The 286,990-nt window shown below is 46.0% G+C and overlaps 8 protein-coding genes and 1 non-coding gene across 26 annotated transcripts in view; 7 read left to right on the top strand and 2 right to left on the bottom strand.

Annotated features, from left to right (window-relative positions):
• LOC119393546 (CLIP-associating protein 1-A) overlaps positions 1-117,437 on the top strand; it is a 154,308-nt gene extending 36,871 nt beyond the window's left edge. The window contains exons 1-34 of one of the 7 annotated variants that reach the window (XM_037660633.2): positions 6,290-6,917; positions 70,653-70,687; positions 72,580-72,606; positions 75,622-75,733; positions 77,766-77,822; positions 79,621-79,685; positions 80,419-80,511; positions 81,486-81,631; positions 82,689-82,824; positions 83,450-83,520; positions 84,660-84,797; positions 85,995-86,189; positions 86,881-86,954; positions 87,667-87,762; positions 91,240-91,338; positions 91,616-91,789; positions 93,701-93,781; positions 94,552-94,634; positions 96,206-96,322; positions 96,426-96,611; positions 96,990-97,153; positions 97,836-97,914; positions 98,522-98,668; positions 98,828-98,914; positions 99,662-99,777; positions 103,586-103,946; positions 104,403-104,466; positions 104,626-104,677; positions 108,003-108,129; positions 109,728-109,856; positions 110,448-110,588; positions 111,182-111,250; positions 113,476-113,595; positions 115,329-117,437. In XM_037660633.2, coding sequence (XP_037516561.1) covers positions 6,476-6,917; positions 70,653-70,687; positions 72,580-72,606; positions 75,622-75,733; positions 77,766-77,822; positions 79,621-79,685; positions 80,419-80,511; positions 81,486-81,631; positions 82,689-82,824; positions 83,450-83,520; positions 84,660-84,797; positions 85,995-86,189; positions 86,881-86,954; positions 87,667-87,762; positions 91,240-91,338; positions 91,616-91,789; positions 93,701-93,781; positions 94,552-94,634; positions 96,206-96,322; positions 96,426-96,611; positions 96,990-97,153; positions 97,836-97,914; positions 98,522-98,668; positions 98,828-98,914; positions 99,662-99,777; positions 103,586-103,946; positions 104,403-104,466; positions 104,626-104,677; positions 108,003-108,129; positions 109,728-109,856; positions 110,448-110,588; positions 111,182-111,250; positions 113,476-113,595; positions 115,329-115,433 — 4,188 coding nt within the window. In that variant the 5' untranslated portion in view covers positions 6,290-6,475 and the 3' untranslated portion in view covers positions 115,434-117,437. Of the gene's footprint in view, positions 1-6,289; positions 6,918-70,652; positions 70,688-72,579; positions 72,607-75,621; positions 75,734-77,765; positions 77,823-79,620; positions 79,686-80,418; positions 80,512-81,485; positions 81,632-82,688; positions 82,825-83,449; positions 83,521-84,659; positions 84,798-85,994; positions 86,190-86,880; positions 86,955-87,666; positions 87,763-91,239; positions 91,339-91,615; positions 91,790-93,700; positions 93,782-94,551; positions 94,635-96,205; positions 96,323-96,425; positions 96,612-96,989; positions 97,154-97,835; positions 97,915-98,521; positions 98,669-98,827; positions 98,915-99,661; positions 99,778-103,585; positions 103,947-104,402; positions 104,467-104,625; positions 104,678-108,002; positions 108,130-109,727; positions 109,857-110,447; positions 110,589-111,181; positions 111,251-113,475; positions 113,596-115,328 lie in introns of those variants that run through there. The other 6 variants (XM_037660626.1, XM_037660634.2, XM_037660629.1 and 3 more) reach the window with 6 other exon arrangements.
• A 1,752-nt stretch (positions 117,438-119,189) lies between these two features.
• Positions 119,190-135,075, top strand: LOC119393542 (ferrochelatase, mitochondrial). The gene is made up of 11 exons (XM_037660618.2): positions 119,190-119,422; positions 119,506-119,547; positions 121,818-121,940; positions 122,014-122,162; positions 123,109-123,181; positions 124,301-124,469; positions 125,022-125,120; positions 127,012-127,119; positions 128,293-128,457; positions 129,093-129,152; positions 134,757-135,075. The coding sequence occupies exons 1-11, from the start codon at positions 119,367-119,369 to the stop codon at positions 134,886-134,888; spliced, it is 1,176 nt and encodes a 391-aa protein (XP_037516546.1). The 5' UTR covers positions 119,190-119,366; the 3' UTR covers positions 134,889-135,075.
• Trnas-aga (transfer RNA serine (anticodon AGA)) lies at positions 132,109-132,182 on the top strand. Its single transcript has one exon. It is a non-coding gene; the product is annotated as a tRNA-Ser (tRNA).
• Positions 135,076-142,190: 7,115 nt separating the features above from the next.
• Positions 142,191-157,912, top strand: LOC119393544 (AN1-type zinc finger protein 6). 6 transcript variants are annotated; one of them, XM_037660621.2, is made up of 5 exons: positions 142,191-142,385; positions 145,563-145,781; positions 146,998-147,158; positions 152,064-152,232; positions 156,227-157,912. In XM_037660621.2, the coding sequence occupies exons 2-5, from the start codon at positions 145,628-145,630 to the stop codon at positions 156,373-156,375; spliced, it is 633 nt and encodes a 210-aa protein (XP_037516549.1). In that variant the 5' UTR covers positions 142,191-142,385; positions 145,563-145,627; the 3' UTR covers positions 156,376-157,912. The 6 variants fall into 6 exon arrangements, with proteins under 6 accessions (XP_037516549.1, XP_037516550.1, XP_037516553.1 ...); XM_037660622.2 differs by lacking the exon at positions 142,191-142,385 and adding an exon at positions 142,565-142,582; XM_037660625.2 differs by lacking the exon at positions 142,191-142,385 and adding an exon at positions 143,306-143,666 and having other exon boundaries at positions 147,022-147,158; positions 152,082-152,232.
• A 1,094-nt stretch (positions 157,913-159,006) lies between these two features.
• LOC119393540 (uncharacterized) lies at positions 159,007-187,271 on the top strand. Of its 6 annotated transcripts, XM_037660611.2 has the most exons (9): positions 159,047-159,239; positions 160,704-160,830; positions 161,988-162,060; positions 163,784-163,951; positions 168,469-168,650; positions 170,442-170,504; positions 172,054-172,228; positions 180,216-180,394; positions 184,216-187,271. In XM_037660611.2, the coding sequence occupies exons 2-9, from the start codon at positions 160,729-160,731 to the stop codon at positions 186,010-186,012; spliced, it is 2,739 nt and encodes a 912-aa protein (XP_037516539.1). In that variant the 5' UTR covers positions 159,047-159,239; positions 160,704-160,728; the 3' UTR covers positions 186,013-187,271. The 6 variants fall into 6 exon arrangements, with proteins under 6 accessions (XP_037516541.1, XP_037516543.1, XP_037516539.1 ...); XM_037660612.2 differs by lacking the exon at positions 160,704-160,830 and having other exon boundaries at positions 159,048-159,239; XM_037660616.2 differs by lacking the exon at positions 161,988-162,060 and having other exon boundaries at positions 159,049-159,239.
• On the bottom strand, positions 187,070-190,069 carry LOC119393543 (uncharacterized). Its single transcript, XM_037660619.2, has 8 exons — positions 189,814-190,069; positions 189,514-189,708; positions 189,281-189,419; positions 189,133-189,195; positions 188,946-189,041; positions 188,729-188,854; positions 188,029-188,065; positions 187,070-187,240 (listed from the first exon to the last, which is right to left on the bottom strand). The coding sequence occupies exons 1-8, from the start codon at positions 189,944-189,946 to the stop codon at positions 187,130-187,132; spliced, it is 900 nt and encodes a 299-aa protein (XP_037516547.1). The 5' UTR covers positions 189,947-190,069; the 3' UTR covers positions 187,070-187,129.
• Positions 190,070-190,310: 241 nt separating this feature from the next.
• On the top strand, positions 190,311-200,715 carry LOC119393539 (checkpoint protein HUS1). Its single transcript, XM_037660610.2, has 8 exons — positions 190,311-190,426; positions 190,567-190,694; positions 190,797-190,973; positions 191,070-191,177; positions 192,932-193,006; positions 193,976-194,075; positions 196,691-196,798; positions 199,360-200,715. The coding sequence occupies exons 1-8, from the start codon at positions 190,375-190,377 to the stop codon at positions 199,443-199,445; spliced, it is 834 nt and encodes a 277-aa protein (XP_037516538.1). The 5' UTR covers positions 190,311-190,374; the 3' UTR covers positions 199,446-200,715.
• A 1,000-nt stretch (positions 200,716-201,715) lies between these two features.
• On the bottom strand, positions 201,716-214,559 carry LOC119393538 (ataxin-7-like protein 3). Of its 2 annotated transcripts, none has more exons than XM_037660606.2 (11): positions 214,139-214,559; positions 213,721-213,836; positions 213,593-213,606; positions 213,330-213,498; positions 213,092-213,174; positions 212,081-212,140; positions 211,168-211,242; positions 211,026-211,051; positions 209,051-209,169; positions 205,543-205,706; positions 201,716-203,819 (listed from the first exon to the last, which is right to left on the bottom strand). In XM_037660606.2, exons 1-11 carry the CDS (start codon positions 214,205-214,207, stop codon positions 203,683-203,685), a joined length of 1,032 nt encoding a protein of 343 aa, XP_037516534.1. In that variant the 5' UTR covers positions 214,208-214,559; the 3' UTR covers positions 201,716-203,682. The 2 variants fall into 2 exon arrangements, with proteins under 2 accessions (XP_037516534.1, XP_037516536.1); XM_037660608.2 differs by having other exon boundaries at positions 205,543-205,700; positions 214,139-214,557.
• Positions 214,560-222,159: 7,600 nt separating this feature from the next.
• On the top strand, positions 222,160-286,560 carry LOC119394628 (DC-STAMP domain-containing protein 2-like). Its single transcript, XM_037661946.2, has 12 exons — positions 222,160-222,443; positions 224,268-224,503; positions 226,951-227,121; positions 237,804-238,001; positions 243,421-243,498; positions 243,686-243,899; positions 271,135-271,234; positions 271,780-272,002; positions 276,206-276,443; positions 276,862-276,989; positions 279,628-279,727; positions 286,398-286,560. Exons 1-12 carry the CDS (start codon positions 222,160-222,162, stop codon positions 286,558-286,560), a joined length of 2,133 nt encoding a protein of 710 aa, XP_037517874.1.
• The last annotated feature ends 430 nt before the right edge of the window (positions 286,561-286,990 follow it).

Raw genomic sequence — 286,990 nt, 5'->3', positions numbered from 1 at the left:
GGAGCGCGGGGTTGAGACCTGCTCCGCCAGGTGCCGCAACGATCCCAGCTGCTCACAAGAAAACTGTCTGCTCTTTCAGTGAACCCATTCATTTAATTCCCATTAACTATTCTTACAATTCATTGGTCCTTACTTTAAAGGGACACTAAAGGCAAATAACAATTTATGTCAGAGTGAAAGCCCAATGTATGACAACTTCTAAAACGGCAATATTATCAACGGCAGAGCCCTACTTACCGAGAAATTAAGCTAAATGTATCACATGATGAGCGCCACGAGTGGGACATTTTCGAAATGATCCCGATGATGTATGGAAGTCGGCCTACAATAAATCACTAGTAATCAAACTAGCAGCAGTAAAAAAAGAACATTCCGAGCATCAAAAGACGTAATAAAACGCTGTTTGTTCGTTTCCGCTTGATTCATGGAAAACAAAACCTCCGTGGCGTTGCCATGGGGAACGGCGCGCGTGGTTCAAAGATTCCGTTTTCGCCGAACTGCGCCTCGCCCGTCTCAGTGGTAGTTTCGGGATCGCGTACTGCCGTGCGTGTTTTGCGCGCTCGTGAAAGTCGCTCTGACAGAAAGTTCGACAAAATGCCGCATGCGTGTGACATTGCCGGATGCCCGAATGGTGCACAATGCCAGTGCTGCAGCAAGGAAACCGGTGTGTCTTTTCACTGGGTGCCGCGGAAGACAAAGTAGGAGAGGGAGCAGTGGGTCGCGCAGCCAGCATCGGGCAAGCGAAACTGTCCGCGAAGCCATTTACTTCGCCGCGTTTCTTCGCAATATCGGCCCAACACGTGACCTCAGAGCTTCAGCTGTGCTGTGTAGCTTTGTCCACACGCGCGCGCCCTGACGTGGCGATCACATGTAGGGCCGATACTTCTTGGCTACGGTCCTCAAAAACTGGCGAACGACTAACGTGGAGCGCGTGCGAGATCGGGCGGCGTGCGGGTGCTCGTAGAATTTCACGCTGTACAGCATTCAGCTCTCTACGAAGCCCTTGGAAGAGCTGCGTGGCGTCCGTAGAAGCTATAGCGCCGCATGTTCAATCTGTAGGCAGTACGTCTAGCTTCCCGTTTGCTCTTAGATCGCATTTTACTTCAGTTATATTTTTCAGTGTCACCTTCGTGCTGCTCAGAGTCATTAATTGTTAATTAAAGAATAATTGGGTGTTGGGGTCCTTTTTTCTCGGCGGATAAAGCGCTGCCTTTGCTTCTCACGCAACGAAAACACTACTCATACACTGGCCTCATTGTAATACCATATAGTTGGATGAGTGTCGCGGGGCATTTTGTGTGTATTCTGTATTGGTCGCGGACTCTCTCTCCCCTCTCTCTCCCTTCTTTCACTCACTCACCCGCTCAGGCCTCTTTTTTTTTTTTGGTATCCAACAGCTGACGAAACCGAACCTTTGTACTCTGTTTGTTCATCATGCGTGAACTTAACCTTACAACTGGCAACTTTGATATGTTGCTTTTCTTTAATTTCTCGTGTTCTTTGTGTCTACCACTTAAGTCTTCAATTCGGGCGCCTCCACGCTCTTGAGTATCAAATATATCAACGACATATCGCAGTATACGGTCAGGTTTCAAGTGCACACATCTCCTGTCGCCTGGGTCCACTTTTGGCACAGGCCGTACAGGTGACGTCAGTCTTTCGTGAGTATACGTTTCCCCCTGCAACGTCTGCTCTCAAGAACTGCTCGTCGCATTCTTTCGCATATGTAGTACACTGTTTGCGGCGAGATTCACGTCTCGCGGCCTCGGCGAGCGCTTCTCGGGGGAACGAGTTTTCTCTCGGCATGGTTATTGACACCGAATTCACGTGTGCGCGCCCTTGAAGAAACTCTTCCTGTAAGCTGCATGCGTCTCGATTCGCCGAACGGAGTTTCAGCATGCCAGAAACGCGCGAGTCCAGCATTCTTCACTGAATGCACTGGCGGTGGTGTACGTTTCGCTGCGACTTAAGAGGAAATTAGCGGCGCAGCATTCTACAGCGTGTACCGACCAACTGTGTGCCGTTGTGTAACAGTGGGAGGGATTTACATGACTGACCAGTGCGGCGTCGATCGACGCGTTCGGCCACTATAGTTTCTATATTCGCCGCCGACTTCGCATTAGAACACAATGCTAGACATTTCATTAGAACATAATGCTAGAAGTATAACATATGCGTATTCAGGGTCCACCTTAAGGAGGCACACCATATGCTGGTGGCGACCCCCCCCCCCCCCCGCCTTTAGCACACGACACACGAGCTCGCTTGCACAAAGCGCGCGATTTCCAGTGAAAGATGCATATACATGTATATGAGCAGCTAGCACTAACGACGCCGTGGTGAAAACAGGTGCACGCAGGGAAGCTTTGGCAAAGTGACCTATATATAGTTTTCTCAAGGTCATTCTACCTCTTCTCTTAATTCTGCGGTGAGCAGAACACAAGGGCGGCGGGCGCACAGTGTTTTGTTGGCTCTTCGGTATCAATTCATCTGTAACATTGGCTTCCGTATGGTTGCTCGTAAAATCGTGTAAGTTAGGAGACCGAATTTGCCTCCCCCTCCACTAGCCTATAAGGCGGTGCCATTGCCCACCTGTCCCACCTTCACCGACTCACAGCTGAGAGGATAAGGAGTCGCGCCGATGTGCTCGAGGACGCGGGTTTGATTCTCAGCCGCGGCAGCGGCATTTCGATGGGAACGAAATAGAAAAACGCTCGTGTACTTGAATTTAGGTGCAAGAAAATTAAATAAAACGGAGTCCCCATTGATTGCATCCAGCTGCCCTGCCCCTACTACGATGTGCTTCAGTCATATCGTGGTTTCGCATGTTAAGCCCCAGATTTTTTTAAACAGCGATTTAGGCCATTTTACGGCCACGTCATATCTGCACTTCTCTGTTCATTACGTCATCGAAAACTCATTATTACTACCCTGGCGCTCTTCGGCTGTATCTGTCTTTCGCGCCAAAAACCACCGAATCATCATCATCATTGGCGGTACGCGGTTTCGTGCTACAGCCTCAGCGGTGGCCTACGTGCCCTTGTTTTACCGCATCCGTCGTCTTCTCCAGGCCTATTGTGGCTAGCTGTTTTGTGCGCCGAATGCGAGCCGCCTTCGGTTGCTATTGTTTGAGACGTTCGTTGACATCGTTGACACAACTCGCAGTCGGCTTTGGCAGTGAGCGACGAACCGAATCTCTCTCTCGCGCTGCTGCCTGTATACGGCGTCGAAACGCGTTTCCTTTTCTTGTGTACGATGCAGGAAAATGCAGGAACAGCCGTGTACTCAGATTTAGGTGCGCATTAAAGGACCCCAGGTGGTCGAAATCAATACGGAACCTGCGACATTATCGAAACGTCGCATGACGTCATCACATGATGACTTCACGTAATGACGTCACACATGGCATCGTAGCTCGGTCAAAGGTGAGCCGATCTCGGTGGTAGTGCGACTATGCGAGGTGCAGAAACTTCAGAGAGTGAGAAACAATGCAATCATCGACTGAGAACTCAAGGTAATTCAGTGCTCTCTCTCACCTTGCGGCTCGTTACGTCTTGCATGAAGTATAGATGCATGAAGTATTGTATAACTTAAAGGGACACTCAGGAGAAAAAAAAAAGATTTTTCTCATATTAGTAAATTATACTCTTTCACAATTTCAAGATCACCACGCTTGTCGCGAGAAGAGACGCAGAAAGAGATCTATGCGGGTGGCGACGCCACCTTGAAATTCCCGGGCCAAACGCCGTGACGTCATATGTTTTGAAGGCGCCTACTAGGTCTTACGTAGTTCCTGATCATTAAAAATGAAGGCGCGCGCACGCACACGTTGAAATCCGTGACGTCACGCGTGGAGATTTCGGCGCGAAATTTAAATATCAAACTTTGACCTTGATTTTCTCCTCTGTTAATAAGACTATCATGGTGAAATTAACGACGTTAGAGTTCTCAGGAGTACAATTTATCGATCTGAGCCGATCCATTGTTTCATTTCAGTGTCCCTTTAATGCAGTACTAAGTGCTCATCAAGCTTGCGCCTTCGCGTGTTACCGAGAGTGTAACATGCTGCCGAGTAATTTTTTTTTTTCTTGACGGCTTCGTCAAGTGCATGCCGACAATGTGTGGCTTTACACTTGCTTTTTGAGACACTCGGTGGCCTTCGATAATTGTGCAGACAACGACCGCAGGCCGTATATATACTATAACACCGTGTACATGCGGCGATGCCGTTTTTCGATCTGACCGACTGCAGAACCGGCCTGGCGTCTGTCGCGCGACAAGGTCGAAAATCAGATCGATTCCTTTCCTCGCGTGCTTCACTCACCAGACGGCCGGGTTTCCCTCTCTTTTCACTTTGTTTTGTTTATTTTTTTCGCCACACTGGAGGGCATTGGCACGGTTCCCTTTGTCCTTGCGCCGCCGCGCACTGGTTTTGCGATAGAGCCCGGGGGGGGTGGGGGGGGGGCTGCTACGCTCAACAAAGGGCGTCAGGTTTTGGAGGCAAACCGAATGCCAGAGAGCGGGGTCTTTCCCACTGGTTTCGTTTATTTCCTTATTTAGGCTGTCGCGTCATCCTCTTCTGCATCCACCCCGCGACCATGTTTTCTTTTCTCTTTCTTTTGCGTCTTGCGGTGACTGGATGCCACCCTCACCCGATGTTTCACGTTGAGCGCTTATGTGTGTGCTACTTTATTGCGCATCGTTCTTCTCTTGAAATACCATCGCGGAAAGCTGCACCCTCGTCGCAGTCTTTTTTTTTTTGTGTGTGTGTCTTCGGCAAACAGCTATTGGATTTCACGGAGCGTTCGATTTCGCGCCCTCCCTTCAAGCGATATATTGGTGACAACAAAGTGCTTCGGATAACCGTCGTTCTCGATTTGCTTCCTGCCTTATAACTATCGAGCTGTACCTCGGATACCTGTTGCTCGGATTTTTAGAGGAAGACACGTGATAAGTTTCTGTAGAAGGCGTCGGTTTGATTCGTGCTCGCCCATGCAAGGGCGAGGCATACGTCGCTTTAGTTAGTTCGGAGCGTATTATGGAAAGTAAACCTGAATTTGCTCGCACCACATTTGGGGGTGAGCGTCAGAAATGCCGTCTTCCAAGCTATATATTGGGAAAAGAAATGTTTGCATTTAAAATAGGAGATTATCGTATAAAACTGTAAGCGTACAGTTTTGTTTAAAGCCGGCTTTCATTGAGGTCTACCGTACTTACTCGCATTATACCAGCACTGTACGCTCCGCCCCCTAGCTGAGGCGTCGACGCGGCTCTGATTGATAGAAAGCTTCGCACACTCGACAGGTGCCCCTTTGGGAAATTCGCGGAAATTATTTTTCACTCTCCTGGTGCAAGAGCTTCGGCTGTAACACGGCGGATTCTTCCCATCCTCGCTATTCTCTCCTGGCGTTTCCCGTCTTTTCGGCACAATTCGTGATGCCAGCAGTCTGTTCGTGTGAAATGAAGAAGTGATCTATCGATTGGTCGATATACGAAGGGTGTTAGCTGTGAGTCGGCTCCTACCCCGCTTTGCCGTGCAGTCACACGCCCGTCCTGCTTTGTCTCGCATTACAATCGTGCACGCGCGATCAATTGATTTCACCTCGTTTTCTGCGTCTTCAAGCGCGCAAGCGGAGATAGCAGCATGTAGCCAAAGACGCGAGATCCTGATAGGCTTCGCGCTTAGTGCCGACAACACCGTGGTGCCGACATTGTTCACGTGCTTTACGAAGAAATAAGTGGCGAGGAGGAGATAGTGCCTGTAGGAAGGGTATTGAAGGCGAAAGAGAAGCCACTCTTGTATTTCAACTCGGAGTGGTTTAGGGGCCCTTTAAATAAAGCGAAACGTTTTCCCACGTAAGGCGTATTGTGTTGGTTTTCGTCTCTCAACCGCATCAACGCGACGCTCTCGTGTTTGACACAAACGGGCCCGTGTTTCACGGCGGGGGCCCCTCGCGCGGAAGATGCGGTCCCAAGCGGCGCGCAGCATCCATTCACTCTGCTCCGGGTGCTCATTGGCCACCGGCTTCAGCCGCCGCACCCACCCTCCTCTTCCACCGGGAAAGCGTGGCTGGAGGGGGCGCTGCCGCCGGTTCGCGTCGTTCCCTCGACGGCGACGGAGCGAGCGTACTCGTCGACTACGCCGGCCTCTGCTTCGACGCGGCAGCCGCTCTCGCGTGTGTGCGAAGCGAGGAGTGGAACGCACGCGGCGGCGACCGTGCTCGCAGTGCCCCGCTTTCCTCAACGTTGCCCGAAGCCGGGTTCTCGCTGTTATGCGGCAGCGGCGCGGCGTCATTCGCCTGCGGCGGCCTCGGAGGAAGAGACCGTCGTAGCGGCGGCGGCGGCCACCTGCTCGGCTTCTGTGCGTCGCGTCGTCTTATGGTCGTCTGCTAGGGAGGTAGACGAGGGATTTCTCGTCTCGCGTCGCCGCCGTTAAAGCGCGTTCGCCCCCCAGCGTCCTCGAGGGCCGACGTGCATGTGGTGCGCGTGTGGTGTGCCGTTCTCCTTGTTGTCGTCGGAGGGCGACGATGCCGTCGACGGTGCCGTGCGACGCCGGCGGAGAAGCGCAGGCCTGCGCAGCGGGTGTGGCGTCGAGCTCGGCCGGTCATCCGCCCCCGGCTTCCAACGGTCATGCCGCGGACTCGCCGCCACCGCCTCTTGCTCCGCAGCTTCCTTCGGCGACGCCGACGCCGAACGGTACTTCTGCCGTCGCAGCGTCCGGCGGTGCGGCGTCTACCGGTGCCGCCGCCGCCGCGTTTCTGCCGTCGCCCCCGCTGCGCTCAACGGCACCGCCGGCGTCAACTCTGGCGGCAGTGGCGCGCTGTGGGACGCGGATTCCATGTGGATTCTCATGTACGACAACATGCTGCGCGAGGGCAACCGGTCGTCGCCCACCAAGCGCTCGTGCGGATGCAAAGGTGCGTTTGCGAGTGTGAGAGATTGACCGGCTGTTCTTTTTCATCTTCCACGGGAATTGCAGTGCCTGCAGTAACGAACAGAGGTATCGTTGTCAATAGTGTTTTAAACGGGGAAACAAAAATGCGATGCTTGCCGTGCACAGAACTGGAATAGAAAACGAATTTCTTGTTTAGTGATCCGCACTCTTGAGAAACTACTTGACCCGGCATACCACTGAATATATATATATTTGATACATAAGTAAGTAGCTTTGAGTAAAAGTGAGCAAGAAAACAAGAACTGATAGGCCCAGAAGCCGCGATTGTATATACCAACAAAAACTACGACCTAACTATTTTCTTTTTTTTTTGTATAGTCTGTCGCGATTCGGTGCTCGCGTCGGAACGGGCTTCAGCGCGCGGCTCCGGGTAATTCAGTGCTGCGATCCTGCGGCTCGATAGCAGTTCGTAGCAGCATGCAGTAGCTGTGGCGTCTTTTTTTGTTGTTCTTTGTGCTTTTACGGCGAAGCCGCGCCGTGCGTGTGAGAAGCCGGTCGGACGCGCCGCCGTTCCGCGCGTTGCCTGAATCAGAGATGCGCTGCCCCTCTCCCGCACCAGAAGTTCCTTCCTCCTCTATCCATTCTTGCTTCCTGTGGCCGCTGCGCCGCAGCCAAACGTCATGCACCCTCCCTGATTCACCCGTTTCTCCTGCTTTGGACAAGCGTGCTTCCATTATTCATCGAATGATGGACACTTGGCTGCTCGTCTGTGTGACGGGTTGAGGCTCTGGCAAGCTATACGTCACGGCTCCTTCGATTGTATTGGCCGCTGCATGCACCCGACATTACTCTATCCTACCAACCGTGCCCGGGTTGTTTGATTTCTCCATTAATTAATTGAACCGAGCGAAGACGCGTGTTCGCGCGCACACTGTCTTCGAGTGCATTCATGCCGCTCTGAAGTTGACGCTTGACGTCCAAGAGGAAAGTCGTCTACGGCTTAGAAAACAAGGAAAACAACGTGCGTTTTTTTTCTTTTTCCTGGGCGACCGGAGTTAATTGTGCCTATTAGGGCATTCTTGCATCCGTGCATAGCTTTAATGATGTTTGATGCTTCCTTAATGAGCTTTTGCCGACGCCAAATAAGTTACGTAATTTACTTGAACAATGGCTGTGACGCGCTTGTGTAATTCCTGGAGATGAAAACACGCGCATTCTCATGTTGCTCTGGTCTCGGCATTGTTTTTTTTTTTTGACAGTTTTATATTTTTTTTCTTCTGATGAATTGCTGGTGTCGATTTCGCTTTAGCAGGTACGCAGTCGTGTCTAATTAGCCAAACCACTCACTCAACGTCGACGATGCCATTTTGATCAGATAGCTTTCTTCATGGCTGCAGACCGGTCACGGCTGCTTTGCAGGCTTGTCGATGCCGTGTCGGCGCCATTGTTATACCACGCTTTCAGTGGCATTTGTGTACTGCGCGATATCACTGCATGTTAGAGAACACCAGATGGTCGAAATTCCCGGAGCTCTCCACTACGGCGTGCCTCGCAATCATATCGTGGTTCTGGCACGTAACCCCCCCCCCCCCCCAGATGTTATTATACATTCAGTGGCAGATCGCAGCGGTTAGTCCGTGCAGAGCGACCAGAAAACTCTCATCATCATGAACCGGCACGCGCTCTCTTCGTTCTCTTCATCTTCCACTTCGCTCCCAGAGCATGGGCGCCGATTTGTCCGGCGTGGGATGTAATAACTATCATGGGCGAGAGAATGAGTACACAGAGAGAGAGAGAGAGAGAGAGAAATAAACATAGAAAGAGAGGAAGCGAGAAATAGAGAGAAAGGGAAGGAAGAGAAAGAAATAGAGCGAGAAGTAGAAATAGACAAAAAATGAGAAAAATAAAGAGAAACAAGGCAGGCTGTCCAGCTCCGCACTTCTTCAGGCTTGACACCACTAGTGCGAAGCTTCCCTAATTTTTTCACGTGCCGTAGCTGTGGTGGAATATGCCATAGATGTAGTGGAGCAGTGCACCACATCAGTGGTGCCAGTAGTGCAGCTGTAACATCCTGTTTCATGCGTATATTGCTTAAGATTTCACTCTCGATGGGCTGCTTTGTTTTCGGGTATCAGGTCTCGCTCGCTACCGTGCCACCAAGCTCTTGCAACACGACTCTTCAGTTATCGCCGTTTCGGTGACTTTTTTTTTTTTTTAAGACAAGAGAATGTGGCTCTCCGTGAGATTCGGACCAACCTATATGCTCGATAGGCGCAGTTGGTGATTCGCTGAACTTGCATTACGACCTCATTGCATATACGTATGCCGGTATACGTGCCGCGTTGCACGTTTCGCGACAGAGCATTGTGGTATCGTGCGTATCTGTCACGTGACAGGGCTGCGACCGCAGTTGAAGTGAGCCTAAAGTGAACTGCCCCCCCCCCCCCCCCTTTTTTTTTGTAGAGAAGTGACATATAGGAGGTGAGGGGGGAGGGCTGCGCGTCTGGATGTTTATGGTGGTTACGGAGAATTGAGGAGCGGCGGGGGAAAACTGCGTTCTGTCGAAGCGCAAATCCCTCGCGCGCGCCCTTCCTGAGGCATGCCGCGTCCGGAGTTTGTTGTCAAGGCAACGTTTCCAGCTGCTCTCCCCTCCTCTATGGTCTGCCCTTCTGTCGCTCTGGATCACGCTATCGGAGCAGTGCGAGCTGCGTCGCGAATTCAGGCAAGATTTTCTAGAAGCGTTGCTGTGTTTCTAGTGCGTACGAGGTCGTGACGCTTTCCTCACGCTCGACAGTAGACGACGGCGCACTTTCGTTTGCTAAGTCGGTTAATTATGACACATACGGAGTGAAATTGCGGTAGTGCGTTTAGGTCAACAAATGTCATGTTAGCGTGTGTCCACGCTGAGCGCAATTACACTTGCTCTTAATTAAGACTTACACTTATACAGCTGAAATTTAAAACATCCGCACTGAGTAATCGGGACGGCTTTAGAAACGGGCTACCAGAATGTCACTGGTGCGCGCACTTAGTTGAGATGTGCTGAAGTTCGATAATTAGTCTGACATTTGGAGCCTGTAGCAAAGTCGTGTGGTATAATTATCTCCAGCCCCAATCTCAATTTGTCACGATTTTGGGTGGCCTTGCATTTTGCTCTATAATGTCGCGAGTGCATGGCTTCGACATTCATCGCGTTCGAGCGTGTTTTCACGTAAGACGGCTCTCGAGCCGCACATGAGACGCAGCTCATATACATTCTCAGGAACATTACGTATACTCATGTACATATATACCCGAGCCTCACAGGGGATGCAGCTCTCTATATGTACATATACTTTTCCAGAAAACGGTGTATCGAATTTGTATTTAGAGGCATCCTTGTTGCTTTCGAAACGCCTCGAGCTCAGGAAAGGCACGTACACGGATTACGTAATGCATCCGAGTGCAACACGGACTGTTACAGATGTCATTGCGTTGCGAGAAACGAGTCGATGGGCGCGTTTCACGTTTCACCGAAGGCAAGCGTGCGTGCTGAAGGCGTCGCCATGCGCAGCAGCCCGCGGTTACCGGTGGCCGCTTTATATATATCCGGTTGTCCTATCGGGGTCTATACGGTGTTCAGGTGTGATGCCTGATGGTTTGGTTTTGTTGTTCGCTCCCTTTATCATCCTTTGTCTCCTTTCGTCTCGTCTCGGCTTACCGCACACTTCGTTACAGTGTGCTCTAAGCCGAGACGAGCCAAGCATCCCAACTCATGGTCGAAACTTACCCGGGGCTCCCCATAACGAGGTCGTTACGAAACCGAGTTACTGCGCCCACGCCGAGACGAGCTCGATCCCTCCGTCCATCCGAAAACGCGGTCTTCTTTACCTCGTTTCGGTCTCGCTCAACAACAGGTGCCGCTGCGCACGACTTCTCCTGCGCCTCCAAACTGCTCCACCTTTCCCTGCTGTGAGGATCCTCTGCGCTCCGTCTCCATCTGCGTATATGTTTGTGTGTATTTTTGTGTTTGTGTGTATCCATTTGTTTATATCTTACGTTGTACGATCGTATTCTTCTGTTTATTTCGTTATTACCCCTTCAGCTCTGACGCGATATAGAGGTATATTAATAGTGTATTGCATACATATGGAATGCCAAGCGTGACTTTGTGGTGAAAGCGGCGCGCACGCGCTCCTCCGCAGCCGCATATATATGCACAGTTGCTGCGTCAAACCGGAAAATGAAGTCATGGTCTCAATAGACTCGTGCTTTTGTGGTAGTCGGTGCACTTTAGCAGTTAAATGAGTGAAAGCGGTAAGGGTTGTTGTCCATGAGGCGTGGTTTACTTCTATTGTATAGCTTGTCGGCTAATCGTGACAGCGCTGCGAGCTCTGCTTGCCGTATACACGCCATGCTGCGCTACTCTGCGCGTGCAGCCTGTGAAAGACATTTTCGTAAGTTTGTAACGCTATCGGAAAAGTGTCGTTGATATTACGTGCTACGTTTATAGAGTCGCCTCCTCCTTTTAACAATATACAGAGTAACGTACGCAGTGTTTTCCCGCACATCTAACTTGCGTCAACCCAAATGGCCACGTCCTCAGACAGGAGCACTGTTAGAACTGAGCAGTGAATCTTGGAAAATGTGGAGTTGACACGTTAATTGCAATTCTAGTCCGAACTCTGCCATCTTGATTAGTTCAGAAGTGTGTGAAGCGTAGTTGCAGTTTGTGCATGTCAGCAGTAACTACTCAACTTCAGCATTACTATCAGCCTTATGACGGCTCACTTTGATACTCACTTCTACTCACAGATACTTCAGGTCACTAATTTTCATACGCCAGCTCAATATTTATTGGTCAGAGGCGTGCCTTGAGACCCCCCACCCCCGCGAATTTTTTCAAAGGAAGTTCTTGATATAAAATATCTCGTCTCGTGTTAGTCATATATTTCAATAAAAATGTCCTTACTAGATTGCAATCACTGATAACTCGTACGTGAAGCTACGAGATCAAAATGCGTATCCTATAGAGCACCTATTGTGCGGGATATTGGCGTTTAAGTGCTTTGACATCCTGATCGAAAAAGCTAATTATACGCTAACGGACTCAGTCGACTCACTCATGGTCACTCAGAATCAGATCGAGACGTGAGTCTGAGTGTGAGTGATTAATATTTAGATGAGTTTGAGTCCGAGTGAGTCCGTTTTCCGAATCATAAGTCCGAGTGAGCCCTAAGGGCAAAATATACTCCATGAGTGAGTCTGAGTGAGCTCCACATTTTTTGCCTACCTATGGTCGTCATCCTGCGTAAGCTAAAACAGCGTGTCATTGTTTGTTGCAAGTACCTTTAAGGAACACTCGTTGATCTGTATCTGACGCTTCTCTTTGTATTTCGCACCACCGCGGATATACCGCAGGATTTTGACACCTACGCGCTTGCACGTCGTGGGCACCGACAGCTTCTTCGTTCAGGAACTCTGAGCGACTGCTGGGCGTATCCCAAGTACAATAATCGCATGTGCTTGGTGCCGCTCAGAGGATGACATTTCGCTACGAGCAGCTGCGTGGCGCGCTCTCGAGTGCCATCGTTCATCATTCCGAAAAAAAAAAAAATGCGAAAAACAAGGAAGCGAGGCACATAGCAACTGCTCGCAATTTGCCACCATGGCTAGCCTGGAAAAAGACTCTGAAGCCTGGATCTTGTTGACAGATATTGTTCGATGGCCTTCTCATCGACTTTCGCCTATTTCGCTTAATAAGGTGTCCTCTTCCGTCAACATCGCTTCCTGACTGCCTAACTTGTCGAGGCCTGTCGCTAATCTAATTCTATGATTGAGTTTATCTCATTATTCTGAAAACAGCCATTTATAAATTGATCCTTCTCGCTTTGATTTGTGATTAACTTCGCAGTTTCTACGCAGCAGCTGCAACTGACGCTTAATCTAATGCACGTGTACTTGCTGTCTAGGTATATGTTGTGATGAGTGCTTTGGATATGTACACTGGGCGTGGAAGGAGGCTTCGAGTACTTTCTTTACTTGGAAGTTGATTACGTACGGGATAATACGCCATGTGTGAGAGTTGGCAATACATCGAAGGCAGTTTCGTGAAAAGATTTCTGCCCGGGCCGTTGTCCGTGGTGACTGCTGGAACTTGTGATGTAAACGTTTCGTTTGCATTAGTTAGATACAGGACGGCAGTAGATTGCGTGCCAGCCGTTGCACAAGTGCAGAGACGAACCGCTGTCGCTTTCGTCACGTTGTGTGTCCTGCAAACAGCAGCTACCCGATGCTGCCATTTTGCCGGCAGAAAGGGTCTTCGTGAAAAAAGATTAGCTGGTTGTGTGCACGTTTGCTTTAGTGGTTCTGAAGTACATGTCGTCTATGTAAACCATTCGGTTGTGAGTTGTCGCTTTCGTGTGGAAAACACAATTTTGAAGTAACGGCCGCATGTTCAAGCTAGACAATGTCGGGTGATTGTCGGAAATGTGCACTCGTGCGTCAAGATCATAATGAAGGTCAGTCAGTGACACGCTGTCCGCTTACGTCATACGTTCAATCTGCTCTGTTGATAAGTCGTCTTTTAAAGAAAAGTTCGCGGCTCCGCAGTTGCACGGCGACTTCTTCCAAACACCCCTGATTGCACCGTCTTTCGTTCCGGCCTTTGGTACCGCTGCACCCAATTATTGGCGCCGTGTGTGGGCCTTTCCGTGTCGCATCGCCTATATGTGTTTGGAAATTCGTGCTTCAGATATCGTTTCTTTTAGTACCTTGTACTCGCGACGCTTCGCGATACAAGGTCGTTCAAAAACAGACGAGTTTGTTTTCCTGCGACTATGCGATTCCTTTTTTTTTTAAATTGTTTCTTCTTTGTTGTTAAAGGAAATGAAAAGTGCAATGACTTTCCCGGGTGACCGGTCGCGCGATGACGACGTAGAATGGCGGCACGAAGACTATGCCGGCGATCCCCGTGTACCCGTGTGTCGAGGCAAGTGGACAATGGGAGGGGGAGGAAGGATATGACACGGCTCTGAATGCCTCCTCCGTGACTACAGAGTTTCCTCAGCTGTACGCCTACGGGCCTCGCATTTTTTCCCCTTCTATACGGCGTCTGTTTGCTCGGTTCGTGCCGGTTTTTCCTGCTTTCGAGAAAGCCGAGTCCTCCTGTCGGTTTCGTGGTGGCATTGTTGCCTGTTTTTCTCGTACTGCGAGCGTCATATATGGACGAGGAAGGATGCCTGTGTGTGCGTGTGCGTAATCGCCGGTTCGTGGGTCTGCTTACGACTATCCATCTCTCTCTTCTTTTGTTTTCCAGGCGTTGTGGATGCTTTTCTTGGCGCCGCTATCCTACGAGGTGGCCACATTCCGTCTCATTTGTCTGAATAACGTATCTGTTCACTCTCAAGCTAACAGATCCTGTTTTACGTATCAGTACCGGTGAGGCGCTTAACTGCGCATGCGTCCAACTACTTTGCCCAAGAAAACATTGGCCGCGGGCCCTGTGCGTGGAGCTCTACTCTTTAGAAATTAACATTTCTTCGTTCCGTGTGTTTGTGCTTAAGTGACCTTTTGAATGTCTCGATCTGCTTAGGCTCGTATACATCGGTATAACGCTGCAAAGATGCCGCATCACAATGCGCAGAGTTTCAAAGTGGTAACACTGGGCGGTGTACTGCGCTATCTTGCAATCAGTCCTTTAATAAATCAGTCAGTCAAATCAAACCGCATCTGATATACCTCGCCAACAACATTAAACGGCACAGCGCACTTCAAGCACTACATTTTTAACACGAAAGCGTTTTATGCCAGGGTCCAACACGGCTCCACTGACGTATTTCCGTCACGGATATGACGTAAAATATACAGTAACAGATGGTAAAGCAAAGAAAAACGAAGTTCCGTCGCCGACCCCTCGCTCCACAACGCGCGGCGCGAAACGACTCGGCCACAGACGGCATGTTCTTCAGTATACTAACGGCGAGCTATTTATATACACCATTTACCGTTGGCGGTACTCGGAGATCGGTGGCACTTCAGGGTGTTTTCGTTATCACTAGCGAGATGGCGCGAACGACTCGAAGGGCGCGCTTTAAAGGGACACTAAAGGCAAATATTAAAGGGGTGGTGCCACCAAATTTGTGGCTTGCGCGTCCTTTGCTGTAAGCGTTTCCTATAGCTCCAGGAAGCATGATTCACGCTTCAAGACTCATGTATTCTCGCTAAATAATTTAATATCGCCTTTTCATGTGGACAACTTTCGGTTTCGGTTTCTGGGCGCCGACGTTGGGCAGTGACGTAGAAGTGTAGGAGGCTTGGTCACGTGACCACACAAGGCTGTGACGCACTTAGCCAGGAAGCGATCGAAACTCGGCGAGTGATGCAGCAACCCATGCTTTGCCTGTCCTGTAGTGAACTAAAAGATATTCTAGTTCACTACAGCCGGTACGTACGTTGCGGAGGTGGCGGAGGTCCGGAGGTCACTCACGTCACTACAGCAGATCTGGTGTGACGTCACTACAACTTTTGTTGCCCTTCCTACAGAGCTACGTCAGTGTTGGCGCGCTAGCGATGGGTCTCCATCAGGAGACTGGGAATTTAGGTACACTTTGGAAGTGAATTAAAATATATTCTAAACATTCGCTGTCTCCGACCCTTCGTGTGGAGTGTCCTTGCATACAGAGGAAACCCACAACATGCTTGTTATAGCCTCGAAATTTGATGGCACCATCCCTTTAAGTCGGCGTTGATTGTTAAAATAACGGTCCAGAAACCTCGTGGTGCTACTTTTGTGCCAACGAAGTGCTTATTTTGAAATAAAATCACGTTTTAGTAGTCCGCATCGCGTTAGCGCACGTTAAATCACCCTCCTGAAAGCGGTGTTTCTCACGTGACTGCTGCCGTGTCTCTCTAGCCGTGCCCAACGTTGCCCGCCTTTACTGCGCGGCGGTGTGCATGGCGGCGTGCGCCATTCGGGCATCCGGCAACATCACATGCATGCGGCATTTTGTCGAACTTTCTGTCAGAGCGACTTTCACGAGCGCGTAAAACACACGCGGCAGTACGCGATACCGAAACTACTGAGACGCCACCGCGTAAGCGAAGCAGGGTGCCGGGCGAAGCGCAGTTCGGCGAAAACGGAACCTTTGAACCACGCGCGCCGTTCCGCAACGCCAAAGAGGTTCTTTTTTTCATGAATCAAACAGAAACAAACAAGCAGCATTTTATTACGTCTCTTTATGCACGGAAGGTTCTTTTTCTATTGCAGCTAGTTTGATTACGAGTGATTAATTGTAGTCGAACTCTCACGTCATTGGGATCATTGCCAAAATGTGCCGCTCGTGGCGCTCATCGTGTGATACATTTAGCCTAATTTCTCGGTAAGTAGGGCACTGCTGTTGATAATATTGCCGTTTTAAACGTCATACATTGAGCTTTCACTCTGACATAAATTGTTATTTGCCTTTATAGTGTCCCTTTAAAGGTCGTCGCCCTGCGCGTTGCGATGCGCGCGCGCCTCCACAGGGCGTGGTCGCTCGTGCGCACGCGCTTATCTCGTGATGGGGTGTGGTTGGTACGTCTTGTGCTCTCACCGCAAGTTTGCGTTGAAATTGCAGAACACGAAGGTCACTTAGCTCACTGCAGCGGCCGCAATGGGAAAGGAGCGTGCTGCTCACACACAAATAAGTTACAACTGTGACAGTTAGTTTGAACTCATCCTGTGTATACTTGTGCGTTCGTTTCGTGCGTCCTCCTTTGTGTTTGAGCAGCGCGCTTTAACTGTCGAGCTGTGACAGTTGTTAGTTCGCGCTCATCATGTGTATGTTTTTTCCGTGCGTCCTGTCTACCCAAGCAGCGCGTTGCGAGTTTCGAGCTGCTTGCCGTTCCTCGCGTGACATTACAAATTGTCGCTATGACATTGATTCCTTCGCCCTTGTGCCGAAAAAAAATCCACAACAAACGCTCAACTACGTCTGTGAAGACACGTTTCACTTTCGTGTTATACCAGTCCGCCGCGGTGGTATAGCGGTTACGGTGCTCGGCTGCTGACCCGAAGGTCGCGGGTTCGATCCCGGCCGCGACGGTCGCATTTCGATGGAGGCGAAATGGTAGAGGCCCGTGTACTTAGATTTAGGTGCACGTTAAAGAACACCAGATGGTCGAAATTTCCGTAGCCCTCCACTACGGCGTCTCTCATAATCATATCGTGGTTTTGGGACGTAAAACCCCAGATATTATTATTATTATTATTATTATTATTATCATTATTATTATTATTATTATTATTATTATTATTATTATTATTATTATTATTATTATTATTATTCGTGTTATACCGATTCCTATGACAGATGGATCAGCTTTTTGTTCCTTTTTTTTTTCTTTGCTCGATGTTATGCCAAAGGTCAGTGCTTTACTCTGTTTTCATTAATTATTGGCTTGGTCTCTGTCACACTGCGATTAGGCAGCATTTTTCCCCGTTCATGTTTTTTGACATCTTTTCTTTTTATGGATCACGTGCGCACAGATGCGTTTCGCGCACCTCCGCGGTCAAGGAATATTTACATTCAGTTGTTCCATTATTTCCTCCGCCCCGTCGACTAGCCGATGACTGCAGTAAGAGCGACAAAGCAAGGTGCGTACGAGAGGCCGGATAACGGAATTGCGATACAGAAGTGGTCTCTTATGCACCTCGTTCTCATTTCGCTCGGCAGCGAGCAGCTGTTAGCCGCTGTAATGTAGCGAGCGCACGTGGACTTCGAAGGTGGCTGCTTCGTCGTGTGAAACAAGCGGGTCAGAATGGAAGGACCGCTCCCACCCTCGCTGTAAATAACATCTGTAAATAAATGTTTTTCAGCAGCAGTGCGCCGTTTGGCAAGTCGCATGCAGAACAGCTCGCGTGACGCTTTTAATTTGTCGTTCCGCATAACGGGCGGTGCAGTCGCGAGGACGCTTAGCGTGAACACTGGAACGCGTGCCGTACTTAGGCCGCGCGTAGCCGCGCGGTGTTATCAGCGACGCCTACCCACGCTATTGCGAGGCTAGACGCATGCGCACTGCGTTAGCGACGAGGCTGTTCTACAGTTGCACGCACCGCGTCCTGTGAGGGCATCTTCGAAGGCGCTCGCCGATGACACGTGGTAGCAAAATAACCACGCCACACCCATGTGCAGAGCTTCGCATTAATACTATAGGTTTGCGGGTCCCTGATATTACCGTGCAGCATGCGCTCCTGCGGTGGAGCTGAACGACCTCGCGACTGTACCTCGGCGGCCTGGTTCAGCGTACTGCAAAGCCTGTTCACGACGCCGTGTGCGCCATGTGTATAGATGATTTCGCCGTTTACAAACACAGGCCCTGGACGGCTTCCAGTTTCGTGCGCTGACGTAGCCTAGTAGCATTGGCGGGGAACAAAAGACGCGGCGAGTTGCCCGCAGATTTTCAACACTTTTCTACCTGTGTCTAGCCAAATATTTCAAATAAATATTCCTCTAAGCTATATAAGAGTTAGTCGTTAACTTTATGCGCCTTCCTTTTAATCTTAAAAACGGAGAAGGGTGTTTCCTTACGCGGACACAACTTAAGTACACGCTTTCCGCTTCGGTGTTACAGTGATAAATGAAGTGAAGTTTCTTGGAGTGCAACGCGTGCTGCGTGCTCATGTCGCGATCTCGAAACCGCCTGTACGCCAGCTGCCGCTTTCGCGCTCATCGCTGCTGCATTGTCAAACGGCGTCGCACACAGGCGCGATCTCTCGACGCGGCGAGCACTCCGCCTGGTGCGCAGACCGTTAGTTTGCGTTGCGTCGTTCTTCCCTCTCTCCCAGCCGCGTTACCTTGTCAAGGACGCGGCTGGATTTTTTTGTTTGCGGAAGCGGCGCGCGCGCGCATGCACTATACCCAGTGGTTAAAGAGCGAGGCGAGCTCGATTGTTCCGTCGTTTTTGTGGTCCGCCAAGGCCTCCGATGGATTTCCTGCGGTGACCGCGCTGTGCTTATCGTACGCAACGTATTACGCTGTTGCGGCTGGGGAACGAGGAAACGGACTGGGCTTTACCCGTTGTGTGTGGGAGTATAGACGCGTTGCAGGCCTTGGGGCTGAGGCAGCCATCTGTCACGCTAGGGGGAGAGAAACAAAAACACCCTGCTTCGGCTTGAGAATGTCTTGTTCATTTTATTCTCCTCTTGGTGGACGTTTATGGGAACCGTAGCTGTTTGATTGGTTCCGTCCGTGAATTACCATATTCTTTCACTCGCGAAGCGTGCGTACTGTGCCTCTGTCTGTTAACCAAAGCGCTGGAGCTTGACGGTCGCACGAAAGTAGCACGCGTTTATAATAAGCACGCGGTTGCGTATCGTTGCGTCTGCGAGAGGCACTCGCCGGCGGGAGCGCTCTATGGGCAAGAATTATTTCCGCGCTTGTCCGAATGTGAAGGGCTGCATGCATGCATGCATCATACACGGTGCATGGTTCTGCAAACGTACAGCACAGCACATCAGAACATTGCTGTAGCTAACGGGCTCATACGGTGGATTCGAATAGCGCAGCTTCCTCGCTTAACACGGTATATGCTATTATGGTTACTACGGGTCTTCGGCATCGGTTTAGCGGTTTAGCCGTCCGCCATTTTTTTATTCTCGTCAATCAACGTCATCTCTGCCTACTGACCACGTGGCACGTGCTTTAGCGGAAAAAAAAATATCGTCGGACGGAAACGAGAGCGATGTTTGTACGCGGTATGTGTAGAGACGGTGCCGAGTATAGTTTCGGAATTGGTGAAATGATGGGAATGGATGTAGGTGCCAGATTTTTTTGGACGTAACCATATCAAGCCAAGAGATATGGAAGCACGGGAATGCATAGGGGGTGTTATTTATGGTTTTTAATTGAGATTTAGTAATTAGAAGATAAATCCAGGTCGACGGAAAACCAACTTGCACTTGCTGTTTGTCGGGACCGAACCCGCAACCCTCGCATGACATGTCGTAAACAAACGCGGTGTCTTTGTGCTCGAAAGTGCGCCTTAAACGCCGTGTACGTAAAATTGGGTACCTTATCTCACTTAGCCTTATTGCGTTTATAGGTGCACATTTAAAAAAGCTCTCGCTTCCACACATATTGTTACGTCGAACAAAATGTGCTAATGATTGACAACCATGTATTCTGCGTGAAGCGCACACAGCCATGCTTCGCTGGAAAATGCCGTATCTATAAACGGCAGGAGCGCCGTAACGAAGGAGACGTTTATTCAGTACTGCTGTACCGAAGCTAATAACAACCGCGCTTATGAGTTCAAAACGGAAACTTGCGTCTCGGTTGGCATTCCGGTTTCAGTGGTGGGATTCAAGAAGCGTTAAGTGCATGCTGCTGGCGTTTGCTCAAAACAGCGCTACCATGCAAGGGGCGTGGTTCCGTCCTGCACGGTGGTCCCATATGCGGCTTCCAGGTTTTTGGGCCTCATTTGCAAGTCCACGTCGCTTTGCCGGAAGCAAGAGGACGGCTACTTCATATACCCTTGTGCGAAGAGATCCGCTGTACTGCGTGCGTGTCGATACACGCTCAGCGCGACGCGGTACGCATAAAACGTAGACGCGCGTGGAGCAAATGAGAGAGTCGGGACGTTTATCGGCTCGCATCGCTAATTGGTGGTTTTGCTTGTCCCATTCCCTCTTTTATTTTTTTTTTTAAATTCGTGATATTCGTCATTGCCGTAGAAATCTGGGAGATCTCTCGAAGGTGGCGCGGCTGAATTAGGCGCCCATGGACGCATCATTAGCCTTGCGCTATCTTTTAGTTAGGTCAATTCTCACTGCTGGACTTTTTGGACGCTGCTGTTCCTATAGTGGCGTCAGTGGCAGAACAGAATGACACCGCTGAGAGGCAAAAATCTTAATCTAGCCTTTTATCCCGTTTTCGACTGTGTGTGTGCAGTGCTCATGCATGGAAACGGGACAATTTAGGGATGAGTAATGCGCATGCTTTCGTTTCCGCAGTCCTAAGTTCGTGTCATGTCGACGTAACTTCGACTCGAACGCCTGCCTCGGAGCCATATTACCTATAGCGGCGAGATTCACAGAGGCGTGACGCGGTTATCTCGAGAAGTCGGTCGTTATGCTAAAAGTTTTATCTCGTTAAAATGTGTGAGCCCTGTACGTACTCTTTCCTCACGCTGGTATTACGTCTGATTGCGTTCTTGTCGACTTTTTTCCTTGCACCACGAGTGTGAGACCGCTATACTGATGCCTTCTTCATTTCATAGCCATTCAATCTTCCTCAAACAGATTGCCGAATGCTGTCGTGTCCTCTCTACCGTTCTTTCACACTACAGTTTAAATAGCAGCGCTGTAATGTTTAAAGAAAGAGACAACACAAAAGACGTATTTCACACCGTTCCGTTCGAGGCGCCTGCGGTTGGCCCACTGTCGCTCCTCAGAGCTCCTCGGCTGCTGCCGCTGTTGCCACTCGACGCCCCGTTATCTCGCGCTTATCGGCTCGTTTCTCTTCTTCGCGCTCCACCGCGAAGGTCGACAGGTCTCTGTGCCGTCGACTCTCTCGGCTGTGGGGCGCGTGCGTGCGTGTGCCGCCGGTGTTGCTGGCGTCGCTCACTCTCGGCCTGCCACGTTGCTTGCTTGCTGCCGCGCCAGCGTTGAACCGGCCAGCGTCGAAGGCGCCACTTGGGAGGTCTTAGTCGGGAGGGAGGGGGGCTGGCAGGAAGCGAAAACAAGCTACCTTGCGCCGAGCTGTCGATCGTTGGGTTTACCTTTCCGCCGTCTTGTTTTGGCGCTGGCGCTTTACGTCAACGCGATATCCTGCTGGAAATTGGCTTGCTGTATAAAGAAACACGCTTTGCCGAGATTCTGCTAAATTGTCTCCGAGTTGGAATGTCATCCGAGCCACAGGCCTGTGCTTCCTTGTACTTGCCGTGTAATAGAAGCTGCTGTAGTTGCTGCGCTGGTCATTTATTCGTTGCGTATGCACAGGAAGGACTGGAATGGAAAGCTTTGCGCAGACGACAGTACATAAGCTGCTGCGGAGTGCAAGTTGTGCGACGAGGGAGGGAAGTTTGTGTAAATTTTCATTTTATTACACGATGAATTTATGTGCTCTATAGGTTACTGTCACCTGCACAGAGCTTCCGCCTCGATACGTTCTGTCCAACGCCTCTTGATGTAACCACCACGTATACGTAAGCGGAGTACTGAGCTACACAAACAGGGCAGCGCAACTACATTTTTAAAATTTTTACCAAGTGCAATCCGAGCTTCCCATTCGCACGTGTCAGTTTAGTCACTATCACACAGTTCTTCGTGGTTATCAGCAACCGCTCACGAACTGTCCGATTCCTTCCTATAGCTACTGAATGAAGGTTAAGCTGTTGGCGTTGTGCACACCCCGTATGAGTGGTCCGAAGTTCGCGCGTTGATTGTTGCGTAGCGCAATGCTTCCGTGACTCGCTCAATGCGAAATTCGGTGTTTTGGGTCCGTGAGTGCGCGCCGGTGTGGGCGAATGGGCGAAGAACCTTAAGCGCATGTCATTGTGCAATCGCCGCCTGGTCTAAGCGTAAACATGGGGCCCGCCGGCTGCGGTGTCATTCAGTCCCTGGTTTATTGCGTTGCGCGTGGCTTCTCCGCTCCCCACCTGTCGGCTTCTCGCGGCCGCTTTCTTTTCTTTTGCCGCTGATAAGTGCGTCAACTATATGCCGACTCGATGTAGCCCCTCCAGATTTCAGCACAACAACCTTGACTGTCTTCGCGCTCGTGCGTGTGGCCTGCTTTTCTCTAACCCATCACCCATCCAGGTGCTCACTCGCGTCCATCCTAGCTCATCTTCTGCACTCTTCAAAAAATCTTATTGTTCTCTCGTCGTCTATCGCTCTCCGTTCCTTTAGCTCACGCGGGTAATTTCTGGCGCTCTTCACTAACGCTCCGCGTTTAGGTCATGCGTAAAAACTGGCGCGCTCGTACCTGCAGTATAGATTTGACTCTCCGCTCGCTTCGTCACCACTGAGGAATGTGGCGCTTTTGCACTCCCCTACAGCGCCATCTTTATTTTTTTTTCTTTAATTCTCGCCTTTTCTCTTGCAAGGCTTTGAGCGCACTCCACTTAGAGGCGTAGATTTGCCGCAAGTGGAGCGTGCAACACAGCAATCGAAGCTCGCGGCTCCTGCTCATTATACGCGCTTCGATTCGTCCAAAGGATGTCTTGACGCGCTCTCGCGCTCACGTTGTCCGAGAATACAGTGCCGGTAATCGGCGTTGCAGCACCCATTGTGGACGGCCGGTACAGACTTTGAGCTGCTCGGGTACGGCCCTTCCTTTCCTTTCTTTTTCTCGGCCGCGTACCCTCGTTTCGCGTCAATTCCGCTGCTCGTGTGGAGAGAGTATGTAGTTGAACGGGAGAGGCATGCCGTGGTGGCACGCTATGCGTTTCACACGCAGCGGACAACGCTGCGAAGCGTAGGAAGACCTCTTTCTCACTCTGCACTGATTTGCATCCGCATTGTATGGCGTCATATAGGAAAATGGGACGTGTAGTTAAGTTACGGGATTCATGCAATTCGATTCACTGTTGAATTTCGCTCCCTTATAGCGTAAAGAAAGAACGAAGTGGCGTAATTATACTAAATGTGAGGCGTCACAGATACCAAAATTTTACGCCGATAGAGCGCGGTGACACGTCAGTGACGTTGCAGAGTTTTTTTTTTTTTTTGGCCGCATGGCTCAATAAACCTTTTATCAGAATCGCCATGTTAAGTCTGTGGATATCTAAAGCGCATTGCAATTCATTTTTACCGATAATTACGTTGGTCCCAGCAGTCGTCGTCAATCTGTGACGTCATGGCGAGTATTAAACGTTCGGGAAACTCAAAACGTCGTTGCCACCTGCATTTACATTTTGCGCGTTTTCTTGCTTACAAAGCGTCTTCTCGCAGCAATTTTTGAGAGGACGAATCGTTTTTTTTTTTTTTTTCTATTAGTGCCTATTTAAGGAAGAATGAGCGAGGATTGTGCGTACGGCTGGCGGGCGCGGTTGTTTACTGAGCGGGGGGATGTTCTTTCGTTGCATCTTGTGTAACCAGAAAGCGGGTTTTCGCACGCTGCTTTTCGTTCCTGTCCATTTATCTCGCGCGTTTTTTGTTCCTCGATGCGGTATAGCCGGGGACGAGCTCTTAGCCGCTGCGGCCAACGTAGCGTAACTGGTGTCGCTTACTAACTGCGTATTGTCGCAACTTCCTTGGCAGCTTTCCTCGCGCATTCGTCACGTGAGCCGGAGTTAGAAGTGCACAGACATCCTTGTTTGCGGACGGTGGCTGAAGTATGAGGTCTTGCAGGTTTTAGGCGTGCGGTCGGGCACCGCGTATACCTGTAGCCTCACAGGAAGAAGGTTGCTGAGCTGTTGCTCGTGTGAAGGCACTGGTTCTCTCTGTGTTCGGCTCTAAGCCTCGTTTTTAAGGTGGTTTACGTGCCATTTTAACGGCATGCAAATTACGAATACTGCGCGCATACATCCTGGTACTTCAGGGCGCGCTTGTTATCGAACGCATATTACAGATATGTCCAAAAAGTAATGCCAGTGACTCTATCGAAAAAATTATGCGTCAGATCGTTGGAACACACTAAAACGTGTTTTGAAATAGGCTCCTCCTGCACTGATACTTCGCTTCGAGCAAGCTTTCTAGGCGTTGATAGTATCAATGTAGGCCTCCTCCTAAATTTCCTTTAGAGCCTTGGTGTAAGCCCCTCTGGCTTTGTCAACTGTCCCAAAATGACGTCTTTTCATGGGATGTCTGATACTCTGACAAACCATCATCACCGTAGGCTCTGCGGCCTTGGCGAGTTTCACACAAAAGTTGGTGCTAGTACTTTTGCCTTTGTTCCAACGAGCGCGGTATTACGGCTTGCACTGCACGGCAAATGAAAACGATTTTCACGGTAAAGCCCGACCTTACTCTTCAGATGGTCACAGACTTTTGAGCGACCGTTCGTGCGTAAGCGAGCTTCGCCCTCCACCAATCCCAACTGGCATTGGGGCGTTGCGGCATGCAATCACTTCACAATATAATCACGGACATTACTTTTCAGACAAGCCCTGTATATCCTCTCTCTGGTCATCGCTGCGGAATCCGCGGCCATGTCGCTTCCTATATATATCGCGTATACACGGTCGTGGTAGCGCAGTGGTTTGGTTCCCGATATCGCAAGGTCTGTACCCACCGCTTTCCAATGAAAAGCCACCTGTGCAATATGGTTTCGGCGCGCGTTAGCAGTACATTAGATGACGCGAATTAAATATGGTAAGGCATGCACTACAGCTTGTGCTGCACACTCAAGTCTTTTATAGTTTATGGTTTGTTTTCGGAATAACCTCCATCAGTCAATCGGCTGCCATTTTAGTTAGTCACACTGAAGTTCTTATGGGAAGCTTGTTGAAATTCACACTCGCATAAAACTTTCAGGCATCTCTAGCGTTTTATTTCGAGCTAGCAGCTATAATGAAGACCCGACCCATTCACTGCATGCAACAGCGCTGTAGCCTCCCTTGTTTCGCCTGTGATGCCCTATGTGTGATGCCCTATGCGGATCTCGGCGGACGCGCACCAAGCAGTGTCCACCGTCACCTGAGTTTTTGTGTATGTGCGTTCGCGAAATGCAGTATCCCTCCATCGCGTGTCCTAACCCGAACAACCGGCTCCGTCTTCCGCGCGGGCTACCGTTATCTCCCTTTCCCAGCCATTCCAACGGAGATGTAACGGCCATAGAAGGGGCTAACGCTACCCCCCCCTTTTTTTTTTTCCCCCGAGGCTGTAGGTTTTGCGCGTTCGCGGCCTTATATATGCTGTCCCTTCACAAAACCGTACAGCGCTGGTGGATCCACGTCTACAGATTTGACGTAGAGCAAACCGAGGTAGGCGGAAATATTCGCGCGAACAAGAGTTTTCTTTTAGCCAGTGAAGCTGCCGGACTGTATACACTAGCCGGGACCAATATAGCTGTAATATGCGGACCAACCAGGAGCATGTTTGCCGCGATAGAAGGAAAATATTCTACCGAGTGTTTGCGCCAGATATTACACGACGTCCTTACTCTGCGCTTTACGGCTTTGTGTAACACCTAGATCTCCAGTCTTGATGAGCAGGAATGCATTCGCATAGAGCATCGATGTCAGTGGACGTTAAAGAACATCAGATGCTCGAAATTTCCTGAGCCCTCCTCTACGGCGTGCCCCATAATCATATCTTGATTTCGGCACGTAAAGCCCGAGATATTATTATTTACATAGAGCATAGGCCAGTGGCAATATGTGGAACTTTTGTTTTATGTACAGCTAGCTGTGTACGGGTTTGTTTTGTGTGCAGTTGTGACTGGCTATGGCAATTGTACCAGTCAAGTACAACCTTCACCTCCGTCCCCTAAGCTGGCCCAGCGCTGTACAGTTCTTGCTGGGTAGCATTGTGGACGCTATTATACACTCTATCTCGACGGGTCCACGTTGTTAGGCCCCTGGGGGAGCGCGCGCGCGAGAGCGATGCGGTGGGGGTCATCGCGCTAAAACACTCTTCTTTGGCAGGACGCGAGTTGTCCTCTTGCCCATACAGCCAGCAGCGAGCCGGTGACCCGACAGCGGCATCGAGGAGTATTGTTTCCGCCTCCTTCCTCCCGGCGGAGTGAGAAGTCGGAGAAGTCTTGCGTGATGCCACTCGCATGTCTTGCTGCTCTTGACGATGGCGTGTGGGAAAGGATGGGGGGCAGACAGTGCACTGCCTCTGCTTCGGCACCCGGAAAAAGAAAGGGGGGGGGGGATGGAGCTGAGGAGCATGCGGGCCATAAAGCGGAATGGCGGAAATGACTCACCGTCGTCTCCGCTCATCTGCCGTCTTCGTCTCTGTAGCTGCGACCAGAAGAACAATGGAACCGCGAGCTGTGTGATGGGCGGCTGGTGTATTACCCGATACGTGCAGGAATGCGCCGCTTCAATGCGATCGCCATGTATCGCGAGAACTTATTCTCCTAACGTGCGGATCAGGTTGGGACGCTATAGACGCGAAGTTGACGTGGCAGCGATGTGAGTGTCATGCCGTGGTTGGCAACGTCAAAATTGCATCTCGATACCAGTCGTGTTATATATAAAATCTTTCTGCTACCATCCTTTTTCACTTCTCTCTAATGGTGTGTGTCAGTCAGTGGCTTGCACGAATCCGCGCACCCGTTACCAACTGCGCGGCCTCCGCGATCGTTGGACAGTACGTCGCGCCGGCGTACGATCGCGGGGGCCGCACCTCCCGCTAGGATCGAAGGGTCCATTCAGAAGGGTGAAAAAGAGAGGAATGGTATCGGAATCAAGGAATATTTGACAAATGCGAATCGAACGCGCCGAGTTGGATTTTAGTGTAAGTCGAGCTCTCCACCAGCTGTGCAACCATGTTGCACGCCGGCCGCGTTAGTACATTCCGAAGCACTTGAACGGAAATTCGGAATGAAACTAAAGCCGCTACTCATAGAGTCGTCTTCGAGACCTTGAGAGAGCAGACGCTACAAGGGCAGTTATATATAGAAACCAGCTCACGGGATGGCTTCGATGAGTCAGCTGGCATACACAGTGCTACCGTATATTGCATGTCTTTGGATCCATGATAGACCGCTGTGCGCGTTTTCGCGTGTCCGCTTGTAATATTTGCGCCGACACGCAATCTCTGAATCGCGCGTAGCTGAGTCACGTAAGCGGGCCATAGCAGGGAATCGGACCATGGAGAACTGGGCAGCTTGCAGCACAAACCAGTGTATGGAGGTTGTTATCCCTGCAGTTGTCGGCAAAGCCCTGTGTGCAGAGCGCTTCTAGCCAGTCGTGGACACTATGCAAAAAAGCATTGCCTGCTTTGCGTACTTGCTTTCTTATCGTCACGTCGCATTACGTACCCTTAGTGATGCAGTAGAGGCTGCAGGTTTAGTGAGTCGGTTCTCAGTGACGGTCGCTGACCGCGCCACTTAGCGTTCTTGGTTTCGTACCTTATATGAGAGCCCCCGTTCCCATTCGTTTGCACCATTTTGTAAGCTTGCGGGGTGTTTCGACGATTGTTACTGTAACAGAGTAACGACGCATGCATTCTCGCCTGGAATACCTGCAAAAAAAAAAAAAAACAAAAAACAAAAACAAAAAAGAACAAAAAAGAAAACGCGCTGCTGAAAGACTAAAACACTGATAGTTGCATGGAAGATGTGCTCAGCTGTTATACACTGACATCCCCGTCACTGCGTCTGCGTGCGAAGTTGAGAAATGATGTGCGGCTTAGGTCTTTGTTTTGACTGCCAATCACACGTCAGCCTTTAACCTCATGGCAGTTTAAGTTAGGTTGAACGGGACAAGAAAAGTTACAAACACGAGCGCGTCAGATTGTCACCCATGGACACACGCATTCAGTCCCGTCTTCGCGCAGTCCAATAAGCCCAGCTAAACGCCCTTTTGCAGTTATCTATACTTGTCCGACAACACGATTCTCTTCCCGTTCCGTTTAAGTCCAGAAATTGTTCCCCTGCCCATCGATGGCCGGTCAAGCTCCTTTACGTATACACGACAGATCAAGATCCTTTCGTGGGATATGCGATGGCGCCGCGTTTACCGCTACACTGTAGTATGTATAATCCGTTGACTTGCTTGCTCTGCGTGTATGTGTTTGTGGCCGACGCCTTTTCGGCGTCGTCGTCGTCATGGTGCCGACGTCGTTGCAGGACGGACGTTATATAGCTGCGGTCGGCGCGCCCCGTCCGTCGTGCTTGTGCTTGCAGTGACGAGGTCCTTGCACCTCCTTTTCCTTTTTATTTTCTTGCTTTCATTTTATCGCGCTCGACTCGCCCCCCTTTTTTCGTTCGGGGACGAAGGGGGAGGGGGGGGGGTCATCGACGCTGTGCACACTACAACGCGTGTCGCGCGCTTTTGACCCCTGCGGAGATCGATACTGCAGGTCGCGCGGGCCATTTATTCTTTATGCAAGCGCACGCGCGGGGATGCGAACTCCCGCCCTATGTACTGCCGCATGCGTGCGTGACCGGGCTTGATCCTTCGATATACGGGGAACCTGCGCCCTTGATTCATCTCACAGTGGCCGTCCCTTTTTGAAGACGTATGGAACGAGTTGCCTCCGCCCACGCTACATATGTGAAAGGGCGCCCCCCGCTCTCGTTTCCGTTTAGCGCTTGTATATATGTTGCTCTAAACGCCATTCGCGTGATGTATAAGCTGTGCATTTCGAAAGCGCGCGGAGTGCCGGGCAGTATAAATGCCGTCGCGTCGCGATTGGCAATGCGTACAGAGATGAATTAAGTTACGTATATATCTAGGCGTCGCACAAACTGCCGCTTTCCTAACCGCCGTGATTGCTTTCGATTGATGTCTAGCTCGGTAAATTAGGATAGCGAAATGTTTAGGCTAGTTAATGGGCTAGATGCTGCTGGTAAAAAAAAAGCCGGCAGATCCCACGCATTGTGGGAATCGATGTAATGCGAAGCAGCCAGCAAAGACCTGCATACATCGTCTTGTCATTGAGGAAAATGCGTGTCATGGTTTTCATGTTAACTCCTATTATTTATGTTCGTCACACAGTAACGTCGCGCAATACCAACTTCGGGGTCGATCAAGCTAGTGAAACGGCCACCAGCGCCCCATGAGCGTACTGCAAAATTTGCCGCTCGAATATTTGTATGTTTTCCGATCAGCCATACCTGAAGTGATTGCACAGTCCTGAAGCCCGGCGCGTGTAAAAGGGCTTTTATAGAATGGGACATCAAAATCGGCTTCCATTTGATTGCTGTATATATGCATGTGCCCGTAGCCTTGTAAACATGCACCACGCCAGATATTTGCGCGAGCGTCGCCTGTTAACGCTTGTGCCGGTTACATCACAGCATGACCGTGATGGCCGGGTGTGCGCCTGCTCGGAGAATGCTGTCGCATTGGTGTGACACTCTTCAGCTATATACTATACTGGGTGTCACGATGTGAACACTTTCAAATGTCACTGCTTACTGTGTATAGTCCATGAAGTGCTGTAGACCAGATTATTTACTCTCGCACTCGCGTTTAGAGCAAGCATACATAATCTTGGCCCCAGCTATCATCATTCGGCGCGGGGCTGCGGCCTTAGTTACGTCATAACTGATGGCGAGCAGGGGCGTAGCCAGAAATTTTTTTCGGGGGGGGGGGGGGGTTCAACCATACTTTTTGTATGTTCGTGCGTGCGTTTGTATGTGTGCGTGTATATATACGCAAGCAAAACTGAAAAATTTCGGGGGGGGGGGGGGGTGAACCCCCCCGACCCCCCCCCTTGGCTACGCCCCTGAATTGGCGAGCTAACACTCGCGGCCAGCTCAGCCAGCATGCGATGAGGACAGGCCGGACATTATCGTGGTCGTCCGTTCCATGTGATCAGCAGCTCCCCACCAAAGATGGCTACCCCTCTGCAAGCGATAAAATTTCTGGTCTATATATAGAGCACAGAATTTTTTTATTACGCTTGCGGTATTATGCACAGTAAAGGGTGCACGTATTATCGTCACATAGCCTGTCTACTGTCTAACGCGTGCGCCGCAGAACATTTTGCGGATTTTTTTTTTTTTACAATAATGGCTCAACGCCAGCGTATTTGTCTTCGAAGACTAATAACCTGTTGCGGCTGCTGCCGTTTCTGCAGGCGGCACCTTTGTAATGCAAATCATGCCCTCGTCAATTTCTGGCGTGGCGGTGCGTTATATGGATGCGTCGATGCAGTGGCTCCGACTTCTGTTCGCACTTGCACGCCTGCGTACTCTTTCGTCGAAATGGGCACCGTTCCAAAAGCACACACCCCGCCGTCCTCGAATCGACTCCCGGCGTCGGCGGGGTGCGTGTGTGTATATATCAAGTGCTAGTCCGCTTTCCTCTTTTCGTCGCCTCTTTGTTAACCGGTGCTCGCTCCCTACCCGCCAATTTAATTCTCATTTAACGAGCTCGCAAACAGTCTTCACGGTACTTTAAGGACGCCCAACCCATCACTTTGTATACCGGCGATTTCGTCGGCGATCTTAGCGTGTATGGGCAACAAATCGTCGCTTTCTTTGTCTTTCAGTTTTATCGTATTTTCATACCATGTTCATGCGGTATACCGCGGACCTGCCGCCCTCGCGCGTCACTCCTACCTGCGCGCACGCTGCGGCATCGTGAAGCTTGGTGCTACATGCTTTCATCGTCTCGCCAATTAAGTTGATGGCAGTCTATAGATTGAGTGTTCAGGCGTGGCACGCATACAGCTGTACGCCTCACACACATAAGCAAGCATGCTTGTGCGCGTGTGTCCTGACTATGTTTACAAAAAGTTCTGTCCCTTCAGTGGGCGTGTATAAATACATGTACGATTTTTGTCATTACGCAAACACAGCGTCATCGCGCGCAAAGATTGGAAGTATTGGAAAACCAGAATTGCGTGTGTAAAGTTTGGCTGGTACCCTCTTTCGTGAAAACAGATTGAATAATAATAATAATAATAATAATAATAATAATAATAATAATAATAATAATAATAATAATAATAATAATAATAATAATAATAATAAACCAGGGGCCCTATACGGGCCAGAACCACGGTATAATAATAGGCACGCCTTAGTGAGGGACTCCGAATTAATTTTTACCACTTGGGTTTCTTTTTTTTTTACCCATAGAATTTCGTCCCCATAAAATTGCGGCAGCCGTGGCCTGGAAACGAACCCGCTACCTGTAGATAGCAGAAACAGATATTGACGCGCTGGAATCGTGTTTTCTTGTGCTCTCCGCCTGCAACGTTGGTGTTTTCCCACTCGATGTGACCTCCTTATCGTTGTGCTCCTTTCCATATCGGTCGTTAGCGCATCTACACGTACGCGCGAACGTGTTCGGCGCGCTAAGGCAACCATTCCATTCTATACCACGCCCTGCACCCTGCAGCAGCAGCAGCAGCAGCAGCAGCAGCAAGCAGCAGTGGCGGCCACCGCCTCGTTGCCATGGCAAAACCCCATGCGGCTCCCGATGTGGAGAGTGCGCGCTTTCCTCCCACAGCAACCGATGGAGAACGCCTGCAGCGTGTGTCCTGTTCCCGCCGTTCCCGTTATTCCCCCCCCCCCTCCCACCACCCCCCAACGCCTCTTCTGCTTCGATGGCGCGGGCGGGGGAATTCGTCGGGGGTGGTTAGGGGAACGGGAGAGTGAAAATTACACGCGAGATAGCTGCGCCTCCAGGAGCACCGTCCAGCGCTGTTTCTCTCCAATTGATTTCTTTTATTTGTTTTCACTTGCAGCATCCTCGTGTGCCTAGTGTTCCTCTTCTTTTTTGTTTTTTGCCGCTTCGGAGTAGTGTTTCATTTGCTGCTTGTGCTGGAAGATTGCGGGTGGGGTGAAGTTGAGGGGACGTTGTTCAGGACGGTACTGATAGTGGGCTGCGTCAGGCACGTAGGCAAGGGGGGGGGGGGGGGGGCGCCCCCCCTCCCGAATTTCGTCCAGCCTTCTATATGCCTGGGCAACTTTTTTTTCTTTTTGCCGTGGAAAGACTTTCTTTCGAACATTTAGGCCTTGCCCCCCCCCCCCCCCCCCGAAAAAAAAATCCTGGCTACGTGCCTGGGCTGCGTTGTTCTCTGCCCTGTATTTCCGATGAGTCCACGGTTTTCTGGGCGTTCGTAAATGACATTCTTGATGTCCCTTACCGTTCGCCGGCTTCACTTCGACGGCCCCGCCGCCGCGCTTTCCTTGCTTTATTTTGCGCTGTCGTGGTAGGATATCGGGGATATAATGCACTTATAAGCGCTGTTTACGGCACCACTATGTCTTCTCCCGCCGAATCGTGTGCCGTTTTCGATTCGCGTTTCTCGAGCAAGCGCAATCCCATGGGTTATATGCACATGTCCGCGCGTGTTCGGCGCATGCGCAGTTCTGGAGGTGGAACGGCTGTCGGGATCGTGTAATAACCTCATTATATCACGCTTTTCTTCAGCTGCCTCCGAGTAAACAGAAAGCTGGGACAGAATTGGACGTGACGTGAGCGGAGTTCGCGTTGGTGTTTCTTCCTTGTTTCGCTGCTACTTCTTGGGAAGCCGGCCGTGCATTAAAATTGCACGTTGTCATGCGTTCGCTTCTTCGCGCTATACCGCTACGAAGACACTGAACCATCGACTCTAGTGTAAAAAATATATATAGGAGAGCAGTGACAATCTGCGTTTTGAGCTTGCCGAGAGCTCGGTACAGGGGCGGCGCATTAAAATTGCACGGCGTAAGACGTTCATTTTTCAATACTTCTCCCGAACCTCCCCCATCGTCGATTCGTGCCGTTATAGCGCTGCGGGGGCTCCGTGTTGTAGCCCTGCCGAAACTGCTCGACGTTCGAGCGGGCGTGCTGAGAGAATCGTGGGAGCGCGGAAGCGCGGGGCTCTCGCGCACCACACTTGCCGGCGCGCAATTGCTCGCGGTTCCCAGCCCGATCCTCTAAAAAGCGCGCTCGTTTCCTGCAGTACCCGATGCTCTATCGCCCGGCGTTGATTTTCCCCGTCGCCCACAGCGTTCACCTGAGTGTTATTTGTGTTAAGGGAGCCTGCGCGCGGCCGGTCACTCCGATTGTTCCGCCCGCGATATTTCTATTCGCTGGACCCTCCTTACGCTCACTATGCGCGAGAAATCACATCGCCGTGGAAAGACTCATTGTTTTGCTCACCAGATTCTATCCGTTGTTCTCTTTCCTCGTCTTGTTTTTCTACTCGGTTCTTTATTGTTTCGACAAGTGCACGCACGCATTCGTCCCCTTCTCACCGATCACCCGCCTTGTCTCTCGGTCGCCTCCTTCTCCTTTAGAAAAAAAAAAAATGCGGCCCCGGCAGAGCGCAATTCAATTTGCCCCGTCTGTATGGTAGTGTTTGATACGAGTAAATATTGCAAGCGCGCGGAGAGGCAGCCGCGGCGTCATCTGCGAACTCGCGCACCGTATTGAATGTGACAGCGCGGGGAAACAAATGGTGACAGCGGTAGCAGGGTGCTTCCGGCGTCATTGTTCACTACGCGCTGGACTCCGGTCTATGAACGCAACGCGTTGCCATTGCATGGTTCGTCGGCGAAGTGGCGCATTAAGTTTCGGCCATGACCATCTCTGCGCCCTTTCGTGTTCGCTGCGGTCTATACAAAATTGTGTGTACGCATTGCGCGTCAAAGCCAGCGGTATTCGCCTCGAGGGCCACCACAGGAGCGACCGGCGCTGCTATCGCTATGACGTAGTAAACGCCATCACGTGACTCTCCTTTGCCGCCGAAAGCTTTGCCAATGCTGCTCGCTGCATCTCATGCCCGAGGTGTAAGCTTTATTTTTACTTCAGCATGGTCTATTGCTCTGTGCCGCGCAGTGCCGAACGTATTCGACCGAGCCCGGTGTGAGTTTCCACGCATATACCAAAACCAAAAAGCAGCGAGATGAGTGGTTGATAAAGCTTAGAATGGGAAAGCAACCCAGCATCCATTATCGCGTGCGTAGCAAGTACTTTCGCGAATATTTTGTGTACTGCGTTGGAGCTAAAATGTTCGGTAAGTACTACGCGAGACTTTCCGTGACTGTACACATAGGAATTTTGAGTTTTTGAGTGCAATGGAGTTTTTGCAAACTCCATTGCACTTCCCAGCCCTCTTCGGTTTCGTCGTTCTGTCACCTACGCATACAGCGTCCTTCTAGCTTGACCCACACCAATAGCATCTTTTTCTTTTCTTTTTGCAAAATATCATTGGTGAAGAATATAACACAGGCGGCCCAAGCCACGTATAGTGCGTGATCTCTAGCCAGTAATAATAGTCTCGCACATAGGCGGCTGCTACGCGCCCCTTCTTGCGTGCAAGCCGAGCCAATATACCTCTTCTATACTTCCTGCCGTGCCTTTCAACGCGAGGATCGGCGCGAGACGTCGGGCCGTCTTTGCGCCATCTGACGCTCGCCGCGTCATCGCCGCGGTTGTCTTCGCCCTCCTTTGTCTCGTAGACCGCGCGGATCGGTGCGCGTCGCTGCGCCCAAACGCGTGACGGTGACGCGCGCGAAACGGCGTCGATCCGCGCCGTGTATTTCCAGCGTGTGATGCGACGTGCACGCCTTGTGCACGCGCGAAGCCTCCTCTCCGCGGTCGTGCCCTTCCTGTATGGCGGTGGCCTCGCGATTTGTTGGTTTTGCCGTCTCTACAAAGCGCGATGTTTCGCGGCGCTGTTTGCCGCATGGCGAGTTCGTTTAGTGACGCTTTTGAGAGGCTTGTCGCTTGAAACTGGGCCGCACCGAATTTGGGCGGATGGCTCTGCGAGCCATCCACCGTCGCTGAAATGTAAAAGCGCGTTGTCGGGCGCTCGATCGAGGCGCGCTTTATTCATTCATTGCATTTATAGTTATTTCGAGAGATAAACGCTTGTTCGGAAATTATGCACGCTTGTAAAGTTTGTTCTAACTTGAATCACGCCCGTGCGCTCCATCCGTACGACGAGAAGTCAGTGGTTCTGAGGCGAACATATGCATGCAATTTCCTTTATCGAAGCTGAATTTTTGCGGACTGTTGCGATGCCGTTCAGGTGTGCTGTGTTTCTTTTGGATTTTTGGAGGCGTACTGGATGCTTCGATAACAGGATTCAGCTGAACTTATCTGTGGCCCAGTTGCCGCGTAACTTTTATAACGCGGAAGTAGAAAACACGACTGTAAGCGCAAGCCTTTTCAGGCTGGGGCTGGTGTTTTAAAGCTTAGCTCTAATTCCCTTAAATTAAGCAACACAGGTTTTACCCGGCCTTTGTCCTTCCCGCTGTGGCACCTTAGTGGCTAACGAGTTTTGCTGCTAAGCTTGAGGATGCGGGTTGGATTGCGGTTGCTGCGTTTAGAGGAGGCAAAAGGCAAGAAAACGCACGTGCACGTACTATCGTGAGCAATATGAGCTCGAACACGTGTCTAATAGCCTCGAACCCTACATCGGCTGATTCGCAGCGGCCGGTGTCGGAAACAAAGTGGAAAGGGCGCTGCTCTCCCGCTAGCTATTGACACTCCCGCCTCAATATTGTTGCTGCAAAACGTCAGCTTATAGTGTGTCAATGGCCGCTAGCGGTGATATGAATTGCGCACAGCCACACACATCAGGCTATGCAGCTGCTGAGATATCAGTTGTGACGTAGCCTGCACTGATGCACAGGCCGTGCCTGCATTATAACCAGGTGGTGTTGGCTGAGCATTTTGATGTCTCTCTTTTTATTTTGTTTTTCGTGCAATTCCTTTTTGCGTTATTATTGCTAGCGGCCGATGGCATGCAATCAGCTGCCATTTCGCAGCAACGCTAGCGAAGCGGGAGTGCCAACAGTCAGCAGAAGAGCGCCCCTCCTTTCCCCTCCGGTTTCGGCAGTGCCATCCACGTATCACGTTATCTCGGTTTTGAGGCTATTCGCCACGCGGTCGCGTGTTCGAGCTCATATTGCTCACGATAGTACATGTGCCTGTTAAAGAACCACATGGTGGCCAAGGTTATGCCGGAGTCCCTACCACAACGTATTCATGATCGTACCAAGGTCTTGGAATGTAAAACCTCACATTTTTTCTTGCTGTGCTGACTTATGTGATGTTTGTTATGCAGTGAACTTGTGCAGGCGCGGTACTTATCAAAGCCATGCACTTGTAAACACATTGTGCGTTTGTCGTTTTTCTTGGTTTCCGCGTTTTTCCGCCGCTTATTGCCGGTGTCATTTCCAGTTTAGCTATACAGCTACACGTTTTATATGCGTTCTAAAAAAATTATTCGACATAGACATAGACTGCGGCGTTTCAAACTGACTCATTTCAGGGCGCATAGTTTCGATTTACGCGTTTTGGCTGGACAACTTCCGCCATGAGTCGCGGTTCTAAATAAATGGGCCATATATGAAACGCCGCACACACACACACACGCGTGCGGCCAACGATCATTGCGCCCGTCTCCTTGTCACTGATGCTTTCGATAGCTTTGGCACGAGAACAAAACATCAGTGTCGCTTTTTGCGCCCGCCGCATCCTCGAGCCATTCAAGAAGTTCGTCGTCCCGTTTCCTCTCGTCGTACTCTCTCTTCCTGAAAAGAAAAAGCGTTCGATGTCGGCCGCACTCGCCTATATCCGGTTAGGCCGTGCGCGACCTGGCTTCCGCTGTCGCCGTCTCGCCGTCGCGAGGCGGCGAAAGGCGATACCTATATAGTGTGTATATGTGGGTCGCGCGCCGACCGATTATAAACCGCCTGCGTGCGCCGATATTTTTTGCCTCTTTAATAAGTTTCCGCTCTCGACGGGGGTGCCGCCAAATTGCTGTCACCCGACTCCTCTCGATTGCGCGGGGTATCTTGAGCTCCGCGCCTGCTGCGTGTGTGTCTGGTCTTCCGCCAGCTTTTTATTCCTATATATCTGTCTGCCTCTTTGTGTACATATAGGGTTTCCGCCGTCTCGTTGAGTCTTTAGGGCTTTCCTCAATAATTGCGCGGCTCTTCCTCGATCTTATATACGGTCCTTACGCACGCTCTCGCATATTTGCCGTGGCGAATTCTTGGGACGGCGGTGATCGTTTCTGTTACGCGAGCGAGCGTGTTTGCGTTGGTATGGCAGTACAGTGGTATACGGCTGGCCGGCGCACCTTCTGCGTTGCGCATGACTTTCCAGTGGTGTGGCGATCGCCGCGAGTCTGCAGGCATCGCACCGGTAATACATACAGCTCTACTTTCGGTGCGCTGTTACGTGATCACGGGAATTGCTATTTTTAATGCTTCCTTGCCTCACCTATAACCGTGTCATTTATCAAGCTCTTAAAAAGCGCACGTGAGTGTATGGTTTTAAATGAAGCGAAGGAAGTCGCTCAAATCTAGCACACGGTGCATACGATGAAGTAATCTGTCAGTACTTCCTGACAGCTAGCAACCTTCCTGTGCAAATAATCTCTGCAATTCTTGGCGGGTAGCTACTTGTCAGGAACTGTCCCCATTGCTATAGCTGTTAATATAATTCCCGACTAAGCTCATGCTGACGAGCGTTTGTGCAACACTTTGGGCTGTGCATTCATTGATAGAGGTTCTCATAAGGAAAAAAGAGCTGGAGGGATGGGTATGTGAAGGAAACTGGTATACGCGAAACGCCGGGCAAACATTGCTGCGCCACAACGCAGCAGCACGCGCTCTTATATGCTCATTGCAGAACCTTACGTGTGCTTGCCCCGCCACGGTGGTCTAGTGGTTATGGCGCTCGACTGCTGACCCGAAGGTCGCGGGATCGAATCCCGGCCGCGGCGGCTGCATTTTCGATGGAGGCGAAAATGTTTGAGGCCCGTGTACTTAGATTTAGGTGCACGTTAAAGAACCCCAGGTGGTCGAAATTTCCGGAGCCCTCCACTACGGCGTCTCTCATAATCATATCGTGGTTTTGGGACGTTAAACCCCAGATATTATTATTATTAACCTTACGTGGGCTTTGTGCAAACAATGACCGAAGTCTGTATCCGCGCAATGAGTGTGGGTTACGTACGGCATTGTTAACAATTGTGCGCGAAATGACAATGTAAGACACTGTTTCCCCACAAATCTAGCGGTTGGCGTACGCCACACAATACGCCATAAATCCGGCATTTGCATCGCATTTCCCACACTGACAGCGCAATTGCAACACGGGGGCTCCTGATCGTGGCGTGCCGCGCGTACAGATTTCTTTCTTCGTGATTCTGGCCACCTTCGACTGCATTTGCGCAGGCTATAGGGTACGTTTTGTGACACACTTTCCGTGCCATTGTGTTTACCCTACCGTGTCGTGCCGTTTTAATCGTGGCTGGTTAGAGAATGCCTTTGCGCTGCCGCCGCGTTGCTCGCCTCTGCCGCTGCGGCATGCGTGTCGCTCATGCGAACGATGTGTTCAATACCGCGGTGTCCACGGGTCACGAGGTTACGCGTTTCTGTACGTGCCGCCCCTGCCGCAACGGTTTTGCGTGCTGAGCAGGACATCGCGTGAGGAAGAAGCTATAATGCCGGCCAGGGACCAATCACTTCCGCAAGTAGCGGCGAGCTTTAAAGTGGTTGGCGTTTTCCGCCCCATCAGCGACCCAATGAAGCGTCGTGATGACTGCTGCATCATCTTGAGACGTATCGGTTTCTCTCGTGTAAGTTTACTTTTGCGAGGTCTAGTGCTTCTTCGAATGCTTTGCCCTCGATCCACTAAACCTTCGTTTGATTCTCCTTCACGCGTGCTTAGTCTCGCTGGCCTCCTTCCTCCCCATCCCCGTCTTTCTTTCACTGCATTTAGATCATCACCACCGTCTGAAGCACCACAACTTGCTGGCAGCAGGGTGACCTTAGTGTTCAGAAAGCTGCAAGTTCTCTCGAATTCTCCAAAGCAAGCTCGTGAAGAGAGAGAGAGAGAGAAAGAAAAAATATATTTTGAAGTTGTGAGATAGGGACACATTGAAAACGCGTTGAGGAAACGATGGGCATTTTTCTCTAAAGCAAATACGCTCGGCGCCGGCAATGCCGCGACGGCTGTCTAGGCAGACCGGACGTCTGACGACGGCAGCCTTTCCAGTTATCTCTGAACATCGTCTCTATATCGAAGAGGCAAGAGCCGCGGTTTATCTCTGTGATAAATGTGTTTTTGAATGGCCAGTCGCAGATATAATCCGGCGACGAGTTGTTCTATGGGAGAGGCCTGCATCGGTCCAGCCGTTACACTACGCAACTTAAAAAAAAAAAAAAGGAAACACGGTTTTTCGTTCTTGATGATTATTATCGCCGCGAAAACCTTGCACGAATGTCATCTTGAAATGTGATGAGTTTTGGCGATGGTATATCTTCAAACAGCGTTTATTCGCATGCCTCTTCCGAGGAGGCGTACCATTTGCAGCGAAGGCCGTTCCTTCAATCATTTACTGGTTTCGGTTGTCGACTAGTGGGTTTAACTGGTCGAGGAGACTTTGCATTCGCGGTACTGCCGTTTCCTCTCCGCTATAGACGCACAATTCTCGCTTTCGACTGCTCCGAATTATTAGCGAAATCTGGTACTTTAAAACTTCAGTGACATTCCTCCTCGCTCGTTCTCTTGCTAAGATCTCCCTCTTTCGGCTACAGTTTCGCGCACTGTCAAAACTTACTCAATAAATGTCCCGTGCAAGCGACGACTTCCATAGATCGTTTCGCGCTTCTCTTGAAATATATAATAATTGTGCTCGCAGCGAAAGCGGCAGCACATCCACGAATTCCCACGTTATTGGTGCGACGTGACCAAATGAGAATTTTCCCGTTAAGCGTTAACTGGCGGCGCCCGGTTCCTCTCAGTAGCGGCCCGCGGTTTGCGATCACGTCGGCGAAACGATGCGCGTGTTCGGGGTTTCCGTACGGCCAGTGAGGAGCGGTCGACCGATGCGCGTGAACGGATCGGCCGAAAGCTCGCTGCTTCTGCGTGCCGAGCACGTGCTCCCCCATCTCAGTCGCTGGCCCCATGGATCGTCTCTCTCGCAGCCTCAGTGCAGCAGCTATCGAAATCCAAGGCCAGGAATCGGCCCTTTGTCAAGAGTGATCGCTGTTTGATGCTCCAGCGGTCCTGGGACGTGTCCACGCAGCGCTTGGCCTGCGCGAAAACAAAATGGTCGTCGAGGTCGGTGCAAGTTTGATCACTGAATGCGCTCAGCAGAACTGGAAGCTGCTATCCCCTCTTCAGGGAGCCACTTATGCTTTTTGGGTTTGTCGATCGACTCGGCGTTCGATTACCGCGCCACTGAAGGATTCAAGTTGTACTAGTTATCTCAACATGTGACTGCTATATACGGCGTTCCTTCCATAGCAATGCAGCGGCTATCGGAGACGCCGTGTGCAGGGCTGGGTATTGTATTCTAGCACATGCTCAAAGCTCGGTATACGCGGGCGTTATCGCATTCCGATTAAGCGGAATGCGCAGCCGCGGCAGCCGGGAACGAAACCGCGACCTCGCGTTTGACAGCGGAATGCCATAGCCGTGAAAGCTATACCGGGCTACACTCCGAGTAAAAAGTCATTTGACTCCTTTCGGAGAGTCCTGACTTGCCACTTATGACACGTCAACTCTCCTAGGGGGTCAATATACTCTCTTCGGAGGGTCGTGTGAACCAAAAGGGAGTTAAGGTGTGTCTCTTTAAAGAGTCATATACGTGGCAGGTCAGGATTCTCCGAAAGGAGTCGCACGTACTCTTCTTTTTTTTTTCTAAGAGTGTAGTTCGTGCTTGTTCAGCTGGCCTAATATAAGTGTATGGCGTCAAAATAGGTTCTATCCATCATTCTCGGGGCTCATTTTGTATCGAAATGAGAACGCAGCCTTAGTCCTGTTTAGAAATCTGCTATGTGAGCACAGACAGTCACATGGTAAGAACAGAAAAAAAAAAAAAAAAAACTCGTTAGCGCATGCGAAGGCTCTCAAGCCTGCAATATAAAAGCGTTTTCTTTAGCGATTGCTTACTTTACACGGAAAGCGGAATGGGAACGCGCATTTCCTTCTTGTGAGCTCATCACGGAAAGCATGCTGCTGTTATGCGTGCCTTTGGCGATGACGTCACGAAGGTGCTTGCGGCTGCGTGCAGCACCGGAAGCATTGTTTTCTAGGAACGCGACTGGAATGCAGCTGTTAGGCATGCAGACATACGGATTGCTTACGTGGCGTTTCAGTTTTCCGCTCAGCGTTCCCGAGGGACAAGTCCATTCGATAGGCATACGTCTTTAAAATTGTTTTCGGTTACCCTATGTTGCTATACCTTGTAAACTCCAGAATAAGGCTGATTCGCTATCGCAGATTGACGTGAGGATACCTAGGGACGCGAGAGATCCGGCGAAAGTAGTTTGTGCAAAGGACTTCTGCAATGGCTGCCGTCACTCGGCCTTGATAACTGCGCAGCTTTCGCCGCTCGCTTTTTTTAAGCTTTTTTCCCCCACTTCCCCTAATGTGCAGGTAACTACGGCGCGCATACTCGAACGTGCTCGTTGAACAAGACCTCTCCGGCAGCGGTCGCGTGGGCGTCGCATCGTGCGGTCCTCCTCCTGGCGGCGGCCTCTCCGCGTGCTGTCGAGCCAGGCACGAGTAGTGGTTCGCTTGTTGTGTGTACTTCGTCGCGGCGCGGACCATCTGCCGTCCGGTTCTGAAGCCATATAGTGACGGCGGCAGCGGCGTGCTGAGGGGCACACGGCGTGGTCAAGGCCGAGGGCTGTTGCATATAGGCTCGGCTCTCGCTTATTACCGCATACACACATACTCCGTGGTTGCGGAGACGCGGAAGAACTTTTCCTCGTCGCCGGTGGCGTCATGTCCATCGGCGTCAGATAGGCTCGCGTGCCTGGCGTGATGGACCGGCCAGCCGTGACTGGCAGCGAGACGGGCGAGCGGTTTGTCTGCGGTCTGGTGGCGTACGTGGGCGGCACCCCTCCCCGATCTCGCCTCTGCGTTGTTCTTGGTATTCCGACGACTCTTTTGCGTGGCTCCGTTGCTCGGTCTCGTCATCGTTGTAGCAGTTTGTGGAAGCCTCCTGCGAATCACTCCGCGTGGACGGTTTCATTGCGAATCTGGCTTCCTTCGGGGGTCGTGAGAAAACGGAAGAGCCGTTAGAGGGTGCCGGAAGCGAAGCCGTATCTCGTGGGATCCCCCCTTCTGTCCTTGCTTTCGGTAGATGGAGCATGTCTGCCGACATTGTTTCTTGAATGCCGGAAGTCGCTATCGCAGCCTGTCTGGAAGCAGCCTGTATAGAGGTATGCTGTCCCGAATGCGTATGCAATAACGTCTCGGGACATTTTACCTGATGTGCAGGTTTCGTGCCTGCTCTGTGAGCAGTGCAGCGTCCGCGGTTACTCTATCCGCTGTTCCTTATTGCTCCCGTTGACCTGACTGCAACGTAGTCTTTATTACTTGAAGTGTGTGTGCGCTTTCAGGGTATATATAGCTACCTTCACCCAGCATTGAGTCGGGTGGCGTCGTCACTGGGGCCTGACCTCAGCCGGGCCCTGCTGGGTGGTCCTGTCATTGTTCGTAATCGAGAAAGGCCTCGGTTACCCGCCTCCGCAGTTTTCCGTTCGCGTTGTCCTCTTAGGGTGCATTATGCATGCCTTCCATACGCTACTGTTCGCGGCTTCTGTTCTCGTCACGGAGGTTCCTTGACCGTCCCAACCACCGCGCTCTTTGAGCACTGTGCGTGTGCCTCTCGGTCGGACGCAATACACATATTTGCGCTGGCTTCGTGCATCGCTGTAGCTCAGTGTTGCACTCGCGTTGGCGTAGATATACGCCGCGGAGACGTTGCGGTAAATACGCCATCTCGCGTGTGCTACGCGCGTGTCCGGGTCGCTCCTTCTCCTCCTCCTCGCTCGTTCGCCGGACAATGCCGCGGCCTCTAGCCGGCCGCCCGCCCGCCATCGGAGAGGCTGCTTCTTCACGGCGGGCTTCTTCGTGCATTGCTCGGCACCGTAACGGACTCCTTGCATCCGCCCCCTCCTTTGCCTCGTACAATGTACTGTACATACGCGCTGTGTGTACTCGTAGTGCTGCAGGAACAAAGCAGGCGCGTCCCACTGGCCGCGTCTTTTTATCCAGCCGTCCGTTGTGCGCGCAGATCGGCGCCCCCCCCCCCCCCCTTCCAGGTTATTGCCACCCCGCAGTGCGCATCTTTTGTGTTGCGCTGTGTAGTTTGATTACAAAAGCCGCATGCCGGCGGATGGTCGGTTGCACGTTCCGCGCAGAAGCTTGCAGAATCGATTGCGGTCAGCGTGTTTGGTGGCTCACCCGCTTCGGTGGTTCATCATCGGCTAGGAGTGTGTAGATGGACAGATGCGTCTCGCCTCGTTCGTGGAGGTTGATCGGCCGGCCTTCTCGATGACCTGCCGTGCGGCTTCCTCTTGATTCGTCTATGCGCATTCTTTCGCACGCTTACGAGCTCGCCGAGCGCTGTGTTAACACAGTATTAAAACACAATATTATATGCAGTACACACCCTCCACGGTGGTATACCGGTTGTGGTGCTCGACTGCTGACCCGAAGGTCGCGGGTTCGAATCCCGGCCGCGGCGGCCGCATTTCGATTGATGCGAAATGCTAGAGGCCCGTGTGCTTATTTAGGTGCGCGCTAAAGACCAGAGGGTCAAAGTTTCCGGTGCTCTCCACTACGGCGTCCCTTATAATCATATCGTAGTTTTGGGACGTAAAACCCCAACAATTAGTATGTGCAGTACAGTGCGGACGGGGTTTGCGTAGTTCAGCGACCGCACCGTGCTGGTACGAATAGAAATCGGAAATACCCGAGTGATTTGCTGACGGTGCTAGCGGCTTCGGCTATTTCTTAGTGCATGGAAGTAGACGTCGGCAGCTTTTCGTCGTTGATATCCGTCGCCGTGCCAGTAGTGCTTTCGCCGACGCCAGTTTTCACGTGGCACCATAGCATGATAGTGCCCCGCCCAGCATAGCGCGTGCAGTCTTCAGGTGTTTGTGTAGCTTCGTCAACAGAACGAATTTTCTAGAAAATTGTGATTTGCGTCATATCACAGGGTGTACACTTGTGCACCTTGAAGAGTGCTTGTATAAACTGTAACTGACATTCGCCATGTAATACGCTAGTTCTTCGACGCCTCTGTTATGCCTTGGCCGAAAAGGAGCTTATCTCGGGCTATTGACTGTAGCGCGTCTCAGCGTCTATTGTGTTTATCTTACCTGGCAACACGTCTGGAATGTTTCTGCTTTCGTTGACACGGTTCTTGGGGACGCCTCTTATCGGGTACCGCCCGCAGTGGCATGTTCCCCACACGGCAGAGCTCGGCAGGTCAAGTTGGAGATAGGTTGCGCGATATTACGCAGTAACAGTTACGAGGACTCTCCCACGTGAGCACACGATGATCAGTGCAGAAGCATCGGGCGCCGTCCAGTTCATCCGATATTGGAGGTTTCGCTTAGCGAAGTAAAGAAGTAAAATTGCTAAAGAACCTCTGTGGTGATAAGTTGGAAATGCCAACATCACATGAGACTACAATTAAAAGGATATGCACATCAGAACAGTTCTGAAAAAAAAAAAAGTATATTGTTTGTATGGTCTACAGGCTTCATACAAACTGCATACAGTATACAAACTAAATACGGTATGCCGTATTATATCTATAGACAGTGCTGGCTAACTGCCAGATAATGTTGGCTGTGCGCTGTGCTGATAATGTAACAAGATGACGCGCGCGCACTACTCTATACCTCTATTTCACTCCGTTAGGTGCTTCTGTGACTGTTCCCATTCAGAAAAATTGGTCACAATTATTTTTACACCTTCGAGTGGCGTATTTACGTCGCCCGTGGCGCCATGTCCTGCAACCCCGCTCACTTAATATAGTAACGGAAAGCTCGAGGATAGATTGCCGAGGCAAGCTTGCAAGCGGTGCCGTTTCACGGAGATGGCGTATATATATATATATATATATATATATATATATATATATATAATGTGTGTGTGTGTGTGTGTTGAAGCTTCAAGCGCATATATAGAAGCGAAACCAAGGCGTGGCCGTGTCGTCCCGCAGCACTATATATCTGCCTTATCCTATACCCCCACCCTCTTCCCACCTTCTTCGTAGGCTCCATTACCTGTCGCAGGATTGAGGCCGTTTCTTCCCCCTTTTTGGAACGGAAACAGATACCGCTTTTGGTTTGATCCTGTTTTGGTTGTTTCTCTCCCGGGCCTGTTTCTTTTTTTTCTTCTTGACTTTATAGCGTCATCCTCCTGCTGAGGTCTCGGGCGTGTAGCGACTAATTCACTGTTTCCTTCATACACTCACGTTTCTTGTGCTGTCTTTATTTTTTTTCTGTTCTCTTTCTCTCTCCTCTTTGTTTCTTGATGTATCTCGTCGCGTTACGCTTCACGGATAGGCTTTTTTTTTTTTTCCCGCGCGTCTATCTTAACTTCCTCCTCGCCTTCCTCTCCGCATTCGTTACACCATCCTTCTTCCTCCAAAGTCTTTCCTTTATTTTTATTTTTTAAATGCATATATAACTCGACGGGACGTTCGTCTTGAGACGTGCGCGTATGTCACGCGTGTTGACGTAAGAGGTGCGCCACGTTTCGTAAAAACCGTCGTTTGTCTCCAGTTCGTCTTGCCTGGATTTTTTTTTTAATTCATTCCTTTACCGTGTTCGTGATGTTTCGCGAAACCTCCTCGTGCCTATTGCTCGTTCGCGGAGCTTCTAGGGCCCGCTTTCTTGGTTGCTAGGCAAGCGTTGCGCAACTGGCGCTCTCGCAGAGTACACCTGCATGTGCGCGCTACTAAAAATGAACGAGCGCGATATAGACGGACTGTATATGTTTGTGCCAGAGATGCCTCACCACCAAGGGCGTCCGCAGAAATTTTTCCAGGGGGGTGCATCCATGGGGGGAGGGAGGGGGGGTCACTACCGTGACTTGACCGCCAAGGTTAGTCAATAATATGTAATAATGTGCAAAGTTGGCTGGCAATCCTGAAGGCTTTCACGCGGATATGCGGACTTTTTGTGTGCTAACCAACGTGTGCAGCTTATTGCTACTGCATAGAAAGATATCCAAAATTCTAGGGGGGGGGGGAGGCAGCCCCCCCCCCCCTTGCACCCCCCTCCGGACGCCCATGCTCACCACGGCCGGTGCTTCATTCGTATATGCTTCATGCTGACAGGCGTATACCGTTTGTGCTGTTCGTGTTGTATTTTCCACCGGGGGTTCGCTAAGTCGGGCATATACTTTCCGATCAGAAATTCTACCTTGAAAATTCAAAGGTACACGGAGTTTGAAGATCTCTTCTGCGTTAATTGCAAACTTTGTACCGCCGTCTCATGTCGGAACTGGCCCGGACGAAAGGTACAGAAGGTTGACACAACACGACGCTGTACCAGCCATATCAACTCGCCTAATATTCCATCTAACCTGTTATTACAATGAAAGCTTGCGTGCATTTGATTTTTACCGGAGCGGCTTTGATTCAGCGTCTTGCGATGAGGCTACGGCTGCCTGCTGACCTTGACGGTCGTGTTGTTGAGACGGCGTACAAGCTTTAGTACAGTAAAGTTCGGTTTGCGTGTTATATTATCGTATACGTCAGTGTTTCCCAAATGAGTTTCCGCGCAAGAGTGTGAATTGAGATCTCGACATTGTTTGAAATGTTCGTGTGGGGCGGCATTCAACCGTGTATTCACGATGTGTGTCGTTCCGGTTGGAACGTCTTCCCTATACCGCCGCTATTAGATTTCGCGCGGCCAGCTTGTCCCGCACATAGTTATAGGTGCAATTACATCCCTAAAAGGCTGTATCCGCATATAGCCAACGATTACGTCCCGTTCTCGCTTCGAAGAGTCGAGAGGCGAATTTAAAGGCCTGAACACACGTACGCGTTGCAGCGTACGTGTGTTCAGGCCTTAAGAGCTTACTTATAGTCACTGTTCCGTTCTTCCAAACTTCAGAATGCGGCACTCTTAGAAAACCGCAGCGTTGCAGGGGCCGCCGGACTAGGGCTTCGCTATTCGATGAACTGCACGCATTTGCACAGATTATGTGAAAGCTGGTCTGCTCGTTGGGTGGGGAGAGGAAAGCGGCCGAACAGTTGGACGTTCGCGGGGCCCCACGTTTGTTCTCGTCGGTGTTATGCAGTTTCTGGCAGCCTGCCAGTTCGTTCATATTTCGACGCCTCCATTAATCCTCTTTTAACCCTCCACAGCGGTTTGTTTGGTCGGCGCGTTGCGGTCATGACATGTTAGAAAAAAAGAGAGGCACAGCCTTACACCGGTTATTTAGGTCACGGACACCTGTACAGAAACGAACCTCTTTTAACATGCACTTCATAAACCGCCAACTTTTGTTTAGTGTATTCTACATTGCTTCAGTTATTATAGACAACGGTCTTTGCCATAACTGACCTTATTTATGAGCTTTGATTGTAAGCGATAGTGCTGCCGCCTCTGCCGTATCACGCAGTGTATAGGTTAACAAACCGTATTTCGCGGTCTTATCCTTCTGACTGTTCTCTCATACCACTTGTCTCACTCGTAACAAGTACGGCACGATTTCGCGGTCACATTCTGCCTCGCGGGTGCCGCACGGCACCCTGCAGGATGAAGGGAAATCATCGCCGCAGTGAGCAAACGCGTCAAGTGCAAACGTCGTCGGCGACCCTGGCGTCTTTCCGTCGAGCCCTAGCTGCAGGGGGCCCCAATCCCTGCTGCCGCCGTTGTATGTGTAGCAGTCGCAACAAAAGGGTGCGCGAGCGCGTGAAAAGAGTGAGATACGACGAGGGGTTCGAAGCGACGTCCTTGACCAGGATTCCCGGGGCCTGCGTCACACCGCCGCGATGGCAGCCGACCCCGTCAACGTTTTGACGCCGTGCACGCTGCTGCTGCTGCCGCCGCCAAGTCAAACAAAAGCCGCGCGTCTGAGGGTTATAGGTGCGACCGCTTTCGTTCTGATCAACCACGGGCACGCCGCCGGTGCGTTGGAGTTGAACGACGCCGAAAAGCGTGGGTCGAGTAGGGCGCGCGTCCGAGTAACGTTGCAACCGTGTGGATGTGCTCTGCATGCCAGCTCATCCTTTGGTCTCGTTCCCACGGCCGGAAGCGGTGGAGCGGTAATAGGCGCACCGCCGTGCGAGAAGCGAAGGCTCTCGCAGTTTGACCGGTGCTTATGTAAGCGACTGGATGGAAGATTTCGTTCCTTTGCCGTTTCCTAACGCCTGCGTACGCAGTTTCTGGTTAGGCTGCCGAAGCTAAGTAGGAGCGGTATTGGTCAATGTTTGATAGACATTGCTTACAGAAACGCCGAGTGCTGATTGAACTCTGTGCGTTCTTTGACGAGGAATCGGTGAGGGGTTAGCGGCAGATGTCACCAGTTTGCTACTTTTCACAAGGACCATCACTCACTTTTCGAACGCCTTGGGTGCTGCATGATTTTTTCTGATCGAACTGTTAGTCCTACACACTCTCGTAGACATTATCTGAGGTCGTGTGGCCGCTGCGTCACCACGGAGTTAGCACAAATGCTTAACGCATAAACTTTAATGCAAGCATTGTGGTGGTAGCCTGGATGTGTGGGGCCATTTTTAGCTGCGAAATGAGCCGCTTGGAAAGTATACTGGTGAAGTCATCGGCTTCAGCCACCACTTTTATACAGTGGATCGCGCTTACGCTTCTATTTTGTCGTATCCGCTAGCTCATTCGTTATTCGACGCACTTTTCGAACTCCACGGCTTTCGTTTCGCCCACCGACAAGCGCGAGTACGTATTCCATGTAGCTTCGCGAGCCCTTTTCCTCGCGCTCACAAATCCGATTGAGTGCCGATAATGGACCATAGTCGTGGTGTTTTTCTTTCTCGCTGGTCTGGTGTCGGCGTGTGCAGCTTGTCGCGGGGACATTTTATAGCCCATCCGTGTGTCCGCAGCCTTGGTACTACGCGGAGATACCACGCGCGCGTCGTAAAGCCGGGCACCTACGCCACCCGACCGCCGTTCCCTCGTCATGAGAGCAGTCCTTGGGACAGGAAGAGGGCGCGGTGCCACTGGTACTCCCGTCGCTTCGTGGCGCGATCGCTTGGCGTACGAATACGGAGCGCGGTAGCTCCAGCAGTACGAAGCGCGTGAGGGGATGGCGTAGTGCCACGCGTCCAGCACGTTGCCTTGCACCTCTACCACCCCCTTCCCTGACGTGTTTGTTTTTCTTACTTGCCGTCTACGCTTCACTGTTTGTTTTCGTTGTGTATGTGTTAGCGTACGCGCTTCCGTCGTTTGTGCGTGCGCGCTTCGTTCCGGGACCGCGGGGAGCAGGGAAAAGCTTCTTCCGTGATCTCCCCGCGACCAGATGGTGTGTGTTCTCGTGGCTGCCTCGCTGATGCGATGTGCGCGGGCATTCACCGCGCTCGTGCTGCTGCTGCTTACTCCGACCAGCTTCGCCCTCGATGGACTTTGATGCGCGCGGCCAAATGAGGGAGGGACTGCAGGGACGACAGAGCGGCCCTCGCTCGAAGCGGCGCCTGCTTTACGCTCCGCAGTAAAACCTCTCCTCCTTCATCTCCGCTTGCCTCTCTGCTTCGCGATCTTTCGACTGTCCTGCCCGTTTCCCCCCCAATTCCTATTTATGTCTTTGGCCGCGTATACAGCAGCCTGTCGATATATACAGGGTAGTGCGGCTCCGATACTGTGCATGCAGCCTCGGGGCACTTCTCGTGGCGGAGCCGCGTAGCGTGGTCGGCGACCCTCTTTTTGGACAGCCCGAGGGGTGCGATGACGTCTATAGGGCGTGTTTGTGCTTCCGTTTTCACTTTCTCCCTTCGTATCAGAGGGACGGAATCTTTATATTAAAGCTTTCTACTCGCTTGCTTGCTGTCTTTTATTTTTCTGAGCTTTCCGAGAACTGTTCTCCCCCGTGCGGCTCATCAATGTCCCTTGTAAGTGTGATCCACGACCCTCTGGACCCCTAATTTCCAGCAAATTGTAGATGGATCTAGAAGCGGGACAGGGCCAACGTGTCCCATAACAAAAGAAGAATAACTTTTATTGGGGAAAAGGGAAGGGGTCTAGGAGCTAGATGGGTGGGTCCCCATGAGCAAGGCTCCACTGGCTTGTGCCGCCAGCCGGACATGGTCCAGGAGCGCGCTTTCTGTGGAATCGGCGTTGCGGGCGGACCGGTCGGACGCTCTGGTTGCCCGCCGGGCTCAAACCCCAAGTTAACTGCTGGGTCGCCGAGTAAAAGCTGGGGGATCTGAGACGAATGTCCTCTACTCTTGCGAAAGCGCGACCTTTTCTTTCTTGTTTTGATGCGGGATGCGCTGTAAGGCATGTTGCTTTTGCTGTGCCAATTTTTCTCCGTGGCCTTTGGCAGTATATACGTGTGAGCGAAATCCTGGGCCTCTGTCCTCTAGTGATTCGTTTACCGGTGATGGTGCCTTCTCCCGGTTTTCGTGCTTCGTCAGCAGTCGTGTTGTCTACGGGATAAGCCGGCCATGAACGGTGCATGATAAGCCAACATAGAACTGAGCAGAAGACATCGCTACAGTAGCGGCTGAGCTCCTTCACGCGCGTCGCCAATGCTTTATTATATAGACACGTCAACTAATTGTGTTGCGACTGAAACTTTCCACAAAAGCGAAGTTTGTATTGTGCGCATGTGGAATGTGAGCAGGGTGCTTTTAGAGGGCCATTGTGTGCGCTGGTGCGAAGCCCTGCATTTATATGCACCAAGTCATGTATCACTCGGTGCGACATGTTTGGCATATACGGCAAGGACCTCTGCGCGATAACGTGGTGCTGCAGTTTCGCATGCTATAAATTAGATTTTGCTGTGCCGCGCTTGAGTCCTACATTGCAGCCACAGATTTCGCTGTGGTACAAATAAACCGCGATTGAAACTGCGGGACCTGTCTACGGACGAACAATGGCGTGGTTCAGTGCCGCTGAATCAGCTGCACAAGGAAGCCGCCACTATACGTGAATTAAACTGCGGCCTGATCAGTTGATCCGTCCCGTGGTGTGAAGCCATCTTTAAGGCGGTATCATCGGCCGAAACGAGTGCGTAGCGGTATAGTTGACGGCACTTGACGTCACCGGTTCGTGCTGCGCGCTGGTTTCGTAACAGCAATCCACCATGCGCGGAATCGCTTGCGCCATCCCCGATTGTAGCTCGTTTGATGGACGCTTTGATGAAGCGAGTCGCCCTGCTGTGTGCGTCCTCCGTTTTCTTTTTTCTTCTTCTTTACGGCAACTTACACGATGTGCATACGTTGTCGCCGATGGGAGAATAACAGCGCGCACTCTTCCCAGGCGTGTCGTTTTCGCTTCGCGTTCACTTTGATCGGAGGCGCCGAGCGGTGGAAATAGACTCGAGGATCGCGGCGCAGTTATGCCGACTTAATGAATGCGTCTCACGTGATGCTGACAGTGGGCGTCACTTTGCGTACGCTATTCTGCTTACCGCGCGGCCATTAATGCAGCGGTGACGTGTATACGTCTTCAGCGGCGCTGTTGCCGTCGGCAGTTGTGATTGGACGACGGAGAGGAACGGCGCCGATGTCGCCTTGTCCGAGGAGGCAGAGAAGCCTGCCTTTTGGGCTCTCAAAGCTGCTTCAGAACATTGCGTCACGATGCTGCGTCACTGTTACACCGACAACGGGTTTTTCCCAAAACCTAAGTACTATTTCGTATAGCGGCCTTTTTCGTCTGACAGCTTTATTCGGAAATATCGATTACATGTTGCTCAATCGCTTTTTTTCTTTGTTTAATATGCTAGCTTGCTAATGAACATGTGTGCTTTCGCAGCGAATCGGCCGTTCGAGCTGTACTTTCCACATGTTTTATGCCCTTGGGCAAGGTGTCTATAGGAGGAAAAAAAAAAGAAACTTATATACATTTTGGCTTTCAAATAAAATTTTTAACCCAATATTACGTGCGGTGGCCCTTTTGATAGGTGCACGTTCTCACATTATACACACGCGCACACACACGCACACACACAAATCATGCAAGACTGCGCGCGGCGTATTTTTAAACAGGACGTAAAATTATCGAGATATCGCAAACACTGGGCATGCATCTCATACTTAGAAGTTGCACAAGATTATGAAGGCGGGCTCACTTGTAACGGCTACTGCGATTACACTGATGCGAGAAATGTGAGGTGGTATGTTCAATGGCACATGCAGTCATGCAAATCGCTTCGCAGCGTTCGGCGTAGCTATTGCAACGGGCTGCTGCAAAGCCTTCGCAGCACTGAAAGAACTGCGCTGTCACATCAACATTTCGACGAAGCCCAACTTTTTTTAGAAACGCAACGGTTTTATGGCGTTCTGGGTCGCACAGACGGCCATACATCCTTACCGTCGCGTTTTTTATTGTTCGTATGACTGTCTCCTACATTGCTGGCATCAGCCCTCCGTTTCCCCAAGTTGCTCGAGCACGCTTGCTATTGGTCGATCGCGAAGTGCGATCTGGCTATGAAAAAAAAAAAAAAAATGACGCAGGGCCTTAGCTGTAGAACTGCTTCTCCCATCCGTCGCGGACTCTCAGTACCGGTAGACCGTGTGGGAGGCTCTGCATCGCTGCATTGCAGCGCTGCGTTGCGGCAGAGCCGACTTCCCGGGGGCGACGCTGGAGGCTGAAAGGGGAGCAGTGCAGTGAACGGTAGCGGGTGCGAGCGAGAGTTCCTGCGAGGATCGATGCCACCTCGCGCAGCCTGCATTGTTAGCCTCGCCGTCTGCCCCCCCCCCCCCCCGGGTTCTCGCCGCTGCATTCTATATATATGTACCGTGTTCTTTGTAGTTTCTCGTACAGGAAACTGGGGCACTGTCTTCTTTCATTTCCACTTCCGGCTCGAGCCTCCGGGGCGTGTATCATGGGATACTCATTTCCGAATTGCGACTGCGACGTTCTCTACGCTTTCAAGAATTTCTATTTTACCTTCGTTTCTTTCTTTTTCTTTTTTTCTTCGGGAAGCGCGTGAGATGGGTCGTTATCGCTGGTGATTCTAAACCGTGCCTTTTTCTCTCTCGGTCGTTTGCTCCTGGCATCTCGAATTTCCGCCTTGAAAACTCATTAGTTACATTGTAAGAAAGCACCATATGACTTTACGTTTCTCTTTTTGTTTCTGCGCGGGCGCTCGTATTGCTCTTAGCCGGTTTTCTCACTGCGAACGACGAATTACAACGGCCGCGAGCGCGTGCTTTCGCTTGCCTGCAGTCGAGGCACTCGCCGCAGCTTGACCTCTTTCGGCAATCAATCTCTCTCCAGCTCTCCGCTGGTCGCGTGCTTTGAATATGACCCATTAGACGTGCTAAACGGTGCGACACATCTGGCACAGCAGCCCTGCTGGCCCTGTGCTGTGTGCCGTTTCGTTGCAGCGGAGTTGCCATAGCTTCGTCTGTTGTTTTCCGTGGCTGTATAGGCGTGGAGTGATATCGCGGGCATAGTGACACGCTTCTGCTGCTGTGCGTGTGATTATTTTCACCGTACTCTCACTCGCAGTGAATGCTTTCCCGTCTGACATGTTAACCCAGCAGTGAACACGCAAGTTGCATGTGTTCGTGGTACCAAGGAAGCTAAATCGAAAATTCTTGAGTGCGGATGATGCACGACAGGTGAAGCCCGCCACCGCCATCTTACTAGGGGAATCGACTAACATTTGCATGCACTTGTCAGAGAGCAACAATAATTTTCTTCTCGGTTCCAGTGTTTTTAAGCGCCGTCAATTTTTCGGCATGGACACTATGGATGCGTCTGCTTGTGTATCTCGCTTCAGTATGAAACTTGAACGTCTTGTCTGGAATTTGCATAAAGAGAGCAAGATTAGTTGAAATGGGACAAGTCTTAGCCAGTGCGGCTTGTTTTCAAGATTAAAGGTTGAGCGCTGTCTTCACCTCTGCTGGTAGTAATCAGCGGGAGCTACCACTCCGGAATTATTTGAAAACCGGCTTGGGTGCAGTGAACGTCCCTATAGATTAGTTTTTGTCCGCAGCCGCACTTTGCGATGTGTGTGTGTGCCTGCAGGAACGAGCATTCGGCAGAAAGCTGTTGTTTGATATAGAATCGAGAAAGGAATTCTCTACCGTTTTCGCCTGTTCGGCACCGGCAGCATTGATGTGCGTTGCTGTCCGGCTTCTCTCACCGTGCCCAGCAAAAGCGTCACGTGTTTGCGAAGTGAAGCCGCTTTCCAGGTGTCGCACGATGTGTGACGCACATGTTTGCGATGCCGCCGTTGCTATCTCAGAGACGAAGGGGTGTGCGATAACTAGATTCCGTAACACAAAACCGACGGTGTTTACATAAAGCTTTATGAAGCTCATCGTAAGTTCGCACTCGTCTTTCATGTTTCAGCGTAGGACACCACGAAGATATCAGTGCATCAAAAATAACTGAAATAAAAAAAAAATGGCAACGCTGTTTTAACATTAGCCTTTTCAGAACCCCTTTATATAGTCTATACTGAGAAGCTGACATTTACATTTAAGTGTCAGATCTTAGAACTTTGTAATTGTTGTTGTTCAGTCTACTAGTAGAGAACTATTGCTATTATCCTGCACTGTACGCGTGTTTCCAAACATTGCAATAATGTTTTTTTTTTATCTGTTTCAATACACGCAGCGCCTGAAGGCGTTATCGCATGCATGTGTTACACGCATTGCGTTTGTGCGCCGATCACATTTAAACGGACCTCGTACAGACACGTTTGTATTACGCTTCATTTCACAACGATATTTAACTGGAATAGAGGCTTATATACGGTACAATTTCTTACGCTCTAATTAACCCGCGCATACATGCAGAACCTTGTACACTTGGACAGATGACAAGGTGATACGCAAACAGGCGATGCATGTCCGTTTTCGGTTTCTTGCGCGCTCGTATAATCGTATAGTCGGCTGCATCCCGAGATGTTGTTCGGGCTGACAGCGCCTTTGATGCAGAAAAGGACATGGGCGTTATTCGCACGATTTGCGTTTCTGATTGACTGGTTTCAGCTGGCAGCGTGTCGACGCGTTTCCAGCGAACTCCATTATTACTTCTCACGTCGGAGTAACCGGTATTGTTCGATATTCATCTATATACGCATTTCAGTTGTCCCGGCCATATTTTAGCATCTTGCTAATGATAGTAAATCATTTGTTTATGCGCCTCTCTTCAAGTCTTGCTCGGTTGCCTCTTTTATTGTTATTGTATATAGGAATGACTGCGTTCCCTCGGCTCTGTTTTATTATTCGCTGCACCGCTTCGTCGTTGTATATCGCCACACCTTTTTGTCCCAGCTGCGTACGGCGCACTTCGTGGCAACTGCAGCCGTGCTGCGCTGCTGCCCCTGGACGTAAATCTCAGCGTTCCATATTGTTAACCTCGTGGGCACGTGCGTCTCGGGTAAGCAATCACCTCGCTTCACGAGTGCAGCGCGTACAATATACACCGTCAGCGAGGCAGGCGTGCCTCTGGGCGGTTTCGAACAACCACGTGGGCACCTTCGGCGCCCGCCGGAGGTAAAGAAGACGCGCGCTGCAGCACCATTCTGTGCATGCGCGCCCCGAGGGCCTGGCCGACTGACTCAGACCGCCGGCGCCGAGGTGACGCGTTTCCCTCTCTTCGCACTGCTCGGAAGAACGGGTCCCCGCGCCCCCGCTCCCGTTATAACGGTGAGGAAGGGGTCCCTATTAGACAGCGAATTGGTCACGCGCCGCTGCGGCAAGGTGCGCCGCTGGTGCAGAGAGACGGAATTCGTGTCATCGGCGGCGTTCCGGTGCTGCTGATAGGCTGGCGTAGCTTCTTTCGCTGTGCGCACGAGCGCCGGCGCCGGGTCGGAGGTGAAGTCGGGGCGAGTCTTCAACGACCAAGTCGACCTGAGCGCGTTGCAGCGCTAACCGCGCTGTTTTGTATAATTATGTGGGCTTTGCACGCAAATCGCCGGGTGTATAGAGGGCTTGTATTGACGTCACGGAAACCACCATGTTGGAGCACCAGCATGTGGAGACACGACGTTTGCATTGTCACATTAATGCTGTCAAAACATACCACATGCAGGTTATTTCGTTATTCAGGCTCAGAGGCGCCACGTCGTTTTCACATTGACGCAATTTGTCATCAAAACCACCATCGTGGAGCGTCAGTGCATTCAGAAGCTGCGCCCATCACGCCACGTGCAAGCTATCTATGGAAGAATGCGAGCAGGACACGAGGATTTGGGTGCCCATAATCTACAACTCCCCGTTAATGTCTGTAGTAGCGCCCGTCACTCAGTGGCTTCGCGTGCGGTGTAGTGCCCGGAAGGTGGCTGCACACGAAGTAAACGATGAAACGGTGGTGTCAAGTCGTGTCACTGCGGTAGCCGTTATATGGTGCTGTTGCGACCGGGCTAGGATACAGTGATCAGAGGTACACGTTCTTCCCTATATATTTATAAGGACGACTTTTCGAGCTGCCCATGGACTCAAAACGCTGCCCTCGTGCATGCCGTCGCCGCCGTAGTTCGCCAACCGTCGCTTTTCTTTCGCGGGTTGTGCGGGCCCGGCCACGAAAGTGCCCCCCGCTCTGCTGACATGATCCTCGTTTCGTGTGGCTGCACTCGCATCACAGTGTGCACTGTTAAGTGCACTGGTCTCGCGCGCCTTGTTGCATGCGTGCACCCGTGTGTGTACGCCGTTGAGCCGCAGCGAATCCTCACGCACGTCTCTAGCCCTCATTCTATTCGCTGATCCGCCTCTGTGACCGTCTTTCCCGAGTCCGCTGCGCTCACGGCCCATCGGAGCCCCTTGTGCGACGCCCCAGTGCATATAGGGGTGATTACACGTTCCGGAAAGGGAAGAAGCGACGACGGGGCGCCCTTTATTATTCGCCCTGTGTGTGTGTGTGTCTAGACGTTAATGTATAGTGCACTTTTAGCGCTCGAAGATCCGCGATACCATCTCCGTTTGCTATACGGAGGAGCTTTCTTATACTCTCGCGGGCAGTAGGTGCTTTGATTCTTCGCGAGGCCGCGGAACGGGTTGCTGCTTCCTTCGCCCTTTCTTTTGGGCTTCTTTCGTTGTTTCTTTGTTTGTGGCTCATTCCTGGATCACGTGCATGCACTGCTACATGCGCCGCCAAGATCGGCTCGGCATTCAGCGAGAGAAGGGTGCCGCCGAAATGCGCGCCTTCGCGCTGTTGTTGCCGGCAATCGGTGCTCGTGCGTATAGCTGCATGCGCGGCCGTGCATGATACGCTTCAAGCCCTTCCGCCCTCCCTCCTGCCGATCGGCGGAGCAGATTACGGGGTGGCCGAAGGTGATGACGCTGCCGTGGTCGAGTCTCTCTCTCTCTCTCTTCAGACGAGCGTAGCTTCCGGGCCCATCATGGGCCGGTCAGGAGGCCGTGTCTCCCTCCTTGCGGACTGGCCGGCCTGCCGGCCACCTCGAACACGCCGCATATATAGCACTGCATTCGCGCAGGGGTCATCTTGGGCTCTTTGTTTTCTGGTTTCTCTGGCAGCCGGGGATCGAAGCCGTGACCGAAGGGTCAAGATCATTATCGTCGTCGTAGTCGTCGCCCTTATGCTCCGTACCGTCTGTGCATGGAAGGTCAGCGTGTGGTCACTTTAGCGTGCGCACTCGCGCGGTATCAACTCCACGTGTGTGTGCGCGCGCGTGTGAAACACTATTAGTGACGTGGTAAATAAGGTTGTACCGCATGTGCATTTCAGGCGCGCTATAAAGTGGAACATCTATACGCTTCGTGCTTCTCACGCTGTTCGGTGATCGAGAAAGAACGCTGCGCAAGCGCGCTAGAGGGAGTGCAAACGTAAGCGATAGTGGGGAGATGAAACGGATGTTTTATCTGGAGATAGTGCTCTTCGCACGCCTTTATTTCTTGGTTCGTGGCCGCTACATTGAGGGTTTTCTTTTTCGTCGTTCATCAGCGCGCTTGTTCATCATCGTGCATGGTGTAGTCGTATTGTATAATTTTTGCGTTTTACGTAATCGTCCTGGTTTCCTTCTTAGTAAAAGAGCCAGCGCGCGCCTATTTGAATAAAAATTCGCGGTGATATCGCATTTTTGACTGCAAAGAAAGCTTGAAAAGGAAAGTCGCTTCTTCATCACGAAGGTTTCGTTAAGCTTATTACGTACACGACTTATTACACGATGAAACACGGAGCCTGTGGTTTTCTATCAACCACTCAACTACTTGTAATGGAGTCTGCAATTGAAAGGCTTGCTTTATCTTCGGCCGTCTACCCGTAAATTGTCTTGTAGAGTGTCCCTTTCAAATGTATTAATTCCGAAACACGACGAGCGGCCTATTGTGTATAGTAACAGTAGCGTGGGGAACCACCGGTTTACACCTCTTATAATTTGAAACAGCGGCGGCGGTAGGTGCTTTCTGAGCTATCCCTTATCCGAAAGCTTGCAGTTCAGGACTGATAGCGTTGCTTGTGCTGTATTGCATCTGTATGCTTTACAAAATGTTACATCCAAGACAGTTGCCCTACGCCTACACATTGACCAGCACTGTTGCAGGATGATGTATATGGTTGCAAAGTGCTTGCGATACATTTGGCTGTTCCCACTCATCAGTGATGCGGAGACGACAGACGCATGGAAATCCAAGAGTGTGGATACATTAATTTCGTATCCTTTTCCGTAGTGTGGTCGCTACATCTTAAATATGTTAGCCCATATCAGGTTACGCTTTGGAGCCATCACTCTGGCCTAGCTTGTACAACACGGGCCTTAAAGTGGCTCATGTCAGAAAAAAAAAAAAACAGCAATAAACACACCGACGAGCAAAGAAAGGACGAACAGGATCTGTGTGCGCCGTGTTCGTCGTTTCTTCGCTCCTCTGGGTCCTCTGGGTGGGAGTGCGTATGCAGAGAGCCTCGCGTTCCCGTCCGTGGCGTCTCGTTCACTTAGCGAAGTGGGCAGCCGTCCATCTGTGTGCCATTCTGTGCCTTCTTGCGCTCAGCGCATCGCATCACCCTAGAGTCTCGCTATTTACGTCTGTATGCGGAGCTCGTGCGCCGCTTTGTATGAGATGTGAAGCGCTGTTCCCTCCACGTTGTCTCCCGAGGACGGAAGACGAGCGAAGATGCGAAGCGGGAAAGAGTATGGCATTCTCAGCTTCCCGTCGATCCCTTCCCTCCTCCTTTTTTTCTTCTCTTCAAGAAGAACATTTTATGCTCGACGCTCCGACTTGCTCGCTGCCCAAAGCAGAAAAAAATGAAGAAAACAAAGCGAGAAGGTGTGGCGACAACAATGGCACGCGACTGGCACTGAGCCAGCCATTGAGGGTAGAACGACGCCGCGCGCGATACATTTGCGTATACGCAGGCGAGCGCGTGCGAGCACTTAGAGGACGGGTATCGCGTTTCATCGTCGGCTGATACTTCAACAATGGCTCGGGGAGGAATTCCGCGGCCTAATGGGGTCGCTTTCAAATGGGTTCCTTACTTGAATTTATAGCGACCGTGGGGTCCTTAACTTGATGTCGAAGTATACGATAACACGGGCAAAAAGCGATAACGCTGGCACGCGGTGGTTTGTTGCAGCACATTTAAACTGGGCGCCGCCCGTTTGTTTATGCCATTTTTCTCGTTTGTTTATTACCCCATTTTGTAAGGAGTATATATAGCCCGTGGACCGATGCGGTTTTAATTCGCGGGTGTCTTGTAACCCACGCGTATTTGTTGCAGGCCTTACGTCTACAGCGCACGAGAAGAAAGAAAGCAATTAGGAGAAAGTGTCGTTAAATAAATTTAAAAAAAACACGAAAAGCGGGTGATAGTCAAAACTGTTAAACGAATGGATGGGTGCGTGACAGCTGCAGCCATAGCTTGGCAGCTGCATTTTTGTTTATTGGACGTTGCTGGCCACTGTTTATATAGTGACTATTTGACTAAACACTATGGAAACGGAGCTGGTAATAGTTTCATTAAGATTTGCATATGTCGGGTCGCAGCCAGCGGCAGAAGAGCAACGAGGATTCGATGTCTTTCCTTCCTGGACGAATGGTTTCACACCCAGTCTTGGCTACCGTGAGGCGAAGCAGCGCGAGTTCGTTGCAGGCGATTTTTCGGGCGCTGTTTGCTATGTATCTGCGTCGAACGCGACATAGGCACTGAAATACATTTAGTTATTGCTTTTGTACCCGATTCTTGGCTCGGTTCCTTCGACAGCGGTATCTCATGGCGCCTGCGTGTGCGCGCAATACAAGGGGACGCGTGCACACATGACAAATAAGTGCGGCGGCGCCAGCGATCCTGCTATGTGCGCGGAAGCCGCCGCTGCCGGTGAGGCGGCGGGCTGCTCCGGGCGTGGGTTTTTGCGGGTCGAGCGTCCTTCTTCTTCTTCTTCCTCCTGTTTGAAAGCGTGCTCACGGCGCTCTCCTTGCTCGTCTTCTTCGCGGTGCACGTAAAGTACGTGGGCGGCTTCCCGGGCTGGCCGCTGCGTGGCCTGTGCGGGTATGCCGCTAATGAAGCGGAGACACACACGCACGCTTGCTTACTCTCGAGCACCGCTTGTACACACGAACTGCCTCCGCAGGTCGCGTACACGTGCACTCACGCCCTTATGCCGTTGCACGATACGGAAACGCGGAAGGAAGTGAACGCGCGAAAATCTGCTCGTTGTTGGGAAGCTGATGGCCTTCATCCGAAGGTTCGGTTGGTGACAGGGATATAGGCTGCTTTGGTCATGAGGGAGGAATTGTAGCTCGCGGTTAAGTGGTGATGGTAACCGCGGAACAACTGGTGGTTTACTCTCGCGTCTGACATTGGGAGCGCTGCTGAGATCGAGGTCGCGGGTTCGACTCCCGGCCACGGCTGCCGCATTTCGATGGAAGCGAAATGCATTAACACCCGTGTACTTAGATTCAAGTGCATCTTAAAGAAACCCAGATGGTCAAAATGGATCTGGAGTCATCCACTAAGGCGTGCCTCACAATCTTATCGTTGTTATGGCACATATACCCCCAGGAATTATTACTGCTATTGACTATACTACATGGCGTTGAAGCTTGCGCGTTTTGCGTTAACCATAGTGCTACTGTTATGCTCACTTCCTTAAAGGCCAACTCCGGCGATTTTTCGAGGTCGATGGATCTCAATGAAATTTGCTGGGTACGTTCCTTTGCACGTTTCCGTAATTTATGCCAAATTACAGGCTTGAGACATGCGCAGATTGTTTACAAATGAATTTTAAAGATTGTCTGCAAACGCCCTCCTGGCTTCCCACAATTATTGGTAACATTGCGTCTGTGACGTCAGTATTGGGAAGGCGGCGGATGTAACGCAGCCGAGGGCACTGCTAACTTCGGCGCTTCGGCCGCTACAGCGAGCGTCTGCTGTGCACAAGGCGACAGACAGCGTTGGTTTGGCCGGCGCTTCGCTGGTCGTCCCGGCTGTCGGTTTTCATACTCCGCGCCGGCGTGACCGGCATGCCTTGCACGACTTCCGGTTCGTTCGTAACAACGTCTACGTCATACGTAGACGGTACACTCAGTTGGGTTTCGGTTTCGGTGTTGCGCTTTTTTGCTTATTTAAAATTATTTTCCAATTTGCCGAGTATTTCTGCTATCGGGCCCGTAACAGGAGCGTCTCGGGAACATAAAAGCACCATTACTTTGACATGGCCAAAAAATCGCCGGAGTTGGCCTTTAAGTGCTACAACTCGAAAATAGTACCTGTAGCTAATTTGGCTTAACGGATATGGACTACCATAGCCGCGCCACATCCGCGACGATTGGGCGTGGTCAGGCGAGCGGGAACGTCCACACAAGGAATGATGTCGCCGTTCGTTCCATAGACGTTGTAAGCCACTCCAACCCTCCAACCAACGTCATGATGTCGTGTGCAACGAGAGTGTGGTTTGTACAACGACCACAGTTAGTCAAATCACCTACCTATAGCGTTCTTTCGCTTTCGCCTTGTCGAGGTACAGGAACCGCGGCAGTGTTACACGCTTTCGTTACCCGTCTCTGTGGCCGCCTACTTTCGACCTGCGGTGAATGGTTTTCTTGTCCTTCAAAGTTTTGTTGTGGCTTCCTTACGACGTTATAGGAGGAATGCTACAGGCAAGTGCAAGGGCGAGATATTGCGCAAGATTGTAGCCGTCTTACTGCACGCACCGTCTGAGAAATGCTCATATATTCACGCGCGCTCTAACTGGGTCTCGATGGGATCGCGCTGTGCGGCGTGTTCCGTACCGTATATACGGCCGATTTCAATTACGCGGCGGCCGGTTTTCCCTATAGCGCCGTTTGCAGCCTACTCCTCATGCACGGACGCGTTTAGGCGTAAGACGTGCGAGGCCTTGACTCCGCGTATTTACACATACGGGTGCCGTCGCCTCGTCTCCGTGTATGTGGCATAGTTAGCAAACGCCGATAGCGAAGAACGAATCACGCTGCGAGCGGTACGCGCGCGTTCTTGCGAAACGTTTTATGCTTTCCCGGTGCGCGGATTGTAATGGCCTGCCAGCTCCCAAGTGAGGCAAATAACGAAGCCTAGTGCGTGTCGCAAAAATGGGGAACCGTAGGGTTACCGGCTGAGGAATATTGCATCAGGTATATAGTGTGGCTTCACATAGAGGAAAATTAGCGCGCGTAAGACGTGAGCTATGTTGCACGTATGTATAGCGCGACGTCGTTGGGTCGCAGTAAATCAAGAGGCGCAACAATCGATTATGTAATATTACTTCCTTTAAATAGGGTCGGGGGGGGGGGGGGGTTCAGTCCTTTGCATGCAAGCCCTTCGCGGCAAGGGTGCGTGCGCGGTAGGAATCTACACGGAATTCTGGCGGTCTCTGCGACGCCTTGGCCTCTCGTAGTAATACTGGTAACTCTGTGTCGCACTTCATTCATTGTTGATCACTTTTAAACTTTTGTCTTCGTGTTCAGCGTAATGTTCAGAGCTTAGTCTCGCAATGAGAGGATTTTGAGTGCGCTCTTTCAGTTGCTCTCCGTTGGTGTTGTGTTGTTCTCTTCTCGTGCGTCCGCAGAATCAAAGCGGACACACAGCAGATGGTAGGCTCGCCTTGTTACCCTATAGTAACTTTTGTGGTATCGGTCGCGGTTTCTTACATGTCTGCACGCATGTAGCAGACGCCTGTAAATCTTGCTTTTCAGCATCAAGACCCCTCGTGAGGAAAAGCCAGCTTCAAGAAGTGCTTTGCGGGAAATCGCATGCTACAATTGTGCACTCCCTTCATTTTCCACATTTGTAAATCGCAGACGCACGTGCCTCATTACCAAAAGCATCGTTTTAGCGCGTACAACCCTGGCGTTAAAGAAAAATCCAGCGTCTTGCGCACGATTAACTTGCGGTTTGACATTGCAGTCATAAGGCATTCAGCTTGAGGCGAGAGGCATCGGTCATTTTGTACACGAAGGTACGAGGTGCCCTGATGGAGTGTTTCCGTTTAGCGCCTGCCTCAGAATCAAAGCTGACACATACAACAGCTGGGAGACTTACCTATAGTTACCCTGCTTCGTCATCTATTATATCGCCGTAGTAACGTATTCGGTTTCGCTCGGGTCGCCTCAAACTTGTCGGCACGTAAGTAGCAGACTCCTGTAAAACCGACTTCCCCACAGCAAGCCTCTTCGTGAGGAAAAGCCAGCTTCAAGAAATGTTCTGCTGGAAACCGTATGCACTACTGAGTGGCAAACCGCGGACGCAAACAGCGCACCCAAGGAGCAGCTTTAAGTGCACTGAGAATGCATGAAAATCCTGGGCGGGTTGAATTGTAATTGCTTTGCAGACAAAGCAGGCTGCATTGACTCTTTCTTTTTTACACTATTCCTAGAAAATTGAGTGAAGGGCGGGATTTTATTGTGCGGCGACCTTTCTCATCTTCTGTTATTGTCCCGCAGTGTGCGCACCGATACATACAGGACATCTGCTACCTACTGTTTATGCATCTGGGCTATTGACCTACCTCCAGCTGTGTGTGATTAGGCCGTAGGCTCAGCGCCGCGGCATCTGAAGCAATGATGTAAGCTTATAGTACGTCCTTAAATTTTTTTATAGCTTTATTATAAAGCATCCGTTGTTTCCTTTAAAAAAGTACAATAGTCACAGGAAGTTATACAGAAACCACGTGTAATGTACTATAAGAATAAACGAGCACTGTTTGATACTTATGTTCGGAAGAAATCCTGCCTTTGCGAGCGTTTAGTTCGTCGTTAATAAGGGCAGCCGTACGCAACAAAGCACTTAATTACGAACTGGTGTCGAAACTGCGTCTCAACCGCGTATTCGCTTCAGTCGATTCCTTGCCGCGCCCCTGCACCAGCTGTTGGCAATTCTAGACCTTGTCTACGGTACCCCTAGAGGTCTGGTACTTCGCGGTAATCAAATTCACTTATTCGCGGTACATTGTTTTGTTTTCCGCAACGGTTCACAACTGTGGTGCTTTCTTGCCGGTCGCGAAGTCACGATCTTGAATCATGGCAGCTGCCGCCGCCATGATACAAAACAGTAACTCTTGGAATGGAGACAAAATACATAGGTGCGCGTGCATGCCGAAGCATCGTAACAGCCTGAATTCAAGCTGATCGTATGATCCGGAAAACGAAACTATGGCTTCTTACATCTGTCATGCACGTTTTCAGTCATTGAGTAGACCTTGATAGCACTGCTTGACTAAATGAACGCTGCACGCGACTTCGAACGTGCGTCATCCTTCAGAGCGTCTTTTTTGCCGTCTCGTTACGATTTTCCATGCGATGCGACGTCCGACACGGCGGTGGGGAAACCGGAATGGTGACCTTTCATAGCATCGTACCGAGTCTAGAGGGTGTTGATCGTACAGCCACCATTCCCTCTCCCCCACCACCGCGTCGGCCGTCGGATCGCATGGAAAATCGGACCGTCTGTCCCCTGCCGCTGCAGCGGGCGTGAGCGGATGTCACTCTGTGCGTGAGTTTGCGTGGGTGGAACTGCGAGACAGCGCGCCGCGGCCTTCGCTTCGCACCTGTCGCGTGCGCAGATACAGCTCGCACGTGCGCCTATTATGCACGGCGGCAATTGATCGAACTGAACATTGTTTTGTTGTCCTTGTGGGCTCCCACTGTCGGTGTACGCTGTTTTTCGTATACGTCTTTTACGCGTCCACGTGCGTCCGTATATGTTAACCCGTTTGTATGGAGAGCGCCGTGTGCGGGTACGTCGCAGCCGGAGCGTGGCCGATCGCTGTGTGTGGCGGTCGTGATCGAAGTGGCCCTACACGTACCCGCCCTCACTCGCCGCGTCCTCTGTCCGATTTTTCTGTTGCTTTTTCTTTCTTTAATTTTTCTCTACGTTGATCGTGCAGGGCCTGCGATTGGCGTTTTCCGCCGCGCTCAATGGCGCGACGCGCGCAAATCGGGCCGTGACAACAGCACTCGTGCGGGCCGTGAGACAGCTGTCCATCTTTTTTTCCTTTCTTGCTCTTTTCAGTTACTTTCTGATGTGTCACGGTCGAGTAGCGAGTCTCTTTTCTTTTTGTGTTGTGCACCTGGCGTTAGTGCACTTGGTGGATTGATCATGACCCATATGTGTGCAGGGTCGATCTCATTTGTCCGAAATGTCGAGATTCGAAACACGGCTCTGTTTGCTAATGTGTCCTTGCGCACGGGTCGTAGTAAAGCTTGACCTCCTGTCTGCTGATTCGTCGTCTGACATTGGGGGTTTTCTACCGTAGAGAATGTTCAAGGCGTTTTTGCCGACTCGGTATATTTTAGTTTGAGCCCACTATATGCGTGACCAGGTTAAGTGTTGGTCAAGTTCCACGGGGAGTGTTATTAGGTATTTAGAACGCCATGTGGGAATTATTTTAAAGCAATCAGTGAAGGCGGGGCACCATTAGCCAGTAAAAGCCGAAAATTTAATATAACGTACGCTTTCAGTTCATACTGAGAACATAGTGCGACAATGAGCAAACTCTTAACTAATCTTTTATAGTCCCGTGTCATATTCAAATACTCTCGAAACGGTAGCTATTTTTTTCTCTTTACTTTTCTTGGGGGTCGGGGGGGGGGGGAAGCTGTTACTCAAATGCTATAGTTCTGTTATTTAACTATAGCCCTAGAAAGTCTGTACTCCCAGCGTGGCACTGGGCCAACAAATCTGGACCGGAACTTGGCATTCTACGCGGCCTCACGCTACGTCTCTGTGGGAAGGTTCACCTCGCGTTATTCCCGATGCCTTGTATGTGGGTCGCGCGCATTGACTACAGTCTGTCTCGCAGTGCTTTTATTTGCGCTTCGCATCCCCGCTTTGACCCCCGCGCCTGTGCAGGGTGCCTTCCATGTCAGGCACTTCGTGCTGCGTACGTGGGCGCACTGTATAGCTGCCCGCTGTTCAGGGACCTTAGGCTCCACGAACTGTGTACTTTTTATATCGGGGCTCCTCGGTGGCGTTCCGGTGCATTTCCGGCCGCAGCGGAGGCCGGCCGATCCGTCCGTCCGTGTCGGCCCTTCACTGCTCACCTTGGGTCGGTCGCGAGTTCACACACACAATGGGCTGCTGCGCCCCGGCGTTTGTTTTGTAACTATTTTACGCGGGCATGGCCGCTCCCATATAATTTCATCGGGGGAAACAATGGCGGTATATCGATGTCGAGCACTGTCGAACTGCCCTTTTTTTTTTTTTTTGCTGCTCCCCCCCCCCCCCCTTCCTGGAAATGTTGGCTTGGTCATTCCTTCGCGCGTGAAATAATTTGTTTCCTGTCGTACAACTCCTCCCTCCGTTTCACGGAGCGGGTTTCAAGGTGACGACGTAAGGTTGAATCGCGGAGGACACATTGTGGCGCGGAAGATGCGCATCTTCGAGCTGTTTAAGTACTAAGGTGTGACGTCATGCACCGTATACCACCTCGTCTGTGGCTTTTGTTGTCGAGTTTAGAAAGACACGAAAGGGAAACTTTATTTCACTTGCATCAGCAAATTACATTTTCACGACGCAAAAGAAAAACCACTTTTGCCGCTACAAGACAAGCATGAAAACGTGCGAAAAAAAAAAGTGGCGACGCCGTTTTGAAGTCTCTGCTCCAACTGACCGTGACGTCGCAAATTTTGATGGTGTGTGCTCTGGTATACATAATTATTTATCGGTAAATAATACATTATGCTCTTGTAGGAGGCCGTAGGCTTAATGTGGCAAGTTCTTCAAAATTTTATTTAGCCGACAACTTAGGCACAAGATTGAAGGAAACTTTAACTTTCACTTTCTCTTCGTATAATAAACCTACGACCGCGTAATTAACATTAATATGGTCTCCAAAGAATAATTTAAACTGATTTACTGTTTCACTTTGGTGTCCCTTTAATGACTTCTAGCACTATAGCGGCTCCAAAGTTATCGTATCCCCATTAGTCACTAGAAAAATTTTCCAGTGACTCTAATCCCGATTAGAGTCACTGTATATGCTACCTTTATATACAGCAACTCTAATCCCCATTAGAGTTACTGTATATGCTACTTTTAGGTAGCAGAGTTGCGCATCTGTCTTCCAACGCCGCTAGCAACCATGCATTGCGGAGAAGCTGCCGCTTGGGCCAATTTTTTTATTTCTCGACGCCGCCGCTGCAGCGAACTGAATTAACACTAGCCATCGACAGCCAATGTTTATCGCCGGTCTTCGACACGCCAGACGGGTTAATCGGCGACGCGGTAGGCATGTCCCCTGCAAAAACGAAGTGCGACTTCACCGCATAGCTGTGGTTGCTAGCCGGACCTCTGCGCAACTCTGCTACCTAAAGGTAGCATATACAGTGACTCTAATCCCCATCGGTCGGCTCTGCCCTCCAGTGAGCGGAAAACGAGTTCCAACACCGCGCGTGCGCTGTGTGTCCGTTGTCATTTCATTGGTACGCTAATCCGCTCCCAATTTTATGCAAATATTATGCGCCAGCGCGCAGCGGAAGGACGACTGCAAACGGTTCCGCGTATGCGAAAGGTTCCAGGGTATTTTTGGCGCGGGAATCTCGTCATAGCAAAAGACGAATGAACTGTAAAGCATTGAAGCCCACTTGTAGCATCTTCCTCGCTCGTATGTTTCGCAGATTCAGCCGTTCTTCAATCGACAGAAGCCGGTCGCGGACTTTCCGGCGTCCATTCACTAGCTCTTGACAGCGTTTTCCTTCCCTCTTTGTTTTGCTTTATTTTCTCTTGCTGAAACGTGCGATACATACGGGGCTTTAATGTGCGCCACTCTTGGACCGGGGAACGACCAATGTAGATCGCAGTTATTTCGGAGAGGATTTACGCGTTTTGCATGTTTGCGCGGTATGTAGCCGGTAGTTTTCTTTGCGTGCTTGAGCGAAATTCAGCTCGAACGTGCAAAAACCCTTAAAACGGCGCTATTGGGCATTCGTATCGTTGTTTCTTCGTTCGTGTTTTGCTTGCAGCTCGGCCTATCCTTATACGATGCAAACCAAGTAGCCCAGCCCACTGTTTTATTGCGGAAACAGCCGTTTTCTTTCTTTTTGTTGCCCTCTTTATAGCGGAGGGTTGTGGGGAGGCGTTGCGCCGTTCTCTGGAATAACGTTCGCCAAGCTGTGCTCGCATATAGCTGGCGCCGTCGTCAATCTCTGTCGATGCCAAGAACGTAAAAATAAACAAGTGCTAAAAAAAAGAACGCGCGCACACAGATTGCGAAGGAATGCCGCGTGTATTCCGCATGGGAGGCGCTATCGCGCGCTGTTCGTCTCGAGGCGCGCGAGGCGTGTTTACAAACAATCCAGGCCGCGAACGCATGAATCACGCCTTGCCGACACCACGGTGACGACGGCGCCGAGGGGGTCGGGGTGGGGCGACTGTGTCGCAAAGTGAATCGGAGCAGCGCGATCGTCTCCCGCCACTCCCTGCTGGGCAGATTTTCCTTGCCAGATAAACCCGTAGGCGCGAGGTGGCTTAGCTTTTACGGCGTCGTTGTGCGCGAGGTAGCGGGTTCGAGGAATGCAATACACAGTCGTACAGCTGTTTGGTGTAACCTCCGGGTGGCCATAATTAACCCTGCACTGGCAGCCTTGGGACGTTAAACGACATCGAATTCTTGCCGGATGATGAAATCAATGTGCGTGGCTTGGACAGCACACTTAATAATGCAGTTCAGGGGCGCAGTCAGAAATATTTTTTTTTTGGGGGGGGGGGGGGGGGGGGGTGTCAGCCATCCTTTATGCATTTTTGAGTATGTGTTTGTTTGTTTGCGTGTATAAATACACATGCAAAATTAGAGAATTTCATGGTGGAGAGGTCGAAACTCCACCCCCTGGTTACATCAATGATGCAGGCTCACGCCGGTGGCAAAGCTTCAGTGTAGCTGAAAGCAGGCAGTGTGTTCCATTCAACTTGTTTCTGTAGTAATCGGGCACATTTGAACTAGGTACTGCATTAGTTAAATCTTGAGATGTCTGGAAGCGGCCAAGATGTGGCCGAAATTTTTCTGTGGCCCAAACCACGACAGAACATTGTTGTTGTGCTATTGTGTGGTATTGTTTCTGTAATAATCGGGCACATTTGAACTAGATATTGCGCACGTTAAATTTTCAGATGTCTGGAAGTGCGAGGTCTCTGAGACATTGATGAAGGATGCATGAAAAAAGTTAACATTGCTTATGTGCCGTCGTCCACCTAATTCCTAAGATCAGAAGGCACTTGCTCGGCCACTGGCGCGTATTTCAAGTTTCCCGAAAAGGAAAAGAGGACACTTGCTCTGGTAGGGCCGCTTGCTCGGGATCTTATTGTAGACATGTCTCCCTAAATGTAAGAAAAAAAAAGCATTCAATTTCAATGAGGGCATGCACATTATTAGTCTTTCTTGTGGTGCTTGTCATAAGCATGTGCAGTGTTCATTTGTCATCTTCATCAACACCAGTGGCCACTTTTTGCTAATGAGGCAATACGTTCCAACAAAATGGAGCAGGCCAGACAGTTAGATTTCATGGATAGCTGCCAAGATTGGGCAGCATACTGCCCGTGTATCTGTGCCGGTGCTCAACTTTTGCAGTTTTTTTATGCCACACGGCACAAAACAAACTAAACACGAAGGAAGAAACACACAGCACTGACACAGTTTGTGTCAACACTGTCTCTGTCTTCCCTGATTAACGCTTAGTTTGTTTTGCACTCTTTGCCATAAAAAAAAACATTACCAACAAGCTGAGCAAATCATTCTTCTACACAGTGTGCTCTTGTGTAAGAAATGTTGGCCTACATTCAAGTAAATACATAGTGTGGAAGCTGACAGACAGGAATCTGAACTTGTTTATTGTTGATTTGTCCATAGTTCTGTACTCAGTACTGATTGCAATGAATAATTTTTCTCGTTGCAGCTCACAGAGGTGACGATGAGCTTGATAGGGCAGTGGTGAGTTGCTTCATGACATTGCCTTCTTTTATTTTGTGTGTGTGTGTGTGTGTGTGTGTGTGTGTGTGTGTGTGTGTGTGTGTGTGTGTGTGTGTGTGTGTGTGTGTGTGTGTGTGTGTGTGTGTGTGTGTGTGTGTGTGTGTGTGTGTGTGTGTGTGTGTGTGTGTGTGTGTGTGTGTGTGTGTGTGTGTGGTGTGTGTGTGTGTGTGTGTGTGGTGTGTGTGTGTGTGTGTGTGTGTGTGTGGTGTGTGTGTGTGTGTGTGTGTGTGTGTGTGTGTGTGTGTGTGTGTGTGTGTGTGTGTGTGTGTGTGTGTGTGTGTGTGTGTGTGTGTGTGTGTGTGTGTGTGTGTGTGTGTGTGTGTGAGTGAGTGAGTGAGTGCATGCACGCGCGTAGTTGCTGCTGTCATAACAAGCATCAAGGTTTTCACTTTGGTTCACTTGATCTTTGTGTGCGTGCAAAAGTGCATTCTTGAAGCCTGTGATTGGTGATGCTCTAACCCTTGGCAAAACTGCAATTTCAAATCCACCTCATGATGAACCTTTTGACATTGCCAAGTGGATGCCAGTGTGGTTGAAAATTATGGCTCTTTAACTCTTCGAAGCACATGAATTGTCTTTGTTTTAAATTTAGGGGGGCACGGGCCCAGTGTGCCACCCCCTGGCTACGCCACTGGCAGAGAATTCCGCTTCTTTGTACTCCATATGGGAACCATTTGGACTGTGACGGTAGAATCTGCATCTGTTTCGGTGTCGCATGTGTCGCTGACATCTTCAGTGTTATGTGGAATCACGGATTCGTCATCGAACATCGAACATGAGATCGCAAATATCCTCTTTCTGGCCACATTTACTATCACTTCAACTGTCGCCTCCAGCAGAGCTGTTAGTGTCGGTTGGAATATCTTCATATCGAACAAAATGAGGTGTTTTGGCATAGAATTTAACTTTATGGTTATTTCACCCACACAGTCTAGGACCAGACTTCCAACCCCTTCCATGCACGGCGGTTAGTGTAGCTGACCATAAAAAAAGTTGTGAACCATTATCAACAGCGTATTTTTACCAATGTAACCTGTAAGATACACTCTCACACTGTGTATTACATTCAAGAAAGGTTCCGTCTAAGTTCACGCAGCTTTGCGCATGTGGGAACTTTCAGAGTCCAGCACTGGAAGAAGCATGCTGGCTCTAAGGTTGTTGCTTAGCAACAAGGAAAGCTCCCCTAGGGAACCAGCACCACCTGGCACACTTTCAGGGAAGACTAAAGGGGAAAAGTAAATGCTTGTTTGTTTGATAAACACCTAACTGGCACTGCAAAAAAATTTTCAGTTGGTGGTCAGAACACCGTGCCTGAAAGAGTTAATATCACCATGTGGCAACCTTTGAACTGTACTTTTGTGATTGGCAGTCCTTTACCACAAAAGTTTCAGGGGAGTCATTATGGCTACTTTTGTTTTGAGGCTGAATCAATGGCATGCACTTCTTGAAATAAAGTTGAAGGTGAGGCAAGCTTATGAATAAAGGGAGGCATTAGGCCTTTGACACACTGTCAGGCGCACATGAATGCTTGCTTATTGCTTTGAGTGAGATTGTACCCCTTGCCATTGTTTCTGTTGTGTGCGCCATAATTAACCAATGTATTTGAGTCTTGTGCCAAGTTCGTGTAATATGTAGAATTGTTAACTGAGCTATTTCACTGTACACTGCCTTCATTTAGTAAACTGGCCCCCATCGTGTTCATCATTTAATATTTCTCTCCTGTAGTGCATTTCAGAGTGTCAACAAAATTGTTGCTTTTTCTTGCATTTGTGGTTATTTGTTTTGTTGTACAAAGTGATTTGTGCAATAAGGGGGTTCTGCCTTTTTTTTTCTTCGATGACGTTTCTCTGAAGCATTCCGACATCAATGATGCGGAAGCGGTGAGTAAATGTAGACACACTGTGCTGCTTAACTGGGGGCTCAGTGCATGGTTTGTGCATGTCTATAAATATTCTTCGCATTGCAAAAAAAAAAAAACTGCATGTGCCTTGTCAGTATTTGCAGTGTGATCATGACAGGGAAATGTTTGCAACTGAGCAGCAGAAAACATATTCCTTATGCACAATGCGAGCTGCTGTAAAGGCCAATTGCAAAACAAGCTTTGAACCACATAAGCTCAGGTTCAAACAGGTTAGATACAAAGCTGGCTTGTGTCATGAAGTAGAGCACATACATTTTCAGCATGTCCTCCAAGATTAGTGTACTCTTGGTACTTGCGTCACAGCTACTAACTGCTAAGTGCATATGTCATCTGCTTAGACACTATGAAAGGGGTCAATTTTCGAAGCAGAGTTTACTCCCCCATACAAATCTCGTTACACAGAGACTGCTCTGAGCAAGTGTGAAGCTCAGAAAATGCACACCTACTGACATTGACACTAGTGTCATGCTACAGTATCGATTCCGGTGACTTCACACAACCGTATGGCTAGTTGGGATGATGTCAGATGCAAAAATAAGCAAAATGGCCGCTCGTGTGTCACCAAGGAAGTCATGGAGCTAGGGTGGCCAGTGGAGCGGCTGTTGAAACATTACGATACATTGCGTGAGCATGTGACGAGACGCTCGTACTGTGTTGTGACGTCGGGGTACTGTAGGAACTGGAACAGCCTTGTAGCGAGAAAACAGCGCAAGAAGACGGGGACGGAAGGGGCACACACTACCAAACCAACTAGCCCACCGACAAGCATTAACCAAACAAACTAGTTTTTGAAAGCATGTTTTAATTTTTCGGGGTGCACTCACGCTTTACGACTCTCTAAGGGTGTGTACTTTCATTTGATGCAAAAAAAAAGAGGAAACTTTCGTGTCAGTACCCCATTAAGGCCAATAATAATAAAGTGACACCTATCAACCCCAGAGATTTGCAAAGGTTGTGTCAGTAGTGTGAAATACTCCTGAATTACTTAGGCAAAGTAAAATTGTGACGTTGGTCCTTATACATTCATTCTTCATGATGTTTCTTGTGCAGTTGTTGCATTTTGCTAAGTGCTCTGTTGCAGTACATTTCTCTGATTGTGCGCAGGTAGAGATGATTGCTGGAGCTTCTGCAGGGTTATAGTACTGTGTGTGCGTGTACATCTCTCTGACACTTAATTGCTTATCTGGCATTCTTGGTTAGCAGTTGCTGTCAGATTCACATCCCTTCTCCTTCTCCCTTAATACGGGGTTGGCAAGAAAGAGTGGCATGGCTACATGCATTTTATTTCGGGGCTGGAAGTGGCTGTTTGTTGTTCGGTTCACTCACGCTTTGTAGAGTTGCTGTAAAGTTGTCGGTATAGGCACTTACACCGAGCATGGCTGTTTGAGAAAGGCGTTTTTTTTTTTTTTTTTTTTTTTAACATGTGTCACTGTTTTGCAGTTCTTAACCATGGCAAATGATCATTTGCTAGATCCACTGTGCATAAGCAAGAAAGGTGTTTTCAAATGATAGTACACTTGACCACAGAATAGCAGCTCCAAATACTACTCCCACTTAGCTACTTTGCCTTGGTTTGAGTGCCTTTACTGTGCAGTAATACTGCCCACCCTCAAATGTGCAAGGATTCAGCAGTGGGGAGAACTGTTGAGTGGCAATAACGTATTCCCTCTTTGGGGGTCAGAAGGGGAGCCTGGGTTAGCAATGACGGCACAGTGAGGCAGGGATTGCTTTTTTGTGAGATGTCTGCAGACAGGATGTTTTCATTGAGAGCCTTGCATGGCAACCGATCTAGATTTTTTAAAATAAATACTGTGTCTGTAAAAACTCAAGTGGAATGGGTGCTGTTTCCTTGAGTCACCAATGACACAAGTAGCATAGCTGCATCAAGCAGTTAAAGGGACACTAAAGGCAAATATTAAGTCGACGTTGATTGTTGAAATAACGGTACAGAAACCTCGTAGTGCTACTTTTGTGCCAAGGAAGTGCTTATTTTGAAATAAAATCACGTTTTAGTGGTCCGCATCGCGTTAGCGCACTTCAAATCACCTGCCTGAAAGTGGTGTTTCTCACGTCACTGCTGCCGTGCCCAATGTTGGCCGCCTTTACTGTGCGGCGGTGTGCACTGGCGGCGTGTGCCATTCGGGCATCCGGCAACGTCACGTGCATGCGGCATTTTGTTGAACTTTCTGTCAGAGCGACTTTCACGAGCGCGCAAAACACACGCGGCAGTATGCGATATTGAAACTACCACTGAGACACAACCGCGGGAGCAGAGCAGGGTCCTGGGCAAATCGCAGTTCGGCGAAAACGGAACCTTTGAACCACGCGCGCCGTTCCCCATGGCAACGGCAAAGAGGTTCTTTTTTCCATGAATCAAACAGAAACAAACAAGCAACATTTTATTACGTGTCTTGATGCACGGAAGGTTCTTTTTTTATTGCAGCTAGTTCGATTACGAGTGATTAATTGTAGTCGAACTCACTCACGTCATCGGGGTCATTTTAAAAACGTGTCGCTTGTGGCGCTCATCGTGTGATACATTTAGCTTAATTTCTCGATTATTAGGGCACTGCTGCTGATAATATTGCAGTTTTAGACGTCATACATTGAGCTTTCACTCTGACATAAATTATTTGCCTTTAGTGTCCCTTTAAGCACTGTAATCGAGCAGCTTAGTACATATGCTGTGGGAGACGATGTTTTATTGCTACACAGCGAAGAACAAGATTTCTGTGTGGTGTTAGAATTCGCTTCAGATTTTTCAAATGGTCAATTTGTATACCTGACTGCACAATTTTTTAGAGTATTAAAATTGCAAAAAGAAAGCAGAAGAAATGAAAGCGATATGTATTCCATGCGTCCTGTTTTGGAAAATGTTCTCACTCATTCAAAAGGACTTAAAAGAATCTTTGCACACTAAGGAAGAACATTCACATTTTTGTTTGTGCGTGATGAGATAATGATCCCTTTACAGAGTTTAGGGAAGGCTTCGAAAAGGGCCAGCAGCGCACCTCCAAACCGACGGGCAGTGTTGGCAACACCCATCAAGCCTGCACAGCAGCCCTCAACAGCCACTACTCCTGCCAGTAAGTCATATCGTGTCTGTACACTGCTGAGCCAAATGGCTGATGATCAACAGCACAGTACTAATAGAGTGTAATAAGAGAGGAGGCGAGGTGTGTGTGTGCTTACGTACACAATTGTGTACATCACTTGTTTTTGCTATTTGTTTCGACTACGGCCCAAGAAAGAGCACGATACATTGAGCTTTGGATGAATTGGGCCTCTTGCATAATAAATTAATCTTCATTTAACCTAATTTTGGAGTGTAATGTTGCATATGATCACTTTGTTGAAGACACTACCATATTTGACGAGTTGTTCGACGTGCCGCTTCCCGTGACCCACGTGAAAAGTATTTTTCTTTGTTCAACATGGACATAACCGAAAATGAATTCGCACTATACTACAAGCCTGCAATTTCATTCTATTTATGCAAAATGAAATCGTGGATGGCTTCAGAAAAAATAGATACCTAATTACAAAGTAATTAGGAAGATTACTATAACACACATAAATTAACGTATTACGACGTTATTTTTGTTGCACTATAATATCGAGTGCCTAGAAATAAGATTGTATCGATTTGACGCATTTACAGACAGTTCTTCATAGGTGGCGTCTGAATGGGTTAATAAAACGTCTCGTGCAGCTGACCTCTTTTATCATGGACTTATCCATGCCACCAATTTTTATTCTAATTCCCAGAAGTTTGAATTAACCAAAAGTGTGTGTGTGTGTGCGCGTGCGTGCGTGCGTGCGTGCGTGCGTGCGTGTGTGTGTGTGTGTGTGTGTGTGTGTGTGTGTGTGTGTGTGTGTGTAGTACACTCCAAAGCTGAGCTGTAGCTTTGTAAACAGATGACACGTGCGCAAGAACAGTAATTTCACTTACATTTTCACGTAACATCTCGCATTTGTAGTGAAGAGGTAAGTGGTGGTATGATATCGTATTGGCGCCTGTCGACATAGAGCAGGCTGAGCATCATATATGGGTACACCTCGTGTATATCGTAGTATTTCAGTTTAATATAAATTTCAGCACTTTATGAATGTTAATATAAATTTCAGCACTTTATGAATGTTGGAAACACTCATTCTGTGATTTGACTGTTAATTTTTTTCTATGGCAACAGTGATTTGAAAGTTTTCTGACATTATTCTTGTTCGTGAATGTGTCCATGGTGAAATATTAACAAATGCATAAATGTGGTTGTTTGTTGGCAACTGAAATGGTTGCTGTAAAATATTCGCAAAGCAGCAGTTGTCACTACTCTGCGTTGTCTGCTGCAAATAGCTGGTGAAGTATCATTCAGTAGTGACTGTAGCTTGATTTGAACTGCCTTTCGAAACTTTCATAAGAGGTGAAGATGCCAGTTGTTTTATTCACTGTAAAGCACAATGTTATGTTTGCTGTAGCAAGGTGTAGTGTAACCCATGGAATTGCTGTTGTCTTTTGTCTTGTTCGAGGTATTGGGAACCTGCAGGCATTTTTTATTTTGGTTGTTAAACCATCCTAACAGCACAAGTTATTACCAAACCCTTCGGTAATCTCAGTTCAAGGGGAGAGAATGTGGTACCTTTGTGCTCAAACCAAAAATATTTGCAAAACCAAGTGCAAGCAAATACAATGCGCAGCAATGGTTAAGGTGCTTCACGAGCTTTTTTCAGCCTTAATTAAATGAGTTCTGTTTTCTGATCTTCCACACAACCATCAAAGTAGCATTGCTTGAACCTTGTAGGGGCATTAAATAGATGCACTGAATCAGTCTGAATCAGTCTGATAAATCAGACTGATAAAGTGTTTCACAACACTATTTTTGTTAGTTTCAAGGTAAGAGGTTGATTACTATAAACAACGGGTTGGCCATTGCAGGGACATACCAAACCATTTGATTAGAAATTTGACGGGAGACATATTTTTGTTGGTTGGGAGATAACGAGCTGCACCTTCTTCTGAGCGATTGGAGCAATATTCTTATGTTTTGTTTATTTGTGTTTGTTTTCCTATTCCTTTTTTGTTTACCTGTGTTAACAACTCTTTTCTTTTTCTTTGCCAAGCACTCACCAGAAAGCATAGCTTGAAAGGCGCTCCTCCTGTTAAGGCCGCTGTATCAGGTATCTAACATGTTTCTAACACTTAATTGTGCCTTGGCATTTTCTGTGCATGTGCATGTATAAAAATTTGCTCCTGCTTTCACGTTTCACGTCACAAATACGTCAGAAGTACATGTAGCAAAGTGCATTAGAAAAAAAATTTATTTTAATACACCTCATAAACACAACCTAAAAACATCTCTGATAAACCATGGCATCTCTTACAAGTAAATGTGCTCCTACGAGATTTTAATGCACACTGTTTTGTGTTGCATTTTGAAAATCATTCTGATGTATGCATAACAATGTGTGGATAATCTCTGCGTGCAACATGTATGAAAAAAGTACGCTACGAAATGTATGTTGAGTGTATGTAAAATTACCTTTATCAGATCATAAGCTTACATGCATGTCCAGTGCAAAGGCTGTTATTTAACCACATGTCCTTTAGGTCCTGTTCCACTTATTGTAAGAACTAAGCTGACCTTTTATTAAACTATTTGGATAATAGTTAGCAGGATAGCAATTATTTTTACTATTGTCCTAATGCTTTCGCTCTAACAAAGAGAAAAAAAGAAAGGAGGGCAGAAGCAATAAAAATTGAGCCCAGAGCAACTTTGCCTACCTTGTGCTCCTTTTTCCAGATGTTTGTGAAGTCAGCTTGTTGTTTGCTTGCTCAATTAACGCACTCTCTTGTCACATGACTTAGTTGTTGGATAATGAAATTCCTGTACAGTTTTGAACTTCCACCATCATACTGTGCGTGCCATAGCCCGCTTATGTTTAGTTCACATTTTCTGTCAGCGTTGAATACGTCAGCGCTTTTTCCATTCTTGTTTGTCTTGGTGGAATTACATTATTCATAGCTGTGGCCACTACAGCACTCCTTAATGTAAGAACATTTCCAGAATTTAAGTAGTTGGCCTGTTCCAATAGACACTCTTGTGATTGAAAGTAGATAAAAATTTGTGAATGAGGGAGTTGGGGCCCTTACTGCCGTATTTCTTGCTGCTTAACACAGTATTTCAGAGCTCTTATGGCAAACATTATGTAGTATGAAGCACCAGCAGTTCGTTTCTTGACCTGCAGGAAATTGGTCATTAGGAAGAGTATCAAATGAGATTTCAATACAGTGGGTGCCTGTAGGTTGGTGCAGGGCTTACCATCAAGGAATAACGGCAAACATACTATTTCTGTTTTAGTCAATTTTCTGAATCTCTGCTGTTGTTTGTGTCATTGGCACCATGTATAGATGTGCAGTAGCTGTCAGGTTGTTAGCTGTTTATAGTGGAATAAGTGAGTGCTCAGTTTGAGGCTCGCTTTTTGTAAACTGTAAACAAATGGCGTATTAGCCGCAGATAGTTGAAGCACATATGAACAGGCCTTAGCCCTCGAGTTTTTCTCTTTTTTTCTATTTGTATTTTAAGAAAATATCTTTGGAGCTTTGTTTAAAGTTGACGCAACTTTTAAGTTTGGCTATGACTACCATCCATGCAGGATGCATGACAGGGCAGTGATCGCATAGAACATGTTTTCTGCAAATTTTCTCCAGGTCATCAGCAGCTGTCTACATGTCAGTCATGCCGCAAAGTAACTGAGCACTGCATGTATAATTAGTACCTTTCTGATTTTCAAGAAACAATCCTAAAAGGTATTGGTCTAAAGCTTGACAAAAGCTTGGTAACCATATACTATTCGGCAGTCCTTGATCTCATTGCACACATAGCTAAGCCCAACTTATGTGCAGCGCTCACAGATTGTAGCCGCTCTGTGAGAGCATTTAAGCTATGTTTATGCAAATGTCTTTTCCTTTCATCAGCGAATGCAGGAGCTGTAGATGAAGAGATGTTCATCAGAGCATTTGAAGATGTTCCAAAAACACAGGTAGGTCTGATGAGGTTTTGGAAGAGGTGCGCACCTGGTTCTCTTTTCTTTTAAGTGTGCACCTACTACTCTCTCCTACATTGAATCCTTACCAACTAGCTCAGCCTCCTGTTATTCCAAGTCAAATATGTTTGTATGGACATGTTTAATTTGCATTGTCTGCTCCTTCTTTAGTGCTTATGACATTGTAGTTGAGGACAAGTGCTGAAGTGCTTAATCATGATTGCTTGAACACGCTTTTTTTTTAACTGAATAACACGTTAAACAATGTTCAATTGGTTGCTCATCACCTAAAAATCGGTTCACCTTCTTTAGAAGTTAATAGTGCTGGACCAGTTGTAAACCTTGGGCTGCCCTTTGAGCATTTCGGTTCGAGTGAAATTTTTCTTGCATTCAAGGCCCGAAATATTTATTATTTACATCGTACTGCCAGCTGCCTCTTAGCAGCCACAGCAGGTGTAGGGTCGCTGTACAGTGATACAATTTGTTACAAAAGGAAATGTAAAGGACAGCAAGTGACAGTGCACGTAAAACTGCGAAGTGAATCGGGAGATTTGTGATGCTCCTTCAAAGATTTGTACGCTCACGTTGAATGTTGTTCTTTGGAGTAGATCCACATACACAGGGGTCAGAGTAGTGTGCAGCTGGACACAACAGATAACACAGTTATCGTTACAGATATGCACATACCCGTGCTGTATTCACTGCATAACTTTTTTTTTTCTGTTATCAGCTTTACTCAGCGAAGGAACTGGAACATGAACTTACGAAGATCAGGCAGGTTCTGTCTGATACAAATACTGACTGGGAGAGAAGAGTGGACGTGGTAAGTTTGTCATGTGCAATCATGGCATGTGCTCGTTGTTGGCAAAAACAAAACTGGGCTTTTATTTTCATCGCACACTTTAAAAATAGCTGTGACCTCTTTCTCCACCAGTCCACCACAATTTTTGGGGATACCTTTGCTTTTGTGCAATATGTATGGTTCAGTGTGTGTTCTCATTGATGTGACAAGCATCCTACCCAGTGGCTTTTAGTCAGTCAGCATCCATCAAGATATTCTAGTAGTTGATTGGTCAAGTATACGTCCCCTGCATCACTGTGCTGCTGAGCATGATACCGAGAGCTATGATAGAGCCACTTCGATTATATGCCAGTTGGCGTGAAATATAGAAATATGCTTGTGTACCAAGGTATCGGCACTTGGTAAAGTGAATCTGCAGGTGCACAGCACTAACATAAGCAGATCTGATGTTGTCAATTGAGTCACATGTAAAGTTCTGCAGTTGCTTTTCTTTTGCACGTTGTAGTTCCATAGGTGTTGGTGCCTTTTATAGCATACGTGTACATATTTGCTTAATCATGGTAAAAATTGAAAGAGTAACTCAGCAGCTTCTGCTACTTTTGTTAAGTATAGTATATTTTAATGAATGTTGTTTATCAGTCCGGTCAATATGTTTTTCCTCGTGTTTTTAAAATTTCCTAAACATGAGAATGAGCATGAAAATATTATTAGCAGAAAACATTTAGTACTCTGGAAATGAGCAAGATCCCAAAGCAGAATCATTGCAGTAATTGTTCTGATTGTCTTGTACAGTTTGAGCACGGCCGGACGTTCATACTTTCATTGTTCATACTACGCATGAGTATTATAGCAACTTGGATGAGGTAGATTACGTTAACGATAGAGCAGTGCAACGAAAAGACGTAGATCGGAATAAACAAGATGAAACAAGTGCTGCGAGTGCTTGTCTTATGATGTGTTGTCGGTCTTCAATGCTATGCTTCTCTTTGTTGCAGCTGCGGCACCTTCGCAGCCTACTGATAGCAGGTGCTGCGGACTATGAGGAGCTCTTCACCAGTTTGAGGCTCTTGGAGCCTTCATTCCAGGTTCTGGTTAGGGACTTAAGGTCACAAGTGGTCAGGGAGGCCTGCATCACTATCGCGTGAGTTGCGTGGGCTGTACTCCCTCTCCCTCATTTCTTGCATGTCATATTCATGATGGCAGTTTCCCTGCTCTGTGCCTTTGCTGTCAAAGGCAAGAGCATTTGGTGGTACTTTTAGAAAGCATGGCAATATGAGCATTAAGGGTGTTATATTTTCGTTCATAACAACCGTGCCTATGGCTTTAAGACAACTTGTCTAATTCAGTTTGATATCTTAGGTCTCGCGATACCCTGTGTGGTAGCTTAGCACGCAAGGTGTCTTGTTGCTAAGCTCGATCGTATCGATTCAACTACCAGCCACAGCGGCGTCATTTTGGTGGGGGCGAACTGCAAAGAACACCCGTGCGCTCAGATTTAGGTGCACGTTAAAGAACAACGGGTGGTCGAAATTGAACTTCGGAAAAGCAGCGCTAAGACGGGACATAAAAAGAAGTGACAAGGCCATGTGCTGACAATGTCGCTTCTTTCTGTCCCGTCTTAGCGCTGTTTTTCTAAAGTTCAGTATGTGCCAACAAGCCCGTATTAACACCCTATATCGATTGGAATTGATCTGGAGCCCCCCACTACACAATGCCTCGTAATCACGTCTTGATTTTGGCTTGCAAAACCCCAGCAATTACTATTATTAGGCCTCATGATAATCCAATTTAAAACATTTGCGACTTCGTCCAAGTGCTCAATGGGCACATACCAACATCAGCAGTTCATGTTGCTTAGTTTCTTTTTTTACACGGTTCTCTGAATTCAGATGTGGACTTCCACTCCTGGACTGTGAGCACTGAAGGCTTTTACATGTTAGCTGAGTGCTTCCGATGTACTGCTGACCTTGGCGTGTTTTCAGTGCTGCTGACAACATTGCCATAAGAGTAGCACCAGACTGTAGTGAGAGGTCTGTGCTGACATAACGTAACTGTGTGTTACATTAGAATGCTAGTGCGTTTGCATATCTTTTTTATGTGTGTGTTGCTCTGTGTAGAATTTTCAGTTAGTGCAAGTTTTATTTTGTGTAATAAGTTCTTTTGTTTATATACATCAATTTTTTTCTCATTTATTGCAGTTATTTATCCCAGCAATTGGGTCATAAACTCGACCATTTCTCCGAAGCAGTACTTCCAGCGCTCATAAACTTAATCCCCAATAGTGCCAAGATTATGTCCACGTCCGGCATTGTCACAGTGAGGTTCATCATTCAGGTGAATTGAACTCTTTGATTTGTACTTCTTCTCACAGTGTTAGCGTTTCTGTTACCCTTGAAAAGTAGACTTAGTACTATGCAGTAGTTGCACAAGTGTCACAAGATTGTTGCAACTTGATCAGCTTTCTCTCATTGACCGCATGGACCAGCAGAGCAGAATGGTCTCATAAGGTTATATAAGCGGAAAGCACCCTGTTGCAGTCGACTTCTGTTGAGCATAGTGGAGCATCCTGAACAGTCTGAACCAAAAAAAAAGCTCTTATTTACAGTTGTTCAGTCCAACATTTGCGGACAGCCGTGCACAAGGGCAATCTTCTCACACATCTGAGAGCTACAAAGCCCACTGTTGTGTTCTTGTGGTCATGACTTTTATGAATGGTCCTCTGGCCATTTAACGTGTAGAAGTGGAAGTTCTGCTGCTAAACCGCTGGTCCTTAGCATGACCTATTAATAAAAGTCTTATCCTGTGTCTTACTCGCTGTTGGTAGCATGCATATTGCAAAAAGCCAGTCCCTACAATGCACCTTTAATGTTGCAAACCACATCGAACTGTGTTGCACTCTTTTGTTTACGCCACTGATGATTAAAATTACCTTTTTGCATTCCTTTGGCTTTTCTTTTAGCACACTCATGTTAGTCGGCTGATACCAGTGATTACAATGAACTTAAGTTCAAAGTCCAAGGACATCAGAAGGTGAGTATTTTTATCAGCATAATTATGCATTAATTTTGCACTCGGGCTTTTGCTTTGCTGAAGACGCAAGCTTTGTGTCATTTTTTAAGATGTGAGTTGACTATCGTATATTATACTCTATTTGGTTGGCTAGCAGGCTGCTTTGAGGGACATACATTATGCCCACATGCCAAATGCAATTCAGTTTATAAAGCATGCCATTTTCAATGCTAAGAGGGCAACATTCTTTTTCTTCCAGCTTTTCAATGGGCATTTCGCATATGCACAGTGATAATAAAGGTGATAATGAGAAGAATGCAGGAAAAACACTTGTTTTTACAAGTAACAAGAGATTCTTGCCAATCTGTATTAGCAGGCAGGACTAAATCATAGGATCACCTATAAGCTAATCTACTACAGCACATTGTTTGAGTACTTTAAAGGGACACTATAGGCAAATAAGTTTGTCAGAGTGAAAGGTCAGCGCATGAGAACATCTGAAACGTCAACATTATATGCAGAAGCGCTTTAGTAAACAAGAAATCAAGGTTAATGTAGGACACTATTTGCGCCACTAGTGGGACATTCTCGAACACAAGCCCAATGATCTAGGAGGGCCTCAGTACAATTAATCACAACTACTCAAACTTCTCGGCACAGATAAGAACATTTCACTGCATTACAAGACTGAATAAAATGCAACTAGTGTGTTTCAGTCTGATTCATGCAAAAAAAAAACTTCTTGATGATATCCCTGTGTCGTTTTTGCCGGGCTGTGCCTTGCTAAAGCCCCTTGCTTTGTTGCACTGCAGCGCCAGCTGTTGGGCAATAAAACGAGTGAAAGGCGGATATGGCGATATTAGGAGGCGTTTCTCGGATGCGAGCAGTTTGAATTGCGCTAATGGTACACACACCACTAAAACGGGGTTTTCTTTCAAAGTAAGAATTTTCTTGGCATGAGATAAGCACAACGAGGTTTCTGGAACACTATTTCAACAATCCACATCGACTTAATATTTGCCTTTAGTGTCCCTTTAAGAAGCACTAAATGTCAGTTTGAGCTATTTACTAAACTGAGGCCCGTGCTGTCTCAAAAGGTGTGGCTCATTGCACGGCCCTTGCACAATTTCAGCATAATCTGGCTGTTGTGTTCTGCGCAGGTCGTGCTTTGAGTTCCTTGACCAGTTGCTGCACACATGGCCTACGCACACCCTGGAAAGGCACATCGCTATCCTACAGGAGGCCATCAAGAAGGGAATCAGCGATGCCGACCCGGAAGCCCGTGCCTTTTCACGCAAGTGGGTGTTCTCGCCCTCTGCATGGATCTTTCTTGCGTGCCTTAGCAGGCGTAAAATTTGCCATAGAAAAATTGACAGCTGGTGGCTAGTTAGTTGGTGATAGTTCTTGAACATCTTGAAAACAGCGCAAAAACGACATGGACAAAAGAAGATAGGATAAACCACAGCGCTGATGTTGGTCTTTCTATCTTCTTTTGTCCATGTCATTTTTGTGCTGTTTTAAAGATGTTCAAATAAAATTAGCCATAAGAAACACAATCTGCTAGAGAGCCCCACTTCACTGCGGAAACCTGCCTTGGCAGCGCTGCCAAGGCAGGCTTTGATTCCCATTCAGGGCAGCCGCATTTCAACGGGGGCAGAATACAAAAATACCCATGTACTTAAATTTAAGTTTCTGTTAAAGAACCTCAGGCGGTCAGAATTTATCCATGCTCCCATTGCGGTGCGTCTTGTAGTCGTAACATTTCACATAACTACGTTATGGTTTCGGCACGAAAAAAAATTTTTTTTCAGTGTTATACTGATGCAAGTCAGGTATGGCAACCGCTCATGGAAACGGAGCTGTAGACATGCTTGCACTAACAGCAACTATCCTCTCTGTTTTGGAAAGTGATAACCACCTCATAGAAGTATGGCATACATTAGAAATTTACTATTTCTAAAAGCTCATTAGTCCAGGAGCTGTTGCAAAGAGGCAGAAACAAACACTTGGAGATCTGGCATGTATTCAGCAAGAAATGCTTTGTAGAATTGTAGGGCACAAGCCTCTGGCTTTTGTGGCTAACGTCATTTGCCAGAAATGTGTATGGGCTAATCATTTTTGATGTTCTGGCTTTTTGGTTTGATACATTTTTGCTAAAAGTGCAGGTTTTATTGCAGGGTCCTTAATTTTTTATTCTTTAATGCTTGGTGGCCATGCTGGTAAGCATTAAATTACCCTGAGCAGCATTATGTCCACATACTATTTACATGCGTGAACACCATGAATTGCCCTAGCTGCAACACTGTGTAAGTCATGTCGAACAATTGGCAAGTGGAGCTGCCTCAGCTATCAGTGCAGCGAGGGAAAAGTGCAGCTTGGCGTCTGGGTTCTCAACCTTTCTGATCATGCCGCACCTCGACCTTGAGACCCGTTCAACTACTGTTGCATGTTAGCCACTTGTAGCGCTCGATGCACATGGCACTCGACCTTTGCAGGGCCTTTTGGGGCTTTGCGGACCACTTCAAGGAGCAGGCGGATGTGCTGCTCAACTCGCTGGACAGTAGCAAGCAGCGCATGTTGCAGGGCGAGCTGTGCATGAGCAACTCCTCAAGCAGCAACTCGCTCAACAGCGCACAAGGCCGGCCCCTGAAGCACTCAGTGTCCAGCCATGGATCCATGGAGAACCTCAGGTATGGGATACTGAGGCATTCACCATTTCCTTCTCTCGCCCCTTTCATAGCTTGTAGCTTTCGTGGTGTGTGGCATTGCACAGCTGAGCATGAGGTTGCGGGTTTGATTCTATGTGCAGCAGATGCATTCTGATGAAGGCGGAATACAAAATTTTGTGTACTAAGGGAACCCAGGGCATAATCGAATTGCAATTTAGGCACATGGTACCCAAGCATCCAATGCCCTAATTAGCCACCTCTTGTCATCAACAGTGTGAATGATACTATAGACCACCTAAGTTGCACCAAATGTGTTGGGTCTAGTTACTATGAATGTCTACTAAAGCTTGTGAGTTGATTACGATGCGAGGACAAAATAGTGCCAGTCATTGGCAGTGCCACACCAACTGGCCTGCACTTCCACACTTGTGGGCCACGTTGTAATAACCACAAGGCTGAAAGGCTTTGACATCTTATACTCGTCACATGCGCAAGATATAATTTAGATCTTTTCTTTTCTTGTCAATCGGGTTCAAAAACATGCTAGGCTATGGAACAAGAAGGCTTGTGGTATGAACCTAAGCAGAATGTCTTGCAGGAAAGGCTGTACTTCTTGTTCGTGGAGGCATTGGTCTTTTCTTTTTTTTTTTTCACCGTGAATATGTTGTACTTATATGCCGTTGCTTATGTGTAATTATCTTTGGGCGAACAGGCCTGGGAGTGGAAGCGCAACTCTGGGGCGGAGGTCTGGTGTGCCAGTCTACAACAACACCAGGAGTGCCTCCGGTGAGTTTGCCATTTGGGATGCCGACAACATTTCGATTCCCCTTCCCACTATACATTGGCTAATTATTGTGGGCAGTACCACAGCACTACACAGACATCCTAAGTCGGTGTCGTCTAAACCGCGGGCCGCACCCATTGCCAAACCGTTCACTTACGAGAGAACAAACGGTTGTACTCGGGCAGCAGCAGACCAGCACATATCCAGATGGAACCCCCCGTACATGCCATGTATTCTACACAGTATCGTTATAGGTGCAAGCCCTGCACAACACCCTGTACACGATCTCGTATGATGTGAGAATGTCCACACACCTTACCCCTACCACCCAACCCTCCACCGAGCAGTGGGAGCACCAGCTGACCGGCACCCGCCCAGATGACCAGTGCAAGCTGGTGGACCGGGCAAAGAGAATGGCTTGGCACCAAGGCTTCCTGGACTAGGGAAGGTCTCCCACCATAGTACGAAAACGTCTGCTCAATACAAGTTTATCATCATGACACACGCTGGTTTATCAGGCCTTGAGTCAAGGCTGGATTCATCTAGTAATTGGTGTTATGATCATCTACCAACCTACTTTGTTTAGTATTTTTTCTTCAGTTTCTCTTCTCATACTTCATTTCTTTTCGTGTTTAAATTTCTTTTGTTTGAATCCTCAGTTGCCTCATATTTTTGTTTTGTTTTTCTCATTTTTGTTTGCCATCTTTTTCTTAGTTCGATCCAATAGCGCCATTGACTTGGGGGCAGCGAGAAGGGCACGAGCGCGTGCCTTCACCACAGCACAAAACAGAGGCACAGGAGCGTCGCTGCGTAAGTGTCCTTGCGTACCTACTTCGATGGGCACCTTAGAAATGCTTCCTTAAGAGGGGCATCTGCAGATATTTAGTCTGCTCTGACACTGTGGATTTGAGCACATGGGGGATTTGAGGGGTTTGGACTGTGCCTTGATATCTTTGCATGGCTTAGCTGTGCATGGCTTAGCAGAAATGGTGAAAAGTGAGGTGGTAGTTGAGCTGACAGTGAGTGCAAGGACTTTTAGGGCCCTTTGACTAAGCACAACATGCTACTTGGGCCGCGACTTCATGAATACTGCACCTCGGAACGCTGAACCTAGCCGGGAAAAGACTTTTCTTTTTACTCTGTCTTTCCTGTCTCTCTTTACACTGCTCTGTCTACCTTTTCCTTCCATTTGTATCCTAATTTTCTGGCAACAACAGTTAAGCGTCTGTAGCTCTTAGCAGCGTGGCAGTAGTTGTGTATTGTCATTGTGCAAAGACCAGATTTACCTTCTTAAGGGGGGACACTGTTCTTAAAATTTTTTCTTCATTTCTTGATCGATTTTGATGAAACTTACCAATTTTATGGATATTTGTGTGCTGATTTCAAGTATCCAATTACTTCTCTAGTATAATGTGTAGTTTTTAAAATACAAAATATTTCATGTGCCTATTGGGGAGCAAGATTATTTCTAAACTGAGTGCGTTACGAAGTAAATCAGCATATCACAATAATCTGCAATCAGAACTGTGTGCAGTGCAACAAAAATGGATGTTCTAAACCCACTTGATCAAAAGTTATGGCATGTTGAACATCCACGAGTGAGTCCTTTTTAAGCTGGGATTTCACTCGTTAAAACGTGCCATAACTTTTGTTCTAATGGTGTTAGAACATCCATTTTTGTTGCACTGCACACAGTTCCGATTACAGATTATCATGATATGCTGGTTTACTTTGTAACTAACTCGGTTTAGAAAAAATCTTGCTCCCCAAAAGACACATGAAATATTTTGTATTTTAAGAACTACACATCATACTAGAAAAGTAATTAAATATTTGAAATTAGCACACAAACATACATACTCAGAAAGTTTCATCAAAATCGATTAAGAAATAAAATACCTTTTTTTCAAGTGCCATGTACCCCCTTAAGCTTTATGGTGGGCAGCCAGCACAGCTACTGAAATGTCATTATGAATGAGGACTTGCCTTCTCCCTCCAGAAGGGCTAGGCACAAAAAAAAAGGGTTAGCAGCTGTTAGTTTCATGAAACAGGATGAAAATTTTTGTGTGGCGAGTAGAGTGAAACGTCAGTATACAAGATGGGTACAAAAACAATTCATGAATCCATAAGAGAGACCTATAAAGTGGGGTATTTGAGTATGTTGGTTTTCTTTTAAGAGGGGGGACGTGGGGCTAAAAACAGGCTTTTTGAAAAAAAATATGCGTTTTCAAATTTGAGTTGTTTTGGATGGATGTTGATCAAAGAACGTGCTCACCACGTTTGGTTCTCATCTCTACAGCAGAAAAGAAGTAAAACAATTCTTTTTACGAGAGGGTGGTGTGAATTTGTTGGGGAGAGCTTATCTGAAACACCCCTTTCAAGACGCAGCTGCAAAGTGGGCAAGAAGCCAAACTCAGAGCGAGTGCTCATGTTAGATTGTTTGTTTTTCCCATTTTCTTTTTTTCACGGAAGGCCTACTGTCGAGAGTACATCAGGGGACAAACAAATAAATTAAAAAGGCACCTTTTGAACTGCGCACCGACAGCAGAGTCACTGGAAAACTGGAACTGAAGCTTGTGGTAGCCTCAAAACTCACCGGAGTAGAGACCACCGCGGGTTCAGGCTTAGCGAGCCACAGGGCGGCGTGTGCCGTTGCCTGCTTACGTACGTGCACCGCTCTGCGCGCGTTCAGCCAACGAGGGCGCCGAACGCCGCGCGACAGAAACGCAGTGTTCAATCAAATACAACACACAAACTCTTTATTTGCCTTTCGGCGGCACCCCACCGAATCTCGCGAATTCCGAGATCGCGTACAGCGCCACAACGAGAACCCGGCGGCACATGGCGCAAGATGGCGCCACATTGCCGCCGCGGGAGGGAACGGGGAGAAAACGGGTTAGCAGATGGCAAATCCCCGCGCAAAGGCTACGGGCGTGCTTCGAATCCCCACAAGCTCAAATTGGCAGAAACTTATCACGTGACCATCTGCCGCTGCTTTTGCGCCGATTCTGCGTTAAGGGCGAGACAGACTGTACGATTTTCCATGCGATGCGGCGTCCGACACGGCGGTGGGGAAACCGGAATGGTGACCTTTCATAGCATCGGACAGCCACCATTCCCTCTCCCTCACCACCGCGTCGGCCGGCACATGGCATGGAAAATCGCACCATCTGTCTCGGCCTTTAGTCCTCCTGTGTTTGTGTGGCATTCGACTTGTATACGATTGTTTTCCTGGGAGTTCATTGCGATCAGCACGTGGTCCGTTTTTTGACCAACATGTGTTGTGAGCAACATTCACAGCTCGAAAGCTGCGAAAAAATGAAGACGATTGCATGAAATTGTCACAGAACAGTGTCATGTTGATGAGGAAGGCTGTATTTATGCAGGTAGTCACTTTGATAAATTTTTTTGACCATTGAAATAAGTAGCATGTTTTGCCAAACTGCTTCTCCAGAAGCTGCTTACAAGGTTGTTTCTAAACTGAAATTTTGTCAGGAACAAGATAACATACTTTTGTGATCCCTAAGTAGTTTCTAACACACTTACAAAAAAAATTCACTAGTCTGACATGAAGTGACAAGGAAAAAAATAATCTTCGCTTTTAAAGGAATGGCATTTTTACATAAACATAATAAAAAATGTGACTGGCCTTATCCTGCACTACAAACCTTCTAGAGGACTTAAAATAATAACTGGTACATTTTCATTATTTTTTAAATGATAGTTTTCCTAAGTTAGCATACATGGTTGATCATTATAACAGCTGCAGGTTTTTTTGTACTCATGCTAGGGTGCTGAAAATTGTGGAATACTATGTCCTGATTTGAAGAAGATGAGCCACCCCTGAAATTTTCATCAAAATTAGTGCAGCAGTTTAAAAGTTGACCTTTAGCCCCACATCCCCCCTTGAGGTGGGGAAAGGAAATTAGAGAACTGTTAATTCTAAAAGGAGCACACTGATTCTGTTACACAGCACCACTTGCTCAACACCAGCAAAGGCATCATATTGAAATGGGAACTTTAGAAAAGAAAAAAGTACTGACAAAAAAATTCAGAAAGCTGTAAATGACAGTGTGGTGATAGCATTACAGGAGGTATACGTGGTAGTTGAGCACCTCCACTGCTAAGTGGAAGATCTCATGAAGAAGGCGTGTCTTATCATTTTTTTTTTCATTTTGTTTCATTGTTTACTTCTTTGTTTCGTGATTCGTAGCTGGGTGTTTCTGTTGCTGTTCTGAAACTGGCATTCCTTTTTTCTTTTCATTCTTGCCCTCCTCAATTTTTCAGCTCGTCCAGGAACAAAACGAGCTGACACCGTGTCAAGCACGATAGCATCGCCTGAACGAATTAGTCGAAGTCGGACGAAGGGTGTTTCCCAGTCACAGCGTAAGTGATATTTGGCCCGTTTATTGAGCTTCACTAAACTGTGTTGTATTATTCGGGGAGCAGTGCTGGGAAATTGTCAGCTGTCAGATTTTTGTGTGCATTGTGTAAACCTATGCATCTAAAGCTGTGTTACGACGTTGAGAACTTGAGCGTTAGTTGAAAGATTAATGATGTTAATAGTGCAATAAAAAGGTGTGAGGCAGGAGTAAAAGCAGGACTTGCTTGTCAAGTGAAAGCCATGTGCATGCATTACAAGCGCATGATGTGTGCTGTGCAGCAAGCAGCAGGTCCGGCTCTCCCACCTCTCGGCTGAGCTATGCTACATACTCGTCTACACACACGGATGGCACGGGACGGGTGCGCCGAAAATCTGGCATTCCCACGCCAGTGGGCACAAGCCGCGAGGCAAGCCCTACGCGGCCCACTGCAACAACCCCTGGTATGACTGGAAGTGAGTGGCTTGTTCTCATGTCTTGGGGAAATGGTGTGATGCTGTGACAAATTTTGCACATGAACTGGCTAGGCAGCCCATCTGCTCAAATACTTGAGTATGAGTGCTCTTAAACCCTCAGTCTTGTAACAGTATCGACTCTAAACTGGTCTCACAATAGCATTAAAGAGCTCGTTTCGCAGACATTCCAATGTCGGTGTCGGCGTCAAAGTATTTGGTTGGCGAGCGAAAAATCTGCGTTGTCTGTGAGTGATAATTTGATATGTATACAAATAAATAAATTATAAAAAAAAATCTTCAGCCTGAGTGAGAATTGAACCCAGGCCTTCTGCATGGCAAGCAGGCAGGTGTTCTACCACAAAGCCATGCCAGTGCCTGAAACTGCTTCGTAAAAAACTCTATAAGAATTTCATCTAGTGGGCAGAGTCTCCTTAACGCATGTAATATTGCGTAGCAGGATCCTAGAATCGCACCAGGCGTCAAAACAAATGAATTGCGCAACAAGTGGTTTGTTTGAAGCTGCCCACCCATTGCAAAGTGTGCAGCTGCACAGGTGCGCGTGGCACCTTAGAGATGAGCAGTGGATACTTTGCCAATTTGCAAAAGGAAGAATTATGGCGTAGTGGGCACTTAGCAACTGTACATCTAGTAGACATACTAGGATAGTGCGAAACAGCCAACGTTACGCGCATGAGCTTCCTTGCCTTGCGGCATGGTTGAAGGTGCACGGAGCCAGATTACACTATTGCGTTCTACTCTTGAAGGCGAAGCTCTAGCATCATCCAAGTTTTAATGAAATAATGTGAACCCAACTGGTCCGCAATTCTTAAAAAATGTCTTTTTAACGGGGGACACTGCTCTTAAAAATTTTTCTTTATTTCTTGATAGATTTCGATTAAACTTGGTGACTTTATGTATATTTGAGTGCTGATTTCAAATATGCAATTATTTTTCTATTATGATGTGTAGTCTTTAAATTACAAAATATTTCATGTGCCTTTTGGGGAGCAAGGTTATTTCTAAGCTGACTGCATTACAAAGCAAATGAGCATATCACGATACTCTGCAATCAGAACTGTGTGCAGTGCAACAAAAATGGATGTTCTAAACCCATTTGAACAAAAGTTATGGTATGCTGAACATTCGCGAGTGAGTCAATTTCACGCTAGAATTTCACTTGTGAATGTTCAACATACCATAACTTTTGTTCTAATGTGTTTATAACATCCATTTTTGTTGCACTGCACACAGTTCTGATTGCAGATTATAGTGATATGCTGATTTACTGTGTAGCTAACTCAGTTTAGAAAAAATCTTGCTCCCCAAAAAGGCACATGAAATATTTTGTATTTCAAAAACTACACATCATACTAGAAAAATAATTGCATATTTGAAGTTAGCACGCAAATATACATAAACTCAGGAAGTTCCATCAAAATCTATCGAGAAATAAAAAACTTTTTTTTTTCAAGTGCCATGTCCCCCCTTAAGAGAGTGAACTGCGTTTTTTATCCAGCATAAATAGTATTATTTTTCGACCTTCAGACTGATTATCTGCCAGCACTTCTACAACATGTGTAGCTTTTGTGGTCTGGACTTTTTACAAGTGATTCGTGAACGACGGCTTTGTTGAATGGCATATCTGCACCAGGCAACAAGCCACTCGCTGTGGCAGCGCATTCGTGGACACATAGACAATCATATGCTTGAAATAGGTGTAAGAGGCTTGTAGAATTCTTACGCAGTTGTCATAATTGAGGTTCTTTAACTGTAGTGGCATTTGAGCTGCCAGGTCAATGCTCCATTCATGTTCTGACACCATGAAATGTGCTTGACAGAGGTCTCGATGCAGGTTATTATCTTCAACAACCACTAAAGTTTGCTTCATCATTATGTTTTGCTTGCTTCCAGTGTACGAGCGTCGCCTCAGTGGAAGTACAAGGCGCCCTTTTGGTGGTGCTGGCGACCGGTATCACCCGACAACCATCACAAGTAAGTTTGCAATAGAACTTAACAGTTGTTCTAGCACTGTAGTTGTAGACTGTGTAGGTTTTTATGCTTTGAAAAGGCATTTTGAACGTTTAGCTGTGCGATGTGAGAATTTCAACTGGTTGTGTCCTTTATCAAGCTCATGAATAGGCTTTCACATGGTTTTGCAGCACATTGTGCTTGCTGGATAGCCTTCCAAGCAGTAGAGCACAATAGCAGTATGTTCACTTTCACTGAGGCAACATTTTGTGAAATATTTCACTGTGGTGACACGCATTCCTTTATTTGTTAACCATCATAGCTATGCGATTGGTAAGCACTGCAGTAGGAAATAACCAGTTTGCTCATAGGCTTGAGGATTGGTTTTAAGGAGATCCTGTTACCTTACCTTGGCTAGAAGCCGAAGTACACATGGAAGATGCAACTTTAAGAGTGTAAAGCCAAAAACTGCAGGGCCATGACAGCAGTCGGCAAAAACAAAGTGCATATATATATTCGCAGTTGTTCTTCATGATGAATCCGAAGCATTAGCGCTGTTTATTTTGAATAAAACGTCACTGAAGTATGCAGTAATTAAGCCTCATAGAAATGCACATGATTAGAGATGGTACTGCACTAACAACTGGTGCTGATTTTGTTAGTGCGTAAATTTTTCATTTGTGCGAACAAGTATGAGGGCAGCTAATTTTGTTTAGGATGATTCCATTATTTCCTGCCCCCTCTTCACCCTCGGTGTGTTCTCATGTACTTTTTTATCGCCTCTGGTAACACAGCTGGTGCTCCATTGATGGCTCAGCAGATACTGCAACAGAGTAAAGAGGCCGAGGCTGCTGTGGCAGATGCCTTGGAATGTTGGGTAAGCAAACCTAGTCGTTCCCCGCTCTTCTCCTTTACATAGAACACCGTGTGCCGGAATAGCAAAAAAAAAAAAAAAAAGATTATCGCTTCATTGCTGATTAACATTGTGGTGTCAGATGAAAAATTCTTGAACACAGGGTGTCAATGTAACCAACATGTCAGCAAGTGGTATTGTCTTCAAGGCTTTTCATCTCTTCAAGCATCCATCTTTCCCTAAACTTCTGCCTTTTTTGGATTGTGTTGTGGGAAGACATTTCCCTTTCTTCACATACTTGCTTTCCTAGAATAGCACTTAATGAGTAGAATGGCATATTACTGCCTTGCTATATTGAACTAACTTTCTGCTTAGCACTAAAACTGGTAAAATAGAGATGATATCTCTATAAACTGTAGACAGCATTTGTGTTAGGCACAGGAGCCTCAGCAGGCCTAGTGCACCTTTTTGTACCCATTTTTGTGTATTCACATGCATGTGTCAGCAAACATTTCAACTAGAGCTGTGCGAATAGCAAAATTTTGGGTGCGAAACGAATTCGAATATTGAAGTGTGAGTGTGAATAGAATATTTTTCGAATATTTCTCTAATATTTTTTTAATACTTCTAGAATATTTTTCTACTACTTCGAAGTGAAATTGCAGAAAAAAAAGTTGGAGAGGATTCCTAAGCATATTCTTATGAGATAGCAACATGAAAGTGTTTCTTTTTGCTAGGTTGATGAAGCATTGGCGGGGTGGTGTTTCATAGTTGTCTTATCAAGAATGAGGCAATCTAGAGGCCAAATTGTATTTATGTACATGATTTGGTGCCACCAAAGTTTTGCCGACAACACTTTACACGTGATAGGCAAAGATGCCATTTCCTCAGCCTCTCCTCCTCTTTCAACTTCTGTGGAAGCCTAACTGATGCGGCGGACAAGGGTGCGCTCCCTTCAAGTCCGGAGTTCTAAATCTGCCTCGTAGACGTCGATATATAAGAACATCTGAAATTTTGGATGCTAAAAAGCTTCGGTGTCCAATTTTTCGGACTTCCTGCCCAAATTTTAGGTCCATAACAGCTTTAATTGAGCCCCCACCTCTGCCACATCTTTCATCTCCAAGTTGGAACCAGCGTTTTCTTGAGTTAACGACCATAGTGCAGCTTGAATGGCAGCTTTGCCGCAATACGGGGGTGTGATGAGGTGAAGTATATTGAAAACCTGAAGGGGTCACTTCCAATCGGACATTGACTGTGTCTTGGCTATGTTTGACCGTAACGGAGCTTGAAAGGCAGCTTTGCCGCAATACGAGTGTAATGAAGTGAAGCATATTGAAAATCTGAAGGGGTCACTTTCAATCGGACATTGACTGTATTTGTCTTTGGGAAGTTCTAATTGTTCGAATAGTGAAATTCCAGTGCAAATCGAATCGAATAGCAAACTCTATTTGAAAAATATTCGAAATTTCGAATACCTATTCGCACGCCTCACCCCTAATTTCAACACCAAGGAATGTATCTTTAAAAATGTAAATATAGCATTGAACTTGGCTCTACTAAGTGTTCTAAGCTGTGCTCACCATTCTTGTCCACAGAACACGCCTCCGAGGAAGAACCGGTACAATGCCTTCGACGATCAGTCGGATGAGAGCGAAACGTCCAGTGTCTGCTCGGACCGCTCGTTCAGTTCCTACAACAGAGGTGGTTATGAGGTGGGCACTTCCGTGGTTTCTTTAGTAATAACACAAGATGCTTAATATCTTCTATGTAAGGGCTCTTGGAAAATGAAACTGACTGGCACTTAAATTGTTACAGGGCCACATCCCAGTGCAAGACGTGCCGACCATTTTGAAGCATCTATCCAGCATCCACTGGTCAGACCGCAAAGAGGGCTTGCTGGGCCTGCTGTCAGTGCTGCGGTCGGGGCGCACCCTCTCTCTGCCTGACCTCAAGAAGGTCACCGACATGTTCACCAAGATGTTCATGGACCCTCACACCAAGGTACGACATCGCTACCTACTGGCTTTTTCTTTAGAAGCTCGTCGATCGCATACCCACTGATGTCCTAGTGGCCGTGACATGCTTTTGAACATGAAGTCTTGAGTTCTACCTGCATTCCAATGCTGATGCAGTCTGATGGTGAAATTGTGATGCACGATTAGTCCAAATAATCTGGAACCATCCCCTAGAGCATTCGCGTTTGCAACACCAAACCTTCCGCATAAGCATTGCCCACACCTAGTATGAACTCGTAAGAGGGTAGAAAGGCCTCGTCACATTCGAATTGTTACTTAGTTGTTGTTTTTCTCTTCCCTAAAGCCGGCTGTGTTGAACCTTGTATGTGGCAAAGGTTCCAGAGGTTCTTGTTTCTTGATTCAGGTGTTCACACTCTTCTTGGAGGCCTTGGGGGAGCTGATCCACGTCCACAGTGCAGACTTGCACAGCTGGTTGTACGTTTTGCTTACCCGTCTCTTCATCAAGACGGGAACAGACCTCTTGAGCTCACTACAAATGAAGATTCAGAAGATCCTCTCCATAATTCGGTAATAATCCTGTTAACTATGTTTACCTATCTCCTTTTTGTTTGATCACATTTCAGTGGTTTCAATGTCTCTATTTATTGAGCAGTTATGGTATGGATGCATCAGTTAGGCAGAAAACTAATGCTTCAACTGGCTCTTCTAGAAATAAGACTGTCGTTTGTTCTGACATGATGCATTGTGTTTTTGCCATGCTATAATTTTTATCGCTGTTAAATTGAACTTTTATCAAACTAAATTCTGATTAGGGAGGCACTGACTCAAGTAGAACTTGCCACGCAAGGATGGTCTATCTTATGTAACCAATCTGGTTTCTCTGCTCTTTAGAAATTTATACCTTTGAAGATAGACATTGCGATAGTTAGGCATCCTTTCAGTTGTATGTAACGTCACTTTTTTATAGTACTTTCAACACTGCTATTATGCGATATGGTGTTTTGTTTGCACTGTAGTCACGCAGCTTATAGTTTGTGAGGCAGCACCTCACGGATACCTTGTGCAGTTGCCTAGTGCGTGAGGCATGCAGAGAAAATTGAGACAACTGATTGTAAAATTGTTAAGATTAGAAAATCTTGCCGCAGCTTTACCTTTGTGGAAATAAATCTTGTATTGCTTGATGGGCACAGAGATTTTGTACAAACTTTCATTTCATCATTTGTGGTTGTTTATTTTCATCCCTTCACAGAGACTGTTTTCCACATGGCGACCAATTTCAAGCAGTAGTGAGGTACATCACTGATCCAACGCAGACTCCAAACATCAAGGTAGGCTTCAATTCTTTTGCTTTGGTTAATGTTTATATACACGTGTTCAATTTTAAGTCCCTGACACAATGAATTTCTTGCCATCTGCATAAGTGTTTCCTGGGAAAAATTGCTGCATTCAACTTTAATATCCATTTCTTTGATGCATAGATTCAGTCTTTTATGAAATGCGGTTGTACATAAAATGTGCATTGACGAAGTGAACCTCAGTGCAAAATATTCACATGAATAAAGTAGCAGTTAGCACATTAGTGTACACAGTTTAAAAAAAAAAAACTCCGGTTGGTGTGCTCTCTAGTGAAAATTAACGTCCCCTCCCCTTCTTGGTTTGGAACTACACTTTTGTAGCAGTTCAGTATGCTATAATTTCTTCTACATTAGGATGTCTGTTAAGCGTATGAGTACACCTAAACAAAAACTGTCTTTTTCAAGTGATTTTCAGTGAAGGTTTGGAAAATGCTAAGGGGGTCTGTTAACACACACATGTGCAACCACAAGCCTGATGCAGCATAGACTACCTGTTACGTTTGTTAATGTACATGCCATAAGCTGTGCATGACGTCTTAATCTGTAGCTAAACCCATCCTGGCATTACCTCTTCTCTCAGGTCAAGATCACAATTCTACGGTATCTGATGTCTCTGCTCCAAGCGATGGACTCTGGGGACTTGCTGGTCAACACTCCAGAGACTCACTCTATGGTTGCCAAGATATTTGCCTGGATACGTGATCAGAAGAGTCCTGAACTTAAGAGGGTCAGTGTGCCCCGCTTGTGGGTTTTTCCTTGCGATGTATTCCAAGCTACATTTGCACAGGAGAGGCTCCATCAGTCCATTAGAATATAGAGTTCTGACGGTACCAGCAGTTGCATTTTGTATAATCTACGTGCTCTCTCTCTCTCTGTGTCTTCGCAGCATGCCCAGGAGGTTATCGTGTCCATATTCAAGCTGAGGCCAGCAGAAATTAATGGATTACTCAGCAGACTTGACCCTGACAACCAGGTAAACAGCTTTGTATGTCATTTTGCGTGCAATATTTTTCTACTTAAGTATTTTTTAACCCATTCATTCATGCATACATGTAGACCTACTCTTTCGTTCTTGGAAAGAGAAGAGCTGCTTGCCCATATAATCTGTGCAGCTAACTGCACCCAGCTGCAAGATCATTACGTAGACAGCCCAACTTAATTATTAAAGTTTAGTTTACCTGCAAACTTCGGCTGTTATAGGAAAACTAGGTTACCGAAGGTGTAATTGAGAGTGGCTAGGGTGGCGACGCCTTCTAGAGGCACGGAACTCAAACAAGCACAGTTATTACATATTGCCGTGACAAAGCATATGCTACTTTTCTGCTGGTGTAAATTTTCTGGCACCAGCTTAATCATGAAAATGTAGCTGTTTTAATCCTTTTGCTGCCAACACACATCGAAGTGCCGTCATGTCTTCAGCAGAGCTTCACGACAATGACATGTAGGCTGTTATGTAGCCTTGCCAAAGGCAGGCTTCTTGCGTGACTTGCAATCTGCACTTTGGCTTGCGATGTTGATAATGTTGGCAAAAAGTCAGTTATATTGACTTTTAATGATCTAAAAGGGTGTATAGCCAAATTGTAAACATACTGTTGTTTGTTTATGTTGTTCTCATTCTGTTGTACTAATATTGATGTGCTTATCGCTTTGTACACAGACCGAGTGACTTCGCTCGGTGATGTTCGTGGCTTTGACCTGGTGCTTATTTTCTCATTGATAGGCTCTTGCAATGGGCCTGATTCAGTCCTACATGCGTGGTCGTACTGATGACAGTGAGCTGCGAACGCCTAGCCCCATCACGGCGCATGTCCATTCTCCCATCAGCAGTACGCCAAAGTAAGTGCCGCTTCATCAAGCCATGCACAAAGCATAGTTTGATGAATAGCTCAAACATTCATTCTCTTACTGAAATGAAGTCGCATAGCCTCACCTATTGAAATGCGCCAGCCAAACCTCTAGGGGCAGCAAATTATGCCCCTCTTAGGATGCTTTTGCTTAGCACAATAAGTAGTGAATTATTGCTACACACTCTTGTGGTGGCAAAGCGTTGACACAAACTAACAGAAAACTGCTACGGAGGGCCACACTGCTCTTTGATTTCAATTGCCCCATGCCAAAGTGGAGTAGTTGATTAAAGGCCAACTGCAACGAAATTTCGCACACCTCAAAAATCCGATTTATAGGCAGTCTAGCTGGATATAATGCTACCTGCCAAATTTCAGCTTCGAAATGCAAGTGGTTACCTCGGAAAAAAACCCGCCAGCAACGCAATTTTTGATACCGAAACTAGAAAAACGACGCCATTACAGCTGACCGGAAGTGACGCAGACTACAGCCCGACTGACCGACCTATGCAGGCGAATCGTCTGCTCTGCGCTCCGAAGTATTCGCTTCGCAGCCGCGCCACAGAGTTTTCTTTTTAGATGGTAACGAAAAAAACAAAGTATGTAAACATCCACCGTGAAGGAAACACGGATACATGCGATAAAGCTCTTTTCCAAGCAGCGGCTGCCCGCTTCGCACCAATCGTCTCGCCCTGCTGTCTTGGAGAACTCACTGCATGGTTCACAATAAATGATGCTGGTGGTTTACACATTGGGTATTCTCGCTTCGTTGATAGACTACGGACGGTAAGACAGCGTTGTTTTCAACATCGACGCTGGGTTTGGCACACCCCCTTTTCTACCGAAAGCGTCCCTGCATTTATTCTGTAAACACTTGTCTGACTGCACCCAAAACCTAACACATTAAACCTAACATAGCTCAATTTGTTTTCTTAAAATACGTTTACGTGTTTGAATTTCTTTGAACCGAGCACGACTACATTTTTGTCGAACTTTGCTGCTTTGACTACCAGCAACTAAAAGCGAGCCGATCAGCTTTTGGAGCTTTCATTACTCGTGCATAGATGGCGCAGCTAGTCTAGCGCTTTGCGGGGCGTCGTTTTGCCGGCTTTACGTTATTCTAGTGTCTTTAGAATAGCGTTACGCTATATTTTAGCGTGCGAAACACGCTGACACACGCATCTTAGGCTATACTAAAGCTGTCTAATACGAATACCTCTTGTCGGCGGTGCTTCTCCATACACTGGTCGGAGCTTCCCGCTGTAGGGTTTGCAGTGGCTGAATATTGAAGACACTTCATCAGGATTCAACATTCTTTTCAGTTTCAACAGTATTTGGGCGAAAAGAGACCGGTCGTACATAAAGTCGTCGTCTTTGAAGTGCGCCGCGTAAAGTACCATGCTCTTCGATAGCTCCCATTCCTTTGACCTCACTGCGATAACCCGCAGCTATTGGAGCTTTACGTGTTTCGGAAAAGCGTGAAAGCTAGTCCTGTCCGTAACATACGTGTTCCAGCAGCCTACGACCCTGCATTTCGTCCTGCAATATGGTTAACTTTTCTGAATTGGCCGCTCGTAGAGGGGCGCGACGCAGAAAAGGAAGGGATGCGGCTGCAGAGAGTTCTGCTCACGTCGGCCGTGGGCTGTGATTTACGTCATTTCCGTTTCTGTCTGATTTGCCCGGGCACACCGCTAGGGCTCCGCGTCGTCTGCTAGCTGACAATTCGAGCACCAATTATAAATGAAATACGCGACTGCAAGATTTTTCACTGTGATTATCATTACTTACCCAACATATACAACGCATTCCGAGCGAATTCTGTCCAAGTCAAATTTCGTTGCAGTTGGCCTTTAATGTGATGACATGACCTCCCTCTGTGCAACTAGTATCGTGTGTATTGAAGATTGCCAGTTAGGGAAGCCTAGCGCCCCCATTCCTCACTACGGTCCAAGCACAATATAATACACATAAAATGAATTGGGGAACATGATAAAGTAAAGATAAAGTTTTGTTAGCCATGTGTTAATTATATTGCTTTAAATACAACTGAAAATGGGCAATATCCCCGGCCAGTCTGTTACACCAAACGTGTTTGCTTGCAGCTCGGTATATAAAGCCATCTCTGGTAGGCAAAATATAGCGTGTCATTAAAATGTACGTCCTGGTGAGCAAGTTATTTGTTCTCCGATAAACAGCAAGCCAATGTGCCTTTCTTATGGAATCATACCAATCGCACAGTTGTATGTTAATAATGGCACAAAGCACATGAACACACCAGTCGTACAGTTGCATGTTAATAATGGCGCAAAGCATATGTTTATAAATTAACGTTACACTTGTGCGATGTGTTGGCCTGCAAAAGCTGTCAACAAGTCTTCAAAATTCTCAAAAGTCTATTTGCTTGCTTGTTGGAGGCATGACACTTATGCTAATTTTCCACACCGATATCTGCAAGTGCACTTATAGTGAATGCCAAATATACAGTCAACTCCCGATTTTTCGGACGCCCGATTTTCCGGACATGCTCAAAAATTCGGACGCTTTCGCGGTACCGTCACCAGCCCCATAGACGTCAATGTATAAGAACATCCGAAATTTCGGACGCTGAAGCTATTCCGCGTCTGATTTTTCGGACTTTCTGCCCAAACTGCAGGTCCAAAAGGCATTATTTGAAGCCCCCACCTCTGCCACGTCTATCATCTCGTAGGTTCGAACCAGCGCTTTCGCGAGTTGATCTGTTTGAGACAGTAGCAGAGTCCAAAGTCAGCTTTTCCGCAATGCCAAATCGTTATGGGGTGAAGCAGACCAAAAATTCAAAGGGGCCGCTATCGCGGCGCGGTGCGGCGATGTTGCGCATAAGCAGCGGAAATGCACGGAGGCGTGATGGCGGCAGCTGGCAAACGTGCCAGTATGGCTTAATCGCTGACAACCCTTACGATAAGCATCTTCAGTTAACTGCTCAGTAGTGCACGTGGCCTAGCGCAGTTGCATGCGTACTGCACGCATTCAATAGGCGAGAACCCAAATGCGCCGCGCCGCCATTCCTGCTGCCTCTTTGTGCGAGACCGCTAATTGCGCTGCATAGACGCGTTGCCTTCATGGACGAAACCAGCTCTCCATTGCCGTGCCCGTGTGCGGTCAGGAACTAAGTGCACATCGCGAACCCTTTCATGATAAATGCGTGCGTACGATACAGCAACAGTAAAGTGACGGTGTCAGCTTAGTTGGTGATGTGCTGCACACAACTAGAAACGATCGGCTTGACACGGCAGCAAATGCTGCGTATCAGCGGCGATTCGGCGATGTGTGTGCGCATCGTTTTTGTGCGCACACGCATCGGGGAAAGCCGGACGAGTCGTCCGCTCTTCCGCCACAGTCTTTGTGTTCCGCGTCATTGTTTACAGACGTTTCATGCGAGATAGCCGTAATCTATCCCGCGCTTTGCTGTTATCAGCCGCGCTCATCATGAGATGCAAAAGTGGCGGTTGGCACGTATGTACGTAGTTAAGCGTGGTTCGCGGCAGGTACCGAATGTATTTGCGAGAGCCTGGGCACCCACCAAAATGCCTGATAATTGTACTGGGAGGCATTAAAGCTATTTCGGACGTGGCTGTGGCGATTTGACCGCTTGAGCGGAATAAAAAAGCATGAATTTGTTTTTTCGGACGATTTCGCGGACCCTAGGGAGTCAGAAAAATTGGACGTTGACTGTAACTAGCACGTTTTCAGATGGGGCTTCTCTTATAAGGCATTAGAGAGTGCTGCATTGAAACTAGTTCTGTGTTCGTGCACGTCCACAGCAGAGGCAGCCGGAGCAGCGGGAGCCGATCAAGCACGCCACTGCAGCGTTCTCTGGAGGAAGAGGAGGACAACACCGAGAACCTGAACCCGGACGAGCTGTACAGCTCACTGCTGCGCCGCACCACGGCCCAGATCCACCGGCTGGCGTTGGACCCGGGCCGGGGTATGGACTCGACGGACTCCACCCTGACGCCCACTTCCCGGGGCGCGGAGCTGCTGCTGCCTCCTTTGGGAGGCGGAAGCTTCAGGCAGCGGCTGGCACCCCAGAACTGGGAAGAGTCGTGCACCTTCACGCAGCAGCAGCGCCTGACCGGCAGCCGGGAGGCCTCGCCCGTCAAGCGCATGGCCAGCTGGGAATACGTGAGTGTCACGCGTTTGACATCGAAGCTAAGCTAACGTAGATTCCCTCCTCTTCCTTCTTGCACGTGCATCGTCAAAGCAGTGGACATGTGCAGTGTCAGTTTGTTCTCCTCTCCTGCACACCCCTCTCCGTCGGCCAATGAGAGCCTTTAGCCGGAGGGCGTGTGAGTCTCGACACCTCGACTCCTGTCGCATGACTCCTGCGCTCACTGTACATTTCGCCGGATCAATATTGCTAAAGTTTTTGTCGCTAGTGTTTAAACCCTCCTGCACTTTGCTGAGCAAAGCATTTCACGTGACATGTGGTTCATGCCGAATTGTGTGTATATTGAGACAAAAGGAAGATGTTTGTGTGTGCTTTTTCTCCCCTAAAATACTGCTGCATTATTACTTAGAACAACTTGCAGCTGGCGTCAATAAAATGTATTGACCTATCATGTTGTTTTATTTTAACAGGATGGTGAAACTGGTATGCATCGGATCAGGCGAACGTCACTCGATGGTGGTGTCGGCAAAAGCGGTACGACTAATTTCTGCTTTGAATTCTATTTGCATTTGTACTTGGTTGCCTAGTTATTTAGGTTATTTTTTATCACTTATTGGTTTCCTAAATTACTGAGTGAATTACCGAATAAAAGAAAGAATTAATGAATGCATAAATAATCTTCGTTTCTTTCAGAACAAGACACCCTGAATAACATCTTCGCCATCCTGCAAAACCCAAACAGCAGGTATGCATTTCTGACTTTAACGAAATGTATAGTTTAAATTCCGCATTACATGGCGGGTTACTATGTTCTGTTGAATTCCATTGCGTTTAACCTAATTCAATGGTGTTGTTTAAGTAAACGCTGTTTAAGAACTTTTTGACTGCAAGTACTGTGCAAAAATTTAGGCTACAATAATGAGACAAGATGCACAAGTTCCGAATAAATTTTTGTTAATCATTTGAGTGTATTAATATGCAGTCATGAGTGATCATATGTAGTCTTCTAATTGGGATGCTTGGCAATCATTGCACAATCTTCATAAGGATTGCCAAGCATCCCGACGACACAAAAACGTGAAGCTTCACGCGTTTTGTTGTGTAATCGGCAGTTCTGCATTAATAGGGTTGACCCAGAAAAACGTTCCGTTGCAGTAGATTGCTGCCTCCAATTCATTGGAGTGTCTCGTCTGTAGGAATAGAAAGGTACAGGTAAATTTACTGTCAATAACAGTGATAAGTTATCGATGATATAAATATGACTACTGATGGTACAGTGGAACCTCGTTAATGCGTACCTGCCAAGAACGCCGCATAACTACGCACTAAACGGTAGTACGCATTAACCACCAAGTAAAAATTTGCGTCTCCTCGCATACGCCATCGCCGCCAGCAAAGAAATAAATACAGTGCCACAGCAAATATTGCTTAAAGTACCCACTGCAAAGCCTATTCTTTCTTTTTGCTGAACTGGGGAAAAGATTCTGGTACTCCCGCACGACAGTCCAATAGTGCCGATAGCGTGCGGTGGTGACGCCAAGGAGCATTTCGGAACTATTACAGTGTCCGGTATGCGCAGTGACCGACGTAGCGACAGAACGGACAGCGTCCGCTTTCCGCGGTGTGCGTCTGTACCGCGACCTGCTACTAAATGAAAACTGACACAATTCCAGTGAAGTGCTGTGCAGCGGCGTGGAGCCGATCGTCTCCTGGCTAGTTGCGTGCAACGTGTCGCCTTCTCGGCTCACGCAGTCACTGCCGGGCCGCTTGCTGTACCGCACGCACGCATTTGTCGTGGGAGTGTTCTTCGTACCCACTTCACTCCAGACCGTGCACAGATGCGCCGATGAGCACAGATGAGCTTGTTCGGTTAACACGCCGATGACGAACTTCCTGCAAGCGATGTGCACTCCGTGACGCTCTAGCGGTCCTGGCAGCGTACCGCTAGAGCGCTAGAGCATTTGGGTGGTTGCCCAATAAAAGCGTGTAGTATGGTTATAACAGCACTATGCTTGCTGAACCGTACGCGTGCGTTTAGCGTGATAGCGTCTATGCGAAGAGGTTTCTCGTCGCCCACGACTCGCAACGCTCAACTCCGCAACAGCGAGCTGCTTTCGTTTCTACAAAGCGCCGCGCGCTTGAACACGGCCCCGCACAACGAGGCGGCAGAGATCGGCGGCCCAGTGCGTTCAGGTTGTCGCCTATTAAAAGCGTGCAGTAGGCTTAAAGCAGTGCTGTGCCGCTCGCGTGCCCAAGCAGATATCTGAAGATACTTATTGTCATAAGGTTGTCGGCGACAAGTCATGCTGGCGCGTTCGTCGGTGGCCACCGCCTCACCTTCGTTCTTTCCCGATGCTTACCCGCAAAGGCGTCGCCGAAATCGCGCGGAAGTCGGAATCAGTGATCGACCGATCTATGCACTTCTCGAAAAGACGGAAAACCTTTGGCGGCACATTGTGGCGTCGGGAATTTCAGCGGCGCAGTAAAATTTTATGGCACAAAACGTTATCGCGGTACGCAGGGTACGCACTAACCGGTAGGCGTAGGGCGAAGCACTACGGCTTAAGCGGTCAGCGAATGCATTAGGCTCTATGAGACTCGGTCGGGGATTCGTCGCAACTACGTTTTAACCGTTGGTACGCTTAAAGCGGGTACGCATTAACGAAGTTCGACTGTATTATCGTAGTTCGCCATGAAACTGTTGTTAGTGTAGAAAATACCATCAATAGTATATTGTACTAACAGTGCATTACATTAATGTTTTGCCGTTTGACTAGCGCATGGCTTGAGACATGCCGCACATGAGCATTGCATCATATCCTTACCACAGTTTTCCTGCATGTAATCTTAAATTATTGTTGATGAACTGCACTTTGCATCGCTACTGGATAGGTATTTTAGAAGTGAGAGAGGCTGTGTATTAGCCATCTGGCTACATTGAGGCCACTTGTCTATAACATTTTACAATAGTGCAGATTACTCCATAGGTAAGAGAGCCTCATAGAGTTGTGACATTAAGTTGCAGTGCAGTGACTGGCAAATGACTAGCACTTGTGCTCAGCCTTTATGGGATTTAATTTTCCCTGGCAGCAACTTGCCAACTTGCCACCTACTGTCATCTGCCCAAAGCATTTCTGTTGAGTGTAAGATTCTTCGCGCAAGTGATCTTTTATTAGTTTTGTTCAGTAGTCTCGTGTCGTACTTCGTTGGGCATAAATAAGACTGGTAAGCAGAAGGCTTATTTTGGCTAGCTTTTTAGGTTGCACAGTAGACTCTCTGTAATTCAAACTTGCAGTTAATCCAAAGAAATCTTAAATTTTTGGTTGACCTGCTATGTTTTCAATGTGTTTTAAAGTTGCTTAATTCAAACTTTTTGCGTGTCCATGCCTGGAAATATCTCCTGCTTTTTTTTTTCTTCTAGCTGAACATTCACGTTTTTATGCCACTACCAGTCGCAAATAAATCCGATTGCCTGCCTACAAAACAGCCAAACTAGACAAACCATGCGCAATGACAATCGCATGCTGACTGAGGAAGAAAAAAAAAAAGTCTGCCTTTGGCCTATCCTGTGCCGAATGCTTCTTAGTCACTTTCACCGCAGTACTCTGGTGTCATGCAGGAAAGCGTCCTAAGACGGGGAAATGGCTGCCAGCTGTCGCGGTACACAACACATTTCATCCTTTACTAGACACACGTGCTTGCGCCATATGGTAACGAGTACCAGTACGATTTCTGACGTCTAAAGCTGTCTATGTTCTGCGGCACTGACAAACAATAAACGTCACAACACTAGTTTGCAAGTTTATTATCACAACAGTCACAGTTACGAAAACTTCTGATAATTCAAACAAAATCTTGAGGTCCACTTGAGTTTGAATTATCGAAAGTCTACTATATCATAAACTGCAAATTAAACAGAGCATCCGACATGGTGTGGGATGTCACAGTATTTCACTGAGAATACTACAAATCACGCCATCTGTTCAGACGGTTTGCTATGCTTAAGTGCAAGAACATGAGTTGCCACCTGCTGGCTTCATTTTGACTAGCACTGCTTGTTGCCACTGCAGGACAGAGCATCGCAAGCAGGCCTTGTCTGAGCTCATGCCCCTCACCAAGGACGGTTCACCAGAACTGTGGGACGAGAATTTCAGGAATGTACTAAGGTGCCTTGTGGAAAACCTTGAAGAACAAGTGGTGAGGACGTTTTTCTGTAAGCATAGGTCGGCGCAGTAGGTGGATAAGAGGTCAATAATAACTTGCACTAAGGCCTACTCTCACTTCTCATTTGTGCCTACCAGCACCCACTTACTGTCGACCACCAACACTCGCCAGAAGTCGCTCACACGCATGCTTGCACGGCTCACTGTCGGTAGCTTTTGTTGATGTAATTTCGTTGACCAGCACTTGTTCCCATTCATACCTAGGTTCAATTACACCATTCTTTTACATACTCCATCCAGTGTGTGTGAAACCACTGTGAAGCAAGTGTGCAGACTTGTATGACCTGAGGAGAGGTGTTATTATTTTGCATTCCTTGCTAGGAATAATGCAGATCCCAATTGGCAGCCCCCTGCTGTATTAAAATTGTACTGCTGCCATTTAGACTGTGTTTACTGTCTCAAAACATCTTATTACAGTAGAACCCCGCTGATACGTTTTTGAAGGGACCGTAGGAAATAAACGTAAGAGACGGGAAACGTAAGAGCCGAAAAACAGGTAAAACGGCAAAATATTTAGTGGTACAGAATTTTATTTCAATTCTTACGAGCAGCACGAAAATTGGCGCTCTCAGCCGCGATCTAGTCGATGGATAGAAACGTGGAGCTTAGGGCGGCCTCATCCACAGAAATGTTATCAACGTATGTGATTTTCTTAACACCAACAGCTGTAGGCATGAAAGAACTAAGCACATGCAATCACGACCGGCGCGGCGAGTCCGACCGCGAACCGCACGCACGACCATGCGAGCTCCAACCAGCTCGAACTCCTCCCGTTCTCCGACAAATAACGATGATGATGAGTCTACGCCAACGCGATGGCAGAAGTGAATGCCAATCTCGAAGGCCTTGCTTTCGCAAGCAATTACGTCATACACGCCATGTTTGTGCAGTACAAATCTCAAAGGCTATGCTTTTGTCAATAGTAAATGCCAATCTCGAAGGCCTTGCTTTCGCGAGCAGTTACGTCATAGACGCTATCTTTGCAATTTGAATCTCGAAGGCCATGCTTTTGTTTGCATCAATTGAAAGATTCTGTTGCTTGCGCCTCTCATGCGCCTAATATTACGGTCAAACGAGGCCAAGCTGCGTGAAAATGCACCATGGCCGCTCTCTTTGGTAGTCACTCGGTCGGCTCCGAGCGCACTTCGCGACGTATCATACGGGAACGGTCCGACAGTTACGACGTAACAGCGGGGTTCCCAATACATTGTATCCTATGGGAGTTATGCCGGGACCGGCGGAAAACGACGTAACAGCCGGGAAAACGCAGCAGTGAGGAACGTAACAGCGGGGTTCTACTGTATTTGTAATACTAGTTAAATACTGTTTGATGTCAGGATTTGGGCAGTGCTTTACAATTGTATAGTTGGAGACTGCATTCACAGTGTCTGTTGGTGTGCCAGGCATTGCACCCTAACTTAATCAACCAAAACTCAATGAGATATGGGCATGTGATTCTGGTGTATTTGTCTGCTTTCTTGTTTCTCTCTTCTTCGTATTTTGCACCATTATAATTATGAACGGTATTATCAATATAACTTGTTTAATGTTGACCATTTGTGTTGTTCACAGGTGCCTGTAAAAGTGGCTGCCCTAAGAGCCTTGGCTGAACTATTGAAGAGGCAGCCACAACACTTCCACAATTATGCTGAGCTGACCTTGATTAAGATCTTCGGAACCTTCAAACAATCCGAAAGAGAGGTTTGTTACAGTTGCCATTTTTACTGAGAATATAGTAATCTTAGTATTAATACTTTTACTGAGAATATAGTACATAATAGAATATACTAAGATGAAATGTACCTAAGTTGACTAATATTGATATTCTTGCCATGCAAGACAACCATTTATAGTACCTTATTCTACATGAGCACAAGTTTAGGTTGTTGCCTCACTACAGAGTGGAATGTCAGCACAGGATCCAGTATTGTTTAGTTGTGCATAACGGCTTCATGTCATTTAATTGGTTACCATGGCAACAATTGTGTAAAGTGTAACAATTGCAATGCATGTTCAGTTGTTCACGATTTGTCAATAATTCCATTGTTTTTTCGGAAGACGATGTTTCAGAACATGAAAAATGGGCTCAAGCATTCTTGATAGCACTTGTTCGATTCGCACTCCTGCAAACATGTAGGGTTAAATAATAGCCACATTTGAAGCATAGAAACTATCAGCATTATGTGGACACGAGACTAGGCCTGCACCGAAGTTAGTCAAGCCTTGTGATCCGTAACGGTCTCGCAATCCCTTCTTGTAATTTACAGTGCATGTGGCTGTGTTTGTGCACAGGTGAGCCGCGCCGCTGAGCTGTGTTCCATGGAGGCTGCTGCGGCGCTACCTCCGGAGCAAACCATGCGGCTCTTGCACTCGCTCATCGGGGAGTCGGATGAGCAAGAATTAGTCATCGCTGCTATCAAGGTCATGTCTCGAGTGAGTGTGAATTTCTGCATTGCACAGATACTCCTGTTCCTTTCGCGTCGCTCAGTTGCTCGTGCTTGTCTTGTACATCACTTTCAAGCTGGCTTTTCCATAACTGAAAGCCTGATATATACATTGCAGGGCTCAGCCAAAAAAAAAAAACTTGGGTTTTGTTGGTAGTACGCCCATACTAAGGAAACAGTGGACAAGCAGAGTTATGGTTATTTGACTGTGCTTGTTCCCTTTTTTTTTCTTCGCTGCATGCACACGACGAATCTATCAAACTACAGTTACCAACTGGCTCATTCTTCAATTTTTTGAAGTGCTATCTGTGTGGCATATCCTTTCAACAGTGCATCATGGGGCTACATGATATGAAAGGGCCACCGAAAAGGTCCACTTTGCAAAAATGCAGTTTTAAATATAGGATTTTCACATCACATGCTCGGTGTTAGGTGATCATATGCGACATATGCAGTGTATGGTAACAATAAATGCTTACTGCAGTGCAGACATTCTTTGGACAACATCCGAACGATGTTGAATGCTGTGCTCATCAATCTCTCTAATGCATAACTTTTTTTTTTCTTGTTTGCTCATTGCAGCTTGTGGAGGTGCATCCAAAAAGGATAATAGTGGAACTTCTGCCTCAGATGATGCCGGTTTTGCTGAAGGTAACCCTGACAATTGCAGTCTAAATCGCATCCTTTTCTACCCCTAGTATATGTTGCCAAATAGCTGTTCTTGTTTTGTAGCTAGCGCTTTCCAGCCAAAGGGGAAGCTGGACAATGTGAAACTTCAAAACTTCAATTAGGAATCAGAGCCAATTACTTGACATTAATAAAATAAAAAGTTTTCATATAGATATGATGGTATAGGAAACAAAATAGCTGTTTCCTTTCACAGGCTGTACATTTAATTGTTATTTGCATTGAAGTGGCATAATTCTTCTCTTTAGTATAACTTCTGTGAAAATTATTCCCGTTACGACTACTGTTGTTGTTTAGCACAGTTTCCTGTCACACTTGGTGATTGTGCAAAGTAGAGGTCATAAACTGACATTAGGTGTTGGACAAGAGCCACAAGACACATTTTCCTGTTAGCTGCAGTGTAGCATATGCCCCAAAAAGAGGCGTGAATTTGCACAAAGCTTCGCAACTTTCCATATCAGCTCGTGCAAGGGCAACGCCCTCAACACGGCAGCCCGAAAACGGGACAAGAATCAAAATTTAAAACAAAAGGAAAAAAAGACGGGGAGTTTCAACAGACATAGTCGAAGTAACTGTGCACGTGCATTCCAACTGACCAATTCCAAGTGATTGCTGAGAGCTTTAAAGTTATGGGGACCCACAACGCCATGGGTTGAACAGGATGACTTATCGACAAATGTGTTTGCAAACTGAGCGCAACCAGCTGTGACAACAATAGTGAAGATTAGAAGTAAATTGCGTGGTGCACATGAGTGAATGAATCCAATATGAAAAGGACAGCAGCCGCCTTTCAGCGATGTGCGGTCATTGAATGATACAATAGATTACGGGGCATGCGGTACTTGTCAGAAATACAGTAAAAGCTCGTTAATTCGGATTTCACGGGACCGGAAAAAATGTCCTAATTAACCGAATGCCAAATTAACGAATGAACAGGCAAAACATTAAAATCAAGTTGGAGAAGCATACCTTTATTTGCTAAAGTATTTTGTAATGGTCGTCTGCCTTTTCGCGCAGATTCCGGCTTACATTACAATTTTTTTTATCTCTTCCAAATGGCCAACAGCACGCAAACTGTCGGAAGTGCTCAGGCAAACATACCCTGATATCAAAAGCGCCTCCGAGACTTCCCGTGAGGTACGATGAGGTCACGGCTGCATCTCCTCGCATGACTCTTCGTCAGAATCGTGGTCTTCCTGGGTGCCCATGACATCATTAATAATTTCTTGATCAGTCAGGAGACCAGTCGTCGATCGGTGCTGATAATGTGCTGTCTTGATTCGCTGTTCTTTAGAGCTTCCAAAATTTTCACTTTAGTCGCCAAGTTCTTCGCTTAGTACTTCTGCCGCTTTTCCGGCGCTGCCATCACCGTAGCGCACGATGGTGGTGGCATGCAAACACAGTCACAACGGGAAAAAAAGAACTCCTCAAGAAGAGGCGGTGCCCACACGACAACACAAGGGAAAATGGTGTTGGAGGCGCAGTGGAGCGAAGAAAGAAGACGCCGACGTTCGGTGACGCCCCCACTAGTTGATGGCGATGCCACTCAGGTTTCGGTTTCACTCCAGTGGTGCCAGCGCTACTTTTGTGTAGCGGCAGCCGTCAGCATTTGTCCGAATGAAGTGGTTCGGAGCCGAATTCTGACGAATTAATGAAGGTGTGGTCCCATAGATTAACATGCACTTTGGCTGGGACCAATAGAGCCGTCCGAATTTCCGAATTAGCGGGTGTCGAATTAACGAGCTTTTACTGTATTGTAACAAATGGTCTAGTCCCTCGCAAGGGCCACACATCATCGAGATTGCGAAAATAAAGTGTGGCCTGTAAGGTATTTATTTTAATATACAGTAGACTCTCAATAAATGAAAATATGTTAAACAGAATTGCTGCTTAAACGGAACAGTTTCGTCTAATATCAGAATTCCTGTTGAATGGAACACATCTTCCTGGTCCCTTCAGGTTCCGTTTAATGACTGTCTACTGTAGCTGTGTAGTGGTGCATGCTCAAACAAGCTGTACAAAAGTTATTGTACTTGAGACCTTTGACAGAGTGAAAAGGCTTGATTTTACTTCCTGCCCTTTTGCTACAGTGGTGTGTGCATGTGTGAGTGTTTTGCCATTCAGTGTGTGGCGTCGCATCCCCGGGCATCATGTGGGGACCCTTCATTATGCTGTCCCTTTAATTGCAGGCATACGATCACAATGAGAGTTCTGTTCGGAAGGCGGCAGTATTTTGTATGGTGACGCTGCATGGCGTAGTTGGCTCTGATTTGATGAAGCCACATTTGGCTTCCCTTACGGGATGCAAGGTATGTGCCTAGTTGTTCACTCTGTCACTTGTTCAAAGTGCAACAAACACCGATGCCATGTTCTATTCAATTCGATCTAAGGAACACTGATATAAAGAATTATCTGATTATTACAAAGTAAGATGTAAAATTTGGTTGACGATGCTTTATCTCAACTAGGGCTCTACTCTTGTAATGGGGCAGGTATAGTTTGTGCACATCCATCGCGGGTTAGCATATGCATCTTGTGTGTTAATGAAATTTAGCACTTATGAACGCTGAGAAATGCTTTCTTTTAATTTGGTGATCAAATAACTGCCATTGTACCGGGCAATATCATCATGACAGAGAAAAGTCTATGTACGATCTGTAGCAGTAATGCTTGGTGTGACAGTGTCGCTAATAAAGATAAGGATACGTGTTTAAATAGTGGTCACTTGACAGTTGCAGCAATTATGGGAACAGATAGAGCCAGTCCTTTGCAACATCCTGTCAGCACAGTGCTGAAACCAAAATTTAATAGGAAACAAGTATCATAGCACGTTATTTAGGCTGCTCCCACACAATCTTTTAAATTCAGGGGGTTTTGGTCTCCAATTTGCAAAACGGAAATGGAAGTTAACTTCATCTCACTATCCTTTGGTAATTTAATGACGGTAATACAGTATAACCTCATTACAACAGACCTTCATAGTGAAGAGGATTTTGGTCTGTTGTAAAGGGAATATGTAAAATCCAAGTACTGTTACAACAGACTTTCATGTAAACACTGAATGGGTCTGTTATAACCGGAGAGAATTACAAGTCACAAACATGGTCTTATTTTTAATGGGGGACCAAAAAAAATGCAATTTTTGAAAAATCGCATTTTCAGTTTCTGTAGCCCATTTCTATCTGATTCCAAAATATCTTCAATGAAAACTACGTAGAAGTGCTATAAAAATTTGTTTTGCGTCTGCCGACTTGGTGAAAATTGCAGAAATATATTAAAAAAAGCGTTTTTCAAAATTATAGCTTGGCAACGGCGCAACTGGGCGCCACCATTTTGGGCTCGTTGTAAAGAGCATTTCTCCGCGTTCAAGTTCTCCGTTTCAGCTGGCTCCTCCATTCAGTAACAAGCGTACGAAAAACACGTTTTGGCTGCCTCTGCGGTAATGCTCGCTTCGGGATCGTCGTCTGCTGCTTGTGCGGATGGGCATTTTGCGCATCGGCAGCAGACCCCCCGGCCAAGCTCGCCGTGCAGCGACCGCGCGGAGAGGCGGTGGCAGCGGCTCACAATTTCGCGTGTCAGCGTCCCGAAACGCAACACCAAGCACGCTGCGCGCCGTTTTTTTGTCGCCACAGCTAGGCATAGCTGATCATTGACAGACCGGGGATCGGCGGCCTTCGTTCTTAAATCGGTACGTCAATATCCGCGGTGCACTGGTCCCGTCCCGAAAGTATGCTAAGCGATGTTTGAAGTCGGAAGTTTATGACCGTGGTAGAAAAGTCCGCTCTAAAGGAGTCCTGACCACCTTGCTGGCCTAAAATTTTAGTCAATTATATCCGAATGTCCGTTGTACCAGAATCCGTTGTAAACGAAGCTCAATCAATGGAACTAATACGGAGGTCGGCATAACGCCACAAATTGGTATGTAATATCCGAATGTCTGTTGTAAACAGATCCGTTGTAACAAGGTTATACTGTAGTACTTGTTTGTTTCTTGCCACTGAGGGTGTAATGGTGTTCCTTCTCATTTCGTTTTTTGTGACAGTTGAAACTACTCAACTTGTATATTCAACGAGCGCAAGGCAACAGCAGCGGAAGCACACCTGGCTCCCCTTCAAACACGGCATCGTCTTCCTCCAGTAACCCCTGAACTGGAAGTGCCGTGCGAGCAGCAACTCAAGAAGAATGAACGAATGCTTCCCTACGGGCTGTCACCATTGCTAAGCTGCTTTATTGCCAATAACTGTGGCCCCATGCCGAGCTTTAGCTGTCAAAGCAACTCAAAGATGAACTTAGTCTGCATGTTCCATGTGCTTTTTTTTTTTTTTTAAAGTGTGGGACTACAGCACGTGATTACTGCAAAGAGTATGTCTTGAGGTTTTTTTCATTACATACCTGCGAGATGGAGCAGTGCTCCCCTTTCAGGTGAACAAGTTGGTTGCTTTCAGGGACTCTGTATTTTTTTTCCGATGAATTGTGCATTTGTACACATGTATTTCGACGTCACATTACTTTCGCCAAGAGTCGGCTAGCTTCCGGCAGTGCGGATTAGTTGCGCAAGCAAGTTGCTGCGATGCGAGATTCGATTACTGAGGGCTAGGCATGCCCTCAACTTATGAATTATTGCGCGAGACGCTCGCACACAAAATGTGGTTCAGGCCAGTTGGACTTAACGCTCATCCACGAACCACGCTAGCGAGCGAGAGAGTGACTGCTTCACGAGTGATGCTGCTACACCTACTTTTGTCCCATTAGGCAAGCTTTTGTAATATTGGACGGCGTCGTGCAGGACTGCCACAGTGCAGGGGCCGAAATAAATAACATTGTGTTCATGACGATCATGTTACTACAAGTAGCCTGGTGTGCCAGGCCTCTTCCTAGCGCACCTTTTCTTGCAACAACACGTGGTGTTGTTAGCACAGCCGCTGTGCTATCCCCTTTTTTTTTTTCCTTTTCATGGTAGTTCTACAAGGGAATTGTGTGGCCACTGCTGCGTAGTGTTTTACTAGTTCTGTGCCAGTAACCTAGTGCCTGTGGCTGAGTGCTGATGCTGGTACCATACATTCAGTCTACAGGATGCCCCATGCAACATTGACAATGCTTTGCAAGTTTGCTCGCTCTCATATTGCTGTTATGAAAGCGTGAAATTTCACACTGGTAGCGTGCGTTAGCTCTTGCAACAACTTCTGTGAAAAGACTTTGCGATCAATTATTGTTTAACTTATTTTCTTTCCGGTGTTTGAATGTGGGTAGTTTTTCCTTTCATAAACTTTGTTGATGTTGCGTGGGACACCCCGTAAATATATATATATATGTACACAGGTGGAGTGTGATGCGATTAGTAATGCTGAGCCGTCTAACATGCTGCTTTTCTCGTGTTGAAATAGAAACATTGCCAAAACTCTTGTAACTTTCTGAGCTGCTGCTTTGGTCATTGTATATTAGTTGTCTCTTTTTCCTTGTTGCTGCCTGCTGCCAATGGACACTGAGAGGCAGGTGAAAGAATGATGCCATTTTTGTGGCCTGTGTGTGTGATTGTGCAGAGTGTTTTCTACAAAAAATGAGTTAGGTTTTGGCACCTTGCCACTCTGCCATACAATGTAGTGCCGTAGCCCTTTTCCTTCTTTTGTTCTTTTCTGTTGAGTGCTCGAAGATGCTGTAATAGAAAAAAAGAGGCAAAAAAAAAGTTTGCTCTCACACTTGAAGGCCGCCGCTTTAGCGTGCATTTAGCGAGGTTGCATCTGTGTAAAAGGAACTAACATTTGTAATTGAGGACAATTGCTGCTGGCAGTTGAAGGCATTCATATTATGTAACTTGCACAATGCTGCTTAAGATGCTTGAGTGAACTATTTATATTGTAGTGCCAGTACTTTTTTTTTTCTCTCGCATGCTTTGTCATTTTCATTTAGAGAGGATCAAAAAGAAAAGCCTTTCATTTGCAAAGGTATTACTTGTATAGTGTACATTCCCATACAAACCCATGCTCTTTCTTATTTTTTTTTTCTTCTACACAGTGGTTAGCACTTCACTGTCTGCAACAACACTTTGAAAGGCATGTCCTAACATCTGTTCCCCCCATTAAGTAAAACCCTTATGCTTTTAAGATTTTATTCTGAAATGACAAGTCAGGAATAAACATTTTTACTGTCTTGATTTTCTTGCCTGATATGGTGGTCCTTTTCTTCGCTTCGCATTTTATCGTTTTCTTCTTTTTTTGTGTGCGTTTGGTAGAAATCTAATGCTAATAAAATTTATTCTACACAAAGTTAAATGCAAGCTAAAGGCACCGCATAACTACTGCATTGCCATCTGAGCATAGCTAAATGGATATCGGCTGAACAGTTGCAGATTGAGTCATCTTGGCTCAACACAACGGCCACAGGTTTGCAAATCGGAAATGCAGGATATTCATGTGTTAATATGTGTACTGTTATGTTCCGTCCTCCTGCAACACCCCTTATAAATCTTCTTGCACTTAGATTTAAGCACTTTTCAAAGTTCGCTCTGAAGTTACCATGGTGAAAGATTGATTGTATATAAAGTTGGACGCTAGCAAAACTCTATGGAAGTGTGCTTGTGCTGCACTTGCTGTCAGCATTTGAGAATATTGGCACCAATTTGATCTGTAATCGTGTCTCCACAGATGATTAAAAGCACCAATTCTGTGCATTTTACAGATGAAAGGCAGAGAGGAGCATCATAACTTGCTGCATGGTGTGTGTGCATTTGCGTGTGTGTGTTCAGAGTGGTTACTCGCATCAGTTATACCCCGGCCAGTAGCGAGATGCAGTAGCAAGAATTTCCCTGAGCGTCCTTCGGGTCTGAAGGCTGTCGGGTCTGAAGTTTCAACACGTGTGCCTCTACTGATCAGGCTCTGTAGACACTCAAAACATTTAACTAAGCACTGTTAAAACTAAACGTAGCTCCTCATTGAGTCTTTCTTTTTCAAGTAAAAAAAAAGTAATGTTTTAACTCCCGTCGAACATGATGGTATATGGCTCACTCAAATGAACTATATGAATTATATTGTGAACAAATGAATTATATTATGGTCGTTTTCCAGTGGGTGTGCAGTGCAATAAATGTTGCGCTTGTGTGTCCATTACAGTCTTCTGTGGCCCAGGCACCGCTTTTCTATATGAATTATAATGGATCGATTGACATTAATGAACATTTTATATTGCATTACCTGTTACCATGGGGTGTAAACATGAAAGACTGTGCACAGCTTATCTGCCCAAAATCTTGGAGCGGTGTGCATTCAGTGACAACAGTGTCAAAGAGCCCGGCGGGCAGTCGCCTGGCTACGCCCCTGCCGTTATCTCATCTGCTTTTAGTTACAGACAGGCAATGCGCGTACGCCATGTTGATCGCTACGGAAGCTAAATATCTGCGCAGATAAGAGGGTCTCCGTTTGTATCGGTTTGTATTGCGCTGCACTGTGAATTTAAAGCACTAGCTACCTTCTCTACAGGCTGTGTCCGCAAACCGCAGCCGCATTTAAAGTGCCCGCGCACTAGCGCCGAGTCTCTGAGGCCACGCTACCTTCGGAGCCGCGTAGAATGCATCGCTTGCCAAGCAGTCTTTCTACAGCCTTTAAAGTCAGGTGAGTCGTGGTTGTGGTCGAAGTAACCTGAAATACGGTAAAACATCGCCTCAAGCTCTGCGATAGCGTCATTTGAATAAAAATGCGGATCTTGGAGGTCATGGTTTTGCTAGCTGCAGGTAGCGGGAATCCAAAACATGTCATCTACGAGAACTCCTTCGCCTCCTAAGGTAAAATATATTTTGTTTATGTTCGATTAAGTCAGTTCATTAAAGTTTAATATGGAACGGTCAAGCTGATTTTTTCCTCCCTGAACACGTGACTGACGGGGAATGTAAAAGTCCCTAGATATTTGCTCTAGGGACTTTCACGGGGAATCGTCCCCTAGCAGACGACCTTCCCTGTCGTATCGCGGTACACGATGCACTTTGATCTGACAACTTATCGGCACACGTGGCCTCCTGTACAGCGGCGTGCTGCGACGGGGCGGGCATTGACATAACGGACCGCGACATTATCCGAGGCAGCGCCCAGGTATGTTGCCGTCGTGCCTTCCAATGGGTCGAACACTGCTGCGGTGGGGATATCGGATGTAGGTATCAGTTGGTGAGAACTTACCATTGACCACAGGCTGGTGGTCACGAATATGAATGACAAGAAATCTCTGAAACGCAGGAAAGTATGCAGACCACGATCTCTCCAGCAGCACTCCCAAAGGCAAGTAAACGTTGTTTCAATAAATTGCAGCGCCAGTTCGTCTGCTACGAGAAACTTCGCGCATGCGCTATACACAAGCGGTCGCATTAAATAATTGTATTACACATGTACACACGTCAGCAAAAGTTTACGGGACGCAGGCTCCACTACAAATGCGAATTTCTGCTCTGTTATATTGCGCAACACTTCTACTCGAGCTGGACAGTGTTGGTCGCAATACGAACTTCAGGGTGAGTATTAATCAGGATTTCATGTTCCCAGATAAAGCGAAAATAGTGCTTTCTCGAAAATTTCACGTCCCTTCTTAATTGTGAGTTTCTCAACTGTGAGAAAATAAGTTATACGAGTTTCTGAAGAACTCTACTACCTTTATATATATATATATATATATATATATATATATATCCTTATTTACACCAATCCCAGTGCTTCAGATGGACTCGTATTGTTGACTTGGAGAACAAAAGAGTGCCGCATAAATACAAGTATATTTAAATCCAGCTATAGTAATCTTTGGTGTATGTAATACCAACACTTAAAGATAGGTAATAAAGATACTAGCACATCGACAACACAATTTTTCAAATAAGAGAGTATGAATCGATACCATGCTTTCCAGACCTCAAAATTGTGCTAGTTTGTCTTGTTCTTAAATATCAGCATTCCAGGAGCGAATTACGCTAAACAGTACAATATACTGATAAGTACTGTTTGCTAAGTTTACAGTTCAAGGTGTTATTTTACGTTATTCTTTAAGCGATGAAATTCACTAGCAAAACAGTGATAGCTATATTTTACATATCTATAGACCAGCCATGCTTAAAAATATTCAAATACACATACGTGCCACTTGCATATCACCTAATAGTACTTTAATTTGGACCAGAGGAATGAGTAATTGGAGAATTGTATTCCAATATTGGTACGACAGTGCTGAGTATATTTTTGGCTAGTTTGCTGAAAATGAAATGCTTGCCGCATGTAGCCTTCAAATTTTAAAATGCAGTTCTTACACCTTAGGCAAGAAGACTCAGTATCACTACATCAAATCTCTGTTCTGCTGTACATTCACTCTGGGCACTACTTTGCAAAATGCTATAGCTACAGATTCTCCTTGTCAGTGCATGTCATCATATGCAGAGAGCCAGTCACTCAGCTGCCTATGACAAATTAGTTAACTGATTTATTTAAAAATTGCTTACAGGCCCTATATTAATGAGAACTAACAGACAATAACACCAAGGAAAGTATAGGGGGTGCTATCTGTAGTAATTAGAATATAAATGTGAAGAAAGTAAAGTGGACGAAAAGATAACTTGCCACCGGCAGGGACCGAACCTGCGACCTTCGAATAACGCGTAGAGCATCGGACGCGTTATTCGAAGGTCGCAGGTTCGGTCCCTGCCGGTGGTAATTTATCTTTTCGTCTACTTTACTTTCTTCACATTTATATTCTAATTACTACAGATAACACCCCCTATACTTTCCTTGGCGTTATTGTCTGTTAGTTCTTATTAATATTGTGTCTAACAAAGAAAAACGAGCCCTAAGAATCATCTGCTTTCCTTTATTTACAGGCCCCTAGAGGCTTGTGTAAGGGGGGAAATACAATGAAAAAGTTATAACATGTATAATAATTACAAAAAATTATGAAGCAGCACAGATATATTGAGGAATGAAAACAACCAAAAAGTAACATATATGCTAATATATAGTAATATTGAGTTACAACATGTACAACAAAGCAAACACTTTTGACCGTAGTAATTTCTCAAAGCAAAATACAAACAGTATAGTTTCAGAACAAGCGGCACATAATTTGGCTATTACAAAAGGTTATTTAACATATAACTGCACATAAATAACGAAATAGGCAATGACAAGAACAATTCACAACGATCTTGTACATATCATTCATATCTTCCATTACATATGTTACTCTACAGTGATGCGCTACGTATGTATCAATTCTCACACAAAATGTAGATATGCGAGTTGAAATGTACATGTAATAATCATTCACTGCATATAGCTTAAAAAAAAAAAAAGCCTTTTAACAAAAATATTTCATTTTAATTGGGTGAGACTGCCTAGCAATGCAGTTCCAAGATATTGGAGCTATAATAAGAAGCAATATGCTGCGACGTTAATCTCGGTGCCTGTACTCCAGGCACATTTACAGTAATTAAAGAAAGGAAAAAAAACTTGGGGATACCAAAAAATTGACCTTTGTTCTTTTTTATTTTACTGACACACACACAAAAAAATAGAGCACAAGCCAAGACTGCCATCCTGATGCACAATATGGGGGACTCCCACCACACAGAAGATGTCGCGGCTTATCTTGAGAGACTCTTCACTGATGAAGACATCATGTCTCTGCCTTTTCAGAGGTAAATTTGATGTCTTGTGTGCTAACACATGAATAATGCAACACAAATAACGCAAACATTTACAAATGAAAAGCTTTCTAGGACCACTGATTGCCAAGCGTAGAGCACCAAAGCTCATGCAGAAGTACAAAAAAATGGCTCCTGGAAAAGGCCTCTTGGAGTGGACTGAATTACAAGGAGCTCTGCTTGCCGACATGCTGGATAAAACATCACCTGAAACTGGTATGGCTGTTTTTCTTTTTTTCTTTTTTTTTTGCAGTTAGATGATGTCGCTAGTTATTGTGGCTGGCTTCTTCAGAGGCTATTGGTGGATATTACTTGAGACACATTTTTGGTTCAGCGTTCAGAAAATGTTCATGCTTTTTTTTGCCTGTTGACAGCATTGTAAAAAAAGTGTGAAAGCTTTGAATTTCTACATACTATACAGCTTTGCCAAAAGCCACGCTCATAAAAATATGTTGGAGATTAGTGGTAGAGTTACTGTGTAAACTAAGATCTCAGTCAGGCATGTAGCCAGGATTTTTTTTCGAGGGGGGCCCAAGGGCTAATTGTTAGAAAGGAAGTCTTTCCATGGCAAAAAAAAAAAAAAGAGAAAAAGTTGTCCGGGAATATAGAAGGTTTGACAAATTTTTTTTTGGGGGGGGGGGGGGGGAGGGGGGCCCCCCCCCTTTGCCTACCTACCTGATCTCAGTAATTTAAAAAAAGAGTTGTCTGTGGCATATGGCACAATACTTGGAGTTCACAAAGAAAGTTCTTTCAAACAGAAACAGAATTTGCAGCTAATTTTTGGAATACACATATCAAAAGAAGTCATAGTGTCAGATTTAAATTTCTACTGAATGGGCATGACTCCGACGCCCAAGCAGTTCATTCTTAGAAGCACCGTGTAAGCCTTGAAGTAAGCATTCATGAATCGGCAGAAGGTTGTTCACGAGCTAACTAACCCTTGTGATTTGTACGGCAAGCAACATCTGCATGTTTAAGTTTGACAGCTTGGGTGACAGAATTGTGCCATGAAGACAGTGTGACAGGTACTACATATACACTTAACAGCATGACAACTCGTCTACAAAACTGTGTAACTGTATTTTAACAAAATTATTGTCATGAATCGATTACATTTAAAATGCAAAGTAGCATTTATTTGTTCCCCTCACACACCTGCCAGGACCGCACAAGTACTTCATTGGCTTCCGTTATTCTAAGCCCTTGATAGAGGATGCCTTGCTGCAGATTGAAAGGTGAGGCTCTACTAGTTGACTTATGAGATTATTCGTCATTGCAGTGTGCACTAGTGCATTGATCGCACACAATGCATTGTAGTTTCTCCAAGGTCAAAGTAATCTCAGCACCCGCTGTTAGCTCAGCGCATAAGGTGTTGCACAGCTAAGTTCGAGGGCATGGGTTCGATTCCCAGCCACAGTGGCTGCATTTCAATGAGGGCGAAATGGGAAGAACACTAGTGTGCTTAGATTTAGGTGCGCGTTAAAGAACCCCAGGTTTTCTAAATTAATTCGTAGTCATCCACTAGTATGCCTTGTAATCGTATTGTGGTTTTGTCACGCGAAACCCCAACAACTATCATTGAAGTGTTCTCGGTAACCCCAATAGAAGATAGAAAACTCGATAGTGCCAAATTGCTTTTGCTTGTCTTGTAACACCTTCCCACTTTTTTTTTTCATCTTGTATATATATTTTCTATGTTAACCGTTAAACCAACATATCTCTATTGTCATTGTTCTCTAATGCTTTGCAGGTACACACACAGTTGAAGTGTATGTTATGCAAGTTGTTTCCGCAGGAACTTACAGGGTCTTTTATGCATTCGCACAAAATGACTCGAAGGTAAAAGCTATCTGGTGTAGCTATTTTACCATACACATTATATCAATGTCCAACACTCACTGACTGGCCTTTACTAATTTAACTTTCACTAATTAACTCACTTATTTTGCTTTGTTTATAAATATATAATTAACATTCACTAATCAACTTTTGTTGATAACTAATTAACTACTTAGCTACTCATTTATGCTTTGATTATCATCATATACATGTACTGTTATGCTTTCACTCGCTTTTGTATGGCTTTCGCACCCCTAGACATTGGTAATCTTTTCTTGCTTCACTTCTCTCACGCCAGTGTTTTTGTTCAATGCCATGACATATAAGGCTTTCTCTTTATTAAGTGTTCCACTTGATAGATGGCACTTGTAATCTGATCTACACTTTAGTCTTTATTTTTTAGTGTGCGGAATGTTATTCAGAAAAAGGACCTGCCATTCGCAGTGGGTGGTTGACACTGTTTTCTCTGTTGCACTGCATAATATTGTGCCCACTTGCACAATACTATGTTCCAGAGAAGGTTTTGAGCGAGTAGTGGCCTTTTCTCAGTACCCCCAGTACAGCTGCTGCACCACAGGAAGCAACCTGAATGCTATGTACCGATTCTGTAGCAAGCAACAGTTGCTGAGCAAAGCAAAATGGATCTTCATTGACCGATGGCCCATTCACGATGCCATCACTCAGGTGAGTGGAAATGTAAAGGAAATTCACGATGCCTGCTTCAACTAAAACACCTGCACTGGCCAAAACTTGTATGATGTGTTTATTAGTACACTTGGCTATTACATGCTATTCTTTATTAAAATACTGTTCAATCCTCTTATATTTGATAGACACAGGTGGAACATAGGCTGGTCTGGCTTAACAGAGGGTAAAGATCAGTTTAGTACAGAAGTAACACAAGAACAGAGCATATGTTGCGTCCCTCCGTTTTCGTCCTCCAGTTGCTTCTGTGCTAAATTATATATATATATAATGTGTGTGTGTGTGTGGTCTTAGAAAGTTTCAGCTTTAAAGATGGATGCATTACACTCTGAAAAAACTTAATTTTCAGTCAATGAGCACTTTTTTCTTAGTAGATCGCATGCATGTGTGAACAACACCCTATTTGTTGTACATTACAATAAAACACATCTTGGCCGATTGGAAGCCAATTTATATGGGGACGACATTGTAAATGCTAACACATGCAGACAGTTGGACTTTCCTGTGTAATTTATTCTAATTTCTTTCCAGGCATATGCAGTCATAATTGAAGAAGAGCTCAAGAAGTTTCCTGAGGATGTGCAACAACAAGTAGTTCTTCTGTTTTCTGCACACTCTCTTCCAATGAAGGTAAGTGTTGTTATGTGATAGTGCATATCAGAATTGTTAGTGCAATGAAGATGGTGCGGCACAGAAATTAAGAAAGGTAAAGGTACAGAGTATAATGTCTCTGATATGTACTAAGAAAAAAACGACAAAGATTAAAAAAAAAGAAAGCATTGCTTGAGCGATATGTTAATACTTCTTCCTCCATGCAGTACAGATATGAACTGGGAAACCGTGGAAGCCATTAACATGTGGACAATGTTTGTTTTTTAACCATACTAAAATGCACTGTATTTATAGGCTTCACTGCAAATACTCTTGCATGCCAATAGCAAAACGACGTTATAAAGGTCTTTTTTCACAGTTTCTAAAAGTCCTGTATATTACCATTTATGAAGTTTTTCAGGGACAGCTGAAAACAAACTCTCAAATTTGACCTTTACAACCTTCTAAAAAGTGCAATATATCAAATAAATTAGACACATTTTGATTCAGGTTCATCACGTAAGTTTTAAAGACATGGAGTACAAAAGAAAACTAAATTTTTTTGCAGCCTTATAAGCACACATCAAGGAGCCAGCCAGGATACTGCAAACCTGTGTGTGTATCGCTAAGTGGATTCATTAAGCAATTTGAGGATCCACATATAGAGCTACAAAGAACTCTTCACTGCATCCGTGTATCTGATTATTCATGTGAGGCTGGCAGTTACTGCTCTTCAGTGGAAAAATGTAAAGGAAAGAAGTTTCACGACTGACTGCTCACATCATCACGATGATCACAAGAAGGTATAACATGTATATAAAGTTTATTATAATCTACCCACTCAAGTATATACAGCATATACGATTTGCAGTGGTCCCATATCGATGGAGGCGAAATTCTAGAGGGCCATATACTGTGTGATGTCAGCACATGTTAAAGAACCCCAGCTAGTTGAAATTTCAGAAGCTCTCCACTATGGCATTCCTCATAATCATATCATGATTTTGGCACATATTATTATAACATTATTAGAATATATGATTTCTGTGCCACAAGAACTTGCCACCACCTGCAGACTCAAGTTAAAAAATAGTGAGCTTTTTAAGTCCTTAAAACTGTACTGATGAGGTATGCAACCATGGAATTACCTCTAGATTAATTTTTATCACCTGGAGCTATTTAATGTGCACTCAAACTTAACTACAGCATACGTCCGACTGTGCCAACAGCTGTCAGGAATCAGTCTCACACCTTCATGTTCTGCAACAGAACGCCACAACCACCGTGCGACTGCTGTATAGTAAACAGAAAGTATGGCTAGTCAGTAAGCACTCATGGCAGCAAAACAGTGCAATAAACCAAGCTTATAAATGAGCCTCCTGCCACAACCACAGAAAGAGGTCTGTTTACTCAAAAAGCTTCAGCTGTCTCTTTGCTTGCTGTGCTTTTCTTATCACAGTGACTGTGGAGTGGACTGTGCAGGCATATCTGTGAGTGTGAACATGCGAATGAACTTACTTTAAAGTGCAGCGTTTTGCCCTGTTGCTTCACTCCATGTGTCTTTTTTCGCATGGTCCTGTCGCCGTAAGTGTCGGGAACCCATTTATCAGACAGCACACATTATTAATTAGCATGCTCACAATAGCTAGTGCAGCAGTGTCACATCTGCACCATTTTCTCACTCATAACGAATTTAGTTGATGTGAAATTTTATTGCAGTTAGCCTTTAGTGCTTGAGCTGTCGCAGAATAGCTGCCTACATAATGTGCTTTGTCCGGTGTGTTTATCTCACCCTTGGATGCTGTTTGAGACTGTCAGTTGCTTTATGCAAAGCAGCATGATATCAATAACGAAACGATAGACACCCATCAAGTCGTGGCATGTCACCTATGCATTAGCCCAACAATGCGCATTCACTTTATTCGAGCAGGTTGTGGACAGAGGCGACACATATCCGAGCGAGGTAGCTGCCACTGTGGTCAGCATTATGAGCAAGCTGAACAACAGCCATTCTTATCGCTTGGTATGGCAGTCCAAGGTAAGCCAGTGCACACTTGCTACTACACCTTGTGTTTACCTTTACTGTGAAAGTTTCATTGACTATTTTGTGCAATGGCATGCACTACAAAGAGATTTCTGTGCAGAAGCTTTCAGCTCATTCAACTATAACAAAAAATTAACCTAGGACATGTCCAAGCAGTACTGTGATGAGAGTTTCAGAAGCCAAGTTTCTGAAAATGTGGTGAAAACATTCAATTCATTATAGTGGTTACCTCAGATAAAAGGAAGAACTATATAATGATTAGCTTAATATGATATGCCATTGTAAAACATAAAGTTTTCTTTATTGTGTGCTGGGTATTACATCTGAGCTAACAGGACATTTCAGAAACTGAAAAAAAATATGACCTTCACACAGTTTTCTTCCGAATCCAGAAAAAAGAACACTAAGCAATTACGCCAAACAAGAGTGCCATGTCAAAAGGACATTAATGGCTGGTATTAAAATTTTACAGGCCATATTATATGAGGGAGAAAATAAGATGAACATACCTGCAGCTTGCGTATACAGCCTAATGTTTACATTACTACAACTTGCACTAGTATATGTGAATATGGTATTATACCACTTTACTTGCTATGGACAACAACTGATCAGAAATTCAACACTTTCCCAAATTCCACAGTCCATAATCTTTTGACTTTGATGGTACACAGTTGTGATATTCGTAACGCTGCAATATTCAAGAGTGATGCTACAGCCAAGGGCAGTAAGCAATTAGATGGAATTGTGGGATCGTGTAAACTGCAAGACTGCGGCCAAGAGAAGTGTAGTTGGTGATGGTAGAAAAAAAAAAGGGTGTTTTGATGAAGTTAAGAAATTTACAGGCTGAAGATGGTGCAAGATCGCACAAGAAATAGTCTAACGGTGATGACAGGATTGGGAAATTGGCAGCCATGGGATGGGTTGGCATCCCATCGCATGCAGCACACAAGAAAATAAGTTAAAGCAGCAAATGGGAAGTTTTAAGGCGATTTCTGCAGAACTCCCGGTAGATAACAATAAAAATGCGACAGAAGAAAAAAAGAGGCGCCTTGCTGTTGAGAAAATTACAAGCAAAAAAGTGGCTGTGTCGCTTGTATAACACCGGAAAGAACTTGCAGCACATAGCGTTAGCAAGAATGTCACGAGTGAGCTTGCTCGCTGCAGGTTGGCCCCATGCCTTGGCTCCGGCCCAACACTGAGGAGGCCATGCGAGCCCTGGTGAAGGAAGGCCACCGGCACGTGATGGTGGTGCCAGTGAGTTTCGTGAACGAGCACGTGGAGACACTTTACGACATGGACGTCGAACTGGGAAGGGAGCTGGCACCCGAGGCAAGTGCAATGACAGCATGATTAACGCAACGCTTGCAGAAAGGTTAAAGTGCGGAGGCTGCATTAAGATGCCGCACTTCTGAGGTTGCCTGAATGCCGATTAAGAACAGTTATCAGATGGTCAAACTGCTCAGAGTCTGTTATGCACTGGTTCACTGTTTAACCTTTTGTAAAGGCCATAAATGATAGCTGTAAGCACTGAATGGAAAAAGCTTACTCCTGCCACTGCATTTCATTGCTTCTTGTGTGTGTGTAATGTATGTTATAAATGGAACTGGAAGTACAAAAAATGAGAGAGAATAAATTGCATAGGGTAACAATATTTCATAATGTTGAGAACGGGGGATCGACCTATGTGCAGCTCAGCTCGTATGAAAGCTCTTAATTTCACTACTATTTTCTAAAGCTGTAGAACTGAAGAGCTTTAGAAAATTTAAATTATATTAAGGCAAAAAATTGTAAAAGTATATTTGGATATATTTTTTAAAGGGCACAGTTTCAGAAATGAAAGCATGCAAAGACCACTGGGGAAGGCCTTTTCTCTTACTGAAGAAGTGAAAGTCGTCTGTGACGATGCTCATGCCAAAACAACTCCATAGATGTGTAACGAAACATGGAATGGCGTTTACTTACAGATTGGAGTACTGAATTTTATTCGTGCTCCAGCTTTGAACGACCACCATGTCTTCATCAGGGTGAGTCCCACTTCTTTTTATCTTTATGATTGCACATTCATGTTGCCGTTTTTCCCCCATCAACATCAGTTGCCACAAGGTGCATCATCAAATTCAGAAACAATTCTGCGTTTATGTATGTCTACTGCTTTGTTCAATTCACTTCAATTTAACTGACCAGCATCACATAGCTCCAAAAGCATAAGGCTGCAAAGATGTAGCTTGGTGGAGATCTGGGCTTCTATTTTGTAGTGATACATTCTGCTTAAATCTCTGCTAATAAGTCTTATCATTCACCACTCATGGCTGACTGATCCAGTTGATAATGAGGGCAGACAGCTGCTCGAATCACAGACCAAGTGTGAAGAGACATATATTTACAAAATAGCACATGGTGGCAACGCACATGTGCTGTGAATGTTTATAAAATAAGGAAGTTGATATATAGCACGATATGTATGTAGCACAATACAGTACTATAGTAGTGATGATGGTGGAAGATGCTGATGCATTTGCCTATTTCAGCACGAGGAATAGACGTTAACATGAACACCTGGAACAAGGCCTATGTAGTGAACACTTAAACCCGGAACAAGGCAGATGTAGTGACCACTTAAAAAGTGGTTGTGGTGGGTTAGCTCGCCACAGGAGGAACATAAAGACGTTTGGATACTTAAAGGGACCCTCTAACACTTTTCCAGACCTCATTGTTTCAGATTTTTTACTTTCGGGTTGCGTAGACTGAAGGCTGAAGAGATTAATGCAGCAAGAACGGCAGCGATAGGGGCACGCAGTCCGAAGTTATTCAGCCTAGAACACTCAAAATACAATAAAATGGAGGCCTACCCTCAACTCGATTTTCGCAGGGTCACCTGACCACGTTTCACTCTCCTTGTGACGTCTGATGGCACCCCAATGAAATGAACTGAAAGATCCTACGTACGGGAAGCTTGCATACCATGTTTCCCGTTATTTCAAAAGTATTGAGGACGCCGTTGCGATAGTAACAAACAATGTGGTGCATTAAGAGTGAACTGCACGTGCGAAGCGAGGCAGATTGCGAACGCCTCTATCATGTTTTGTAGTTTTAGTCATCTTTCTTGTTGCGACGCCGTCTATATCAACGCTCTTCCAATTTTTTCCCTTCAGTTTCTTCAAACAACGGCGCCTGGAGCGTCCCCAGCGCGTTTCCTCCAGCGCCGTGGCGTTCGGCGCATTCTTTGCCGGGCGCTGCAGTTTTAAAGCTGAAAAAGTCTGAGATCGTTCGTCTATTTGGTGTTCAGTGAAAAAAGCATGCTAAAGAAAATCTAAACCCAATAATAACCCCTTTTGTAATGCAACGCCGTTATTACTTCTAACGTTACATTTATCCAATCACAGGCCAGCGCTCATCTTCGTCATTTCCGCACGCAATAGTTCTGGCGAGTGCCACTACGCGTTGATGCGGTCGGTAGCAATGTAGGCGCTTCAAAAAAAGTGTTGGAGGCCCCTTTAAGCTGCACATTTTAGCTTACAAAAGCTTTCCTGGCAAGCACTGATGCCACATGAGTCGCTAATGCAGCAAGTTTGGTTCTAGCAGTGCCTGTGCACTGGCATGCACCCAAGTGGCTGTGGGCAAAGTACTAACACTGCTTTATTACAGTAAAGAAGGCTGCAAAACACAAGCAGTGGATGAGGCAAGACAAGCATTGACAGCAGCATGCGTAGGCAGAATTTGGGGGTTGGGGGGTGTTCAAATATACTGTATGTATGTTCGTGCATGCATTTGTATGTGTACGTGTATATATGTACATACAAAATTTTTTCGAAGGGGTTTGAATGCCCCCTACCACTGGCTATGCCAGTAATTAACAGTTCTGCTAATTGCTAAACTGGTCAAGCAGCAATTGCCTAAGAATTTTTTAAGTGAGTGCATGCAAGCGCCTGGCAGTGTACTAGACCATCCCCATGTTATGTGGGTTGCATTTTAGTAACACTTGGGCACATATGCCCATGTCAATGAAAAGTAAGTATGTTTGGGAAATTCCTAAAGGCTTAGTTGCAGATGTTTCCCACAGTGATAGGTGGCTCAAACATATCCGCAAGTGGTCTGGTTTGGTCTCACAGTTCATATGCTTATTGGCAGAAACTTTGCCTTTACTTATTGAATATAGTTTCTTCTTCCTGTGAAAACAACTTAGGTCATTTTCTGCTAGTAACTGCTATGTGTAATACCCAGGCTTGTGTTGTATGATTATCTTGATACAAGCAGTTTAACAAGATTCTGTGGCCCTTCAAGTGTGGCATAATGAAATGCTGTAGTGTGTTCCTGGATACCTCCACCACCACTGCTACAAGAAACTTCTTGTTGCAACTGCGAACGTTTATCGTGATGATCCACAGCCTGTGGATCACAGGGCACAATACAAAATAAAGTCTTCACCAAGTAGCCACAAAGGCTTACCTTCCTAACACGACTATGCACATGTTACAATGTTCCAGCTCCACGGTGCCATTCTTTCGATTTGTATTTGTCGAGCACAAGTCTGAAGACATGCACCTACTTCGTGAAGTACAGGACTGCTGCGTAGCTATTTTGTAGCTATATCTTTTTTCAATGCTCTAATGCCTCATTGCACCATGAGTGGTGGGTGATAAGACTAGCATAGCCTTGAGCAGATGGCATCGCTACGAGGTCTCCTTCCTGTCCAGATACCCCAGATACCCATCAAGCCACATTTTTGCAACCGTGTGCTCTTGGGACCATGTGACACGAGTGAATTAATTTGAACTGAACAAAGCAGTGGTCATGCTGAGTCACCAAGCTAGGCCATACAGAAATCTTTGCAGGACTATGCCTGGTGACATGGTATGGTGTCTATTTTCCCTTTCTTAACCCTTCCACCACCTTGCGGGATTTCTCAGAACTGATTTTCAATATATCTCCAGTTGCTTCGAGCTGTCGATGAATTCGCCCTCGCGCTGCCAATTGCTAGCTTCCTGGTTAGCTCAATTGGTAGAGCGACCGCCCCAGAAAGGCGTTGGTCCCGGGTTCGAACCCCGGACCAGGACGAATTTTTCGACGACTAAGAGGCTTTATTTCTGAGAAATCCGTATGGATTTCCTTGTGGCTTCGTGCTACAAACGGGTGGTTGTCTAATTTCCCTTTCTTAACCCTTCCACCACCTTGCGGGATTCCTCAGAACTGATTTTCAATATTGATGAATAGATTGTGCCCAAAATATGTACCTATGAAATTCTTGCAACTGCTTCTGGCATCCGCACTACACCAAACTTTAAGATTGGCTTTGATTACCACGACAGAACTGTTCTAGAGCACTAGATTCGGGTATACCATGCTATGGACAATTCGTGAAAATCTTTTGGCAGTCTTTCCTGCAAATATATTTTCCAACCAAGCTCTTGATCACAGAATACTTCTCTCGCACTAAGTGTGTTTACCCCATCCACATTTCAGCGAAAGTGCATGAGCACCAGAAGGCTTTCCAAAACTTGCCATGGGAATTCTGAGCCTTATAATTACCCCCCACCCTACATATGATGACCAAGGTGCCTGTCTGAGTACACTCTGTAGTGTATAGAGAGAAAGGAAAGGCAGGGACGAGTGTTGAATAGAAAAAATAATTTGTTCTGCTAGTCAGTGGTAGAGTTTATTTGGTTGAAAAACTTATTTGCTTGTGAATGTGCCGTAACATTTTCTGTAAATTGTCCACTCAGGCTCAAGTCACAGTTTGGGTTAGTTTCCGTGGCGCAATTTTCTACAAGTTCATGCTATAAGTTACGGATCACAACTTATATGGCAGGGCAGGGCATGCACTATACTATCCACATGTGCTTCCTAGACCACTGCAGGATCCAGTCATACGTTTACATTAACAGCTGTTTGTTTCATGTTTGCCTTTTTTTATGTGAACGTATTTTTTTACAAATTGTAAAGTTCAGATGCTTGAATGGACATCTGAAATGAGTAGCTGGATATGCACTTTTTAGCAATAACCAACGGCATAGGCAAAAGCAATTTTGGGGTTTATTTATGAAGAAAATATAAATAAGTACCTCACTGGCGCATCACTGTCTGGAGATCTTGTTCAGTGCTATTTTTCTCTCCGTACCTTTGCAACAGGACAAATCCCAACTTCAGAACTTTCTACACTGGCCTTCAAGGGTCCCTGCACTGCCCAGAGGTCGAAATTTAGTTGTGGTGTTGCATTTGTGCACGAGTCTACAATGAACATGTAGCCACGAGAATTCTTCGAAACGGCGCTGTAATAGCGGAGTTACAGACTTTTGATGACCCAAAAGAGGCCCCTCGCTCGTTTCGCTCTTTCCTTCGCCATGCTCTGTTCGTTGGCTCGTCTCTCCTCCTGGCCGAGTGCACCTCCTCACCATGCGAGGAGGAAGAGCAGCCAGTGCACGTACCTGTGTGCAGACAAACATGTTCTTTTTGTGGATGACATGAGCAGATGACAATGTTGACATCAGGGCGAACACTGAGGTGCTGAGGATTGCCGAAAGGCCCAGAGAGGAGAAGGGTTTGTTTCTTAGAATTTGTGGGGCACCCGCGGCTCGCAGCACTGCCATGTTTGGCATTGTTGATTATGATGGCATTCTGAACTTGATGCGCACGTTTACTTGAAATGTAAAAAAATTATCGGAGGCGGTTTAGAGGCCCTTTAAGGACAGCCTCATTAATATGGCCATGACTGATGGATGTGAAAAAAAAAAACTACCAAAAAAGTGATAGTTCTGGGTTCCTAGTGTTGGAGTGCTTGTTAAAGGGACACTAAAGAGCAAAACTATTTTTCTCATATTAGTAAAGTACTCTTTCACGATACCAAAAACACCATGCTTGCTGCGAGAAGACGCTTAGTAAGCGAGAAAACGCACAAAAACAACATGTGGGTGGGGACGCCACCTAGAAGTTTTCGCACCATTCGCCGTGACGTCACGTTTTGATGGCACCTACTAGGGACTGCGTAGTTCCTAATAAATAAAAATGAAGTACATTGTCCTCTGAGGGGGCCATAGACTTAACATACCAAGCTTGGGGTAATTTTGTTGAGCCAATGGTGCCAAAATACAATAAATACACTTTGAAATTCGTGACATTATGCGGGGAGATTTCGGTGCGAAACTAAAAATGCAACTTCGAACTTGATTTTCTCCTCTGTTAATAAACCTATGATGGCAAAATTGATGACATTAGAGTTCTCAGAGCACAATTTATCGATCTAAACTGATTCATTGCTTCTCTTGAGTGTCCCTTTAAAGAAAAGCTATCTTTGGGTAGTTGTACTTACCCCGTGGATGCAAATAAAATTGAAAAAACAACAACAACAAAAACAAGGATGCGGTTGCTGTTGAGCTGGACTACAGACCATGCCTTGAGATTAGATTGGTGTCACTTGCCCTATATTCAGCAGAGGCCTTCATGACATTAAAGCTGATGAAAATGCAATCTTGAAGGCTGGAGAAAAATTTGGTTGCCATGGTATTAGCCCGATCTACGCTCCACCGTGAACATTTTTTGTAATAAGATATATAACTGATTGAGCCTTGAGACCGTTGTAGTGTATGTGACGCTTGTTACGTGAGATGCAAAACGATATTTTTGTTTTCTTTCAGGGATTAGCCGATTTAGTGAAGAAACACCTGAAACTCCAAAAGAAATGTTCTCCACAGCTTCTCATGACATGCCCCATGTGCACGAATGATACATGTAAGCATATGCGGAAGTGGATTGAGACATTGCCGTGAGTTTAACGAGAAGAAAGGCATAACTGGGCAGCCCGATTTTTGTTAGTCACAACCATACCAAGGCAACAGTTAATGAAGGAACTTACACTGGAAATTATTTGTGTTTGTCTTTTATTTAGGCGTGAAAACGTCTGCTCTATCAGAGCTGGCTACACCAAAATCAGAAATTAATTTACAATGATACAGGCAAGAAAAAAAAGATAATGTTCAGATTAGAGCACTGCACGGGCCGTAATTTTCGGCCCGGGCCCGGCCCGGGCCCGGACCTCGTTCAAATTTACCCGCCCGAACCCGGCCCGGTGACTCAAAATAAGACCCGGGCCCGGCCCGAACCCGAGAAAAGATTTCGCCTACCCGGCCCGGCCCGGCCCGACCACAGATCAGGCCCGACTGAGGCCCGACCCAGTAATCTAGGTGGTGATGCCCGAACATGGAATCGACAGCAGGGTGTTTTAAGTGGCAAATATCTAAGCTTTGTTGGCGCATGTTTTGCTAACAATTATACTTTAACATAGTTACAGTAATTTCTTGTAAAAAGGGGCTCACGGTGCAAACAGTTGAGCGGACATACTATGAATACAATGAATGTTTGTTCGGCAGTGGTATACTGTACCTATTTGTTCTGCATATACACTGGGGATCATGAAGGGTGTTTTGTAGCAGACATTGTAGCAAGAAGAGTGATTTGCAGCACGAGTTTAGTTTCGATAGGGAGCGCAATGACAACAAAGGATGGATTGATGGATGGATAAACTTTATTATGGCCCATCGGAACGCGCTCTAGCACGTTGCGGGCCGCTCCGACATCGGAACAGAAAGACCAAGTCTCTCTGCTTCGTCGCGGGCCCGTTGGCCTGCCCATATAGCTGCTCTTCTAGCGCGGAGCTGGTATATAATAGCAGCCTCCCATTTGGACAGCGCGATGGCTTCGCCGCCGCGTAACACGGAGCATCGCCAGAGCACGTGCTCTAGATTGGCTTGGCAGAGAACAAAACGCTCACTTCACTTTGTTTTTATTGCACTTTATAACCTATTGTAATTTATAGCATGCTCTAGCCACAAAGCCAACCATGCACCCTTCTCGATATGTATAGTACCCGTCTTCACCATTGTAGCACCTTGCCAGAGCAAGAGAAACAGGGGGAAAAAACAAATTTGTGACCTTTGTTGTAAATACACTAATCTGGGCAAAGGTATGGAACCGCGTGCACCACGTGTATGCGTATAATCAACCAAAAGGAAGAAAAAACTATTTGTCATAGACTATTTTCATACACCATACCACTGCTAGTATATAGACTGTAAGTTTCTCATGGCATAGTTTACAGTTTACTTCTTCACATATTGCGCGAAAAATCAAAGTATCAAGAGATTCCCGATTTAAGCACGCCATGCGCTGTTGCATCACATATCCTGCCGCGCTAAAGCTTCTTGCACTGCTCGCGCTAGCCGGACGGGCGCACCACATCTGCCTTGCCAATTGCGAAGGCGTCGGCAGTCGTTGTTCTTAGCTTCCACCACTGGAGCAAATCTAGGATGTCTTTGTGGACCTCTGCAGAATGACCATAGCTGTCCAGCTCATCCCTTCACTTCTCTCGTTCCCGAACGTCGTGCCACTCTTCAATGTCGTTTATAAAACTCCTCTTTGAGGGCTTCTCCTTGTAGTTTTCAGCAGTGTATGTTATGCACGGTTTCCACCGTGCTCGTTTTATCCATATTATAATGGTTTATGCCTTCCCAGCTATGTTGTATCGGTAGAAGCTGGCCATTGGACTACGCGGTTAGAACTGGCAGGAAGTGGACGAAGCAATTTCGATATATTTTCGGGGTTCGCTCGAGTTTGGTAATAGATGCGCGACTAAGCTTCTCGAAGCTTACTCATTGGATGCATATGGTTCGAGGTAAGGGGACATCACCCGGCACGGAATCTGTCATTATCCTTTTTCAAGCCAGATATTTCGTCAAGCGAATATACTTCACCCCACACCTTGTTTAATGGACCTGTTCTATTCCTGCACATTCCAACGCTTTTGCGGCAGTATCATGTAGATCTCGCACTATATAGCGCACTATATAGGGCCTCAAACACGCGGCTCGCGAACCTCTCGCTAGCGGCTCTCCGCCCGCACATGACTGTCTTCATCCCATTTTTTTATAAGTATGTTCCTGAGATACACAGGCATGACAGATCCAAAGCATATTTTTCGTGAGGCACCCCCTGTGGTCACCGTGTGTTGATACATAACCGTGAAACAAAAGCTATATTTCAGAATCGGCGTCCAGATTTTAGTCACTACGGGTGATACGAAATGACTGGTTGCCCAGACGTGAAACGGAGACGTCCGTTAATGGCAATACTAAAGGCGAACTGCTGCGCCGGCCACGTGCACGTGCCCTCGATGACCATCGGTTTCCTCTTCTTCGATAGAGTCTGGCGCGCTCCAAGTTACTCCGTTCCGCACTATTTTCCAACAATATGTTGTTGGAATCCTGCCGCCAAATCCCCTTCAGAAATGATCCCGTGTATGAGATATGGGAAAGGTCTGCTGTGAAATAACGGTAGTTTTAAAACAACCTGTTCCCCCCTCCCACCCTCCTACCTTCGTCATTGCCCTAGCCTTTTGCAGGGGTTAATTTTCGCGAATGCGGCCCGTTAGCTGAGGTGAGTTTGAGAACCCTGATATGGCGGAACAAGACGAAAGCTCAGACGTTAACAATGTGGGCACACAAAGCAGGCTGTGCATGTCCATCTCGCGCCTGATGACCACTGGGAGCCGTCACAGAGTCATGGAAAAACAATGTGCCTTTATAGGGATTCTATGTATCAAAACTCCGTGCAGTCTTATTGTTTTAGAGGGGGGTTGTACATTCAACAATGTATCCCCGCTTTGGAGCTCTGATTTTATTATATTACATTTATTACTGCGATTATAGAGTAACATTTGGGAAATAAAATAATAACGAAAGCAAATAAAGCACGGAATAGCGATATGTTACATATAAGTGCCTGGTCTATTTACTTTTAGCTCGCCCGTTTCAGATAAATCAAGTAGCTCATATGCAAGAAGCAAAAGAAGTTCAGTACTTATCCATCATAAAACTTCTCCAAAGAGCTTACCCCACATGAAAAAGCGTGTTTTCGAGATAAAATGTGGGACATATATGCATGCACAGCGTATGCGGAACAAGGCATATTAAAGAGAACAACGATTTTTCTATTATCAGTAAATTACTCTTTTACCATTCCAAAAGCACCACGCTCGCCGCGACAAGACTCTTGGTAAGAGAGAAAACTCCCATGAAAATGCAGGTAACGACGCCAACTTGAAATTCACGCAGCAAACTCCGTGACGTCATATATTCTGACGGCATCTACTGGGCCCTACGTAGTTTATAGTGGGTAAAAATGAAGTACATTGACCTCTGAGGGGGTCATAACACTTAACATACCAAATTTCTGGAAATTTCGTTGAGCCAATGTTCCCAAAATACGACGAATACAGTTTGAAATCCGTGACGTCACGTTCGGAGATTTCAGCGCGAAATTTGAAAATGGAACTTTGACCTTGATTTTCTCCTTTATTAATAAACTCATTGATGGTGAAATTAATGACGTTCGGGTTCTGAGAGTACACTTTATCGGTCTAAACAAATTCAGTGTTTCACTTTAGTGACCCTTTAAGAATGGTGCAAAGTCCAAGCGCGGCCCGACACGAGCCCGCCACCTCAAACCCGGGCCCGGCCCTAAGCCCGGAGCTTCAGGCCCGAGCCCGGCCCGGGCCCGCCGTGAAAACTACTTTACCTGGCCCGGCCCGGCCCACGGGCCGGGCCGGGCCCGGGTTTTCGGGTAGGCCCGAGCCCGTGCAGTGCTCTAGTTCAGATGCCTAATACAAAAGCAAGCATGCAAAAGCAAGCATGCAAAGAATGTTCCTGTGGACATTAGCATCGAAAGCACAGTTCAGAATGTATAGGGTTGTCACCCATTGCACTGGTTTTGGTCCAACTGTTTTTTTCATGTATAAAGACAATGAGATTGGCCTGTTAAAAAAGAACATAACGAAGACAAACATAACGTGCCAATTATATGCACTTCATAGCGTTAATGTCCACTAAAAAACAGCAAAGAACCCTCACTGCCTTTGCTTATTGAGAGATAGAGAGAACTCTTTATTGAAATGCGGAAAATTTAGCTGGCGTATGCAAATAGCTGACTTGCTGCTCTGTGTAGGGAAGGGGATTGGGGACTAAAAGACAGGAAGAGAGAAAGAAAAAAAGAGATGACATGAAAAGGTTAAAACCGAATAAAAAAAGAAATAAGAGCTTTTGGCTCTTCGGCGGGGACGTGTGCTGGTAGGGTCTCTCATTGTGTGCATTCAACGTGCAACTAAAGTTTGTCGAGCTGACCGATACTATCTATATATGTGAATAGCAGTATCATTACATGCCTCTGTTGCTTGAGGCAGGCTAACGGGCCCAAGATACAGTCAAGTGATAAAGGCATGGCAAGTAGTTAACTCACTTCAAGAGGCCATCTATTACGGACGTTCAACTGATCACGCAAGTAAATGTGTTGTTCATGGCGGGAGCACTCTGTGATGGCATGCTCCATTGATGCGACGAAACTGTCATGTTCAAAGTTCAATGCGGGGACATTCTTCATTTCATACAAATTGCTGTTTTCAAAAGAATGATGAAAGTGAAAGTCCATGTGTGCGGTAGAGATAATGCACAAAAAGTATTCCAGTACACAGTAGCCATTGCCATAGGCGTGCACAGGGTTCCCCTTCAGGGTGGCCGAAGGTTCATCGCAGCGGCCCCCACTCCCTATTAAGTCAAAGTATGGGGCAGACATTGCCCCCCCCCCCCCCCGTATGGCCATTGCCAAGCTGGTTGATGACAGCAACATCTGTTCTATCACCGGCGCAGGCAGACAATGGTGTTAGCTGCAAACATCTCATGCAATGCTGAAACGCTGCCTTCATGATGACGACGACCTCAAGGACTGTTGTGCATATGCACCCCGGTGTAAAATATATACATTGTGATACGCACTGAGAGGAAATGGCCAATGAGCAATGGTTTGAGGGAAGCAGATTTAAGGTATCCTACATATAAGACCTGTGAAACGTGCTACAATCGTACAAAACCAATATTCACATCATCGTGTCACTCAATAAAATTAAGGTTTCCTAGCTTAGTTGCACATTTTTTCAAACATGTTAATTCAGCGCACATGTATGCCTTACTATAAATGCTAAAATGGCTTTAAGTATTGTTTCTGCATTCCAACTTCATTGTTATTGTGGCTCCAGTTTTTTTTGTGTGTGTATGTGTGTAAATTTTATGGTACGTACTGCCAATAAACATTTCGCTGTTGGCACCTGTACCGACTCCCTTCTTTCTGTTGTACTGGAAATGGTAGTATACCATGGATCACCTTCATATGATTAGCCAAATAATAGAGAAAACTGCTGTATACAAAAAACCCCTCTATATGACATTCATAGATTATGAAAAGGCATTAGACTTGGTAGAGATACGAGAGGTTCTAGAGGCGTTTTGTCAACTAGTACTTGAAACATAACATGCGAACACCACAACAAATATATAGAGAGATTCCACAGATACTCTGATCCCTTCTCAAAAGAAGCAGAAAAATCCCAATTGTGAAAGGGGTATGCCAAGGAGATACTATCTCTCCACTGCTATTCACTGCTTGTCTAGAAGTGTTGAAATGAATACATTAGGAAGAAAGAGGAACGAAGATTAACAGAGAATGTCTAAGAAATTCACGGTTTGTATACGACATTGTACTCTTCAGCAATGACGGCAATGAATTACAAAAATTGGTTGAATAATTAAACCGGGAAAGCTGCAAAGTCAGGTTGAAGGTCAATATGCAGGAGACAAAGATAATGCTAGGTAACCCAGTGAAAGAGTGACAATTCGTGATAGACAACTGGGCCGTTGAACCAGTGAAACAGTGTGTCTATCTGGGCCAAATATTAACAGGGGAGCCTGGTCATGTAAAAGAAATCCACCGAAAAATAAGGATGGGTTGGTGTGCATATGGCAGGCATTCACAACTTTTGACCGGTAACTTACCACTGTCACTCAAGTGCAAAGTGTAAAACCACTGAATTTTGGCAGTTATAACATATGGAGCAGAAACCTGGAGGATAACAAAGAAACTCTGAGAAGGTAAGTACCACCCAGCGTACAGTGGAACGAAAAATGATATGCATAACACTTGGAGAAAGGAAGACAGCAGAGTGGATCAGAGAACAAACAGGGGTAGCAGATATCCTACTTGATATTAAGAGGAGAAAATGGACCTGGGCAAGTCATGTCACGAGGACAGATAAGCGATGGTCAGTTGGAACATCGGAATGGATACCATGAGATGGGAAGCGCAGGTACGGACAGCAAAGGGTTAGGCAGAGTGACAAAATTAGGAATTTTGGAGGCATAAAATGGAGTCGGCTTAAATGCGCAGGACAGGGTGGGTTGGAGGTCATTGGGAGAGTAGAGTTGATTCTTGTATCTGTGGCACACACCCACACTGGGGCAAGAACCTTGTAGTTTTAAAAGAGAATCCTTAATGTATGCCTTTGTCCTGCACTGGAAATAATAATAAAAAAAAACCTGATGATGATGATGGTGCACTCAGAAAGTTGAGTTGCGGATACATTATGTCTCTTGTCCATCAAAGTGGGGATCTAATCTGAGACCTGAGGTCAGCTGTCATCACGTATGTTTAATTTAATTATATCCTTCTCCTTCTGTGCTTATTCCAACATGCTGCATGAGCACACAACCACACAGCTAGAAATGCTCATTAGAATGGTTCACAGAAAGTACTGTATGTCGGCACAAAGCACTTAACACGAAATGCAGTTGAGCAGTTTATTGAAAAGTAAACGCGTGATCAGGAATCAAGTATTTAGTGCAGAAATACAGTGAGTCAGCATAAAACATGTTTCGTTATTCGAAGCAGCTTTGATCACGGGACGGTCTTGTTGCTGTTAAATATTGAACGGGTACGTGCATTGACCTCATTCTGGCCAAAGCAATTCCGTGCACGACCTGTTGATGGAATCGCCGTCGGTACGGAATGCGCCACTTGGAGAGCTCAAAGGTAAGTTTTTTCGACAACCCGACACTGTCCCGGATGCGTAAGCACAAACAGCTGTGTTCACATTCGTCACGAATCGCCGTTGCTTCCACGACGCGGTTACGAGCACGACAAAGAAAACGCGCAGTACGTAGGTAGAGGGGCTTTAGCAGAACCCCCTGACCTCGCGTTACTACGGAGAGCACGTGCATCGTCACTGTGAACGAAATTATGGCCGAAGACCAAAGGCGTGCGTCAAAATTGCACGGCAAGGATGTCTGAAAACGACAGCCGGGGCACTTTCTCTCATCTAACCTACCTCCTCACGTCGACGTCATGGGAGACAAATGCGCATATTGCTTAGAACGCACTTGACACGAACGGTAAGTAATTTGCCTATTATCTACAACTAACAGCCCGACTTTCAACACGGACCTATTCTATCATGCAGTGAAACAAAGTTTAGAACCTAGGGCCAAGAAAAAAAAATGTTAGACTCATGGTTGGGAGTTTTCGGAAACAGGTTGTGACGTGAATCACTTCGGCGAAAAAAACCACGGCAGCGATCGAAGCTGAGAAGGTGCGTATTGTTCTCGCTACTGATGCACACGCAGATATCATTTCGAGTGGTTGATATGGTTTATAGTAGGCTGTGAGCGTTAGACGCAAACGCATCAGTTGCTAAGCTGGCAAGTTTTTCGGGGTTGCGGTGTTTTGCAATTCACCTTGAGAGTGCTCCTCATGTCGGAGGCGTAGTTCTCTGGTAGAGGGGCAAAAATTAGAAACTCCTCGAGATTGCAGAAGTCAACGGTCTTGCGTTCTCTGTTATTACTTCCTGGAGTTCTCCTCGACACGTTATACTTTTTTGTTTGTTTGTTTGCCGTTTTAGAGAACCCGTCGCTCAAAAGTAAACAGCCATGTCATATCGGAGGTGGCTGCCCTAGACGGGTTCAATACCACGCAATCACGTGCCGTACCCATATTCTGGTTTAACACGATCAGTTTAACGACCTTGTGATGAGTCGAGTACTGGTTGTCGCGCAGTCCATCTGATTTCGGAGAGTTTCAGCGCCTACGTCAGCCGAGGTGAAGATGAAAGCACCAAAAGCACTTCTTTTTTTTTCTTCTACAAGGGCTCGCGTGCTTGCGTCACCGCTACCGGAAAACCTGCTAACGTCATCGCAGGAAGTGAAATAGGTGTTCTTGGGCAAGAACGCCAGCAGCGCCTCTGGGTCTCGTCCAATCACAAGCGAGGTTTCTTGTCACGTGACGAAATTCTGATCTTTGATTGTGGCAATCTGCTGCTCATCACGAAAGCGACGAAAGGCTGAGCATTGTCCTAACGGTGGGCTGCTGTTCGGTCGGCAGGATGCACCTTATTTCATGAACCGTGGAAGACAAAGAGCAGTGACTTGGACAACACTAACTGCGAACGATGTTGTTGTAGACTGGACACTGCCTGGCTGTGAAATATCGTTGGATACTTGTCTCATATACGTGGTGGACGCCATCTTCCCCTCGTCTCTCTGGTGGTGAATGTGCATTTCTCCCACAAGGAAGCGTTCATCAAACCTACCGTGTGGTTTCGTTCGGACTGTTCGTGGCTGCCGCGGACTCTTCGTCGGCACTCTGTTCTTGGGATAACGGTTCAGAGCCAACGTTAGGTGAGAAAACCACTATCAGCTGGAGAGCAAGTCAGGCCTAAAGCATTGCTACGCCCAGGCGTCTAATAACTGGGCTCTCGACATAATGACGCAGCTGTATGCATAGACGTGCGTTGGCAGTCGAGTTTTGCTATGGGAAGACTCGTAAGCTCTCTCGTGAGCCGTTTTGTGTTTAAAGATGCGATGTGCAACACCAGGATATCGGGATTTGTAGGCCTATTGCGCAGGTTCGCTATCATCGGGGGCATTTTTGACTCTGCATTTGTTCCGTGTTTATTGTTAGCATCACCAACCTGCACCTTGTTCCTTGGCTACCACTTCATCCTCAATGATTTAATTGCTACTACCGCCACGACTTAGTTATGAGGTACTCGTAAAACATTCAGCTTGACTTTCGACGGTGCCCTCGCGCGTCTGTGGCCTTGCTGCCTACGTGCGCTGGACGCTGGTATTAGTGCAGAGAGCTGCCGTTCTGCATGACGCATTCTTCGCCTACGGTGCGGAACGCGCATCGGGAGACGTATGAGGCACAAAACTCGGGAAGTGCATGCTCTCTGGCCTCATTGATGTGCAAGCCTTTGCTTCTTTCCTTGTTCACGTGCACTGATGTCGATGTCCGCAAACTTTTCGAAGATGCTCGTATCGCCTCTCAAGGGCAATGACTCGAACCGGGTTGTGGCCGTGCGGGATGAAGGACGCATTTTGCGCATTAACTCAGCAACTTTCGATGACTGGCCTGGCGTTGTGCCTGGAGTGGTCACGCAAGCCATTGTTCGTTGGTTCCGATCAGGTGATGTCCTTCACCTTGTCCTCGTTTTCATTGGGACGCCTGTTGTCAACCTGTTGCTACGCGCCTTTTAGATTACGTGAATTGGTGTATTGACCGTATAACAGCTAAGGCAGGTAGCTGCGTCAGTTCGCATCATGGTACGATTCCTGGCTAGTCAATTGTTAACGCATTAGCACGTGCGAGAATAATTGCGTCACCTCGTTGGGGCAGAGACGTAAGCGAGTTGCAGCACAGCGTCGATAAGCGATTAAAGGCCGCGCGCGTTTAACGTTAGCGTCAGTGCTTAAGGAAAATTTCTTTTTTGTTCGAAGCGGCCTATCCACGTTTCGGTATTTTCTTCAGGTCTCGTTAAACTTGCACATGCAGCCATTTTCTTGCTTCATTTTCATTTGCCTCTACTGCTTTCACAATTGCGCATTTAAACGCGTCAAGTTCAGCAGACGCTGCCTTTGTACACATACAGCAACAAGAGCTTATGGGACACGAGATGTGCAAAAAAAATCTGGATTTTCGCTTAGTGTGTGAAAATAGCAAAGGTTTCAGCTCCGGTTGCAGTTTTCTCACCCTGGAGAGTTATCCTTAAGATTAGAACTGCCGTGCAGTAACTGAGCAGATGTTCACATTTGCCCTGGAGTCCGCATCTCGGTTAACTTGTGTGAACAGGGTCCACCACATCTAAGGTATTCAGATATTCACTAGTATTCAAGCTGGTAAAAGTAGAACGTCACGAGGGAAATGACCGTTATGTCTAATCATGGTGTCGATGAACACTATAATGTTCTTATGTATCAAACTTCACAGCTTCTATGAGCTCTTGAATACTAACGAGGTTTTCACCTTAGATGTGGACGACCCTGTACATATGTCACACACGTGGATCTTGGAACGATCAACTGCATTCTACAATGCAGAGGTGGACGTGATGGTTCAAAATCGAGCCATTTTATTTGTTGAAACGTGTGTATTTTGTTAGCGTGATGTTGGCTACCTAGTTATGGTTGTAGCTTCATACGACTCCAACCATGAATACCCCCTAGTTGTACCGTTGTATGCATGTTTGTTGTTTTAGCAGTGACTCGTGCTCACAACTCTTGTGGTTTTGACAGGTGTGCAAGAGGAGCAGCTTCCCCTTGTGCGGACGTGACTAGCGACGCTGGGTGGAAGAGGTATCATGGAGCGGGACACCAATCAGATGTCGCAAAGTGGGGCCTTGTGCCGGTCCGGTTGTGGTTTTTACGGCAGCCCAGCAACGGACGGTCTCTGTTCACAATGCTACAAAGATGCCCTCAAGCGCAAACAGACAGCTGGGAGGGGCAGCCCAACAGGTGAGCTTGGCACGCAGTCTCTCGAAGGCCAGACGAAGTGGGCTATTTCATTTAAATGGTGTTGGACGTAGAGCGTATTGGACAGTTACGCATATTCAGATTTTGGACAACACTAAATTGCAAGCATTGGGAAACGTACCTAGTGCTTAAAAAGACGTTGTCTTGCTCACTTTTTGTTCGTATGTGTCAGTTTTTTTACTCCAAGGAAGAAGCAGCAAGAAAGTTACTCAACTAAGGTGAAGTTTCGCAGTTTGTTACATAATAGGCTATTGCAAGCTAACAATCTGTTTCACTTAGGCCAGTTTGATTAGTATTGCCATTGTGCTTGCAGCTGGGGGTGGACTATACAGGAAACTCATCGTATTGCTGGTGCTTTAATTTGCTTTGTTTCTCCAATAGGCCTTTTGGCACATGCATTTAGTAGCCATAACAGCTAGAAACAGTAAAGTGAGTGCTGCTCTCTAGAGCAAAGCATCGTAGTGCTGCAAACTGTCTTCATACCAAGAAAAACAGCAGTAGATTTGAACATGGTCACCTGCTAAAGGTCTTCGCATACTATGCATAGATTTATCTTTTTGGGTTTTGAACTGAAAATCTTTGGACAAGCTGTATTACATTACGTGGCATGGGACCAGACCTTAAGCTTGGGTTGTTTGCTTGCCAAGTGCAAATACATTAGTGGCATGTTCCACTGGCTTGGGCCTTTCAGGTTCACTGAGCGGGTCATTAATACTCCTCTTGTTCCGTATAGTGAGTTTTATCCACGGGGCAACTGTGCAGCAGGTTGCCTTGCATATCGATATATTGTTTCTTACTTACTTATTACACTTACTCGTAATTAGAGCCACATGTCATAGGGATAGAAAAATTAGCAAGTTGAACTATATTCATCGCGGTCACTGCAGAAAAAAACAAGGCTACAGGAAAATGTTCATACCATCCATTTTGTCTCCCTGTTCTTTTGCACTGTGAGCCATGAAAAATGTCATAGCGTGTGCTTTTTTTTGTTTTCATGTAATGAGTAGAAATTTGTAAGCAGGAGAGTGTTGCAGGGCAGTGAGAGTGCACATTGTTCTCTCCTGCAGCACTTTCTGCTCCCATTAATAAAATGCCCACACAGTATGAGAGCAATCCGAGAGACCACAAAGTCCTGCTCTTGTTGTTTATGCTTTAACTGAAGTATGGAAGTTTTTTTTTTCTACGGGTGCCATTGCAGTGATGTCTTCGCTTGGGCTTGCAGCTTCATCCTCCTCTTCAAGCAGCGAGAGTGCCTCTTCCGCCAGCGTCGCAGCAGTGTCTGACCCTGCCCTGAACACAGCTAGCCCCACAGTTCCTCCTGTTCTGGCATCCACATCTCAGGATGCAGCCGTCAGCGAGGTATGCACCATTGTTGACACTCGTTCACCTAAGAGTGCATCAAGTGGGCCTTCGCGACTCGGCGAACCGATCACATCCAAGGCACAGAACAATCTCAAGATGTGTCCCCACAAGCGAAGATGATAAAGAACACCATGTGATGATGATAATGTACAGATGATAAAGAAGTGCCTGATAAATGCCCACACAGTACATTTATTCATAGGAAACAAGGCTTCTTGTCAACTTCTGATCCCCTGCTCCATACTGCAAGGTTGATTGGTTCAATTAGTTTCGACATGACAGCGATAGCACAGTTTACTACAGTAGAACCCCGCTGGTACGTTCCTCACTGCTGCGTTTTCCCGGCTGTTACGTCGTTTTCCGCCGGTCCCGGCATAGCTCCCATAGGATACAATGTATTGGGAACCCCGCTGTTACGTCGTAACTGTCGGACCGTTCCCGTATGATACGTCGCGAAGTGCGCCCGGAGCCGACCGAGTGACTACCAAAGAGAGCGGCCATGGTGCATTTTCACGCAGCTTGGCCTCGTTTGATCGTAATATTAGCCGCATGAGAGGCGCAAGCAACAGAATCTTTCAATTGATGCAAACAAAAGCATGGCCTTCGAGATTCAAATTGCAAAGATGGCGTCTGTGACGTAACTGCTCGCGAAAGCAAGGCCTTCGAGATTGGCATTTACTATTGACAAAAGCATAGCCTCTGAGATTTGCATTGCACAAACATGGCGTGTATGACTTAATTGCTTGCGAAAGCAAGGCCTTCGAGATTGGCATTCACTTCTGCCATCGCGTTGGCGTAGACTCATCATCATCGTTATTTGTCGGAGAACGGGAGGAGTTCGAGCTGGTTGGAGCTCGCATGGTCGTGCGTGCGGTTCGCGGTCGGACTCGCCGCGCCGGTCGTGATTGCGTGTGCTTAGTTCTTTCATGCCTACAGCTGTTGGTGTTAAAAAAAATCACATACGTTGATTACCATTTCTGTGGATAAGGCCGTCCTAAGCTCCGCGTTTCTATCCATCGACTAGATCGCAGCTGAGCGCGCCAATTTTCGCGCTGCTCGTAAGAATTGAAATAAAATTCTGTACCACTAAGTATTTTGCCGTTTTTCCTGTTTTTCGGCTCTTACGTTTCCCGTCTCTTACATTTATTTCCTACGGTCCCTTCAAAAACATATCAGCGGGGTTCTACTGTAATTGCTTTTGTTTTATTTTGAAGTTTAGGAATCCACTAAAATTATACTCGCAGACAACATTTTTTGGCAATGAAGCAAAGGCTACAGAGCCACAATGCACGTATCCTACCGCTAATGAATGTAGTCCCGCAATTCCGTCCGTATTTTCTGCGTGAGATATATAAGATACTCCTTCATTTGTCTACATGTAGCTTTTTGAGCCAGAACGCAGCACACACAAGCGAGATCAGTCAAGGTGGTGATGCGGGCTAGTTCGTTTGAATCACTAGTAATCATAATTGTAATTGTACAGTAAATGCGGTGTGTCGGTGGTTTTCTCTGCTCCAGAGAAGCTGGCCCGTATGTGCCCTGTGGTGAATGGTCGCAAAGAAAAAAGTGCGTGCTCCAAGAAACACGCGACACCGTTCCTACCTTGCGAGATCGGTGTCGTGTACAAGATACCCCTTACTTGTGGCAGATACTACATACGTCAAACCGGGCGCTGTCTTAATGAGATTGCGAGAGTACCGTGCGGCAGTTGATGCGCAGGCAGCGGGGGGACATTTGGTGGACCATTGCCGCCGGTGTGGTTGTGCTCCAGAACTCACCACTACACGTGTGCTTAAGAAAGGCAAGGACCAGGCAACGCCAGAAATTATAGAAGCGTTTGCTATAAGTGAGAATGAAAGAAAATGTGTCAGTGTTGCGTCGATAGCCTTGTCTCGTAAAGAGCTTGACTATCTAAAAGGAAATCTTGCGCATGTGAGGTGGTAAAACGTGGTGATGCAGGTATAAGGAAGCACCTCGGAGTGTGATGGTGCGCATGCGCTCATGTCCGACGGTTTTTTGGCTTTTTATGTTGTCTGTAGTAATAAATCAGTTGATGTCTAGCGCCCGTCCTGTGTATGTGTTCCTTACTTGTGTCTACGTCTGTTTTTTTTGCGCTACAATTATGATTACAAGCGAGATATTTGCATTTCTTTTACTTTATACATTGTCACTTTGCGTTTTTGCGTGCGTGAAAAAGTTGCGCCTTTTACCCATACCTTAGACACTAACGAACGTTTGCGTCAAAATGCAACGCTAGCCATCACTTTCCACAGCGTTATGAGACGCTCGCCAAACCGGACTACTTCGCGTAGCAGTACATGTGTAGACGCTCCGCCCCCGTAGCTTTCCGAACTTCATTGCCAAGAAAAGTTGTCCGTGTGTATAGTCTCCTCACAGTGCCATTGCTATGCCTTATGCAAAGTGTATAGATTGAAATGTTGGACACCCTACAGTCTGCCATAGGTTTCTCAAACTTTGCATATGTGAGAATTTAGTACGGGTGGACTCCTGTTGGAGTCCCAACTGTTAGCCTCTTCAAAGCTGAAAGTGAGAATGACCCAGGCAGTATTAAAGTTGAAATTAATGGGACACTAAAGTGAAACAATGAATCGGTATAGGTTGATAACTCTAATGTCGTTAATTTCACCATCATATGTTTATTAATAGAGGGAAAAATCATGGCGAAATTCCAGTTTTTAAATTTAGCGCAGAAATCGCCGCACGTGACGTCTTTATGTCAGAGTGAAAGCTCAATGTATGACAACGTCTAAAACGGCAATATTATCAACAGTAGTGCCCTACTTACCGAGAAATTAAGCTAAATGTATCGCACGATGAGCGCCATGAGTGGGACATTTTAGAAGTGATCCCGATAACGTATGAGAGTCTGCCTACAATAAAGCACTTGTAATCAAACTAGCTGCAATAAAAAAAGAACCCTCCGTGCATCAAGAGACGTAATAAAATGCTGTTTGTTTGTTTCCGTTTGATTCATGGAAAAAAGAACCTCTGTTGCGTTGCCATGGGGAACGGCGCACGTGGTTCCTAAGGTTCAGTTTTTGCCGAACTGCGCTTCGCCCGGCGCCCTGCTTCGCTCACGCAGTCTCGTCTCAGTGGTAGTTTCGATATTGCGTACTGCCGCGTGTGTTTTGCACGCTCGTGAAAGTCTCTCTGACAGAAAGTTCGACAAAATGCCGCATGCATGTGATGTTGCCGGATGCCCGAATGGTGCACAACGCCAGTGCTGCAGCTAGGAAACCGATGTCTTTTCACTGGGTGCCGCGGAATGAACCCTTACGCTCGAAGTGGCTTAGTCGTTGAATTGGAGCCCAGCGTCGCGAGCCAATGTCTAGTTGTCAAGTTCTCTGTCCACATCCATTGCGGCGATTGCGACAAGCTTCGATGGCTTCGATACCGTTGTTGCTGCTGTGGGTTCCGCTACTTTCGCTCTGCTGCTACTAGTCTCGGCGGCCGCGCAGTAAGGGGCAACGTTGGGCACGGCAGCAGTGACGTATGAAAGTCTGATTTCAGGCGGGTGATTTGAGGTGTGCTAACGCGATGCGGACCACTAAAACGTGATTTTATTTCAAAATAAGCACTTCCTTGGAATAAAAGTAGCACTACGAGGTTTCTGGACCGCTATTTCAACAATCAATGTCGACTTAATATTTGCCTTTAGTGTCCCTTTAATTTTGTGATGTCACAATGTTTGGTGCCGGAATTCAAAAGTGGCGTCGCCACCTGCATTTTCTTTTTGCTCGTTGTCTTTCTTACCAAGCTTCTTCTCGTGGCAGGCATTGTGATTTTGAAATTGTGAAAGAGTAATTTACTAATATGAAAAAAAATTTCTCTTTAGTGTCCTTTTACCTCGTGTCTCAAATATCAGATGGTTGCCCATTTATGCATAAAAAATGGTCGCCTTTTTCATTTAGACTGAGACATGCTCCTTTGAGCTGCGGATATCTTTGATTTATGTTCTAGTTTTGAGTCTAGACATTGGTCATTTTCACGCACACTTTGAACGAAAGAAAGGGGGTAATTTCAGAGGACATTGTTCAAGCAGTTTCATCAGTAGAAGGGGTAGTTATCACTCCGAATAAAACATTTTTTTTTTGTTCTCCATTTAATGGTCATTTTCCATGCCTTGACTGCATTTAACAAATTCTTATCTGGCAAAACCATAGAACACTGCTCAAGTTTTATGCAAGGTGCTCTTACTCTTGCTAAAGCATCCCTCGGCCACATTTTCTATTGCAAAGGATTTCAAGGGAACAATGTGATAAAAGTCCTTACATGAACATCGGTTGCGAGTGATATGAACAGCAGAAGGCTGCTTGGCATACCTTAGTGGCCATAATCGGTGGCTGCATTTTGCTCTAGACATTAGTACAATGCCGGAATGAGCTTTACAACAAGTTCCTAAATTTCAAATGCAGCAATGTCTTATTTATTGTGTGTACCTCACCCTCATTGCATGTTAGCCAGTGCATTATTTTAGACACATTGTTTCTGATGGACACTTGCCATCCATTTGGAACGATTGCAACGTCATTAGCCTATGTAGTGTCTTCATGGAATTTCGATGTTCACCTGAAGTGATATGTAGTAGTGCTGTTCAAGGCTAAATATTTCTTGAATGAGGCTAGCTCATTCAAGGCTAGATATTTATTCTGTTTTAGGCATCGCTATTGCAGTGCATGTCATATAGTGTGAAATAGCTGGGTGATATTGATTGCTTGCGAGGTACTGTCAACTTAGGACTTCTCTGAGCATGCAGGTGCATTGCCTGCTGTTGGTGCTCACTTGGCATTAGCCACTTGTTCCAGTGTGTGTGTTCTGAATTCTGTGTATGCTTGTGTTGTGAGAGTAGCTGATACCCTGTCTTTGTATGGGTCCTATAAGGCCTGTTGCTTGTTGCAGAAGGCAGACCTGAACCTGGATGCATGTGGTGCGCCATCAAAATCTACAGAGAGTGTGACCTCAGAAACAGGCAGCCAGCAAGACGACCAGAAGGACCAGAAGAAAAAGAAAAATCGGTGTCGGATATGCCGCAAAAAGGTCGGCCTCACGGGTGAGTGTTGGGCCTTGGTTTCTAGCTATTATACAGTACGGTATTACTGTACCGCTCCTCCATTCTCGCTCGTTGTGCTCCCAGTTACAGTGACAGTGTGTCCCCCGAACGACAGGTTCCTCATCAGCATTGCATAGGCTGAGAGGCAACCCCATAGTAATTTTTGAATAAAGCATTTGTGGTGTTGGGGGGCCTTCACTGGAGTTAATGAGCTGTAAAAGCACAACGAGCGAGAAAGGAGGAGCGGTACGGTAATACCATACCGTATTTCCGTAACTTGCTAAGACTCTTATTTTTCTGTGGCGGCTGTTGGTTACTTTTTATTCGTGTGTACTCGAGCATCTCAAGTGTGGCAGTGCTGAGGCCCGAGTGGAGCTAATCAACCCATCAACTGGGTACATTAAGAGTTTTGTGCTTGTTCCTAATAATGACTGCCTTCTTTCCGTGGCTTCTTGGGCTATGGCTCTAGTGCACCAATATCATACCTGCCAACTCTCCCGAATTTGGACCTAATCTCCCGATTGTACGACATCTCGAATCTCCCGAAAAGTGGCCACCACAGCAGAGGCAGGTTTCTTTTTTCTCTTTTTTTAAAATCATGCGCGTGCGTCAGCCTTTCCTGCTGTGGCGGTGCTCCGGAAGAGCACTCGCCACCACACTTCTATTTCATTGTAACCATATTGTAGAGTACCGCTGAGTACATTCTAAGCACTGCGCATCTGGGCGAAGGCTGGCCGTGAGAAGCGCTCGCCACCGTACCGAAAGAAGGCAAGGGAAAAGGTACAGTCTCAACGGTAGAAGATTGCCAAAAGTGCGTGGCGGCCGGAGCCGCGGTGCTGCACAGGTGCTCCGATAACGAGACGGCGAGACTGTCCAGCACATTCCATTTTCCAAAGGAGGGGTGGCCGGCAGACCGGCGATAAGTAAGCGGCCCCCATTGTGCTTTGCACTCACGATATCGGCGTGCTTGGGAGAAACAGCACCACGTGTCGCAATCTTGCCACTCCGGCCACCGTTCAGTTAATTTGCGACAGTCGTTTCCGTTGAGCCTAGCCAGAACTTTTGCGTCTCCATCTTGGCCATTGCATTTTGTACGCTACGCCGTCTGCCGTGGGAGTTGCATGTTTCCAGAGTTCAGTTAGAAGGTCGATGATGGCGTCAAAATCTAAGTACTTGCAAGTGTTTCTGGACTCGTACACAGCTGGGTTTCCGTGCTTTGTGACTTCGCGGAAAGGTGACAAGTACGGATTCTGTACCACGTGCGCCTGTGAACTGCCTTGGTGCCTTCACAATAAAGAAGTTTGGTTCAAGCAGCTCAAAACATCCTTACCCCTTTCTGATGTCAGTCTCCAGTCTCTGTAATTTCCGCTATGCAAAAATACCCCCCCCCCCCCCTTCGCGGTCTCCTGAATTTTCATGCTGTGAGGTTGGCAGGTATGCAATATTCTTTTGTTGCCATGCGATGAATTTGCCTCTATAGTTGAGACTGTGGTTTGATTCCAGGTTATAGTGGCCACATTTTGGTGGAGTGAAATACAGAAATGCATGTTAAAAACGTTAGTTGGTCAAAATTAGCTAAAGAGCAACCCCCCACCAGTTCACTAAAAACTCCATAATTTACTTCAAGTTTCACACTGAGTGTTTTCTGTTGTATGAATGTGGGCTGTTGCTAGCACTACTACTACATCACTTAATGGGATAGCGTTACAGAGCCTGTTTTGCAGAAGCTCCTGTGTCAGTGATGTTGTCCGTTAAGTGAAAAATCCCAGGGGATTCAAACAATAAAAATGAGTTCAAGGTGGAATTGAACGCAGGCATTGTGCTTGGCAGTCAGATATCCTACCACAGAGCCATGCCAGTGCTTGAAACTGCTTCGGAAAAAAAAAAAAGACCTCGTACAGGTGTCGTATAGGGCGAGGAGTCATTTCAACAACTGTACTCTTGCATGGCAGAAGCATAAAATCTCAGCAGCAGTCACATTACATCAATCGTGCAAGGTGTGGGTGGTAGGCCCGCCCATTACAAAATGTGCAACTGCTTAGGTGCGAGTGTTGCCTTACAGATGCGTAGTGAGTACATTGCTACTTAGCAAAATGAATTGCAATAGACTCTCTGTAAATGGAACCTGAAGGGACCAGGTAAATGTATTCCATTTAACAGGAGTTCTGTTTACTGCGAGAGGAGCAGGGGTGCAGAATCCAAGTATGAAACCAATCATATTAGAGGCAGTTGTTCCAGTTAAGCAGCAGTTCCGCTTAAGAGATTCCAGTTTGCTGAGAGTCTACTGTATGGTGCAGTGGGCACTATGCAGCTGTACTTCCAGTAAGCACCTAGGAGTGTTTACAACAGCCATTGTCACATGTAGATGTTCCTTTCCTAGCAGACAGTTGTGGTCTTCAAGGAGAAGCGAAGCATGGCAAGTAGGGGTGTGCGAATATTCGAAATTTCGAATATTTTTCGAATAGTGTTTGCTATTTGATTCAATTCGCACTGAAATTTTACTATTCGAACTATTCGAACTTCCCAAAGACAAATGCAGTCAACGTCCGGTTGAAAGTGACCCCTTCAGATTTTCAATATGCTTCACCTCATTACACTCTCGTATTACGGCAAAGCTGCCTTTCAAGCTCCGTTACGGTCGAACTTGGGCAAGAGACAACGTCCGATTAGAAGTGGTCCCTAGATTTTCAATATGCTTCACCTCCTCACACCCCCGTATTGCGGCAAAGCTGCCTTTCAAGGTCCGTTACGGTCGAATTTAGCCAAGATACAGTCAACGTCCGTTTGGAAGTGGTCCCTAGATTTTCAATATGCTTCACCTCAATACACCTCCGTATTGCGGCAAAGCTGCCTTTCAAGCTCCGCTACGGTCGCAAATGTATTAACTCAAGAAAACGCTGGTTCCAATATGGAGGCGAAAGATGTGGCAGAGTTGGAGGCTCAATTAATGCTGTTTTGGACCTGAAATTTGGGCAGGAAGTCTGAAAAATCGGACGCCGAAGCTTTTTAGCATCCAAAATTTCAGATGTTCTTATATATCGACGTCTACGAGGCAGATTTGGAACTTCGGACTTGAAGGGAGCACACCCTTGTCTGCCACATCAGTTGGCCTTCCACAGAAGTTGAAAGAGAAGGAGAGGCTGAGGAAATGGCATCTCTGCCTATCACGTGTAAAGTGTTGTCGGCAACACCTTGGTTGCACCAAATCATGTACATAAATACAATTCGGCCTCTACATTGCCTCATTCTTGATAAGAAAGACAACTATGAAATATGACTCCACCAGCGCTTCATCAACCTCGCAAAAAGAAACACTTTCATGTTGCTATCTCACAAGAACATACTTAGGGATTCACTGCAACTTTTTCTGTAATTTCACTTCGAATTATTCGAAAAATGTTTGAGAAATATTCGAAAATTATTCGAAATTATTCGATTCGATTCGCACTCAATCTTTGTTATTCGAATTCGCTACGCACCCAAAATTTTGCTATTCGCACAGCTCTAATGGCAAGTGAATACGAAGGCGATGCGAACGGGGCCCAGTTACGTTACTGCATTCCGCCCTTAAATACGAAGCTTAAGTTAGCTTTTAGGAGCTGGCTCGCCAGGTTCTTAAGCTGGGGCAATGTCCCGCATTGTAAGCGTAACCTTAGTTCCATAGGTGACCGCTACAGTCGCAGCTCGCGCGAAAGAGAAGTCTTCTTCCTCTTGTTCTTCGAGCGCCTTGATGATGACATTAACGCAGGCAAAACCGCATTTCCTTGACCACACGTTTGGCCACAGCTGCAAGGTCTGTGACTGCTTGTGGTTCGACAACAACCTGACCACAATCGCTACTATAAAAATGTTCGTCTTTATATGACAGTAGAGGAATTGTATGGAGCATTCACGGTTTACCCGATATGAGAGTTCGAGTTAACGAGGCATGACTGTATGTTAGCTTGACTAGACCAGTCTCTGATGTTGGCGTGACTACCCTTGCTGTTTGCAGGCTTCCAGTGTCGCTGTGGGGGTCTCTTCTGCAGCCTCCACAGATATTCCAACGAGCACGACTGTACGTTTGACTATAAGGAAATGGGTGCTCAGGAGATCCGAAAGAACAATCCTGTGGTGGTAGGGGACAAGATCCAGAAGATTTGAGGGCCTGCACGTGTAGGGTGCTGCATCTTTTTTTTTTGGTCCGTGGGGGAGGGGTCGTGCGCTCATGAGGAGAGCAGAAGAAGAAAAAAAAAAGCATCACGCAAGCAAGATTGCAGCCAAGTTTTTTCTTTTTTCTTTGAAACTTCGTGACCCTCTTTCCTAGCCTTTCTTTTGTGACTTTTTCTTCTCTTCCCTTACATTGTCGTCTGCCATTGCCAGTTGCTGCTGCCATTGCTGCCAGTGTCTCGTGACAGCCAGATACTTTTCTTTTTTTTCCTTTTAAAGAACCTTGTGAATGTGAAGCACATTTTGTTGGCAGGTTTTTGCTAGTGCTGATACTGCTTTCTCTACTCTTTCTCTCATTCACTTGACATATTTTAGCAGGAACAAATGCAGACCAAGAAGTGTTAGGTACATTAAAAAATTCATAGTGTGCCCAGCCTCTGGTGCACTTGTAAAGATTTTTCTTCTTCTTTTCTCTCTGCATGGTCTTGCTTCTTCTTGTTTGTGTGAAATAATTCTGGTTTTCTTTTTATTTGGAGTGAATGCACATGTGTGTGAGTGTGTGTGTGTGTGCATGTGTGTCTGTGAATCCTGACAGGGCTGATCATGCCCCATGCCCTGCTGTTGTGCTTATACCAATGTTAAGTGCATGTAATTAGATCAGTTTATTCTTTTGTTTTCTTCATGGACACCATTAAAGTGCGGGTGTCGCTGCCTCTTCAAAAAAAAATGTTGGTAGTACACTTGATGATTTTAGCCTTTTTTTTTTTTTCCATTGACCTCACTCTGGGCTGTGCGAGTGTATTGCATTGCAGTGAAAAAAGTGTTGCATTGTTGTGTGATATTGGTGGCTCATCCGTACTTTTACGTTTCCTGCTCGTTCCTCCAATGAAAGTGGAAGCTGCGCATAGCAGCCAGGGCTGCTGGAAGAAGCTGGTGTTTTTCTTGGCTTGTCACAGCTAGTCCAAATGCAGAAAATTGTCCACAGTATATTTTTGGGCTCTCAACAGGCGGTCTGCTTGATGGATAAGTTGCAAATGCAGACTTTCACGTCGCTGGCTAGCAGAGCCTGGAGGTTAAATGCAATTGACGAGCTTGTAGTAAGCTGAAAAGATGCAGAGTACTATGATTTAAAACAGGGCTGCTAAGATGGTTCATGCAGCTTTGATAGCAAATGGGCAAAGCAAGTCTTCGGGTGCACTGCAATTTAGTTTTTGTATGCTGTGAACGAAGCTTCCTTCTGCATGGTTTATAGTCCGAAAGTTTTCCGACTGCTGTTTGACCTTGGCGGTACAAAGTTAGCACAGTAAAATCTGCCTATACTTTTTGTGTGTCTGCGCGCGCGTGTGTGTGGTGTGAGCGCTGTTTTGGCGCTGTGGCCGGTCATTCACTTGGGTATTGGTGAAATTATACTGTGCAGTGCTAACTGTCGAAGTTAAGACTTGTTTTCTTTTTCTAGTAATAGGCAGTGGTTACAGAATGTGGAGACCACTTTGTATTATATCTTCTTGTACAAATAAACATTTCGAAATCAGTTGGTTTGGTTGAACTTTATGAAGAAACTGCCATATATGGACTGCCCATGCTCCATGGTGCTCCGCTTCATCTCAAGTGAATGTTCTGAATTCATTGTTAATGGCTGATGAAACAATGAGCAGCAACAAGGCAAGACTCCTTTGCACCAGATACTTGTGTAACATTGGAGATGCTTGCAGAGTCTGCAGTTGATGTTCAATTATGCGAAGTAGGGAGTGGTATGTGCACTAAGAGTTAACATTTCCATTTTGCTGTCCTCTTGTGCCAGGCTTGCAGAACACACTTGCAATATGTACTGTAGAGAATTTTGCAGAAAGCTGCTGCCAATTTAAGATAGTAGTTGAGTATTAAACCTTGGAAGTGAAGCGGCTAGAGATAAATTTACAGTGGCTTCAGTTTAGCATTGCTGTGGTGTTGCATAATAAATTGAATGAGCTCCACTTAGTGTCTGGTTCCAACACAACAGTACATCATTGGCATTTGAAATTAACCCCAAAAATTGTGTGCTGCATGCAACCATTTCCTTCCATTGTATTCTTCTTGGGTTGTGGTACTCATCTGGGTTTTGGATAAGGGGTGTGTGATTTTTGCTAAGTGCAGTACTTTGAGTGGAGGGTAAGTGGGGGGGAGGGGGGTTTGGATGCTGCTGCATGGTTGTGCATAAGCCCTGAAGTGTTCTGAAAACGCTGGAATGCATGGCGCGAGCTCAGGTATACTGTGTTCTAGTCTTGCAATGGGTGATTGATCCGAATTTTAGAACCTTTGGAGAGCTTTTCCGTCTGCAACAACCACTATCGGTGCGCTGAAGACCGATAACGAAAAGAAATTTGCAACTTAGAATAACAGAGAGCTGAGCTAGTTGCTAAGTGTTCATCTTGCGTTTCTTGTGTCCGTGTTTGCACGCCCTGTCTTTTTAGAATGAAATTTGCAAGTGGGGTAAGTCTATTGCTCAGAGAAAAATTAAGTCTCGCAACGTCCACGCACCTAGGCATGAGCCGTAATGATGTATCGCAAGAAAATCCGCGCACAACCCGAAACCGAAACTCTCAGTAATGCAGCGCCACCACAAAAGTCTGCTGCAAGACTTCGAAGCTCATGGCTGATCCTAGTCCTACTTGTGGCTACGGCTGTTTCTACTTTCGCAGGCATCGTCGATAGGCTAAATTTCGCATCTATCTTCATTGCGAAGTTTACATAACGGTTACTGTTATGTTTAGTTATAATGCTGATGTGAGCTCATGGCTCCTACCACTGGTGCTCGGGGACAGCAGCCTTTGGAAATAACTGCGCCGAACAGCTAAAGGAGGGCCATTCTGCGGATGCTAGTAGGTCTTTATTGCTTCGTATTTGGTGCGGAAATTAGTCCAGTTCGTACGCATTTTGTTACCAGATGCTAAGCAAACGTAATGAACGCTGTTTGGGATCGTTTCATCACATAGAGTTTCTATTGTGACAATGTGCATTCTGCAGAGGAGGAGTTGGAATTGACGTCCGCATTGACGTGCACGGTTTCCGACTTGTTTAGTTTCAGGGGGATCGGCTACGTTAAACTAATTATGGAGCAGCATTTGTTAGCTGGCCAGTTCACTTGAAGTATGATACAAAAACCTTTCGAGTTTGTATCTACGTTCTCGGCTATAGAAGTTTAGTGATTTGGCAAATGTAGTGGCTCTTGTTTTGAGACTTTTTAGTTGTTTATTTTTACTACGGTGTCCAAGCTTTTTCGATGCTTAAAATAACAACTTGCTTTCGCTCTACACGCCAATACTCTGCGAGAGCTAACCTCGCGATTTTGTCGAGTTTAGTCGCGCGCTTTTATTCTTTTTAACGCTTGCTGTTAATTTGTGCCGACTATGAATTTCCTGTCGGGGTCATATAGATATGCTGTTTAAAATGGATATTCTTAACCTGACATAGACGGCACTTCGCGGCTTCTGTTCGTTCATTCGTTCGTTATATTTTTGTCATGCCGGAAGTTTCAACTACACTGAACGTTGCGACCGCGATTACGAGCATGCAGGCTTTAAAGCGACCGTAATACGCTATGCGAAATCTCATGTGTGTAGAGATCGAGTTGCGTTTACTAGAGCACGCTAGAAAGTCCATGTAGTCTGTACACAGACCGTGTCGCATGACAAATAGCTCAAGGCCTACGCGTAGCGAGAAAGGACGTTTAGGCGAGTTTGTTGAAAAGACGCATATGTGAGTGATAGGGAATCCCTCTACTCTTTCGTAAAATGGATGTAGAAAATGCCCGCGAATTCAAAAAAAAAAAAAACCTCAAGGAAACTGATGGTTAGATGACTGTTTAGTGACGCTCTGAATTAATCACAAAGTAAGGCTAAACGTTAACTGTAAATAATAATGCCAAATGAGAAACGTGTCATTGTCATCATAAGCATAAAATTATCCACTTAACACCATCTGCCGTGTATGACATTGCACAAGATACGTAGACGACCTACCTTTGTTTCTGAGGTTATTGCTAATCTGTTACTGCTTGCAAAGGCAGATTTACCATCAGCCGTAATAGAGGGAGTCATAAGTTTAAAAAACAACATTGATCACCAGCTCTGCTTTGAAGGCACATGGCAAGTGTTTGTCTTGCCATGTTATCTGTTATCTGCAATATCAATGCCAGCTGTGTAGCAGTAGGAAAAGCCAATTCCTACCAGTCACGCTATCACTGCAGAAAATCCACAAGGGAATATTCTCAGTCTGTTGCTGTTTATTTTTTGTCAGTGTTGTATCATCTATTGGTGACCAAACAAAATATATTTTATCTGCAGATAATGCAAGACTGCTACTCAAAGCATGCACCGTCTTCTCCCACTTATCAATGAAACAATGGAAAAGGCTGGTGCAGCAAACTGTTCAACTGATAAATTCCACAAGACAAAGGCCATGATGTACAATGTGCGTCAGAGCTCATTCTCGTTTGAACTCATGGTAAAGCTTGGAAATTCCGCCAGATAAGGGGTAAATAATCAAAAACACTCAAAGCCGTAGTCTGTCAAAGAAGTGGTTTGTGATCCTCACGTCAGTGTTGTTACATCTTATATAGCAAAATGCATTGCCGCATTAGTGGAATTTCATTCACCTCTTCCCGTATAGTTAAAATTGTTGTCTATAAGAATGTTTTTAGGGGTCTGTGAATAGCGAAATATTATCTCAAATCGAATTTGAATTGAATAGTGCCGAATAGTGGCCAAATATACTGAATATTGAATACAAATGATTTTATTAATTGAAAGAAACAACGAAGAAATGAAATCTGCTCATGCCCTCGAGCACATAACGCGGTGAATGACTGCTACTGAAAGACTACAAATTGTCATGCAGAAACACAAGCTGCTCCACATGACCTGGCTTCAGGCTCTCTCGCCGTGATGTTACTGTGTTTCCTGCAGTTGGAAATGTACGCTCACTGGGCACTTCAGTAGCAGGGATGGGAAGGTATCGCAAAGCAATTTTGGCGATAGCTGGATAAAGTGCAGCTGCATGCTCTTTCCAGTATTTCGAAGGATCATCCTTTCTTGGGATCAGAGGCTTGTTGAAGTATGTCCAAACCTTCTACTATGAGGTCTGAGCTCACTGTACTGGTTATTTTTTGGTGCTAGCAGTTCAACAGTCTCCTTGGGCATCAGCAGAGTGGTTCAAAAGGGGCACTTGCCAGCACTTGCCCTCAACCCAAGCTACACCAGTGCTCATCCCCTCCCCCAGCTACTACGCAACATGGGTTTGCACCCACCAAGACAAGATCCTGCTGGCACCCATGACAATCTCCCAAACTATACCCTGGCCTTCTTTGCTGTAGCCATGACTTGTCGATGGCTTTGAGCATAGCTCTGGATTTGGCACTACTTTGAAACAAAGGGCCTACTGTAACGACGTTAGTGTTAGTTCATGTTGCACCATTGGCCTTTGTTGTGCTTTAGATATTCGTCCTCTCGAATTATTCGACACTTCGAATACTAGCCCTTCGAAAGTCGAATTGAATTATTCGATTAGGTATTATTTGATTCGAATTTGAAACTCGGAATATTCTCACACCCCTAAATATTTTCTTTCAGATCTCAACTATTGCATCTTGGTCTGGGGAAACAGTACACGGTTTAATGTTAACAAAATTTGAGTACTGCAAAAGTAAGCAATTTAATATAGATTATAATGCACATACTGAGAAGCTTTTCAAGCTGTTTAGATGAAAAATTCTTGAACACGAGGCGTTGCTGGAGCCAAACGCTTCGACAAGCAGTCTTGTCTTCAAAAGGCTGCACCTTGAATTTTTCATCTCTTCAAGTTTTTATTTTCCTCTGAATTTCTGCCTTATTTGGATTTCAAGCTGTTTAAGAGTATACATAACCCCTTTAGGTGCGAATTATGATGGGTTGTCTGTAAATGCATCAAATTTACACGAGCTTATACCAAGGCACCCAGTATTCTATCACGTTCATTTGTTCACTTTTCAGTAATTTATCTTCAGTGCAGTGTAATAGTGTAATCAAATATCTATGTATCCTGAAGTCAGTCTTGTTCTGTTTTTGCATAAAAAATCAAATCGTAGGTTAAAAATACTTGTGCAATTAGTTACCGATTACAGTTGAAACTTGATTTAACGAAGTGATGACAGCGCTCAAATTACTTAGTTAAATCGGAAAGTTCGTAAAATCAAAAAGGAACTTTTTCGCTTCTTGGAAATCTAAACTTGAAATGTAGCGACACCTGAAAGCTACCGCGGCATGTTATGTGCCACTAACACACAATTTCACATGTGAAGAGTCCATGAGGGCAGCGCAGACATGGAGCCTCCCATGTCCAGGCGAGACAGGCGAGGGTGACTCGCGTAAAGCTACCACAATATAGCAGAGATATGCGAAGACGGGGTGAACGAGTGCAGTGATTGTGCGAGCAGGCAGAGCAAGAAAGTTGCATGAAGGCAATTATTGTGCCATTTCTTGCATAAACCATTAAATAATGAAAGCAACCACCATGCTCCTGTGGGAGCATTTACAGAGACACAAGCCATAACCACCTGCGCCATTTTGTACGTAAAAGCACTACTGACTGTTAAATCCGTTCTTCTGTGCATGGGCGCAGCATGCAGCCTTGTCAACATAAAACAAGAGTCATGAGTAAGGCGGCGAGATGTTCTAATGCGATAGCGTTACAGTGAACAGTCGAAGAAAAACCTGTCCGTGTCAAAAGTAGAAAAAACCACCACTGCATTTTTACTCATTTATTTCAGGAAAAACTTTGTTAAATCAGGTTTAGTGCCATGAAAGTTTCGTTAGTTCGAGTTGGTGACAACGTTGAACCCTTTAGGCACCTGCCGGGGAATGGAAATTTGCTTGTTAGATCAGACGAAAGAAGGGGAATTTCAAGGGCTCGTTTTTCTTTGTTAGAGAAAGCATTAATGAGAACTAACAGACAATCAAGCCAAGGAAAGTATGGGGAATGTTATTTGTAGTAGTCGTGATATAAATGAGAAGAAATTAAAGTGATGAAAAGATAACTTGCTGCCGGCAGTTCACATAAGATAAAAATAAAAAATGTTCTGCCTTTTAGTTCGCTGTTAATAGATCGTTTTTGTTTTTTACAGACAGCGATATTTCTGAAGTAACTTCTTAGCATCACCAGGGGGCTAGAACCTCTCCTACAAAACTTGCTAAGTGCCTCTGTCGTACAATGAGTGAATCTTCTTTATGCACAATGTCTGTATTATGGTTCGATATTCTAAAAAAGGACGTCCAGTTACCAGAGCTTTAGTTAAAGGCCTGTAAATGATGCAGACGAATCCAGCACATACGTGGTACATACACAAACATCAGACGGAGTTTCTGATGGAAGCAGTTTGTGCTCTCGGCAGGGGGCAGAGAGAGCTGGCCCAGTGCAGATGCTGGTGGTTCCTGCCCTGTGCTGAACATGGAGACCTCGCCTCCTCCGCCAGAAAGGGCCCTGCCCCTTGCGCAGCCTTTCCTCTGCCGCCATGGACATGAGCCGTCTTTGCTGAACGTTTCTTCGATGCACAGACACGGCAAGTGTCTCTCTCGGTTTAGCCTTTTTCGTACCGAACTAGACGACAAAAGAGCGAGTGCACCAAATTTCACAGAAATGTATGCAGACCAGCAGTTTTTCAAATGCAAGCAATCAGTTTGCATTGTGACAGTTAAACAGTACACAAAAGGATGTGGAACTAAGCAAAGGAAATACTTAACAGGGGCTGCTTTAAGGGCACAGGGTAGGGCAAAATTTGAAAAAAGAAAAATCACTTTTTTTTCTTTGCAATTCGGGAAGTGTGTACCTTTTTGCATATTTTCCACATTTGTGCTTTTCTTAAAAAGTATTTTTTGTGGCTGAAAACCAGCTTTTCTGGAAGCAAGTGGCGAGTGAACACACTCCCAGGACATGCCCCTCGCATGCGCTTCGTGCTTACGGTCCAATTTTCTAAAAAAAAACTTCGTGTGCGAAAGCCGAAATGCTTGTCTGGAGTCAGCTGCGTATAAGCAATTGTCACGTAGCTTCTAAGGCAGTCCGAAGGCACTGTGTGCCTTTTTATTCGCACTTATTCTTCGAAGCGCGTCTGTTCGAACACTTTCAGCTCCTAGCTTCATTACACCATGTGTCTGTCGTGCCTGTCGATAAGTTGAGATGCTGAGGCTAAAGAAGGTCTTCAGCAAGTGTAAATTTCGTGCTAACCAGTACAGCTCTGTTGTAAATGCGAATAAATGCCGGCGACGCGCTGAGGTGCTCAACACTGAACCAGCCAGCTCTTCATTGTTGAACCTGAAAGCCTTTTCAGCGTCCTTCGAGGCAAATCGCGTGCAAGTTGACAGTGGGTAGGATCTAATGGACATAAATATTGTATAGACCGAAATGCACGTGGAAACTGTGCACTGTAAGCGTTGAGCTAATGGGAATTGCGTCGCAGAGTCCTTGCTGTCTTTGTTTAGGCTTCAGTCTTAAGGATTACGACATTGGATGTTGTTCTTTCGTTTAATGATGGCAGTATTGCTCAAGCCAAAATTCTGAAATAATTAGAATTCAAGCTTGGCCAAAATACAGTCAATTTGCTGGAAAAGGTTGACCACAATTGATGATACATTGCGGATAGAGCAGCATGACATCTCGCAAAAGAAGCAAGGCAAGCAAGGCGACAGGCTCGAAAGTGAAAAATTGACTTTGGCAATGATTACCAAGCTCGTAGCTAATAAATGTAAAAGTTGAACGGTGTTTGTGGCAAAGTATGTTCGCTTTTCAGCTGTTTTTGAACTTTAAACTCTATTATCTCAAAACCATGTTTTTTATCACGTAGGTACCATTATTGCCTATGTATTCCAAAATAACCAGTTAATTATTTTTTCTTGCATTCTACATAAATGCATACAACTACTGAAGCAGAGGTGAAGTTATACACCTTGCAGTTTTTGTGTCACAAATTTTGAAAGATGCAAATTAACTCAAAATTTATACCCTAGTGGTAAAAAATTCACCAAAATTCTAATATTAGTCAGATTTAAATAAATCTGCTTCAGTTAAAACAACGGAAAATTCAGAAAAAAAAAATGATATATCAATTATGTGGATACCCCTTTTAGCCGCTGAGAAAATGGTACCTCAAAATGGCCAAAAATGCATGGGACGTATAGGGCTTACCCTGTGCCCTTAAACCAACGTTCATTCAGAATTACGTGCATTTTGCAGTTGTTATCTGAGTGACCTCACAGAAGCATTTGTGAGAAGCTTATGTGAGATCGCTGGGAAACGACGACTATGCTGGGATATGCTTCTGAATAAACCGTAAAGTCATCACCTGTTAGTCTTTCCTTTTCTTAGTCCACGGCTTTCTTTGTGTACTGTTTGTGTATCAATACACTTTACCAATCCACCCACCTTGTAACACTTGCAATTAAATTTGCCCACAATTAAGGGAAAAGGTTGTACATAATGTCACTGGTAACAATGATGCGTGGCGATACTCTCTGGAATAGGTGAACTGCCTTAGCTTTGTCAAGTGCCATGGTATAGAGTGGAAAATAAGAAGCGAGTTGATAGATTTGCTTGACAGTGGTAAGTAAAGCGCTAATAAACTAGCCCTTGTGTCTTGTGCATTTTTTCAGGCTTTATTTCGACCATGTTTTAAAACACAAAAGACAATGATGGCCACATAGAAGAAACACTTCAGTCACTCAAGTGGAAAATTTCGAGTGGAAAGTACTCAAAGTAGAAAATCTGTGGCTCGAGGACTTACATGCCGAGCCACAGAAATGCCCCCACTAGGACTGAGAGGAGACTGCATGGTTACCTAGAATAAATAACAAACCATTATAGATTGAAAAGGGCCCGGTATCTTCGTGCACACTACACACTTATAAAGCAGCAAGTGATGGCCTCCTTCAAACAAATACGTGCCGTCACCCAGTGGCCCACTGTCACTAATACCTTGATGAGTATTCTGACATGTGTAAACTATGCAAGGAAAGGACGGACTTACCTCACATCCTTTGGGCCTGTTCAAAAGCAGTTCAACAGGGTTGCACAGTAACTAATGATAAGCACTGGGAGACTGTTTTGCTCAGCACGGATCGAGACGAACAGCTCATGGCAATCCTACAGGTCGAGGATGCCGTCAGGACCCGAAGGCTCCCGGCTAATGCCTAGGCATGGGACCCGCACCACCGAGGCCGCTGGATTCTGACAATAAAGTCTTATCCTCGTCCTGCAAATCTGTCAACTCACAGCAAGCACTGTTGCTGCAATTGGCAAATTGCAGTTCTGTATGGCACTTGTGTAATTTCGTTTGACATTTAAACCTGTATCTATAAAACAGAGGAACATTTTTCATACCTTTAGTAATGCATGGACAAGTTATCATTTCATGCCTGCGACCCGGAATTGCCAAACAGCAGCAATGGAAAATATCATGTTATGTTTGTTTTATCATGAGAGCAGCTAAGAGATCAAAATCACCTTTCCATGCCTGTGCATTTAATCTATTTCTCTTGAACATATCTGAGTTTTTTTTATCCTGTTTACTGTTGTGGTCTGCTGTTTCTTCTTCTTTCACTCTTTTATTTTATAACACAAATAAATGTAATATGGTGCCTTGATGATATCAATTTGCGGGAGTTTGACCAAATATCTGCATCATTTTCATTTCATATGATCTAGAAACTTGAGATCAGCATAGCCAAATGAAACTTAAAGTTGTGCCATATGTCATCTTGCAATTTTCATCAGGCAAGCTCGCATCTACAGAATTGCACTTGATGCAATCCCATGTCATTATTAATGCACTTTGGGTTGCAGCCTGTGTGTACTCAAGAAGCACAGTAGACACAAGTTGCTTTTTAATGCAAAGAATAAGTAAGCTAAGTTTTCAGAAGGTTTTGGGTCAGCTTTAAAAATTTCGAGCTGAAATTGAGAAAGAAAAACATGGTTGATCCCTCCGTCATAGGAATCTGTATAACACGAAAGTGAACCATGTCTTCACAGGAGCATAGCTGATTGTTCATTGTATATTGATGTATGAGAGCTTGCACAATGTCTATTGGTGTTTGGCAGCTATAGCACTGTTTGACGTGGATGCACCCACGTTGACGCCTAGTGGCACATCTCCATCCCTGCGACTAATGCCAAGGTCATGATTTAACCCTTGTGGTAGCTTAAGTAGTTAACGTACACCTGCACAGCATATGCTGAATCCCGTGCAAAGATGGCATCAACTAGCACATAACATTGGTACTTGATATGCGCTCAATGAAAGCATCATCATTTGAAGAGAGAAGTGCCAAGGTGTGCGTTACCCAGTAATAGGGTAACCTACGCCCGTGCTTATGCGTATACCACACAGCACTTGAGGAACGTGAGAGGCAGAGTTCGTAGCTTGAGACACGAACGTGGGAAGGCCTCTCGCTTTCCGAATCGCACAATACTGAAGCGCTCCCTTTCGGTACTAGTTGTCATGGTGCACTATTTCAGTTCACCGATCCAAGACAGCGACACTGCCTCCCGTTAACCAAGATCACTCTGAAAGGGAGAAGGTGTGAGATATAAGGCGCATTCATGAAGCCTCACGCGTGAGTCTCGATGGCGCATTGGATAGAGTGCCGGGCACCTATCTTTGCGGACAGGAATCGTGGGTTTGGCTCCCAGGTCATCCAAATCAATTAAAGTTGTTCTTCTAATTTTTCTTTGTCATCTGTTCGTGTGCATTTTACCGGCGTCACATCCATGACGGAAACTATGTCAGTGAAGCCTTGGTGGACCCCGGCATAAAACACTTTCATGTTAGAAGAATCTTAGTGATGTAAGGTGGGACATATAAAACCATCCTATAAAGCTATAATGAAGATGAAACATGCACGAGAAGATCAATTAATTAAAAAGAAAACACATAGCTCATGTGAAGGGTGCCATGTTTATCTGACTGTATTAGCAATAGCTAATGTTAGATGATTTTTGGCTTATGTTTGCTACTGGGCTCTTTGCATTAGTGTTGGAGGAGTGCACTTTGCTGCTCTAATTTGAGCTGGAGCCTTTCTCAACTTGCAGCTGACGCAAGGTCATCCCTGTGGCTGATATGGCTGCGCAAGTACGTCATTCTCTGCCTGGTGTGCGGTGGCTCTGCTGTCTTTGTTGGGGTGCTTTTCATCGCCATCTACTTCACCCTAAAGTCGTACACGTCGTCGCTGCAGTTTTTCGAGACCATCCCCACCTATGTACCTGCCGCGGTGGTAAGCACATGCAGTCTGTTGCACGTTGAACGGGTACACTCTGGCAACCTAAACATTGTCTAGCATGCACTGTGTTGGGAAGCTTGTGTATGAGATCACTGAACTCGGTGAATGCTTTCCTAGAGCTTATACAGTAAAAGCTCATTAATTCAAACTCAAAGGGGACTATAATATTGTTCGAATTAAGCGAAGTTCGAATTAGTGGGCGGGCGCTAGAATGAACAGACATCCCGCCACACAATGCAGAGAGAACCCAGAGAATCCACCTCTGGAATCGTTGCCGCAAATTAGGCGATACTGCACATTTGTGGCAGGTAATTTCATAAATTAAATTCATGCTCAAACAGCGAACAGAATTTATTGATCAGTCATTGATGCGCCAGAAAGAAGCAGCGGCTTGCATTCACGTGAGCAATGAGCCTTAATGCCAAAATATACGAAGCTATTTGTGTTCCAAAACACGTTCATTTACATGGCACAGTTAATGCAATCAAAATTTAAGGTCTTTCTTTCTTAGTTTACTTAAAGAACAATATTGAAATTGTCCAAGGGGACACGGCTAAAGGCAAACCTTGCCTGACTGGGCCATGCCACCCATACAGCAGTAGCAGCAGACAGACAACATTTACAACCATAAAATCATACATGGAAATCAATCACTACATTTGTTTTACACAGATGAAAGTAATGAGTAATTTGGGTGATCATTCTGGACCGATTTGGGGTCATTCTGGGCTGATTTCTGTGAGGAGGGAAGAAAGCCAGAGGGCTCCCAGTTCGAATTAACCGTTGTAGATATACCGACACGGTCGAATTATCGAGAGTTTCCCCCCCATAGAAATACGTAGGTCTATGCCGGGACCAGGGCGTTAGTTCGAATTAGCAGTAAGTTCGAATTAACAAAGTTTGAATTAACAAGCTTTTACTGTATATGGGTTGGCTGTGTTCTTGCTCATGTAATGTCGGGCCGTTTTTTGAAAGAGCAGGGAAAAAGAAGTCCAAGGCGGATATTAGTGAAAAGGGTACTGAAGAGAGAAATTATTTCATTTGTGCTCATCAGCAATAACAAATACCGCTCTCACCATCCAAAGGTGCTTTGTAATCCAGAGAAAAACACGAAAGGGAAAGATGGGTGGCATCACGCTGACTCACTGTGATGCCATTGATTTTGACCTTGTCTGCTCGGGTCTAGTTGGTTCTTTATTGATGAATAGGGATAGCATGAAACACTAAATGGGTCAGAGACTGAACTTTAAAAAATTTTTGAGAATTTTACCAACGTGCAGTGGGCCAAATATGCAGAAAATACTCTCAAACCTCTGACATGACACTGATGCTCTGTCACTGGTGCTGCAGTTAGGCAAGGGGAGGGAAAGAAAGAAAGAAAGAAAGAAAGAAAGAAAGAAAGAAAGAAAGAAAGAAAGAAAGAAAGAAAGAAAGAAAGAAAGAAATGTGAACTTTATTTCTTCTATTCATAATGAACCTATTTATGTATGCTTATGTGGTGTTTTTTCTTTAGTGGCCCCATAAGCAGCCTTAGCACATAAAAGCCAAGAATCGATCAAAAGTTTGAATGCTTCGTGGTGAGGCTTGTCACAATAGTAAATATTACACAGTGCTATTAGATATTTGTGATCTCGTGTCCGTGCTGTGTGTTGTGCATGCATTTCCGTTTTTTACCTAATGAAGGAGCAACTACTGAGATTTTTTTATGCACTGTTGTAGGTGCTTTTGTGATACTGTTTCCATTGTGTCCTCCTAAGTGCAGTTATTCGATTTTCCCTTTTCTAGCTAATTCTGACTGGACTTATGGTTATGTGCTTTGCCAAGCGAAGGAACCGGTACACTTACTTGGTGAGTATGGTACAGTTTTTTCTTGTTAGTTTGAACGTGAAATTATGTTGAATACAATTTTCATATCTATTTCAGGCACCAATCATGAAGTACTGTCTATAAATGTGTATAATTTACACTACTTTATTTCAGGGTACCTTTCTATAGCAATAAAGACTAGGTGGTAGTGGGTTGGTCTGGGCACTTCTTAGTGAAGTTCATAGGCACAGGTTTGATTTCTGGCCATGGTGACCACATTTCCCAAAAACACCTGTGTTCTTTGATTTAGGTGCACGTTAAGAGACCCCAGGCATCCGAAATTAATCCTGAATTCCCCACTTAGGTGTGTTTCGTAATCACATCATGGTTTCTTTCTTAGTGACTACTTCCTTGTTTTTGATCTAAACCTCTGCTATGCTTTCCTTAAACTACATAGTCTCTTACTTTAGATAGACTACTGTTTATCTGCTCCATGCATTGCATGGCTTGCCCAACTCTCCTGCTGCCTATTAGTCTCAGAATAACAGCCACACTCATTTGCTCTCTAAAGTATATTGCTATATTTGTCTCATAAAATTATACCTATCAGTGAGTAGTCTTCTATTGCTCCTTAATAGGTAATTGTGTCGTTCTCAGTTTTCTGCTAGGTTGCTTTGTCATCTTCCAAATTTCAGCCCCATAAGTTGGCACTGGTTGAATGCACTGTCTGTATGTGAATGTACTGGCTGTATAAAGGGTGTCTTTTTTTAGACAGTACAGATTTTTTTTTATAGGAATCCTTATGATAGTCAGGCTTCTGTCATTTTCACACACAATCTCTGCGCCGAGGCAGAAATACTTTGCTGCAGCTAAAGCGACATTGAAGTGACTAACTTTTTAATTATTGACTACAGGGCAGTTGTTTATATTAGGAGGTTGTAGTTCATGACAGCTTATGGCATACCCACTTTTTAGAAATTGGAGAAGTTGCATGTAATTCAAGATATTCACAATCGAATTTTAATTACTTACTGCACCAGTGGGCTTTGCAAGAGCCTCGTTTAGCTCTAACCTCAAGGATCACCTAAAGCTGTTCGCGAGGGGCCAAGATGCGGCCTGAGCTCAAGGCATTCTGGACTAAGGGCGCCTCCCTGAAGCCATAATCTTGGAACAAAGACGTTGATTAAGGTAGATGCCTCATCACATGCGAAAATTGAACACTGGTGTCGGCGTCCCGCAGCGGCGCCGTCAACGCGAGTCATGCAAAAAATCACCGTCAAGTGATTACGTCATATAACGTTACAGATTGGCAAAATTTGTGATGTCATTATGACGTTGCTGTGACGTCACATGACTTAACATCACCTGATGACATCATCACATGACATTGTCGATTAGTCAAAGCTGGGACAATCACGGAGGCAGTGCAAAACCATGTTAGGTGCAAAAAACTTTCTGAGGTGGATGAGGAGGATCATCACATGGACTGAGAAGAAAGAGATGGCTTTTGCCTTCGAGTCACCTTAGGCAAATGCATAGGGGACCCTGCGAGTTTTTCTCTCTAAGCAACGCTCGTGTTCTGTTGGTCCAGGTGAAGTTTGCGGGTGGCTGCTGCCTCACTTGCGTGCTCCTCTGCGTCGTCATCACGGTCACGACCACCGTGGTGCACATGAACCGGCTGCAGACGCTGCACAAGTGTGACTACTCGTCCAAGGACAGGGCCTGCATGTGCCTATCAGCCATCGCAGAGTCACCCGCCCAGGATGGTGAGCAACACTGCCCGCTCATAAAACTGTTGCCCGAACCCACTAAAGATTAGTGTGGGTAATAATTGTTTAGCCCAGCTAAATACTCTAGCTACCAAGTTTTCTCTTAAAGGGGCCTCGCAATGCTCTTCTAAGTAGTCATCGGATGACTTCATTAAAGGAGTTGATCGCCTCATGAGTCGACTGCCACAAAAATTTTTCCAATTTGTCTAGTATGAGCGGAGTTACAGGAACTCGTCGCACGCTTTAAGCACTTTCCTTTCGTACCAGTGAGTGTGCTGAAAGCTACACGGGGGGGGAACGACAAGGGCTCAAGAAGCTACATTCGTTCGTCAGCGTGCATCATGACTTTGAGCACATTCTTTTCTTTTTTTCTTCAAACGCGTGGCTTACTTTTGGTGTGATCGCAAGAGCGTGTGGGGGCATGTCGCGGCATGCCGCGGAAGCCGCAGTAACTGTGCAGCTTACAATGCTCAAATCAGCCAATGGCCATGGACCTTCTGTTTAAGACGTGGACATTTTGGATTGTTACATAATTTGTTGAAAGAAGAGTGAATGATTTCTGGCTGACTTTGAAAATTAGTTGTAAATTCCATGCCGCGTTGCGTGCTATAACGTGTGGCTCATATATTCTTGGCAGCCTCGACTACCAATCAACAGCGTTTTCTGACCATGCCCAAACAGTGTTGCAGGGCCCCTGTAAAGTATCATTAGGCCGCATAAAATTGCAACATTAGTATGCCAAATAATTTACCAGAGCATTCCCTATCACACCTCAGTTTTAGTGAAAACCGAGTGTAACACTTGACTGGCAGAGCAAATAAATCCTAACTGCCAATAATCCAGAATGTTCGTGGATATGTCAAACAATAACGTCTATTGGCTCAAAAATTTTGTTCAATATTCCCACACTAATTGAATGTCTGCCAAATATCGCACTGTTGCTCAAGAGGCTTTTCCTATCAGAGAGCTACCACTAACGATGGTAAATTTGTACTGCGAACTTGCTGAATCGATGCTGTACTTTTCTTTTATATTATACATATACTTGCCAACTGGTACTCTATTAAAATTATTGTAATGAATCCAGTCAATCCACAACCATTGGATGCAGTACAAAAAGTTGGTTATGGATCGGGATGCTATTGCAGTAATTTTTGTAGCTCTTATAGTACATCCCTTTCTTCTAGAGAGGTGAAGCACATGAGGTTATACCTTTTTTCTTCCTGTCATTCTTTCTCCTCGCCAAATGTTAGTGCGTGATGCAGCCATATTGATGATCACATTGGAAACCAGTACTACACGCATTTAAGAGTGCACTGAACGGTTAAGTCAGCAGAAAAAAAAAAAGGGGACAGGAACAGTGGTGCATGTTACAATGCATGACACCCAGTCAGTAGAACATTTGTGGAACGCTGTTTATTCCACGTCAGCATGGAGCTAGGCAAAACCGAGGTCGCTCATAGCACGAGTGTCCACGTGATGAGTGAGCCGTGCTCCTTGCTGCCGATGATGATAGTGGTATGAGATACCACAGCACACATCTCACTCATTTTATTTTTAATGCTGCGTAGTTCTTGAGTGTGTAGTCAGGGCGTCCATTGAGGTGTCGCACAGGACATTGTGCCAAGAGAAACGTTTCTAGTCCCACTAGATGCTGTAGCATGGCTCTTGTTTGGAAAACATGTGATTTGTGTAATATTTTATACTCTAGGCGATGTTTTATAATAACCAATGCAGCAGTTTGGGCACGCTGGTAATGCATTTTGAAGAAAACTAGAAGCGCAAGGAATACACGGACGAAAAAAGTGTGTGTGTATATGTGTGCCTTTTTTTCGTCCCGTGTTTTCCATGCGCTCTTGTTTTATAATAGGAAACTTGTTCTGAAAAGGGTGCCCCTTTCTTTCAGCATGTGGGATATGTAGCTTCAAAATGAATGCGTGGGAATAAAGGTGAATATAAACTGCAAAAATAAATAAATAAATAAATAATAGAAATAAAAAATTCACCGATGATTATGATACTGCCTAATGCGAATTCTGAGCGCAGCTGTTTAGGTGTTTTGATTTTGCGATAAGTTGAGCAAATGCGCATGCGTCAAGGCGATGCGGTGCGGCACTAGTGGGAGTATAGAATGCTCGGTTTTCGTGTCAATATAACGTGGTGAACCTGGCATCGCGAACTTGTGCCGCCGCTGCTCACGCGAATGCTGCGCTGGACTATAAAGGGCCCTTAACCCCTTAAGTGCTTTATTTTTTTTGAAAATTTCCCAACCAAAAGTGCCCATTTTTTTCATTGCTGATTTCGAATATGATTGTACTAAAAAGTAGCTAGTCGACGTTGAAAAAATTTTTGTACCACATACTTAGTCAAATCAAAACACGGAATAACGCAAGGGGGCCTGTTGCAGCTCCCGCACCAAAAGTGAGTTTCCTTTTTCAACTTATTCCCGTTTTCTCCTCGCTTCCGAGAGCAAATGAAGCACTTTTGAAGAAACTGCTGAATGTATTCCATAAGGTCATCTGGCGATGACAAGTTGAAAGTCTTGCCTGGAATGGCCAAGAATGGAAAGCGAGGAGGCTTCACAGGAGGATTGTCCGCATCAAGCAGGATCCACTGGCGAGCACTCACGATGTTGGCTTCCGAGCTGTTTTCATCAGCACCGGAGGAGATGCTCAATTCACCGCCATCGCTGTCTTCACTTCCGGGCACAAGATAAACATCTGTATACGAATAATCATCACTCGAAGAAGATGACGAAAATGAAAAGCTTCTTTTTCGTGTTGACGAGCCAGCTATGCATGGGTGGCCGCCACCGCAAGCCATCTTTTCTTACAAAACCCGCGCTCTTTGCTGCAGGAGAAAAATAAATTGTCAAGTAAATGCTGCCATCTGGTGGATTACATGCAATCTAAGCTGTAGAAGAGCGCCTCTTATCCTGAATGCTAGAGGGGAGTACCTATCTCTGCTCGTCCAAAGCAGTTAAGGGGTTAAGAGTCTGCTAGAGCGTTCCACACACACAGTGTCCCTTCAACTAACGCATGTCTTCTTCTCCCAAGCCTCACAGGTCAACTCACTTTCTCATGCCCGTGCGTGAGAGGCATGCGTTGTGCTGTCACAAGAAGCGCGAGCAGGCACGAGGCATTGCAGATGCTAACACATTGTCTCACTGGCTCTCATGGTGGAAAACTCCTTGGGGCAGCCTCTCTTTTGTCCTCGTTCACTCTATCGGTTATGCCGACAATGACAGCGATGCTGCCCAGCGCAGGATGGGGCACCTAAGAGCTGCACTCTAGAATGAAGCAATACAAAACATGTTTTAGCACTCAACTGGACATTCTTCAATGAGCTGGTAGGCTTGGTTTGTGGTGAGCAAAGCAAGTGGAACAGCTGCATGTAATACAGTCACCCAACACGCCTCAGTAGCTGCGATATATGCCCCCAATGTACAGTTGCCAGGAGTGAAATATCATTTGCAGCAACATGTTAGTTGCCATGGCAACGTATCGGCCACTTCAGATACCATTCCATGTTTGAGATGTAGAGGTTGTTGACATTTTTGCCACGTAAACGACTGGGCTTTGTTTGCTTTGCCTTGGTTGTTTTGCAGACAAAGTTCAGCTGATAAAAAAAAGGGCTCCGTAAGTACAGCGATGAATTTTCCTGTTATCATCTCTCTTAGCTTGCTGAAGTATTTTTTATCACTTAGTGTGCCGTAGGCATTGTGTTGTTTTCATTTCTGGGCATTAACAAGGTTTTTAAATTTCACATGTGTTCTCCGTAACTGTTATCTATCTGCAACTATCTGCAGCTATCTGCAACTCTATGACTTTTTCTTCTTGTCAAGTGGCAGTGTGCCTGCCTTACCGTTAATGGGTACAATTTTTCAATCAAATGTAAGTAATTCCCTGTTGCAGTAAATCTGTTGTGACACCAGTGGTAACAGCATATATTTCACATTCTGTACATCAGCCATGAAACATTGCCTGCCACTGAGTGTCAACATTGCATGGAAGGCACTGATAAATCCGTGCACCAACTAGACCAGCGATACATTTTATTGGGCTGATAAATTGATCATCAACAACAGCATAGTTTACGTCATTGTTCTCTGTGTAGCAAATGTTTTAAGCTCACAGCCACTCCACTGCAATTTTTCATGCATTTTTCACTTCAAATCTCTTACTCTTTCACTGCTGAGCTTAAGATTGTGAGTTCTATCTTGGTAGTTGAGGCTGCATTTTGAGGGGGAATATATAAAAACACTTCTGTACACAAAGGAAAAGGAGTGGTGACACAAATATTTGGACACAAATTGACTGTTACATTGCAGTGATGGAAATATAGAGGTGCCATCTGTGCAATATCAGCCACAAATACAACCTAAAAAGTATTTTAATTGAGTTTTGAAGTTTGTTAATGCACCGAATTGCAAATTGAAGCAAAAAGTGATGAGGTGATTGTGCGGGGACACTTTTGTGAACAACGTATGTCTTGAGTTCTGGCCGGATCATGGGAGACGTGTATGAGATGGACAACGCTGGTAGCGACACCTGATAATAAAGCCTAACCAGAGACCCAGAAACGTACATTGCAGCAACTTACCCGCTTACTGACTCTGTATAAAGCATTGGAAGTGAGATAATTATGAACTCACAGTATTCTCATTGGTGTTTTTTTTTTTTTTTTGACAAGAACAGTGACGTGACTGCGAAAAAAAAATTACAGTGGAACCTCGATTATATGTCACCCGGTTTTGCGACGACCCGCATTTTACGACGAATCGGTTTGGTCCCGGCAAAAGCCTCATAAAATTAATGTATTAAAAACTTCGGTTATACGACGCAATCTTACGATGACTCTCCGATACTGTCTGAGAAGAAAATAACCTTTTTTACTTGACTCTATTGCCCAAAAAATATTCACGGGTGTAAAAAAAGGACTTTTCCACCCATGCCCCTAGGTTGACAATTAGAAAGAAATAGAGAGTGAGACAAGTACAGTAAGCCCTTCTAGAATGGAAAATTTATTCTTCAGGCAGTTCATTTTCTTCTGTGATCCAGTTTTCCTGACTTTACAATCGCTTCTAGGCACGCCTTGATCATGGGAGTATGCCAGGGCCGTTGCCTAGACAAGCTCGATCTACACGAAGTAGCTTCAGATAGTTGACAAGCTCATCTTTGAGATCCGGGTATTTTCACGTTTTCAGCGCATGGAGACTTCTCCTGGTCGACGTGCAGCTGAAGATGTTCTCCCTTCGTTTGCGGCACTCGCAGTCGCAGGCCCCGAGAATGCAAAAGGATGCAACGCAGCTATCTTCACTGTGCAAAATAATTTTCCCTTGACGTGAGCGTTCATAGTAACAGCGCACATCACTAATTGCACTTTACAAGGGAACAAATACGACGTGCACAGCTCAGTCGTGCACGAAAGCATCCTACGCGAACTCCTAAGAAATTGTGCTCCGTCACCATTATGTTGTGGCAATGACTCTAGGTTCGACTCTTCTGACGGGAGGCTGTTGCCAACGCAGTTTTGGCTTCGTTTTCACAGGCAGGCAATTTTTGGACTCGATTTATCGGAAAAAAAAAATGCGCGTTGGATCCGATTTTTTAAAAGTTAAACCTCGTTTAAGTAAATGCTTGCTTAGCTGCCACTTTCAAAAATAATCTAATCTACCTTCCTAGGAGAAGCGCAGGGTCGGGCCGTGGGCTTATTCAGGCAGTCTGTGCACATTTTTTGGGCAAGGCTGAGTGTCACTACCTATTTTTTTAGTGTTTTGATTGTGCGACACCCGGATTATACCATGGTTTTGAGTGGTCTTCTCAAAGTTGTATAATAGAGGTTCCACTGTATATTGTAGTTGGACAAAATGCCATAAGATGTCACTACCGGCTCCGCTGCTGCTGCTGCCGTCAACGGCTCCAGCAAATGGGTATCCACAAACGTGAGGAAGTCTTACAGACAAACTATAGCTCTCTACTGCCTGAATTGTACTGCGTAGTGGACAGATATAGTACAACCGCTTCGGCACTCTGACATATGTATATGGGATTGGTATGCCTTTAGAACACAGCATTGCTTGATCTAAGTACGAGTCAGTAACGCGTACATCACGCCACTTATACATTACACATACACACTGTTACAGAGCGCCAGTGTCGGATTTCACTGCTTCTTTTGTCACTTCTCAACCTTCTACTTTACAAATGATAGGAGTGCAAATGTTTCAGCATGCCTAACACTGCGGCTTCTCCATGCCTCACGGAAATCGTTGCCTCAGTTGGACGACGACGTCAAGAACAAACGCAGCCACCGGCAAGATTCGCGAAGTGATTGAGCTTTTCTGACTGATTTTTACGCTTTTCCCGGCTCCTTCATCAATCGCCGCACTAGATATGCTACGTGGTTTGACGATTGAGGAAACAAGCACTTGCATCGCTCAACACAGCAGACGAAACAGGAGCGCTGACAACATGGCAGAAGGTGGCCGTGACGTCACTGGTATTCGCGGGCACCTGACAGTATTTGTTCACGAGTAGGCCGAGTACGTCACGGGGCCCCCTAGTGCTCTTCAAAATCTAAACTGCCTGCGCTCGTAACACACGAGCATATAATTAAACACTCTTAACATGTTGAGTGGTTTCTGAGTGAAATGAACGAGGACAAAGGCAAAGAAGGGACACAAACATCAGCGCTGTTTTTTCACAACTAACTTTATTAGCACAAAAACACATTTTTAAAGCACAAGCTATACCACGTAAACACACCGATGACGTCATCAGAGAGTAACTGCAAGAAAAAAAAAAGGAAAAAAAAGAGAAGCGGGGGCTGGACTAACTCAAGTACAATCTTTATCGGGTGACAAAACAATAAAAAAAAAAGAAATTTCTCTGTCATGCAGGGCTATCGAAGACATGCTGACACAACTGGTGCCTTTTTTGTGAATATAATAAGCTTCCGTAATTTCTCTGGTAGCCTGATCCGTATGAGCATAAATACTGTACAACCATGTTCAGCACAAGTGTCTAGCCAGATGTGAATAAGGATTGCCTTCGAGTGAGTGTTTGTGTTTCATTAATCTTGTATTCAAACAGCGACCAGTTTGGCTTATGTAAATGTAGCCACATGAAAAAGGCATCTGATAAACAACACCTATTCTGCCTGGAACTAACGAGGACAGGTGTTTTACAAAGAAAGGAAAACAGTGCTGAATTTTAGACGAACACAAAGGAAGACAGACGACAACAGGTGCTGGAACGACGCAGCGCCTGTCGTCGTCCGTCTTTCTTTGTGTTTGCCTAAAATTCAGTGCTGTTTTCTCTTCTTTGCGCAATGAACCAACTTGCCCAAGCCTTAAACCTAGCAAAGTGTTTACCTAGCAACTTTTTTATTATTATTCACACCTGACCTTTTTTGAGCCAAATTCTTATCAATTATTCCGCAAATATTTTTCATTTTGTTCGGGACTGACAAGAGTACTTTAACGTTGAATCTTCGTGTAACATATTTTAGCCCATGTGACAGTTTATGTGCATAAGGAATGACGACGATTTTACTTTTATCCACTGGCATTGAATTAGTCTCTGTGGTGGGCATCTTTATACGTTTAATGAGCCTTTGCACATTCATCCTTGTAACACTTTCCGAAAACCCTGCAGATCTGAGACGCTCAATCTGTCTTACACAGCTGTCCGAGATTAGATGAACACACGTTTTAAACAATGCCGCGAGAACAACATACCATTTTTTACAACCTTTGAATGTGCAGAATTAAAATTAAGTACTTGTTTCTTGGATCTAGGGCTATACAGCTAGCACACATGATTAAGGGTTAGCTTAAAGGGACACTAAAGGCAAATATTAAGTCGACGTTGATTGTCGAAATTGCGGTCCAGAAACCTATTCACTTTCCTCAAGGATACAAGCTCCTGTGCATGAAAGGATTAAGCATCAACAGGGTTGTTCCCTTGCATTCTCTGTGCAGGGGAGCACCAGTTTGTGTTCAACGACACGCCTAGCTGCGAGGTGGTCCACGGCAGCCTCTATGGCTGTCTACGTGCACTTTTTGGCCTGTCGGTTGTTGGCATCCTGGTGTGCATCTTCTCCTCCATGCTTGTCTACCAGCTGCTCAGCCATGAGCGCAAGAAGGTCTACCTCGAACAGGTGCTCAACCCATTTCTCTTCAGTTATTGCTTGTTGCCCGCATTGCTTGATGGCATTAAAGGAGAGAGGAGACACAACTGATAAAATACAAGCTGGCCAAGAGGAAAGAAAATCAACTTTTAAGGGCTCGTTCTTTCTTTGTTAGACACAATATTAATGAGAACTAACAGACAATAATGCCAAGGAAAGTATAGGGGATGTTATTTGTAATAAACGGGATATGGGCAGCCAGTGCTGCCCAGGTGGCGCGCCTAAAATGTACAAGCTGCGCCGCCCTGGCGAGCTAGCTGAGAAACATCTAGTATTACAGAGCCGCCGCGAGGCGTACAACGGCACGTTTCACTGTGCCCTCACATACCTCGTGGCACGTTTAAACGCATGCTGAACGTCATTCGACACTACCGCGGCATTTGCTCGATTTGCGTCGTTTTGTTGGTATTTTGGAACGCACAAGACTAGCGAAGATCGGGACACTTCGCTGCACTGTGGCGCTGCGGGCGAGCAGCGATGCCACCGATTATTCTCCGCTGCGGTTTCAGTGATGTGATGTGTGCGGACGGGTACCTTCGCGAGAGTGTGCTGTCGAAAGGACGGAAGCTGTCCAATGCGAAGTATGTCTATGGCGTGAAAGAAGCTGTTTTTCGAAGAGACAGCGCTTGTGACCTTTCGGCGAAGTGTCAAGCACCGCACAACGTAAATATACAGGTAAGTGTGTTCAAATTGCGCTAGCAAGCTCGACGGTGTATGCAGTGTGCTCGTTGTGCGCCCGCTTTGAAATAAAATTAGTGCCTCAGGCAACACTGAGAACATTCAGCCCAGTGAGTGACAGCTGTTTGAGCGAGCATATCACATTTACGTAATCTGTAGTTACAGCTCTCGTACTATATTACAGAAGCTGTTTCACTACACGCTTTGCTTTACGGTGTTTTTAACGGCTTGCATGTGCCCACTAAATGCTCATATCGCAGTCTTTGAAAAACGTTTTTGAAGCTGACGGTGAAGCATGAAATAAATGTAAGAAGGCCGGTGTAAATTGGAGATCAGTGGTGTTAGCGGAAATACAAACATGTCGCAGGTCTCATGCTTTAACGACGTCGACTCGCCATCGTCTGCAGACCGTTTGCAAACATGCAATCGGCCGTCGTCTAAGCCTGATACTTTAAAAAAATGCCTTTGAGGAACCTAGTGGTAATTGACTTCGTGGTGGTTCCGAGTTTGACATGCAGTGTGTGATCAGCAATGGAACATGCGTAGACAACGCGGTTTTTCTAGCGGTCATAGATTTGTAACCGGTCTAGAGCTGTGCACGTGACAGTGACGTATAATACCGTTTTACTCGAATGTAACAGTGAGCTTTTTTTCTAGATTTTTTGCAACCTAAAGTCGACCCTCGCATTACAATCGAATACCGAAATTCTATTTTTTCTTCCTGGATGTAATGAAATGTCACCCCTGGCGTTACAACCGTGGCCATGTTACAATCGAGTAAATACGGTATGTGTAATGTACGGCGCGATGCTTACGCAACCTAACTGCCATGTGCTTTCTTTAACTTTTTCGAGGCGAGTTTCAAATAAACGATTTGTGGCGTTTTCCAGAGTGCCAACCCATGTGCATCGGTGGAAAGCAAGGCCGAAGGGAGTCAACTATGCTCTGGACTATTTTTTTTTTTTTCAGTTATTAAAGACATTTTTGATTGTGGCATTTGTGGATACAATACCGCTGGTCTCGACGCTTCTTTTCCCTCATTTGATGATCGCGCATGGCGGCATGGTTCACGTTAGCAGCCACTCGTATTTGTTTGTATGCCCGAGTGTTTCTGGCCGTGCCCGGCAGGGCGGCGCACCCTGTCCGCGGAAACTCCAGCGCTGGTTCCCCATAAATGTGAAGAAAGTCAAGTGGACGAAAAAATAACTCACCGCCGTCCACTTTTTTTCCACTTTACTTTCTTTACATTTATATCCCATTTAGTATTACAAATAACATCCCAATACTTTCCTGGGCATTATTGTCTGTTCATTCTCATTAATATTGTGTCTGACAAAGAAAAAACAAGCCCTTAAAAGTTGTCTTCTTTCCTTCATTCATAGTGAGGGTCTCGTTCTGGCAGACTTGGTGCCTTCAGGTAGTATGCGAGGGATTATTGGTCAGCAGCCAGCTCGTAAAAAGGTCACGTGCTACGTGATGCCAACAGGCAGAAAAAAGAGTGTTCCACACTCGCCGCCATGGCTGCGATCGGCGCTGACTAACACTGCTAGGTTGAAAATGCACATATATGCCCTATAAAGTGGATGGGTGGATGACCGCCGCCGTAGCTCAGTGGTAGAGCATCGGACGCATTATTCGAAGGTCGCAGGTTCGGTCCCTGCTGGTGGCGAGTTGTCTTTTAGTCCACTTTACTTTCTTCACATTTATATCCCATTTATTACAAATAACATCGTCTATACTTTCCTTGGCATTATTGTCTGTTAGTTCTCATTAATAAGCAGGCCAAAAGCAATCCAAGGCACAATTGCTACAATCGGCAAACAATTGCGAGACCGGAATGTCATAGTAACGATGCAAATTGTTCATTTTACATAACCAATGTCACTTGTTTAAACAGTCAATTTCGCTCTTATACGACTCAAAAAAAAAAAAAAAGAATTCTGGTCTGATTCTGCTCTGCTAGAAAACTATGAAGTTTAACCTTTTGTGGTTCGTTGTCGTGCCCCTCCCGACAATGCAACATGGCCTCAGCGGTCCGTAGTCAGACACTGCTCGACAAGTTCTTTTGTGGTTGAATCAATTGCGTGTTTTCTCATTGCATTATGTGTCATATCTAAATGAATAAGTAAACTTCTTTTACTTGAACTTTGAGTTCTTTAGTTTTGAACCGGAATGGACAGAAGGTGGTTAACGGTTTCAGACCGCAAAGGGTTAAACATATCCCTGCACATTCTCATATTAGATGAGATCGTTTAATTGCATATGACAGGCTAGTATAACTGTCCACATGCATTGAAAAATGAAAATTGTAAATACAACATGCCTTGCATGATTATGACCCGAGAAGATGTAGCAAAATGTTGCTGAATATATGGGCCTGTACTCATGATGGGATCAGCTTATACGAAGTGTGGTGTTAGCTTATGGGAGTCCTCTTCTTGGGGATATACATTAAAAAAATCAAGGGGAGGGGGGGGGTTAGGGCTTCTAGACCCCTGTCTGGATCTACCCATGCATTGGTCTACAGCCCCTAAAATGTACCACTTAACACTAGAGCTTAATTGCAATACCAGAAGGTCTGCTTCCTTTGAGCATTTATGTGCTAACAGGCAGAGCCTACTGTTAACATGCACAGGAATTTAGGCTCATATTGCAGCAGCGAGAAAATTCATTACTTCCTGCCCACAACATTCTGTACATATTGTAACTTTCACATGTTCAAAAATCTTTAATATTTTGGATCCAAAATCCTGAATGCTTTAGTCAACTAACAAAGAAATGAGAAAAGGAAAAGAAATAAATATTCAATAGCACTGTACACGCATCTGAGGGCTGTACCAAAAGCTGTACAAAACATATGGGATGACCACCCATCATACAGCAGTTAGAGTGCCCATAAGTATTTCTTCATGCACTCATATAAAGACAAGATGACCATGAGGTTGACCTGCCAGAAATGAAACGTACTACATATAACGAAAACAAACGATAAGGGCTAATCATAAAAATAGCCCGTAAGGTTGTTTCAACCAAAGACTATACGTTCAATGCTGTGTTTACTGCATGACATAGGCCTCAATTTATTCTGTTTTGGCTAACCCCTCCTTGCGCAGCTGGAACTGCGTCGGAGGCTGCTGTATCGCCGTCATCCCAATCATGGCCTGTGTGCCTGCTACGGGGACATGTGCCACCCGTGGCCTCTATGGGACATGCTCGACTATCGTCTGCTGGCACCCCACCAGCAGGGTTCACACGATCGCCCTAGCCCAGAAGAGCTTGTCAGCGTAGCTGGCCACTCGCGGAGCCGCACAGCTGCACTCCGCCGTCGCCGACCGCCACTCTGGTGGCTGCCATGGACACGTCGCAGCACTCGTTCCTCGTCGTCGCGACCTGGCTGTAATGCTGTCGAACGGCTGCTCGTACGAGATGGCTGGCGTTGCAGCTCTCCCGCCGAGCTCATCGGCCCTCCTGGCAGTTCACCCAGCCCGTGGCGGAATGGCTGCACCCACGGCAACGGTTCACGCACTGCCGAGGCCCGTGGTGTGTCATCGCGCAGTGCCGCGGCAGCGGCGGCACGTGCTGCACACCGGCGCACACGGTCCAATGACGGTGTATTCCATCACCTCCAGATGAACCCCCGGTATGGTCCTCAGTCGTTCCCTGACCCACCATGCAGCTACACAGAGATCCCTGCATATCTGTGGGGTCCGCCACCACCATACTCGCAGCCGCCGTCTCTGGAGGACGTGGCATGCCTCGGTGGGGAAAGCTCGCCACCGGAAGCAAGCCACCGCAGCGTAGCAGAAGGTGCACTCCAGGGCGAAGGCTGCTCATCCAAGAGAAGCACTCCATCGGCCGAGAGACACGTTGTGGTCACCATCGGCGGCGACTTCCCGGAGGTACACTGCCGGGCGACGACGACGGCACGCGACGGAAAGCACGGCACTATGGAGAGCAGCTCATTCATCGTTGAGGTGCCTTGCTTTCTTCACAAGGGGGGTCTGGTTTTCCACACATTGCCCGCTCGCAGTCGGCGCAAAAGGCAGCCCAGCCCGTTCAAGTCCTTGTCGAACATTCCCCTGTGCATATCAAGGAGGCTAAGTCTCCTGCGGCATGAGAACATTCGCAATGGTGGAAGCCTTGCATTCCTCCGCGGTAGGAAGGCATCAGAGTGGCCAGAAGAGAACACCATAATCTCAGAACTGGGCCACACGGTTCGCGTGATATGTGAGAAACCTCCGAAGCAGACGTCCATTGAAGAGAGCAGCAACAATGCTACAGAGACCGCCACACCAACTGTCGTGACGTTGCCATTGGAAACAAGCCAGCTTGCACCCACCACGGAGCCTTCGTGGGTGCCCGCGGCCAGTGTTAAAGTGTTGGCCCCAGTGCACGCACACTCCATGCCAAACCTCAGCATAACGGCGTCGTCTGGTTCCTTGCACGTTTCGCACCACAATGACGAGGAGGAAGAGGACGAGGAAACGTGGACGTCTCGAGACTTTGCCGACACCGGCAGCGACGGCAGCCAGCTCTCGGATGCCACGTCGGCCCCCTCCATTCCCGATGAAGAGGAGTACGTTTACGAAGGAGAGTCTAGTCAGGCCAGTGCAGTGCCTCCGCCGTTGCCGCCAAAGTGTCTCACGTGGGGGGAGAGGCGGCAAAGGTACGTGGTGCTGTCCAAGCGTCAGGGTTTGCCGCCTCTGCCCATGGCCAGGGACCCGGTGACATTCCTACTCGAGACTGGTAGCTGTTGCGCATGCCCTTCACAGCCGCAGTCACGTGCCGTGGCTCCGCCACCAGAGACAATGCCCAGTTCGGCAGCTTGGGGCACAGAGGCACAGTGGCTCAACAGGCGTTTTTGCGGTGATGACGTGGAACACGAATCGCTGAACGTCTCACGATGCTGACGTCCAGCCTCCACATGCCTGTACAGTACACCTGCTCGCACCAGCTTGCTTTAAAAACGTGGAGGTGTTCGTGTGACTAGAAGTGCACCAAAAAAACATTGTGTCGGGTAGAGTAATGCGGATGGCTTTTTAGCGGCAATGGTGGCAACTGTGCCGGATTGTTGTCCCCTCACCAACCCTCTTTTTACAGCGTAGGAGCTGAAAGCGTTTCCACCATGTTGAGCATGCCAGCACAGTGTTGCCTCCTCCTCTCTCTCGAGTCTGTGTGTGGATCTTCCATATCACATTATGCTTTTAAGCAAATTGTAGTGTTCCTGACATTGCGCGTGTTGCAGACCGCTGCACCGGCCCTAGTGTCTACAGAGTTCCCTGTCTCATTGAAGCATTTTAGTTTTTAACCAAACATCAATTTCGATGAAATATTTGTATATAGGGCTTCAAAAGCTTTTATCTGCAATGTTTCACGCTGGTGTACTTCAGCCAGCATTGTTGGTTGCAGCTTTAATGAACAACCTCTTATGCATTTGTTCTACTTAAGTACTGTACTTTCTTGCGTTTATTTACTCTTACTTCATAACATGTGGTGTCCAGCATGTGCTGTACTGAATGTGTTAGTTGTGCTGATCTGATGGTGCTTTTAGAAAATGAGTTGTGCTGCTCACAATTATTTCTTTTTTCATGATTTAAGTACTTCAGACTTCAACATGCACTATCTGAGATTACAAGTTACCCATTGCTGTAGCTCATTGGCACTGAACTGTTGAGCTAGAGGTGATGGGTTCAATCCTGGCCGCATTTCAAATGGGCGTGGAAAAAAAAAAGAAAAAGTTTCTGTGTACTTAGGCTTAGGTGCACAGAACCACAGATGGTCCAAATTGTGTTGGAGTCCCCCTCTTTATGGCGTGCTTCATAATCGGATAGTGGTGTTGGCAACTAAAACGCCAGAATTAAAAATAAGAAGTTTATTAACAAAAGAAAGCTTGCGAGTTTACTTCTTTGAGAACACACGGGCAGTTTGCAGTAGAGGTTGAACTATGAACCAAAGATAAAATTTGGACAACCATGTAAAAATGTTTTATTCTGACAACCACCACTAAGGCACAGGCAGGTCCAAAGATCAATCTTTCTTCACAACTTTCTGGGTGTTTCGAAGTGAGAGAGCCTTGTATATGGTGTATGTGACTGAGAAGAATGCCACAATCCCCAGCATCACAGTTCTTCTGTGTTCCTATAAAAGAATAAAGCGTGATGTCAACAGAGCTTGCGTCGTGTATTATGCATCAAGGAAAATGGACCTGCAAGAGCCTAGCAGTGAGTATGACTAAGTTGGCATGGGCTTCGATTATGATGCCACAGTACGACCTGAAATGTTACTTGTGTTGAACATGCCTTATATTCCCTTCTGTGTCTTTTCTAGCACCATTACCCAAGAATGTAGTACTTTTGGTTGCTGACAGTGGGGTCAGAATAACTCTAAAGCACCTGTCCAGGTGGGCCGTGTAAGTGGTTAAACCTAGCAACGCACTTGCTCTTGCACTAACCTTTAAATGGTCTTGATACAATATTTGATGATTCTACTGGTCCTCATAACAGAGCATGTGCTTTGACCCAACTGGCCCAAATCTCTCAACGTTTGAGTCGTTGACAGGGCCACCACGTGGCTCGGCAACAGCTCTTTCATACAGATGTACAGTAATGATCCATACGTATGACTTGCAACAGAGGAGCGAATGAGGCTACATGCTCCCGAGTCCCAGGTCACACTGAGCGCAACTGTACATGCAACATTTTACAAAACTACTTTGAGCTAGATAAGGTTTCAGTATTAGTAGGTGATCTACTAGACTCTGCTTTCTTTAACACATTCCACATGGTGTATTTTGTCCTAAAGTGTGGCATCTTTAGTGAATGAGACTGCAGATTCGAAACATTTTTGCTGCTTGATGTAAATGAACAAACGTGGCAGTATTAATGATACTGTTGCAAGGTTGTAAACGTAGACTGGCAGGAACTAACCTTGAGAAAGTCCGCGATTTTTTCAACCATCTTGTCGCTGAAAAGGAAGAAAATGCAGGATCTAGCAAATGATAACATCGTAAGAGCATAGAAAGATACAATCACAATATAAAACATTCTGGAGTGGTAGCCATTGCATGTTGTTGGAAAGTTATTTGAAGCCATTTGCAAGCACCATTTTGTGTGAAAAAGCAAGCCATACCAGAAGCAACTTGTGATTTTGTGTTTCCCCTGATATGAAATGTATTTCGGAATAAATTGAGATTGAGAACTCCCTTGATGGGCTTCTAGAACAGATTTTGGTGTAATGTGGTTATTTATAGTGAATGAAATTTCTGTAGATGTTCACTGGTCATTGGGAAACATGTGCAAGGTATGTCAAGAAAGAATCTTGAGACCTAACATGGTGACTTCAGCTCTAGTGCAGTACACATCATCTATAGCTAGCTACGGCTGTATCTTCAGTCATTCAATTTCTGGGATACCTTTACTCTCAAGTGATGCTGCATATGGTGCAATTCCTCACTGGAATGTTCACTGATAGTGATCAAAACTAAACAACACCGTGTCCAGAATTCATCCCTGGCTGTCATTGATGCTATTACATTAAACAATTTCTGCAGCTTCGTTTTTCTACCAACATAATCTGTCTTCAGTCTAGAAAGATATTCAGCAACATCCACGAGTGAAACTATCTTACAATGGTGTCTGAGGCACTGGCACTGGATGGGCCTTCATGTTTTTGTACAAGCCATCCAAAAAATTTTTCAGAGATTTGATTTCCAGCTTCTTAAGGTTGTACTTGTACATTTTGCCTAGTCGGAAGCTGCAAAAGAACAATCGAACCATGAGAGGGAGTACCAAATAAAACTGACTGCGCATTTCAAATGCCTTTCTTTAATTATCAGTGCACTTACAAAAGGATGGTGGGGCACTCCTTGATTGAGAACCTTTCCACCAGGCCTGGAGAACGATCAATGTCGACTTTGGCAACATTTGTGGTCCCTTTAACTCTAAAAATTTAAAAAAGGAATAACCAGCAGAAGAGAACTGAGTGCACTGGTCGTTATATATGGTTGCTCTAAGTGATAGGTTTAGACTTACTTTGATGACAGACCCTCCAGCACACCTGTTGCCGCATCTTGTTTCACACATTTATCTGTGTGGCTGCCAAGTAGAAAAAAAAAAGAAGGTATTCGCAACTTTTCTTTAAAATAGTGTGTTGGCTAATGATCACAGGAGAACAGCTTACAACACCACAAGCCAGTTGCCTGTAGTGGCCCCTGTCGCAGCTTGCGTAAGATGCTCGAATGATTCGTCGTCCAGGGCTTTTACTGCCGGCTCCAAGCTCTGGCCAATCCATTCCATTATGCTGTCAGGGTCGTGGCGACCTGCGCGAAAATTGAGAATGTGTTTGCAGGACCATCCGTCTACAGTAGAAAGACAGTAGAAAGTTTTTTTTTTTTTTTTTAACGCAAGCCAAACCTTCAAAGAGAGCGGGAACAGACTGTCGGAAGAAGACAATCGCCGGGCGTGACGTGATGCCGTAACGTTCTTCAACCTTCGGTTTGCTAACCACTTTCACCACACCAACTCCGTAGTAATCGTTCAGCTCCTCCTGTTTTGCGTTCAGGATCTGTTCCACTTCGACGCACTCCGTGCAGGTGCAGCATTCTTGGGCTGAAAATAAGTTGTAGAAACACAATTCACAATGCCTGAAACTTGCGAACCAGCACACCCCTGCAGTACTCACAATTCCATAAATAGAATCAGGATAGTACTCACTGAATATGACGATCACTCGATCGTGCTTCGCTACGGTAATGCGCAATTTCTCGAGATCGGAGTCCGGGGATTCGGCGAGCACGCATTGTCCTGCTAAGAGTACTGTTAGCGTCACAACCGCACTGTTGAACATGGTAAACACTGCACACACACACGTGAGAAAGTAGTCGTGTTTTCTTCGTTTGCCGACCCAGGCGTCGGGCCATGCGTTTGCTTCCAACGCGACACAAGACAAGGGACGGCAGGTGGTTGGGATGTTTGTTTTGTTTTCGTTGCGAGAAAGGTAAGTGGTGAGCTGTGATCGTGCGAAGTACAAGAAGAGTGAGGAGACGTGTGCTCGTCTCTGCTTGAAATTTGGAATTGTGTGTGTTGTTTTATTTCCTGTTCGGCAAACGTGAATGAATACAACGCTGTGCAGACTGGTGCAGACGACAGTGCAGAATAGCCGGTACTAGCCATGTTAAGCCAAGCTTAAGACACTTCAAGCTTAGCTAATCTAGCCAAGACAATCCACGGTCAACGCTAGTCGCGCGCTCCACAAGTGTCCGCGTCTTTCGAAGTATGAAGTTTCGCGGACGAATAGTTGACGTTGTCTGCATTCAGCAGTTTTCAAGTAAGTCACAATGCCGTATTTGCGAGTAAGCTGTTTGTTCGATACATACAGTTCTGTGGCATTGCACCATCGTTGCTGGAAAGACGTCGGTATGTTTGTTATGGGAGTATTGCTCATTGCGCACCGTGTTTCCATTACAGAAATCGTTCACACCGTTTCTAAACTAGCTAAGGATGTCACCTTGCGCATTACTACTGACTGCATCTATTTCATTCTAAATGAAGACGCTGTGAGCGGCGGTGGGTGGCTGTGGGCTGACATACCGCAGGTACTAAATGCTGCAGTGTTTAAAAATTTTTTTACCATTCTAAATTCAAGACAATAGGGGAAACACCGCTCTCATTACCTTCTTGTTTTTTTTTTTTTTCAGGAAACTCTGTTTCAGGAGTACAACATGCAGGGTGTTTCAGAAGAATTCAACGAGATATATCTCGACATTGTTGCTGATCACATTGTGAAAGCACTCAAATCAGCAGCAGCAGCAAAGTCGCTAAAAGTAAAGCTGACTAAAAGGCAAACTCCTTGCTTAAGTTTTGAAATAGAACTGGTAAGGAGTGCCCACTTTTGACAGGAATTTGCGTTCTTATTTCGACATGCCTGTAATCCTCGTTTCACGTATACTCTACTCTCCTGACACTCGCAGCCGTCGCTAGTCTCAACGTCTCGGACTGTGGTTCATGACGTTCCAGTGTCTGTGATACCGCGGAGGCTGTGGAATAACTTTGCTCAACCAGCTGTAGAAGAAGGGGATGTGAGTTCTGCTGTTTCATGCCTCCTTGCAAATCTTTCTTAAATAATTTCCAGCATCTACAGCTACTACTGCATCTATCAGAAGTGGTTGTTCTGCAACAGTATGCGTTGGTTTTGTACAATGAATCGATACAGGCTGTTCGTGCATTGTTTTCCATTGGTCAAAGTTAACTCAGAGTCCCCCACTACGGCCTGCGCTGTAATAAGCAGATGCTTATTCATATGTAAAACACCAGCGATTGATTGGTGTAATCTGTCTCTGCATTTGTAGTTTATGCTGAAGGCTTTGTTTTCAACACAAGGACGATAACGATGAGCATGCAGTGGCTCTGCAGTTGCACAAAGCAAGCATCTGAGTCCAACATTTTGAGAGGGCAGCGATTGAAGTGCTGCTACAAATTGCTCCAAAAGAGGAATGCTGCTCCAAAGTGTAATATTCGTTAGTAACTGCTCCGAACCTGCTCCAAAATGGCGCTGGGAAAGTGAAAACAGTGCTTTTACCGTGTGACCATCCAGTGAGCCTAAACAAAGACAAGCTGTGTACTATCATCTAGTATGCAGTATGTATACTAGCGGTGCACTAGCATATGGACAATGCTACATTTAGTGGCATTGTCGATATATATCTGATTTATCTGTACATTTCTACCTGACAAGCAGACTATTTTGGTAAAATTTGTGTGAGGTAAGTTCGATATCATACAGATTACTAACTGCTGCTGTGACGACTTTGACGTGTGACTAATGATAATAATATCTGGCGTTTAATGTCTCAAAACCATGATGTTATTATGAGGGACGCTGTAGTGGAGGGCTTCAGAAATTTTGACCACTTGGGGTTCCTTAACGTGCACCTAAACCTAAGTACAAGGGCCTCAAACATTTTCGCCTCCATCGAAAATGCAGCCACCGCGGCCGGCATTCGAACCCGCAACCTTCGGGTCCGCAGTCGAGCGCCATAAGCACTAGACCACCGTGATGGGGCTCGATGTGTGACTGATTACATTTACCACTTTATAAGCATTGGCCTCACTCATGCCACAAGAACTGGCATTTTAAGTGTATAGCTCATTTACCTTATTTTAGTTTTGAAATTTTCAATGCTGGCTATTTCGATGAAATATGAAAATAACATATTGAACTCGTACTGATTATAAACTGCTGCTTTGGCAATAGTTGCATGTGATTGGGTCTACTTTTGTAATTTGGTGCTCAGCTTTAACGCTCTTATGTCATTTCTGCCACAAGTACTGGTATCTTAAATATATGTTGCTTATCTTACTTTGTGTTCAGTGACGATCCATCTGCTTAATATTTGTTTCTTGCAATTTGAAGTGATTATTGTACGTGCAATATCTTTAATAATAGATGTTAATGTTTGTGAGGTGCTTAAATGATGCTTTAAACTCCAGGAGTCTGGAATATTTTGCCATCTGCTCCGAAATCACCACGAGCTGCTCCAAACTAGCATTTTTTCTGCTCCGAAAACACTTATGGCCGCTTCAAAGCACCATTTTTTCTGCTCCAGTTATAAAAATGTCGCTTCCATCACTGAGTGTGTGACTTGTCTTCATACGGACACAGTGCTTCTCTTCATAATGAAAAATGGAATCGTGGGATTGAGAGCATGTTCAAGTTAAAAGCCAGGCGTTCCAAACCATTGCTACATTAAAAAGTAATCCTTTTAAAAAAAGAAACTGATGCTGCTTTGGTAATATTTTGACGCTACTGTGTACTTATTATCATTGTTTGCAGATTGTCACCCACATGCCATCATTAAAGGTGATGAAAAACGTTGTGGACAAAATGAAGAACCTGAGTTCGTACGCGGTAAGAACATTTGGAGTTGCTTAATGCTTGTTTTTTTGTGCCTCTGCTATATATCCGCCTTATAGTACATTCTACATCTGTTTAAATTCGGTAGTTGCAGCCTTGGTAAGTAATACTTTTGTTGGTTGTCCTTTGCATTGTGTACTACATATATATTTGATTTGAGTCATTGCTTTCCGTTTACACATGTGCACAATTACACACTAAAACGTTTGTTCATACTTGGCATGCGTGAATGGCTAATTAGTTTATGGTTAGCACCTGAAAGTCGCGGGATCAAATCCTGGCCGTGGCGGCCATATTTTCGATGGAGGTGAAAATGCTTGAGGCCCGTGTACCTAGATTTAGGTGCATGTTAAAGAATCCCAGGTGGTCGAAGAGCCCTCCACTACGGCGTCTCTCATAATCATATTGTCATATGGTCGTGACGCTGACGAAGGCAGCAGTTGGCGTGTCCAAAATGAAACTCTTTATTTGGCCGAACTTGCGGGCATGAAACGGAAAGTCAACCGACGGCAATACACACTGTACACTGATAGCGGTGAACAGAGCGTCGGCCGTCGATAAGCTGCTCTGCGGTAAAGCGCGTCTGCATTTAAACATGCTGTATTGAACATTCGAGCCTTATCGCTGGTGGCTGCGTTAGTTCCAGAATGAACTCAACTGTTCGCGTTTGCGCGCTCAAGCCTATAAGAAGATTCTGAAATAATCTGGAAGGTTCCCAGCCATTTGGGTGCAGTTTGTGCAAGACAGCGATTGCACGTGTAACGGATCAATTACATAAACGTAGCACAAGAAGCACGCGTGGCAATATCGTGGTTTTGTGATGTTAAACGCCAACAATTATTATTGTCATTAGTGTTATGATTAGCCTTTACCAAGAACTGAAAAATATCTTGGGTGGGCTGTAAGAGAAACAAAAGTCTGGGTTTGAATTTTCTGCAGTAATTTTTTTTTTTTTCATTTCAGACGTTGACCATCTCTAGCGATCATGGGATGACTGTATCTGTTCAGACAGACATGGTCACTGTGACTACACACTTCAAAGGACTGCAGTTTCCTGTCTCTGGTAAATCCAATCTACATTTCACACAGATTCTGTTTTTGCAATTGTATGTTCTTATGTGTGCGAAAGAATTGTGGAACATGTATGTGAAGTGAAGTCAGAATGGCATCACCCTCTATGTTCAGTTCACCAAAATACAGGACTAGCATAAATGATTCTTTTGTTTTGAACAGGCTATATTTTCAAAAGTATTACACGTACACACATGAAAGATATATGAAACGAACCACAAACTCACCAAGTTTATACACCCTCTACAAATATCTAGTACGTGCCCCTTTGGTGACACAATACACGTTGAGACGGTAATTGAGCTCATTCTATACGTTTTTTTAGCATAGTCCTGTCAATTGTCCATACTGCAGCACTGATGCGTTCTTTAAGCTCTACTGAGGGTTGCGGTAGGGGGGTACGTAAACAAGTTCCTTGACGTACCTGCCACAGGAAGAAGTCGCGAGGCGTTAAATCAGGGGATCTGCGAGGCCACGGGAACAAAGCTAGGTCATTCGCACCAATACGCCCAATCGAGTGATGCGGAAGTTGATCGTTTAGGTAGTCGCGAACTGGGATGTGCCAATCAGGTGGTGCCTTGTCTTGTTGTAAGACAAAATCCCTGAAGTCAGCACCAAGTCGTGAGAACAACCGTAGCTGCAACATATCCAGGTAACGTTTACCGGTCGCAGTTTGCCCAGCAAAGAAAAAGGGCCCATGCATCCTTGTTTGTGACACTGCACAGAAAGCATTCACCTTTAGCGAATCTCTATCAATTGTCACAACTTCATGTGGCGTAGCGTTGCCACCTGGAATGCACAATACAAACTTGGTTAGTTTGTGGTTCTTTTCATATATCTTTCATCTGTGTATGTGTAATACTTTTGAAAATATAGCCTTTTCAGAACGAATGAATCAGTTATGCTAGCCCTGCATATTTGCACAGATTGTGCAATATCTCGTGGGCATATATATCGAATTTATGACAGACTTCTTGGTGAAAGTTTTGTTTGAAAACGGGGAAAATATGCTCAGACATAAGTATATCTGAGCATATTCCTGAGCATTTCAGTGGCAGTATGGTTCTAGAGAAATGGAATAGCTTGACGCCTTGCCTCTGTAGGTGCTCTGAATATTGTGTGACAACAAAACCATGGGTTTTGATCAGTCAAACCATTGTAAATGAATTTCGTTACACATTCTCTTGAACTTTGGCTCGCGCTAGCTTTATTTCTACTCACACTAGCTTAATCTGTTTTTGTGCAGTCATTTTCATATTGCCACTAAAACTGGCTTGTCATACACACCTGTTCACATTGCCGCCCCCAGCACTTCGACATGTCTAACTGCAGAAGAATATGAAAAGAATGCAATGCCTTGCTGTACTATTGATTGCACTGCAGTGTGAAGCACTTTCAATGCAGTGAGAAGCACTTTCAATCTACAGCCCACCACAACAGCGTAGCTCATAATCATATCGTGGTTTTGACACGTAGGACTCTATAATTTAATAAATCATATGCAGTCGAAACCCGCGATAACGAAATCCCGAGGGAACGAAATTCTCACCGCAACGAAATATTTTCGGAGCACCGGCGAACGCCCATAGGAGTCAATGCATTTTGTAACTCGCGACTACGAAAGATATTCATACCGCAGTCCCTCATTAACGAAATTTTTCAAACATGAGTGCGCAAATAATGGAGTTTCGTTCGTTGGCTTGGCTCCGTGCTTGGCTTTGTCGGCTTTGCACGCACATGGTCGCGTGTGTGGAGCCATTTGTGGAGCGTTTGCTTGATGCAACGTGAACCTGTGTGTTGCGACTGTTGCGACTGCTTCGTCTGATTTCGCTGCCTGCGAAGATGCCACCTCCAACGAAAAAGCGGAAGTTCATCACGCTGGAAGATAAGGCTGCAATCATCAGTGAGGTGGAAAAGGGCTGAAAAAAAATTGACATTGCCGAAGAATTCGGCGTTGCGTGCAGTTCGCTGTCCACGATTCCGCGCTGATCCAGCGGAGCCGGAAGAAGGTTCGCCTGTAGGCGCACTTGATGACGGTACTGGTGAGAGCGCGGTGCCGCCGGTATTGACCAGTGCATGGGGAGAACTTTGTGCCGTGGCAAACGAGATTCCCGATCGAGAGGCGTGAAAATGCTGCATGGTAAGGCCCGCCAAAGCAAACTTACCTACTTTTGGAAATAAAATGTGTTTTTTGTAAATTCCATGTCGTTTTTGCTGCATTCTCGCGCCAACGAAATTCCCGCATGAGCGAAATTTTCTGCTTTCCCCGCCGATTTCGTTATTGCGGGTTTCAACTGTAAGATAACTTGTGCTGAACACTGATCTCCAACTCAAGTAATCTTCTAGCAAAATGTACGATGAACCTGTCATTGAAATTCGGCTCTCCGAGTGGAGGGGGGACTATCACTAGTATAGGTGCATGGATCATTTCAGCAGTACAAAGTTGGTCTACTTCAACTTGTACAAGAGCTGGTTCACTTATTCATGGACCCTCTCATGTTTATTTTAACATGGTTTCAATATCAACTTATACTCAGAGGACTTTTTAACCTGCTAAAGCTTCCAAAGACATAGTAGTAGCATTACTAATTGATATCTATCTTACAGATGATGGGACCGCCTCCCATGATGGTGCTTATGAAGCTCGCATTGATTTGCGCAAATTGGTACCAGTACTTTTGGCACAGCAATTGAACCCAAGGCAGGTCACATGCAGTAAGTTTGGCCTTCTTTTGATCATCACATCAGCATTTATATTTGCATAATTGCATAAATATTCCCATCTGAAACATCCGAAAAGGGATGTATTGTGAGGGCTTGCATCTGCCGTTCCTGTCAGATGACTTATAGGAGTACTGACACAAAACTTTGAAGGCGAGATAGTTCGTGAAATAGATTTGTGTGGATACACACGCATCATCTACAAAATATCAATAGCTAATATAGCTTAGAACATATCTAAAATAATTTTAAAGTGGATTTTGCACAACTGCGCATGAAACACCCCACCTCACGACATTGACACGAACTTGGCTTTAACGTAAAAAACCACCGGCCATCTGCATCACAAGTTTTTGTTGGCTGTCATGATCCCTGCGAGCAGACTTTTTGAACGGAAAGAGGAGGCAACTCTTTTATGTACTTGCACGGGAGTACAAAGGCTGACGTCCATGCCTGGGCAGTGCATTTTTGGGGGGGCCACGCATATTTACAGCATCCCAGAGGGGATTATAGCAGTGCCCAGAAAGCTTTTGTTGAAGAGAGTTGTCATCACAGTGCTCATCTGCACGTGATTTTGTGTGCTCACATAGCCAATGTTTACATGAAAAGCACACTGAGTCCCGCTTCACTCAGCGCTCTCTAAAAACGAAACTGCGACTGGGAGTTATAAAACCACCTTCAAATAATTAGCCACTGTGCGCTCGAGCAAACAAGCTTTCCAGACAAGCTTTCCAAGGGCATGTGAACTTGCGGAAGCATTCGTTATCAAAATGAAGGGTGATGATTGCCTATCTGAACAGTCTGTCTGTTTGCTAGATTGCGAGGTATGCACACTTAACCATTTCTTTGATGTCACCTAAAATTTCTGCACACGCATGGTGTTTGTTTTCGTTGCATTCGTTTTTTGTTTCAGTAAACTTCTGTTGTTAGACAGTGCTCGTACTGTGTCCTTCTCGTCTTGTGTCACCGTCCTGTTCGCGCTGATTTTTACAAACATGCAGCCATGATAAGTGGCTTGTTAGCTATTTATTACAACAAAAAAACAATGTGTAAAATTTTTGTGACAGTGCTCCTTTAAAATGACAGTGTGATAGAAGGAGCTAGGTGGGGTGACCACTCGTCCCGTGATTTGGGGGCTGTCCTGCAATGAGGGCTGTTGTCCTACAAGAGATATGAAAATCTTCAAAAATGTTCCATATTTCTCATTTTATTATTGTTTGGCAGCGCATCAAATTCAGCTGCATCTGGCCACTATGTTCTAGGATGTGTTAGCTGCAGGCACTCTAAGCTTCTGAAAAAGTGAGCTGTCTTCTGGTGCCAGCTGTGTGCACCGTCCCGCCATTACCCCCAATGTGTGTGGCGGGCCCCCAACCGGTTGAACACGCATGCACTGTCACGTTTTACCATTGGTTGGCAGCGGTGAACCGCTGGAAAGACAATTGGTAACATGTAGAAACTAGGTTATAGCCTTTTGTGGGTGGCTATATTTAGTTGCAAAATTTTGATGTTGTAACAACTTTGCTTCGTGTCAAAGCATGTTACAATTACATATTGAGTTGCTTTGTTTACACAGAGATGGATTTGAACTACAACTTTGATTAGTTACTCTACTTCCCTGTTTCAGAGATGCAAAAATATTGCAAGAAAAGTTTCTCTCCAGATCTCCTAAACTTAAAAACATAACTTCCATTTCTCACATGCTGCAACTGAAAATTGAACAGTTGTGACACCAAGTCATGACCTCTCTGCTCTGTTAAGCTGACTGAGCACATGTGATTGTGTGTTATGTGGACTTCCTCTTTACAACTTTGCAGCCAATCTGACCATGCACCACTCATGTCCATGCAACAAATTTATCAAGAGCGCAGGTTCAGTGCAGTTTTCTGCATTGCCTGAACAGAATGAGAGCAGAGTGGACCATTAGCAATGCTGAGCTAGAGCAGCCTGCTGATTGTGTGCATTCTACCATGAATTAGCTGTAGTGATGACTTCTTGGTGGGATGCTCTAATAAGGTGAACTTGTTGGCTAGTTGGTTGAACATCCTGTATCAGGAAACAGCGCGGTTTTACCACGCTCTTTCCTGATGTGGTGAGTAAGTTCGTTCCGCGATGTGGTGTGTTGTTAGTTCCTACGCTTCGTCCTCGTTTTTACCGCGCTGTTTCCTGATACGGGATGCTCTAATTGAGGCCTTGTAAAATCGGGCGGCTGTGAAAGGCAGTATTACAAGTGTGGAAGGAAGTAAAAGTTCACACCATAGGATGAATATCACCACAACTAAAGCAACTGCAAAGACCAGCATACAATGCCTGCCAGAGTTGAAATAATGGAGGCGAGAGCAGCAAAAACTGCTCTAATAAGATACATTATAGCGGGTTGTGACAGTAAATTAGAGATAGCACTACTTACCCTGTGTTTATAGTTTCATACCTTGCAGTGTTGTAAAGACTGTATACTTAAAATTCTGTATTAATTTTTCTTGTCACATTTGCATCTAATCTTGTGCTGCATTTGCACGCTCTGATGTCATTCCTGTGTCGCTTTCCTCTGTTTTCAGAAATTGCACATAAGAAGTTGTGCCACATCACTTTCAACCATGACCACGGTTCATTGCAGTACTTACTACCATGCGTGTATAGCTAGGTAAAGCAAAAACTATTGCTTTTCTGTCACGTGCTACTGCAGCGTTTTTCCAGCTATTTACACATCCCAATTCACGAGTGCTTGATGCGGAGTTTTGTGCATAGTAGTATAAACGCTAGCACTAAAGTTGGATGGTCTTTGACACAGGCAGTGTTCTTCAGAATGTGTCGATGCAATGTTTGATGGCTCTGTTATACAGGCATGCTAAGCACAGTTAAGCTGGGCCCCGGTTATAGAATACCACAACTATTACAGTGCATATCAAGTAATTTCTGTACATTATCACACAAGAAACCTAACTGCGGCATAATGACTGCAGTTAGGTTTCTAGTATAATTGAATGTAAATATATATGGATATGTTGTAACCAATGGTTGTGAGACCATTGTGAGTGTGCCTGTTTATCTGCTGTGGTATGTTTGTTGACAAAGGATGCCTGCAATACTTCAGATAAGACATTATATACATTTTTGCAGGAATGCTGCAGGTGCTATTTTTCAGTCGAATACTACTTGGGGGCCATTAGGGTTTTAGGAATGCAGTGCTATTTATTTCCAAGAAATGTTTTTGCCCATTTAGTGTCTGTGCTGGAGGAGTCTCGAGTCGCATTTACAGTGATAATGCCACCACAATACTAATGCCTCACAAACTCATTTTCTAGCCATCATTGCTACAGTTAGATTTTTTTCAAATTTTTAGTGATTTATTTTGACAAATATTTGGAATCTACCGATTTTTGGTAACTCAGAAAATACTTTTGGAAAATTGTATCTAAGACTTTTTACTTTTTCTATACTACTTCCTACGGAATTCATTATTTTTTAATGGCAAACCAGTGCTACAGCACAAGCAGTGATATGTGCTTTTTTCATATTTAAGCTTAAGAATGTAGACTGAAATGAACAGAGAACTTAAAAAACAGCTGGTGTTGTCTGAGGCCCTTCCAGAACTCGTACGAGGGTTGGAACATGACCTTTTCTTATAGAGAGTTATGGTGTACGCGATCCCCTTCGCGGTTTTTTGAACTACACATGGTGCCAAGAATTTTGGAGGCTGTTGTATTGCACTACTGCTTTGCAGTTAACACTCCATAGAAATAATAAGAATTTGATACATGCTGGCGTGAGCTTTATTTAATATGTACCTTGTTTGTTGGCATAGAAGCATATGCTCATATTTTGTTTCTGTTGACCTACCTGACCACCCTGCCCAATGCAATTTTTTCTTTTCAACTTGTCACAAACATGGTTTTTCTTAAATTCTTCCTTAATGAGTACCCTTTATCACAAAAAGGCATGTGGCTTGGCTGCCTCAAATCAAAGGGACACTAAAGCAGGGGCGTAGCCAGAAATTTTTTTCGGGGGGGTTCAGCCATACTTTGTGTATGTTCGTGCGTGCGTTTGTATGTGTGCGCGTGTATATACGCAAGCAAACTGAAAAATTTCGGGGGGGGGGGGGGTTGAACCCCCCCCAACCTCCCCCTTGGCTACGCCCCTGCACTAAAGAGAAACAATGAATTGGTTTAGATTGATAAAGTGTGCTCGGAGAACTCTAGTGTAGTTTATTTCACCACCATAGGTTTATTATTAGAGGAGAAAACCAAGTTCAAAGTTTCATTTTTAAATTTCGCGCCGAACTTTGTAATTCGCGACGTAAAAGACTTCAAAGAGCACTTAACATATTTTGGCGCCACTGGCTCGACGAAATTTCCACAAACTCGTTATGTCAAGTCTCTGGCCCCCTCAGAGGACAATGTACTTCGATTTAACCGATTAGGAACTACTTAGGCCCAAGCAGGCGCCGTCAAAAATATGTGACGTCACGGCAAATGGTGCGGGAATTCCAAGGTGGCATCGCCACCTGTATTTTCTTTTTGCACGTTTTCTCGCTTATTAAGCGTCTTCGCGCAGAAAGTGTGGTGTTTTTGGTATCGTGGAAAACTACTTTACTAATGCGAGAAAAATCGTTTTGCTCTTTAGTGTCCCCTTAACATACATGCTCATCTGTGCAGACTTGAATCAAGGCCTAATTCACAACAAAATTTTGGGCCACATAGAAAACTTAATTTTAGATAGTACAGAGCAGCTTTACTGCAAAACCTTAGACCATGCGCGCTAGGGCGCGTCCCGAAGGACCTCATTAGTTATTTAAATCAATCAATTAATCTCGTTTGGCCTTTCGAGGTAATGTCTTTGCTTGATACCATAGAAACCATGAGAAGTTGTATACTTACTGCTGCATGAAAGCATGAATTGAATGGCCAAACATGATGGCAGTACAAAATGAGGCAACTTTATTCACACTTTTGCCTTTCCAAGCATACATGATCCCATGTCAACACACTCCTGTGCATATCACAGTTGGAAAGAAATAATGAACAATCACACAGTGTTCACGTTGCCGAGTTGACCGAATTTCTAAATTTTCACACAGTGTGGTGCATCAAAATCAATCTGCTTCGATATCGCGCATGGTCCAGTTAAGTATTTTGTTACGCTGTTACATGCACTGGAAAAAAAAAAAGATCCAAGGCTAGAAGCTTTTCCTACATAGTTTTGTCCTTTTAGAGGCCAGTACGATACTACTGCCACGTAAAATGCTTTCCCATAAAAAAAAGTTGTTGGTGCAGGTTATACTGAGCAATGTGTAACTCTGTCCACATACATCATGCTGAAGAACAAGTACAATGCGCCGCTCTTGGGGACAAAACTGGAAAAGGCTTTTTGTGTTATGTTCTCCAAGGCGTTAAGCTCAAATTTTACGTGGCAGTAATGCTTTTTCACATCGCTGGTCATTGAACACTTTTGTATTAAGACTACCCTCCACAGTTTATCAGCTTATTCCTAGTGGCTGCCGACGAACATCACTTAAATGAAAGAAGAGAGTCTTAATACTCGTGGGGGGGAAAAAAAGGAAGAAAAACAACTTAACAAACGTAAGACAACAAACAAAACAATGAAACAGTGGCTACTGAAATCAATGACACTGCCACTCTTACAACAACGAGAGATTCCGACAGCACACATGCCTCTCCACCCAAACACGCACACACTTTTCGTGACCTTGTTGTTATGAGAACGAAGAGAGAACGGGCTGGCTGCCACTGCGAATATCACAGACAAAAGAAATGTGAGAAGACAAAACTGGTGTCCACGTGTTCCATTTTCCCAATGAGGGAGGAAAAAAACGAACAAACAAAAAGTTGTTACACCTGAGTAGTAAGTCTCGCCCTGCACACATTTACGGGTCGCAATGACTTCCTTCCCCTCTTTCTTGCCTTTGTATTGAGAACAAGGGAAGCAGAAAAAAAAGAAGAAAATGTGCAGGAATAGTTCGCCCTCACACTGGTTAATGGGAGAGTCATGGGCAGAGAACAGACAGCCTAGCTAAAGTGATTGTGCTTTCTCATTGCTGCCGAGCACAGATTTGGTGCGTCACTGCATCAAGCGTTTTTATTGTTCTTTAGCACGTGCATTCTAGTGTTACTGAATGCACCCAACGATATATACAAGCAAAAAGGCGACGAAAACGACAATGAACACAGGTTGTTGAATTTCGATAACCTTCACAGAAAAGAAAAGAAGTTACCAAAAAAATGTCACTCACGCTGAAGTTTTCTGAAACGAGGGTACATTACAGCAGAACACATACCAGATAACAACTCACTGCACCGTTGGTGGACAGGATGCACGAGGAAAAAAGTCCCTTTAATAACAACACATGATGCGCTTTTTGCTGTTACTTCATTAACAAAAGACAAAGCCGCCCGATTTGAAGCTGTTCCCTACCCATGACAATGCCCAGCATCTCATAACCACAATGGGAGGAGATAGCTAGAGGTGCACACACCGTGTATGACAACTCACACTAACGTGGGGAGAGTTTTGCACAGGGCGACATGGAACCACCACAGCCATAAATACACATACTAGAATTGTGTCGGTGCTACGCGGCCGTCAGCCCCTCTGCCAGCTGAGAGGACTAACACTGCGCGGAGAGCTCTGCAGAAGAGCGAAAGGAGGCTGCCGCTTTCCTTTACCTCCCGATGCGATGACCGGTTCGTGTGGTTGACTAAACGGGGAAGGCAGCTGTTGAGAATCCCCACTTTCCTCGAGGAAAACCAACGCGTAGCAGCAACAAGAAGCGAGGTGGAAAGCGTCCTTCGCAGCAGCATGCCAGGAAGAGAGGAACCACATGGGCGAGATGTTTGGCACTGGGGCACGAACACCCCTCCCAGTCAAAGCAGGTCGGAGCTCACTGGTTCGACGGCCGCACTCGAAGGGCCGCTGCTGCTGCTGGGCCGTGACTTGTTGGGTTTCTTCGCTGAGCTGCCAAAAGGCTGTAGACGTTTGTCCTTCTTTTTTCCCACGGCACCTGTCGTTGTGGACATGGGACGTGTAACTCAGCTTAATTCCATTCGGTTCATTTCAGTGCGCTACAGCCCAAAAACATTTACGTCACACGATAAACTTGCAGCATTCAAAGGGGCCGCGACACCTAGTCTTTTATCATAATGTGTGTTGTGTGGGTTCATTCTTGCCCGTTCACAAACAAGCTGGCGAAATTTTAGCGCATTTGGTCAAGCAGTTAACTTATAACCGAATATTTTGGAAAGACACGAGTGGCCCGAGATTCTGGCAACACTGGTGCACTCGGGAGCTGTGACTTAACCCATATATGCCCAAACTGAGAAAAAATGACAAAACAAATATTCTTTTTCACAAAAAGTGTACTTCTACCCTCAAAAGAAAGCACAAGTTCTTTATTTACTGCCAGGTAAACACAACACTGTTTTTCAAGCCGTCCTATACATATAGGACACTGGGCATTAGGGGTGCTATGTGCGGGCGTGGTAAGCCTTGAAACATTTCACGTGCACACCGACATTGCACTTCTTCATCTCCATGACGTTTTTCATACAAAGCACCCGTTTGTCCGGAGAAAGTGGTCGGCATTTCACGTGCACTTCTTCCTCTCCATGACGTCTTTCACACAAAGCACGTGTTTGCTCCGAGAAAGCGGTCGGCACGTGGCAGCATGAAAAGCAAGCCATGTCTAGGCTTGCACACGTTGAGAATGAGGCCTGCTTCGTGTGCTGTAGGTGGCGCTAGTCATCAGCTAAAGAAATAGCGATGTTGGAGTGCATCAAAGAAGCGTCCTATAATGTAGGACACTGGGCATATATGGGTTAAGAAGCTGCTTGTCATGCAAGCGCCTGCATTCTGGCGAACAATTTTGTTCTGTGGTCAGCTGCGCTTCAACTCGAGCTATTTCAGTTTCTTCAGCTTCACATCGAAATTCAACTATTTGCAGCGGCTGAAACCTTGGTAGAAGGCAACAGCTCCACCCCGTTCAGCATGCGACGTCACACACGCCATGCCAAAATGGTGGTCATCGTCGGTGTGCAGAGTTTATAGCCGGCAACTTCTAGGGTTTGTTTTGCACTGAAATATTCTTTTACAGTCCACACATTTCATATACGTATAGGCATAATAGACCCCCTACTTCTATTTTTGGGGGAAAACCGCAAATTGGGCGATTGTGTCATGGACCCTCTAATTAATTTCCCACAGTGTCTGTATTGTGGCTGCATTACTGTGTGACATATATGACAGCTGTATGACACAAGAGGTATGCTGCACAGTGCAGATGGCTACCACAACTAAAAAATAAAAGACTCACTTTCAGCAACAGCATTTATGAAGTCAGACTTTGACATAATGATCATATTTAACAAAGCAAATCTAGAGCATTTCTTATTGACTTGTTTGCAATACCTGTAATTCTTGACACAAATATAGTTGACCAAGCAAGATGAAAGTGGCAAGTTGCCTCCTCTGCAGTGGGACACGAGTTGCCAATATGTGGGGGTACCAGCCCGAAGGAGTGTTTCGGCACATAGTAATTAACCAGGTGCTATGGTCAGCAGATAAAGGCCATGTATTTCGTCAAATAAGAACTTCAGTTGTCAGTGATGCTTCATGACTTTTTTTCTTGTTTATTATGGTGATTATAGTATTCACTTCATTTGCCACAATGAAACAGTGCATAAGGATGTTCTCTGTGAAGCAGTTGAACCTTCTTCCGATATACTCACCATTGTTTCCCTGGAAGCTACCATCTGCAGGGGAGGAGTTGGTGGAACTGACGGTTTCCCACAGCTGCCCGATCGTGTCGTGCAGTGCGTGGTTGTCGGCCTCGTCAAACGTGTCAACGTCAATGTGCACTTCATCACTGGCGTCTGCAGATAGCGTGCTGCTTCTGTAAGAGAGAAGCAATGAAAGCACATACCCTTATACCGTATTTTCCGGTGTATAAGACGCACCTTTTTTCCGATATTTTCATTGGTGCGTCTTATATACGCAAAAAGTCATGCAATTCTGCGAGACCAATTTGTTTATATTTAATTGATGAGTACGATAAACTGAGCGCGAAAGCATTCGTAAAGATATATCTAATTTTGTTATAACAATGAAGTGGCTGTGATCTTAAATGTCAGCTACTTGCTGTTTAAGCAGTGCGGCGACCATGGAGATTACGGCCGCAGTAAAAGCCACCACCGTCGCTTGCCCCATTGTACTGTTTGAATTGTTTGTTCTTAAACGAAGCATTAAACCCACGGAACTGAGGCAATAAATAAAAAAGAGCACCACAACGGTTCATTGTAACGTTGTAGCGCCCACAATATCAGTTACAAAAGCGAAAGTACCAGTTCATTATCATTATCACCAATTTCTGTGTGAGATGTCGCTGCAGTCCAGCAGTAGTCGCAGCTTCCAGCTTCCGGTCGCCATTTACGTTTTGTGTGTGTAGGCATGTGTGTAGGTGGTAACCGTGCGGCGCATTCGTTGTTTATGTGTTCCCGCCAAGTCTCGTAATGCTGTAGAGGTACGATCAATACGGTAGCCACCAAAGTAGAGGCAACGCCAACGATGTGCTTCAAGGTGCCTACAACGCTGCGTAAAAGTTACTCAGAGGCCGACAACGGCAACCCAGCGAAGTTGCCAACCGAGGCGGAAGAACTTTCGACAGTGCGCCGGAGGATGTGGCTTCGAATCCAGTGGAATAAATAGTGGTTTCCTGCGCCTTAATAAACTGCTGCGTACAGATACTCAGTACCGTGCGTGACTACGTATTTCGCAATGAATGTGCTCTGCATGGGTACTCTGCATGGGTACAGAGTTAAAAATAGATGCGTCTTATACAAAGGTGCGTCTTATATATCAATTTTTCCCGCGAAAGTCGTAAAAAGTAGAGGGTGCGTCTTATACAAAGGTGCGACATATACACCGGAAAATACGGTAGTTTATTATTGCGATAGCAATTATATGGACACACGGCTGATTTTTGCCGTCGCCGTCATGTCCCGGATATGTGTGTGTGTGTGTGTGTGTATATATGTGTGTGTGTGTGTGTGTATACTCATATATAAAGGCACAAAGAAAACTAAAGCCGAAGAAAAAAATTCCAAAGCACCCGACCAGGATTCTAACCATCGACTGCTCGCTCTCCAGCCCGCTGCATTAGACAACTCAACCATGCCCAATGCATGCGCCTGCGTAATAACTGCGAGCTATTTATATACACCATTTACTGCTGGTGGTAAGCATATCTCGGAGGAGCTTGAGCGTGTTTTCTATCATGCAATGCTCCCAACTTTTTTTCAATTTGAAAACTACCCTTGAGATGTGCACGACAAAGTGGCCCTTTTCTGTACCCACTCGTGATGTGGAAGGACAGAAAAACAAAGAACACCGGGCACACCTTACATCAGACGCCCCCGTGTAGCAGGAGATGCAGGGGGTCACTCCACGCGCCGCAGTTTAAAAGAAAAGAATATCTAAGTGTGTCTGATTCTCCATTGTCCACATTTGCAGACGCAACGCTCTTAATTTTCTTTCAATTCAAAGACTGCCCTTGAGACAAGAACGACAAAGTGGCCCTTTTCTGTACCTGTTCATGATGTGGAAGGGAAGAAAACAAAGAACACCGCGCACACCTTGCATGAGACGCCCCCGTGTTGCAGGAAACGCAGGGGGTCACTCCACGCATCGCAATTTAAAAGAAAAAAATATCTAAGAGCGGGCTATCATCATCATCATTCTCCATTGTCTATACTTGCAGCACGTTGCTCAAGCACAAAGACTTAACAACTGAGACAGCTGTTAGTTGACGCTTGCCCTGTGCATGCCTGTGCGTTCTTTTCGGGTGTCTTTCTTTGTGCTTCAGCGGTGCGATGCAAGTATCGAGCTGCTTCTAATTCTTTGTGTGACATTCCAATTTCTCGCTATTGCATTCATTGCTTCGCCCTTGTGGCGAAACTGTGACTTTTTTATTCACAGTTTTTAGACGTTTATTTCCTATGACTAAATGTGTGCAAATATTTGCTGCTCAATTTGAGAACTGGCTATTCCATGTAGTAGAATAGTCATTTCCACTGAACGTTTGCTGGACTGTGTTTACAATTAGTGAGCTGGGTGCACATGATGACTGTTCCGAGAGGCACAAGTTGCTAAACAAACACATGAATACACATTTTTTCAGCAGTGGGTACCGAACTTATGCTTAGTAATATCCTGCCATTCAGTAAGCATGCTTTGTGTTGAAGTATAAATATTTAAATTCGCAATTTAGGCAAAGCACTTTATTATGTGGCCAATCTCACCATTTTTACATGCCATATACTTCGTTGCTGTGTTTAATTACTGTTATCGTGTGCCAGATATGACCAATCACCTGTCGGTTATATCCATCAACAAGCTTACCAGCTGCATACAGGTCTTGTTGTGAACAATGTTACGCGTACAAAATAGCGTCATACAACCTTTATACTTCACATCGTTTAGAAATGAGAAACTGTTTGCAATTAATTTGATTAAAGAACTTTGTCCTGAACATTCCTTACAACAAGAAAAGGTTTAAACCAATATTGCATGCACAGAAGCTGAGGGAGTGTTAACACATCAGTTGCTGCCAAATTTGCCCAAAACTACTACTCACAAAAATACAGGCAGTGCCACAAAGGCATGGCACAAGAATGCCCCACTTTTAATGGCTCTATACGCACATGAAGCCTTGCCAGTTGCGGTTCATATAAACCATACACTTTAATTTAAAAGCTTATTTACTGCCTGCCAAACCTGTATTCCCTGGGACTTAGCTTTCTAATAATTCATATGCCATTGCAGATTTCATAGCATAAGTGAAGGACAATGCAAAACTAAAGTGAGGTTGCAAAATATGCACTGATAGGTAAAACTTCTAGGCAGCCAGTAGTGTTGAAGATTGGGTAATAAGGTGCAATGACAAATGCATATAGCTCAGCTGTTCAGGCAAATGCTTCACTGCATTTGCACACTGTCACAATGAATGTGTAAGGTCGGTGCAGACATGAGTAACTATCAATGCTACTCAACCCAGTTGCCAGGCTTGGCTACTTCATGCAAAGCTACTTGCTTGGCCCAGTTTGTCTACTTCAGGAATAACGGCTCGCTAGTTTTTGCGTGTGGTACACAACTGTGAACCTCATGTTCCAAGTTATCCGACTGTACACATGCACTGTAATGGCAGTGTTTGCAACAATCCACAAACAAAAGCATTCGTACCCAGCGCCTTGATTCAAAAGGAACTGCCTGACTGCTTTGCGCTGCTCATCTGTGTGCTGTGGGCAACGCTGAGAACGGGTGCACATTTTTTTTGTGTGCTCCGAGATCACTCCGCACATCTGGAAGCAAAGGGCAGAATGAAGAACAAGCTACCACACAGGGATTGTGCGTGTACAGAGAAATTTATGGCCATGACAAAGCACATTCAAGGGTTAAAGCAATGTCTTGTAAGAAAGCTTAAATATGTAAGAAGTCTCCAACAAGTGGTGACCTTTTGTAATACCAAAACAAAAAGCAAGAAGGTTCAGCAAGCAAACTAGACAATCAGCATTTTAGGAACATTGAAGATTACATTTTAGTATGCACTGGTTAGAAGGACACTGCTGTGAGCAGAACAAGTGAGAGAAAGAAAAAAAATGCATAGCCAACAGACGTTCTACCAATGTAGAGCTGTACGTCATTTCATACATCAGGTGCAATGCTATGGATGATAGCGAGACTTCTTGCAGTGGATGCATTAGCACCAAGAAATAGCTGAATTATTTTACTACCCGTGATGCCAGTTTTTTAGATGAAGATGCTTAAATTTTGTGTCTTAGAAATAAACAAACCCCATTACTTATACAGTTGGCAAAAGGTTTATGTGGATCGCTTAGTCCCTCTTTAGTTTTGTATCATGGCCTCTACGATTAGTTCTGGTAGCGGGCAGCCGGAGCCAATCGCAGAGGCCACGTTTACAATGACAAAATCCAAGCGCAAGACACACAGACTTACACATTTTTCTGAGCGAACTTCTTGCATAGCTCCCACAGCGTTGCATCTGATGTATGAAACAGAGTATAGTGATGTGAATGCTGGAGTCGACAAGCTTGGCTTTATGGTACAACAGGAAAGCCTTGTAAATTGCATGAATGCAACAATAATGTATGAAATGAAAATATAGTGAGAGGGCGAATCGGCATGTCAATCAATTCTTGCAGCAGAGAAAAGTGGGAATTAAGAAAAGAGTGCATTTTTGCAGCTGCAGATGTTTTAACAACTGTTACCGGGGAGTGAGTGTCTTCTATACACAAAGTGTCTGTAACAAATTAAATGTCTAAATTTGTGGCTTAAAGACCACCCATAACGAAATTTCAGGAAGCATAGACATGCAGCAGCTTTACCAGAAAAATTCTGCACTTGAAGTACGAGTGGATATTGCAAACGCATAGGTACTTTTGAAACAAGACTCGGTGGGTTGAACATTCCACCACTGCCACTCGCCAGAACAGCGAGATTGATTGATCGATTAAAACTTCATTACGCTCCTCAACATGACGTTGCAGATCAAGCAGTAGGTTTGGCGCGGTTAAAAATTTTGCCTAGATAATGTGCTGCAACTCATGCTGCTTCTACTAACCATAAGGGGAACTTAAGGGCTGTTGATATGGATATTAAACTGCCACACATCTTTGACAAGAGTGCTTCGACTGCATGATATACTACTCAATAATAACCAGTTGAGCAAAAGCAAGATTGCAAAGCTGTTGGCCATCAGCAAAAGACAGCATTTAAAATTAATTGATTAATTACTGCTCAGTTTTCAGGGACGAGTATGTTACATAAAATGTCATGGAGCCATAAATAAATAACCATGAAAGATTTAAGCACCTAATTTCATTCATTGAGCCTTTATGGCACTGATATTTATATCACTGTCACAAAGCCTCAAGGTTACCCATAACTCAAAACAAGCTGCAGTGCAAAAAAAATAAGAAATCTGGTGTTTACAATGTATGCATCTGTTTCAAAAGAGTTTTACTGCACCCACAAAAGAGCTATTTTAGTTGCTCATCAAAATGTGCAATCAGAATTCATCATGCAGTCACATTGCTTACTAGGGTTGCTGAAACTCAAAAGGAAAAAAAAAAACGAGCAAGCCTTGGGAATCTTCGTTAAAGCAAACAGCAGCTTAAACATGAGCGAAACAACTCACCTGCGTCAACAAAGCCTTTCTTTCCTCTGGAATTAATGAAAATTGCATTGTGTTCATCAGCCAGTATTTTCAGTGTTATATATGTACATATGCCATAACCGAAAAACAGAATGAGAAAGATATGTGTAGTTCAGGAGCATACCCATAGAAAGGCTTTCGTAAGTTGAAATGCTGTTTGAGGTCTCTCCTGATGCACTGCTAGTGCTTGCTTGTTCTCCTGAAATTGTGAAGAAGTTTAGTGCTGCATGTCAAAAAGGCCAATGGGTTGATATGCCAAACATTCTTACTTAAAATGGACATAATCAAGAAGAAGGTGTAAAGGGCAACACTGTGTCTCACGGTATACTGTTTTGTGTGTGGCTATCTATTAATTTTAACAGTGCACTACAGATAAGCTAGATTGAGGTAGATTGCACATTAAAAACATGAATACTTCAGTCTTACTAAGATGAAATGCTTGGAAAATAGAAAAATGTAAAAAAAAAATTCTTGCAGATCCAACATTGTGGGAATCAGTGTTGCATGACACATGGTGTAGATGGCAGCCGGCTATCCAGTATTATATGATTTTTTTCATTTTCGCAAAGCATTAACAGATGGACCAACATGTTATGTGTAAGGCAAGAATGTGAAATGTGAGGCATGCTATGATAGTAGCAAGGATACTTCAACAGCAACAACCTTGCACAGCCTGAAAGCCCGAGCTGACTTGAAGGGTAAGAAGTATCGCTGTAACATTGCGCTTATAAGTGACCTGTTGCTAAGTGATAAAACATATGCAAAAAAGGTGACAGGGTTGGCTGTTATGTGTATGTATGCATACAACTGAGAGAAAAGTCAAGCTCCCCAACTTTTTTTTTACTGTAAGAATAGTTTTGAAAGCATCATTATCATTTTTAACTGACTAATTATTCCACCATGGTTCATGACTGAAAGATTGCAACAGTAAGCTGATCTTTCAATCGCGTATTCCAACTTATGGTGTTTAATTGCACCACTGAAATCGTGCATAAACTTAATGACAGTGAATAAAAGGAACAAGTAATAAACCTCACCATTTTTAGGCTTTCCTTTAATTTTGCGTGGGCAGTTCCTATCTTTCCTTTTCTTGGCCGCTGCAGGGTGAAAAGAAGACAAGATAGTAATCGTTACACTCTCTGCTTCAAAGCTGAAATGCAAAAGGGGCTTGAAATGTAGCTTCGCACACATCTGCTCTCTGTGCAAATTGTCAAAGGACTTTTGATATCTTGGAAGTGTTGGGAAGTAGGCAGTCCTCCAAATTAACCTCAAATTATAAACACTTTGTATTTATGCTGCAACTATCAAGTTGTGTTTACAGCAGCCATTCTTGTATTTTAAACAGATCTAATAAAAAGACAAACAGCAATAGCTAAATTATCAGCATCCTACTAGACTGCATAAAATGCAGTTCACTTGCATATTACCTGCATAATAAAGTGGTGAAAAATTTGTGGGCTAAGGATGTTCCATTACATGAAACATTAGAATTACTTAAAGTCCCTTGTAGCCCAGACCTCTACATTTTAGCAGACATCCTGAGGCTGGTGCCTGTTTAAAGATGTATGCCACTAAAAGTGCAGTAAACAATGTGTTCATGCCCCGCTTATTATACATACATCAAACACTGGAAAACACAGCTGAATAATTACTGCAAAAACATAAGAGCTCTGAAGCAACACTAAAGCCAAATACACTGATGCATTTTTTTGTGAGGGGGACAGGCATATCTATATCATCATGCCTTGAACATTGGCTGGCTTTTTAATTCAAATGGACTGTGATGCGGTTAAAGATAATTAGTGATTCAGTCTTCTATGGATAGTTTTTATTATCTGGACTGGTACTTCACCTCTTCACGTTATTCAAATGAAATCTCAGAACTGCACCATGAGCCACGATCAATTTTAATGTCAGTTAAAAAAGAAAAGGTCACATGGCATGAATAAACAGTTGCTGCTGATGTAAAAAAAGAAGAAGAAGAAAGCTATTGTCCATGAAACTTCAAATGCACAACAGCCTCTGGTTTTGTAACATTCAATACTCACGTTTTCGATCAGACAGGTAGTTCCAGTCACTGTCATTATCGTAATCATCTACGTCGCTTTCCGCTCTGCCGGTGTTTGCAATCCTGTAGAGGAATGAAGTATATATGCAGCCATACACACACGCACACGTAAAAAAAAAAAGAAAAAAATGTTTCGTGCGATTGGGTCGCCCGTCAAGGTTCTATAGTCGTTTACTCATGCCCCAGAAATTCATTGTCACACAAGGACATTATCTCACCTCTTGCTTGCGATCCTTGAGCTGTTTCTTCCCATACCCATACATTTTTCTAGATGAGGCGCAAAGCGCGACGCAGCCAAATTCCTTTGACAGTTTGGACACACGCATTCGAACTGCTTCTTCAGAGGAACTTGACCAAAGACATCCAAGCCTACTTCATCCACTATTTCTGCGAAGTAGAAAACGCACAACAGTTTGGATACATATCTCATTGATAGCAATCACAGCTGCGGACGGCGGTGTTGACCGCACGGAGTACGTACCGTATTTCTTTTCGCTGCAAAAGAAAAGTAGACGAACAATTGATTAGGGCGACTGACGCTACACACATCATCGTCAAGACAGACTTATAGCAACGGTTTGTCATGATCAACAATAATTATTGGCTTACTCATCTGTGGCTTCGTCTAGAAAGAAGATGCCCAATTTGACAGAACGGTGAACCTCAAAGCAGGCTCCTAGTATGACGTCGTCCACAAGCTCTTCGAATATGCTCATACTCTGCTCCTGAAACGATTCAAACAGACACGCACGTTGCATGAACGCGGTTGGCAAGCTGACGCACCGTGTGACAAGTCGAGCACAGCCGACCGTGCAACACGTCGGTACGCTTCCAGTGTCAGCCTTGTTCGCAAGGAACATGGCAATGCGCAACTGTCAAAGGTGCGTTCGTCCGCGTCTTGTCCTACTACGCTAATCTTGGTGCGTAAAAGCACCGCTCTCGGGTTACGTAACTGCATGCACAGAAAAACGACCGAACAAGAGAAGCGCGACGGCTGAACAAAAGAGAGCGGAGCGCTGGTACTCACGTCCAACACCTTGCTGGAGGTAGGGGCATTCGCTGTCGTGCTCGCATTTTCAAGGTGAGGCTGCTGCATCCTTCACATCGAAGAAGCCAATAAAAGTTCGGGTAGTGCGAGCTACCGTGGGGAGTCCGCGTCGATCCTCCTAGCGTATCATATCTGGAATGCATACACTTCCCTTACCGCACCACTTTCACAATACGGTTCCATTTAGAACGTCCCTCGGGAAGAGAGGCGAGCTCGCCAACTGTGCTGGCATCCCTTCCCTGTGGCAGATCACTGATCGAGCTCACTCAGTTAAAAGCGACCGGTGCAACTAGAACAGTAGTTCACTAGGGCTCGGTCGAAAAGGTATACAATTTCGCTATTCTAAAAAAACACAACCCGGCGTCTCCGATCGAGCACATTACAAAGAAGTTCGCGAACGCTTAACCGACGCGAGCGACGTCTTGCGAATCATTCGCAACGAAAACGAAACCGAAACTGAGCTCTGCACCGGTTCGTTCCCATCATTTTATTCTAAAAATAGTTTTGAGGAGGCTGTTGCGGTGGTACATGGTTCTAATGAGGGGCTTTGGTATTTCCAGACAAGATCTCTTTGCATTACTAGCGTATTTAAAGTGCATTTTGTCGCAGTTCGTGTTACGCGTGGGCTGACGAAGGTTCAAAAGGCAAATGCACGCGCATGTGGGTGATCTCAGCAACAACAAAAAGGGCACACCTTGTATTGCATTCTTGCAAGCGTCTCTTCGCGCGTGCATAAAAATGAATAAATGAATTAAATCCATAACAGCAATTTCATGGCTCACATGGCATGGTATATGTGTCTATTCTTGCTACGATCGATCTTCAGCTATTTTATGCGCGTGCTCACGAAATATTAACATTCTCCTTCTTCTTCTTCTCTCTCTTTCTCTCTCTCTCTCCTTCTCTCTTTTCGCGTTTAGAACGCTGCTGTCTAAGGTCGGCGACGGACTGCCTTTTTTAATTAGGTGAGCCGTTACTTAAATCATAAATCTAACGCTTTATGAAATTTCGGCTGTTTGGATAAATTTGCCGAAGCTTGCTTGGTCGATATTTTGCATCATGTGGTGTTTCTACGCTCATTACGTGTGACCGTGAAACCATACACGTTAAATGCATGAAGCGCTACACACGTCGCCATTGCGAATGTTTTTGTAGTGCAGGAAAGCTGCCTTGTAGGTTTTGCTACTCGTCCTTTGTGTTTGCGTGCACATGACAGATGGGACACACGATACACAAAATCATCATTGATCACCTCTTACTGTAATAACGTAAAGAAAGGAAACAGCGCAATTAATTTGTGATAATAATAATAACAATAATAATGACAATAATAGTACATAAGCAGGTCGGAGCAGGTCTATTCGCGCACGTAAAGTAAACCTCCAGATAAAAGAATTTAGTTTTATCCGGACCTTATTGCAACGCTCCAAGGAAAAACCATTTTCGCTGTAAGTGCAAGCACGCGAACGCATCTCATATAGGGCTCAGCACTTCCTGTTTCGATATTTTCGTAATATGGCAAATTATTATTGTTGTTATTAAAAATCTCCATTCAAATCTCGAGAGGGAACACCTTCGGTTACTTCGGTACATTTTATTATTATTATTATTGTGCAAAGAAACTTCTTCTGATGCGCGTTAGCGTGAAAGGATGGCTGCTGTAAAAAAAAAAAAAAAAAGCGTAACTGGAAACATTTGCAGACAGCCCGGCTCAGGCGGTGCACTCATGACGCATACGTAGCCGCTTATTTCGCTCGAATGAAGCTAGGTGGGCCATTTCTCTTGAACACAATGCGGAAGATGTGTACATCACTTCTTTCCTTCTTTCTTGATTTCTGGACAACGCATATTAAAGGGGGCGGACCTCAGTGAATGCGGAAGTTGGAAGGTAAAAATTGTGACGGATTCGCCTGCCCGGTTCGAATAATTGATTATTATATGTTAGCTAATAACGTTTTCTCCCCATCTCCGACGCAGAGAGAAAAGAAGTGAGATTTATAATTGTACATTTATGAGACCACATGCATGTAAGACTTGTACTAGAATTTGGGTGGGTTTTATACTTTGGAGGCATTTACTTATAAGTTTTGTCCCCTCGTTCTTCTGGAGAAGCGGGTACTGAGAATGTGCTTAGGGCTGCCTAAAGTTGTAGCGAATAATGTTTTGTATCTGGAAGCTAGAATTCCTTCACTCATAACTAGATTCAGAATACTGGATGTACATATATATAAGGGCATATGAGTCTCCTTTAAGGCGTAACCAAGCAGTTTTCATTTCGAAACATGATTTATTTTCATTGGCCTATATTTAACACACCTAGACTAAAGTTTGTACAATCACTTCTCGATCCACTGACCTTTCAGATAAGGAAGGTTATTCTTATCTGTAATGAGAAAGAGTCTCTCCAGATGTACTTTAATGACTTGTACTTTAAGGACTACCTCTTAAGAATGTCAAGCAAATATCATCATTGCGACGGACGCATCGCAGAGAGAAAAAAAGAGTGTCATATATGCTGCCCTATTCTAGACTGGTCCTTTTCCCTCCGTATTCCAGATTTTACACCCATCTTTATTGCAGAATTTTTAGCGACAGTATTGGCCCCTCCATCAACAAAACTCCGCAGTAGCAATAACTTTTTATCCTTGTGCTGTGCGCTCAGGGCATCTTGTGATTCGAAATTATCGAAAGAGTTCAAATCCTTATTAAAGTATGTTCGCTTAGATATATGGTTACCTGGGCGTAGGGGCCTATCTCTAAATGAAACTGCTGACGAACTGGCGAAAGCGTCGTTATACGGACCAGCTATTAATATTCTCCTTATACATCAGCTTTTATCGTATCGGCTAGATTTCGGAGGCAAATGATGATGCGAGAATTCTCCGTACCGTCCCTAAGAAATTCCCCGGATTTTAATCACCTATTGACGCCCTGGAAAAGTGCACCATGTCATGGCGTCCTCTCCGCTTTGTTCTTATTGTAGGGAACATAGGCGTGCGCAGGGTACCCCATCAGGGGGGGGCAAGGTTCATCGGAGCGCCCCCCCCCCCCTACGAAGTCAATGTACGGGGCAGATTTTGCCCCCCCCCCCCCCCTCTTAGGTGATTAGGGAGGGCGGACGCCCCTCCTGACCCCCCCCCCCCCCTGTGCGCACGCCTATGGTAGGGAAGATGAAACAATAGAACACTTTCTGATCTCTTGTCGAAGGTTTTCCGCATTAAGAAAGCGATCTCTAGGATCACCGTTACGCATCATTTGATTAGATTTAACACCGTCAAATTTGCTATTCCTAGGTGCACTGACCCTTGAGCAAAGTGACGGGAAAGTATGCAAGGCCGTTTAAGATTTCATACTACAGGTAATGAGATTGACACAATAACCACGGATCCAAAACTTCATAGTCAACTAAAGTATGCTCCATTATATTTTCTTTCGCATTGTTAAATTCTTATTTGCTAAGAATCAATTCGACTCCCCTCCCCTTTTTATTTAAAAAAATAGCGATTAAAAAAAGAACAAATTATTGTCTTATCCATATGTTAAATATTTTATTTAAGTTACCCGATCCTTGGTCAATCCCCCACGTTGGGTGTGAGCCAAAATTCTAGGATCTACATCTACGTCTAAATTTAAGAGACCGGCATGCTTTGCTGTATCGTGCTTAACACTATACATAGCGACACGCGTGCGTCGCATTGTTCGCAGGAAATTCGTGTTGAATGCTTTTTCTTTCGTTAATTAGCGCGAAAATTTTTTTAATGACTTTTGCATATAGTGTGAACACCGGAAATTCCTTGCATGACCGTTCAATATCTGTACTTTTCCTTTGCCTGTGATTGGTACTAGTTTTCAATACAAGCCACATTTTTGATCCCGTATAAATTACTATTTCGCGTTTTTATCAAAGCGAGGCTTGTTGTGAGTTGCTGACTTCGGTGGCGGCGTTGTTGTACGGGACAAAGAAAATGCGGCCCTCGAAGTCACATGGGTACTTATATGCGCCGTTTTCCTATAATTGATGCTCTATGCTGCATACCAGAATAATTACAGGATGGTCGTTCTGTCAAGCTGCCGCGATATAGTCTAGTGTTTATGGTGCTTGACTTGCTGACCGGAAGGTCGCGTGATCGACTCCCGGCCGGGGCGGCCGCCTTTCGATGGAGGCGAAATGATAGAAGCCCGTGTGCACGTTAGAAAACTCCAGGTGGTCGACGTTTCCGGAGTCCTCCACTACGGCGTCTCTCATAATCATATCGTGGTTTTGGGACGTAAAACCTCAAAAATTATTATTAGATGCGAAGTATCTTATGGCGGAGTTCAATCCGGTGGTGGTGGTGGTGTGCGGCGTGACCACCCTTACTGCACATGCGCATACCCTCTCCACTCCTTCTCTCCACTTTCCTATCCCCTCCCCTCTACCCTTCCCCCTCTCTTTCCCTTTCCGATTCCCCTCTCCCCCTCCCTCTTTCCACTCTTCCTCTGAAACGCGGGCTAGACATGCCGAAGTTCTCTCCTGCGCAACGCCTCGATGAGCACCAGCGCATGCGCGTCCTCTCCCCCTCTCTCTCCTCTCCTACGCTGCCCCCCTCTCGCACGCCTGCCGACCGCGTTCCCCGCTCGCCCTGTGAGAATTAACGGCCAAGCTAGAGGGAAGACAAGACGCGCGTAGCGTTCCTCTTCGCGTTCCACGACGCGAGGTCGGTAGCATGCCCAAAGAACGCCAACGGAACGCGATCGTACAAGTGCTCCGGCTTCGCATCGCCTCATGGTCCCCTTTAGCGGGAAATTGTGTAATTTTTATTAGTGGTTCCGACAGTCTTAATACGCCACTCTTACCCGACGAAAGGCATGCGCAGGGTCCTGAATTAAGAGAAGCCATATTACCCCCCCCCCCCCCCCCATTTCTTCTACGGAGTCGAGTCCTAAACTAAACAAGCTTCGTCATGGATGCAAAAATGAAAATGAAGCGATGAACGTACACATCGCACAATGACCCGCCTTTCATCCCCGGCTTTCCGGTGGTAAAGGTGCGACTATAGTTCTTGAGTGCAACATATCATGTGCCTCGGCCACATGTATCGTCAAAAACCTGCACGGCCATAACACTCCTTTAAACAATGACGGGACAAGTGCGACTGAGTAAAGGAATAGGGCGGACTTGGAGCGCGGTGATAAGGAAGGAGAGGGGGTGCTTCTGACTACCCCCCTCTCCCCTTGCGCACGCCTATGTACTAGAATGTTTTTTTTTTTATTTTGTTCCGCCGTGCAAAATGAACACTTGCATGTGTCTCGACGGAAAAAATACAACCGCATGCATACAATGAACTTGCGGAAATGACCCTTGATAACTCTGCATACACGGGAACACACGTATACAATTATCAGTGTTATCGCTACGTGCACGCGATTTCCAGTTGTAAATACCGCGGGGACGTCCTTTCGGCGATGTCAGATGTTACCGCCTCTGCATTGTGCCTCTTGCTTCATGAGGTGTAAGAGACGCAATATCGCATATATGCCGTGTCGTGCATTAGTGAACGTGTCGTGTACATTACCGCCTTCTAGCTGTTACAGCAAAAGCGCACACGTAACACTATTGTATTCATACCAGCCGCACCATGTCTACTAAGTGCTCGAAGAAATGGCGAATAGCACATGACTGCATAGGCGTGCACACAAATGGGGGGGGGGGGAGGGGAGGCAAAGTGTGCCCCATGCATTGACTTAATAGGGAGGGGGGGCGCTGCGATGAACCTCGCCCCCCCCCCCTCCTGAAGGGAAACCCTGCGCACGCCTATGCATGACTGGCATCGTGAAGCGCCGCAATGCGCCGTATAGTGTAATGCGCGCCACATATTCCCAATGTCATGCCCACGACACTACATAGGAGTACCGGTACAGGATCCTTAAAGGCTTACGCCGGATACTGAAACTAATGTGAGACACGCTACTGAGTACCGCGTGATATCAAGTCAAAATACAGCATATTTAGTACAGGAACGTTTGTCTACAGCATTAAATATACTATTGAGAAAGTAGTTCATTAGCTGCGAATTACTCCTCAGGTCGAGTGTTTTCGAAGTTGGAAAAAAAAAGATAAATAAATAAGAGAGAGATTGGGAAGGGGTTCCCTAAATCAGCAGACGGGCTGAGCGAGTAATTCTTTGGGCAAGTTGGTGGTTCACGATAAAGGCCTACAGCGCGGAATAAAACACGGACAAAGTAAGAATGAATATTAGGTATTAGGCATGAATATAGGGAATGAAGGAATATTTGTTTGTTGTCTTCATTCTTCCTTCGCCCGTGTTTTTTCTGCGCTGTAAGCCTTTATCGTGGGCTGAGAGAGGTTGTTATTTGTTGGGGCCTGCGGATTAATTTCGGGCACCTGGGCTTCGCGCGCCCAAAGCCCGAAGTCCAGAGATCAGCGAGACGCAGCAATCTATATGAAGCCTTCATTGGCTCCCCAAAGTTGGGCCCCGGAGTTTGAGCCGAGGTGTATTCTTTTATGCATACCCGCTTTCACATACCTGTATACGCCCACTTCCCTTCATATATATGTGTTAAGAGGCTGCTGAAAGTTTCGCCCACGCAGCCCAACTTTGTTGAAAGGCTGGTTCGGTGTTGCGAGTATTATCTTTATTTTCATTCTTGTCATATCAAAGGGGGAGGGGGGGTTGAAGCTATGAACTCTTAAAGAAAATAAGAAGTGATAAGCAATGCAGAATACAAAAGAAGAAGCGACGTGTATCGGTCGAACGTCTGTGGTGTTTCAATAATAATAATATCTGGGGTTTAACGTCCCAAAACCACCATATGATTATGAGAGACGCCGTAGTGGAGGGCTCCGGAAATTTCGACCACCTGGGGTTCTTTAACGTGCACCTAAATCTAAGTACACGGGCCTCAAACATTTTCGCCTCCACCGAAAATGCAGCCGCCGCGGCCGGGATTCGATCCCGCGACCTTCGGGTCAGCAGTCGAGCGCCATAACCACTAGACCACCGTGGCGGGGGTCTGTGGTGTTTCATTTCATTGTTTTATTGTGTGTAGCACCGTTCACGTTATGGAGGAGTATTCCCGCGTTCGCTTATTCTTTCATTATTTTCTTTTCCGTTGATAAAGATCTGTTGCTCGTTGCCTGCTGCAGCAGTAGAATATGCCTCGGCAAGAAAAACGAAGCCCCAAGTGCCTTAAAAACTTAGAGACGGTGGAATAATGCTGCTCGGTCGGCGGTAAGACGGGTGATGGTGCCGTTAATACTTAACATATTGAACAAAATTTATATTCCGTCGTGTATTCAAGTTCCACACAAAAATACTGAGTTGTCCAAGTACTTAAGGGGGCGCTAAAAATAGAAAAAGGTGCATAACAGTTAGTATACAAGTATTATTTTATTAGTGTTATAGGATTGGGATGTTGAAACTCAAGCTTGAAGTTGAGTTTATTGCAGTGTATTGTGAGATACTGCGCATTTTATACATTTATGGATGCAAATAAAATGTTAAAGGGTTGCTAGCGACATTAATGCATCAACGACAGTTCGCCAACACAAGTCAACACTGGGCATTGCCGATGTGCTCGTAAATACGGTAGGTGGCCTCACACAAACTATACATTTTAAAAAGAATAATTAAGATTTTATTGCATATTTTGTCTTGATTATAGCTTTATATGATGATAGCGTGTCCTGTACTTTACGTCAGCAGGAATTTTTTCCCCCGATTATAACTCGTAAAATGATTTCTTTATGCTGACCCAAAAACTGCTCCTGTAAAGTCAGTTCACTTCGCACTGAAAAGATTTAAAATGGATTAGCCATTGCAGTTACCCCCCGCCCCACATCCACACACGCACAGTGGGGGGGGGGGGGGGGGGGGGGGGGGACTGGCGGACTTGTAGTCTCTTTTGCGCTAAGTACGCACAAACCACTACGCAGGGAGACTCGGCGGTTGCCTGTCACTGGAGAATTGTACACGCGCAGGACGCAGTGATTAGACGCCATGGCTACAACGCTGTGCTCGATACTGGTTCGCAAGCTCTTCACGGGCCGGCTGCTGTTCTGGGCGCAGCAGCAGCGTTACATGCACAGCGTGCGGCGCACTCTGGAGCGCTACAAGTTGGAGCGGGCCAACTCTTGGCGGCGCCGGTGCGGCCTGCAGCCCGTGTACCCGCCGCTGTACAGGCTGCAGCGTTTCATAAGTCGAGTGTTGTGCGCTTCCTTCTGCGCCTGCTGCCACAAAGGACGCCTGGACAGGGCCGACTTCCAGGGCGGAGGACGGTTACTGTGAGTGCGCGCAACTTGTTTACACGCGGCAATTCGCTTGCGTGATAATCGTAGTTGACTGTTTCTGCGTAATATCTGAAGAAGGTATCTTCCTGGACGTCTTCAACCCACTTTTTGTCACGGCGTATGATGACGCCGACGGGAATTCCTGACCGTCGGTTCCAGCAATCTGGGACATTTGCGAATGCGGCAAAGTCGACCCTAAGAGGAAGCGCTCGGCGCAACTCTGTAGGGAGCATTCTTTAAAAATCGGTTACTGAGCAATGCCTCATTTTTTCGCAAATCGCACTTGAAGCACATAATCCGGGCCCGACAACGCCCTTATTCTGTATACATCGCGATTAGTTTTAATCCGCGCGCTGGATTTTTTTTTTCCGAGACACTTTTGTGCATCCATTGAAAATTCGTGGGGTGACTTAAAAAAAAGTGAATTGTAGCGCAATGATAATTTATTCGCTAATTGCACTCTAGTGGCATGTACAGTAGGACGACCTTTCTATGTGTTTGCAATTTGGTGTGATTACGCCGGTTGGATTTTTTTTCCTGAAAAGCTTTTCTTAACTGCAGCAAAGCAGTTCGCAGGGGTAGGAACCTCGTCTGTCGCTAAATCGATGAGACAGTGCATGTCGATGACGTTAAAACTAAAGAAAAGTATGCATATGTGATTAACATTAACACCTGACGTATAGAGAATCAGTAATAGTAACAGGGAATAGCAACGAATCCAACCATTTGTTTGAAGCTTATGATGGCAAGCTGGCACATGTATAGTACAGATGGTACAGTAACCCGCATCTATTGAACTCGCAGAAAAACGTCGATTAGTTAGATATATAGGATAATTCGATATACAACATCTAATAAAATTATTGCATTTTCGATTTGAATTTCGGCGCTCAAGTAGGATTGACGGCACTGCTTCACGGTAATGCAAAAAACACGTCTTCACGGCAATATACGGGATATTTTTTTATAATTTTGTATTTTTCCGTGGTTCATAGTCGGTCATGCGGGGTGATATGCAGGGGTGGGTTAACGCGCGAATTTTGAATCTTCGAGGTCTGTACACCACGTGGTGGGAAAAACGATGAACTAAAAGCGATGCCCGGAATTGCTGGGTATGCCCTATTACCGTATCAAGTTACTCGCGTGCTACCAGCTCTGTCGGATGTTGTCCAACTGTTGGCTAAATGACGGGTAATGTTAGCTAGCGTGGCTTAATGTCGGCTATTGTTGGCTGAAAGCCGCTGCTATAATCCTATCTACCTATTTATTTTCCCTTTCAGTTCCATGTCAGCTTCCTCGCGTGATTTTGTTTAAATTCGCATAGCTCACCCTGCGGTGCGCACGAATATTAAAATTAAGGGTTGAAGGGCCTCTTCGTGTCATTCCCTTGCCAGTGGAGCCCTGAAATAGGGGCTTCACCCATATGCACCAGTCTCCATGTATGTATCAATAAAGTTGTTCTCTTCTTCTTCTTTCAAGTAGAAATCATTGCTTATCGTAGCAAACGCGCTTAATAGTCTGATGATTCCGAAAGGTTTTGTAGCTCAGAATTATCTCTCGTGTTGCCCCGGATAGAGTCACAAATGTGGTGTAACTCTACAGTAGACGCTGGAACAGAACCAGGCTTAGTACCCCTACTAATGCGGGACCCTGGGCTCGCCTACCGTGAGAGGCTGTAACAGATCCAGCAGAAAAAAAAAGACACATAGTGGAGAGGCAGCAGCTATTTAAGAAAACGCAATTTCTCGGCAAATATAGCTTGTCGGAGAAATCGCCTATACCTTTGTAGGATTTGTGAGGATGGTCATTCGCACGCAGGAAGTCCTTGCAGCCGAGCACGTTCGAGAACAGAGTGCTCAAGAGCTTTCTGGGCTTCTGCGCCGGTGCGCTGCTCACCGTGCTCCTCAACCTGGTCCTCGTGCGAATATATCAAACGACCAGTTTCCTTCTCTTCCTGGTCGTGTTCGCTTGCGGAACGTTCCTGATGCTCGGAGCTGCCTTCTCGGACACCGTCCGATGCCTCATTCTGCTCACTTTGCCTCAGCTGTTCTCCAGTGAGTGAGAAGCGCAATTCCCTGTGTTGCACGCCAACGTTATGGCACAGGCGCGTTATAATGTAATTGAGCATCACGAGATAACTTGTTCGATCAGGTGTACAAGTTATGTCGTTGACTACTTACCATAATCGGCTAGTGTGCGCCGTGTCACGCATGTAGCGTACAACGCTGTAGAGCGGGGGCGGGGCCAGTTTATTATTTTTTTTTTGTGCTGGTGGCGGCCACCCACAACAATTGCGAGACGAGTTCCTTTGGGGAGAGGGGCAGGGGCGTAGCCAGGGGGTGGCACACCGGGCCCGTGCCCCCCCCCCCCCCTACCCCATAAAGAGAAGAAATATGACACTTGGCCACATCTGCGTGCCCGGCCCCTACTTTAGTTAAGGAATGTGACCCCCCCCCCCCCCCCCCGAAAAAAATTTCTGCCGGCGCCCCTGGAGAGGGGGGGGGGGAGGAAGGCGGGAAACTTACGCTTTTGTGTTTTCACTGTATTTGCTCTTGGGGGACACAGAGGAGTAGGCGAAAATGTTCCGGGGGGGAAGGGGGTGAGCGCTTGTCCAAGCCCCCCCACCCCTCCCTCCGGGATCCACCCCTGCTCTAGAGACTATCAGATATACCTCTCAATAGTTTGCGCGTTTGCATCAATAAATAGTTTGGTGTTTTTTACAGGAAAACATGTGATCCTTCTCGTTATGTAGCCTCGGTAATAAGTGTAAAAAAAAAAAAGCTTCTATTTCTTAAAAATTCACGGAATATGCTCTACAGCTATTATTACGTTGGCGTAAATCGTTTTGGCTTTCGCTGTGTTCCGTTTTGGCTTTTTCATTTCCGGCTCAACGAGACAGCATCCCGCACGAGAGTGCACACTCGCACGAACATAGGTTGCGATGACGAACTTGGATTATGAAACGCACAAACTGATACATTTCAGTAAAACTTGTTGTTGGGCTAGTTGGTGCATGCTTCAAAAAATTAGACGACGCAAACCGCCAAGAAGGATAGGCGAAAGGAAAGAGACGCTCTTTCATTTCGCCTATCCTTCTTGGTGGTTTGCCTCTTCTAAATTTTTGAATGATACATTTTAATTACCGAACTTCTTGCGCATGTACCTTTCACAGCGTCGCACGCTAAGAAACGTGTCATAGACTTCGCTTGTTGACGGACAAATGCCTCTTATGCTGGCCATGTGGCTGTACGGTGGAATATGCCGGGCGTTTCAGGAAATGTGTCCGAAAATCCTCAAAAATAAGCAAAATGAAATATTTGCTCGTTGCCCTCATAACTGCTCTTTCTGTAGCGGCAGACGTTTAGGATGGCTAGATACATCAATTACGCTATTTATAAAGTTAATTAAAATTAACTTTTCAATTAGTGGAGACAGGCGGTCGGTTCAAACGAGAGTATTGGAGAGCCCTTCCTGAGAAGAGCATATATTGCTGCTTCGAGCTTTACAAAAAGTTGCCGCGAATAATTAATTCAGTTTCCTTAATTACAGCTGTAGTGGATGTCTCTAGGCACATTAAGATGTCTGCCGTTATAGAAAATGTAATTATGAGGGAAGCAAGCAAATACTCGAGTTCCTTTATTTTTGAGGATTTAAGGACATACTTCTTGAAACAAACTTTACAGTAGACCGCACGGTCATTGGTGTGTGTTTTTCGTTCCTCAGGTCCTTAGAACCTATGATATGCTGCATACATAGGCGTGCGCAGGGTTCCCCATTACGAAGGGAGGGGGGCGAATTTCATCGCATCCCCCCCCCTCCCCTCTCGAGTCCAAACCCCACATGCTTCACAATGGATGAAAAAATTAAAATGAATCGACGACGTGCTCCTCACAATCGCTTGCATTTGGTCCATCGCTTTCCTGGAATTGAATTGAACTGAATTTTATTGCTCACATTTTTTACAGAGAGTTTGCATACACTGCGTGGACCCATAGCCATAGGCTAGTTTGGGTTCAAAATGAAACATTTTATAATGGCACTTCGGACAAGTGTAACTAAAAAGTTATATAATCTCTAATAAAGAATCATCTGTTGAGTAAGCATATGTTCGAATTCAACAGAGGGGTCTTCGAGCGCCATTATCTTCAAAGACCTGCGTGGCCATAACAATGCCCTTTAAACAATGGTGGGATAGGTTCGACTGAATAACGATAGGGGGCAGACTTTGCACGCCCCTCCCTCCTTAGGTGATTGGGGGGTGGGCCACCCCTTCCCCTCCCCCTTCCCCTACTGCGCCCCGTGCGCACACCTATGACTACATAACTTCTCTAAACATTCTGTAGTCAGGCTGGCGGTCGCAGGGCACGTCTGACTGTTCTATGATGATGTACCGCACGACCAGAAACGATAAGCAACTTGAGCAGCCTATAGCCAAGTTTTAGACGATGGCCACGTACTCGGGCCTTGTAGCACATGCGACGCTGGCACTTTCACTTTTTAGGAGAAGGCCGGCTGGCGCTGATGGCGTACATCTACTTTCTGGTGTTGACGGGTCCCGCTGAGAACTTCGCGGCCAACGTGGAGGTCCTGTCGCGGGGCCTCAGCTGTGGTCAAGAGAAAGTGGCCAACGAGACGCGACGAATGCTCGAGGTGGCCACCTCCCCTCTCAAAGGTGAGATACGGAAGCAGGGTTCTACTTCACTCAGCGAAAGGTCGTGGGTTCGGTACATGGCCTCTGCGAAAGCATACAGATGGGGGTGCAAATTCTTGCGTACTTAAATTTGGATGCGCGTCAGAAGACCTCAAGTTACTGAAGTTAATCCGAAACCTTACACTCTGAGACGGCTTTCTGACTAGCCTCGGTATAGCTCTGGGTTTCACGAATTATTCAGTAACGTTCGCATTGTTTTGCTTCTTCAGCTGATGAAATGCTGGGGAGAGGCCGCAGTGGCAAGTTTTGCCAACGTCGTTTAAATATCGGTCAACTGTAATCACCACTTCAAATTTTTTCTTGCGCCAAAGTAGGTGTGCTTTCAATAGCTTTCTGTTCTGTTAGCGCCTCTATCACTTTATCCTACTTTCGGCAATACCATGTCTCTGGCACAAAGGCCTTCTAACGCGATAGCGTTAAAGAGCTTACTAAGGTTGAGCGTTGGGCTAGTTGGTGCAGCATAATCCGAAGGTTTCACAGCGCATACAACGAGGACGAGCAAAGAAGAGACACACACAGCGCTGAACTTACAACTGGCTTTTTATTTTCCTGCCACGGCAATATATATGCGCGTTTACACAGGAAAAAGGGGGTGCCCCCCCCCCTCCCAGGTGACTAGGGGGGGGGGGCACCGCCTTGCCTCCCCCCCCCCGTGCGCACGCCTATGCTGCTCACAGCAAACAACGCCGCAGGCGCCGCCTATAGTGTGCAGTATTCATTCAACACCCGCATTACTCACTAATTCATAACCGCGACGCGCCTTTTCTTTCTGTATCGCTTTTATTATTTTTTTTTTCATCAACGCTACATACACGTTTACGCTCCCTACTGTGCCACTCACATGGGGGATGCAGGTATATAGACAAATAAGGCGAGGTAGCGTATAATAGTGTCAGGCGTCAGCTTAGCAGCGACGGACGTGCCTACGCGCTGTGCGGCCACGCATGTATATAATGCTGAATGATGATTGACAGACAGGTGACATGAGGACAAATTGCGCCGAGGCGTCGGTTCCACGCTCATACACTTTCGGGCTGACTGAAGCGGGTGGGCTTGATGTATGCAACACAGCCGACAGAGTGTGTTATACGCGTCGTCGTGTATGTTCATAGTATATGTTCATATATTTCAAATATTTCATATATTTCGCGCGTGCTCATAGTGAAATGAAGACGAATGGCGGAGGAAAAGTGACGGGCACAAGTAGGGCGTGGTAAGACGCAAGCGATCATATACTTTTTTAACAACCTTATAGAGACACATTCTGTGCCATGGCTGCTCGATGAGAGACATACTTTGCGCGTCTTCGTGAAACGCCTTTGCTTGGGCGTACACTGGGCGATATACCAGGGCGAAAGAGAGAGAGAGATGTTTCAAGGTAAAAAAATTCGGCCGACCTCACGCTTTGAGGGAATCGCTTTTATGCGAAGCAGTCAGCGAGTAGTTAGTTGTCTGTGCTGCATTTTTTGGCTTTGAGCCAAGCGTTACGAGATGGATCGACGTGTTTTTGCAAGCGTAGTAGCTGTGTGTACATCGTGACTTTACCAGGCACGTCGACTAAACTGGCGTTTAAATGGTAACTTATGGTCTGACGTAACGTCAGCACTCACTTGAGACGTCAGTATTATCAAAATGAAGTGCACTTTACGGGGAGATGATGTGAATATCATTCGTAACTTTCGTTAGCGTATTCCTCCTGGGTCGAGCAACGCTTGAATATAGCTTGCTGAATCATAGGGATACAAATGTAATGCTTATTAGACTTTATTGAAGCGGAGCCACCACAGTAACCACAATTGGCATTAACCCGGGATGACGCCTGTATCATAGGAATACATATGTAATGTTTATTGCTTCATTATAAAACTAGATAACCAGCACTGCAACCACAATTGACGTTACACCGACATTACGTCTGCATAGAATCATTTTCCAAAGCAGTTTCAAGGTGTGGCGTGGCTCTATGGTAGAATACCTGACTCCCACGCAGAATGCTTGGGTTCGATTCCTGCTGGGATCCTCATTTTTATTCTTTGCGTTCGTCGGGTCAACACTGTCGATGTCGGTTGTTTTTAACGCTCTCGCATTTCAGTGTTCTCGCCATTCCTGGGTAGATATAAAGTGTCAATCACCTGTGACGCATACCCGCTTACCGTGGCCCGTGGTAAACGGGTGTGCCACACCTGTATGGAGCAAAGGGTTTGACGACGTACGCGGCAGGATTTTCACGTTATTCATGTCATGAGCAGACAGTCATATTCGTCAAAGCTTCTTACCCTCCCATGTTAATTTTGGTCGACACCAAGCTAAGGAGGCGATCACGAGAGCACCCAGACGTAGGCGGCTAGATAGATAGATAGATAGATAGATAGATAGATAGATAGAAAGAAACGCTCAAAGTGCCCTGGGTTCGCTAAGAAATGCTTCGCAATAAAAAAAAAGTGCGGTATACGTATATGCTGCCTCGCAAGTGCGTTTAGCGGTGTTATAAGCTCTTATAAGTAGCTAATATATTGTGTCTAACAAAGAAAAACGAGCCCTTAAAAGTCACCTTCTTTCCTTCATTCATAGCGAGGGTCTCGATCTGGCAGACTTGATGCCTTCAGGTAGTATGCGAGGGATTATTGGTCAGCTGCCGGCTTGTAAAAAGATCACGTGCTACGTGACGCCAACAGGCAGAAAACAGAGCGTTCCACACTCGCCACCATGGCTGCGATCGGCGCTGACTAACACTCCTAGGTTAAAATGGACATATATACTCCATAATTGGACGAGAGGATGACCGCCGCCGTAGCTCAGTGGTAGAGCATCGGACGCGTTATTCGAAAGTCGCAGGTTCGGTCCCGGCCGGCGGCAAGTTATATTTTCGTCCACTTTACTTTCTTCACATTTATATTCTAATTACTACATATAACACCCCATATACTTTCCTTGGCACTATTGTCTGTTCTCATTAGTATTGTGTCTAACAAAGAAAAACGAGCCCTTAAAAGTCACCTTCTTTCCTTCATTCATAGCGAGGGTTCCGTTCTGGCAGACTTGATGCCTTCAGGTAGTATGCGAGGGATTATTGGTCAGTTGCCGGCTCGCAAAAATATCACGTGCTACGTGACGCCAACAGGCAGAAAAAAGAGTGTTCCACACTCGCCGCCATGGCTGCGATCGGCGCTGACTAACACTGCTAGGTTTAAAATGCACATATATACCCCATAAAGTGGACGAGAGGATGACCGCCGCCGTAGCTCAGTCGTAGAGCATCGGAGGCGTTATTCGAAGGTCGCAGGTTCGGTCGCTGCAGGTGGTAAGTTACCTTTTAGTCCACTTTACTTTCTTCACATTTATATTCTAATTACTACAAATAAAACCCCCTATACTTTCCTCGACATTATTGTCTGTTAGTTCTCATTATTATTGTGTCTAACAAAGAAAAACTAGCCCTTAAAAGTCACCTTCTTTCCTTCATTTATAAGTAGCCAAGTGACTTCATGCTTAATAAGCATATAGGACAGTATAGTGACGTGAAAAATGACTCTATACGTGAGCACGTCCGGCGGTCGGTATATATGTATACATATGGAACTGGGGTTATCTTGCGTCGTTATGTAAACCTGTTAAATATGTCTGTGAGTTACATGAATGACTGGTCTGTCGTGAATATAATACGTATTTCTACAGTATTTCACATAAGAGGTTATTAGGAAATTGTGACGTCACAGTCAAGTTTGCATCTCGTATAGGCGTGTGTGTGTGCGTCGTGTTTTCGTACGAAGGTCCTGCACACAAGATAAATAATTAAGCTCCACCGACGATATCAAAGAATATACACACGATTACTTTCTGAAAGCACAACCGGTATCACCAATTCATGCTGCTGCAAAAACGAAGAAAAGTTTTAAGATATTTATTGGTTCAAACGCGTTTACCGGCATACATTTATATGCGCCTTGTGTACGCTGTTTTTTTTTTTTTTCGAGTTGCTTTCCTTACGATATAGCGCGTTTCGTTCTAATCGTGTTATTTTTACAATCACAATTTCAGACTCAACAGCCACAGTGCATTTGTTTTCCTTTTTCGGGAACCTACATATGCAAAGTTCACTTGACTCCTTTTTTGAAGAACAAGTTAACATTAAGAAGGAACAGTCGGGAGAGCGAACACTAACGCAGTTTTTTGCTGTTTCGCTAGGCATCCAGTGTCCATTCATCTTTACAGGAAGCGTCGAAACGTTTGGTCTGACTGTGCTTAGGGCGGGGGTAAGCGTTGAGCCGAAATAGTATAAATATTAGCTGGTCTACTGTGAACTGTAATTGACGGCAATAAACTACTATTTAAGTGCTCATTAACTTCGAATGGCGCCATATTTGTTGCGCGGCCAGATACATAATGTAGCCGTAACAAACATGGATGTTTGCTTTTGTACAAAGAGCAGAACTGCAAAAAGTCTGCAGGCCTCGTGAACTCGCTTATTATTCTTTTGTTTGCTTCGTTGTTTTTTTTTTTCGGACCCACCACGGTGGTCTACTGGTTATGGTGCTTGACTGCTGACCAGAAGGTCACGGGATCGAATCCCGGCAGCGGCCGGCCGCATTTTCGATGGAGGCGAATATGGTTGAGGCCCGTGTAGTTAGATTTAGGTGCACATTAAAGAACCCCAGGTGGTCGAAATTTCCGGAGTCCTCCACTACGGCGTCCCTCATAATTATACCGTTGTTTCGGCACGTTAAACCCCAGTAATTATTATTATTGCTTCGCTTTTGCAGCTGTCTACGACCGAGTTAAAAAAGTCATAAAGGTGCTTCTGGACTTCGGAACTCTCATGAAAAAGGCATTCCTGTCAATCAAGAATCTCTTCAATGAAATCTGTACGTATGTTATCGACATTGACTTTATTGTTCTGAGCAATGCATCTATTCATTCTCTCTCTGTCTGTTATCTTGTTTTTCTTTTCGCTCTTAGTTTTTTTTTGTTTACCGGTGATTGTTTATTGCTTGTACAGAGTCATTATCGTGCGCCATCCACGCTCTTGCTGCATGTGTCGGAAACTGCGTAAGCGCAATCTCCTATTCAAGTGCGAGACAGCCGTTCTTAATTCAGGTTGTAGTACGCGTGAAGCGAATACTGCGGTATATATATAGAATCCCGAATCTAAACGGGCAACGGTTGCTGCTGTGGGCATAACATAACGCTTGCATAACCATGCACAACAATGCATAACATTTGTTAAAGAAGTTTACTTAGAGAAACTCTGGCAAGTGTATGGCGCTTGTCTGATGGACTGTCCATGAACTTGCCTATTACATCGCCCATATGTCTTGAAACGGCATTGTGACTTTGCAAATGCATCGTTTGAATGATTTCGAACGCAATATACTGTCACGTCGTAATGACGGTGGTGAACCATGATAATGTCGAACTATGAGTCACCACTAAGCTTCTTATTGGGCGAACGTATACCTTGAAAAGAACAACAAACAAGCAAATAAAGCGAACAAACATAGCACTGTACAGTCACCAGAATAGCCGCGGTCACAGCCGTTGGTCGTCGAAATCGGGACTCGCGGGTCAAGTGAGCGTCCGAAATGCGGTGGCAGTGCTCAGTAACAATGCGGTGGAACAGGGAGAGAGAGAAAAAAAAAGTAAAAAAAAACAAAAAGTCCCGTAAGGCTCCCTAGTTACCGTGGGTGGAGCCTCTCATCCAGGGTCCCACAGGAAATTGTGTTGGAGCGGAGTATACAACATCAATAGATTGAGTGATTCCAGCCTATCACGGTCTTTCGTTTAGTGAGTGTGAACTGTCAGAAACACTTCTTCACTTTTAATAATTGAAGTGTTTGTGAAGAAAATCTGATCGACTTTATGACCAAGTAATCGGTGGTCAATGTTGTGCTGGTATAGCACACTAAGCGTGCTGTAGCGTCTCGAAAAAGAGATGAAGAAAACTCGAGTTCCCTGGGTATTTCTTTAGCGTTTCGTTCTCCGCAAGTGCACTTTCCTGCGCTGCACATTCGCCCAACTAATGGCGCCACGTGTTGTGCTTCAAGTGGAGAGGAGGTGCTGGTTGCACGTGCTGGGGCTTGTCTACTGTGCGTGCTTGTGTCAGGGGAGCTGAGTCTACATTTTCCGCGTCATATAGTGCAAGCAAACTAGGCTTGAACACATTCTTTGCAGAAGTGACTATGCCACCATTAATTGGGCGAACTGCATAGCACAGAAGCTAGCTTTACAATTATGAAAATGGTCTATTGTCTAAGCCGTCTCGCTTTCATTGCGCGTAATTTAACAGCCAGCTACAGTGTTACGTACATTCGTTCGCTGCGCTCGCATCCGCGTCGATTCGCAAAGCGCAGTAAAAATTCGGTTGGGCCTAGTTGGCACGTAACTTTTAAGGTGAAAACATAAGCGCAAACCAGGACGGCCCACAAAGAAGAGATGAGACAAACATTGGTGCAAAGCGCAGATCATTGCAGACTACCGCGCTCTATTCGAGAACGGAGTGCGCAAACAAAGTGAGTGGCATTCTGGAAGTTGAGGCATCGCACGTATCGCCGTTTTCTTTTTCTTGGTGTATTTAGCCTGCGTGCATTGATGAGATTATGGCTTGAATGTAATTTAGCTACTAAACAAGCCTGTAGTTCGGCCCGACTTCCTGTTACGTCTGGAGTTCGCGTTCTTCTTCTCCATGCCCTGATATATAGGGGCCTCAGTGAGGACTGACGGTCAGGTTCGTTGCCGATAGTCCACTGTTGGGAGGAACGGGAGGGGCCACTAATCTGGCTTTTCTGGTCAATCGTCGTTCCGGTGATTGCCGTCCGAGACTTTGGAGTGGTGTGCACTAGTTTCCCGATGTACCCTTGTCGCCGTGATTCCAACGTAGGACGGAGTTTGCCGCTCTGGGCCATACTTTAAATTTTAAATGCTTGTTCGCGTAATCTATCGGCGTACGATGGATGGCGATGGTGGATCGGCGTTGGCGCCCAGTTGCGCCTGCTCTCCGCGGCGTTACAGTTTCTGTTATCGGTCGACTTCGTGAAAGATTCACTTGGATTGGGATTGTATTTTGGAGCTCTTGTTTTAAGCCCAACTGCGTGGAAGATTCACTAATCGCGTACCGCAGTCAAAACAGTCTTGCTTTCAAACAATACAGTATGCGGTGTATACGTCATTCGTGGCTAGAAAAACTAATTACTTGCAGAGTTTTCTACGTGTGAGAGTAACTTATTTATTTATTTGTTTTTGTTTGTTTACACTGTCAGTTCCAATTGGGATTAAAACGGAAGTGTGCATTGGCAGGAGGGGGGGGGGCAGTATGTGGCATTAAATTTTCGAAAGCTTCAGAGTCCTTTACACAAGACGCAAGCAGGATGAGAACATCTCCACAAATGAAGTTTTGGCCGTGCCGCTAACTCGCACACACGAAGCACCGTACACTTTGTTAAATCGACTATGTGCTTTGGCAGAAAGGGCCACTAATCGTTCGGTGAAGCGTAACCGGGCAGCAAAGTTTAAAGTTTGGACGCGGCGAAAACAGCATGCATATATAATGACTCGGTATGAGTGCCTCACGGGCAAACTCTTTGATCACTCTCTGTGATCACAAGCGTGCATCAGCAACGAAGTGCTCTGAAAATCGTTGTATGCACTATTACGGCTGCTCTTTACACACACACACACACACACACACACACACACACACACACACACACACACACACACACACACACACACACACACACACACACACACACACACACACACACACACACACACACACACACACACGCACGCACACACACACACACACACACACACACGCACGCACGCACACACGCACACACACAAACACACACACACACACACGCACGCACGCACACACACACACACACACACACACACACGCACGCACGCACGCACGCACGCACGCCACACACACACACACACACACACACACACACACACACACACATCTTACGCTTGCAACGAAATCACTTGCCCTGTGATTTGTACGCATTTCTCTGTTCAAAAGAAAGAGATAAGTGCGTCTATATTTGAGATGCGGTATTACTACAGTGCTCAGTGTATCCCCAAGGCATCCGCGCAGATAAGTAAAAATTGCTCGACCGGTTTGTCGACCGGTTTGTCGACACAAGCTAGTTCTCATGGCGTGCACAGGGCAACATGTCTTGCGCCTCGAGTTATTTGCACAAACATCCCATTCCACCAAGCAGCGAGGAGCGTCAATATACCGTGCACCGGAGAATAGAGAATAGCGAACTTCGTCTCTGTACAAATACATAACGCTGGAATGCTCGAGTGTGGCAAACAGTCCGCGATCGCCCACCCGTTTTCGTTGCTATTTCTGTGTTTTAACAGACGAAGAATGCGAGCTGGCCCTTACTGCGACGACGTGGCAATATGGAGGGCTATCGCCGGGCTAGATGTACGAAGAACATGGAGACAAGCTGGTGGTCATTTCTGTTTTAAAACATGTAATAAACGCGGAGCTCCTTACGTTTACCTTGTGTTCAGGGCAGCGGACGTGGGACAGCCAACTAGTCTAGTATAAACTTATATGGTGATTTGTTTCAGATAGGCAAACACTTTCTAACGCTCTGCGAAGATTGGACGATCGGCCGTCTTTCGTTCAGGTGCTGCTGTAGCAGCACTTGAACGAAAAGCGGCCGATCGTTCGCTGGCGACGGTATTCTACGGAATACCGCCGGCATTCTATAGAGCCACTCGCAGCTAGCCCGAACAAACCTTTCATTCACTGTGAAGGTGGCGCATGAAGGATTTACAACGAAATGCGTGCTTGGACACTCTATTCTTTTACTCGCGGAAGTACGTAGAAACATAAGCAACTACGCATGCAACAAACGTTAATGCACAGATTACAGACTAGGATTAACGAACGTGTTATCGTATTTGACAGAGCATCAACACTTTTCGTCAGCAAACGCTCAAACGCACCGTGGTCGAAATGCTTGATGCGCACCATTGAAAGGCGGCTTGCCGTTCCGACATTTGAAAACAAGCCACGATATTCAGCGTCGCCGGCATATGATTGAAAGGTTATATCTGCCGCTGTGAATATGTGCGGCGTTGCATAACCGAACAAAAACCATCATAAGAATCCATCATAAGAATCGGTATACCACGAAAGTAAAACGTGTCCTTACAGAAGTAGTTGAGTGTTTACTGTACTACATTGATATAAGAGAGCTTGCTCAGTGTCTATTGGTGTTTCGCAGCTGTAGCACCGTTTAACGTGGATGTACCCAAGTTGATGCTTGGTGGCAACCCGACGACTAAGGTCGCCATTCCGCGACATGTTAAAGAGTAAGCAGAACTCCGGGGCCGGACTGAAGGGAAACGCAGCGCGCATCGTACCTCCCCTCTAGCCCAGCCGCGGTTTTTTTCGGGGCGAGCGTAAGCGGGAACGTGGTGTTACAGAGGCAGGTGCGCGTCGCAGCCGCTATTTTTTCATATGGATGGATGCTATGAGCGAGGCCGAGGATCGCCAACTCGCAGTGTGTTAAGGCATTGACAAAATTTGACTTCTGCTATTCGAAACGCGCCGAATGGGACAGACGCGTGGCAACGATGCGTTGCAGGAGCTAATCGCGGAGGCCACGGTCATGATGCATTACTTCACTTTACATCTCTCAGACGGCAACACCGCCTCATTATGATATAAAACTTTCAGCACAAATAAAGGACGCAAGACGAAGAAGTTTTTCTGCGCTCAAAGTTTTATATCATAATGCGATACCATCTAGCCCGTCTATCTATCTTGACACCACCCCACCGACCGAGTCCATTGTGAGAGGAAGGTGTGAGATATAAAAGGCGCGTTTGTAAAGTCTCCACAGTGTGTGACGGTGGCGCAATGGATAGCTTGCTAGGCATGTCGCGGACCGAGAGGTCGTGGGTTCGAATCCCGTTGATGGAGCTTTTTTCTTTAAGTTTTTATTTGCCACCTGATCACGTGCATTTTTTCGACGTCATTTCCGTGTCGGAAATACGTCACTGAAGTCTTCGTGGAACCCGGCATAAAACGCTTCCAGTGGTAATTGAAACGTGTTCGACAGCTACGGAGCGCAGAATGATAGAAACAGCAGCCCCGTGCACTTTCACACACCGCACGGGCGACGTATCCACACTAACGGAGCGACGATGTTGCCACCTATAAGTCGATCTCGCGGCCAATACCTTTGTCTTCTCTTCTCCATGACCATCTTCAAGCCTATCTATCTTCTCCAGAATAATCTTCAAAACCAGATTGCCACTGGTATGATGTTATTCTAGATGGGATGTCTATAGATGGGTTGCATTGACGTCACTAAATCCGCCGTGCTGGAGGATCAGCATGGGGGGGACGCGAAGTTTGTGATGTCGCATTGATGTTATCAGAAAATCACATGCCGATTCTTTCGTTATTCACGCACAGAGGACAATAACGTTCCTGCCACGTCATTATAACATTGAAACAGGTTAACCGCAATTTGTTTGCTTCCTTGATGTCATCAAAGCCGCCATCTTGGAGTACCAGTACGTTCAGTATTTGCATCCCTGACGTCAAGTGCAAGTTGTCTATTGATGCTCCTGATTGTCGGCATCGTCGTGCGTCGCCGCTGCTCTCGCAGTCGCTGCAATCCGCCGAGCCATCCGGTGGCTGCACAACCTGGTGAACGTGTGCAACCGTCGCATGGGCGAGCCTTACGAGAAGTGCCGGAAGCCGCTGGTGGACGCATACGCCGACTGCCTGGAAATGATGCCGGACCTTCTCGAGTGGATCTGCTCGCCCGTCAAAGTGATCGAGCACGTCTGTTACGTAGCGAAAGGTGAGCACGCGTTTACACGTGCGGCTTGGAACTCTGGCAACACTTGTTTTTGCAGCACTTGCAACCGTGAAGTACTTTTCTCCTGCTGTTGTTAAGTGTATTACCACGCGCGCTTCTTTTGCTATGCTTATGTAACTGGTCCATTACACGTATAATCAGTGTCTTGCACAAACCGCGCCCGAATGTCTGGGGACTTTCCAGACTACTTCAGAATCTCCTTATAGGCTTGAGCGCGCAAACGCGAACATTGAGTTCATTCTGGAACTGACGCGGCCACCAGCGATAATGCTCGAATGTTCGATGCCGCATGTAAAAATGCCGACACGCCTTAACGTTGAGCAGTTTTTAACGACGGCCGACGCCCTGTTCGCCGCTACCAGTGTGCAGCGTGTATTGCTGTAGTTGGAGTTTTCATTTCCCGGCTCCAATGCCCCACCACGGTGGTCTAGTGGTTATGGCGCTCGACCGCTGACCCGAAGGTTGCGGGATCGAATCCCGGCCGCGGCGGCTTCATTTTCGATGGAGGCGAAAATGTTTGAGGCCCGTGTACTTAGATTTAGGTGCACGTTAAAGAACCCTAGGTGGTCGAAATTTCCGGATCCCTCCACTGCGGCGTCTCTCATAATCATATCGTGGTTTTGGGATGCTAAACCCCAGATATTATTATTTCCCGGCCAGAAGTTCGGCCAAACAAATAGTTTTATCTTGAACATGCCGACTGCTGTCTTCGTCGACGTCACGACCCCATGACAATATCATAAATTCGTCTTCGATTCCTGAAGTGACACAATGAGCGCATTAAAGCCAATGACATCTTTTAAGTGCAACTTCTTTAAGCTGACTTTGCTTTCCTATGACCTATGCCTATAGCCACATCGCGCGCGGGCGACCTCATCTTCTCTTATACTTCCATTTTGGCTACCATATTTATTTTTTTACCATAAATTTTTACTGATACTACGAAGAGTTAGAGCCAGAAATCTGGCCCCGCAAGAATGAATATATCTTTCTGCGTGCTTCACGATGCTATTTCTTGTTGCAAGAAGGTATAGCGCTGACAACTTAAGGTATCAATAGTATGACAGAGACGGTAACGTAGCAGAGACTATAGGGGGGCAAAGACTATAACATAGATTATACCGTAGATTACAGCACAGAGCATAGACTATAGCACAGACTGCAACATAGACTATGACCTAGATATAGACTATACAGCATAGACAACTTAAGGAGCTATAGTATATGCGAGATGTCACAGGAGGCGGCAGGAGGCCCGTGTGTCCCACACACGAGAGTTTGTGTATTCAGTGAGCAGCTCCTCTTTTGTACTTAAGATATGCAGCGCACGATGGGACAGAAAGAGAGAGAGAGAGACTTGTGGTGATAACGGGGCTTAAGTTCACTTGGGAGCAGCTCCTAGTCCCAGGCCCGTGAGGTCCGCGCGATGTCATGGTCCCTCTGTTGAAGGAACGCGCAACTGACCGTATATCCGAATTAATTAAGGAGCGTCGACCAGCTGCATGTCGAGAACAGATACCCACCGCGCACGCAGTTATATTAATACACATTCGTAGTCGCGCTTCGCTCAATGTTCTTTGTCTTGAGTGCTTTGCTTACCGCAAGATTAAAAGAAAATAAAGTACTCCCAAGAGGGCCAAAATGCGGCCGAGTGACAGAGTTTAGTTGTTCATACCGACAGAGTGCGCGCATTAGTAATAACACTCTGTGCGAACACTTAGAATATTTGAAGAACGAAACGAACCAGAGGAGGAAAGTGGTCGCTTCTGGAGATGGGTCTCCTGATTGTTGAACAAATTTTCGGAAGCCCGGTGACCAAGAGTGAGGGGAGAGCCCGAACCAGGGTTCCCCACCTTTCAATCTCCAAGTCACATACCAGCGGGCCTTTTCATTAGCCTCAGAGGGAGGTTTGAAAGTAAGCGCGAATGAAATTAACGAGTAAGAAACACTAATAATTTCGTGCGCGTTTATCATCTACCGCTACAAGTGAAAGAACCGAACTTTAAGCCGAGCGTTAATTTTGCTATATATTCGTGTTAGTACGAAAGCAGTTGACTTATATGTTCATTGATCTGCACGGACATCGCGTGGGTGGACATGTACGGGCAGCCATTTTGTGTGGGTTGTGCTCAGTATGGTTATATGAAGTGAGCAAGGGCGAGGGACAAAGAATCCAGTCAGAAAACTTATTATGCGCCCGAGCAGTTTCGAAAATTGAGCAATTGTGAGCTTCGACGTCTCTCTACGAGGGAGGGCTGCACAACTCCATTGGGGCAAAAATCCCTGCACATCCTTTTATTTTTTAAAGAAATCGAGAATATCCAGCTACTTTAGCCGCCCTGGGCGCGTAGAATAAGAGGAGAGTGCGCGTGAGTTGGCTCTGGGACTTGACCGGAGAAGTGGTTAACGTTTTGTTGTGTATACTTTTTTGTCATCCCATTATTATATTTAATTGGCAAGGAGGCAGTACTTTGTCCTAGGCCATAATGTGTGTACCGCTCGCGGATATACGTCGCGCGCAAGTCGTTTGAGTCGGTATTTTTTTAGCCAACAAATTAGCCCTGCTGCTGAGCCCTGGCGTGGAAATCACCAAAAAAAAAAAGGTAAAACGGTTCATATAAAAAACGCTCATTAATTAGTGTTCGTGTTCAAATCACGTAAAGCCTACAGGAAAGAAAAAGAGGCCCATGTTAAAGCTTACGTGTCTGTTGTCTAAACGAGACTATTCATACATAATTAGTGAGGTCTGAGACTCGGTGACTGGGTATGGATTCTGCCCTCGGAGAGCGTCTTAAAAATCCTTCGACTCGCACTCAGAGGTCACACAAGATATATTGCGTGGTATGCTCCCTCGCCTGACCCCCCTTAAGAAAGGCGCACGTATGTGGTCGTACGTATTCTACCTGTATGTATATCGCGGAAGCGGATAGTTGGACGCTATTCTTGGCTGAATCTGAAACACATAGGGCTTGGCATACATTCTAAGGAAAGTCGAGCCCGATGGGCTGTTGCAGTAATGGAGTTTCTGAGCACTCGTGTCAGCGGCACCATGCAGAAGTGCTTTGTTCCATCGAAACTCTTGACGATCGGTAATGCAATTTCTTCCGCGCATAGTGGAACAGTGCGACGGCAATCTTCATGACAGCGTTCAGAGACTGGTTCCGCGGGCACACCGTACATGTATGGAACATGAAGTGGCTGTGTGCGTTACTTTGTCAAATTCTATTTGCTCCGGGTTCCCGGGGCAAACTCGCTGAAGAGGTCGCCATAGTGAACGTCGGTACGTTGGGTCTGTGTTGAATGCACACTCGTATTAGGATGCGAAGATTTGTCATACATGTGAACTGTACGTCTTATGTCCCCTCCCCTCACCCCAATATATATATATATATATATATATATATATATATATATATATATATATATATATATATATATATATATATATATATATATATATATATATATATATATATATGTATTTGGATGTCTTATTTTCGCTGTGGTGTAAGGCAGTCTCGTTATTTCCCGCTGGGTCGAGTAGTGCAGAACAGATTTAGAAATACAGCGGCGACCAACTCACCGTAGGAGGCTTTTATGCGTTCCATGCTTGCTAACTACTTCCGTGCTTGCTAGTTAGGACCAATAATAGGGCCCATTCGAGGAGACGTTTACTTCCAGTAGTTAAAATTTGAGCTTGTTGGTGAGAAGGATGCGCTCAACAATGATTTTGTCATTTCCTGTCATTGTGTGGCGCTCCTCAAAAAATTTCAATACATGCCTTGCACGTGACGTCACAGGCAGGTGCTCTGCGCTGGAGCCCCAACATGGCGGCCACCGTGACTTCTTTATCTCATTAGAGTGTGTCAGTGCAGAGGAGGACACCCAGGTGTTCGGTCCCCGCGTTCTTTCGTGCTCTTCCCGCTTTCTTTTGTTCGCTAGCCGCACCAAAGGGGAACACAAAGAAACGCGGGGGTTCTGGTGTGAAGGATGCTTGGGTGCACCGGCACTAATCTGATGGCGAGCCGTCACCGTTTCTTGCTCGGCGCGTTCCAACAAAAGCTCACGGAGCGTCTCAACCCGCTGGTCCCCCAAGATGGCGGGCACGGTGACGTCAGTGCAAGCTATGTATACACTTCGAACTGGAACGTGATTGTCATTCCGTGTGTAGCACGTGGAAAATTGTGCGCGCACATTGACTAAGTAAATGATGGCGGTGATTGGGTGAAACTTGTTGCTTTGGCACTGAAGCGGCTGTCTTTGGAGGTTGGTATAGAAGCAGGCTCAGGCTTCCTAAAATCCGCGTTCTTAACCCTTTGACGCGCTCTGCACACAATTGTGTGCCCCACTTGTACTTGCTGTTTGTATCGACTAGGGGCTAAGAAAGAGCAAGATGAATTCAGCTTTGCATGATTTGAACCTCCTGCATAATACGTTTGTCTTCATTTAACTTCATTTTGCAGCGTATTGTTGCATATGATCACTTTGGTGAAGGCACTGCCATGTTCGACAGGTCGTGCGACGTGCCGCTTCCCGCGACCCTCGTCAAAAGTGTAATTTTTTTTTTGCTCCGCGTGGACATAACTGAAAACGAATTCGCACTATGTTTCGAGCCTTAGATTTCATTCGATTCAAAAACAGAGCATGAATGTCTTCAGAATAAATAGATATTTGATTACAAAGTAATTAGGAATGATTACTATAACAAACATAAATTAACGTATCACGATATTATAATTGTTGCGATATATTATCGAGTGCCTTGAAATAACAGTGAATCGATCTGAAAGGGTTAAAAAAGGAGCTACAACGCGTTGATAAAAACAAGCTAATAACAATTGTTGGCGTTTAACGTCAGCAATTGTTATTATGAGACTTGATTATGAGAGACGCCGTAGTGGAGGGTTCCGGAAATTTTGACCACCTGGGGTTCTTTAACGGGCACCTAAATCTAAGCACACGGGCCTCAAGCAATTTCGCCTCCATCTCAGACTGAAAGTGCAGGAAGTTCAGGAGACTTGTGTCACAAAGGAAGGTAACGTATATATATATATATATATATATATATATATATATATATATATATATATATATATATATATATATATATATATATATATATATATATATATATATATATATATATATATATATATATATATATATATATATATATATATATATATATATCACGATGGGCTTTATCGGTGCGCTTCCTTGGCCTATAGGTGTTAGGACGATTATTTATCAATTCGCTCTTTTCGCCTTTCAACACTTGTGCCACCGTTATCCACCCCATCAGTCGCTTGGTGTTGCGGTTGATAAAGAAGCATAGAATGGATATGGAAGACTCTTTTACGAAATAGTGCATCTGATTCACTTTTCCTTACATTTACTGTAGTGATCACCGTCCTCTGCGCGATACCTGCTATCATTATCGACTTCGTCAAGGTGCAAGTAATCGACAGGATCGAGCGAGGTGAGTAATTGCGCAGCTTTGAATCACTAAACAACAACAACAACAACAACAACAACAACAACAAAAGTAACCGTGAATCCTCATACACAATCTGCTTACTTATGTGTACGTGCGACTGTGGCATGAATGCTGGTTGAGTTGCCACAACAACAACGGTCGTTGCTTTCTCTCTTTCTGTCCGGTTCAGCGATGCGCACTTTCCTCGATCGTGTGTACACGGCCTTCTACGTGAACGTTACGGTGACACACGAGTACAACTACAGCCTCGAGCTCAGCCGCACTCCAGCAGAGGTGCGAAGTCACGTGCTGGGAGAACTGCACTCGCGTGTCGCCATCTTTGCCGCTCTCTTCAGGTTGCTTAGCAACGGGGTCTTGGTCGGATTTCTCTACGTCGCGTACGGGTGAGTGGACGCCCTTGACTGTGTGCCCTGAAGATTTCCGATATCTCCACTCAATTAGCTGCGATGTGCGAGTAAAAAATTCAGGCTAGTACTTTTCTAAGGCGCCGGGACATAAATGGGGACACAATCCTAGACAGTAGCCGTGGTGACGTTATTAGGATATGCGGTTTTCGGTTTCACTTCGACAGCACGGTGGCTGTCGTGCGAGAGATAAAAGGCGCGTTCGTGAAGCCTCCTGCATGTGTGACCGCGGCGCAGTTGTATCGCGAGGTCGTGGGTTTGACTCCCGCTTACGGAATTTTTTTATTCTAGTTTTTATCTTTGCCAGCTGATCGCATGCATTTTGCTGACGTATTTCCGTCACGGAAATACGTCATGTAAGTCTTGGTGGACCCCGGCATAAAACTTTCGTGTTAAAATAACAATGCTCTTGTACACAGATGTGCGCAAGGGGGGAAGGGGAGTGTAGGCAGGGGGGCGGTCGTCCTTCCTAGTCAACTAGGGTGAGGGTGAGCTGCGATGACCCCCCCCCCCTCCCGAATGGCAGCCCTGCACGCACGACTATGCTGTTGTATACGGAACCAGAACAACGATAATATTGTTTTAGCGACATTGCCGAAAGAAACATAACTAGCATTCCAAAGAAACGACCCCTTAGCTCTCATGCTGGTACTGTCCATTAGAGCAAATTTTAGCCACTCTTAACGCTGGAAACCATTAGCGAATGTGGCCTGTCAATAGAAAAAAAAAAAAAAGACGAGCGATAAGTTGGTCCAAATCTGACTGTTCACTAAAATGCCTGGCCTGAGACAAGATGCTAGACAATTCCGATGTTAGAAATGTCGCATTTACGCTCATTCTAAAAAAAAAAACACTGTTGAATGCAGGTGAGCGTTTGTCACTGCAAATGCACGCGAGTGAACGCGTGTCTGATCGCGAACAAACACCACTGTAAGAGATGTTGCAGCGCGCTGGAAATAAATATAATAAACGGCGAATAAGCGCTGGTAAACTTAACCTAACATTGGTTAAGTATTCTAAAAATCCTACCACGAGGTACTTAGTGGCGCCGAGCAGCGCTGTAAATTTTAACTGTAAGCTAGCTTAAAAGGTACAGTCATAACCGTTCTGGGCTATTCTCGTCACCAAAAAATATCTCTAGTCTCTCTCTGCTTCGAAATCATAGGGCAGACGTTATACGATGTAACTTCATCCACGTGTTGCTGATCGCGCAACAGCTCTCGAATCGCCGTAGCGTTCTATTATCTCCTCAGTCATCTTTATTCACGTCGTTTCGACACAGTGACAACGAAAAAAATAAATAAAACGAGCCCACACGAAGAGCTAAGCGAAAGCCCACCGCCAATCTTCGGACTATTTCTTTCTTCCATTACGTCACTAGGCACACAAGCACAACGCCGCTCCACTGTCACAAATTTCGACAGCTTGTTTCACCGAGCACTGCAGAGTCGAGGGGAGCGGTGTCTCAAGGACTTTGAGTTAAACAACCTCACCGCCCTGACCCGTAGCGTTCCACGCACTATGTCCATTCCCGAGTGGAAAAATTCGATCCTTCCTCTAGACCTTTTTTACTCTCAAGTCTCCACTTAGAGTTTGATGGAAGCAATGTGGCTCTTGTTACTGATGGAAGTCGTTTCAGTTCAGCGTTTACTTAAGCTTCGTTCTTTCTTTTTTTAACATTGCAATACGGCGGAACTAGGCTGCCGCGATGCAGTACTTTATTTTTAAACAATAATAGTTATAAGCGCTATCCCACACACGACCAGACACAGATAATAACGGGCAAAGATACATATAGGGATAAAGATTGAGCACCTGCACGTAAATTATCCCGCTACCCAGCTATATGAACGTATATTGCTGCTAACAGCGGCAATAATCGCATGTGGCATTAAATTGCATGTCAAGAAGCAGTCTATAGAGAAATAAAGATTGTCGATAGAAACACATCGTAATTTTTGTAACAACTTCAGTATGTAAGTCGCGCAGTTGTCTCGTCTGAAAAAAAAAAAAGAACGTCACAAAGATGAAGTCCACTAAAGGAATTTTATTTGAAATTATGCTGTTCTTTTTCAAAAATATTATAGACAACTGCAGACTCGGTTGTTGTCAAGAAAATGTATGCTCACTAGTGGTTACTGTTATGAAAAGTGCTACTATGTTCTGCACTTACTGCACAGAATTGCAGCACTCGATAGTTGATCCTTCCGAGCTCGAATATGCACACATTGTACATATATGAGAATAAACAAGACGACAGCCATTCGCCTGCGCATTACTGCGCAGTCTCGTATAACCCATTTGTAAGCACGTGTAGCCCATATGCATATTCGTTTAAAACTTATCTAGGCAGAGAATGACACACATCGCCAAACCAGCGAGCGATCGCGTCTCGACTCCTGACTATACGACATGTTTCTCCATGAACGGATCATATATCCCAAGCTGAAATTCATTTCGCTGTCAAACTGCCTATCGTGTTTTTTTTTTTTTTCGATACTTGGAAGCAACGCAAGCGCTAACAATTTGTGTGAGAATGGCCACAACATGCCATCAATACGTGTATGAACGAATTGATTATTGAGAATACACGGTGTGTACCTCACACACGGCTCCCACAAATAATTCACTTGACTTATACCGACACGCAAATAATCCATTAAAAGTGCAGCGCAGGAATTATCAGTACGCCCACAAGCTCAGCTAGAAAAAAGTGTACATTTGCTTTAGTGCAGGTAACTCAGGTTAGAGATTTATACAGCAGCATTTCTCAGTGAACAGTTTACGAGTGTAATAGCATTAAATGTATCCAGTTCTATTTTGCAAGGCAGTAGAAAGCTATCGTTGAATACCGGCGCGTTATATCGTTGAGTACCACTTACTAAAAGTGTGTGACTTTTTCCTGATACAGCCGTCTCATGTCGCAGGTAAAGTAATACTTTTAATCCCACGCGGTACTGAAGGCGCAAGTCTACGCACAATGCTACCGCGTTTATTTTACACCCTCTGAGGAAGAAAAGGAGAGTAAGAATCAGTGGCCTAGCCAGAAATATTTTCCGGGGGGGAGGGGGTGTTCAAGCCACCCTATATGCATGTTCGTGCGTACATTTGTATGTGTCTGCGTATATAAACACACAAAACATTGAAAATTTCGGGGGGGGGGGATTGAACCCCACCCCCCACCTCAACCCCCCTCTGGCTAAGCTAGTTGTAAGAATTCAGGAGCACTTCACCAACCGGGAAAATGTGGGCAAGCGTGTGCGTGCCTGGTCTACCGCTTTTCTTTCTTTCTTTCTTTCTTTCTTTCTTTCTTTCTTTCTTTCTTTCTTTCTTTCTTTCTTTCTTTCTTTCTTTCTTTCTTTCTTTCTTTCTTTCTTTCTTTCTTTCTTTCTTTCTTTCTTTCTTTCTTTCTTTCTTTCTTTCTGTTGCATTGAGCAATGCAGCCCCCTAACTCCCGCTGCCCTTCTCCAGCCACTGAACTTCGATGTCCCGGTGGGGGATCTCGGGGTGAGCCGCTCGTCGCTGGCGTTTCACTTGGGCGTTATGTTCCCCGAGCTGGCGGCTCGCTGCCCTTCGTTGTCGTTGCAATTGAAGCCGTCACCCCCTTTCGACAGGCATTACAGTTTGCTCCTAAGTTTCGGCAAAAGTTTTTACTAGGTATTTTATATACCCCCTGTAGCTGGCTCGTGATAAACGTCTCGGCTCGTAAGATCGTGTTGGCACCGGCGAAACGGCCGGCAGCGTCGTCGCCGTCGTCGCTAGGCACGTCGTAATGGAGCATTCCGGATTAGCTTTGACCACTTGGATTCTTAAAGGAATCCAAGTGGAATCCAAGTGCACGATAATCGAAGTACGCGGGTACATCTAATTACATTGAAGAGCGCAGAAAGAGAATCAGCGCTTCTTAGCCATTCATTTCGGGGACTGTGACTCCGCAGTCCGCAATTTGGAAAAAGAAAGTGTCATCTTGAAAATGTGGTGCGACTATGCACTGGGACAGATATTATCAAAAGTCAAAAGTGTCGTTTAACTTATTTTTAGCTCATCATCACCAGCCTGACCTCGCCCACTGCAGGGCAAAGGGCTCTCCCATGTTCCGCCTATCAACCCGGTCCTGTGCTTGCAGCGGCCACGTTATACCCGCAGACTTCTTAATCTGATCTGCCCGCCTAACTTTCTGTCTCCCCCTCGCGCGTTTGCCTTCTCTTGGAACCCAGTCAGTTACTCTTAATGACCAGCGGTTATCTTGGCTACGCGCTACATACCCCGCCCATGTCCATTTCTTCTTCATTTCGACTAAGATGTCCTTAACACCCGTCTGTTGTCTTACGCACCCTACTCTCTTCTTGTCCCTTAAGGTTACACCTATCATTTTCCTTTCCATTTTTTTAAAGCTCATATCACGTCAACCTTTATTTCGTGCGTCCACGCGTGTTCCTTCGTTTGTGTACATATCATGTTCTTAAATAATATATTTCACTTCGATGTCAGCGCTTGTCTCCATCGTTTTGTCCGTCTTTTTGTCTGCTCGTTGCCCCGTTGCAGCAACAAGGATCACCAACTAGCCCGCTCTCGAACCTTGCCGAGCCAAGCTTAATAGACGTCGAGTAAAACAACAGGGTGACTGACGTACGCCCAACAGCAAAAGCTTACGCGACTTTGGTCCCAATACAAATGCGAATTTCTTCTCTGTTAGTGCGTAATGCTTCTAATCTATCTGGTGACTGTATAGGCCGCAATACCAACTACAGGCTGGAACATTTATTTGGAGGTTATGTTCCCAGACAAAGCGAGAATATAGATTTTTCGAGCATTTAGGGTCCCGCAAACATTAGATGTTGGGTGTGCAGTTCTCACAAGAATAATGTAGCGTACCCCTCGCCTTTCTCTCCCCTGGCCTCCAAGCCTCCTCAGCTAAGGGCTAAGAATAAAGTTAAACGGCGCAGATACAGCAACGGACGGAAATAAACCGGCCCAGTGCGTGCCAATGGCCCGCCAGTATCGACCACGCAGTTATATAGCTGCCTTTGGCGCAACTCGCCTGACTAATCGAACAATCCCGACCTCGGCCGCGCTCCAATACCTGTCACGCGCGCTTATGGCGACCAAAGCCGTGTCGCAAGGTCTTTCTCCCGTGGCTTGCGCTTCGACTGACAATGAAGCCAGAACCGTGTCGTAGCGCTTCGTAAGGAGGAAAACCGGCGACGCTGGACTGTTTCTGAATTACGGTGTTGATGTGCGACATGCTATGTGCTTCAATAACGAGCTCCGTTTCTTTCTGTCCTCCCTTAAGCGTACGTGCGCTCATTTTTCACGTTATCCAGCCAGTATAACGACAGCTGTACACAAAATAAAGCCTGTTCATCGAGCAGGCTTCTTACTGCAAACTTGAGCGAGATGAAAGATGCCGAGTAAGATCCATAAAGCCTGCCAATGAGGTTTCGGACGCAGAAACTAGTTTGTGAGGCAATGAGGGAGTATATTTGTATTGCGGAAACAAGAGACTTAAATACCTTGTCTGCGCGTACTTTTTCTGCGTATTATTTGCTAGCCTGCAAAAGCGCGCACATTGCATGCACGTAGAGGACATGACAGTTGAAAACTTGTGCCACGTGCCAGTTTTCAGACTGCAAACAGACCTTCGTCATAACCTGTTGACCACCAATGCTCTTTGTATAAATGTCATAAAGTGCAGGAATTTTCGATTATAAAGGAACTGTTACTTGTTTCATGTATACGTTAATGTGAATGCGTCCTTTTTTTCTATATTTTTTAGAAAGGAGTCAGGCTGGCCAAAAAATAAAAAAAATAATCCGGGGGCCGAATTCAATGCGCTTTTGTCCTAGCCTAATTAAGTTGACCGTAATACGGAGTGGCCGGCTCTTTTTAATCGTCCCAGCGTGATCACTGTTTTGGGAGAGCAGTCACTAATTAATACTTCTCAATCGTGACAGTCCCGTCTCTAAGGAAAACATCCATTAGGTGCTCAGTTCGTGTGACCAAAAAGTGAAAACACATATTTCCATTGTCACGATGACAGAACAGAGCGAGGACACTTGGCAAATACAGATACACTGAAAAATACGCTTGTTCGTAAAAGGTGATTGGCAGCCAGATTGCAGGTAGCTTACCATTACCATCCCTCCGAAAAAGAGAGACAGAGAAAGAGAGGGAATGTTTACGAGGTTACACCGACTGCTTAAGATAGATAAGACATTAAGTAGAACTTTATATGGGTTGCACGTGGGTACTGGGTGGGGGGGGGGGGGGGTGGGATTCAATATTCAGTATAGCACACGGAACTAATGTCTCAGCATCTCTCACACTTTCCTCTCACGGTGCCCTTGGTTCTCGGGGTGGTGTCGCCGTCTGGGAGCGGTAGAGGGAGGAAGAGCGTGGCCTCCGCGATTAGTTCCGGCAATGCGCCGTTGTACCGTTGCTACGGCCGACCCATTCGGCGCATTTCCAAAAGCAGTGCAATTTCGTCGACGCCTTACACCGCGAGGTGGTGGCTTTAGCCCAGGTAGAGTGTACTCTAGCCCAGGCCTCGCTCATAGCATCCATCCATATTTAAAAAAGAATAACTCTGCGACACTCGCCTGGCTGTCACACCGCGTTCCCTGCTCGAACCATGGAAATTTACGGCTAGCCTAGAGGGGAGACACGACGCGCGTCGCATTTCCCATCGCGTTCCTAGCCCGGCGGTGGTGTGATTTTTCTGTTAACTCTTTAACATTCCGCGGGATGGCGACCTTATCTCAACCTCAGTAAAGAAGCTCAGCGTCCAATGCCCGACGCTGTTCTGGCTGTCACGCCACTTTCTCTGATTGCGCTCTCCTCGTGCGAATGGAACGGCCTGAACAACACTAGCAATGGCGCTTTTCCGGAGCCAATCTCGGAGGCCACGAGTAATGCATCATGACACTAAAGAGCACCGACTGCGAGCGTTTCGGTAGTCTCAGCGCGGCAGAGGCTTTCGCTGCAATATTGTAGAAAATTATGGGTGGTGAAATGGGTCGCCCACGGTGATTCGATTCGGTGACGACGCATTTACGCGATTCAGCGTGTGACGCGTCCTTGCCAGGGCGATTTGACTCTGTAGCGTTCGCTTCATTGACTGACTGAATAACTTTATTCGGTCCTTAGGAGGCGATGGCCCCCTAGGGGACCTCGTCTGGGGGCCGCGCCCACGACGGGACCGGGATTTGAAACTCAACGGCCAGGTCGTGAGCCCTCTGGACGGTCCGAAGTTAGTCGTCCTTGTGGGGATTTTGAGGAGCGTGTCCCAGTCCTTTTCTGTGATTGAAGACCCGTCGTCCGCTCGGGGTTCGGGGCATTGCCACAGCATGTGTTTAAGTTACATCGCGGTATGCCGCATCGGGGGCATCCCGGCCTTAGTTCGCTTATGAATCTTGCATAAACTGTCAGTGAGGGATATGCTCCTGTCTGTAGGAAACGGAAGGATAGTGCTTGTGGTCGTTTTAGTCGAGGTTGAGGTAACGGAAACTTTCGCCATTCGAGACGATGGTGCTGACAGATTCCATTATAGGTCTGAACTTGCTTCTGGAGCGATTTCTCCCCCTTGGGCCATGGGCCGCCTTCTCTCCTGACGCGGCGAGTAAGGTCTCGCGCCTGGGAGTGGGAAAGCTCGTTGGCGTTTGGGACGAAGGGATGGGCGTCGGAGCCCATATGGCCTGGGAACCAAATTAAGTGCTTGGTGTCAGTTCACGCGGCATGCGAGAGCACGCTGGCTGCTTCTTTACTGATCGGTGTAAATTGTAGTGCGGGTTGTGTTCGCCATTGCTAATGCGATTACTACCTGTTCTGCGCGTTCACCGTCCGAGTTTCGGAGCGTAAGTGCTGAGAGGAGTTTTTCTTGTAGCGAAGTTACAGCTGCCACATAGTGCTTATAAAAGGGGTATTTTGCGGTGTCTACAAAGGCGACCGAGTCGGGCATAGCGACTGCGGTCTTTAGCAGCGCGGCGGCACGTGCTTTACGACGACCCTTATTGTAGTCTGGGTGCACTTCACGTGGAAGTGGAGGTACTAGAATGTGGTCCCTGATCGAGTGGGGCAGGGTGCGTTCTCGTTGGTAAGAACAAGGGGAGGTGAGGTTCAGGTGAACTAAAAGTTTTCTGCCTGCCTCTGTGGTTGATAGTCTGGCCAGTTGAGCTACATTTTGAGCTTCGGCGATTTCGCTGAATGTGTTGTGAATGCCCAAGGCCATGAGCCTTTTAGTGTGGGTGTGGATGGGTAGTCCTAGTGGCCAAGAAATGTTGTCCGCAAGTATAGCAAAGGCGCGTTGCCGGAGCCAATATCGGAGGCCACGAATAATTCATCATGACACTAACGAGCACCGACTGCGAGCGTTTCGGCAGTCTCAGCACGACGGAGGCTTTCACTGCGATAATGTAGAAAACTTTCGCGTCAGCGTGTGACGCCTCCTCGCCGGCGTAGGGCCGATTCCAAATGGACTAGCGGTGTTTTCTCCGCCGACTACTGCTTCGAGTGCACTGGCACCGACCACTAGGGAGCGCACACCTTGCCGTTTCTCTCCTCAAATGACGACGCTTTGAAAGAGTGCATGCCGAGGTATTGTTCATTATGTGCATGTTGTCGCCTTCTCTGTGCGAGATTCATCATATGCTATGTCCAGATGCATGTTAACTACTGCAGGCTACCACAAAGGTTTAATCATGCTCATGGACGTTAGTCGTCGGGATGGAGATGTGCCACCAGGCGTCAACGTTGGTGCGTCCACATAAACGGTGCTGTAGCCGCGAAACACCAATACAGATTGTGCAAGCTCTCGTATATCAATGTATAACAGACATTCAACTACTTCTGCGAGGAGACGTTTCCTTTCGTGTTATACCGACATGACGGAGGGATCAACCATGTTTTTTTTTTCTATTGAAAGCGCACTCTGGCTAATGCCTTGCTATTATTGGATTGCCTACACTCTAAGGAAAAATCGAGTATTTGGGGAGTATTGCTGCCACAGCAACAATAATCGTCACCCACCTCGCGTATTTCCTCGCGTTATCACCGCGGTGCCGGCCCTTTCCCGTCACCATCGGCATGACATAGCATTCTTGATAGGTAAGTCAGTGGGGCATATCAGAGTGACGTAGCATTCTTGATAGGAAAGTGAATAGAGCCGGGTTTTCAAGTAAGGAAAAGCAAGCAAGCCTGATGACGATTATTGCTGTGTGGCAGAAACACTCCCCAAGTACTCGACTTTTTCTTAGACTGTAGGGACATTTACTTTGCATTCAAAGGTCACGTGACTTGGCCAGAGAAGTGGCGTGGAGCGCGAATCAATCAATAAATCAATCAATCAATCAATCGATCAATCAATCAATCAATCAATCAATCAATCAATCAATCAATCAATCAATCAATCAATCAATCAATCAATCAATCAATCAATCAATCAATCAATCAAAAAGGCAGACGGACGGACTTGACGGTGCGCAACAGGCTTGTGTTTGTCGTTTCTGACCATCTTCATGGGAGAAAAACAATAACAGCCCCGCAGCCTTTCCTGTTTTTGTTTATATTCAGTGTCTGTGAAAAAGAGCGAAGACTTCTTGAGGCGCATCCGCGGGTATTTCACCTCGGGCGTCACCTGCTGTTTTCACCCGTCGTTCAAGCCCCGCGGAGCTTGATTTCCGGCGTTCCAGAGTCTGTGCTTTCTTCCCCCTCTCTCCAGTCGAGAGTGACCCCGACGAGCTGTTGCTGGCCATCGCCTGCAATCGTTTGCTGTATTTCTTTGTATGCGCTGTTCGCTTGTCACTGCAAGGGGTAGTTGTCTGAGGCGCACCCCCCAAACGCTAGCACGGGCGCTAGTTCACGGCTGCAACCATCAGTAGCCATGCATTGACCTCACTCTTGTCTACTTCCCCGCGCTCAGCCTATCTCTCATCCCCATTCCCATTTCCTTGTAGCGACAGTGCTGGAGTTACGAGCCTCTAGCGTATACGACAGACAGGGTTCTCTTGAGCGCGGGTTCACTTTGCATCATCGAGTAAATTGGTTCACTTAGAAGGTAAAAAAAAAGCGGTGATTTTAAGAACAACACACTCGCATAAAAGAAAAAAAAAGTACGCAGCTAGTGACCATGACAACTGCGTACACGAGATCCTTCTTTGTTTACCGCATGGGTGATTCTCTTTTTGTCGCCGCGTTCATTTTAGTAGCTGATCATATTCCTGAACGCAAGCACTTCTTTGTTTCTTCCATTGTGCACAAAGAGCCGGGGTTCTATTTAAATACATATTGAATGCGGCGGTGCCATCGTGCAAAACAACGCTGCAGCGACAACACTTTCCTGTTGCGCTACGACGACTCGGGAAATTCGAGAGGGGACGCGAGAAAGAAGAAGGAGAGGTGCAGTTCGTGCTCACTTCGTACTTGGAGAGCCTTGTAAGAGTTCTTTACATTAACGGGCGTACGTCTTCCTCGTGCGAGGTTACTGCCCGGGAAAAAGATACGGAAGACGACACACGGCACTTGTACGTTTCTTTTTTTATTGCGATAGCAATTATATGGACAGTCTCGGCTGATTTTTGCCGTCCCCGTCGCCGCCGTCATGCACCGTCTATATATATATATATATATATATATATATATATATATATATATATATATATATATATATATATATATATATATATATATATATATATATTAATATATATATATATATAAACACACAAAGGAAAATAATTCAGAAAAGCTTTTCCCAGCGCGCGGTGTTACACGTTAGGCCACGAACAGCAACGTCTTTCAACCTGCTAACGGCGACCTATTTATATGCACCGTTTACTTCAGCATGCTTTCTTAGTCACCACATAGATGGCGCGATGTGCGCGCGTGGCGTACTTTAAAGATCGTCGCCCCGCTCCTGCGAACGCCGTTGCTCTTCGCCCTACAGGGCGTGGTCACCTTCGTGCGCTTATCTCGAGGAAAGAAGGGGGCGGCCGGGGGGGGGGGGGTGGAGCGGGGGGTTGTATGTCTTGTGCTTTCCCCGCGATGTCCACGCTGAAGTCACAGAGCGTACGAAGATCACTTCGCTCGCTGCAGCAGCCGCGTCTGCGAAAGGAAGCGCGCTGTTCAAACAGAAATAAGTAACAACTGTGACAGTTCGCGCTCGTCCTGTGTGTACCTGTTCGTTCGTTTCGTGCGTCCTGCTTTGCGTTTGAGCAGTGCGCTTCAAGTGTCGAGCTGTGACGCATGGTAGTTAGCGCTCGTCCTGTGTGTGTTCTTTTCGTGCGTCCTTTGGGCTTGAGCGACGCGCTGGCAATTTCGAGCTGCTTTCCGTTCTTCGCGTTTCATTCCAATTTATTGTTATCGCATTCATTGCTTCGCCGGTGCGGCGAAACTGTGACTTTTTTATTTATATATGAAAAAAATGGAAAGGTAGGGTACGTTAGAGCCGGCTATCCCATCATCATGATAGTAGTATAGAAGAAATATACAAAGGCAAGAAAAATTAGGAAGAATAAAAGAAATAGAAAATATAAAATAATCATAAGCACTAGTACATATACAATATGTGGTGTATAAAGCATGAGAAGAGTCCAAGGGCACAGTCCAGTACCTACATAGAGCGGGTAGAGACCGTACAGGTAATTTTTTTGTGCACTTACATATATTGTGCGCACATTGTGCACTTACATATATCTATGACATCTGTTCATTAATAATTTCAACGCTATTATTTTGCAACAACAACAACAACAACAACGACAATAACAATACCGACCTCGCGTCGTGGAACGCGAAGAGGGACGCTACGCGCGTCGTATCTTCCATCTAGCCTGGCCGTTAATTCTCACAGGGCGAGCGGGGAACGCGGTCGACAGGCGGGCGAGAGGGGGGCAGCGTAGGAGAGGAGAGAGAAGGGGAGGGGACGCGCATGCGCTCGAGCTCATTGCGGCGTTGCGAAGGAGAGAATTTCGGCATGTCTAGCCCGCGTTTCAGAGGAAGAGTGGAAAGGGGGAGGGGAGAGGGAAAGAGGAGAGGGGAAGGGGAGAGGGTGAGTGGAGAGGAAGTGTGTGGAGAGGGTATGCGCATGCGCAGTAAGGGTGGTCACGCCGCACACCACCGGATTGAGCTCGGCCTTAAGATACTTCGCATCTAAAAGAACAACAACAATAACAATAACAACAACAATCAGCGACGACGACGACAACAACAACGATGAGGACGACAACAACAACAACAGCAGCAGCAACAACAACAACAACAACGACAACAACAACAACAAGCAGCAATCACAACAAACACCGAACAACGAAACACTTTTCTTCATTCAGTGCCGCACGACGGATTATAGTAGAGTACATAATCGTACATTCAAAGCCGGATGATCGTGCTGGCCTAACAAAACACCAACCACAGGTCGTGAATCTAGCGGCTAGCAAGAACACAAGAGGACAGAAAAAGTCATCGAGCCGAATTGACAAGGACGGTCAAGCGGCTTGGGATAAAGACGTCAAAGGAGTGTGAAAAAGACCCGAAATAAGGGGTATGACATTATACACCTACGGGATTTCAAAGGACGCGCAAAGGACAGCGGCAAAGAAAAGGAGTAGCGACGAGTGTCGGGAATAAGCTTCCCGGGAGAAGCGCCTGGCACGACTCACAAAAAAAAAAAAAAAAATCTAGTGATGGAGTGGTGAGATTCGAGGCTTCGGTGTATGATAAGGAAACTGCTGACTCCTTTGGACGACCAGCGTACGCCCGAGGACAGGACAGACCACATTGCATAACAGGCAAGGAGGCGAAATGGAAAGTCGGGATAAATAAAAGCAACCACGAGGAGCTCCGCGACGATTGAAAAAAGTGGCCAGGAAGAAGCGCCGGGAAAACATAAATCCACAAAGTCACGAGAAGTCACAGGATGGCAAGGGGAGAAGTTGATTCGCGCCGTATTCTTCGGTTTGTTCAGAAAGATTGCTCTGAGGGAACGCGACAGAACAGTCCGCAGTGTACGGTAGGGCGACGTACTTTTTGCAGCCGCCAGAAATGGTTGCCGAATCGACAAATGCAGATTTTTTGTTCGTAAGAGCAGTCATTGGCTGGTCGTCTTTGCCAATTGAATTGCTGCGATCAGAATACGTGCAAACGCCATACTTATGCAGTTTTTGTGATGGTCAGCCGTTCATGCAGTGATTTACAATATGCAGCGTCGCTTATAGTCCTCAAATGTTATGCGCCATGAACCGTGATATATATATATATATATATATATATATATATATATATATATATATATATATATATATATATATATATATATATATATATAAGACACAAAGAAAAATAATTTAGAAATACTTTCCGACGCGCGGAATGTAACGGGCTACCTCTTGCTTCCCAGCGCGCGGCGAACGTCTTTCAGCCTGATAACGGCGAGCTATTTATATACACCATTTACTTCAGCATGCTTTCTTAGTCACCACATAGATGGCGCGATGTGCGCGCGTGGCGTGCTTTAATGGTCGTCGCCCCGCTCCTGCGAACGCCGTTGCTCTTCGCCCTACTGGGCGGCAGAAGGCAGAAGGCAGAAAGAGGCAGAAGGAGCAAAGGAAAGAAAGGGCTACGTTTACAAATATAGTAAAATATATTGCAAAGTCCTATAACTCCCGAGTCTTCTACCTAATCCAAATCTATTGCCTTCTTCCGTAATAATTATGTATAAAAGAAAGTTGAAGGAGATCAAAGGTAAAGTGTCGCATCTTCAAATTAGAAGAATGGAATTGTTTTATCATTCGCTTTGCGCAGCGAAACTATTACGCCAGTTATCTAGATTGACGACAGTTGCTTAACTTGCACAAGCGACGCCGGGGAACAGCCTTAAGCGAAACAGGAACCAATGACAATGATAAAACTGGTGATTTTACGCCAGTATTATTCGACTGGAACTCGCCCACGTTTAAAGCCGGCTTTAACTGGCTTGATTACACCTTTCCACCGCTGTTCACTGATTACAGGATTTATGAACTTTAGTGCCGTTTGACCGGAAGTGTTGAAGCTCCCAGAACATCAGCGTAAGAAAAGAAGCTGAACTATAAGATTCGATGGCAGCTGGAATCAATTAAGGAGGCGAATCCTTTTCCCTTAGGGAGGTTGATAATGGCTCTTTTATTCTTAGCACCGATAACGGGAACCGAATGTAATGCGTTTTGGATGGAACTGGTCCTTGAATTTTAATCCTGCTTTGTATAATATAGATATAGGCGGTTCGCAGGTCTTTCGCTGTGCCCTTGAACAACTTGAGAGGACATATTTACGACTCAGTACTGACATTTCTTTTTCCGACCCGTACACACTTCCCGGCTCTATCGAGATTGAAGCAGGCATTGCGCAAAAGAGAGATTAATGTTTGTCTTCTGCAGTCCGGCCTCACGCTTCAATTGCTTTTAGCGGCGCTGTTATCGGAGCCTTCTCCAAACACATAAGTAGAGCGACAAAAACCCTTTTGGACTAAGTTGAGGAGAGATGGGGGATGGTTGGGCTGTAGTATTGGATGATTTACTGACGAATCCACTTGAATCAGGGGGAGTGAGCGAAAGCCGAGGCCAGGGAGATATTAATCTTTCGAGGTGAGTCGCGCGTTGTTGCTAAGCGACCCGACGTGTTGGCACTATATGGTGTGTATACCTTTGACCAGCGCTTGGTGGTTTAGTAAATCTAGAGGGAAAATAAATTGGTAGAGTCGTATCGATCTTACTGTATACTAATACTGAGACTAATACCTAAATATTTAATAACACGAGAAGCAGATATCGGCGTCTCGCGGTAACAAGGAACATTATGGAAGTAGAAATAGCTCTACTAAAGAAAAGAAAAATAAGTGCCGTATACACAGCCGTAAGGAAAACTTTGTTAATTCTGTCGCGAAGCCTGTCTTAAAGATCGCCGGTATAAGCAAGTTTGTACCATTGCTGTAAACTTGTGCTGCAACGAAGTTTAGCGAAATTCGATGATCCTTGAGAAAGAAAAAAAAAAAAAGAAGATGATAGAGATGTGTACCGAGAGTTGAGCGAATCGTTCAAGTAATCCCATCCTTAGGGAACGGCTTAACAAAACCTGATACTGAGAAAGGTGGTGCATCTTAGAAACGCGCACGCACGCACGCACAAACGCACGCACGCACGCACGTACGCACACACGTGCACACATAGTGGTGGCAAAGAATCTGACCGGTGCAAAGTGTTTGCACCTACGTAATCGCTGGCCTGCCTTTAATATCATTTTTCGACGTGAGCGCCCATGCAACGCAAAAGCTTTTCTGACGCATTCTGACTGGACAAAGCGTCATAATATAGCTCCACCGGTGCCGTCTACGTCTCGGGTGACCCCGCTTTTCGCCAAAGTTAATGCATTTGGGTAGGAGCTAAAGCTATCTAATGACGCTGCTGCGACAAACATGCCTCGCACAACTCATTAGTTTGAACTCCGCCTCCGCGCTCATCTGTTTTACAAAGAACTCACCGGTGGGGTGATAGATACAAACGGTAATTGCTGTATAAAGGCATCCCTTACGAGTTCTTTTGTTTCGCACCGTTCAGCGTTGAAGGAAAGAGTGGACGCGTGCTTATCGGCGACGCAAAGCTGCATAAGCGAATGCCGGCATCGAACAAAGTTGTTAATAATCACCCTCAATAAAGTATTTTACAGGCTTATATTGCCAATGGCCTCCTTTGCCCCGAAGTGGCTTTGTGCCAACTTCAATTTGCCTGCTCAGTGAGCTCGGTATGCGAGTGCGCAAACTTGCCTTTACCTTGCAGGATTCACCAGAAGTGATTCGCTATGATCTTTGTTTCTTTTCTTCCGGTTGTATGTTGATCTCCGCTTCCGATTAGGCCTCGTGCTGCAGTCTCACAGCCTCTATGGACCACCCTCTATGAACGACCGCCGTGTAAAGGCGCTGGTACTGGGGGGGATCTACGCACCAGAACGTATTCTTCTTCGAAGCTTTCTTTGTCCCTTTCTTCGACGTTCGTTCTGCTGGCGCTGTCTTGCCGAATAGCTTGTCGCACCTTGTCGTTTCTCTCATGAAATACCGACGCTTTGAATAAGTGCATATCGCGTACCAGCGTTTATTATGTGCTTGTTGATGCCATCTTTGCGCGGAATTCGCCATATGCTGTGCCCAGGCGTATGTTAACTATACGTCAACTACGGGAAAGGTTCAATCGTGATAATGGATGTTAGTCGTCGGGATGGAAATGCGCCACCACGCGTCACCGTCGGTGCGTCCACGTTAAACGGTGCTATAGCTGTCAAACACCAATAGCCATTGCGCAAGCTCTCATATCTCAATGTACAGTATACAACAAACAATCAACTACTTCTGCGAAGACACTTCACATTCGTGTTATATACCGATTCCTTTGACGGAGGGATCAATCATGATTTTCCTTTCTGTGGCCGCTTTTTCCTTTCATATAGTGTTGGGCAGCAGATCGGGTGCAACCTGGTTAACCTCCTAGACTTTCGTTTGCCTTTTTTTGTCTCGCTCTCTCTCACCTTCACTGACTTGGACCTCAAGCGGCGCGCATTCGCGGGAAGATTCCCAATATTTTTCCGGCAGATACTCTTCGTGCCGTTGCGCGCTGGCCCGATAACTGCGCGATGGAATATTACACGCCCTTCGCCAGGACTTTCTCACGCCGACGGCCTCACTTCTGACGTCCGGTATTAGTTTGTGTTCGTCTTTCGGTTGCGGCGCAGACTCTTTAAAGCTGAGCGGCTTTAGGTTATATCCCGTATGGTACCTACCCCAGAGGCCGAGACGCGCCGCCTCTGTTTTTCTTCATTTTTTTCACCCCCCACACTCTTTCCGTAATGGCTGCGCAAACCAGTGGTCGCCTATTCTAATGAACGCAGCGCGATTAGCGGGCCCGATCAGGAAGCGTCCCGCTGACCCCCGCCTACGCGGCTGCACTTTGCGTGGGCCTCGGTGAAATCTGAAAGAACTCTCGCCGGTTCCACGCTAACGGGAACCGACAGTGTGATGCCCCTCACGCACACAAACACACGTACTACATCCCTCTCGTGTTTTCCAGCCCCGGCACTGTGTACGGCGAACATGTTCGCGCCAGAGCAGGCTTTAGAATCTAATTTGACGGCGATGCTTCAAATCCAATCGCCGCTCGCTTAGTCTTGTCCCTTGTTTTGAGTTGATAAGGCCGCACACTCTCGCCCTCTATTTGTGCTGTTTTCTGTGCCATGCGTTCATGTATTATTGTTTTCCAAGCGCATGCGCGTACGCCCGCTTCGAACAAGTTGATGATAGCATTCTCATTCTCTCTATATATGTGTTTTATTTACTTTAGAATTTCGTCTCCCGCTGCCCGAAAAATAGATTCTGTATTAGGTTATTGCGCTTGTATTCCGGCGATTTCAGAAGTATATCGCTTTTCTGGTCCTGTAGGCTACTTTTTTCAATAAACAGTTGGTATGTCGGAATGTTTGGAATGGGAGTGCCACATGCCAAAACACGACTCTCTGTCATTCGGTGTCTGAGCTGATTTTGCGACTCTGCAGCTTCTGCATTATCGTGTATCACTTTACCAGTTCCACCGTTTTGTCGCATCGAAAGAAAAAAAATCGCATGAAGATACTAATATGACGCACACTTTGTCGTCCGAACCCGGAAAAGGCTGTTGTTTTTCGCGTCGGCTCTACCAGCGAGAGGCGATATTGATCTCGACGCTGTTATTGTGTCTTTCGCTTGAACTGGCCCACACACTGCCAGCAGCAATCGTAACAAACGCGTCAACCTATACCGAGAGCGCACTTATACATTTTGACTTGAACTCGTTTAGCGTGGGGTGGTCAGTTATTGACTGCAGAGCGTGTTCCCTTTTCGTTCTCAACCATGGGCACATGGGCGGGGGCGTGGGGGGGGGGGGGGGCTTTGAGGCTCCCTTCATAATCACCTGTCTGCCCCAAGCCCATGGGAGACGAATTACAGCTCATGATTACTGAACTGGATACGGAAAGTAGAAGAGTAGGTCTGAAAATTAATCTGCATAAAACTAAAGTAATGTGGAACAATCTTGGCAGAGAACAGCGCTCTGCGATAGGTGGCGAGACACTGGAAGTTGTAAAGGAGTACGTCTACTTAGGACAGGTAGTAACCGCGGAGCCGAACCACGAGAGTGAAATAACCAGAAGAATAAGAATGGGATGGGGCTCATTCGGCAAGCATTATCAAATCATGAATGGTAGTCTACCACTATCCCTCGAGAGGAAGGTATATAACAGCTGCATCTTACCGGTACTTACCCACCGAGCAGAAACCTGGAGACTTACAAAAAGGGTTCAACTTAAATTGAGGACGACGCAGCGAGCGATGGACAGGAAAATGATAGGTGTAACCTTAAGAGACAGGAAGAGAGCAGAGTGGGTCAGGGAACAAACGGGGGTTAAGGACATCATAGTTGAAATCAAGAAGAAGAAATGGATATGGGCCGGGCACGTAGCACGTGGGCAGGATAACCGGTGGTCATTAAGGGTAACTGACTGGATTCCAAGAGATGGCAAACGCGTGAGGGGGAGACAGAAAATTAGGTGGGTAGATGAGATTCAGAAGTTTGCAGGTATAACGTGGCAGCAGAAAGCACAGGACAGGGTTGATTGGCGGAACATGGGAGAGGCCTTTGCCCTGCAGTGGGCGTAGACAGGCTGCTGCTGCTGCTGATGATGATGATGGTGATGCCACAAGTCTGCCCTATGCCTTTACTCAGTCGGACATGTCCCGTCATTGTTTAATGCGCTGGGTTATGGCCATGCAGGCTTTTGACGACACTGACGGCCGAGGGCTCCTGATGCATTTCAAGAACTGGTGTCCTCCCACTTTACCCCCGGAAATCCTGGGACCAAAGGCAGGCTGTTTTGAGCTGCACGTCATCGCTTCATTTTCATGTTTGCATCCATTGCGAAGCTTGGATTCTTTCACACTCTCACAACTTGGAGGGGGGAGGGGGAGAAGGTGTGGCGCTGCGGGGAAACTCGGCTCCACTTAACGGAGAACCCTGCACGTGCCTATGTCCTTAGCCCACAGAGTTTCCTAGAAAAGCTACTAGAGGCAACCCCGGCGCTAGTGACTATGGGGTTGCAAGCAGGGTGGTATAGCGGGCATGGGAGAGAAGAGCAATACATGCACTTGCCTGAACTTCGTCGTTCTGACTTCAAACGGCAATGCAGCCTCCCCAGAACAGGTATTTTTTTAACGAAACATCGCCTTATGTGTCGCACACAATACGGCGATTACGAATATCACACGGTGTCGTTGCCTTCAACGTTTAAGGAAATATGATTGATGCAAAGTTTAAATTAATGTAGACAGATTAAAAGCAGTAAACGAAGCCACAATAACGTCTGAATCCACATGTATAAACTTTAGACAAATCCATCTACTATGCGTCATTGACACCGTGTACGTACGATCACAGCGCTGGTGTTCGACCTATTAGTAAGAAACAGTAGGATACGAGGGTTAGGTACTCGAAAGAAAATTACGCGAGCTTATAAACTACGAAGTGGCCAAACAAGCAACGTTACAGACGTGGGATCATGGCCAGTAAGTTCTATGAGTCCATGCCTGAGTTGTTTCGAGGTGACAGGCGTCCACGCTTTTGTTTAAGTACCCATTTAGTCCGCACCCACCATCGTAGCTTACCGGCTAAAATATTACGCTGCTGAGCTCGGGGACGTGAGTTCGAATCCCAGCCACGGCTGCCACACTTAGGTCAGGGAGAAGTTCAAGAACACATGTGTACTTACGTTTAGTTCGCGTTTAGTGACCCCTCCCGGTGATCATAGTCAATACGGATTCCCTCACTACGGCGTGCCTCATAATCACATCCTCGAGCAGTGAGCGTCGCTGGAGTCAACGTTTCGGCAATGAATGAATGAAAAACTTTATTGGTGCAAAGAAATTCTCCCGGCGAAGGTGGAGCCCTCAGTCCAGGGCCCCTGTGGCCTTTGCCATCTTGCGCGCTCTGTCAATCAGCTTGAGCTGTTCTTCAGGCTTCGAGCAGGACAGCGCAGCCTCCCACTGCTCTGGTGTTGGTGTGTTGTTTATTGGCACATCCTTTGAGTGTTGGCAGGCCCATGTAACGTGATAAAGTGTTGCATGTTCCCCGCATAGCGGGCATTTGTTGTCGTATGTAGTCGGATAGATTTTGTTAAGTAGACTGAGATTTGGGTATGTATTAGTCTGCAGCTGTCTCCAGGCAACCGAGTGCTCTTTACTGAGGTCTTTGTGGGGAGGAGGGTAAATCCTCCTCAGGGCTCTTTGATGTTCTAGAATTGCCCCATAGCGTCTAGTGACCGTGTTTGGTTCCCCGTCGTTGTGCGCCCCCCGGTTGGCGTATGCTCGGGCGTGGGCGTCAGCACGCTGGTTCCCAGTCACAGTTTCATGGCCTGGTGTCCACGTAATGGACCAACACGAGAAGGTCATTTTTCTCGCCTTGAGTATGCGGATGGCAGCAGTGGATACGCGTCCGCTGCTGTATCGTCTCCACGCTTCTTGCGAGTCCGTAACTATTTCCGCAGTGGATTCTTTGCCCTGGTGCGTGATGGCGAGAGCGATCGCTACTTCCTCAGCCTCGAGGATGTTATTGCTTTTGATCGAAGCGCTATTGACTTCCCTAAGCTGGTGATCAACAACGCTCACTACCGCCCCGGAGTGTTCTCTGTATGTGGTTGCGTCAACGTACAGTACATCTGTTCTCCCTGTGAAATTTCTTTCGTGTGCTTCTGATCTTGCCTTTCTTCTGGCCTTATGTATTTTCGGATGCATGTTTCTAGGTAATTCGGCAAGTGTTCTTGTCTTCTTCAAGGCAGTTGCGGGCCTTGAAGAACAATAATAATATCTGGGGTTTAACGTCCCAAAACCACGATATGATTACAGGGTGTCGGAACGGAACGAAAACCGAAAACGAAAAACGAAAAAAAAAAACGATATTTTTGACCAGAACGAAAACGTAACCGAAACTTTATATATTATTTCGTTCCGGAGTGAAACCGAAATTTTTTCAATCGTTTTTCGGTTCACGAGAAAACTTCGCGATCCAGAACAACTGAGCTAGTGCAATGTGAGCATATGTCAGGGTACAATACTAGCGCGTACCTCAGGCAGGAATTCCAAAGCAAAGATATGTTGAAATTGTGCGAAAAACGAAAACAGTGGCAACCAGAGACGTTTGTATTAACGCAAGTGGACTTTTGCGCGCCTGTCACGCAGGCCAAAGTGGAGAGGGCATTGTCGGTGCTGAAGTTCGTTACAGCGAAAGCTGTTATGAGATCACAACAGCTGATTTTGGGGCCATAGTTGTCCGCCGCCGCCGCTGTACGTGACCACTATCGCGTGAAATAAGAAAAAAAATTGAATGAGAAACATATTTCTAGGGTTGGATGGGATTTTAGCCCGCGCCCTCGGCGTGGCAGCCGGGTCTTTCACCACAGTGCCACGCTGGTGCTTCTAACTCCTTCGCAAAAATACTCTATCGAGGCGTCATGTCGGGTGGGGAATCGTGTTAACATATGTAATATAGCGTCGCAGAAGAGCAAAATAACAACCAGTCATTACACAATGCTAATAGCACCAAATGTGTGGTTTAATGCTTCCCACCAGTGTTGCGGAGTTACCACTCCGGAATTGGAATGACTCCGGAATCATTCCACATTTTCGCAACCCCGGAATGGAATGAAGACAACGCTTGGAGGAACGGAATGAGAATGGAATTAAGCGCCTTTTTCACGCAATGGAATGGGAATGGAATTACATCTTTTTCCGAAAATAGAGCACGTTTTCGTCTACGTGCTGTTTTTCAAACTTCAAACATTAGTAAGTCAGAGCCTCGAAATTAACAATAAAGCAGTATTTTTAAAATGGCTTGGCTGATTACAAGCACGCTACATTTATAAGCAACGCGCCTACTACAAACAGAGGCATAAGTTAGTGTACAAACAAATTCATTATCCCAGCAGGTACTGAAGGGAGAAACAAACTACCCCTGCGCGTTTGTTCGCATTGATACCCCCACACGAAAGTGGCGAATACTCTATGCACAGCCTGATCTTTATCTCACGAGCAGTTTAGTACCTGACACACGTGAATAACCTTTGCGACAACGAAGACACTGCATACCTGCGCACAGGCGAACACAGAAAGCTCTCCTCACCACATCCATGCTTGCGAGCCGCGCTTGACAACCATGAGTGCTGACGAGCATTGCGGCCCAGTGTTCCGTATTCGATGCAAAGGCACAAGGTGCCCGAGAGGTGCACTGTTCCAACTAATACCAGCAGATCTAGAGGGTTTTGTTCCCCATATTAACCAAATCTTAGCTTTCTCCATATTCACGACCGCTCCAGACGCGTGGTAAAACGGCTTGGTCTTCTTGAATACTACTTTTTTCAGCATAAAAATACGCTATGTCGTCATTTTAGCATTGGCACATTTAAGCTTAAACATTATTAAAACAACACCGTTCGTTAAAACATGCTGACCATGCAAATACTCTAGGTAGCGGAAGAACTGTCCCTATGGGAATTAGTACGGTGGTTGTACTGCACGAGATGTCACCAAGCTACTATCCCTCGACCTTGGTAACGTGTTTTGGGTACTTCTGCAGTTCTTAATGCATCTGATGGCATCATCTTTATGAGGCGTTCATTCTAGTGGCTCGATAAAACTATCGAGATGCCTTTCCTACTTTGAGGAATTACAGCAATGGAATTGAACTGCCCGGCCATTCCCGGATTGGGAATGGGCTAAGTTTTTTCATTCCGAGGAATTGAAAGGAATGGAATTGCGGCAAGTCCTAATTCCTCGGAATGGAACTGGAATGGTATGGAGACTCCCATTCCGCAACACTGCAAGTTCCCACCCACTGCAAAGTGCTCAGCCATAATTCCTTATCGTCATCAGCTACAGCACAAAGTGCACTGACTTATACAGATGTGTAGCGGGTACCACGTTTCTTCAAAAAAATGACGAAAAATTGCATAGTAGGAACTACGATACTTGAGAAAAATTACGATGATTTATGGCGTAGTGGGTACCTTGCATGTGTACTTGTATTAGTTGCCCCAAGAGAATCTACAACGGGCTCTACAAAGTCCGCTCTTCCAGCTTTCGCTGTGACTGTGCTGCGTGTTCCCCGCAGGCCTAGCGATCTTTTTATCAGAACAGCGGTCTCGGACATCAGAGAGTACACTCAGTGACGTGCTGCTTCTGAGGTCGTGCTCCCTCCCTTGACACAAAGCATTGAGTCCACTAAAAAAAATCGTATTTGTTTTTTGAGAAAATATATACTATGACTTTGAAATTAAGACTGCTTTGTGCAAGTTGGTAGGAATTCGTGGTAGAGTTGCTTCCGCTCCTCTGAAGAACGTGTTTTACCCTTGTCCCACTTTCCAAAGAGGAGGGCAAGTCACTACACCACAAATTCAGTGTTCTTTATGATTGCCTTAACTTCAAATTTTTGCGCAAAAAAAAAACCGTTACGGAAAATTTTTTTTTTCGTTCCGGAAAAGAAACGGAACGGAACTTTTTGCGGTGGAACGAAACTAAAACCGAAACGAAAAACATTTCGTTCCGATACCCTGTATGATTATGAGAGACGCCGTAGTGGTGGACTCCGGAAATTTCGACCACCTGGAGTTCTTTAACGTGCACCTAAATCTAAATACACGGGCCTCAGACATTTTCGCCTCCATCGAAAATGCAGCCGCCGCGGCCGGGATTCGATCCCGCGACCTTCCGGTCAGCAGTCTAGCGCCATAACCACTAGACCACCGTGGCGGGTCGGCCTTGAAGAAGACAAGGCCACTTGTCGAAATGTTTGTGCACCACCCGTTCAAGGATGTTTCATCTCTTCGAGTTTGCATCTTCTCCTGAACTTCTGCCTTCTTTGCATGATCACATCGAGGTTCTTTGCGCGTGAAATTATAGAATTTAATTAATTTAGGCCACGGGTAATGTCGTTGGGCGTGCAGTAAAAGCGGCGACATCATTCTCCTTGTTTGAAAACGGGTTGCGCCATACCAGGAACAACACTGCCTTCATCAGCGTTGGCTTGTCGTCTTCGTTTCTTCCGCTGACTTCCTACTCGTTGGCTTATACAAACGGCCGTACCATATGCCCTCGTTGTTTCGTCATAGACCTACTTCCACGGCGAATGACGAGTGACCGTGCACAGTAGCGCTTACTCAAGAGGACACCAGTGGCCTAATTTTACTTTGGTCACTCTTTTAATTGTCACTTTTTTCTTTTTTTGCTTTGCCTGTGTCGCCAGATGACATCTAATTGTATCGCGAGGACCATCAATGTAGGGGCTTCATCAGAGACGGAGAGAGAGAGAGAAAGACAGACGCTTCCGGCACCCTAGTTCATTCACGCGTAAAACCAGTAGTCAAAAAAAAAAAAAAAAGAAGATTGAAGGAGCGTTACGGCACGCAAGCGGCGACTTGCGTTTATGTCACCGTGGCGGGGCATCAAGGAGGTCTCATTCTCAACGTGTGCAAGCCTAGACATTGCTTGCTTTTCATGCTGCCACGTGCCGGCCGCTTTGTGCGGGTACACTAGCCACTGTACTCCGGGCAAACGCGTGCTTTGTGTGAAAGACGTCATGGAGAGGAAGAAGTGCACGTGAAATGCCGACCGCTTTCTCCGCGCAAACGGGTGCTTTTTATGAAAAACGTCATGGAGAGAAAGAAGTGCAATGTCGGTGTGCACGTGAAATGTTTCAAGGCTTAGCACACCCGCACATAGCACCCCTAATGCCCAGTGTCCTACATGTATAGGACGGCTTGAAAAACAGTGTTGCGTTTACCTGGCAGTAAAATAAAAAAATGTGCCTTCTTTTGAGGGTAGCAGTACAGTTTTTGTGAAAAAAAAAAAATATTTTTTCATTTTTTGAGTTTGGGCATATATGTGTTAACGAGACAAAACGTGTGTGCTATTTATACAACAGGTGATCCTGTGTGTGGCTGCAGTATTTTCGCGGGAACGTCACCGTTCAGGGGTGCCTAATTGCGCTAACGAAGAAAGTTTGCAACAAAAGTGACAAAAAAGAATAAGTGAGAAAAAGAAACAAGAAAAAAGGGGCTTGTGATTGGGTCTGCATCAAAGGTCAACCATTTCGGTTAAGGAAAGACCGTTCTCCGCTTACCGATATGTCTCCAAGTAAGTGACTAACGAGGCGCGTATAGGTCGACTCTATCACGGTACGCTTAACAACACGCTTGGTTTCACTGGTGCTCTCGGCAGACGCACGCACGAAGCTTAGCTTCTTGTTTGTCGTTTGGGATTTTCGTGTTTGTTTGTGCCTGTCCTTTCAGCGTCATTATTACGCTTGGATGACCAATATTGGGTTAACGAATTCTACTGAAAAATCGCTGCGTGCGTGAACCTTTACTTCTCTGTGTTTCTTTCCGTTCGTCTTATATTTAACGCTGCCTTCTTCAAGATGCAATACCGACTCGTCAAGCAAACCGTCCTTCTTAAGCTTTACTATTTGCTTTTGCCCCGTGTGGATCTTTTGAGAGACATCGTCTTTGCGTTCCTTTGACCCTTAGTGACTGTGCTTTGCTTTTGCGAGTGTCGAAACCACGAAACCCTGGTTTTGACATGGAGGTTTGCGTAGATGGTTGCACATGTTGCGAAGAACTTGAGTGGCCGTGTTCGTGTTTAATACTTAATAAGAGATTGCTGCTGGATGAGTTGGTGAATACTTGAGGACATCTTGATTTTAGCTCTAAAGACGACAAACACACGAGAGACGATAGGACGTCGTCTCTCACGAGTTCTCTGATGTGGATAACCAGTTTCTCATGTGGATACAAATGAGAGACGTCTCATGAGAGCACTTTAGAAGCCTGTTTGTCTTTCATGTGTTCGTATTTTTTACCGCTAGAATCAAGATGAGATTAGTACTATTCGCCTTAACCACACTGGGGCTATGATCTGCTGGTCTTCAACAACACTGGCTATAAGGTTTCTGGCCATCTTGAGGACCAGCTTTTTTTTGCGATCTGAAGGCGAACGTCAGGCTTGTCTTTGTCGCCGAATTATAACTTCCTCGTTATGCTCATAACCGCAAACTCAAATGCGTGTGCCGCCCTAATTAGCCACAGCCGCAGCTGAAGCAAACTTTTTGAAAGTACCTGCAGCATGCGAGTGTCAGCATAAGTACTCATTTAGCGTCACTAGAAAAATGCCATTTATGTAAAATGGAAGGTCGCGGCTTCCCCGTAACTTGCATGCTTCAATGTTTAGCATTGGTGTCAACTTTTATGACACGTTACGTTAATTTACGACAAGGTAACGCGTGAACAAGTTGCACGTTGTTCCGTTTGGTATGTGGAAGATCCACACGAATACAGGCCAATCGTATTATTTGTACGCGGTTGAAATGCTGCTTTGTGGGTGTATAGTTTCATAGTTGTTTCGGTCAGGCAACCTGTAGCTGTCAGTTCCCTGCTTTAGTTCCACAACGGGCGCCGCCATTTTATTGATATGGACAGTCTCTAGGGGTTTTTGCCGTCGCCGTCGCCGTCATGTCCCTCCCGTATGAAGTTCAAAATGATAAGATCCCCCCGCGCATCGTATGTTCTACCGCGGGTAAAAGCGCACGAGCGGGGGCGACGAACGTGGCCGAAGCAGTGATCAAACGAGCCGGCCCATTTCCGTCGCTCGGAGGGTGCATGCGATAACATCACCCCGCTCGGGAGGCCTGCCGTCGAAGCAGACAGGAAACCCCATGCCCTTCTTTAACGAGCATGAAAAGAAAAGACGCATGCACCCTCCGTCGCTCGGAGGGTGCATTCGCTCGGAAGGGGGACGGGGGGTGGTGTCGCGCGAGCAGCGCAACTTTGAACTTTGAATCTAAGGGCGCGGTCGGGATTGCTGGCGCGCGCGCTATCTTGACAGCCATCACAGCGGACGGCTCGTATACCCTTCTACGTGCTGCGCTCTCAACGCGATGTGACTATGCGGAGAGAATCTCTCCCTGAAGCGGCCGTATTCTCTTACACCAGCGTTTTGTAGAGACTCGAGATCGGATACAAAACAGTTAGCTGCCATCCTCACTTCGTGTAACACTACAATTTGTTGCTATCGCATTCATTGCTTCGCCCTTGCGGTGAAACTGTGACTTTTTTCTTTTCAATACTTCAGGGCGATGCAGTACCGTTACCGGTACATGAGAGAAGATGACTTCGACAATTACTACATCACCTGGTTGGTAGAAGCCGTCGACAAGCGCCGGGCGCTCAAGGTTCGTTCTGCGTGCTGCAAACATACACTAGTTTCTCACAGTAACATAGCCGTGCGCAGGGGTGTCCAATAATAGGGGGAGGGAGGCTCCGTGGATCGTGTCCGATTCCGATAGACAACAAGCTGAGCGGTGGATGCACAACTGAAAATGAAGCGATGGCGTTATTCTCATAGTGGCCTGCCATTGGTCTCCGGCCGGTGGTAAATGTGAGAAGTAGTACAGCCAGACGGATTTAGTACAGCATTAAGGACGTAGTACAGCCTTAGGCACCTTGGGGGGTGAGTTGGGGGGTCCAGCATTGCCCCCCCCTCTTTGAAAATAATTTCTGGCTGAGCCACTGCGAGCCAGTAATATAGCCAAGCAGTATACGAGAACATACGGTCGTTTAATCTGGTCAGAAATAGTCATGCCCCTTACAAAATGTGGGTGTATGAGGTCCAGGACGACATTGTCGTTAAAATTTAGAACAGCAGTTACCATATAGGGCGTAAGGGGCAATGGCTTTCTTGTCAGGCTTCAGCGTCCGCGCCTAATGGCACTCGCAGGGTCTCGAGACCCTCTTGCCGCTGAAGACGTACGAGAGGCGCAGCTTCGTGGCTCCTTTCTCGGCACGCATGACTCGCCGCGAGCTGCAGGGTCTGTGGGAGCACCTCTGGACGCTCGCCATCAGTGCCGCGCACACGGCCGTCGCCCTGCTTCTGGACTACACTCTCTATCGGCTCGTCGCGTTCGTCAGGGCCCTCGGCAAGATCAATGTCAGCGCTGGACGTAAGCATATCCGCTTACTCACGGGTTAAAGGCTTAAATGAGTGCATAGACATCAATTATCGAGCCTAAATTAACTGTATAATAAGAATTGGCGGAGCATACCTCATGATAAAAAAGACGCTCGCACAAACATGAAAGAGGATGACATAAATACTCGCCTGTGTATGCTCCATTTGTGAGTGTCTTGAATTTTATTCAAGTTCGTTGCTTGACAAAAATCATAGACCACTGACTAGCTCGTCAGTAACTATTACACCTTAAGCTACGAATGGTTTACAGCAAAGCATCCACGAAGCTGAGAACAACATAACGTTGAGGTAATTGGTGCTCAGTCCTGACGCATCATAAGAAAAAAATAGGTTAGGCTTGCAGACACGGACGCAAGTGAAAGAAAACGTTTGTTTGGAGTTTGTATTGTCTGTTTTCCTACATATAATTTAGTGTATGGACGTCTAACCTTTTTCTTGACCTGTCCACGAAGTATGACTGACTTCAGGTGACAAAATGTAGCTTACCTCAACTTGAAGTTTTTTAAGTGAAACGTGACTTCTCCGGACTGGTCGCCATAGACATTATGAAAGATTCACTCTTACGAGCAAGATAATGTGACATTAAAAGCGCTGACGTCCGCGACACTTTGGTGACGTCTGCAGCTGCGTTTGCTGAAACACACACAGCGGGTGACGCATGTGCGTGTGTCGCGCCTAACACCGCCATCGTCAAATGTGGCCGCACGTGTAAAATTCAGAAGGAGGGCGTATGAGTTCGTGGTTGTCATTGTGCTTTGGTGATTCACGTGATCGCCGCATTGCAACGTCGGATAAAAACCCGTTGACTTGCGTCACGCAGGCTTCACTGCCTGCTTATTCACCCCTGCTGACGGAAACATTGAAGTATGTTACTGGACATGATAGATATTGCTTGATAAGTGTTAAGTTACATGGGGACATGACCGTGCTTATGCTGGTGGCTGTGGTGGTCGCGAAGCTGTCTATTACCCCATAGGGAAAAAGAATGACCGACAATTCGGTGTCTGCACGTCACTGGGGTCACCGTGGGTAGGCAGCAGCGAATAACATTCTACGCGCGAGCTGCTTTTGGGGACGATTCATACCGCTAAGCCACGGCATGCTTTAATCAAGGCGACCTACCTAGTCTGTAGTGTTTTGACTTAAGTCGATCGCTTTTCATCGGCGCCGTCTGTGATAAAACCGTATTGGGTTGTAGTGCCTACTCAGATGAAGCTGCACGTTCAAGGCCGGGGCCCGGTGGCTGACATGTACCGACAAGTCGCCGACTCTCTCAGCCCGTCGAGCCTTCTCGAGTCTACGTTGCCAGCCACCAACGTACAGAACTGTCTTCTGAGGCCGTATCCACCGGACGTCGATATGTATGAGTGGATAGGTTCGCCATCGAGATTTCCTACCTTTTTTTTTCTTATTTAATGGCTTATTTTTTCTACGAATAATATAGGTCAGAAGCATAGGACTGTTGTGCAGTAAATAAGTATACATTGCATCCATTGTGGTTCTAGTATCTGCGGAAATTTTCTAATTGCTTTGTGCGCATAACTGTAAACATCGCTGTTTGTACCAGAGGATGGTGTATTCATTAAACGCAACCCATATGTAACTCTTATTTCTGGCACAACTTTATACCTTTCGGGATATACTTAAAGGGGCATATCCTAAGATTGACACTTTCCTGATCTGCTGACTTGAGTGGTGTGGAACATAGTCCCTCTAGCCTAAGCATGAAGTGCATGCATGGAACGAGGGTTCTAAACCTAATCATTAGAGACCGGATTTTAGGCAAATGCCTACTTTGTTCCTTGCGCTCCTATCACGCCATTTCGATATATGTGCATGAATTAGGGGTTAAGAAGGGCTTTTATAGTGTTCTTATAGTGCCTATAAATACCTATTTTTGGCGTTCGTGCCGAAATGCTTACAAATGCCTATAAATGCCTATTTTCGAAATTGGTGCTTATATGAACGCTATTTAGCCTCAAGTTTCGCTCCCGGGTGCTGTTTGAGACCGTTATTCATGTTACCGCGTAAGATTGACGGTTGGGAACTATGGGGTTCAACCTAGTCATCTAGTTCAACCAACCAACAACCGCTAGCAGCAGTGAAGCGGGACACGCCGGCCAGCATTCGCCGCCGCGCTGACATGTCCCGAGCGGTTGGCGAATGCGAAACGCCGGACAGCCGTCAGCGGAAAGTAGAGTGAAGAGCAAAAAAAGAAAAAAAGAAAGAAAAATGTGATGTGCATGAAGCTTTTGTTTTGTTTGCAATGTACTTTTTTAAGGTGGTCACTGCAGTAGCATAGACAGAAATCTTTTTCAGGGAGGAGGGGGGGGGGGCAACCATACTTAATATATGTTCGTGCATGCGTTTTGTGTGTGCGTGTATATATACACACGCAAAACCGAATAGTTTAGGGGAGGGGGGAAGTTGAACCCCCTCCCCACCCCAGCCTGGCTACGCAAGTGGTTCACTGCCAGGGGAGAAATTGGCTCTACGCAATTCGACCCCGCCAATAGGAGGAATCCCTCCCTTCTGGTCCTTTAGCAATCTGGCTGTCTGCTCCTGCTCTGCACTTCTCACTCATGCCGGAAAGACACTCAGGAGTGTGTTGATTCGATAGTGGACAAGACTCGCTCTGCAGAAAACGGGAGTGCGAACCGGGCGGGACAAAGCAGGCTATGTTCAAATGTTGGCGCCTTTGTGCCATCTTGAGCAATAACATTTTTGTTTTCATGTTCTAGATAGAGGTCGCGCACGTATTCGTTTGAAATTATCTGCATTTATGTGACATTTTATTGTGCCTATAATTGCGATTTTGGAAGCCTAAAACATTGTTTTGCCTGCCTATTTTTGGCGCCTAAAAACCAGCTTGTGTAGTGCCTAAAAATCCGGCCCCTACTAATCATACTCAAGGGTATATGATTAGGCAGAAAGTGGAACAGTGCGTAGCGATGGTTTGAAATGGCTTGATAGCAGGACCTTCTAGTATTGATTTATAGCACTTTAAAGGGGTCATGAAGCACCCCTTGGGCTGATTGAAAAAAACACATCCTGCGGAAAGCTGACACGGCTATGAACTGCTCTGCCAAATATTACAGTCGTGCGCGCCGCGTAATGGCCACAAGCGGAGCGCGAAGTTGCCGTTTCCCCAGGCACCCTCTTTTCAAACAGAGGCCGGTTCTCACTCTCGTCGGTGGGCGGGGCGTCTGTCCGCTGTACGTCGCAAGAGACATAGCATGCTTATTGGCCGATAGCCGACGTAAATCGAGAGCGGCGTTCGGATCAGATGCGCTTCTTGCCGGGTGCCGCCACTTGCCGGCGCCGCACTCCTCAGTACACGGTAGCCGCACTCGCGCAAGCGAATCACAGCGGGAGAGCGATCGCGTTTCATGACGCGCGCTGGCGTAACTTCTTTCCCCCATGCCATCCCTCCCTGTCTAGCTTCCAGTGCGCTCGTCGGCACGAGAAAAGAGAGAAAGCGCTGGGAGCGTGCGCCAAACCCCCGTAACTCCGCTGATTCTTGACGGATTCGAGAAATTTTTGCGGCAATCGATTCGGGAGGCAGTACACTCCGATACTGAGGCCATTAGATCATTACTTGGAAAAGTGGTTCATGACCCCTTTAAGAGTTGAAAGACGTCTGTGAAGTAGTCTTGCAGAGCTTTTACGTGGCGTCGTTCTCTCATTCGCGACGTTAAATGAATAGTTAAGACTTCGTCGTTATATAGTTGTTGAGTGAATAATCGTTATTTATATTGGGCTGACGTGATACGCCATTAAAAAAAAAAGGCGATGCTGCAGCTTCCATCATATACCTTGACTGCGACACGTTATACTTTTATGCGGTTATGCGGTCTACTTCAAACTGATGTTGTTGGTAGTCCCGCATCTCTTTTTACAAAATTGAAAACAGTACCCACTGTGTGCGTTTTTTTTACAGTTAAACAGGAAGGGTCTGAAATCTTCCACAAACTCCAAGCATTAGTGTTTACGAATAACCATCGCATATAGCTTGCGTCCAGGATAGTTAAGAATAGCACTATGGATGAATGAATGAATGAATGAATGAATGAATGAATGAATGAATGAATGAATGAATGAATGAATGAATGAATGAATGAATGAAACTGCTATTAACGCTAAGGCACAAAAAACAAGCGTGCGCACAACGCAGGTGTGGTGTACCTGCTGGGGATAGCCTTAATCGTGGGCCAGACGTACGGGCTTCGGCTTCGTCACGTGGTGGCGTCCGCCTTCTACCCAGACCGGGAGCGCGCCCGGGCTGCCTGGCTGCACCAGCACGTGCTCTCGCTGCGCACCGGTTGGCTGACGGGGGCGCGCAGGGCGCTCCGGCTGCGCTGGGACGCCAGCGAGGCCAGGGCGCCCGGCCTGGTTGACATGCTCCTCGCACGGTACGCTAGTTGGGCTTTGGTTGAGCTTTAAGCGAAAAATTCAAGTGGTTTAGTGCCAGACCGTAACCATGGCTAGCGTAGATTGACCGTGTGTGTTCCATTCGGTTTGAATTCGCTTTTTCGTCTTAACTAGTACATCTGTGCTCCCGAAATTTGATGGTTTTTGGGCAAATTTCTGCAAAAAAATAGAAAAAGGAGCTTGAAAACAATAATCAGATTGCAGCAGTCGACTTCTAACAGAGAGCGAGCTCCGCAATTTTTTGTATTACGGACCTCCTTTGTTGCTTGATGTACAATCTTTTCTGCACTTCACACGCTTTTGAATGTGAAAATGGCGTCTGTTAGTTCAACTAATTCTCCTAGCTGTTATTGCTCCCAATTAAGTAAGCATTAGTATTTTTTCGTTTCTTCCGCGCAGGTTTCCTGTGGTCCGCAGAGCGTTGAACCTCGTCGGCATACGTCGGAAGCACTGCCTCTCCTGTGGAACTTCAGGCGCAATGGACGACGAACAAGGATTCCGCCAGTGTGCGACACCGACCTGCAGGGGTGAATGCACTTGCGTTCACCTATTAAGGCGAAAGCCTTAGCTAAGTGCCTCATCAAAGGCGAAAATTGGCCGTCGGCGTCAACACGAGTGACGCAAAAAATCATCAGCACGCGATGACGTCATAATGACGTCACGAAATGTGATGTAACCATGACGTCACAATGACGTCACATGATGACATTATCACATTACACCATCGCTTGGTCAAAGATGGGCCGATCCCGGAGGCAGTGCAAATGCAGGTGGGGTGCAGAAAGCTTTCGGAGGTTTGGGTGACATCGACTGTGAAGAAAAAGAAGACGGCTTTCACTAGTGTGCCTCGATGTGTGCGCAACAAAACGCGCAACAAAACGCGCATCAAGGCACCCTAGCTTTCACCTTCGAGTCGTCTTAGGCGAATACATAAGGCACCCTGCGAGTATTTCACTCGCGACTGTGGCCAATTTAGCACAAATTGTATATTCTAGTCTTTAGATCATATGCGAGTCATCTATACATACGCAGTTGTTAACATTAGTGCATAAGCATCAGTACTGCAAAAGGGGTGCCAGTTATCGACTTCCCTTTGACAAGTGCAGACCGTGTTCAGCCGTCTGAATGGTCGAGTGTACTCATCTTATGCTTCCATTTCGCTATCGCGTTCAACTCTTAAAGGCGAAGCTTAAGCGTCCCCCAATTTTGCAACTGCTCGTGCCATTCTAGCATCGCGGCTCTTACAAATCGCATTCAGATTGATAGCTTTACACATCGTCGTATTTCCTTATTTGCAGTGGGCGGAGGTTAAAGCGCACGAACAAGCAAACATAAATGACCTGATAGAAACAAACAGTAAAAAATCAATAAATAAACAGGCAAGCAAACGAAGGAGTAATAATGTTCAAACAACGTTCAGAGTTACTACAGCCAGGAATAGAAACAAACATGTTTCGATGGGCCGGCATCCCCTTACGTATCCCTCGCTTACTGTTGTTTTGGCGGCCAGTCTAACTCGGCACCTGTGCTCCTGCTTGTCGTTTTCTCGTAGAAATTACGAGCAAACGATGTGTTGATGTGGGAACGAGCCAGGGACGAGCGGCTGTTTTCATTGGTGCCTTCTTCTCAGAAGGAATAAAGCTAGTGCCCGCTGGGCGAGATCGAGGATAGCCGCGCGCAGGGTTTCCCATTAGAGGGGGCCAAGTTTAGGGGTAGCCTGTAGTGTGCATAAATGGAGCAATACAACTGCTTTTTTCGCTTCATTGCTGAAGTACAGGTTAGCGCAGTCGAAGGGAAGTGAGATTTGGAACTCAACCGGGGCTGATGCATATGAGATATCTTTTAATGGGATAAGTGAACTTGCAACTGTGAAACCGAGTAAACCAAATGCATTTTGCACCCATATCGGCTGCGAATAGTAGTTACTCCAGATCCAAGAGTGCGATTGATAGTTAGATTCCTTCACTAATTCGTATGATCCACGTGCTTTCGCCGATTGCTTTTACTTCGCGAGAAGAGTGGAATGTTGCAGTGTGATACATCAGAGCGACCTCTCTTAGTGCATTCCTCTCTATTTTAAGCGGCCTTGACTGCATGCTTGTTTAGTGCAGCTACAGAAATTCAAATATGCAAAAAAAGAAAATATCGGACCTTATGCCGTAAACTTTAAGCCATAGAGACCGCTATTTAGGCAGCCACCGCGACATTGAATTCTTTGCGTAGATTATAACTTTTGTATTCAAAAGAGCTTAATGCAACAGTGTATCTTCTAAAGTAGACCCGCCTAATTGCGCTTTGACACCTGTACACTCTTAATCAGGTCCTGGTTAAATGCTGGCTATATCCAGGAAACCAGAAGTAAAATGTCAGGTTTCCTGGTTATATCCAGCACTTTAAGCGGCACCTGATTAAGAGTGTAAGATTGTTGCCGAATGATCCGCTGTTGTTCAATGCCTACCGCGAACGAGGGGCTTGTTCTTGTCATTTTGTATGGATTTATAGGACCGGCATGGTGGCCACCTGATGTAAACGGGTGCACTATACAGAGGCTAGACGAACGGATCTCACCGCAAGTAGAGACATGCGGACGTCTCCTTGGCGTATACGAATTCGCAGATTCAGGAATAATAAGCGTGATTTCATAAAGCGTTTCCAGTTGTCTTTCCCGTTCTCCATCATCCTTTCTTGTGACTCTATTTATTGATTTATTTATTTGCATATGAAACTTTGAGCGCAAACAGATGAACTAAGACGAAGAAGGGAAACACACACCTTCATGAAAAAAAAGAAATAAAAAGAAAACAAAAAAGAGCGCTTGTGGTGTGTGTTTCCCTTCTGCTTCGTCCTGCGTCGTCTATTTGTGCTCGGAGTTTTATATGCGATGCCAACTAGCCCACCTAGGCATCCTGTATTTATTTGCATTTTACATCTGCTACGACCTTTTGGACATAGGCTAATGAGCCATCGTTTCAAATAAATGATTCATTCATTCATTCATACTTCTCCGAACAGGTTCGTATTAGCAACTGTAGATTTCTAGCCCTGTTGATGCAACATGTTCAGTGTTAAGCGCTTGTGTGTGTATTCCTTCCTATCCGGTTCCGTAGAACCTGAAAAAGAACCTGAACATGAAGGTTCTTTTTCACTCATACGGCTCTCACGCAGCCGTCTACTGCGTGGAGTGCTTCGAGGAACTCGACAACGTGTGCACGGTGTGCTTGAACCCGGCTGAATACGGGGACCTGTCCGACGTCAGCGAAGAAAAGTGAGCGCCTTCGCTATGTCTCGACTCTGCTTTATGTTTGCTCTATGTAATACCGGTGTTTCGAATAAGATTTAGGTACGTGATGATGAAGATTATGCGTTCTGAAGCGTATTGCACCGCGCGCTTCATCTGGGGTTTGTTAGCGGCTGCAATAGCGGCTAGAGCGCGAACAAAAATTCCACCAGAAATCATCACGCAGTGACTGTCGACGTTAGCGCGATTTGCATTGAAGCAATGAACACAGCGATACACTGTATTGCCACCGCCAAAATGCGTCACTTATGAAGAGTCTATTGCAGTCTGACTCCTCGAGCGCTTCCCTATAGACGACTTTACGGTGGACACACGGGCGCTGCCATCTTGTGCTCTTAGAAGAATGTTTTCCTATTTCTGTACGTCGTGACGTGAAATTAACGAGGTCGTGAAACGCCGTAAACACCAACCCAACCGTTTTCATGCGTATGCCGTAGCATTGTTCGTTTAGTTGCCAAAGATACAAAACTTGAACGGCAAAGTTAATAGCTCAATATGGCGACACTTAAACCCATGCGTAAAGTAGTCCAAGACACACTCTGGCATCTAGAGGTGCTGCCTGCCACGAAACCCTCGCGTGGTGGTGTTTCAGTGTATACGGAAACAGGATTGTAAGAACATGTATGCCGTGGGTTGAATTCCGCTCGGCAAAGAAACAATTTTCAATTTTTTTTAGTGATTGAAAAGCGGCAGATACCGAGTTGCAAACCCAATGGTCTATGGCTGTCGTGAAGGAGGTTAGATACGGAAAAACAGGCGAACAAACTAACACACCACAAACTGGGTGAACATTCTGCAGCATTAAAGCTGCATTAATTGCGTTAAATATGTAGTTTTGCGAGGAGTCGTTGAAATGGAGGGTAATATTTCATCGAATATTTCCGAAGGGTAAATATGCATTTCCAGGCACTCCTCCATCTCGGCACACTGCCTGTGCTTCAGTAATTTAGAGAATTGCTATCTAGGAAAGTGGTAACCTGCCTAAATGGTTCATTAGCGGAATTTTCATAGCCGCGAGCTCAGCGTCTTTTCCAAAGCGCACTAGTGGAGGCGCGTTCTTCAAGGACCTCATCATTGCTCAAATATGCCAGAAGCGTTATTGAACCCCTGTGTCTACTTCATCCGACCAGCGACACTGTTTTCTTTCTTCTCTTTTTATTTAAGTGTGCCGATTGATATAATCAGCGTGCCCATTGGTCTTACAGTGCGTAGAACTGGCAGGTTGAATGTAAGTGTGTGATTTAGGAGGTTTTAGTCTAGCACACTACTTCGAGGGTTTTTCTAGTGACACAATTTTTACAATTTCCGTCAGAGCACACTCACGTAGTTCTCGAAACTTAAGTATGCCATCGGACAGCTAGCAGAGTTTAAGGATACTTGGTTTAGCACGCCGTGTTAGTCTACAACTTTCTTGACGCATTACTCCGAGACTTAATCTATACGCAGCATCCTTAAATGTGCCTAGTCTTAAAAAGGTTGCTGTCTTGAGGAGTCTGTGATCTCTGTCTCGCTCCTGCACGCTTAGCTCTACTGAAATTCATGTATAGAGTCGTAATATAGATCAGTTTAAGTGCGCCCGGTTGTCTTTAAGTGTTGCTGCCTTGAGAATGCTGAGGTCCCTGTTTTTCCCCTTCACGCTTAGCTCGAGAGCAATTGACCTGTATAGTCGTGCAATAGATCAGGACTAACACCCTAGTTTCAGTTTGAAGGATGCATTTCTTGCAGTTCTTGCTGAGAACGTCATTTCGCTTGACTGTGAAGGGCGAACTTGCGTTAAGAGAAGCTTCAAAAGCGCTCGTGAGCAGCGATCGAAAGTTTGAATTATTGAAGATTGGCAACCTGTAATATATGGGTTATGAGTGTAAAAATCACCGGCCATATTGTTAGAGAATCCTTTTTAAAATTGAAGTTCTTGTCTTTAGAGCACCTTTTCGGTGCTCCTGGACGCTCGGCGTTATTTTTGGAGCTGCAGAGAAGCTTTATTGGCAACATACGCTGGGGTGAAATGATTACTTCAGGCATGGTTCGAGGCAGCTCATTCCTGCGGAGTGCCTGTCTTTCTTAATTTTTTTGTGTGCGGTATTACAGTGAATAAAAAGAAAAAGAGAAAGACTGAATACCTAATTGGGATGTGAATTGCAAGACGTGTCTTTCAGCATCTCACAAAACTCAGTGAAAAAAAAAGCATATAAACGTACCCGTGGGCAGCACTCTTCAAGTCGGCGTTGTTTAGAGTACGACGCAAAAGTACGTAACGTAATGGGTACTTTCGTGTATTAGTATGCACCCCTCGCTTAAATATCGAATGTGTAGTTACGTACTACGCTTGCTCGAAATTAAAAAAAAAAGCAAATATAGAAACCAGACGACGATCTTCGGCAGCAGGGAGGTCACCGTCGCGTCACTGCGAGTGAAAAGGATTCGTGCTGCGGCGAGAACGAAGTACCGCATTTACCCACGTGTATCGCATATGCGAAGCAACGTGTAAAAGTAAAGAAGCGCGGCCCATTACCGTCGTTGCGGCCAATCCCTGTGAAGTGGGTTAGGTAGCCCTGCCATTACGATCCGCATCACTGCAACGATTAGAAACTAAGCCGATAGCTAAGGTATGACGCTGACAAATGGAAAAGCAACGCGTTTTATAATTTTTCCCCCTCATGTAACCTGTATGCACAATTCCTTGATGACGGTTGTAGAATTCTAGCCCGCACTGCCGTTTTAAGCAAGAAGTGTGTTTCTTAGACAGGGTGTGGGAACGGAACGAAAACCGAGAACGAAAAACGAAAAAAACGATATTTTTGACCGGAACGAAAACGTAACCGAAACTTTATATATTATTTCGTTCCGGAGTGAAACCGAAATTTTTTCAATCGTTTTTCGGTTCACGAGAAAAGTTCGCGATCCAGAACAACTGAGCTAGTGCAATGTGAGCATATGTCAGGGTACAGTACTAGCACGTACCTCAGGCAGGAATTCCAAAGCAAAGATATGTTGAAATTGTGCGAAAAACGAAAACAGTGGCAACCAGAGATGTTTGTAATAACGCAAGTAGACTTTTGCGCGCCTGTCACGCAGGCCAAAGTGGAGAGGGCATTGTCGGCGCTGAAGTTCGTTACAGCGAAAGCTGTTATGAGATCACAACAGCTGATTTTGGGGCCATAGTTGTGCGCCGCCGCCGGTGTCCGTGACCGCTATCGCGTGAAATAAGAAAAAAATTGAATGAGAAACATATTTCTAGGGTTGGATGGGATTTTAACCCGCGCCCTCGGCGTGGCAGTCGGGTCTTTCACCACAGTGCCACGCTTGTGCTTGTAACTCCGTCGCAAAAATACTCTATCGAGGCGTCATGTCGGGTGGGGAATCGTGTTAACATATTTAATATAGCGTGGCAGAAGAGCAAAATAGCAGCCAGTCATCACACAATGCTAATAGCACTAAGTGTGTGGTTTAATGCTTCCCACCAGTGTTGCGGAGTTACCACTCCGGAATTGGAATGACTCCGGAATCATTCCACATTTTCGCAACCCCGGAATGGAGTGAGGACAACGCTTGGAGGAACGGAATGAGAATGGAATTAAGCGCCTTTTTCACGCAATGGAATGGGAATGGAATTACATCTTTTTCCGAAAATAGAGCACGTTTTCGTCTACGTGCTGTTTTTCAAACTTCAAACATTAGTAAGTCAGAGCCTCGAAATTAACAATAAAGCAGTATTTTTAAAATGGCTTGGCTGATTACAAGCACGCTACATTTATAAGCAACGCGCCTACTACAAACAGAGGCATAAGTTAGTGTACAAACAAATTCATTATCCCAGCAGGTACTGAAGGGAGAAACAAACTACCCCTGCGCGTTTGTTCGCATTGATACCCCCACACGAAAGTGGCGAATACTCTATGCACAGCCTGATCTTTATCTCACGAGCAGTTTAGTACCTGACACACGTGAATAACCTTTGCGACAACGAAGACACTGCATACCTGCGCACAGGCGAACACAGAAAGCTCTCCTCACCACATCCATGCTTGCGAGCCGCGCTTGACAACCATGAGTGCTGACGAGCATTGCGGCCCAGTGTTCCGTATTCGATGCAAAGGCACAAGGTGCCCGAGAGGTGCACTGTTCCAACTAATACCAGCAGATCTAGAGGGTTTTGTTCCCCATATTAACCAAATCTTAGCTTTCTCCATATTCACGACCGCTCCAGACGCGTGGTAAAACGGCTTGGTCTTCTTGAATAATACTTTTTTCAGCATAAAAATTCGCTATGTCATCATTTTAGCATTGGCACATTTAAGCTTAAACATTATTAAAACAACACCATTCGTTAAAACATGCTGACCATGCAAATACTATAGGTAGCGGAAGAACTGTCCCTATGGGAATTAGTACGGTGGTTGTACTGCACGAGATGTCACTAAGCTACTATCTCTCGACCTTGGTAACGTGTTTTGCGTACATTTGCAGTTCTTAATGCATCTGATGGCATCATCTCTATGGGGCGTTCATTCTTGACTCGATAAAACTATCGAGATGCCTTTCCTACTTTGAGGAATTACTGCAATGGAATTGAACTGCCCGGCCATTCCCGGAGTGGGAATGGGCTAAGTTTTTTCATTCCGAGGAATTGAAAGGAATGGAATTGCGGCAAGTCCTAATTCCCTGGAATGGAACTGGAATGGTATGGAGGCTCCCATTCCGCAACACTGCAAGTTCCCACCTACTGCAAAGTGCTCAGCCATAATTCCTCGTCGTCATCAGCTACAGCACAAAGTGCACTGACTTATACAGATGTGTAGCGGGTACCACGTTTCTCCAAAAAATGACGAAAAATTGCATAGTAGGAACTACGATACTTGAGAAAAATTACGATGATTTATGGCGTAGTGGGTAGCTTGCATGTGTATTTGTATTAGTTGCCCCAAGAGAATCTACAACGGGCTCTAGAAAGTCCGCTCTTCCAGCTTTCGCTGTGACTGTGCTGCGTGTTCCCCGCAGGCCTGGCGATCTTTTTATCAGAACAGCGGTCTCGGACATCAGAGAGTACACTCAGTTACGTGCTACTTCTGAGGTCATGCTCCCTCCCTTGACACAAAGCATTGAGCCCACTAAAAATCGTATTTGTCTTTTGAGAAAATAAATAGTAGGACTTTGAAATTAAGACTGCTTTGTGCAAGTTGGTAGGAATTCGTGGTAGAGTTGCTTCCGCTCCTCTGAAGAACGTGTTTTACCCTTGTCCCACTTTCCAAAGAGGAGGGCAAGTCACTACATCACAAATTCAATGTTCTTTATGATTACCTTAACTTCAAATTTTTGCGCAAAAAAAACCGTTACGGAACATTTTTTTTCGTTCCGAAACAGAAACGGAACGGAACTTTTTGCGGTGGAACGAAACTAAAACCGAAACGAAAAGCATTTCGTTCCGACACCCTGCTCTTAGATGCGCACAACTACAACACGGAGAAGCCGAAACGAAAGTTTTGAGGTGGTTTTTCCTGGTTACGTATAGGATTTCATCGATATCTACAAGAATGAAGATGCTTGTGAAATGCGGTACAAGTTAAATGTTATACGCGACAGGAGAACTGTTGGTATTTACACGTCGATCTCTTTGTCTATTGTTTCTTCGTTGCTGGAAAAGCAAGGTCGCCTTATATGCGGGAAAGTGCGGCAAGTTGGATGCCATCACGCCAACGCTTTGCTCCGGAAAGTTGAGAGACCGCGAGTGATGAACTGGGCCCCATTTTAGGACTGTGATTATGCTAATGTGACGAGCGAATTACTAAGCCGCCACTATAAAAGAAGGGACGCGTCTTCGCTCGGAGCCACTTAAAGGCGTCCTTATATATTTTACATCACCACCTTCGAGTTTAAACGAACTTCCGCTTGACGGCTTTCGCGGCACGCAGTACTTAGTAGTACACTATGTGCTCTGAAAGATTTCCGAATGAACTTTAGACATGCTGCATAAGCAGAAAGAAAGAGCAGGAGCAGAGAAAAGGGTGCAGCACAGAAAGATTTGTTGCAACAAATTTCTGAATGGCTTCTTTAAAGGGACACTAAAGGGAAAACCGATTTTTCTCGTCTCAGCAAATTACTCTTTCACAATGTCAAAATCACCAGGCTTACGGCGAGAAAACGCGCAAAAAGAAAATGTTGGTGGCGACGCCACCTTGAAGTTTCCGCACCAGCCGCCATGACGTCATAGATTTTGACGGCGTCTAAGAACCTGCATCGTTCCCGCTCGTAATAATGAAGAACATTGTCCTTGAGGGTGCCAGATACTTAACATATCAAGTTTCAGGAAATTTCGTTGGGCAAGTTTCGCCAAAATATGAAAAGTCCACTTTGAGATCCGTGATGTCCCGCGCGGAGATTTCGGCGCGAAATTTAAAATTTAAACATTGTCTTTGATTTGCTCCTGTATTAACAAACATATAATGGTGCAATTGACGACATTAGAGTTCGCAGAGTGCAATTCGGAGTGCAATTCGTCAATCGCAACCGATTCATGGTCTTAGTTTAGTGTTCCTTTAAGAACCCCGTATTTTCGTGCTACTGTATTTTTTTACCGTACCGCTTTGTTTGACCTAGCAGGGCGGATTCGCGTCACATGTTAGCGTTCTCGACTTTTCAGGGACTCTAGTGAAGTGGAGTGTGACGAAGGCGACTCGAGCGAGTCCGATGAATTCGAGACGATTCGAGACTTTCTTCGACGTCGGTCTTCCGCCACTGTTCGCATTGTTGAAAGCACTTCGGATGCGGGAACACCGCGGCCATTGCAATTCTTGGACGTGTGATGATAGTCACTGGAGCATGTACATACGTGAAGAAACCAAGTACTGTTTGTATTAGCTTTTTTTTTACGTGATATACAAACGCCGTGCCGCCGTATACTCTCCCACGTTGCTGAACACAATTATACTCGAAGGAAGGCACTAAAACGTGAAAACAGGAAAAACTGAGATGCAGAAAGCGGAGACAGTGACACAGAGGTGTCCTCTCAGTTTTTACTTTTTCGACGTGTTAGTGGCTTTCTCCGAGTGTAACCATGTACCACCTTATCCCACAAGCAACTCTCTTGATGAACGCAAGTGTAGCAGGTAGCCGTGCAGAGTATTTTAAATGTATGTGACTCTTCAGCGCGTGTTGATTGACTTAATGCACCGCATGGTTTAACACTGAGCATACGTCGGTTCTCTAAGCATTGTATTTTTTTTCTGTCATAAC

The sequence above is a fragment of the Rhipicephalus sanguineus genome, chromosome 5 (assembly GCF_013339695.2).
Source record: "Rhipicephalus sanguineus isolate Rsan-2018 chromosome 5, BIME_Rsan_1.4, whole genome shotgun sequence".
Lineage (NCBI taxonomy): Eukaryota > Metazoa > Arthropoda > Arachnida > Ixodida > Ixodidae > Rhipicephalus > Rhipicephalus sanguineus.
The sequence above is the reverse complement of the archived record's forward strand: the minus strand, read 5'-3'. Positions and strand labels throughout refer to the sequence as shown.

Excerpts from the sequence above, each read along its gene's own strand:
- LOC119394628 (XM_037661946.2), top strand. The coding sequence starts at position 222,160 with ATGGCTACAACGCTGTGCTCGATACTGGTTCGCAAGCTCTTCACGGGC. Across the intron at positions 222,444-224,267 it reads CAGGGCGGAGGACGGTTACT|GAAGTCCTTGCAGCCGAGCA; the intron begins GTGAGTGCGCGC and ends ATTCGCACGCAG. Across the intron at positions 238,002-243,420 it reads CGTCTGTTACGTAGCGAAAG|TGATCACCGTCCTCTGCGCG; the intron begins GTGAGCACGCGT and ends CATTTACTGTAG.
- LOC119393540 (XM_037660611.2), top strand. The coding sequence starts at position 160,729 with ATGCACCGTCTTCTCCCACTTATCAATGAAACAATGGAAAAGGCTGGT. Across the intron at positions 168,651-170,441 it reads CCTATGTACCTGCCGCGGTG|CTAATTCTGACTGGACTTAT; the intron begins GTAAGCACATGC and ends TCCCTTTTCTAG. Across the intron at positions 172,229-180,215 it reads AGAGTCACCCGCCCAGGATG|GGGAGCACCAGTTTGTGTTC; the intron begins GTGAGCAACACT and ends TTCTCTGTGCAG.
- LOC119393542 (XM_037660618.2), top strand. The coding sequence starts at position 119,367 with ATGTTGCCGTCGTGCCTTCCAATGGGTCGAACACTGCTGCGGTGGGGA. Across the intron at positions 121,941-122,013 it reads ATGTCTCTGCCTTTTCAGAG|CTTTCTAGGACCACTGATTG; the intron begins GTAAATTTGATG and ends ACAAATGAAAAG. Across the intron at positions 127,120-128,292 it reads GCTTGGTATGGCAGTCCAAG|GTTGGCCCCATGCCTTGGCT; the intron begins GTAAGCCAGTGC and ends TGCTCGCTGCAG.
- LOC119393543 (XM_037660619.2), bottom strand. The coding sequence starts at position 189,946 with ATGTTCAACAGTGCGGTTGTGACGCTAACAGTACTCTTAGCAGGACAA. Across the intron at positions 189,042-189,132 it reads CTGGAGGGTCTGTCATCAAA|AGTTAAAGGGACCACAAATG; the intron begins GTAAGTCTAAAC and ends TTAAATTTTTAG. Across the intron at positions 187,241-188,028 it reads AAATCGCGGACTTTCTCAAG|GAACACAGAAGAACTGTGAT; the intron begins GTTAGTTCCTGC and ends ATTCTTTTATAG.
- LOC119393544 (XM_037660621.2), top strand. The coding sequence starts at position 145,628 with ATGGAGCGGGACACCAATCAGATGTCGCAAAGTGGGGCCTTGTGCCGG. Across the intron at positions 147,159-152,063 it reads AGGATGCAGCCGTCAGCGAG|GCCTGTTGCTTGTTGCAGAA; the intron begins GTATGCACCATT and ends GGGTCCTATAAG. Across the intron at positions 152,233-156,226 it reads CAAAAAGGTCGGCCTCACGG|GCTTCCAGTGTCGCTGTGGG; the intron begins GTGAGTGTTGGG and ends TGCTGTTTGCAG.
- LOC119393539 (XM_037660610.2), top strand. The coding sequence starts at position 190,375 with ATGAAGTTTCGCGGACGAATAGTTGACGTTGTCTGCATTCAGCAGTTT. Across the intron at positions 193,007-193,975 it reads AGAACCTGAGTTCGTACGCG|ACGTTGACCATCTCTAGCGA; the intron begins GTAAGAACATTT and ends TTTTCATTTCAG. Across the intron at positions 196,799-199,359 it reads CCCAAGGCAGGTCACATGCA|AAATTGCACATAAGAAGTTG; the intron begins GTAAGTTTGGCC and ends CTCTGTTTTCAG.
- LOC119393538 (XM_037660606.2), bottom strand. The coding sequence starts at position 214,207 with ATGCAGCAGCCTCACCTTGAAAATGCGAGCACGACAGCGAATGCCCCT. Across the intron at positions 212,141-213,091 it reads CTACCTGTCTGATCGAAAAC|CGGCCAAGAAAAGGAAAGAT; the intron begins GTGAGTATTGAA and ends TTCACCCTGCAG. Across the intron at positions 211,052-211,167 it reads TTACGAAAGCCTTTCTATGG|AGGAAAGAAAGGCTTTGTTG; the intron begins GTATGCTCCTGA and ends CATTAATTCCAG.